The following is a 263,459-nucleotide window of genomic DNA, read 5'->3' as shown; positions in this document are numbered from 1 at the left end:
TTTGTGCCTTAGCACAATTTCTTGGACCAGTACACCTCACTGAAGCGATGCATACCTGCCATCCAAGGACAGCTGAGACAGGCTGAACCATCATATTATTAAAACTTACATACATAGCCATTTTCAAGGTTTTCACATACTGCTGTAGCTGTTTGTTTGTTGGGTAGTGGTTCAGTGCTTGTTCCGAGTCATCAGTAAAGACTATCTCAGTAAAAGCGATATTTCTGAAGGTCTGCAAGGTAATATTTGGAAACGGGTCACAGAATCTTATTTCACCTTTACCACAGTCCAGCTAAACTCTGGTGGCTGGTGGCTTATCAGGCACTGTGAGCTTCTTCAACTTTGCCCCAAGCACTGGAGGGATCCATCTTCAGCAATTTCTTCACAGACAGCTTGACCCCTACTACAGTCCAGTGGTCATTGTCCTCCTCCAAGACCCAACAGCGCAGGCCTGAGCTGAAGAGCAGTGAAAGCCCAGCACTCCTACAAGAAGTCTTCCAGGGTTATCGGTCACCTCCTGTTTCTGCTCCACAAAATACACACCACATGGGTCCTATGACACCACTGGCTTGTTGAAGGCTAACAACCAGGGTCCTGAGTAACAGGGACTGGAGGAGAAAATTGTGAAATTGACCATACATGGGCTAGGCTGAAGTTGAATTACTGTAAAGTATTATTACACACAGTGAAAGTCATGATCAACTTCGTGGCTTTTGTCATTGTGGTGACCGCACATACCAGCAAACACAAAATCAAAATGATCAGATTACAGATATGTAAAAATTTAATGTGAATCTGTGCCGCCAAAACAGAATTGTGTCAAAGTGTGTGATGCAGTGGTGTGTGATGTATTGACTTAATGGCATACTGGTACATAGAGTTGTGGGCAGTTTCACACTGGATTTCAGAATCAGAATCTCTTTATTTCACCAAGTGAGTTACACATACAAGGAATTTTACTTGGTAAGAGCAACACAAGTATAACCCAAATGTAAACCCAAGAGAGAAAAGTTCTGTCATAGCCTCGCTTGATGCGTGAGTAGCCGAGAAAACCTACTCCTGAACGAGGGTGAATCGCCTGAGCTGACCTAGACACACTTGAGACCTAAGAGGAACTGCAGGGCATCCTGAAGTCTCCAATAGGTTAAATTCTCGGCACCAAATGGTAGTAGTCTAAAATAGAGTACCCCCAGTCCCAGGTGAAACTCATAATCCAAACAAGGAATGAGAACAATGGAACCAAACCACACGTGAACACAAATGAACTGAACCAAACACACATGAACGTAAATGAACATGAACCGATACACTGAATCAGACACACAAATGTAAATAAACATGAAGTCCTTATTTGAGCCTGTGGGTGGCGGCTCGGGATCGCCCCGATGGAGAACGTGATAACGAGGGCCTGACAAGTACACTAAACATTAAATAGAAAACAAAACAATGAAGATAAAAAAGTACTGAAAGTAATAAAGAGCTGAGGGAGCTAAGAGAGATATAAAACAGACAGAAAAAATATTACAAAAAAAATATTTTCTTCACTTAAAAATTAAATTTTGCATTTGGATGTAATTCGACTGTAGGCCTAATTGGGTACAGAGTGAAAAACACTGTTTGAAAAAGATTCAGCATTCCGGCCCAGACTGCAGGTTTTGAATGAGATTTGTCTAATCTGTCTTTTATCTGAATCCACCTTTGTTAGAGGAAGTCTTTCTAATCTGTAAAATTAATATGTCATCATGCAGCTAGGCTTTCTGCTTCTTAGTCCAATAATGCACAATTTATTACACACTAAGGTGTATTACTCAGTAACTACAGGGATTTTGGCCCACCGGCGGTTCATAGGCTGTTTAAGGGGTTCAATCAGATTACCTGAATCATTTCACTGATTTGTAAAATAGATAGTTGTACGTATGTAAAATGGACAAGCAGGCAAAATGATGCCAAATAATGCATTAAAATGAAGTGTTGGGGTAAATGTAAAAAAACAGATATACCTCTTAGGTTTTCAGGGTATTATACATGAAATTTGTAAACTTGTACTATACTGAGTATTACTGTTCTGTAAACTTTAATAACTGGTAAGGCATTTGCTGGCTTTGACTAACCCGTGAAGATTAAAGCTGCAGTTGTGTTATTGCCCTGTTATCAGCACTCACGCATTATTCTTTCTGCATGAACACACCTGCCTGACAAGACTGTATAATTAAACTAACCTGCTGGTGTCATTGATTTCTGATCTTTAGAACCCAATTCAGATTGTATCACTTTACGAAATTTGCATTCAGTGACTGCCTGCGGCGACTGAAGATTAGGAGGGAGAGTGATGAATTAGTATGGCAGTCCAACTCAGACATATTTGATTTATTATTTAAGACTTTATAAAAAAGAGAGAAGATATGCACTCAGGGTGAGGGGATGTGGGTAATCAGCACTTAGCAGGAGATGGTATTTGCTTATGTATGGAATGAATGAACATATGTTGTATTTTTGTTAGGCTTGCGTTCAGAAAGTTGTCTCTCAATTAAATGTATGCATATTCAGTGAGTGTCTGACTGGCTCATACCTTCAGGAACACAATGTTGTCCTTTTCCATTTTCTGTCTGTCAAACTCAATGGTTTCTTAGAGAACTGACATAGCTTCCGACAGCTCATTAATTCTGCCTTCTAGTATTTTCCTCTTTTCCTCTATTAGTTTCTTCTTCTGATGGAAACTGATGGAGTTTCTCAAGTTCTGTTCTCAAAATCTCCTCTTTCAAACTGTGTGCCTGATCCTGAAAAGTTCCTGTTGATTTTGATGCAATTAGTCAATGAATGAGGTAAATTCAGAATTACTAAAGTGTGTCTATGGTGGCTTTTGGTGTAAAATAAAAGGATAAGACTCAAAGGTGTGCAGTGTGACCAACTGTAAAGCATATAATGTTAAGTTAGACTAAATGTATGTGAACTAAATGTGAACCACACAAATGATTATTACATGTATACACAAATTATTACATGTATATACTCTGGAAATGACAGCTGAGGACTGAGTAACTACACACCTTTGTTCAGAAGAGCAACCCTTTAGAGTTTAATTCTCAGCACTTACCATATTTTGCTCCGCTTCTTCTTTACCACCATCCACTCATGTCGTCTAGTTACCAATGTTTCCATTTGTGCCATTTGAAGTTCTCCTGATCAATTTTTAGCCACCCTGAAAGTTCAATTTCAAATATTTCTCCTTACCTTTAGCTACTGGACTGCTTCCACAATAGGAGCACACTGATGGTTTTTATGCTTCTTTGAAGTGTAACACACCAAACAGATGGGCTGTTTATGTTCAAAGCAGAAGAGCTTGAGCTTCTCTTCGTGCTCAGGGCACATGTCACCCGGTGGAGCCGTGAATGAATTGCAGAGGCTACAATGCAGAGGCTACAACAGAGAATACAGTGTATTCTACAGACGGGACACTCCTGAACTCTCCAGTAGCGCTGCAGACACTCCTCACAGAAACTGTGGCTGCATTTAAGAGCCACTGGATCATTAAACACTTTGAGGGAGATCGGACCGGTGATGCTCTTCTTTAGGAGAGACAGCACTTCTGCCATGGGAATCGTGATGGTAAGCTAGGTGGAATTTTACAAACTGGACAGATAACACTTCGTCCAACGGCAGGGAAGCACTGCAAGATATTACTATCTAGGACTTGTCAGCAACAGCTTCACCTGTTACTGCTGTGTCTGGTTTTATTTCCCTGGAATCGTCCCAAGCAGTGATCCTCCACTAGATGTCAGTGTGTATCTATTTACGATGGCTCTTACTTTGGTCTTTGGAGTTGTGTATTCAGTGGTATTGCATGCCCACAGTGAAGGACACTCTTTAATAAGGGTAAAAGTATTGGTATTTCTTTAGTTATAGTGTAGATATTTTTCACGAGTGTGTGTAATTTTGATTTGGGTGATACATTAACACGCTGCTTGTCTAGTCATTAGTGTGCTATTGTTATATGCAGGCTATAGGTGCTACCCAAAGCCATGTCTTGCAACTAGTAAAAGTGAGGATTACACTTACGAGAGTTGTGGTGCTGCTTAAATGCAGGTGTGCACTTGTCCCCATGAGTCCCTGTTAGGACTTCTTTCACGCTCTCTAGCTCTAAATGGAACACGGAAATTCTACATTATGTCAGCTAAAAATGTTGTTTACTCATTTTATATTTATAAATTTGTATATTAACTTCAGTCATTCTTAACAAAGTTTTTTTTGAGGACAGATTGAATGATTGCAGACCGAAATGGCGGTTTTACATTCCTGAAGAGCAACATTCATGAAGTTAGATGACATCTTTGCATCCTTGCAGCCTTTTATGACAACTGATATTAAACTGATTAAAAATGTTAAAGATTTAACAAGCATCAGTCATGACACTTTCTGGTGTAAAATTATATAAAAACTGAAACTAACTAAACGAACTAAAACTAACAAAGCAGCCTTCACGACAACTGCACACTTGTTGAAATAAGTTAAATAAGTAGAACAGAACTTTTTGGACCTTGAAGAGCAAAGGTATGTTTGGGTGTGAAGAGGGTGCAGAACTTCATGAAATGAACACCCCAAACATCTCACTGTCTGTAAAACGGTGAATTTGAAATGAGGATGGCTTCTACAGCAGGATAAAGATCCTAAACACATCTTGAAAGACTAAAACCTCCACTCAAAGTCTATGGATCAACCTCAGAAGAGCAGTGCATGTAAGACGGCCCAAGAATCCCACATAACTAGAAGACTTTTGCAATGAAGAGTGGGTGAAAATCCCCCAAACAGGAGTTCTTAGCTGGCTACACGGTGCTTATCCATTTGCTTTTAGTCATTTTATGAAACTAAAAATAAGTTAGCAATAGAAAAAGTCATCTTGCTTAAAATGTGAACGAAATGTCATCTTTATTTTGATGCCTTTGGACATGCAGTCATCATTCATTCACATAAATATTCAGAGTAAAAGAAATTTTGACCAAGGGTGCCCATCTCTGTGGCCATGCCTTGGCTCACATTATGAAGTGTGAGAGGAAAAGTGCTTTGGCACTTAGTTTAATTCTCTGAGTGGATTTATTACTATTCAGTGGGCTCTATTCTTCACCTCTGTACTCTGTAGAGTAGCTGAACTGTGGCGTGATCTTTCATCTTATCAGAACTCGATCTCAGATGAAACATTAAAAACACCTCTCATTAGCAAGTGTATTGAAGCATGCTAATATGTCATTTTTGTGCATTTTCACATTTGTGACAGCTAACCTCACCCGCTTAACCGAAATAAACCTCCATTTGATCGGACCACCATGCAGCTCAGATCCTCACACACGATTTCAGACCTCCACACAAATTGAATTAAACGCACAATTTCACCGGACCCGCTGCTGCCGCCTACTAAGTACCAGTTACGTTTTCTCCATTGCGGCCATGTTCCCCTGCTTGAAAAATTGGAGAGGAATTCTGGCTGTAGCTTGCAGGCAATTAGACATTATGAGCCAAGGACAAGCAAGAAAAAGTTCTGCAAAGTTCAAAGCAATAGCATTTTTTTCATGTAGTTGATTCTAAAGCAATTTTAAAGGGTTTCAGAGGCCAGATCTAGCATGATAACCAAAAGTTGTGGTCCCGCAGTGGGTGCTCACTAACACAAACTGTGTGAGTTTCGGTGCATGCGGAGGAATGACCCAAAAGGTGAGCGATAAGCCTTTGAGGGGCTCAGACTGCTCCTCCGGGCCACTGGACAGGCGCCAAGCTTGCGAATTATTGGGTTCTACTTTTTCTTCCTAAGCCTCAACACCACCCACCCCCTCCACCACCCCACCAAACACTTCAAATGGAGTTTAAAAGAGCGACATCAATTCAATAAGCTGAAGCTGACGGGGACAGCGGTGCAATTCAGACCATCTCTATTTGCTGCTGCAATCTCATCCCTCTCTTAAAAAGTGACATAGAGGGAGGGGGCAGGGAAGCAGGGGGAGAAAAAAATAATCACAGGGTTGTTTCTCTCAGATGAATTTATACTCAGAAATGCTTCAGATCTTTATTAGTGTTCCCACCTGTCTCTTTCCTGCAATGTTATGAGATGGAAAGCTTCTCTTCATCTGTGTCTGCTGTCAGCCTGTAAAGATGAGCATGTTCTCTAAGAGCAGGACGAGATTGGGCTCCATTAGTGATGAGCGACCGCTCAGACGCTCCAGCCCAAAGCAGGCTTACATAGGAGGGCAGAGCTGGTAGGCGCTGAATGCGGCCAGCCTGTGTGACTCAACGCTGCTGGTTATTTTTGGCGGGCGGATGTTGAGGTGACCTGTCGGTAGTGTGAGGGCGGCAGACAGTTCCTGCAGAGCAGTGAGTGTGTATCAGTAGTTAGCCACCTGCTGTGAACTGATTGTATGCTGTGAATGGTCCGGAGTGACTGGTCAGAGGTGGTGGTGGCAGTGGAGGTGGTAATGGTGTGTGTGTGTGTGTGTGTGAGAGAGAGAGAGAGAGAAAAAGTGTAGTTCATTTTATTTTTTTTTCTTTGCTATGCTATTCACATGTAATTATGGCAGCCGGTCTTTAACTAATTTTCTATAACAAATATCTGCTTAATCCAACTGCAATAGATTCTGGAAAATTCTAACATCCATGCAAAATTCCCACCTAATCAAAACTTTCTCAGCCAAACATGAAACCTCTACCAAAAACGTTAAACCTTTCAGAACCTTAACTTCTCCCCAAAATCTAACCTATCAAAACCTTAACTTCTCCCCAAAATCTAACCTATCAAACTGTAACTTCTCCCCAAAATCTAACCTATCAAAACCTTAACTTCTCCCCAAAATCTAACCTATCAAACCTTAACTTCTCCCCAAAATCTAACCTATCAAAACCTTAACTTCTACCCAAAATCTAACCTATCAAAATCTTAACTTTTCCCCAAAATCTAACCTATCAAAACCTTTACTTCCCACCAAAATCTAACCTATCAAACTGTAACTTCTCCCCAAAATCTAACGTATCAAACCTTAACTTCTCCCCAAAATCTAATCTATCAAACCTTAACTTCCCACCAAAATCTAACCTATCAAAACCTTAACTTCTCCCCAAAATCTAATCTATCAAACCTTAACTTCTCCCCAAAATCTAATCTATCAAACTTTAACTTCCCACCAAAATCTAACCTATCAAAACCTTAACTTCTCCCCAAAATCTAACCTATCAAAACCTTAACTTCTCCCCAAAATCTAACCTATCAAAACCTTAACTTCTCCCCAAAATCTAACCTATCAAGACCTTTACTTCCCACCAAAATCTAACCTATCAAAACCTTTACTTCCCACCAAAATCTAACCTATCAAAACCTTTACTTCCCACCAAAATCTACCCTATCAAACTGTAACTTCACCCCAAAATCTAACCTATCAAGACCTTTACTTCCCACCAAAATCTAGCCTATCAAACCTTATCTTCTCCCCAAAATCTAATCTATCAAACCTTAACTTCTCCCCAAAATCTAACCTATCAAAACCTTTACTTCCCACCAAAATCTACCCTATCAAACTGTAACTTCTCCCCAAAATCGAACCTATCAAAACCATAACTTCCCACCAAAATCTAACATATTAAAACCTTAACTTCCCACCAAAATCTAACCTATCAAGACCTTTACTTCCCACCAAAATCTAACCTATCAAACCTTAACTTCTCCCCAAAATCTAACCTATCAAAACCTTAACTTCTCCCCAAAATCTAACCTATCAAAACCTTTACTTCCCACCAAAATCTACCCTATCAAACTGTAACTTCTCCCCAAAATCTAACCTATCATAACCTTAACTTTTCCCCAAAATCTAACCTATCAAACCTTATCTTCTCCCCAAAATCTAATCTATCAAGACCTTAACTTCTCCCCAAAATCTAACCTATCAAGACCTTAACTTCTCCCCAAAATCCAACCTATCAAAACCTTTCCTTCCCACCAAAATCTAACCTATCAAACCTTAACTTCTCCCCAAAATCTAACCTATCAAGACCTTTACTTCCCACCAAAATCTACCCTATCAAACTGTAACTTCTCCCCAAAATCTACCTATCAAAACCATAACTTCCCACCAAAATCTAACATATTAAAACCTTAACTTCCCACCAAAATCTAACCTAATAAAACATTAACTTCTCCCCAAAATCTAACCTATCAAAACCTAAACTTCGCCCCTAAATCAAAAATATCAAAACCTCATTTTATACCAAAAATGTACATCTTATCAAAACCTTATCTTCACCCCAAAAATGTTAAACTTAATCAAAACCCTAACTTCTACACAAAAATGAAAGCTAATCAAAATCTTAATTTCTACACAAAATAGAAACTTTAACTCTCACCCCAGGTCAGAGCATTAACCACCAAAAATGTAAACCTAATCCTAAATGTAACTTCTGCTCAAAATTAATTAATTAATTAGCATGTTAGTAATCATGATGCCTTAGACACAAACACTTTTTTCCCTCATGTCAGAATTTTTAAGCAAATATTTTAAAAATAAGTTATCCGATAATGTATAATGCATTGCTTTTGTACATGATGGCTAGAAAGGCAGAGCTACTTTCATGTGAGTAATTAGCATCTAATTATTAATTGGCACCCTCATCCCCATCATCACAGGAGGCAGGTGTGCCTCGTTAGAGGAGGAGCCAAAACACTTTAAAACCAGGGTCTCCAATCTGTGTCCCTGAGTCCCAGCTTAGTGTCCTTCTGACAAGTTACAGTGACGTGGTGCCTGTTTTCACTACTACTTTGGTGGTACTGTGTTTCCAGAGACTGCTACTACTTTGCAAATTCAGTTGTTTTCTTGCAACTTTCTAAACTCTAACAGTAATATATCTTTTAATTAATGTATCCTCTGTTCACCAATGGTACTTTACTTTGATTCTAAATTCTACCTGATCCAGGTAATCAAGGCCTTCTGAAGATGGCTCAGATTATCAGATAGCTCAGGTGTGATGGGTGATTTTTAAAGATCTTCTGGAAGGTATATCTCCAGGAGTAAGGGTGGGGACCACAGATCTAAAGTGTCTATAACTTCTCTGAGATCCATGTGACTGGGCACTTGCTTGGTCCGACGGATGGTGTAGAGTCTCTTTCTCTGTCTATACAGAGCAAATTGAACCAGTCAAGGAAGGGGGGCTATCAGTCAGTAAGCCAGTTGTGTAATAGGTAGCTCAAAATATGCAGTGATTCTCTACTGAAAAATCATTTCTTTTTCAAGGACTGCCTGCAGGGATAATCCAGAGAAGAAGACGGGGCAGCCATGGTACAACACCCCTTGAGCACTTTGCAGTTATAGATGACGCATGTGTTAGTTCATCCACCCAGCTTGGCAGCAGCTGACTTGCAAGAGTTCAGCTGTTCAGCGCTTTGTAAAATATATAAACTGATCCCAGCATGCTTACTCTGGGGAATTTGGTAAATATGGGACCTCAGGTGAGTGGGGATTGGGTACAGATTACATTCGGGGGAATAAGTAAGTCAATGCTGGTTTCTGTGTAAACTGACCAACTCCTCACTCTGGCAGTTTGGCAAAGTATGATGAGAAACATTTATTCAGTGTACTCGGAGAAGCCAAGGAGATCTTGGATGGGAGCAGCTCACTATGTTCAGACATCACACAGAGAACCGGGTGTTGCTGATTAGAATTCCAGATGGGGCACCGGGGATATCGATCAGCAGCTTATGCTGTGCCTCTGTCTTGCCTTTTCCTCCTGCTGCCTTGTCTTTGAGGAAGGCACACTACCTGCAAAGTGCTCTAGGGGTGCTACAGCATGGCTACCCAGTCTACTCCTCCAGCTTACCCCTGCAGGCAGCCCCTTGAAAGAAAAAAAAAGAGACTCTCAATGGACCAGTGATACCATTATAAGGTAACTCTGACTCTGTAGGCCTCTGGAATATTAAACACACTCACACACACACACACACACATGTATCCAGCATAAAAGGATGGAAAGGAAGGCGTGAAGTATAGTGTGGGTCTTCTCTTCATGTGCACTGCAGCGATCTGTTGTACGTAACTAGCACTGCAGCATGGATGGAAATTTACAGAACTGTTGTTAAGATGACTGCAGATTTGCTCAGTGTGGGAGTTATTGCCAGACCATAGAGGGCCATATCCAGAGAATGTGGCTTTGTGCTAGGTCGTACCGAGGCATTATTAGGTAAACAGTAGGGCAGATACAGAGGCATTATTAGGTAAACAGTAGGGCTAGTGTGGGAGGGTGTGGGTAAAGAGAGCTGCTGAATGGGGCTGTTTGTGTGCGCGGCAGACAACAGTGGTTTCAGCTGTGGCAAAGGCGGGTCCATTCAACCTCCTTTCACTTGCCCGTTGCCCTCGCTCTCTTCTCTGCTGATGGCCCCTCTCTCTCTCTGATGAATAGAGGGAGAAGTTGTTGCTCAGGTAACTGGACTGTTGCTGTCCCCTTCAGCGGATATAACGACAGAGACAGAGATGGGCTGCCAGGAGTTCGGACTGGAATGTCTCAGCTCCCAATTAGAGCTCACAGCATGGAGGAGCAGATGCTCAAGATGTTATTAACATTATATGGACACTCATTTCTCTATGGCTCGCCGCACGGAGGGCTAGACACCATACTGAACACATTAAACAGATCTGGGACAGATTTTACTTTCCACTTAATAACGTCTTTAATTAGACAAAAGTTACCTGAGAAGATAGTTGAGCATTTAGGAGCATATTTCATGACAGCTTAATATCCTGCTCTACTAACACATTACTGAAGACCAGTCAAGAATGTCCAACTGTCCATCTAGTGTCCTGTAGCACTGTTTGTGCCAGCTGTGCAGTTAGTGTGCAAACAAGCGAATTACATCAGTGGTAATGGGACTGAAGTTGGTGGTTAGATGCCAATGGTGGTTGCCTACTCATGGGAAAGAGTTTTTCCCAAGCCCTCCCAATGACCCAAAAGCAGCAAAATGTCCCAAAACATAGGAGGCTCTTAGGATCTGAATGGCCTGCTGTAACACCCTTCACTCTGTGGAGGTATGCTTGTAAGCTTGGCTTTGACAGCTAAGAAATATTATTATTCCAGATATGACCTGACACAGAGGTCATCCTTAATGAGAGAGCTGCCAAGATGAGAGTTTGCAGATAAAAATGCCGGCAAATGATTGGACCAAAGCAGTCTCAGAGCCTAACCAAGGAGCAGACAGCAAAAAAGGGACACCTGGGTGTGGGTGACAGCATATAACAGTTGGCTGCCAGGTAGAGGGTCAGCTGACACTTACTTAGTAACACAGGCAATGACATGACTACATCCTCAGGTTACACATGTAGAAGCCACTGTGGGTCACTTTGCCATCAGCAGCCGCAGTCCGAAAGAGCACTTTTACGCAATGTTGGTAGGCACAGCCTTATGCTAGCTAACAAGGCTGAGCTGAGAACCCAAGAATGCCACATTACTAGTGCATCTACATCCAACAGAGTGCTGTCAGCTTTATCCAAACATCCATTCAAAACATATGCTGGGTTTAACCAGTGATCAGTACAGGAGTCACAGATTAAGTGAGCTGGGAGTGCAAATCTACCCTACCCTACCCTCTTTCTGACCGACTTGAGGCCCAAGCACCAGTTCATCACCGGTTTTAGCATGACCAGTGTCTTAGCCATGCTGAACGTCAACTACAGATTGATTGCACAAATGTGCTTAAGGCACAGTTATGACAATGTTAGTTATTAAAAAATAGATAAAATACCGCCATTTCTTTACTCCAGTCCCGCTGCTATGGTTTCATATTGGCAAGTAGAGGCCAGCTCATCAACTTTCCATCAGTTCAGCAAGCCATCTCAGCTACCATTTCAGACCTGACAAGCCCACTGCTTAAGACTTTATAAGAAGAGCTACATAGTAGCAGCAGTTCCATATCTTCTTGGAGCACCCAGCAGATGCCCTGTCCTCACACAGCAGCTGTAGCTGCAAATGAACTCCCAGCTTCTTTAGGAACCTGATTACAGGTTTTAAGCAGGTCTTAGGCCACCAGGGGTGCATGGGCAATGTAGCATTGTGGTTGATGGGCTAATGCCCAGTCAGTTAAATGGCACACAGGGATATATGAGATGTGTAAGACGGTGAGTTGACTCCTGGTGAGATTATTTATGAGTTCATTTGTTTTGTAGATCCCTTGGTAAATTCTTGGTGAATTTAGATGTTTTTCACTGAAAATTGTTGTGGAACTGGCTAGTCTGTTATGCATTTACTGCACTACAGTCCTAAATTCTTCAATTTCTGCACTTTGTGTTTAAGCATTTCAGATTGTACTATCTACTCCCTGTCCACACAGTCAATATGTATAAAAAACTGAGTTGCAAAAACAGCCCATTTTGGGGGTTGGCAAGACATGCCACTTTGCCATCAGCAGACAAAATCTGAGAGAGCACAATTAGCTGTGCTCTATCCCCTCATCACTCTAAAAGTAATGTTGGCTGGCACAGTCGTTGGAAAATGGTAAGAACCCTTGGACAACGTTATGTACTCTCTCAATCTTTATATCCAGCTCTGGAAAAAAAATAAAAGACCACTTAATTTCTTTTCATATATTTGCATCTCTGTGTATGGCAGTCATTTTATTCCAGGCATTTCATCAAACAAAGCTGAGTTACCTAAATTTGCAGACTATGAATGGCATAAAGTCACCCAACAGTAATGTGAAAGACTAGTGGAGAGCCTGCCAAGACATGAGAGCTGTGATTGGCAGTCAAGGTTATTTCACCATAGTGATTTCTGAATGCTCTCAAAGTTCAAATATTAGTTCTGTGTTGTTTAAATGTAATAATAACTTATATTATAATTATTATAATAATTTCTTTTAATTATTTGAGCAGTTGTTTTTGAGCAGTTGTAATTTCTGCAAATAAATGCTCTAAATAGCAATATTTTTATTTGGAATTTAGGGGAAATGTTCATGGTTTATGAAAAACAACGCAAATGTTAATTTCCCTATATAGTAAAACCAAAAAAATATTCCCTAAATAGTAAAACCAAACAAACTGATGATGCAGGTCTCTTTTCATTTTTTCACACACACACACACACATATATATATATATATATATATATATATATATATATATATATATATATATATATATATTTGTGTGTGTGTAAATGATCAATGTAAATCAAAATTATTATCTGGTCTGGATTTGGAATCATACTTAAAATAAAAGTGGAAAATCAAATTCCAGCCTGATCCAACTTCAGTGGAAATTCCTCAAGTTAAAATAAGGCTCAGTAGTGTGTGTGGCCTCCACATGCCTGTATGACCTCCCTACAACACCTGGGCATGCTCCTGATGAGATGGAGGATGTTCTCCTGAGGGATCCCCTCCCAGACCTGAGACCTGAAAGAAATGCCTTCCCACACCATTACTGATCCACTGCCAAACCGATCATACTGGAAGATGTTGCAGGCAGCAGAATGTTCTCCATGGCGTCTACAGACTCTAATCAGCCAATCTGGTCAGTCGCCCTGCGCAATGTTGGGCTGTAAGCACAAGCCCCACTTGTGAATGACGGGCCCTACTACCACCCTCATGGAGTCTGTTTCTGTCAGTTTGAGCAGAAACATGGATATTAGAGGCCTGCTGGAGGTCATTTTGTAGGGCTCTGGCACTGGTTCTCCTGTTCCTCCTTGCACAAAGGAGGAGGTAGAGGTCCTGCTGCTACCTCCTGGTGTACTGGCCTGTCTCCTGGTTTTTGCTCCATGCTCTTGACACTGTGCTGACAGACACAGCAAACCTTCTTGCCACAGCTCGCATTGCCATCCATTTTTCAGGTCTGTTGAAACGTGATGGAGAGAGAGTGTTTGTTTAAAAGTAGGAGCCTGCTCTGTAATCGTCATTGATTGGATGTAGAGTGGACAGGGCTTTGGTCCCTGAACCGTTCGATATATAGTGAGTCACTACACTTCGTTTTGAAAAACAATGATGGCTGTGTGGTTAGCCACGGGGGCAATGAGTGGTCTGTTTTTTTGTGTTGATGCTAGCGGTTGATCTGGAGCTCAGTAAAGGTCACGTGTTATGGCACAGTGCCTTCCCTTAAGTAGGTTGTTATGGATAATAGCTTTATTGATTATAAAGGTAGTCCTGATCTCATTTTTCTCTGAGTCAGTCTGAAAAGATGCCATACACTCAAAGGAGGTTCTGGAAACTATCATCTGGGGTGGCACAGGGAAAGCAAAATTATGTCTAAAGGTGGCCACAATGGGTTGCTGTCACCCCGTGTTTTTTATACGCAGTAATGCTCTGCTAATAACAGGCTAAAACATCAATTAATAGGCCACATTCAAACTCATGACTGTTGATGGTTAATCTTCTATCTTGCATAACCTCTATAGCCAGGTAACATCTGAAAATCATTTACAAAAGTTAATGCTCTTACATAGTCATATGCTCTAAGCAAACCATTTACATTTACACTTAGCAGACGCTCTTATCCAGAGCGACTTACAAAGGTGATTCACTGTTTACTCAGAAAATACCCTTACGTTACTTTGTATAGACTAGGATCTGAAAGATACAGCTAATCTTAGGTACTACTAAATACAGATGTCAGTATGGAGACTGTAATACTTGACACTACACTACACCCAAGTACTCATGGAAGAGATGGGTCTTTAGCAACTCTGCCGATCGGATAACCAAGGAAGTTTAATCCACCACTTTGGTGCCAGGACAGAAAAAAGCCCGGATGCTTGTCTTCTGGGGATTTTAAGGGATAGTGGTTCAAGCCGAGTCATACATATCATAATGTACCATTGCCATCAAGTATGGAGAGGTTTGTTTATTCTTGGCTTTGTAGGCCAGCATCAGGGTTTTGAATCTGATGCAGGCATCTACAGCAGAGGAGCGACATGGCTGAACTTAGAAGTGTTCTGGATTAATTGCAGGGGTGTGATGGTGCACAAAGAGAGACCAGCCAGAAGGGAGTTGCAGTAATCAAGTCTTTAAGTGACACCAAATCTTTCTCTAAATTAATTAAAAATGACTGAATTGTACCATATACTATACTGTATATTGATATACAGACAATTAGCCTGGTTGTAAAATAAGAGAGAGAGAGAGAGAGAGAGAGAGAGAGAGAGAAGTATTACTAAATAAGCTGGGTCGAACTGAACTTTTACATCACAGCCTCATGGAGGTAGAGACATTGAATTACCTGATGCGATTTGGGGCTATATAATTATTCCTCCTCCAAAATAAGTGAAATATCGTTTTATTTAAGTTTTTCCTTCACTGCAAACAACAGGACATTGTTTAAGCATTAGTTATTTATCATTTTACTTGTTCTTGGTGTGCACACGGATTTCCATGAGTTGTTTAGTCCTAAACTTGAAGGTACACACGTCATTATGCTGAAAAACACCTGACCAGTGGAAAGTGTTTTACTGCAAAAGGAGGCTGGAAAGCGTTATTTGATTTATGTTCCACCGATGACAAAACCCCCTTAAAGGCAAACCGGTCAAAGACGTGTCCCACTGCAAGATGAAGGCAAAAATGTTGGGGTGGCATCTGGGGTGGAAAATCAGATTGAAGGGGTGATACTGGCCACCCACACCCTTTAAAACCATAAACACTAAATGGATTTCTCCCCTCACAGTGGAATAAGAAGTGGAGAAAGATGATCATTAATCAAAGGTTCCTCCCCCTTCAGACAGGGGTGGTGTGTGTGTTTGTGCTTGCAGCTTTCTGATTGTTTCTTTTCTGATTGTCTATAGTTTGAGAGCCTCTAGATCAGGGGTGGGCAATTCCAGGCCTGGAGGGCTGGATTCCAGCACAGCATTTCCTTTTTTTTGCTCAAGCACACCTGATTCAACTCACCTGTTAATTGCCAGGTTTAGTGGGTCTGCTAGAGCATGGAAATCAACAAGCTGTGCTGGACTCTGGCCCCCTTTGCTCACCAATGCTCTAGATGAACAGCAAAAAGGTTAAAGTTTACAGGGTCATGTATACAGGTGCTGTGAGCAGACCTCCTCTGGACCTTATTAGCGAGTAAAAGACCAGGAGGAACATTTGAACTTGTTGAGCTGTGTCTGGAAAGAAAGGGTGGTGATTCATTCTTCTCACCTATGCTTAACAATTTAAGAAACAGACTGATGTTTAGCTGCAGCATGTTTCCTGGAAAGCCTTCCTGAAACCCTTGAAAGGACATGGAGGAAAAATGACATGGGTTTTTCAGGTGTGAAAAAAAAACCCCAAACAAGACAAATCCCTCCTGCCTGGGTTTCATTATCTCAAAATGCTTTTTTTATTATCTTGAAATCATTTTCTGAAGATTATTATCTTGGAATTTTTCAGGGATCATTATCTTAAGGTATTGTTCTGAGGACGATTAGCCTGAGATCAGTTTTGGAGTATTATTATCTTGAAATCTTTTTCTGAAGATGATTATTTTAACAATATTTGAGACAATTATCATCCAAAGACAATTTTTTAAGGCTTATTATCATGAGAACATTTTCTGAAGATGATTATCTTGAGATCAGTTTTGGGATAATTATTATCTTGATTTTGTTTCTAGGAATAATTACCTTGAGATCATTTTGGGGATAATTATGTCAGGAAAGTTGTCTCAAGATAATTACACTTAAGTCAGGCTTTTTTTGCAGGTTCTCTTTTCACCCTTAATGAAAATTAAACAACATGTCATATTGACCCATCTTATGTTCTTTTGGGGGCTCTGCTGGAGTTCTACGTTGGTATGCAAAATAGTAATACTTGACACTTCAAGACAATAAAAGTACAAAAGTACACATAGATTAGACAGTTTTTTCCAAAGTTGGAAACTCCCATTTCTGTTTAATACCAAGCACACATACAAGAAAATGCAAAAAGTACATTTTGCCCATCTTTCTTGTGTAATATCTCTTCGCAATCTGTGCCTAGATGCAGCCAGATGTCTATAACTGTGCTGCGCCCACAAGTTCATGGTTTTATGACTGTAGCTGGCTCTCAGCGTAAACAAAAATAAAATTTAAGAGCTCATGAAATGACTGGTTAAACATGCTTTATTTTATGTTCAGACACTGGTCATCAGACCATTAGCCTAAGCACATCTGGGGCTAGCTCTTGTTATTGATGCTGCTTACACTGAAAGCATGTCTACTCTCCCTAAACTACACAAAGCATGAAAAGTTTTAGGAAGGAAGGAAACACACTTAGAACCACCATAGCACATCTGTAGAACAGAATTGAGCCACTGCATTTAACCCAATCATGGCAGTAAACACACACACCTGGAGTGGTGGGTAGCCACCTCAGCATCCCGGGAGCAATTGTGGGTTAGGTGTTTTGCTCAAGGGCATCTTAGTTGTGAATGTTGAAGGAGGAGAAATCCAGAGTGACTTCTCAGGCCCACTTCTCAAACCTTTTGGACAAGACTGCCAGCTATGTGAGCAGAATCCAGTAAAACACATAGGGTGTTCTTCCAGCACATCCCACATGTATGCAGCACTCGTGTGCCCAGCCATCCACATGCCCTGCTGTTGCCATAATGTAAAAGAACACTGGACTCATCAGACCAGATGACCTTCTTTCCTTGCTGCAAGGTGCAATTGTAAACCTTGCATGCCCATTGTAGATGGCTTTGGTGATGGACAAGGGTTAGCATGGACACTCTGACAAGTTCAACCCAGCTTGCTTGCTAGAGCTACTGCTAACCAGGAGCATTCTACAAGTGGCCCAGGCCATGTGTTTTCATTAGTCATGCCACCGCCAAGCCCCTCTAGGCTCCGCCCCTCACATGTGAACATGAATGAGCTTTATCTAAAGCTCATTCTGAGGGTGCTTTTACATCTACCTTGATTAGGCCGAACTTTCAGACTTTTCAGTTTAATCTGAACTAAAAGAGCTAGTGTGAAAGGTGCCTTGGATCACGGTCTGAACCAAAGGACCGAAATTTGCTCTGACCAAAAATCGCAGAAATGACAACTCGCCGACACACACGGCCCTCTACAAACTGATCAGTGTCAAGTATGAGGAGTCACAGTCCTGTGCTCATAAGTGATGACAACAAAATTCTGGTGCACATGCTAAACTGCAATGTGGAAACTAACCAGATCAAATGTAGAAGAAAAACATGGTACATAGGTGTGCAAATATCCTGACTCATTAGGACCCTGTATTTTTCCAAAATTCACCTTTGATTTGTTTACCTGTTTTGGGGCTATGGATCTGACCACTGTCTATGTGCCTACCTGTGCGTTGACCTATGCCTGTCCTGACTATGAGATTTAATAAATCTGCTCTGTACATGCTGCCTGCCTCACCAAAATCATCATGATCACAGTGAAGGAATAAAATAAACACCTGAGCATATTGAATTAACCAGGTAATCAAGGTATTGAATGAAACCCACAGTTACATATGCAACTGGCCTTTTATGTTATTTTACTGCTGAACTTACATGGTGGGTGCACAGAAGGTGGTTGCAAAGCCACTGCAGAAAAGGGTAGCCTTTCCAACAGTGGCTCAATCCAGTAATCGCAATAAGGCGGCAATTTTCAGTGAAATCCACTTGAAGCCTAATTTGGTGGCTTAAAAGGTAAATTACACATAAATGTGAAGTCCAAATGCTGGACTTCAAGGTGAGCAAGGTGGCAAATATGCCATAGGACAAATTACAGGCACCAAATGATCTCCAACATGATGTATAGAAATAACAGCCACTAAACTTTAAGTTTAAAGCCACTGCCCATCAAAGGTTTACTTTTTTTAGGTGAGTGGAGTATGCTGAACCCACACAAACCTCAAATAAACAAATATATTATTAATGATATCATTTATTTTAAAAAAATCATTTAAGCCTTTTTTAGGAGAAAATAGTCAATAACTTTACTTTCAGTAGATTTCCATTGGATGGGAAAACTAGAAGCTTTTGATTATTATATTCATAATTGTAAAGAATAAAGGCATTTTAGTTTTTGGTGATATTAATTTCTTCAGCAACTGTTTGATAAAGGAATTCTGTCTCATTGCTGTTTAATTGTTTAATCCTTCTCCTCTTATCATTTCACTCCCTCTAGTCTCATTCCAGGGGATCTATGAAACGCTCTGACAGTAACCTCCGTTAACTGTAAATTTTGAAGAAAACTAAGGAGGATAAGATTTGGTTCTTTCTAATCAAGTACAGGATTACACTGAATTTGCCCTTGCTTTGTGATATGGCTCTGCAAGGAAGAGCCATGATCTCATCTAGTTGTAATGTCAAGCCCTGTGTTGCCATGGAAATTAATTCAGTCTGCATTGCTAAGTATCCAGTTTTAGAGGGGCTAATATATTCTTATTAATATTGCATGCTATCCAAAATGAGCCCTGAACAGTGTGACGAAGTTTCAACTTATATTTATTGAGATTTAACTTTATTGTGTTTAATTCCCGCAGATTAAGTGGGATTATGTGGGCAGCAGTTCAGTTACATTAGAGATTACCTAACCAATCCCCACTTTCCTAATATGTACTCTGTAATATTGCAGGAAATTATAGCATATCACTCCCGTAAGTCCCTTCAATACGAGCCGTGCCCACAGGTGACGGTAGCACCTCTGATGTGTTATGCAAAGCACCTTATGTTATTAATCTACTGTTTACTGTAGGTCATAGATAGACACAGGAGCTAGATTCTCTCAAGGGACAATAGTCTTGTAACCCAAAGGATGAATAAATTGGACATATATATATAAATATATATGAAGAGAATGATGGTTTTATCCAATTTCAGGTTGGCACCAAACATTATAGTGCATGAGAGACAATAGAACACATACACAAAAACATATCCTGTCTACTTATCACAATTGTCCCAAGGGGCCACTGTAAAGTAGCCTCTTTGTTTTACCCCTACTTTGCATGTAAAGCTGAATTTAACTGAAGAACAGCTGAAAAACTATGAACAAATAAGCAAATACAGACTTCCCTTTTTCATATTGTTTGTGGTGTGTGTGTGTGTGTGTGTACCTAGTGTGTCCTCTGGGAGTTTGGGAAGTGGAGGCAAACTGGCCCGTAATCCCTCCAGCAAGAGATTAATTTCGGAATCGATTTCTGTCCCTTTTCACTGAAGAATGAGAGAGAGACAAAGAGAGAGAGAGGGGGAGAGAGGGAGGGAGGGAGAACTGCAGGGGGATTTTCTTATAGATTTGTGTCTGATTGTTGGTCATGAAATGAAATTCTAGGTTTTCTAGTCATGATTTTTTACACCTCAGTACTCAGATTTCAGAGAGACTCTTCCCAGGGCCGAATCTCAGTGGGGCAGTATTTCACAATGGAAATACAATCCAGCTGCTTTTCTTGTTAACAAATGAATAATTGAACACTCCTCACTTAAAGTCTAACTCCTTAAACTCTGGAGTTATTCTTTAATACTTTAGATTGATTATTTAGTAGCTACTGTGAAACTGGGCTAAATTTCCTGAAAGCATCTTAGCACAAAGATGATTCTTAAATTTGGTTGAGCGGGCATCACACTGAGCACTCTCTCTACCCGTTAAGATGGTTTTAAGACTTAAACATGATTGTGAGAAACCGGGACCTGATTCGTGAGTTCTGTAGGTAGTGTGGGCCCACAAAGAGGACCACTTGATAGTTATTGAGTAACCAGATCATTCAGCACAGTCAGACCATTCAGAGAGAGACCAAAAACTTTTACACACTCCACACTCTTACAGCAGTGACGCCTGCCAGTACTCTACAACTTACACTCTTAAAAAAAAAAAGGTGCTACTAAGGGCTTTTAGAGAGAGGCCATAGAGGAACCTTTAACCCCTTAAACAAGCTATGGCCCACCAGCGGTCTGATAGTGTTAGTACACACTTCTATTACCAGAGAATAGTCTCACCAGTTTGTACAGCAAACTGCAATGGTCAAAAGCCACTCGCTCGGCTCGACCCACCATCCCTCAAGGTCCACGGAAGACAAGCATCCAGGCTTTTTTCTGTCCTGGCACCAAAGTGGTGGAATGAACTTCCCCTGGGTGTCCGAACAGCAGAGTCGCTTCCTGTCTTTAAACCCAGACTGAAAACCCACCTCTTCCCACCTGTTTAGTAGTATGTAAGCTTAAGAGGTATCTTCGGATCCTAGTCTATACAAACTAGCTAAGGGTATTTTCTGAGTAAACAGCAAAGCAAAAATGGTTCTCCTATGTCATCACTCAAAGAATCTTTTGAGTGTATGAATTTAAGTAAATATATACAGTACAGTACAGAGGTAAGCTCTTAAACACATTCTTTCCAACCATTTATCTCATTTAACATTTACATTTACATTTAGAGAGACTTACAAAAGTGCTTTGCTATTTACCCAAGAATAACCTCAGCTAGTTTGAATAGACAAATCATTCAAAGATACCTATAAGCTTTAGACATTACTAAACACAAGTCAATAAGGAGACCATAGTACTCTACTATTCGCCCAAGTATTCTCGGAAGAGGTGGGTCTTCAGTCTGCGTTTGAAGACAGTGAGTGACTCGGCCGTTTGGACACCCAGGGGAAATTTGTTCCACCACTTTGGTGCCAGAACAGAAAAAAGCCTGGACGCTTGTCTTCCGTGGATTTTGAGGGATGGCGGGTCGAGCCGAACTGTACTTGAAGCTCGAAGGGCTCTTGGTGCGGATCGGCTTTTGACCATCGCCATCAAGTACGGAGGGGCTGGTCCTTTCTGGGCTTTGTAGGCCAGAAAGGACCGGAAAGGCCAGAAAGGACCTCGTAAATAAGCTTTCGCTTGTAAAAACATGACATGTAATTATAACAGACGCAGGTAAACATGAAGTAAAAATACAGTAAAAAGTAACAGGAATGTCTCATGCTGAAGGAATTAGTTAAGATCTTGGGAGCTAGTTAGTTTTGAAGAACAAAGCTTGGTTCCAGGTTTCTCCTGGACACCCCTCAGTCAGCTCATGGATTTATTCAATTCTATCTCCAGCTCACCTGATTTAACATCATTAAGCATTTAAATAGTTTACCAAACCAGGTGTTGGATTTTAACAATAAATAAGACTAGACTCCAAAGAGGAGAGCTCTGGAGACGTTTTAAGGATCAAAGTGATGTAAAAGCACTACTTTAGTATGAATGTTATTTGTATTTTTTCTCATATTTTAGTGTGTTTATTTACTGAGTAAACAAACACTCACTGCCTAGATAAGGAGCATCTTCTTTTAAATTTGAACAGGTGCCTTAGGCTTATGCAAGGTACTGCATTTCTCATTGGATTGCTAATTGTAATACTAATTACTGTAATTATAGCTATTAGAATTGCTATTAGTAGGTTATTATTTTAATCATATATGAGAGAGAGGCCCTAATATGGGGTCTCTGAGGGGAACTGCTCAGAAAAAGTAATGTTTGGGTTAATAGAATTTAGCCTTTTAAACGATGTTACAGCTGATGGACAGGACGATTCACAAAACTTCTTTCTGACGTTTTTACACACTCCACTCACACACAGAGTGTATTGTGAGTGCAGTCAGAAGACTGGCAGTTTGCTCAACTCATTGTAATTTCAGATAAGGATAAAAATGTGTGTGTATTTTTTTTTTTTAGGATTTCCAGACCGTATTTGATTTATGCAAAGCCATCGGCGAGGACATGCACGACATGCACACTGTATATATGACATATCTAAGCTCAGAACAAGTTTGTAATACATTAATGAGATTTGTCTCCTCTAAGAAAAAGTGCCTGGGCTTATAGATGCTTGTGTGAGGGAGGGAGTGTGATGGGCCGAGAGAGGCTGCGCTTCAGTGGAAGAACACGCAGCTACACGTCATAGATTAATTGTCAGGCCTAAATGAAGTTTGTGTTCATGTTTAGGGTTTGAGACCTTCACGATTCCTATGTACACACACACACACACACACACACACACACACACACACACACACACACCGAGGTTGTTCAGCAGAAAGGGTGTGAGTGCACTTTCTCTCCTCTACCTTCTCTCCTGTGATGCACTGTCTGCTAATTACTGTTTAATTAATAGGTTATTAATAGGAAAAGGTGTGCGTGAAAATGAGAGAGAGAGAAAAGGAGAAACAGAGAGTGTAAAATAAGATGTTAGAGAGCAAAAGTGACCATGTGGGAAGGGGTGTGGTGTGTGTGTGTGTGTGTGTGTGTGTGTGTGTGTAGGACGTCAGCTCCAGATTTAGTTCAATAGGTAATAGATGCAGTAGATCCACAGAGAGCTCTCAAGCTGAAGTGCTTCATAAGTGTTAGAACACCCTGTCTATTGATCTGAACCTATAATATATTTTACTCACACACACACACACATGTGCGCACACATACACACACACAAATACACCTTTTCCATCACAGGAACCACACACCTATAGTTGCACCTGTGCACTGTGTTGCTAATGGGTTCTGTATGTTAAGTGCATACACAGATTACCCCCCCCCCACACACACACACACACTTTACTTGTCCCAATTGACATCACTGTCATTGATTTCATTGTTGGCTCTTTCTCTCTGCCTCTCTCTCTCTCTCTCTCTCTCTCTCTCTCTCTCTCTCTCTCTCTCTCTCTCTCTCACCTTTTATCACCTCTTTAGTTCCTCCCTTCAGCTGCCCTACATTTATTGCCAGATGTGCCTCATTTTGGGCATGAGCCAATGTGAGCTAGGTTTGTCTGTGTGTGTGTGTGTGTGTGTGTATGTGTATGAGAGCTGCAGGGGGAGAGAAAGACCTAAATGAGGGAGACAGAGAGAACAGACAGCGAGGGGGCGGGAAGAAGAGAGAGACAGGTTGAGATACACAACATGTGAAGCAGCAGTTTTATGCAAGAAGTGGCATTTCCTGCTCCTGGGCTCCCCCTACAGTTGGGAAAGTGTAATTCATGCTTTGAGCCACCACTAAAGGATTCACTCGCTTTACACATGCATTTCTGGACAAGCTGGGAGACACGGAATCGCCACTGAAAGTGAAAGAATCATGTGGACTGACACAGCATTATTCAGCTGCCATGAGCATTGTTGTCCTGCCAGCTTTTTACCAGAGTTCCGTAGTGCAGTTAGCAGTGTGCCAAGCTCGCAGTAGTGACAGGGAAAAATATTCTCCATATTACAGTCAGTGGAGCATCAACATGATTTCAAAGCTGTTATTTTCAGGTATAAACGATACTTAATGCTGCCTTCGTATACATGCAAGGACCCACATGCAGTAATAATGAAAGTCCCATATGTGTTCTATATATGTCTCCTCTGGAATATTGCATTGCAGAGGATAATTCTTCATTTTTGCTATATCCTGAAAATGTGTGTTTGAGAACAATTTGATAATAGGATTATGAGCATTATACACAAATATGTAAAAATATGTCAGTGGAGCATCACAATGATTTTAAAGCTGGTGAAACCACTACTTCATTTTCTACTTTAATGTTTTTTTTTTATTATTTTATGATCTGTCCCAATACTTCTGCTCACAAAAAATGGGTGATCTCCAACAAAGGTGTTATAAGATATTTAACACATCTAGAAACAGTTTCCAGAAAGGAAATAAAAGCTGCATCTATCCATTGTCACATTTTTGTCATTTGTCAAATTTAAACCCAAATGGCTGCCAATCATTTAGTCCAGCTAACAATCCAGAGAAAGAGAGAGAGAGAGAGAGAGAGAGAGAGAGAGAGAGAGAGATAGTGTGGGTGTGTGTGGTCGTCTGTCTTTCTGTCTTATGGCCTTTGGGACTGCTTTATATGTCACATTACCAGTAGCTGGAGTGGAAGATTTCATTTAGTTTCATCAGTCACTACACACACACACACACACACACACACACACACACACACACACTCACTCACTCTCAGTCACACAGTCACTCACTCACTCATTTACACATGCAGATGATCAGATGTATGTCCAGTACTGTTGGAGGAAAAGCATATTACTTGGCCCTTGAATTGAAAACAGCCAGTTTAAGGTGAGGCATGGTGATGTGAGAGAGAGAGCTGAGGGAGAGCCTGAAACACACTCCATCATGCAGCCACACTGATATAATAACACATGACCTCAACACACATCAACACAGACACATGTGTTGTATGAGCCTGCACTGGGACTTCAGATCGGGGAGAGCAGGACAGATGAGGAGGAGAGGTAAGAAGAGTGAGATGTAAACAGGAGGGATATGGAAGAAGAGGGGAGAAAAAGAGGGATAGAGAGAGAGAGAGAGAGAGAGAGAGAGAGAGAGATGCAGATGGACAGAGTGTATTATTGATGAAAGGAAAATGAGAAGGAAGCAGAGGGGGCCGGGGGGAGAGCAGAGGGGGACTCACACTGCGACCGTCTCCGACACCCTGCATTAAAATTTCATACTGAAATGATTTTTGTCTTCTTTTTGAGTGTGTGTGTGTGTATGTGTGTGTGTGAGAGAGAGATTCTCCTCCCGTAGTGAAGTGTCTCTGAGCTGTGGGGCTGTAGGCTAGCGGCTTTAGCTAACTGTGGTGTTGCTCTGTATTACTGCAGGGAGTCGGACGCTTTTTTTGGTGCTTTTTTTACTCTGCTGTTCTTCTCTCTATTTCGCTCGTCCCAGCAGTCCAACCTCAGTGAGGAATGTGGAAAACCCCCTATATGGGACTTCAGAGAATTTAGGAAAGGGATTCTACAAAATGATGCTGCGCATGAAGGTCTGTCGTACCCTGTTGTCTTAAAAGTTCGGAAATATATGAAGATTCGAAGGTTTGGACATCCCATTTGATCTCATTCCAAAGTTTGGAATCATTGTATGTCTAAATTGGGATCATTGATTCAAATTGATGAAATACCGTTTTGAATATTTCAAAAGTTTGGAAATACCACTAAAAGTTTGGAATCATTGTTCAATTGTTTGGAAATACCATTTCTAAGTATAGAATCCCAGTTCAAAGGTTTGGACATCACTTTCTATCCCATTCTAAAGTTTGGAATCACCGTTCAAAAGTGTGGAAATACCATGCTTAGGTTCAAATGTTTGGAATCACTATTTAGAATTTGGTGATTTAACAAATAAAGGTTTGGATTCGTCATTCAAACATTTGAAATCACGATTTGAAAGTTTGACAATACCATTCCAAATTGTTAATTCAGTGATTTTTTTTAAGTCATTAAAACATTTGAGTCACTGAATACATTTAAATGCACATAACTGACAATTGTTAAAAATTTCTTTGCAGATAACTCCAAGCTTCGCCATATTTTTCTTGTTAACAGAGTCCTTTTATTACTAAGTATTTTATATTGTTCTGAATGACATAAATGTGGTCAGTTTGAAGCATTTCATAGCGTTGAAACAAGCGTTTGGTGTTAATTGTTTCCTGAGATGTTCGCTTTTATCTAGTCCTGTTTCCACACATGGATATGGGAACACAATGGGATTAAGAACTAACTCAGAGTAAGGGTACATGTGCACTAAAAACTCTGAGTTTACTGAGTAAAAATCCAGGTCTCTTTTGAAAAGTATGCTGTCCACATGACCGTGAATAATCTTGACAAAAACTTGAATGATCAGATAACTACTAAAATTCAGAAACCAGATTTTTGGAATCACTGTAAGAGTTTGGAATCACTGTTGTTAATAAAATACAATATAACAAAGCCATAAACGTATCTGTGAACACTTGCAGTAATTTTATCAAGACAGTTAAGGGGTGTTGTTAGTTAGACATGCTGCAAAGTGTCGGAATTTAGGGTAAGAAGTAATTTATTTTTAAATATTCAAAAAGAATGACAACCAGTCTTTCCAAACTTGTGGATGGCAGTGCATATGCTCAAAATCAGCCTCTTTGTGTGGATGGGGCAAAAGATAGAAAGTGAGAGAGAGAGAGAGAGAGATTGAAAGTGAATGCTGCTAATGGAGCAGGATATTGACTGGTTGTGTTGTAATCTGTCAGAGCAGTCAGGTCAGTGCTGAATAGAACAGGAGGTTTAGGGCTAGCTTAAGGTCAGTCTAGTCTCGATTCCAGCTGTCAGCCCACAGTGATGTCTGAATCGAACGCCATTTCCCTTTGGAATCAAACACAATGGTCTGTTTGCGGTTATGTCTGGTAGCTCAACAGCCAATACCTGTTTAGTGTCCAATGTTAGTCCTTGTTTTGAACTTGTGTTATGAGCCTAGCATAGCTAACATGTGACAGAAACAAATAAGCCCACCAATAAGCATTGTGCAAACTGCATGACTAAATCATCACACACCTTCCACACTATATGTCCAAATGTTTGTGGACACCCCTTGTAATACATGCATTCCAATTCTTTAAGTTGCCATTGCTGACACAGATATGCAAATGCACACACACAAAGCTTGTCCAGTCCCTGCCAGTAGAATAGGACTCTCTGGAGCAGATCATCATGAACCTATTGGCATCATGTTTAATGCCAGGTGCAGGCTAGAGGGGTATAAAGCCCCCAGCATTGAGCTGTGGAGCAGTGGAACTGTGTCTAAACTCTACTATCTAGGAAAGAAGGCTTTCTACTAGATTTTGGAGCATTGCTGTGAGGATATGATTGCATTCAGTGACAAGAGTGCTTGTGAGGTCAGGATGTTGGGTGATCACCTCCTTACCTCATCTCCAAGCCCCCAACTCATCCCAAAAGCGTTGGATGGTGCACCATCATTCCAGAGTTCCACTGCTCCACAGCTCATAGTCCAATGGAAGTATGGTGATTTAGCTGGTTGGTTTTTATGGATCTTGTCTAGTTCTGTATGTAGTTTTGCATGTTTGGTCTTATAGTGGTGCCTCATGTTACCATTCTTCACAATGGTCATGGTTTCATCACAAATTTAGCACATTGGCTCTTGGGCAGACAACTTTGAACATGCTATTGCACTTTTATGAATATTAACCCACTAACGTTGATTAATGAAACATTTTTTGATGAGCACATGTTGGTACTGATGTCACAGAATTGTATTTTCTCTTTGTAGTAACCGCAGGATAAGTCACACATAGTTTAGACAGATTGTGAATAGAGACCTCTTCTCTGAGATTCCAACTATTGAGTTGACAGTCCAACTATTGAGTACTCCTGAGCTAGACAGTGGACACAATTAGATATTCCAAAAGGACAATGACTTCAAACACATCAAAGGTGCTTGTGAAATGGATCAGGAAGGCTAGCATAAAACACTTTGTATGACCTTAACCCTATCTAAAATATGAGAACTGTACTTACAAGCCAAGAACACAACACCAAAAATTCCAGAACACCAACTATTTTATTTTATCTCTGAGAGTATGTTTTTGAGTCTTCCATGATAAATCTGAAATTTAATAAAGTTTTATATAAATATTTAATTATAATAACTAATTCAGACAGCTGCATAATCAAACTGCTTCAGTTTTGAAAGAGGGCATAGGGGCTGGATGTGGCCTTAGGCATGATCAAAAATGGCCAGAGGAGCTTCATGGCTCTATAGCCTCTCCTTATGCTGCCTCATCTGCTCAGTACCAGCTGGAGCGCGGGTGCCTGTAGGAATATGTACAGTGCAGATGAGGGCTGTGTTTCATTGATGGGTTGTTTTTCATACACAATCAGACCATGCCGCTAAGTATACAAAACCATAATATACACAATGCTCATCTACAGTTTAGGAATACATAATATTTTTTCTTCTTGCACCGAAGCAACATAATGCAGCACTGATACCCTAAAATGACAGCTTCAAAATCATGTTGACACACACACACACACACACACACACACACACACACATATATATATATACTATAGAATTTTGGGACGTTAAGCATGTAGGAAAATGCTAGCGAGAACAGTCTAACACTGTGTAACCCATATTACATATTTGTGTAAAACCCTGTAATATTGCTCCACAGTGTCAGTCCACTTTACTGCATGAAGTATGTCCCTCCTTGAAGGGGGCTCAAAGCACAAATTCAACTTCCACACTGCAGAGGGAGACCAGGAGCAAACAAATACCTTTTTTTACATTAACCACTCCCATTTTCTTTTACATGTACTACTAGGGATGTACTGCTAGGGATTCTGGCCCCCATGAAAAGATAGTACACTGGGCCCCACAACTGTTAACAATTCTGCCAAAATACTTCATTAATAAATTTAATTTGATAAATAAATACATTTAATAGCCTGATTATGGCTTCTGGCCATATTACATGTAAAACTTAAATGACTGACTACATGCTATCTGGGTAGGGCGGTACACATACGGATGGGTGGTAGGCAGCAGATCTCCACAGCTATGGTGCTGCATCGGGACATGCCATCTGTCCCTGGTGAAGTGAAGGGGTACCAGGCGCAGCATGTGAGGGACACGTAGCAGCCACTACATGACTGGCGTTTAGCTTTAGATATAGCTTGCCAGGTTGCTCAGACTCAGGAGCCATTTTAGCCTTGTGATTGGTCATGGGTGTGCTGACGTAAACCTGACTCACTTGTAGGACTGCTCATTCTACATAGAGAGGAGAGCAATACTGATGAAATAGCAGCCATTTATTAGATTTGGGAAGATATTCATAAGACATACTTTGTGCACTTACACTAGGGGCCCTGAGGAGCCAGATTAACTTCATTAGAAAGAAAACTCTCGTTTTGGTTCCCAGGGGCTTTAAGAAGGTCTATATGACAGAGGAATGAAATCTCTCGGCTACTGGCTTTGATAGACAGGCAATAAAATAAAATGAATAGAAAGTCCTGTTCATCAATAGATTATGGAGACATGAGAGAATGTAGTGTGTGATTGATTGATTTTTATGGCAGTAATGTAAAAATCAATCACACTCCACAACTTTTAAGGGGATCCCAGGAGCAAAAGAATTCCAATTCTTGTATAACCCAGATTTTTAATGCTGAACTCTGCACCTGTGAAACTTTACTTTGGGTCATTATTCTTACCAAAATAACTAAACTTTTACTACAATACTGAGGTGGATGTAGTACTATTACTTCAGATCAAGTAGAAATGTCAATGGAACATCTCACACTTTTACTCAAGTAGCATTTACTTGTTGTACCAAGAGTATCAAGAATGCTTTTACATTCAAATGTATACAGCAAGAAAAAAGTTTTCTAAGGTTTAATGAACTTTACGTTCTAAAGGCCAATTTTTTGTCAGGTCACAATCACAATAAAGCTGGCTTTTCACTTATTTCCCTGGTAACAGATTTCATATTCTGTCACAAGCTCAATTTTTCAATCCCAAGAGTAGACAGTCTCATGCTGTGTTAGCTCAAACTATCCAGACTGATCGCATTGAGGCTGTGCTTTGAAATGGGAAGTAACACATCTCAATCCTGAACATCACTGTCATTTACGTAATAAATCTGCTCAATAATTGTTATCCTTTTTTAAATAATAGAATTATTGACCTGAAAAGCATTTCTTCCCTAGACCACATTTTGGTGAGCAGTTTAACACCCGGAGACTTTAAAGCTAAATAAATAGCATTCATGAAAATGGTGTCAAGTATTCCAAAGTTGATTGACTGACAGTTTTCTCAATAGATGGCTGCTATGATGGATGACAGGTCTTGTTTCTTTGCATCTAGCAGTGATGCATGTAGATGAAAGCAGGTGGCTGAAACACTTTTTTCTGGCTGTTTGTTCCTAGTTTTTTTTTTTTTTTCACTAGTTCTGTTATCTAATCACTTTATAAAAAACAGGAGTTTTGCTATACATTTAAAACCAGTCTTAACATACAGTGTGCTGAAGAATTTTCTTTTCTTTTAGCATAATCAAAGACTGATAAGACAGGTAGTCATGGTCACCTGTCTGAAAACTTATATAACATATTCTGAAGAGTTTCTATACACTTTCAGTGCAGATGTCAACGAGCATAGACATAATATTGCAAGTTTCAATAAAGCTGCCAACCTCATGTATGTAAAATCAACAACAAAGGCCTCATTGTTACCACACAAAAAGAGGCTAGAAATAGATTGCATTCTGAATGTGAGAGAAAATTGCTATAGCAAGAACATTAATCTTGATCAAAGCATGTGTAGAGTAAACAGAGACTAATGTTGCAGTAAGTTATAGAACATTTCCAGATAATGTGTTTTATATGAAGCACAGTGAGAAGGACTTTTCTAAACAGCAATAAGGCGTTTGATATATAGCTTAGCATCATTTAAGGGGAATGACTACCAAATATAGCTGTGGACGTACTGTACATCTAAATCTGTGAATAGCTAGAGAAGACCAGTCTTCCTTACCCTGGACTGAATGTCACAGTCTATCAGAGCAGCAAAGCTGCCATTTCTGCAATCTATTAAATGATGGGTTGATAAAAGGACTATAAAAGCAGCCTGTGTTTAGCAGAGGTAATGAGATTTATAAGGGAGTTAATGTCATTTCTTGGAGAAGCCACGCAGCGCGCTCCTTTTGTGGCTGTAATTAACAGGAACCAAACACAAAATTATAACATCAGCCATAGCAAATGAAGAATGAAACACTGGAAGCTTGATTGTATTGATTATTAATGGAACCAAAGTCAATTCCACTAAACTGCACTAATAGCCATGACGCATTGCTTTGATGCGTGGCCTTTTTTGTTATGTCCAGTGTAGGACAATATAGTTCACACTATGTCTAGTTCACTTCTCTTTGCCAAAACTGAAGATGGGGTTGCAGTATTTCTTACAGAGGTCTTTAGCGTGTCAAACGTTAAGTAGAATGATTGATTAAGAAAAACACCATATAGACAAAGTATTGGGACAAAGTGCATAATCCCTGAATTCAGGTGTTTCATTCAGTCACATTGCCACAAGAACCTAGCCATGCAGTCTGCCTTTGCACACATTAGTGAAATAATGGGTGGTTCTAAAGAGCTCACTGAATTCCAACAGGATGCCTCCATTATAACAAGTCAGCTGGTAAACTTTCTTTCCTCCTTGATATTCCACCGTCAGCTGTGAGTGGTATTATTGAAAAGTGGAAGCATTTAGGAACCATAGCAATTCAGCCACAGCCATGAAAAGTTACAGAGTGTGGTCATAAAAGTGCTGTGCTTCAGCATAAAATTTGCCTACAACCTGCTGACTCAATAACTAACAAAACCTGCTCTGGCATTAACATCAGCATTGTGCACCAGGAGCTTCAAGGCGTGGGTTCCCTTGGCCTAGCAGCTGCATGCAAACCTTCAATCACCAAACACAATGCAAGCATGGAAATGTGTTCTGTGCAGTGAAGAATCTTCTCTATCTGGCAAAAGAATATGTCTTGTCTGACTACACTGTGCCAGTTGTAAAGTTTGGTGGAGGAGGGATAATGACATGGGGTTGTTTTTCAGAGGTTGGCCTAGGCCCTTTAGTTCCAGGTAAAGGGAAATCCTAATGCTTCAGTAAACTAGACATTTTGGACAATTGTTTGCTGTCCCCTATCTTTTTTTTCAGCATGCCTGTGCCCCAGTGCACAAAGCAAGATCCATTAAGGCATGGTTGGGTGCATTAGGTGTGGAAGAACTTGACTGGCCCATACACAGGCCTGACCTCAACCCAATCTAACACCTTTGGGATTCATTAGAATGAAGATTGCCAGCCTGACTTTCTAATCCAACATAAGTGGCTGACCTCACAGAGCTTTTCTGGATGAATGGGATCCTGTTGCTACAAAGGGACCATAGAAGATAGATGCCATAGAAACCTTTGGTTCCTTAAAGCAGCCATTCTTAAACATTTTGCAAGGACCCTTTTAGTGTGAAAAATATCCCAAAGATTTATTTTATGATGTACCATCTATACCATATTTTTTAATGACGTGATCCATTCTCCAGTGGTGTGTGGCGTTTTTTTATTGGTAATCCACTGAGCTGCTGAAGAAAGTGTGTTCCTAATTCTTGAGTCAGTTTCGAGTGGAGTCAGTTTATATTACTAATATAATCTCTCTTACGTTCCTGTTTACTGGCACCATTCTCAAGAAAAACACACTTGATGCTGTTCTCATTGTACCTCTAAAATTTAGTTGATTGTAGTTGCAGCATGGAAAAAATGTGATACCCTTTTTATAAATTAACAAAATATGTCACTTGGCCAGAAGTGCCTAAACTTGATGTTTGGGCATAAAGAATATCTATTTTTTTTGGCTCTTGTCAAGTCTACCTCTCAAACCCAAATATAACTCAAGCACTAGATTGCCAAACTCTTAAAAATAATGGTGCTTCAATTGTTTTTTTTTCTGCAATGCTATAGAAGAACCATGTCTGCAATAGAGATGATCTAAAGAACCTTCACATGATTTAAAGGTACCAATTAAAAGATTCTTCGCACTCACATAACCATTTGAAGCACCTTAGTTTTTAAGACATGTTACTTTTGTTTTGGGTATACAATGTCACAAATTCATCTCCACCACGACAGCTTCTAAATGAGCAGCAGGGAAGTGAAGAGTTGAGAGTTAATAGGAGCAATGCGGTCAGATTTTCTAGTCCTGGTGAACACTCTAGCTGTTCAATTCTGAACCAGTTGGAGCTTGTTTAATGATGCACATGAGCGTCCAGCCAGCAAGACACTACAGTAGTCAGGCCTTGAGGTTATTAGTGTGTGCACCAGCTTCTCAGGCTTTTTTGGAGAAAGTGTATTTAACAATTTGGCAATATTATTTAGATGAAAGAAGGCAATTTTGAGCATGTTGCATATAGTCATACTTGATAAGAAAAAAAGATGCTCCAATGACCATTTTAATGGAAAGTTCTTCTTCAAAGAACATTTTCTGATGAGGTTTGTATAAAGCTGCGGTCACACTTGGTTTTTGCATTTTGTGTCACCTCACGAAATGGGCATGGCAGCGAGGGGGGCCAGAAATCCAAATGTCCTCCATTTTGGTTCAGCAGTTTCACAAACCAGCTAAAATGCTATCAAAACTTCAAAAAACCCCAGAAGAAAGGATAATTACCATCTGATCCCACCTAATGATGGACTGTATAGTATGTCGCCTCTGGATTGTGTTGTATTTTGTCATCAGCATGAGATGAGTAGTATAATATCTTCTGTTCTAACCAATCAGCACTTCCACCATGTTGGCTCAGACAGAGCAGAGACTGTACAGAGCACATTATTGGCCATACAGAGCAGCAATGCTATTGGTCGGGGTGTGAATTTGCATGTCAAAGTTCACGAAAGTTGAACTTAACACAAAGTTCCTAGGATAAATGTATTGGCTTGGTAGTCCTGTACACTAAATTTGCATGTTGCAACAAATCTTGTGCAGACAAAACCCAGAATGATTGCTTAAGTGTGAAAAATTTATTTAAAAAAATATATATATAATAAAAATAACACAGAATGCTAAGATTGTATAGCAACTCTATAGCAACTGAAAATTCTCCCAGAAGCCAAGATTTTTTTAAAGATTGAACTCTTCTCATAGTTTACAGGGAGAGAACAGCTGGTCCCTTTCAGGCTGTCTGGATTTACCACTTTATTCAGACTATCCATCTTTCTGACTGACAGCCATCCACCCTACAGCTCTCTCTCTGCCTCTTTCTTCTGCTTGCTCTCTCTCGCTCTCATCCCAGGGGTGACCTTGTGTTAATGAGGGTGTGATCATGGGGCTGAGAGCAGCTCTTTCAGCACGCCCTCGCTGGCACAGGCACAACCCAAGTGCAACAACAATCCCCCCACCCCCACCCCACCCCAAACACACACACACTCTAACACTCCCACAGATACCATTAGCACAACCCTGTAGCTCAGAGAGCGTGAGTTCACCGGAGACAGTGAGAGTGAATGTGTAAGAGAAGGCAGAGTGACAAAGCGCCAAAAAAACAATCAACGCAAAGTGGATGAGAAGAGCGGGTCAAGACTGCTTTGAGTGCTGAAACACCAAACAATAAGTAAGTACCATGTATAAGAGATTATAGAAGAAGGGGAAGGAGAAGTGGAGAGAGAGATAGAGCGATGGGGAGAGGAGAGAGAGAGAGAGAGAGAGAGAGAGAGGGGAGAGATAGCAGGTTCAGCTCAGAGCCTGAGGGAAGCTGTGTGCTCTGAATGTATCACTTCACGTCATGTGTGAGCACGGAGGAGACAGGCAGAGAACTTTCAGAGGGAGATTTGTGGTCAGAGAGAATTTCCATGCTTCGGCGAGTGTGTGAGGGCATGAGTGTGTTTGAGGGCTCGACAGTGTGTCCTACAAGCGGCTCCTCAGCCCTGGTGAAGCAGCCAGCACAGTCCACAGATGAAACGGGAGTCACTGTGAACGCTCGAGGCCTGCTCTGTATGTCGCACTGATGGTGTGACAGGACTGGGAGATAATGTGCTTGTCTTTATTGTTGTTACAGAGGATGTCTGTCATGTGAAACTGAGCAACACGGACAAAATATTGTGATTATATTGCTACATGTTGTGGGTGGCATAGACCTGGCATCAATACCGCATTAGGGGATTCATTATATAACACATGTTTCAAGGATGTAATATGCTATTTTAACCAAAACTAACTAAAATGATGGATATCAATATTGTGAGTGCTGACAGTGCACAGTAAAAAACAAACAAGTAAAAAAGTATCTTTTTTGACTATTAGTTTTGCAAAGGTCAAACAATACACAATTTTGTGCAGCCCTACCATCATAAAAGCACACCAATGTTAGCATCACTTATGTTAAATATATACAGAGGATGGTGGTGCATGTATATCTAAGTTAGGTTAGTGTAAACGTAAGCGCATTTACACGAGCGCCAAATGTGTCAAATTGTGGATTCCATGCAGTTCTGTGTTTTCTATTACTGTATACCACATGCAGCAAAATGACTGATATGCTGAAGGCATTGATTCCATCTGAGAGAGTGCGTGTTTGCATTCAGTGCATCATTTTGATCGATAAGAGCATATTATCATTATTTTAGATCAGAGTAATGACACAGCGCGACTGGTGTTTGAAGCATACTACTGTTCATGTGTTCATGTATTCCACAGCAGCAGTCCCTGACACATTATAAAACACCTATTTTTTGCAGACTTTTCGGCTTTGTTAGATCAAGTTCCGTATATATCAAAATTGTTAAAACAGAGGCACTGAAAGATTGGGTTACTAATAGAAAAAGGTAGCTATAACTGCTAAATAGTAGCTATGATACAAGTTTACTGAAGAGCTGTGTATTATAAAGCTCATGCCAGACACTTGTTTTCGTTTCTGAGGTGCAGAGATCTTCACTTGAGATTTCAAAGAGACTTTTTGTTTTGTCTCTTAAGTCTCTTGTGTGAGCCTGAGTTGAGTTGAGTTTAGGTGCAAATCAGAGGTCAGTGTTAAATGTTTTGGGTGTCAGTCTGAGTGGAGTCTTTAAGGTGTGAATCGGAGTTGACTCTCAAGTCTCTGAAGTGTGAGTTAAATCTAGAGTCTCAGTCGAGTCTCAAGTCTCTGAGATATGAGTCTGAGTCAAGTTTAAAGTATCTGGGGTACAAGTTCATGTCAAGTCTCGAGTCATTAAGATGTGAATCAGAGTCAAGTCTCAAGTCTCTGAGATGTGAGTCTGAGTCAAGTCTAGAGTATCTGGGGTATAGACTCCTATGTCGACTCTCAAATCTCTGAAGTGTGAGTCTGAGTTGAGTCTTAAGTCTCTGAAGTGTGAGTTAAATCTAGAGTCTCTGGGGAGTGAGTCTCAGTTGAGTCTCATGATATCTGCCTTTTGAACTTTCCTACCGTTGTGGCACAATATGCATGTTGTTGACATTTCTAATTTGCATTTTTCCTGGTGATGTGCTTGCAATGATGCTGGCCTGGTGCTGGTTGACTTGCATACCAGTGTTTAACACACAACATATCGCTGCTGTCCAAAGAAAAACATGTATCTCCATTTTTAGTTGACTCAGTGGTACTCAGTGGTAATAATTCTGGATGAATGGTCCAATTGAAATGCTCCAAATTGACTTGGAATAAAATCTGTTTACATTGACTTCCATTGAAAGTTTAGAAGGTTTTCCCTTCCTCCTGTAAAGTTGCTTTTCATGAACATGTTAACCTAGCTGTGATTCTTAAAAGAGTGAATATTTTGGTAAAGCTGTGTTAAAAGAATAGCAGAACAGGATGAGTAACTGTTCCAGAAGGCTAAATAAAGTTGAAAGTTTAAATGTTTGTCACTGTGTGGAAATAACAAATGCAAATAGAGAAAAACACTGTTTCTACTGATGTTGTGCTCGCCACTTAGTTAGCCACAAGCTAGTGTTTCTTTCATGGACAGAGCAAACCTGTGTCTCTTTTTGAGTCTGAGACACAGCAAAAACACAAAAGCGAAGGCGGAAGGTATCCCTCAGAGGGACCAGGCAGTTTGGATGTTGAGTGGGAGATTAAAACAAGACTCAATTTTGTCCTTCTCATTTGTTTTTTTTTTTTTTTTGTTGCATGTATTGAAGTACAGGACAGAAAGAGAAAATTGTATTCTCTCAGAAGACTACAGAAGGTGTCTGGCAGTTCTCAGTTGTTGTTTTTTTTTGTTTGTTTGTTTTTCTGTTTGGCTTCTTTCTTTTTTCTTTCTCTCTCTCTCTCTGTTTTTTTGTACTTCAAAACATTTCATTTTAAAACCGGCCTAAATTCCGGTGGTTTGTGGTGGTCGAGCTTTTATCAGCAGAGACCATAGTTTTGTTTATTTCTTGCCTGAGGGACTCGCAGCCAAATATGACAGCAATGATGAAATGTGTCTCACCTTCCTTTTTTATCACTGAGCTCATCGTAGTCCATACAGACCTGATTTTATTTATTTATTTATTTTTAAGCCTCTGGAGAATATTCTAGTTTACAGGAACAGCACTGTGCTTCATATGCAAATGTATATTTGAATGTATATGTATGGAGTATGCAGTGTAGTTTTTCCCCATGTTGCATTGAGCATGTGTGTGCTGGAAGGCTATAAAGTGGGTCATTCCTGACTGGAATAGGAATGGAAGGGATGCAGAGTTGAGCGGCTGTTCCTGTAAAGGAATAGAGAAAGAGAGAGAAAGAGAGACAGAGAGAGAGAGAGGGCCTCAATGCTCCTGCTGTTGCCATAGTTATTTTCAGTTCGGCCACAGTCGCTCCAGCCAGACCAAACTTTGCTTCATTCCTCCGCACACAAAAGACGCAGCGGTGAGGCCTACATTGAAAGGGAGCCGCTTCATTTCTTTGCCATCATCACATGGTGAGCATCTAATGAAAGAGAGATTAACCAGCAAAGGCCCATCCGGAAGACTGGCCTCAGATCAGCTTGAGGTCAGGATTATTGCCAAGAAAGTCCAGGTACAAGATATTGGAAAGTGTGTTAAAGGCTCCACTGTGGTTCACTTGATGTTTGAGGGCCTAGATTTAAACAGGCTGTCTTTGATTAATGTGAATGATCTCTGTTCTGACCGACTTTTCCCACGCTCAGTTCAGGCTGAGCTAAAGAAAATGTAGAAATGTATTATTTTTCTTTGACATCATAAAAACAATGCATTTAACACAGGTCCATATGCTCCCAGATATGGACTGCGTAGGAAGAGTGAGTGCTATGGCTGTCCCAACCCCCTGAATACCAGGGTACAGTACACTCCTGAAAATTGGTGTGTTTCATAAGACTTATCATTCATAGATGTCAGATAAATGCATTAGAGTACCTGGTCACAAATGCCTAAATGCAAGTTTAGTATGTTGCATTTAGTACAGATCTAAGATCAGTCCAATTTCAACCTGCTCTTCTTTAAAAAGCAGTCGCTAAAATAAACTGACCCTAAAATGCTGTTTTTTATTAAGTTAGGCAAAAGACCTCTTTCTTATTCCATCAAAATGTTGGATTTTGTTTCTTTTTCCCAGTAAAAAGTTGGTGTAACTAAAACTCTCCAAACACATTTTGATCTACAGATTTTTTATGTGTAAAAGTAAACTTGTTCATTGCAGCAATAGAAAACACAAAGCAGGAATATGATAAAATACTCCTCAAAAAGTTACCAAAATGCACTCTAATCAGACCTCTCTGAGAGTGGTCTGGATGTCATCTTAATATTCTAATGAACGTGCGTGACTGTCAACCCTCTATCACTGGCAAAATAAATTTGGCACCACCAAGTTACCAGCCATATATAAATACAAGCTCAAACCATGACTGGGGGAGCGGCTGCCCAGTCATCCCTTCCGTCTCTCTCTGCTTCACCATGGCATTTAGCGATGGGACAGCTACGCACTGTGCTGGTAGGGCCCCACTGTGCTGGTAGTGGCCTACGGAACTCCCCGACTACAGTACTGTGTCAGGACATCCTGGTGCAACAGGGAGCACAATCTTTAACAATCTTTGCGAGGTTGCTCAGACTCAAAGAGAGGGTAAAGTCATATTATCCTTGAGATTGGTCAGGGTTAATACTTTTAGGACCGCCCATTCCACATAGAGACGAGAGCAATACTGATGAAATACAGCAGACGTTTATTCGACTTTGGGAATATGTTATTAAGACATACTTTGTACATTTACACTGGGAGCCCTGAGGAGCCAGATCAGCTTCATTAGAAAGAAAACTCAGGGCTTTAATTGTGAAGGTAGGGGAGATATGAACTACCACTGTTAGTTAATATTATTTTTTTTCATCAGTTATATTGCCACAAGTGTGTTTATGTACACACTCGTCAACCCCTTAACAGCCTATGGCCTGGCAGCAGGCTGAAAGTGTTATTAAAAACTTCTATTACCGAAGAATAGTCCCACTAGTTTGTATAGAAGTCCCTGTAGTTACTGAGTAATATGCCTTAGAGTATAATAAGCCTTGCTGTGTTAAGGGGTTAAAAGAGATGATTCAATATTTCTTTAATAAAGAAAATGGTTCTATATAAAAACATAAATTATGGAGCCATTCTTCTTTCCATTTAGCACCAAAAAGGCACTATGCTGTAGAACTCTTTTTTGCTAAGAGTGAGGTGAAACCTATACTGCAGGTTTGTGTAGCTGGTATACAAACTAAATGCCTGTTGAAATGTGTCATTAAATTAAATTAAGTCTGTTAAAGCACCAGTGGCTGCGAGCACCGCTGTGTTAAGTGTTTAATGCTTCCCTTTCATTACAAAACTGGCATTCCTCAGGTTTAGTTCTTTTAGTTTAGTTTAAGTATTGCAGAGTCTACAGTCCCAGTGAAACACATGGGCAAACAGTCTAATATTGAATTTAAAAAGACTCCAATATTTTAATATTTAATTATTATAAAAAAAACAACAATTGTAATTAGCAATGCAGTGTAATCACCCACCACTCACCCTTATGATTGACACCCCCGCGACCCTCCCTGCCTCCAACTGCCCACGGTCATGCTAATTAATTGCCACCACAGCTGACATAGATATAGGTCAGCCCTCATCAAATGTTTCAGCATCCCTGTAGCAACCTCGTACATAGCCACTGCACATCCCTGTGTCTGATCCGGTCTGTGTTGTGTTTTTTTTTCTTTTTCTTCCTAGGCTTGTTTTCTTAATGAAGACACCACCAATGTTGTGTATGTGTGTGGGTTGCCAAGTACAACAGTGTTTGGCACGTCCCCAAATGAGTAGGGAAAAAATAGCTTTAGTCTGTTGGTGGTAACAGGGACTGGATTTTCTCTCCCTCTCTCTCTACACCCCCTTCATTTGTTTCATGGCTTCCATTTAAAAGACTTTTGCAAGCATTATTTGGTATGGAATGTCATGCTTTGAGATGCTTTGAGACGCCACAGAATTGAACACAAAGCTGCATGTCTGTGGTCCAGACTGCTTCAAATGACTGCTCTAGTTGCTCTAAAGAAGCTCTAAAAGAGGGAAGTCTCCTGGGAGGCAGAGAGTCTACATGTGTTCTTAATGGGGAAAAGCTGACATGCACCTGAGCGGCCTACACACTTAAAAAATCATAAAGGGTGATAAGAAGCTAAGGAATTACTCAACAGATGGTTAATTTGTACAAAGTTGATACAAGTGTGTGTAAATACCCTTTTTAAAATTTAAAGAACAGTATCCAACATTTGTTTCCTTTCAGCTAAGAGCCTGTTTCCACCTGGTCTGAACATGCGATTTTGGTGATTGGATCGCATTCAGATTTTACATGTGACCACATTGGAGGTGGTCAGAGACGGATCTCATCCACATTTAACACAAGTGTAAACGGAATGTGGAATTTTCTATAATCGAACGGCGTCAGGCAAGCGGAAATAACATCTGTTGAGAAAACATTAATACAAGTAATAATGACTTACTGTATCTCCCTCATGCTGCTAGTGTTTGTGTGTGTCCCTCAGCTAAACAAGTAGCATAGATTTTGTTCATTTTTAATAGTTTATAGTATTTTTGGAAGGAGCCGTTGAGCCGAAGAACTGGAATGCAAGAACCTTCTGTTGTTCCACTGTGTTGTAGAACTCCCACCATTCCTCTAAACTGTTCACAGTCTCCTCCAGCAAGGAAAATGAGAATGAAAAACTGTTGTTTACAGAAGTTAAACAGAAATAATGTACGTTTTGATTTTTTTCATGTGGGAAGTAAAATCGGATTTCATCTGGTCAAAGTAGAGACACATTTTAATGACAAGTGTAAACAGAATATGGTCAAATTATATGTCCAGATAAAGCAGATACTACTTCAAGGCTCCAATGCTTTTACATGGTTTAATGTCTGAAGGTGCTGCATCATGACAGCCCAGTGTGCAATCGAAGTTGAATCAATGTGCAAGTCACATACATGGCTTTCTTCAGCATTGATTCAACAACCAAGTGTTTTCTGGGAAAGTGTAATAATGCAGTCTTTACCATTAAAACCATTTTAGAAAAAAAAAACAGTGAGTAAAAGAATCCAATGATGCCACTGGAAATAGTTTTCAAGAATCACTGCAGTGGAATGATGTACACATTCGGTCCACTCCCATCCACTGGGACATCCTTTTCAGCCATAAGACAACAGAAACCTTTAAATCTGTAAATCTGTATTCATTATTTGCAAATTATAACAGCTACATAGGTACTCTTCAACTGTGAGTGATGGAATCTAAAACAAAAATCCAGAAAAATACATTGTATGATTTTTAAATAATTAATTTCCATTTTATTGTGGGAAATAAGTATTTGATCATCTATCAACCAGTAAGAACTTTGGCTCTCACAGACATGTTACTTCTTCTTTAAGAAGCCCTCCTGTTCTCCACTCATTACCTGTATTAACTGCACCTGTTTGAACTCGTTACCTGTATAAAAGACACCTGTCCACACACTCAATCAGTCAGACTCCAGCATCTCCACAATGCCCAAGACCAGAGAGCTTTGTAAGGACATCAGGGATAAAATTGTAGACCTGCACAAGGCTGGGATGGGCTACAGGACAATAGGCAAGCAGCTTGGTGAGAAGGCAACAACTGTTGGTGCAATTATTAGAAAATGGAAGAAATGCAAAATAACGGATAATCTCCCTCGGTCTGGGGCGCCATGCAAGATCTCACCTCGTGGAGCATCAATGATCTTGAGGAAGGTGAGGAATGAGCCCAGAATTACACGGCAAGACCTGGTCAATGACCTGAATAGAGCTGGGACCACAGTCTCAAAGAAAACAATCAGTAACACTCTACGCCGTCAAGGATTAAAATCCTGCAGTGCACGCAAGGTGCCCTTCCTCAAGCCAACGCATGTCAAAGCCCGTCTGAAGTTTGCAAATGACCATCTGAATGATCCAGAGGAGGAATGGGAGAAGGTCATGTGGTCTGATGAGACAAAAATAGAACTTTTTGGTTTAAACTCCACTCGTCATGTTTGGAGGAAGAAGAATGATGAGTACAACCCCAAGAACACCATCCCAACCGTGAAGCATGGCGGTGGAAACATCATTCTTTGGGGATGCTTTTCTGCAAAGGGGACAGGACGACTGCACCGTATTGTGGGAAGGATGGATGGGGCCATGTATCGTGAGATTTTGGCCAACAACCTCCTTCCCTCAGTAAGAGCACTGAAGATGGGTCATGGCTGGGTCTTCCAGCATGATAACGACCCAAAACACACAGCCAGGGCAACTAAAGAGTGGCTCCGTAGGAAACATCTTAAGGTCCTGGAGTGGCCTAGCCAGTCTCCAGACCTGAATCCAATAGAAAATCTTTGGAGGGAGCTTAAAGTCTGTGTTGCCCAGCGACAGCCACGAAACCTGAAGGCTCTGGAGGAGATCTGTATGGAGGAGTGGGCCAAAATCCCTGCTGCAGTGTGTGCAAACCTTGTCAAGAACTACAGGAAACGTCTCATCTCTGTAATTGCAAACAAAGGTTTCTGTACCAAATATTAAGTTTCTTTTTCTGGTGTATCAAATACTTATTTCCCACAATAAAATGGAAATTAATTATTTAAAAATCATACAATGTATTTTTCTGGATTTTTGTTTTAGATTCCATCACTCACAGTTGAAGAGTACCTATGATAAAAATTACAGTCTTCTACATGCTTTGCAAGTGGGAAAACCTGAAAAATCAGCAGTGTATCAAATACTTGTTCTCCCCACTGTACGTTACAAATTGATACAAATAAAGATAAATAAAAAATGAGGTGACCTATTTGTTTTTTTTCCTCTCTTAACTGTGTATGTCCAGTGGTCCAATTTTTTTGTGTGGCAACTAACTCACACAACTCACACAGACATGAGCTCCAGTTTCACTATAAACTCTGTCACTCTGTCCAAATACTTTACTAAAACTTCCTTTACTTTCTGCTTTCCTTGATTCCGTCATGTCTTCTGTATTTATAATGGCAGAGCTTAGGCTATCCAGATCCAGAGGCAAGAATACAACAACTTGAATCTTGACAAAAATTTGTGCCAAGCTGATAGATAACAATAATTGCAAGTAATTGTGATTGTAATTGTAAGTAAATGTAAGTCTTTTAACATCTGGACCCTAGCAGATCCTGCTATACATGTAAGACAGGGGCTGAGCCAACCCTCTGTGCAATCCAGGGTGCCCAAGTGGTGGTGGTAGGGAGGAAAGAAGGAAAAGATTACAGGTCAGCATCTGAAAGCAGAAAAGTAGATGTGTAAATAGGGGTCTTTTGAAGGTGGACTCCAGCGATTGGTCGAAGTAAAAGTAATGTAGCATTAGAGTCTGCTAGTAGAACCATCGCCGAAGCTTTCATTATTTGGATGCTGCTGGCCACCAGTTTGGTCTAATAGCCTGTCATTACCTAGCAGAGCAGTCTCTCCATATAGCCTGTGCAGACCCTGTACACTGTGTGCGTGTGTGTGTGTGCATTAGTGGTTACTTACATGACTTCTTATTGATTTGGGGTTAGAACCTCAAGACTTGCCAAGGGAGAGCACTCAACACTCACACTACAGAGTGTAGTAATGCAGACTGTGCACATCATCTACGCTTATTTGATCTTTGCCATGATCATAAAGAACAACAACGTAACAAATTTTCTATCCTTTTTAAATTTCTAATGTCTACCTACAACTAAGTGTAAACTTGCCTGTTGCCTTTGAATACTGGCTTGTCAAGTTGAGTTTAATTTTTACCACAGTTGTAAGATATGTTACAGCTCTGCTGTACAGGCCTGCTGTTTCACAGCTCACCAACAACTGGGAGCACAGCAGAGTAATTATACTCATGATGTGATATCATCATATATTCATAATATAAAGTCATAAAATGTAAAACATTTTCAGGATCATATACCTGATTTGTTCTAAGACCTCACCCCTGACTGTGATTGGTCCTAATCACCACCTCATTAATTCAGAGACCTCCCCCTGATTGCGGCTGGTACTAATCACTAACTCATTTGATCTGAGACCTCCCTCCTCAAAAAAAGTTCTTAATATCTCTGATGAAGTTTATTGGAGACACTGCAGGATTGCTGACCATGAAAGGACAGGAAGTTACATATCGTCGCTATTATAGCAAAAAAAGGTGAATCTCCTAAATTAAAATTTTACAGGAGGAAAAAAGCTGCTTAATTTTCAATGGAAGAAAAATAAGACATTTTAGTGCATTTCTATTGGTCCATGCATCATTCAAATTCTGACACAATGTAAAGAACAACTACCAAATTCACATTATGACAAAAAATTAAAATATGGAGATGTGTTGACAGCAACAATATATGTGTGTATTATAAGATATATTTTTAGTTTTTTATCATGCTTGATATATAAAAATTATGGTGTAACCTCTGGGCATGAAGTATTTGGCTTTCTCTCCAGGGTCTCTTTAACTGTTCTTTTTCTTTCTGTCTGTCTGTCTGTCTCCCAAGGTGAAAAGAGGGCTATTTGTGTTTATCTAATGAAGTGAGAGAACTATCTTTCTGAGGAGACCACCAAGGGAAAAGTGACAGAAAAGAGCCAGGTGACAGACAGTACAGACAGGTACAGTGAAAGTGTCTTAGATGAGTTCAAAAGAATACATGCTAGCACATATCAGAGAGAGAACTGTGAATTCATTCATCTTTGGAGAATCTCAGACATTAAATAAGCATTTGCAAACACATATTTATTACGTGTTGTAAGGCAGCTATTACACAGTTACCTATATGCAGGATTGTGGTGGTTTGTGTGGCGCAACAGATAATGCCACTACCTGCCAGTGAGATACCACACCACATGTGGGAGACCAGGGTTCGATTGGATTGGACAGGATTTGGATCAGAGCATCAGCTAAAATATCATGAATTTTGTTTGGAGATGTTGTGAAATCCTGTATAGAAAACAGTAACTTGTCAAATTATTGCTTAAACAATTAATTGTAAAGTTCTGATGTTTACAGGGTTATCATATAGCATATTTTCTAAAAAAAAATATGAATAATTAAAACAAAATGAATAATTAAACATTAGTTACTTAGTTCACAGAGGCTGAACTGCAAAAGCCTCACATAGCAAAAGTGCAAAGCTGCTAGAATAGATTTCCTATAGAAAACTCCTGAGAGTATTGCAGATTTGTGCTTGGGGTTGATGTGGGTTGGATTTCGTCTCCCCCCCTTCCCCCCCATGTTAACCACACACGCTTCCTTGCACTGAGAACGAGAAATTTGATCCAAACAGGATTATTAAAGATATTATGACTGCTGTTAATCAGAGGAAGAGTGTGTCATGGAGTGTTAAGCGAGCGTGGCTTGCTCGGGGCAAGGAGCATAAACAGTACCTGATGAAATGTGCACAGCCTTAAAGAGAAGCCTGTATTGATCTGGAGCTCAGGTCAATAAAGCAGGCAGTTGTGACAAAAAAGAATCATATCAATGTGGAACAGCATCATTGGTGCTAATAGAAATAACTTGGCTTTGACAACCTGTATGTATCATATAGTGCGACTGTGTTTAAGTATAACAGCACTATTAGATCTTCACGTCTGAAGACGTCTCACACTCATAGGCAGATATAGGTACGTCAGAAGGCTTGGCACAAAATGTGCATTGATAAGTATAAATAGGATAAACAAGCATTTTCTATCTGCTTATTAAATCTGTAAAATACTTAGAATAAAAGGACAGTGCATTGCTTGCTCACCACATTGTTTATTCCCAGATCCAAGATCATATATACAGGGCCATAAATATAGAAACAGCCACTTAGATTATTAATTCAGTGGCGCTGGACGTTTTTGCCAAAGCTTCTTTTCTTCCTGTTAGTGATCATGATTGACTACAGTCGGTAGCTTCTCTGTGTCTATGTCTGTGCCATGATAGTTCCTTTTAGTAGCAGGAGAAAACTGGGAACTGCTGGAAACCAGAGTCATCTACAGTCAAGCAAGTTTAATGTCGCCATGGACTGAGAGGCTGCATACTAAGAAAGAAGCCCCTCTACAAAAATCAACACCTTCACGCTTGACCAGATGGACAAAGAAAAAGCCTTCTGAATAAATGTTTTATAGTGAGATGAGACCAAGATAAAGTTGCTTTGCAACACTGACCAGAGGTATGACTGAAAGAGTTAAGGTGAGGCCCAGAAACACAACCCCAAATTAAGAACACTGACCTAGCAGTTAAGCATGATACATTGCAGAAAGGAGACCTGGAAGACCTGACCACAACCAAGTGTTTTTAAAAACTGGTTCCCTGCCAAGAAACCCACAAGTTTAACTGAACTCCACCAATAATGCCAATCAGAGTGGTCAAATATCCAACTAGAATTCTGACAGAAGCTTCTTGATGGATACCAAAAAGTGTCTGGTCAAGTGACAGTTTGCTAAGGGACATTTAACCAAATATCAGCGGTGTTGTATGCATAATTTTGACCCTGTGTTAATTTCAGAAAATCCTCCAAATATGTAAACATATGTGCCTTATTTAATTTTCTTTGGCTGTATCCTCCTTTACAATATACTGCCAGCTTAATAGCACAACATTTGTGAGATGCAGGCTTTAAAAGACATTGTGAAAAAGATCAACAAGACAACAAGAGATGCTGACAAAGAGAGTATTGTGTTAATAAATAATAATTATTTCCTATCAAAATATTCTGCAAGGGTACAATTCAGCCTTTGTTCAAATAACAGGATTCAAGAAGCAAAAACATGGGACGTCAGTGCCATGGGAGCCACTGGGGGAACTCTTTGTAAATTCTGGACTGTTTTTAGCTCATCTTCAGGGATTCTATCTGACCATCAACAGAACTTCCAACATCTCCACCCACAATTTGTGCAGTCCTCCCACAAAAACACACATACAAAAATACTTTTTGTGCTCTTCCATGTAGGTGCTCAAGGGTGTTGGAGTGAGTTTGGCATTTTATTCTGTATATACTATATGTAGTACCGTGGAACATTTATGGAGTTACAATAATTCACTCTAGTTACTGACCTCTTGTTCAAAGCTGGTGAAAGCTGACTTCACAAACCATATGTTTTGATAAGGCAAAAGCTGAGGCTAGTGAAGCTGGTGATAGGAGGATATTATTGAATACACAAGCCTTAACAAAGGCTAAAAGAAGACCAGCGCCACCCAACAGAAAAACAAAGCATGAAATCAATTACAAATCTTTATAGGCCACTCTGCGGCCAACCTTGCAATGCAGCCAGGCAGTTATTTCCAGTCACACAAGACCAGACTCCCATCTCTGTGAATGTGAAAGACCAAAATACTGGAAACTAAAGGTCAAATTACAGTTTTAAAACCATATTGACAAAAATCTTAGTATAGTTATTTTATAATTTGTAGCATTTAGCTCAATTATGCACGAAAAAACATGTTTTTTGGCTTGTTCTGGCTACTGCACAGATCTCGACATATTGACCCGCCCCTGCTGACAGCATAATCAGCAAGCTGATCGGCTCTATTTGCTCATGGATGGCTCTATTCGCTTCTAGCAGTGGCCGGTCTCCTCATTTATACTGTCTCTGGCCTGATTTTTTGCCCAAATGTGCCAACTTAGCCTGGGCGTCGCACTTTAAAATTAAAGTAGTGTTATTTCTGGGTTTTTTGGATGTGACAAATGAAGCTGTTTTTGGTGGGACACATTTTGCCCATGTCACCTGGTTCCTGTGCCAATGTAGATGATCATCCTTCAGTTTTGTACATTTGCTTGGTAGTTCCATTCGTCAGATGCTCTTACCCATCATATTACAGAGACAGACAAAGGCAGTGTTAGGAATCTCGCTCAAGGACTTGTATAGTATATTGTACATCTCTGTCATGCAAAAGCCTAGTGTCTCTGGTATCTAACTGGTATCTAACTGTGTGCTTGCTTTTTTACTTGGGGTCATCTTTAGCTTGTAAGGTAGGCTGGTTTTTAAATATACTTCTAACTAGATTCTGCTAACACTCTTGTCTTAAGGTTAACATAGAAGCTTGGTGCTCACTAGTTGATTGAGGTACTGATTCAGGTGTAGTTTCAGGCCAGCTAGAAGTGTGAATTGCAGAGGAGGAGCCAAGTGCCTCCAATCTTGATAAATTAGGTGTGGAGCCACTCAGAAATCAGTGTGCTTGCTTTTTTACTTGGGGTCATCTTTAGCTTGTAAGGTAGGCTGGTTTTTAAATATACTTCTAACTAGATTCTGCTAACACTCTTGTCTTAAGGTTAACATAGAAGCTTGGTGCTCACTAGTTGATTGAGGTGCTGATTCAGGTGTAGTTTCAGGCCAGCTAGAAGTGTGAATTGCAGAGGAGGAGCCAAGTGCCTCCAATCTTGATAAATTAGGTGTGGAGCCGCGGTTTGTTAGACGTCATGACTCCTAGCTAGAATATCTGCTGCAAAAACTTTTTTTACTCAACTCTATTCTGTTATACTTGAAGATGTGCTTTGCAATTCCTGTCCTCACCTCTGACAGCAGCCGGAGGTGCAGATACAGATGCAGACGCCGCAATTCCGGTAACCTCATTTACCCACCTTGTTCTAATACCAATGTGATGGTAACTGGGGGACTATGGAATTGCCAGTCTGCAGTGCAGAAGGCAGATTTCATTTCAGCTTTTGCTTCTGCTCGGTCTCTAAACTTCCTGGCACTGACTGAGACGTGGATCACCCCGGACAACTCTGCAACTCCAGCTGCCTTGTCGTCTGCCTTTGCCTTTTCCCACTCTCCACGAAGGACTGGCAGGGGCGGCGGCACTGGTTTACTTACTGAAAGGAAGTGGCGGAAGTCACAACACGACTCCGACCTCCACTCTTATCAGTCTCTTCTCTCCAGGTTTAGAACGGAAGTTGCTGCCGCTAAAGCATCCTACTACAGGGGGAAATTGGAATCATCTGCATCTGACCCACGCAAACTCTTCACCATCTTCTCCTCTCTCCTCAACCCTCCTACTCCCCCACCTCCCACTACCCTGTCTGCAGATGATTTTGTCTCCTTCTTTGAAGAAAAGGTTGACAAGATCCGCAGATCTTTCCCCCCCGCCTCTACCCCGCTCTCTAGGCACTGCCCTCCTCCTCCCTCTTCTCTGACCTGCTTCTCTCCTCTTTCCACAGATGACCTCCTACATCTTCTCACCTCCAATAATCCTACCACCTGTCCACTAGACCCTGTTCCATCCCCTCTGTTCCAAACAATCGCTCCAAACCTCCTTCCCTTTATCTCCTCTATCATAAACAGCTCTTTGTCGTCAGGTCAGGTACCATCGGCCTTCAAGTCTGCCAGAGTCGTGCCCATCCTAAAGAAACAAACTCTAGACAGCTTGGCAACTACAGACCTATCTCTCTTCTCTCTTTCCTCTCAAAGATTCTCGAACGTTCCGTCTACAACCAACTGTCTCTCTTTCTCACTCTGAACAATCTTCAGGACCCTAACCAGTCTGGCTTCAAAGCAGCACACTCTACTGAAACTGCTCTCATTGCAGTTACAGAGAAGCTCCATGCAGCTAAAGCTGCCAGACTGTCCCCGGTTCTTATCCTTCTTGACCTCTCCGCAGCTTTTGACACAGTGGACCACAAGATCCTCCTGTCTATCCTTGCCGGTCTTGGAATTACCGGCTCTGCATGGCAGTGGTTTGCATCATACCTGCAGGGACGCTCATACCAGGTAACATGGCAAGGCGACACGTCCGCTCCTTGTAGTCTCTCCACTGGCATTCTACAAGGCTCAGTTCTTGGTCCTCTTCTTTTCTCACTCTACACTCACTCTCTTGGTAAAGTGATATCCTCTCATGGATTCTCTTACCACTGTTACGCCGATGACACTCAACTCATGCTCTCTTTCCCACCGTCTGACACACAGGTTTCTGCCCGTATCTCAGCATGCCTTGCCGACGTCTCTTCTTGGATGGCGGCTCACCATCTCAAACTCAACCCCTGCAAGACGGAGCTGCTGTACATCCCGGGAACTGCTGGACCAAGAAACGATCTTGCCATCACCTTTGAGAACTCACTGATCACTCCTTCTACTGAAGCCCGAAGCCTTGGTGTAGTGATGGATGATCAGTTATCGTTCTCAAGTCATGTTGCAAACGTAACTCGGTCCTGCAGATTTCTTCTGTACAACATCCGGAGAATTCGACCCCTCCTCTCTAGAGAGGCCACCCAGGTGCTTGTTCAGTCTCTCGTCACTTCCAGACTTGACTACTGCAACTCTCTTCTGGCTGGTCTCCCTCTGCGCACCATCAGGCCCCTGCAACTCACCCAGAATGCAGCGGCACGGGTCGTCCTCAATGTCCAAAAATTTAGCCATGTCACTCCACTGCTGCGCTCTCTCCACTGGCTTCCTGTAGCTGCCCGCATTAGATTTAAAACCCTGACGCTGGCCTACAAAGCCAAGAACGGACCAGCCCCTCCGTATCTGATAGCAATGGTCAAAAGCCGATCTGCACCAAGAGCCCTTCGAGCTTCAAGTACGGCTCGGCTCGACCCGCCATCCCTCAAAATCCGCGGAAGACAAGCGTCCAGGCTTTTTTCTGTCCTGGCACCAAAGTGGTGGAACGAGCTGCCCCTGGGTGTCCGAACGGCCGAGTCGCTTGCGGTCTTCAAACGCAGACTGGAGACCCACCTCTTCAGAGAGTACTTGGACGAATAGTTCTATGGTCGCCTTATTGTATTGTGTTTAGCAATGTCTAAGCTTAGAGGTATCTTTTGAATTATTAGCCTATTCTAACTAGCTAAGGTTTTCTTGGGTAAATAGCAAAGCACTTTGTAAGTCGCTCTGGATAAGAGCGTCTGCTAAATGCCGTAAATGTAAATGTAACTGTATTTCCCTTTTTGACGAAATTTGAATCTGGCAGTTATTCTTTACATTGTGTAAACAACATAATGAGAACTGACTTTAGTTGCCATTTTGCATGACAGGAACAATATATGTGTATAGCATAGTATGCTAATCTAAAGATCAATCCCCTGTCTGCTGTGTGGTTGCCAAGATGGTTGCTGCAAAAAAGTATAGTAGATCTCAAACAAATATTCATTTCGTTTTTGTTGTTTGTGGATGTTTCAGTCCACCTTGATTTTGGCTGAGTGGAGCGTTTCAGCCGAGTCCAAACCTTCCCCAGCGGGTTTGTGACGGTGTTTCGATTGTATCTTCATTGCAGATCTCATGCCAGCTGGAATGGAAAGCAGGTGGAAGGCTGATTGGAATGAGTGCAGTGAGGCGCGGTGTGTACCTGTGAGCGGCCCTCGCTGCAATCTAATAGGCTCCTGTACACTAATGGGGCAGGCAATGGCTTGGAATAAGAGCGTAATGGGAAAGCATTCAGAAAAGCTGCCAGAGTAAAGCAGCCCTGACTCGTGCATTGAAGCTTCCTTGGGCGTGCCCCTAATTCACGTTGAACTGTAAACGCTCATACATCGGGTGCAAATCATAACACAGGTGAAATGGGTGCCGCTGCTGTGGATGTTCTTAATTTCTCATTGCCTCTAAAGCAGCGTACAGACCTCCGCAGCCCTCAAGAGCTTTCAGGAATTTACAGGCTGAAATGGTTTGGAATAATGAGGTGGTCATCCTCAAGGGAAATTACACATCATATGCAGTGGATTTGTTTATGTATGATGTGCCTTTCACTACATTAATAGCAGAATGCAAGGATCACTTATCAAGGTCTGTCTTCCGCCTGGAAACTTCTGACATATTTGATTTGATTTGATGATTTCAATGCATATTTCTATTGACTAAGAGCCTCTGCATCGCAATTTCAGAAAGTAAGCCAGTCCTCCGAGCAAGAATACAGTGAAGAGGAGGGATTTCTTTTTTTTAATTCCAGTAAATTATAATCTGCGTTTAAGGGTTTAATGCAGATGGATGAGGAGTAGTGTTGGCTGATATGAAAGCAGACAGGCAGCTGATTCAGGCTTGGTGGGAGGGAGCAGCAGAGGCTTCATTAATGTGAGATTAACGGGACAGGATTATTAAAGCCCAGCGATTGGGCCTGAGCCTCACACTGAGCTCATGTCCACCCACAGAGACATGATTGACTGAAGCTTCACCTTTAGCAGAACACACACACACATCTCTCTCTCTCTCTCTCTACAGATATAGTATATCCAAAATGGCAACTTTACAATAGAAGTAATAGTATATAGTATGGAGTATATAAGTATATAACGGTATGCACAGAGCGAGCGAGAGAGAGAGAGAGAGAGAGAGAGAGAGAGAGAGAGAGAGAGAGAGAGAGAGCTATGTCTCATTAAAACTTTTACAAGAAATGAAGTGTGGGAATCCCTTACCAAAGTCTTTGTTATCCAGTGAAGAGTAGTACTACTGTAATGTGATTTTCTAAAGGAAAAAAATAATATACACACACACACACACACAATCACAGTTGTGGTCACAAATAACTGGTCTCCTTCATCAGTATGCTATGCACAGAACATGTGTTTCAGACAGCCAGCCAATCTTGCAGAGAGAGAGAGAGAGAGAGAGAGAGAGAGAAAGAGAGAGAGAGAGAGAGAGAAAGGAACAGACTGAAGTAGACAGAGAGAGAAAGATGTGTTGGAGAGGGAGAAAGTATGGCCGAAAGAGAGGGTGAGAGAGAAAGATATGAACGGACTGATATAGACAGATGAGGGAGAACGCGCTTGAGAGAGAGAGCGAGAGAGAGAGAGAGGTAAAGTTCTCAGTCTACTATTTAACATTCAGTTCAGGAAGTTTGCATCTATGTGTGAGAGACTGAGCGTGAGAGAGAGATGGGAATTTATTCATCTACACTGTTTGAGAGAAAGCACAGCAGCATTAAGTAAACTCTGACTCCAGATTATTCATTTAACTGTGAGCATTTCCCCAAGCCTTTGGTACCTAATGTAGCATGTTATCTGTGCTGTTATTTAACAAGCCAGCCGACCCAGTCGCCGATCCTAAAACGCTTAATGATTTGGCTTAGGCCCGCACTTGTCTTGATGACACACAGGGGCTGTGTTTGGCATGACCATGCACAACTGAATCCAATGACTGTTTGAGACTAGCACGTTACATTAACCACTGCAAGCTTTACAAACACTGTGATATGTAATGATAAACCCAGAGAAAGTGTTTTTTAAGAGAACCTTATTCTGTACAAAATTAGTCATATATAGAAAGAAATATGTGGTCAGTTTGATGGACAACATGGGGAATTATTTTATCTCTGTGCAAAATTTCATACTTTGTGCCATCTGTCCTTTCCCTAAGGCAGCTCCTTACAGTGGTTACAGTGACTAAGAAACCATACAAACCATCTCTTGCAGGTATGGACATGCAGATTTTAAAATGTAGCCAAAAGAGTACATTTGAATTTGTAAATTATTTGATAGGGAATTTGAACCTGATACAGTTCATTTACTGTTCACCAACTTTGTCTGTCTAATCATGACAAAAGTCAATATTTCAATTTAATTTCAGTTTGGATATTCAATTGAACCTATTTTTATGTACAAATAAAATAGGTAGGTAGTATTTTTTCACTTGCCTTACTTTTCCTAATTTGCAATGCAGTTTGTTTCCTCTTTGATAAAGGAGCAGAACAAACCACTTGGTAGTTTTCACTTTGGGTCATGCCTGCCCCTGTTCTGTTAGGGCTGCCTCTGTTTTATGTTGTCATGTGCCCCCAAGCACATGGCTCTGTTTGTGTCTTGTCTAACCCTAACCCTAACCCTAACCCTAGCCCTACCTGTCCATTAGTGTTCCCACCTGTGTCTCCTTTGTAACCACACCCCTTGTTACTCGTGGTAACACTGCGAGGTGTTCCTCATTATTCTTCCTATAAGTACCTCTTTGTTTCAGCCTTCCATTGTCTGGTCTTGTGCTTGTGCGTCTGTGTTCATGGCGGTTTTGCGGTTTGTTGACTTGGCCTGTTTGTGTGTGATTCTTGTATTGTTTTATTTGGTAATCTTAGTGCTTGTTTTGTTTTATTTTCCTTGATGAATAAATATCCTGCGTGTACGCCCGCCTTTGCCTTCAGCCTCTGCAAACCATGACACTTTGCTTTCTACCACAGATTTAGCCAGATAGTTTGCTAATAGACAGACAGATATTATATATATATATATATATATATATATATATATATATATATATATATATATATATATATAATAGACATTTTTCAAATCATTTTTTGCAATGAGCTACAGGGCAGATTTATCAGAATACCCCCCCCCCAACACCTTAAAATAAATAAATAAATAGGATAAATGTGTTTAACTTGGTTTAAAAACATCAATAGCTTTTCTCGTTCATTCTTTACTCCTTAACCATGTTTCCAGAATGAAGGTGTTAGGACCTGCTCTCATGCAGAATTACCTTGCCTGCAATCACTGTTAGAAAGCTGCAGTTTTAACAGAATGCTAAAACACATCATACACAGACTACATAACTGTATCGAGTTTAGTTACATAGCTACAATATGGATTTGTAATAAATGTAATTCAAAAAGGTCAGTATAGCTTGCGACCATGTTTTACCTGCTCTACCTGTTAGCTGTTTCCTAACTTAAAGCTGAGAGAGTGAAGTTGTGTAGTAAGTTCAGTGTCAGTGTTAAGGTCACATACTATTCATCATAGCACAAACCTATACCCTATCCCCTTTCATGAATCACTAGAAATGACAACTTTAAACAGACATGGACCTAAGGAAATATGTTTTCTTAAATAGTTCAGTGTTACATAAGCAAGTTAACATCCAATACCCGAGCATTGATTTCCTTGATTTCCTGTACTTTACTTGGATGGTCCATTGTAGATGCCCTGTAGATGCTCACCTGACATTTAACTCTAAACTACATGTACATGCTTGGGACTTAAAGTATCTGCTGCTAATGTATGGAATGCTTTGAATGGTCAGACCATTCTGTATGTTAGGCAGGTGGTACTAATGTTAACCCCGCCTATGGGATATTTTGTGATGTCTGCACTTACTCTGCTTTGTGCTGAGTTGTTTACTGGCAGTAGGTGCTGGAAACAAAGTGTATATTTTCACTCGTTGCACTTTTCACTTAAAATTATTAGTGTTGCTTAAATACTGTTATTTATTAGTTATTACTCCGCAAAAAATGTGTTTGTATTTACCTTTCTATCTCCTACAACAGATTGTAAGATGATGTTGCATCCGTGTCAACTTAGCTGTGACCTTTGTTGAATAACTGTAAATTTGGGTTAGACGTGACGTGTTGTTAATGTACGTACGTAAGATCTGGCCTGCGTGCTGGAATGTAGTTCAGGTCAGCTAGACCCATCAGTATTCTGCCTCTTGTTTTATTTGTTTGTGGATGTTACAAAAGCTGAAAGGCCCTAAAGCATTGGGTCCTGAGTGTCTATGTGAGTGTCTCTCTGTGTGTGTGTGCACACTCTGACCCAGTTAGTAATAGACAGAGGACGGTGGAGGTCACACATAATATTACTTCCAATGCCAACAAACATGTTGTCTTGCAGACTGATGCTCTTTGAGCAGGATGGGCAACAGTGCAAAGCTAGGGGCTTTGCTCTGAATGTGTGTGTATGTGTGTGTGCGTGCATGTGTGTATGTGTGTTTTCCCAGTGGCTGGTTGCCATGCATGAAAATGACACTGAGAGGTGCTTTGGGATTTTATTCCAGCAACAAATATGGCAATCTCCTGTGTTCAATTAAGCCATACAGAGTTAAATTTAGTTAAACAGGCCTCTGTATGTGTTAATTAAACACTGGTGATTTACGTAAAGCCTCTATTAAAACATTACTGATGAGTAGTGTGTGTGTGTGTGCGCATGTGTAAGGTGTGTAGGACAGCCTCTTGAAACACTAATTTCTAATCACACAGCAGTGATGTGTGCAGCAGAGGCTTTACAGATTAATTTAAAGTGGATTACGGAAGTTGTTTATTCAAAGAACGCACAGACGCGCTGCATTATAGATCCCCTTAGAATGTCTATGACATTTACTAATGAGTTACTATGACATGAAGATTTTTAGAAGTTATAAATATTAATTTAATAATATCCTATAATTAATATTATAATAATATTAATAATTATAAGACTTTATATTTGTGCTTTATATGACAAATCACTTTGCACATTTCAGATTTGAGCTGAGGATTGCAGATCATTCAGTAAATATATTTTTAATGTATATAAAGTATACACAAACCCTAACTTTATTATTGCATCATTTTTCTGCACATTCTGACAAAACAGAAAACAAGTAACCTGAGGCAGTGACTTTTCCACAGGCGCACACACACACACACACACACTGGGCTGGAGAACAGTGTATGGCTCTGTGTTCCAGTCCCCTCAGCCCCTGCTGCTTACATTGCCAGGCCCACAGGCTTTTAACTGTCTCTTAGCAGCACACAAAAGCATTCACACACACACATGCACGCACATACATACACTTGCAAACACAATGACCTTTAGGGGGGTGTTCCATAATTCTCCAAATTTTCCAAAGACAAAGACTGGTATTTGTGCTCATTCTTTTACACAATTGCATATTTCTCACTTGACACAGAATTGAATCTCTTGTGAGCTTGGACAACCTTTTCAGAAAACTGGCAAAAGCCCCTTTCTAGCTCACTGTGAAAGAAAGCAGTCCTACTTTAGAGTCCCAACATACTGCTGCATTTCCTGCTGTGGGATACTGCCACAATGCTAATGTTAGCTTGATCACACAACAACAACTCTCCACCCGAGACATTCATGTAACATTCTGAAATGCTTGTGACACACAGCTTGTCAGGTCCCTGTAGAGAAATACTGCCAATAGAATAGGGCTCTCTGGAGCAGATAAACATGAACCTGTTGGCACCATGCCTAATGCCAGGCGTGGGGTGGAGAGGTATAAATCGGCTCAGCATTGAGCTAGGGAGCAGTGGAACTGTGTTCTCTAGATTGAAGGATGGTACTCAATCCAATACTTTTAGGATGAGTTGGGACGTTGGGGATGAGGTGATCATTCAACATCCTGACCTCACTAGCGCTCTTGTCGTTGAATGAAATAAAATTCTCATAGCAGTGTTTCAAAATCTAATAGAAGGGCTTCTTCCCTCCACAATAGAGACAGTTACTCCAACTTTTTTAATCCCCTTGGTTTCAGAAGAAACCATTTATTCCGTGTTAAACCATTAAACCAGTGCATTTTCCTTGCTCCTTAAAAAACAGACCTAAGGGCAAACATTGCGTAGTCTACTTTTGATTATTAAAAGATATTTGAGTGACACTTCTCTTTTTGAATCTGCCTATTTTCCAAGATATTGTCACCATGTGAATTTGCAGGCTATTCCGGTTTGAATAGATTTAGTGGGGCCAGGAGTTACAGATCAGGAAAAATCAAGGATATTTGGATGCAGCCAATAACAGAATGTTCAGGAGGATACAGTTTGATGATGACATACCATCCTTATGACATTTGTTTAAAGTTCTAGCTGCTGGGACACAAACGACCCATCATCTTCATCATCATCACCAAATATGCACTGCTCAAAAAAATAAAGGGAACACTCAAAAAACACATCCTAGATCCGAATGAATGAAATATTCTCATTGAATACTTTGTTCTGTACAAAGTTAAATGTACTGACAACAAAATCACACAAAAATCATCAATAGAAATCAAATTTATTAACCAATGGAGGCCTGGATTTGGAGTCACACACAAAATTAAAGTGGAAAAACACATTACAGACTGATTCAACTTTGATGTAATGTCCTTAAAACAAGTCAAAATGAGACTCAGTATTGTGTATGGCCTCCATGTGCCTACAATGCCTGGGCATGCTCCTGATGAGGTGGCAGATGGTCTCCTGAGGGATCTCCTCCCAGACCTGGACTAAAGCATCCGGCAACTCCTGGACAGTCTGTGGTGCAACGTGACGTTGGTGGATGGAGCGAGACATGATGTCCCAGATGTGCTCAATCAGATTCAGGTCAGGGGAACGGGTGGGCCAGTCCATAGCCTCAATGCCTTCATCTTGCAGGAACTGCTGACACACTCCAGCCACATGAGGTCTAGCATTGTCCTGCATTAGGAGGAACCCAGGGCCAACCGCACCAGCATAGGGGTCTGAGGATCTCATCTCGGTACCTAATGGCAGTCAGGCTACCTCTGGCGAGCACATGGAGGGCTGTGCGGCCCTCCAAAGAAATGCCACCCCACACCATTACTGACCCACTGCCAAACTGGTCATGCTGAAGGATGTTGCAGGCAGCAGATCGCTCTCCACAGCGTCTCCAGACTCTGTCATGTCTGTCACATGGACTCAGTGTGAACCTGCTTTCATCTGTAAAGAGCACAGGGCGCCAGTTGCAAATTTGCCAATCCTGGTGTTCTCTGGCAAATGCCAAGCGTCCTGCATGGTGTTGGGCTGTGAGCACAACTCCCATCTGTGGATGTCTGGCCCTCATACCATCCTCATGGAGTCAGTTTCTAACCATTTGTGCAGACACATGCACATTCGTGGCCTGTTGGAGGTCATTTTGCAGGGCTCTGGCAGTGCTCCTCCTGTTTCTCCTTGCACAAAGGCAGAGGTAGCGGTCCCACGGCCTCCGCCACATCTCCTGGTCCACTGGCCTGTCTCCTGGTAGCGCCTTCAGCCTCCACATTGAGGTGCCATCCTGGATGAGCTGCACTACCTGAGCCACTTGTGTGGGTTGTGGAGTCCGTCTCATGCTACCACGAGTGTGAAAGCACCACCAACATTCAAAAGTGATCAAAACATCAACCAGAAAGCATAGGTACTAAGAAGTGGTCTGTGGTCCCCACCTGCAGAACCAATAACTCCTTTATTCAGTGTGTCTTGCTAATTGCCAATAATTTCCACCTGATGTCTATTCCATTTGCACAACAGCATGTGAAATTGATTGTCAATTAGTGTTGCTTCCTAAGTGGGCAGTTTGATTTCACAGAAGTTGGATTTACTTGGAGTTATATTGTGTTGTTTAAGTGTTCCCTTTATTTTTTGAGCAGTGTAGTTACAATCGGTTGGATAAGTTCATAGCACCTACAAAAGTTGAACACAGGGTGAAGAAAATAGTGCGAAAAGACTATGTGGAAGACGTACAATACATGAAATTAATAAACAAAAAAGGAAAGTCCCTACAGTAAAATACAGTTTCCCTTATGTTGAATGCTTTAGTTTGTCGACAAACTGTAAAGCTTCCTTAACGCCAAGAATAGTGATTACGAAAACATGCATTGTGGGCAGAGCATGCATAGATCTGTCGTATTTCCTTCCTCGCCTTCGGCATCTCAGCAGGACATGCAAGGACATTGGCTCCAGATTTGATGCCTGGGTGGTGTATTGTAACTGATTTCAGCACCAGGAATTCAATTCCTGATGCTGCTGTTAGCATGGATGTGGAATTTGTTTGACTTCCATTGCTAACGTCAGGAGGCCAGTGCTCACAGCTTTACGAGCCAGCGCGTGTATTCGACTGAGGGATAGAAAGTGGCATGAGTGCGTGACGCATCTGAGCTGTCTCCCCGCACAGCTGCTGGCAGCTTCAGTAAACAACCTGCTTGCCGGCAGACATATAGAGCTAAATAAACCTGTCTCTCTCTGCATGATTAAGAGCAGAGGCTACTGGGAAACGTCGTCTGACATATTAACTAAGAAAGAGCACAGGCAAAAAGCGAGAGCGCGAGAGGCCGGTGCGATGGGCAGTGTGGGTAAAGAGAACATGTCTGGGAATGAGTGAAGTGCCCTGTTTATAGTAGACTACCAATGATTCCATCCATTTGTCACACTTGAGGCTACTATGTTCAGTCTTTTTTGGTGGGTGGGGGGTGGATGGGGGGTGGATCACCTTCAGCCCATTTCAGTTTCAAAGTACAGAACAGAGCTGACAGTTGCAAAATGAAATCTGAGATATGAAAACATGGGCCGGGCATTATATACTAACACATCACATCTCTCCTCCTTGCCTTCCTTCCATCTCCAGATTCTTGTTCATGTTTATATTACCCATCTCCACTGCAGTATGCTGGCTCAGCCCGAGTTTATCTTTCTTTTTTCGGGTTTCGCTGCGTTCCTGAAACTATTTAATCAGAGCTCACAGTGTCTAATGCCTTGGGCTCGTCTCTGAAAGGGTTGCCATGGTTATAATTACCAGCACATCCGAAATGAGCTGAGAGAAATCTTCTCAATAGACCACAGTGTGAGCTCCTAATGTGGTGATTTGGCCAACAGAGGGCAATGTTGTCAGCATGGCTGAAAGGGCACCGTTCTCTGGTCATCATGTCAGCATGTCACCCAAAAGGACATGCTGCTTCTTTTGACGTATGACTTATAAAATTCTCCAAGCCATATAAACCTCAATGTAAAAGTCCCTCATGCGCACAGCTCGGATATTTGGTAGGGTTAAAGCTTCTGAAGCTCGCAGCTGCTTTCATCATGTTTGACTGATGCAACACTTCATTACGGTCGTTAGGGTGAGTGGAATACTAAAACATCTCTAGGAGTGAACTAAATGCCAGTGAAAACAAGAAAAGCTCTGTGTCTTACACTTGCTTCACTTCCTACTGCTCTTGTCATGCGCCGCAGCGTTAAGCACTGTGGACTGCCTAGAGCTAAAATATGCATTACAACATGGAATCATCAGCCGGCGAGAGTCAGAATCTTTGATTTTTTTTTAACTGTAAGAAAGTGAACTTGACATTGCACTTGCATTTCCCAAATTCCCCTCCATCCATCCATCAATTCATTCATTGGCACCGACATGGGTTAAATATTGGAGTGGCAAACACCAGCCATCCTAGCTCAATTGCTTTAGTTGTGTCCTACACTGGAGGAGTTCTGGAAGAGCATTTTTAACTCTAATAGTGACACCTGTGGTGTACAGATTGTTCCCTTTCCTCTGCGTGCCTTGTTTGGGACAATTCGTCTCTACCTGAAAACAAATGTCATGTTATTGCCATCTCCTCCCAATTAGCAAGAGGGACAGCCACTCACACACAATAGATGGATTAATGATCCATTAATCTTATATTCAACTGGAAAAGATAACATTCACTGAAAGGGGTTCAAAATATTGTAGTTCCCCTTTATAACATGCTTCAAAGGTTTGCCGATATCTGATTGAAGAGACTGTTGATGCATTTCTATACAATCTACACTGGACTGGCCTAGGAATGACTTCTGGTGTTTTTCTATATATGTATTATAGCTGAAAAGTATTTTTTTAATACTTTAAGTGTATTTGCTATAGAAATGCACTAATATTTTATGGTGATTATTATTATATGTTGTTTTATATTGATAGTAATTAATTAATTTATTTAGTTGCCTGTGTATTTTTCTTATTTATTTATTGTATTTATTTTAATTAGGGCTGTCAGTTTTGTTCTTATTTCACTTATTTGAGTATTTTATTTAATTACATTTATCTTCATATTTGTGCATTTTTTGCAGTTTTGCTTTAAACAGAAGGGAGAGGCATATATGTGTTGGGGTAGAGGGCCAAAGAGTACCAAGAGTTGTACTGTGTAATGTTGCTGTTGGTGATGTTGCAAAAGTAATAAAGAGAAAACTCCATATAAACTCCAAATATTGTAGCAAAAAAAAAAAAAAAAGGTTTTTGAGCTTGGTATCTAATGGGGGCAGTGTCGGTGGTCAGGCAGGTCATGCATGGGTGCTAGGACTCTTACTTTCTTTGTATCTAAGCATCTTTTTTACTTTCTGACTTTCTTCTTCGTTGTGCAAGTGGAATATTTTCTATCCAGTCTCCTTAGAAACGTCCTCTGAGAAATAAGTAACTTGAACCTAATGGCTAGTTTCACTGCAAATGTAAGTAAATCACAGGCATTCCAAGACCTTCCCACAGTACTGAACACATAAAAATAAAGGTGCTTCAAATGTTTTTTAAGCAATGCCATAGAAGAAGTACCTCTAGCTTCTAAACTGTCAAATTTAGTGGCAGTGGTGGCTCAGCGGTTAGAGCGCCGGGATATCGATAACAGGGTTGTGGGTTCGATTCCCGGGCTCGGCAAGCTGCCACTGTTGGGCCCTTGAGCAAGGCCCTTTACCCTCTCTGCTCCCCGGGCGCTGGAGTTGGCTGCCCACCGCTCTGTGTGTGTGTGTGTGTGTGTGTGTACTCACTGCCCCTAACACGTGTGTGTGTGTGTGAGTGTGTGTTCACTACCAGATGGGTTAAATGCGGAGGACACATTTCGCTGTACAGTCCACACTGTACAGTGATGAATACGTGCACCTTTATCCTTTAAATTGCCTTTCTATCAAGTGAAAGTACCTTCCAAAGGTTCTTCACACTCTCATATCTCTGTTACAATCGTAGTTCTTTAAGGAACCGAAAATGGCTCTTCTATGACATCACTCAAGAACCCATTTGAATCACCTTTATTTTAAAAAGTGTAAATCATTAGAAATGCTGCCATAAAGCAAAGGACACACCAAAAAGACCTCATGAGAATAGAGAAAAGTTTCTTGAATAAGATGTAATAAAGATAACCCTGCTCCAGAGTGAATGAATGAGGAAATTTGGGAGAAAAAAGGAAATACTGCTCATGACTCATCTGTAAAACAGGGTATCGTGGGCATGAATGGCTGCCAGTGGAACTGGCTCCCTGGTTTTGATGTGACTGCCAATGGCAGCAGCCGGGTGAATTCTGAGTGTACCGAAGCATCTTAGCTGCTTAGATCCAACCAAATGTCTCAGTTTCAATGGGTGATCTTGTGCAGATGAAGCACCTGAAACATATCAAATCACTATAGGGCCAAAAAAGAACGGACTGTTCACTTACCCCATCTGAAACCCACTGAATGTGTTTTGCACTGACTGAGGCCAAGCCTAAAGGGCACAAACAGGCAGGAACTGAAAATGGCTGCATTACAGGCCTGATAGAGCATCGCCAGGGAAAGATCCCCAGCATATGGTGATATTTAGGAGTGGTAGACTTCAGGCAGTCGTCCGGCGATCTGAACATGAAAGTTTTATTTGTTCATTTGCCTAATTACTTCATTTATAGTGCCCTGAACACACGGAATTATGTATAAAACTGGCTCTGATACCCGATATAGATATTACTATCCTACAACTGAAGCTCATTTTCATCACTTCATTACAAATTCAGTGTGATGGAATACAGACTGTGGTGTATATTGCCTCTGGCCCCTGAAAGAACATGTAATTATGTTAATTTAGCTGGTGTGGCCTGGACCAGGTGTGTGGAACAAAGCAATTACAGCTTTTATACGTCACTACTCACATAATTCACACCTTCGCTCACCTTCCTGCATTTAGAAAAAACAGGCATTTTATGTCACAGGACAATCAACAAGAAAAGTTTTACTCTGCTTCTAATTAAGAAGGTGGGAGTATTGATTTTGTGGTTTACAGATATAAGGTGCACTGAAAGCCAAATTTATAGCCATTCTTAGCTACTCATTGCTATAGAGGCACTACACATTGTGCTTAAACATATCGGAGAGGAACAAGCTTTTATTTGAAATAGGTTTTACTGTCACCACTGAGTCTAATGTGATTCAGAAAAAAGAGCAATTAGCCCCATATGACTTGGTGGGATATGGCCTTATTCCAGAGAGTCCTTTTAAAGGACAAGACAGAGTGCTTGTTAAAGACAAACTGCCATTTGTTATGGTCAGCTCATCTTGTTTCTTCACTGTAATTGCACTTGTAGATTTGTGTTCTGGGAACCGGGGATGGTAATTCCTTCTGGCAGAATGATAGCGCCTAATTAAGGTTATAAAACATGGCTTGTGGAAGCTCATGGTGCACCTCGTTCCTGTGCATGGGTCAAATCTCCATACTGTTTGGTGTAATGCCAGTGTAACTTTTACATTCGACTACAGTGTTTTCACTATCTGCTATCCATCAAAAAGGCCTGCACACCTAAAAGTGTCGCACATACATTCTTCCATTTCCTGCAGCCTTTTTTTTGGAGGGCATTCATTGTTTAACCTCAGAACCTAGAATAGTTGAAATGAAAAGCATGAGGCAGGTGACTGTGAGCCCTGCATGTGAATGGCATAATTAATCACAGTTTCCACTCTAGGACACCTACAATTTGTTAAAGAGAAAACCACACACGTACCATAGCTCCTCTTTAAAACCTGAACTGTGATCAATGTGTCAGTAATTGTGCAAATGAGGAAGCCAGTTACCTGGTATTATCATGCAGATTTCATGAGGCAGAAATAACACAAAGGGCTAAAGCAGTTCCTATTTAACCCTTAGAGGTCATAGTTACTGCAAATTATATCTCCAACCTTTCTAAGGGCAGGTGAAACAAATGAACGTACACAGGATTTTCCATTTTCCACTAGGTTGCCTGGGGAATGAGCAGGAATGAATTATGGCCTTAAATAGTCTTTTTTAGTCTGTTTAATTTACTATTAATCATTCCTCACTGATCTCATTGCCTTTACTTGATATGTATTGAACATGAACTAAGCCCAGAATGTCTTTAATTCTATTTTGTTTGTGTCAGAATCCATAATTATTAACCTAAGCCCACATGAAAGAATTATAAGGTATCAGGTATGCAGGTTTGTGGGTTCAATTGATGACAGGGTTGTGGGTTTGAAACCCGGGGCTCTGCAAGCTGACACTGTTAGGTCCTTGAGCAAGGCCCTCCCTGCTCCCAGGTTGCCACAGATATGGCTGCCCACCACTCCGGGCATGTGCGCTCACTGTCACTAGTGTGTATATGTGTGTTCACTGCACAGATGGGTTAAAGGCAAAGGCCAAATTGCATCTATGTCCAACACAAATGTGAATGTTGAATATGGTTGTCTTGTCTTGTCTGATGATTGGCTGTCCTGTATTGTGCTTCATTCAAAAATCAGTCTATGCTAAAACATTTCTCAGAACTTAGGCAAGGCTACACTGCTGTGGTCTTGCGTGACTACACACCATGGAATATACACCTTTATAGAAAACTGTCTATAAAGCACCCCAACTACTGTTATGAGTCAGTGAACCTTTTCCAGTACTTTGTTTAGTGCGTAAGATTTTCATTTCTATAAAAAATATGGTGCTTCACCAGAGTACAGGGATGCATTTTATTTCAAACGCACATCTACCTGTAAACAATAAGATTTTTAGATTTGTGGAACTCACATGGGCTAGGTGGGTTTCAGGTGAGCATGGGCTCTGAGTGGGTTTGTCCATAGATTTGTACTGGGACCCAGTTGGGCTTTCCTAATGGGTCCCATCAATACAGCCCACTATAATTTCACAAGCATCCCATCTAGGCCCTGTATGCAACGTATAACCCAGACGGGGCCCATGTTTAAGCCCTTTTTGTCTCATTAATGACCCTGATGGGCATCTATATGTGGGGCCAACATGGAACCCAAGGACAAGACGTGGGTAGTGATTCTAAAATGATCTAGGTGCGTGCTGTTAAAATCAGCAGCTATTAAAATTGTATCAAATTTGAAATCTTTCAAATCTCCATTGCTCCTCTTTTGAAAAAAAAATATTAAAGTTATTCGAAAGTTAAGTAACTGAAAGAGACAAATATTTAAATGTGTTTTTGTGAAATTACAAAAAACGATGTATTCAAAATTGGCTGGGTTTTGTGTCTACTGTCTATTAAGGGAGTGTGTGAACTTGGCCGCAAATTGCATATTTTGAAAATGGAAAATAAAGGAAATGCACAGCTAAAAGCTCTGCTTTTGTCTTTCAGTACTTCAAAAAGAAGTGTTGTAAGACTGCTTCATCAGACAAAGCTCTATTGCAGGGTTCTCATTTTGCCTCTCATTCAGACTCATTTGCAATGCAAACAGCCAGACTTCAAAATCCAACAGTTTTGTTGATTTAAAGCCAAAATCAAAACTTAACAAGGTTGTTACCATTCCTTCTCAACAACATTTGACAGGTGCACTCAATTACAGTTTTTTTTTTGGAGGGGGGGTAGGAGTTGGAGACAAGGAGACATTCTGCCAGTCTGGCAGCTCTAAGATCAGAATGGCACATGGAGACGAAAGCAACGGCCTTCTTCTTCTGCTTCTCCATGTCCTTGCTTCTTTCTTCTTCATTAACACAGATCATTAAGGCATCCAGAGTTTTCATTTTAACCCCAGTGTTTTCAGCCTAACTCATTTTAGAGTGTGTGAGTGTGCAAAAAGCAAAAAAACATTAAAGGAGGCAAACTGAGTTATAAGATTGACACTGCTGTCTGTGGGTGTGCTTTTCAGATACCTTTAATGTGAGGTGCATGAGGCAGTAGTGATTGTAGTTGTTTATATGGCCTTTGACTGATGAATAACGTAGCACTGCTTACAGCTCAACCACTCTGACCCAGGGTTTACAAAGAAAATTGCATTGGGCTTCTCTGCCTGATGGATATGCATTTAAGGGAGGGCTGCACAAAAGGTGGAAGGATTACTTAAGAAAAAAAGTGTAGGAGGACACTATCAAAAGTACAGCTAATTATACTTTCTACTGACCAGTGACCAGCCATTTTAAACCAGGTGTGAATTTGATGTGTCTTACAAGGGACTTCCTCTAGCAGTGTTACCAGACACATACTTAGACAGAGGTCTCAAACATGTGCTGACATAGTATTTACTGACTGCTAGATGCAGTGGGTCATTTCAACATTGCCTATAGAAAATAAGCCGTACAACAGGGATGCCAACTCTCGCTCTAATCTTACGCTTTCACATCACACTTCCAATTTCTCAATCATTTTTAACATTCCCTCCAAAACAACCTTCAGGTGAGTTTGACTACTGATAAAGTTTCTTACATCTGCCGCTTCCATTAATTAAATACTCACTGGACCAGCAATGGCAGTCTCCTAGTAAAGAAAGGAAGGAGAAGCACTGACTATCTAGGTGTTTGGACCGCTACCCATAGCAACAGCAAACCAATGAGCCAGCTCTCGCAAACTGAACAATGCACTCACATGCGTGGTGTGTCAGAGAGAACTGGGGAAAAGGCAAGTGACAAGACTTGAGCCCTGTTCAGACAGCATTAGTTGGACATGGGGAGGTGGAGTAATGTCATTTTCCAACAAGACGTCTGTAATAATATGAGATAAGAAATCTCGGCATAAATGACTGAGATGGAAGAGCCTGCTCGATTTCCGAAGAAGTCTTTCGCCTCTGAGTCTTTCGCCTTAGGCTTACTATCTGGACTTGATGTTTGCCATTATAATGTATTGGGTAAATTAACAATTCACAATGCTCATTAAAATTATGTGTAATTGCATTTATGGCAAAAATGAAGTACCTTTTAGCACAATGTTTATGTATATGATTCTCCATATATGTACAGATTCACACATCCTTCTTTTCATTCCATCATTCTGTCTACTGCCCATTTCTACTCCAACAGTAACACTGATATGGCCTGAACCACACCTGACATTCACATTTGGGCCACATACCAAGAAATAGTCACATTGCAGGAAAATAGCAGTGTGCAGAATGGGACAGATTATATAAAGCAGGCTAACATTAAGCTTTAGAAATGATCTTCCCAAAGTCCCGAAAGTAACGCTATCGAAAATATGTGGACTGTGCCAAGAAAACCTAATGAAAGCCTATGAACCTAACTGAACTGCACCAATTCTGCCAAGACATGTAATCAAACAGGTTGGTGGCTAACAAAAGCATCTGGTCAAGGTGCGAGTTGCTAAGGAACATTTAACCAAATATTAGCTGGATGTATAAGTTGGACCCTGTATTGATTTCAGAAAACCTCAAAGAAATTCACTTAAAGCCCAATATTGGCATGACATTCATGTCCATGATGAATGTATGTAAAATCAGCAACATCAGGTAGCATGCTAATAACATCGGAAAGTAGATTAAACGGCAGATGTGTCAGCCATTTGTGAAATTCGAGTCACAACACAACATTTGTTTCTGGTTAAAAATGCTGAAAATGCTCTAATTAAAACGAGGCAGGCTGGAAATGACTATGAATGTATTGTCAGCATGCTAACTTGATTAGCTTCAGTATATGATAAACACAGCACCTGGCCTATCATGTGCATAAATCCTACAGTAACTACTGAAATAATGACAGACCTTTCTCTCTAAACATCTTAATTGAGTTCTTGCTGTAGTGTTTCTCATTAGGTTAAATGGGTCTGCTGCCAATGTATGGTGAAGGTTGTCCAAACTAACAACAGATGCTACATAGAATGCATTTGTGGGCAGAGCACGATGGATTCAATTGACCCAATCAATAATAAAGAGGACATCACTTTTATTGTGATATAGGCAGCTCTAGTAGGCATTTTTTATGCAACAGAACTTGTAGTGTATGTGAATGGTCTTTGGTTCAAACACTAAACATAAAATGCTGAAGTTTTTGTATTTGACGTCCGTTCTGTTCACTTCATGGTGTAGCATATCTGTATGTGTGCGAGTGTGTGGTTGTGCCTGTGTCGGTCTTTGAAAGTGATTTGGGATTACAGGTGACTGACAGGTTTATCTTTGAGGAGGCAGGTTTATCCGAGCTGGTTACACCTGCCTATGTGTGTGTGAGACATGGGATTTTGTGCCGGTGCTTGTGTGTATTTGTGTCGGATATGGCCAGAGCACAGCGTGGGATGAATGGGAATGCCTTTGCTGGGTGGAGGGGAATTCTGTCCGCTAAAGGAATGTGCTAACGAACCGGACTCTTTGATACCTGCCAGCAGCAGCAGCTTTTCAGGCCGAGGCCCCGTGCTCTTCTCAGGGTTTTAGACCCTTTTAAAGCATTCAAAAGGTCTCACTGGCTCCGCACTCTTTCAGACGCGTTAAATATTTTCTGCATTGCTCAGAGGAGCAGAGGACTATTAGTGGTGTTAAATTATTCCATCGCGATCAAACTGAATGAAAGCTTTATAATGTGATGATACTTTCACTTCCATAACAAACAGAAAAAAAAGAAAGAAAGATGACTGTGAAAGTGGGATGGGGAGCTGTGATTAAATGTTGTTCTGAAGCCCCACTGATAGGAATGTTTTCTGCTTGGAGTTGATATTAAACAGCAAAGAAATCCAATAAAAAGATACACTTTAAAGTCAAAGCACAGCAGCACAACAGAATTTAACCTATCTTTGCATTTAACCCATCCGTGGCAGTGAACACACACTCACCCGTGTGAATAGGCAAGCACATACCCAGAGTGGTGGGGAGGGTCAGAAGGGTTTTGCTCATGGGCACCTCAGTCTTATATGTTGAGAAAGGAAAAAGTTCTGTTCCTTCACTCCCCTCGCCCCCACTTGCATCCAGTCTGGAGGATTGAACTGGCAACCTTCTGGTCCACTTCTCCAACCTTAAGGCCACACTCAAGGAGGTTATTTGAGCAAAACAATAGACAATAGACTTTTTAACCCTAGGCTTAAAAAACCTTCTTGTGATGGAAAGGTGCTTCACACATTTCTCAAAGCACAGCAGCACAACGAAATTTAACCTATCTTTGCATTTAACCCATCTGTGGCAGTGAACACGGAAAATAAATATAAAGACCAATTTAAATCTCAAATCAACACATATCTCAATATCTCAATCAAGTGCTTTCTCCAAATTCAACACAAAACACCGCTGTTAATGACCACTGTAGTCGTAGAAATGACAAGCTTTCGTGACAAGCATCTTTTGTATATAGTAGAGCTCTTTTTTGCGGTTAAGGCCTGCAGCAGACATGATGCATAGCCAGACACCAGCTTCTGGCAGCATTCCTGAAGAATCATAGCCAATTCCTCTTGGGCAATGGCCTCCAGTTCACTAATATTCTTAAATTTGTGTGCTGCAGCTGCCTTGTGTGCTGATCCCACCAAAGATTTTCTATTGGTTTCAAGTCAGTCCACTCCAGAATCTTCCAGGACTTCCTCCGAAACTAAGTTTTGGTGGACTTTGAGGTATGCTTAGGATAATTGTCCTGTTAGAAGGTCCAGTGACTTACAGAAGGCATGAAGTCTTCTCCTAGGATCTCCTGATACTTTGGCAGGTTTCCAGTGCCAGAAGAAGCAAACCAGCTCCAGAGCATTACCGATCCACCACTTGCCTCGTTGTAGGCAGGGTGTTCTTTTCAGTGTATGCTTCATTCTTCCTCCTCCAGACATACCACTGATCTATAGGCCTGAAAAGTTCCAGTTTTCTTTCATTGCTCCACAGAACAAAATCCCAAAACTTCTGAGGTGCAACGATACAAAACCTGAACTGTTGGGGTATGTTTGAATCAGGGGTATCACTGGAATAGATTTTCACATTTCATAATCTCAAACAACAGAAAGCCAGTACATGCTGTAGGGATGAAGCTTCCCAACCTTTATTTTGTTCATTAGCTCTTCTTTTGTTCTCATGTTTTTTCAACATTCAGCATTGAGCAAGCAAAGACATATAATCATGATAACATACAACATTAACATAGTTGATGATAATACCCATCATTCATTTGGAGTGTGTGTACTGTGGGGGAAATGGGCACGTTTTCACAACGGCATCATAAATTGGGTGGATACCCAGCCTCAGAATTCTCAAATAATTAAATAAATCAGTCTCATTAATAAATTAAATCAGTCTCATATATATGTTCAAATCATTAATATCTCAATCACTAATTTCTAACTAGAGAAAGCTATATTAATGATTTGAGTTCTGAAGGTTTTAATAAATGTGAATTCTTTTTACAGTTATTGGCAACAACCAGTATTAAATGATATCAAGACGAACAACTTGGTGTAAATAAATGAAGCATTTATTAACACAAACTACACTAAACACAAATTACACCATCAGTCAGTATATTTACAATGTCTCAGAGCTAGATGGTTAGCTAAGAGTGTGTGGTAGAGAGTGAGAGAGAGTGCGCGCTAAACAATGAAAAGAGTATGCGCGTTTTCGCGGTGTGTGTGATGACGCGATAAGAGGCGGAGATTTACTTTGTTCTGTGAACAAAGGAAGAGAAAGGCGCGGAGTTTGAATGTTTAAATATGGCGGTCGCCACTATATGTAAATGAGGTCAGTCGGTCTTTGTTCTGCTTTCAGCTAGAACAAAGAGTGAAGCTGACTGTAAGAACGTGTGTTAAAGCTGCTGCTATGTACTAATGTGGCTGTATTTCTAGTGTTAAGAAAGAGAGGTTGCATGCAAAGAAGATTTATATCGCTGCGCTCACAGATCTGAGTTTGCAGGGTCTAACAGTTACTGGTTCTTTCAGAAAAATAAATAATACATTGCATTGCATTAAACCTTAAGATAAAGAAATCTTTTGTTAAACTATGCCCAGATGTTAAAGATAAGTCTCACGTGACGGATATTTTCTCAAATATCCAGTGGTTGTCGTCCTCAGCTGATTTGAGGGAAATTTCACCATTCCTTGAAGAATGAAGATTCTTGACGTGCCGTCCAGGTACTGCTTCTGGGAATGCTCGTCCTTCTGGCTTCTGGTCCAGGAAAAGTTCACAGTTGCAAGTAAAGGAAATGTTCGCTTTACTCTCGTTCAGGTCGTGACCACCCGTTGCAAGCTTGACTTGAAGAAAGTAGCTGTGGAAACGCTGATCAGACGTCCAGCTGAAATTCTAAAGGCTCCTGAGGTGATTAGAGCTAGGCCCATCAAGAGCTGGCTGTCCTTTGTTAGGACAATGGTTGATGGCTCCTTTGGTTCCTTTGTTTCTCTCTGTTGGGTGTTTACCTTGGTGGGTAAACTCAGAGAGTGCTGTTGATTCTCTCTGTTAAGTGTTTACCTGTGTAGACAAACTCAGAGAGGTTGATTCTTTGTTCGTACAGTCTTTTTATCACCTCTGTAGCCACACCCATTTTCTTCTTCTGGTGTTAAACATGCATTGGGAGTTTCTGGTGGTGCTGTCACCTACTGGTCAGCAAGGGTACCTACAGTACCTGGGCTAACCTCTGTGTGTTTAAACAGCAATTCAGATTGTCTGTGCTTGTTGATCAAGTCCATACCTTTTCTGCCAAAAACAATGCAATATTTATGCACTGTCTGCATTCTGCTGAAACATACACAAGCTGCTGATGGACCTGTAAACACAGCTGATATCTCACAGTACATCTGAGGAACCTCACAGTCATGCAGTAAATGACTGAGTCAGTAAACACAGCGTTAATCTGTCACTTAAAAACAAACTGCCAGCACATAGCTACACAACCAAGAGAGAGAGAAAAGAGTGGGGAGAAGGACAGAAAAGGAGAGCAGAAAACAGTGTGAAAGTAAGAAATGAGAGCAATATGCTGAGAAAATAGAAAGAAAGAGTGAAAAAGAAAGAAAGAAAGAAAGAAAGAAAGGGTGAAAATGGCAGATAATAAAAAGAAATCTGAGGTGTGTGTTTGAAAGACAAAGAATGAGAGAAAGACAGTGGGAGAGAGACAGCGAGTGTGCAACAGACAGGAAAATGGAGAAGAAAGACAGAAGAAGAAAGCAAAAAAAAGTAGCAGAAAATTAATATATAGAAGCTATATATACAGTATATGTGTGTGTGTGTGTATGAGAGAGAGAGGCTTATATAAGGCTATATGTATATATACACATATATACACATATACAAGACTTACTATGCCATGGCCACCACTTGATAATCTTATTCCCATGCCTTACTAAGTAGTGGCCACCACTTCACTATCTTCTTTCCACACTTTACTAACTCTTGTTCCCATCCCTTACTAAGTTGTGGCCACAACTTACTTTTATTTATATGGGATGTCACCAGCTCTGTAGGAAAGACAAAGTGATAAAATAAAGTAGGAGTGATCGAGAATAAGAGTGGCAGATAACAAAATGTGTGTGAAATTTAAATGTTTGAAAGTGAGAACATGAGAAAAACTGTGTGTGTGTGTGTGAGAGAGAGATAGGCAGAGAAAAAGAACAGAATGAAAGGAAAAAGAGATTGAACGTCTGAGGGTGTGTGCATGTGAGAGAGACAATGTGTGAGGGTGATAGAGAGAGACAGAAGGAGAGAGATTTAGTGTGTGTGAGAGAAAGACTGAGAGAGTGTATGTGTCGAAGTGAGAGTAAAAGAGAGTGAGACAGAGCAAGAGAGAGACAGTAACACAGTAAGTGTGTGAGTGAGAAAGAGGGGGAGAGAGTGTTGGGACTTAAAGGGCAGTGTAATGTGCTGTTGGAGTGAGCGCAGTGTGTTTGAGGGTGTGTGAGTGTGTGAACAGATTCAGTCTGAGTGTGTTCTGAACAAAGCAGTCTGTGACCACAAGAGATGAAAGCAGAGAGATGCCTCTTTTAAAAGTCAGAAGCGTTAAAGCCCTTTTCCCCTTCAGCTCTCACTAATGAACAAGTGTCCTGCGGTGACTTCACTATATTCTGTGCTGGGAAACACACCCACACCCACACACACACACACTCTGCTCTGGGAAGAGTCTGGGACTTTAAAGGCATTACAAGAGGCAAAGACTTAAAGTGAGCATCAAATTAACATAAAGAAAAGGAAGCAGCAAAGACAATGGCTCGGGCTGGGGGTACATCTGTGAATGTGTGTGTGGGGGATATATAGGGGGCAGTATAAGAGGAATATTCAAGAGCGTTTGTGCAAGACTAAATCCATATTTTACTGAAGCTCCATTACATAATGAGACCAGGCTCCTCCGGCAGAAGGGATTTGTTCCAGTGGCAGGTTGCTGGGGGCTGGGTCACCCCCCTCAGGAGTCCACGCACACTCGCTGTGTGTGTGTTAATAATTAACATTGTTTACTATCATATTTTGCTGCTGTTAACCACCCTCACAGGGTGTGTGAGAGTTCTTTCTTTGGGTCAGAGAGTGAGTAGCGGTGTGTGTGTTAGAATATATGCCTTTTGATTAATGTATGGATCAAATAAATGCTCCAAAAGCCTAAAGTATCCGATATTAATGTGTGCCATGGATGAAATAGGGGGTAATAAAGCAATAGGCCACCAGAAGTGGTGCATTGCAGTGATTTTACCACAGTGAAGGGGATACAGCAATTTGTTATTAATTCATAATTATTGCAGTAATAAACAGTTATTTATTTAAGCATGCAATTTGTGAACAGTAGGTTATAGCTGTAGGTCTTTGTATAGCAAAAGTTGAACTGCTTTCCAACTATTGCTCTCAGCCATTATTAATCTTGAATGTTTGGAAGAAACGGTTCTTTAAATGTTAAATGGGTCCAAAAAAAGTAGGAACTAATTTTACTGTATGACTTTTTTCATGTATTGAAAAAAGCAGTGGAAATGGAAATGCAGTATCTTACTAAAAACAAGCCCAAGATGTAATCATCCTTAACTGTCCCAGAACAGAAATGTTAGCTAATTTGTGACTTGGCCTGGACTCTTTCACGTTCACTTTCCTCCTGAGAGCAAACTCATAAGCGCTCCTAATAGAATCTCCTAATAGAGTCTTGCTTAGAGTAGCACTGCGCTCTCTGCATCTCAATCATTCGGTGTAAGTTGGTTAGGATAGCTAGTCTTAACTTATTTCTTTTTTTTTTGTCTTAATGTTCTGAGAAAATCAACCATGTTTAATAATATCATAGGTTTTCAGTGTTGGGTCAAGCAATTCCAGCACCAAACAGGAATCAGCAAAGCAGCTACAGGAACATCTCTGACAGAGTCGTGTCCACATTGTGCAGCCCTTAATTTTTATTGAACAAACTACTGCATACACAGGTGCAGCTGCGACCAAAAGCTGCTTCTATTTCTGCTCCATTGTTCCAACTGTTTCTCTTCTTGTTGATGTCCACCAGGAGCATGAAGGGAAATAATCTAGTTACAGTCTTTACTAAATCATAGTCTGTGACTAAAACTCTATATTATGACATAATAATAATGAATAATGACAGATTGTCTCTAGATGTCTTTTCAAAGTCTTCTGGTTATTGTCAGACTCACACTCACACTTTCATCCTAGAGATTTAAGACTCAGCTCAGACTAGTACCCAACAGACTCAAGACTTGACTCAGACTCACAGCCCAGAGACCCAGGACTCAAATCTGGCTTATACCTCAAAGACTCAAGACTCAAGATTCACGCTCCAGCCACTCGAGACTCGACTCAGACTCACACCACAGAGACTTGGAACTTAGACTCACATCCCAGAGACTCAAGACTCAACTCAGGCCCATGACTCATACTCAGGAGACTTAAGACTAGACTTAGACTGGCACTCCAGAGTCTCAAGACTTAACTCAGACTTGCATTACTTTCATATATCATCGTTATTGGACTTATTTATTAGTTTTTTGGATTATTATTTTTATATTTATAATACAATATATAATTTAAGTAATATAACTTCTTTGATCCCCAATTCGACAGATTCACAAACAGTAAAAATCTATAGGCCTGTGTGGACAGTCTTACTTTACAACATCAATAAAACAATAGAAGTATGGAAGCCTGCAATTTTGTATGCTAGACCTACATACAGTCTATAAAAGGATCAGAAGTAACTTTCATTTTGTTCTAAATGGTTTAGGTGTTTAAGGATGCAAGAATGGAAATGCTGAAATATTGATTCTGCTCTGAGCGTTTCTGAGCCCTGATTCAGATCCTTTTAATTAAATTCTTCTTCTTTTATGTGTGGGTGAAAGAAAGAGAGGAAGAGAGATGGATGGGTGATAATTACATTAGCACATGCACGTGTGCCTCTTGCGTGTGTTAGGGACACACACATCCACTTCCACAAACACACACGCTATAATGTGGCCTGTATCCTGACCTTTGCGTAGAGTAGGAATTAGTCGTTTCCAGTCTCCATCACACACTGAATACACCCACAAGCGAAAAAGCCAAACAAGAGACAAATCACCACAGGCTTCAATTAGGCTCTGATTAGCATGAGCCGCAAGCCACGACCAGCTGCGCATCATTCGGAGGCCTGCGGCGACCGCCCAGAAAGCTGAAAGCGAGGGCGCTTTGTCCCCCTACATATGTTTTTTCTTTCTCTGTCCTTCTTGGCCACGTTCCTCAACAGGATTACAGGACTTTAGAGTTCTGGTTGGAAAATACAGTGGTTTCTGGAGAACACCTGAGTCAAGCTTTCAAGTGCTTTCAGTCAAGACTCTTTTTCATCCGTGCAAAATCCCTCAAAAGAAACAGCCCACGGACGAGACCAGACACACTGATGCACAGCCAAATACACACCTACACTAAAGACTTGCCATTCAAGTTGTTTACAATGAATCAAAGTTTGCATGCTACAATAGTGTCTGCATTCGTTCACACATGCGCACAAATAAGGTATCTCAGGTATGCCAGCCATGAAAACCCCCTGCATGTGCCAGAGACGATTACTACGGGAGGACGCTTCTGATCCACCAGACACAGAAATGTGAAGTAAGCTTAGTCTCGCCCAGACAAACACTGCACAGCTTGTCTTGGGCTTTTCTTCTCAGCATATCCACTTCATTTTCTCTGTTCTGAGGGAGTTATGTGGTTCAGTCATGTAGCTTTGTGCAAACCCTGGTTCCTAGAAATTTCCTTCTGTATTTAGACAACCAAGACCACTCCCTGAAATGACCAAAACACTATTAAATCTCCAGTGGATGATTCATTGGCCTAACCAGCACATATGCAATTAAGTAGGCAATTCACAATCTTCACAAAAAATTGAAAATTTGCCAAATTCTCTCTGCCAATGCCAAACAGCTTATTCCTCCATTGACTCGTTTGGTGATTGGTGGACTGGATGATTGAAGTTTGAAGAAACAAGACATATTTGGCAATTTAACAATTTATTCATTCAACAAACAGGAGCCTCAGTAGTGTGTGTAAGAACCATACACAGCCTGGCACCTCCTCCTCATGCTGGTCACCAGCCTATTCACATACTGCTGTGGGATGGCATCCCATTCTTCAACCAGCATTTGTCGCAATTAGCCATGCTCAAGCTGATCCCACAAGTGTACGATGGGGTTGAGGTCAGGACTGCTAGCAGGCTATTTCATCCTCTACACTTCAGAATTCTGGAGGTAGTCTCTGATAAACCCTGCTCTATGGGGACGAGCATTGTCATCTTGGAGGATAGAGTTTGGTCCCAGACTGTGGAGATATGAGATTGCCAGTGATTGCAAAATTTAATCTCAATATCTCTCTGCATTGAGATTGCCTCCAATGATGACAAGCCTTGTTTTTTTTCCAGTGAGGGAGATGTGGCCCCACACCATCACACTACCTCCACCAAAAGATGTTACTGTATTGATACAGCAATCAGCATAGTCTTCTCCACACTTTGACCCTGTGATCCAACTGCTGTAGGCAGAATCTGGACTAATTACTGAACATAATGTTCCTCCACATGTTCACATGGGACACCAGTGCAAACAGGCCTGGTGGTAGTAGACAGGCATGGCAGGCCTACTGGCAGCTCGATCAGACTGGAGATTGGCTGCGTGCAGTCTACTTCTGGATTGCCTGGGCAGAGAGCCGTCGGCCATATCGTCCTGCAAATCTGTAACAGACCTATGGTACCTGACAGGGTGAGGAAACGATCTTCTTGGGGTGTCGTGTTCTTGGGATGCCCACTTCACAGGCTGTCTCTGACACCCCCCGTTATAAGGAACTTGGCCTTCAATTTGGAAATGGTACTAGGGCTAACTCTAAATAATTCTGCAACTTGGTTTTGCAGAACACCAGCTTGAAGTTGCCCTGTCTCACGGGCCCAATCCAGATCAGTCAAACGTGGCATGCCGATTCTGGGGGCAGAATTTCAATGAAGTACTTCATCTCCTCCCCTCCTTATGTGCTACAGTGGCTCATTTTGACTTCTTTTCTGTTTCTTTTCCCTTTTTATTATTATTTCTATTGTTTAATGAGTGAAAAATAGAGCAAATCAGCTAAGTACTGTGGTTTTACCTCAAATCTGGGCATTTTATTATTATTTTGTCCTAAAATGAGATAACTAAGGTAGACAGTTCTGGAGGTAGTCTGATGGTAGAGTGATAGTGGCATAAAGCTTTTGTCCTGATCATGACAGTTAATATCCTGCTAGCTTAGCTAGCTAATGTTAATTTCCTGTCCTTATATTTCACTGCCTGTGGGGGATATGTCCAGTATTTTGGAGCTTTCCTTCTTTCTTGTCTTCTTGCTGCCACATTTATTTGTTCCCATGTTTTGCCACTACCATCCATTTGCAACCCTGATGAAGGCTGTTACATTGTTGAGCATTGCAAGAGTAACTTTCCCTGTAGAACACTGTCTGTGTTAACCAGCACCAGATTCAAAATGCTGCACTGAATTTAAATAGGTAATCTGTGTGGTTGGTTGCTTTATTATATGCATTATTGTGTTTACATGTGTTTATATTATATGTAAGCCCAAAGTGCTCTCCCAACCATCTCATTTACTCACTGTGGTACTCCGGTAAAGGAATCAGGTTTGTTTTGTGTAGTAATAGAAAACATGGTACCCTACAGAAAGTTTCGGTTCCACATTTGAATCTTGGAGCTTGATACCCTTTGAGCCTGTTTATACCAGGCAACATGCATTGAGTATTTCCCTTGTGGTTTAAATAGTCTAACGCATTTTCTGATTTCTAATTTTCAGAGCCTTTCTGGTCACACTGGGGACACACGAATCAAAGTAGATCCAGATACTATCTGGGTATAGAGCGCATGTTCATGCCAGGTGTAAACAGACCCTTAGACAGCCTCTAATCTTCTGGGATGGCTTCTGAGATGTTGGAACATTACTGTGAGGATTTACTTGCATTCAGTTTTAATAAGGTCAGGATGTTGGATGTAACATATTTCAATCCAGTACAGCCAAAAAGTATTGGATGAAGCTCTATCATCACTGCTTCACAGCCCAATACTCTTGGCTAAAATCTAAACTAAAATCTATATATCAAATAAAAATACATTTAAAAAGTCATTTTCTTTGTTGATACAGTCCATTCTCATTCAGGATTGAACAAACACTAGATGGACCAAAGTACTGGGAAACCTGCTCATTCATGGTTTCTTCCAAAATGAAGGTACTATTAAAATAGTTGATCCTGATGGAGTAACGGTCTCTGTCATCAACCATCGAGGCTTTCTGCTAGATTATGGAGCATTGTTGTGAGAATTTGATTGCATTCAGCAGCAAGAGCTTTAGTGAGCTCAGAATGTTTGATGATCACCACACCACCTCATTTCCAGGTGTGTCCACTGACATTTGTACATACAGAGTATATGGTATTGTAATTTTGGATTCATGCTAAGATTTTAGATTCTTAAAATTTTTTTTTTAATTGACAGGTCTTTTAAACAGTAAAAGACGAGGACGTCATCAGTCAACTCCACAATTATTGGCACCCCCCTGTGTGAAAACACAGTTTCTTTACTGTGTACAAATAAACCACATATAAAGAATTGGATGTTTGGCTTTGCCGTGTGTGTGCATGAGTTTGGCAAAGGATTTTTGTGTCTATATATATATATATATATATATATATATATATATATATATATATATATATTATATTTTAGACTACTTTTACAGATGTGATCTGATCGATAGTGCCCTCCCTCGTGTGTCTCAGTTGGCTGAGAGCTGCTCTGACACTGATCAATGAGCTAATGGAGTGGTTGAACGCTACAGCCCATCTCTACTGCTCTCAACTCACATGCACACACACACATAGACTCTACCCCCCCAGTGTCCATTGTAATGGAGTGATATGGACAGGCTCAGTCTCCAGTGCTGCCTGCTGAGCCCCAAAACTGGAGTGCAACTCCCCTCATTCTCCTGCTAAAAATCTGATGAGTCACCACCTCTGTCACCCACTGCTTCCCGCAGGGCTTACGTCATGTGATCCTGCTTGATGTATCGGGTCTCTCTATTAACTGGCCGGCGGGGGATTCCGTGCACCGAAGCTGTCCGTGAGGTTTTCCCAATAACCCTCAACTCTCATCTGCATTCCGCTTGGACGCTTCCCTTTCTCAGTGCACTTTTATCACTTAAAGCCCTTCCCCATCCAGCTCTCCACGCTCTACTGAGTGAACGATAGGGAGCAGAGACTTGGAGGAGCCAGAAGCTATAGATTAGTTCAGTCGGGAAGGGTCACTGAGACCAGTGGCCATCACACATTCTGTAAACATCAGCTTAGCCGATGGTATTTGGCAGGGTGCAGTATTGATGATTGTGGTTAGAGCTTCATCTATTTATTTATAGCTTCCATTATTGACGCTGTTTAAACTCCACTGAGAGCTTGTTTGTCTTTCTTCTTCTCTTGCTCACTCTTGCTGGTTGTCCCTGCTCCTGATCGGTTACCTTTTGGGCAAATTGTGGAACCCTAGCAGCCAATGTGTAGGAGGCATGGACTAGATTAGAGGTCATAGAGAATGTCAGTGTTCAGTTCACCCTTCTGCTGAGATTATTTTGAACCTGAGACAAATTAAGAGGTTCTGTTTTTGTGCATAGATGTGCACAATGTATTGTTTTGGCATTCTTGAAATAGTTTAAAATACAAAAAGAACTGTTTTTGAGTATAATATATTGTCAACATGATAGACATGGGCTTGCTACAGTGATGCTTCTTGTCATACCACTGCAATCTTACTACAGTGATGCTATCATACACATATAATAAGGGTTTATTTGCTCATTGAGGTGTGGTGAGTGGTAAGTGGTTAAAAATGGGACAGAAGCAAACTGGTTGCTTTTGCAGCTCATGCTACACTTTGCTAAGTAGCCTGCCATTTACTTCAGTTTCAAGACACTGCAGTTAAAACCCTTTGAGTCTGGCATGCACAGACAAAGATACAATTGATCACTGGGGCCTTATTTAGCTCTGGGGATAGCTCTTTGCCATTGTTATTTTGCAGGCTGGGTTTGAACCAACTAACAACTGAGAGTGATGTGAACCTCCATTAAACTTGGAGGATAGATGTTGTGTGTAGAAGTCTCTTGTTCAGATCTACGAATCTGTTAATCCCAGTCCCAGACATGACCAGAAGTTTCCTTTTGTGATCTACCGTTTACAATGCAACATTAGCACCTGACCTCACTATGCTTTAGTGGTTGAATACAATAAAATCCTCACAGCAAGGATCCAGCATCTAAAGTAAATACCCAGGAAGCACTGTGATTGGATTACGATTGGATCACTCAAACCACATTCTGAGGTGGTCAGAGGCAGATCTTATCTACATTTAAGACAATGCATTTTCTGTGTCTGGATAAAGGCAGGCAATGGAAATGCATCCGACAAAAAACAAAAACAAAAAACAAACAAACAAACAAAAAAAAACAATAATTAAATATTACTGTGAATATTTTCTTCACTCTAAATCCCTACTTTTAGGCTGCACTCATTCGCCGTTGTTTGTTCTCTCTGCTCTCTCTACATGTAGATGCAGGGACATACAGACCAGTTGTGGTGGTGAGAAATCCAAACATATAAGTAAAGACTAATGTAAAAACTCAGAAAGTGTGGTCAATCTAGAAGCAAATACAGATGTGAAATTAATGTGAGATACTGGACATTTATGCAGTTTAGAAATCCCTTCTGGACACATTTTTAGATCCGAAAAAAGGACATGTGGTTACCCTAGGTAAAACCTTTCTAATATAAGTAAAATACTTTAAAACAAAGCCACTTCAAATCCCGAAAAATTGTTGCAGAACAGTCTTGCCTTATTAATATTTACATTTACAACATTTACAAACACTCAATTCCACTAAACTGCTACTTTGGGAGTATAAGGAAGCAAGGCTAAAAAAATCTAACAGTTAATGCTAGCTGAGCAAGTGAAGTGCTGCTCTGAGAAGGGCTGACTGAAGCAAGCGCCACTGGTGTTATACACATGACAGCCAGCTGGAGAGTGAGCCATGTGTTGTGGAGAAGCCAAAGAGGTGAGCAGGTGCTAACCTGCTGATAGGCTAGAAGCTACCCCTTCCAGACCCTACTATAACCACTTCAGCTAGCTAAATACACAGCCTGCTGACTGGACACAGAGCACAGTCAGCACATAATCCAGTTGTGTTAAAAACTATGATAGGCTAGGCTAAGCTAGCCCCTGTCACTGTGGGTCACTGAATGACATACAACCAGCCAAGCAGAGCTTTTTATTTTTTTATTTTCATAAGACCACCATAAGAAGAAAAACTGTTAGTTTTATTCTAGGGCTACATAACAGGGTTGTAAATCTGAACATTTCTCACCCTAGCTAAAGTCACATACTTATTATTTATACAACAAACTTAACAACTCAAAATACACAGTAAATACATCATTTGGCACCTTTGATACCCTTGATTTCAGAAGACGCATTGGAAGAGTGTGTCTGCAAACACACTTGGAACAACAGTGCGCCTCAGAAACAGCACCAGCTAAGCATCCACAAATAAAATGCAGGTGCTTTGTGTGGTGAGTGAAAATGGCAGGGGATGGAGGAGGCCTGAGCAGGGGCACAGCATCACAGCATTTTTCTAATCCTGCTCTGCACTCCACCAGCGCCAGACGACAGCAGGCACAGCCGCCTCCCAGGCAATTACTATGTCAGCTGCCTCAGAGCGAACGCATATACACAGCACACAGCACCATATCCATCATCAGACGCAACACATGGAATCCTCCTTTGTGTTGTAGTTGTTGTTGTGAGCCAGTGTCTCTGTGCTGCTGCTGCTCTTAGCAGTCTGTTCTGGGCTGAATGTGCACGTGTATGAGCACGTGTCTGTGTGTAATGTGTATGTATGGTGTGGGTGTGTTGTGGTGGTAGTGTGTATATATTTGTATAATGCATGTGTGTGTGTGTGTGTGTGTGTGTGTGTGTGTGTATAGAAAGCCATAGCAAAAGCCTGAGCAATTTACAGTTGGGTGGTTTGAAATGGACTTGTTTTCCTCTTCGCAGCCTAATGAAAGCAGATATGGATGGTGTTATAGAAAGAAGGGTGGTTATATTAACATTGAGGGTCATTAATAGCAGCTACAGGAGCCTGTATGGGCTTTGCAAATTAGCATTTCCCTTATAGCCTGCTCTATATTGATAACAGATATACGATGGGAGCAGGAGTGATCACGTAGAGCCAGGGAGAGCGGAGAGCTAAAAATATAAAGCGGAAAGAGTAGGTTTGGGGAGGAGAGTGAGAGGCATGGAGGGAGAGAGAGAGAGAAGGAGAGAGAATGAGAGGAAAGAGGGAGGGCAGACTCATGATTAATTGAAACTGAGGAATGGAGATAATGTCGCCGGTAGGCTGTACCTTTGCGGTAATTTAAGCACGGTGAAGCACTTGGGTTTCAGACGCTCAATAATTACCAACTCCTCATGCGCATTTCTCCTTAGAGCTGTCTGAGTGCCTTTCTGACGCTTTAAAATAACGGGAGAGTGAGCAAGAGAGGAAAAATAGCGAACATTTCTAAAGTAAAGAGAAGAAAAAAGCAATTGAGTGGAGCTAGAATGGGCACAAACTTTGATTAAAAGGTTGAGCAGTGTGGTGCCAGTGGGAACTGATGGCTGAGTGAGAGTCGGACTAGCTGAGAGCGGTCAGTCCGTTCTAGCTTAGCTCTATCTATCGTGTGCCTCCACTCTCACTTGCACTTCAGCTGCCTGCTCGCAGTCAAAATAATGTCTCACACCCTGCTAAAACATTTATTTTAAGCACATTGTACAGAACAACTGGTGTTGTAGAGAGACATCTACCTAACCGGAAAGAGTAAGGCCAATTGTGCTCTTTTGGGTTCTGGCTGCTGATGGCTGGCGCCATGACCTGGGATTAAAACTAGTGATCCTCGGGTCATAGTAGCAGTGCATTGGTCATAGTCAAACTTACCTTTATTGAGATTAAAATTTCTCTTTCTTATTTTTTCTTCATTATACTGTAGATGTGTTTCTATTGACTGAAATCTATCACATGGATACCAAAATTGCTTGTTTAAATAGAACTGATGAAATCATTTTTTTTAACTCTTATGTATTCATAAAAATACTGGGTAGCTTACATGATTAGCTGCTATCAGGTGTTAGTTACTAATTGAGCAAATAGTTGAAGTAAAAGAGGAGAGTAAACAGGTAATAATTATTTAATCCAATTATACAGTACCTAATGGAATCAGAAAGGGTTCTGCTTTGGTTCTTTAAAGCTGCATTTCGTGAGAATTGGTATTTCTTGCTCATCTCACCGTACAGAAGTGTAATTCACTGCAGTGCAGACAGATCATGCTTTGAGCTGAAAGTGAAAGAATCATGTGGACTGTCACAGCAGGGCAATATTATAGGATTATACATGAACATGACTCCTGTTACACAGCATTACATGGTTTTTGCCAGCGTCGTTCTGCACCGTCCTTCCTGGTGTTCCAAGAGTAGCAACAATAGACAATATTCTCACTTGATAAGTAGGTAGAGCATCAACATAATTTTAAAGCTGTTACTTTACTGTTCTGCATAATATTGCTTTAAGAAACCATGTACATAGGCATATAAAGTGAATGGGGTAAAGGTTTCTACAAAACAATCTAATAATTTATTTATATATATATAAACCATATATATAACACGACCAAAAACCTCCCTTGAAGAAGGCCTAGTATTTTTATACTTATACTTGTTGTTTAACAGCCTACTTTTAGGCTGCAGTCATTCGCCATCTCTTGTTCTCTCTGCTCTCTCTGCATATAGATGCAGAGACATACAGACCAGTTGTGGTGGTGAGAAATCTGGATATATAAGTAAAGACTAATGTAAAAATCCATACTCAGAAAGTGTGGTCAATCTAGAAGCAAATACAAATGTGAAATTAATGCGAGATACTGTACATTTATGCAGTGTAGAAATCCCTTCTGGACACATTTTTAGATCCTGAAAAGAGGACATGTCTAGAAAAAAAAGGACGTGTTCAGTACATGGAAGTGACAAACCGTAAACCTCAAACACTATTGTCATGTTTAATAATGCTGCACATATTAATAGGGTGGTCAGCTTGCACTTGTTTGAATTGAACCCAGTAAAAGAACTGTGCATGTAAACTATTGGTTTTCTAACCTACACCTGTGCTCTCTCCCAGCATGCAGCAACAGTGGGTGTGTGTGGCTGTTCTGGCCCTATTGGTTGTCACAGTGATGCTGGCAGAAGGCGGAAAGGCGGAAAAGCAAGGTGAGAGAAATGTGTCAGCCTGAGTGTTACTCAGGCCAGCTAATCCATTCTGCTCCCCACTCTGTATTCCACACCAATCGTGTTAATCTGAATGGCCTGTATAGAACTGACATGTACACACTGCCTGTCAAAAGTCTGAGGACATCCTGTCTTCTTTTGAAATTAGACTTTTCTCACAACTGCAAAGGTTTTGTTTACACAAAATAGCTATTTAGTCATAACATTCAGGTTTATGAGCAACAATATACAATATCAATATATATGCAAATTTGGAACATGTGTGGACGTTACACTTTATATGTAATAGGCCTATACAGATATATATATAAGCATAGGACAGTTCATAAGTTGTAGGACAGTTCATGATTTGGTACTTGTGACGTAAATGACTTGTTATGAAGTTAAGGTTACATGTCTATTATAATTTAATGTTAATAAATTAATTACAATAATAACTATAATAACATTGTATTAGTTCATGATAAGTTAATTATGAAGAATCACATCATATATGTCTTGTAAGTTATCAGTATTAAAAAGTTTTACTGTTTTGGGTTTATCAAGTCTCCCATGGTATGAAAACCTTTGTTTCCATACTATTTACATATGTTTTCATACCATTTAATTGAATTATGAATTCATTAATGAATAGTTTTTTTTTTTTTTTTTACAGTGTATGCACTGTTTATCTATTGTTCAGTTATTGCATATATATATTCCATACTTTTGAAATGAATGCTCTCAACTAGGCAGTGGTATGATTGTGTTTATTTGTGTACCTTGCTTGTGTGTGTTTTTACAGGTAAGAAGGAGCGTAAGTCGGACTGCGGGGAGTGGCAGTGGAGTGTGTGTGTGGCGAATGAGGGCGACTGCGGCTTGGGTACCAGAGAGGGCACTCGTGGCGGCATTGACTGCAAACAGACCATCAAAACACAGCGCTGCAAAATCCCCTGCAACTGGAAGAAGCAGTTCGGAGGTGAGCATACACAGACACACTTATACATGCTACTTTGTTTTTATACTGTTTTAGGAGTCAGATGTTGTATTGTGCAAAATATTGTGACATATGAGATGATGACAGATAAAGCTAATTAGCTAGGACGTACATCTTAAAGCATATTTTCACATTACAGTGGGGAAAAAAAGTATTTAGTCAGTCACCAATTGTGCAAGTTCTCCCACTTAAATAAATGAGAGAGGCCTGTAATTGACATCATGGGTGGACCTCAACTATGAGAGACAAAATGAGAAAAGAAATTCAGAAAATCACATTGTCTAATTTTTAAAGAATTTATTTGCAAATAATGGTGGGAAATTAGTATTTGGTCAATAACAAAAGTTCATCTCAATACTTTGTTATATATCCTTTGTTGGCAATGACAGAGGTCAAACGTTTTCTGTAAGTCTTTACAAGGTTGGCACACAGCGTTGCTGGTATGTTGGCCCATTCCTCCATGCAGATCTCCTCTAGAGCAGTGATGTTTTGGGGCTGTCGGTGGGCAACACAGACTTTCAACTCTCTCTAAAGGTTTTCTATGGGGTTGAGATCTGGAGACTGGCTAGGCCACTCCAGGACCTTGAAATTCTTCTTACGAAGCCACTCCTTTGTTGCCCTGGCAGTGTGCTTGGGATCATTGTCATGCTGAAAGACCCAGCCACGTTTCATCTTCAATGCCTTTGCTGATGGAAGGAGGTTTGCACTCAAAATCTCACAATACATGGCCCCATTCATTCTTTCATGTACACGGACCAGTCTTCCTAGTCCCTTTGCAGAGAAACAGCCCCATGTTGTCACCCCCATGCTTCACAGTTGGTATGGTGTTCTTTGGATGCAACTCAGCATTCACTCTCCTCCAAACACAACAAGTTGTGTTTGTACCAAACAGTTCTAATTTGGTTTCATCTGACCATAAGACATTCTCCCAATACTGGCTTAAGCAGAAGAACACGTCTGGCACTGCAAGATCTGAGTCCCTGGTGGCGTAGTGTGTTACTGACGGTAGCCTTTGTAACGTTGGTCCCAGCTTTCTGCAGGTCATTCACTAGGTCCCCCCATGTGGTTCTGGGATTTTTGCTCACCATTCTTGTGATCATTTTGACCCCACGGGCTGAGATCTTGCGTGGAGCCCCTGATCGAGGGAGATTAGCAGTGGTCTTGTAGGTCTCCTATTTTCTGATTATTGCTCCCACAGTAGATTTCTTCACACCAAGCTGCTTGCCTATTGCAGATTCAGTCTTCCCAGCCTGGTGCAGGTCTACAATTTTGTTTCTGGTGTCCTTCGACAGCTCTTTGGTCTTCACCATAGTGGAGTTTGGAGTGTGACTGTTTGAGGTTGTGGGCAGGTGTCTTTTATACTGTTAATGAGTTCAAACAGGTGCCATTAATACAGGTAATGAGTGGAGGACAGAGAAGCCTCTTAAAGAAGAAGTTACAGGTCTGTGACAGCCAGAAATCTTGCTTGTTTGTAGGTGATCAAATACTTATTTTCCACCATTATTTGCAAATAAATTCTTTAAAAATCAGACAATGTGATTTTCAGATTTTTTTTCTCATTTTGTCTCTCATAGTTGAGGTCTACCTATGATGTCAATTACATATCTCTCTCATTTTTTTTAAGTGGGAGAACTTGCACAATTTGTGACTGACTAAATACTCCCCCCCCCCACTGTATAACAAATAAAAAATAAACCATTTTTATAATTTACCTCTTTCAATAATAATTTTATGTCTGTGAGTGAGTAAGCTTAACCATTTCCAAGCATTTACAGTTACCATTCAATTCCTGGTCTAATCAATTAATTAAAGTTGTAAATCAGTGATTATGAGAATGAAGAAAGAGGCTAAAGCCTGTAGAGGACTGTCAAAAAGTGAGAAACCTCATCAGGTCCAGCAGACTTGGCTGGTTGTTGTGCTCGAGCAATGGCACTGTAAATGTATGTCTAGTAATAGTTACTTAGCTACAGTCTGACAGTTTAGTATAGTGGGGTTTAGTATCATATATATATATATATATATATATATATATATATATATATATATATATATATATATATATATATATATATCAGTAAAAACATATGTTAATATAGTAATAAAGTGCAGTAACGTATAAAGTACATGGATTTTTTTGCTGTCCTCTACTGATTATACCATGCATAACACTTTATCCTGTACTGCATTAGTAAGCATGACAAAAATAACACTGCAGCGTGTGTGTGTTATTATTTGTGTAGCTGTAGGAGTGAAGAGAGGAGGTACTAATTAACCAAGCAGCAGCTGGAAAAGAGAGAGAGAGAGAGAGAGAGAGAGAGAGAAAGAGAGAGAGATTTTGTAGGTTAAAAACCAGCTTGCTCTACCCACACCACAAATGAGCAACTGCTTTTTTACTGGTCAGGTTATGGTCACCTTTGCTTGGTCAGTGGCAGGCAACATATTCTATTGTGAACCAATAACAGTGGTTAAAATAATCTGGAAAGAATTATTATCCAGGCACTGAGGCACATATTTGTATTTACAGAGTGAAGTCAAGAGACCTTTCACTCTCGCTGTGGATTTCTCAATGTTGGATGTGTATTCTTTACAGTAGTATTTGTTCAGCCTCATTGTTTTATTCATTTAGTTACAAAAAAGCCACCTCTCTCTAAAACCTGTCCTTAAGCTCGCCATGGTATTGAATAAAGTTGCAGAACATAAAGCTGAATGCCCAGTTCTGGCCCACACTTACTACTTTCATTCCGGCCAATATAGCACTGCAGAATGACGAGGGCTTTGTCCAAATTTGGATGCAATAACACAGTTGGGACCGCTTTGGCCAAAAATAGACATAATATAGAAACATTTCACATGCCAGGTGGAGGGTGGCATCCAAGCATGTGTGGCCCAGAGTTTAAATGCCATGACAAACCTTAATTGCACACAGCGTACTTAATATTGCCATAACTGAGCTGTAAGAAACTCCTTGGAGTTTCATATCTCAAATATACATCCAAACTCTGAAGTCAGTGCAGTGCTAAAAATTGATTTATGTGGTTGGATTAAATGTGAAAAATGTGAAGTGCAGTATTAAATACTACAACTGGCTATTTAATTTTTTTTCAAGACATATTTCAATACTTTAATACCAAAAAAACATGATGATTTTTTTTGTCCTACTCTGAGAGGTGGATTTATACTGGATTGACAACATGTTGAGAACACACTTTGCGAAGAAATTACTTGCAAAATAAACCTGTTCTGTAAAATAGTTCAAAACACATTTAGAAAACCATTAGAAAAAAAAGGTTTATAACTAAGTGTCCATGTTGCGTTACAATTTGGAAAATAATTGATCTTAAAATAATAAGTTAACACTGATTATTGTTCTTTTAATTTAGTATTAGGATGTTCACAACATTTTAAGGCAGTCCACTTACTACCAAATGTAACATCTGTTTATAGTACAACCCAAAAAAAATGATTACTCTTATATAAATATGTTAGCAAAGTTGGCAAAGACAGTAGTTCACAGCTTGTCTCTTTATCATTGTAATTATTAAATGTGCAGATGGATGGGCAGAATGATGAGCATTCAATGGGCAGATATGCAGCTGAAACAGGCAGCCTAGTGCATCCCAACATTTTTCAACATTAACATTTTAATATAACATAAGTGTAAAACAAAAATACATATATATATATATGTAGGTGTCAAGTAAGGAAGTACAAATACTTTGTTACCTTTCTTAAGTAGACATTTTGATTATCTATACTTTACTGGAGAAATTATTATTCAGCCGACTTTTTACTTCTACTGCTTACATTTCCACACAATTATCTTAACTTTCTACTCCTTACCGTTTGTTTTCATTCCGGCATCTGGAAAGTGTGAATTTGATTGGTTGGATGAGAAGTATAAATATATACCATTCTGACACCCTATTGGTTTGTAAGAGATCCATCGCACCTGCATACGTCACGTCACACTCCAGTAGGGACATAGCAGACGTATGCAGTCTAGTATGAAGACGTCCGTGTTAGAGACTAAAGAGAACTCTACTGAAATGTCCCAACTAAGCCCCACATTTACATTCCAGTAAAGGTTATTGGTCACATGCCTCTGAAGTTTGACTTTTTGCACCATTACAATACTTATAGCCAACTACTCATCATATTTTCCCTTCCATGAAACACATGTTAATTGATCAGTATTACACACAGATGCTCCTTTAATATATTTGATTTTACTAAAATGCATTCATTTTCAAAGGGCAGATATGCAGCTGAAACAGGCAGCCTAGTGCACCCCAGAATTTTGCAACATTAACATTTTAATATAACATAAGTTAATCCATTAATGGGCTCAAAGAGTGCCAAGAAAACATTCACCCTTCACCATTATACCACATCCACTGGCCTGAAAAGTTGCACCCAACAACAACCCAACAAGGCAGATTCCTGGATTCATGCTGTTGGTGAATAATTCTGACCCTACCATCTGTGTTCTCAGCAAAAATCAAGATTCATTAGGCCAGACTACACTTCTCCAGTCTTCAACTGTCCAGTTTTGTGAGCCTGTGGCTACTGCAGCCTCAGATTTCTGTTCCTGTCTGACAGAAGTGGAACCCAAGAACAGTCTGCTGTTGTAGCCCATCCTTCTCATGGACATGCTGTGTATTCTGTGATGCTTTTCTGCTCACCACATTTGTACAGTGTGATAATCTGAATTACTGTAGCCTTTCTGTCAGCTTTGACCAGTCTGGCCACTCTCCATTAGAAAACATCACTGGACCATTCTGAATAAACTCTAGAGGAGTTGTGATGAAAATCCTAGAAGATCAGCAGTTCTAGAAATACTCAAACCAGTCTTGCACCAAGAATGACATTTTACAACATTCTGTTGGATGATATGAACATTACCTGAAGCTGTTGACTCGTATTTGCATGATTTTAACCATTGCACTGCTGCCACGCAATTGGCAGAGGTGTTGGGTGTACAGGTGCTCTTTTTGGTGAGTGTATTGTAATGTAATAAGATTTTAATCAGAGTAGTTTTCAACCTTCTTAAGAATTGTTAGTATTTGCCCCTGGCTCCGACTACAGCTGGAGAGTCTAATTTAGTTTTACACCAACTAGTGTTCACACAAATTGCACCTTAAGCTTCCCCTGATGAACAGCTGTACACGAGCATTTGTTGACAAGTTGAAGTGAAAGAAGCATATGGACTAATGCAGTAAAGTAATGTGATAATACTTTTTTTTAGGTTCCATAGCACAGTAGCAGGTGTTCTAGACCCAGAAATGGCAGTGCTAGAAATGCCTATTATATCTCCCTATTACAAGTTAATGTAGCAAAATTATTTGAAAGCTGTTATTTCAGAGTTTAAATGCTACATAATGGTGCATTTAACAGCAACCTAACTATTCACAAACCCACTGCTTTTTCATGACTAGGCTATTAATATGTTTTTTGTTGAGAGAAGGAGGGTCTCATTCAAATATTTATTTTAATAATGATAAAAAAACAATTTTTTACTGAAATGTATTATTAATGCCAGTCAGGAAACTCAGGTGGAAGAAGGTAGAATTCTGAAATACCGCACTAACTACTAAGCATTAAAGGTTATGAGGTCAGGTCAAGGAAGGTTTAGTTATGCATGCATCAAGAATGCCTTACAATCAGTGTTTTTTAAAGCAGTCTTTTGGCTGCAGGGTGAGACTGAATGCTGCATTTAGAGACGGCTCGCTGGCTGAAGATGCAGGCTTTTTGATGAATCACTTCTATAAAGCCTGATGGAGTGTAACCATATAGTGAGAGCATCTTGGTTAGAACCTATGGTTAGATGAGGTTAAGGTATAGGGTAATTTTAGGCCGATTGCGAGACTGCAGGCTCTCTGAGGGCAGCCTGATTGCTTTGAAATGGACAAGACATTGAGGGTGGTGAGACTATATCCTGAGAAAGAACTGCCTTTAATAAAAACTGGTACATCAGGTCAACAGAGGTGCTCGGGTGTAAACACCCAGTGAAACTAATAAAGCTATAATCAATACTTTTTTTCTGTTATAAAATGACCTGTGTGTGTGTGTAAGTGAGAGAGAGAGAGAGTCTGTGTTAAAGCGGCCTGCTGAGAAATGATTCTTCCAATATGTGCCAAAACTGCATGAATCAAAGCTGGTTTTACATCCAGCTTATCCAGAACTAGCATGTCTTACACTCCATGACCTGATGTAAAAACTCTGCTCCTGTGCTGACAGACTGAATGACTGCGCTGTTATTTCAAAAGTGCTTCACCTGCAGTCTGAGAGCTGAACTGTAGCAGAGTGGAATGCATTGATTCAGTATTATTAGTTGTTTTTGGATGTATAAATAGTGAGTATTTGACTTTGGTTGGGGTGAAAACAACCCTGTTTGCCTGAGCTCTGCTTTTTTTTTGGTTGGTTTAAGGCACCAGCAAAGCTCACAGAACCTGCATTTTATAGCATAATTTGAGCACTGTAACAAAAACCACTGTAATTATTCCCAAACCTTACTGGATAGCGTTGCTGTCCTCTCGTTGTGTCATCTGAGCGACAGTGTTGGAGGTTCACACTATATCTGTTTCATGTACTGAATATTATTAAACTATGCCAAGGTCAATACAGTTTGACTTTCTAGGACCCCCTTGATGTATGCTGTTGTTCCCAATGCAGGTGAGTGTAAGTATGACTTCCAGGCATGGGGTGAGTGTGATGTTGCCACAGGGATGAAGAACCGGACTGGTGTGCTGAAGCGTGCCCTCATGGATGCTAACTGCCCCAACACTGTCAGTGCAACCAAACCCTGCGGCAAAACCAAGCAACAGGGTAATGTCAAACATACAGACACACACACACACACACTCACAAACCCACTCTCATTAGGAATGAGTCTCAGCACGAATTAATGAATGAATGATGAATATAATAATTCTATCCACCTCAGCTGATAATCGTAGTTTTATCAAGAATCAGGGCATGCTTAAGTTGGCTAAGATAGTTCAGGATATTTCAAACCAATATTTGATGACATATTTACTGTGTGTACTGATGCGTTATACCTGTTCACTGTCTTAAGTATCAGGATTTAATCTGGATTAGGCCAATCCAGATAAAAATGCAAGTGTAAACACACCCAAGATACAAATCCTATCACTCAAACCACTTCGGGGGGTGGTCTGAGATGCATTTCAGCCACGTTATAGCAATGTAAACACACCCCTCTCTCCAAGACGCATTCAACAACCAAAACTCCTCCCAGCACAACTGAAACACCAGTAATAGCTGCAGCGCAACTATCAAATTTGTATATTTTGTTTCACACAGCAATCGGATTTCAGTCTGACTAACTGGAGGTGTATTTGATTAAACACATGTGGCTAAAATCTTACTAGATACTAGTCCCCAGAAGTAACCAGGTGAAAGTAGGGTCTTTAAAAGTCACGTTACATCATATCCCAGTGCCATTTCTACAACATAGCCCTACTAGAGCTATACAACATTGTAGCAACGTATATATGCAAACTCATTTATGTGAGTCCTGGGAGTATTCTCTTTAACAAAAATCTGCATTTAGCCAGCTCTCAAAATCATTTAAAAGGAGCAGGGTGCGCAGTTGACAGCACTTTTACAGGGCCTTTCTTTTGGTGTTGGATATTTCAAACCTTGCTAGAGCAGAAGAAAGCAATTGGTGCTTATGTCGCTGATTTTAAATTACCAGCTACTCTGATGGCTACTCAGTGAAGTTTAATTGAGAACATAATCACACTCCTTGCTCCGTTCAAACTGAGATTTGGCATCAAACATGATTCCTTCGGTTAATGCATTAAAATGACAGTTGACCAAGTGCTCACTCTGAGTTTGCCATTAAAACCAGCAAAGTGCTCTGTTAGAGACTGTAAACACACGTTTCAATGAGATTTACACTGAGTCCCACTAATTGTAGGGCAGAGATATGAAATGTTGCAAACTCAGATGGAGCAAGCACCAAGTGGGCATATAGAACCACGGCTGAGCCACCCACAAGAGAAAAGGGTTAGGATGGATGACGAGGAGACGAACTTGGCTTTTCAGTTTAAAAACTGCAATTTCGGTTAAAAAAGCAATGAAAAGAGGAATGGAACATTTAGTCACCACAAAGAGCTGAACACACAAACACATATACACATTTGTGAAGACTTCCAGAGATTATAGCTGATTGTAGAACAGATACATTGGGAGTGGTGAAGCTTAACCAAAGCCTTGAACTCAGTAAAGAAAAGGAAGGCATTAGGCTCTTTTACTTTGCTGTTTGATGAAAGTTGCATAAACTGTTTGTTTTCTGAGTCAGTCCCCACAAAGTGGCAAATGAAAACACACACATGCATGTGCACACACAGAAAAGGTTATACTGTTTTTTAATTTCTCAAATAAGATCAAAAGGTTTTGGGAGACCTGCTCATTCATTGTTTCCTCTAAAATCAAGTCTTGAGAGGGCCATGGTTGGTATTTGGCATGGTGCATTCTGTACAAGTACTAGACAAGAAGGAGTGTCCACAAACATTTGGACATGTAGTGTGTGTGTGTTCATATACACACGTGGACAAAATTGTTGGTACCCCTTGGTTAATGAAAGAAAAATGGTCACAGAAATAACTTTAATCTGACAAGAGTAATAATAAATATAAATTCCATGAAAATGAACAAATGAAAATCTGACATTGATTTTGAACCATGCTTCAACAGAATTATTTTAAAAAGTAAACTAATTAAACAGGCCTGGACAAAAATGATGGTACCCTTGAGAACAATGTGACAAAGGGACATGTTAAATCAAGGTGTGTCAACTAATTAGCATCACAGGTGTCTACAATCTTGAAATCAGTCAGTGGGCCTATATATAGGGCTACAGGTAGTCACAGTGCTGTTTGGTGACATGGTGTGTACCTCACTCAACATGGACCAAAGGAAGCGAAGGAAAGAGTTGTCTCAGGAGATTAGAAAAAAAATTATAGACAAGCATGTTAAATGTAAAGGTTATAAGACCATCCCTAAGCAGCTCGATGTTCCTGTGACTACAGTTGCACATATTATTCAGAAATTTAAGATCCATGGGACTGTAGCCAACCTCCCTGGACGTGGCCAAAGGAGGAAAATTCACAAATCAAAGAGACAGATAATGCGAGTGGTAACAAAAGAGCCCAGAAAAACTTCTAAAGAGATTAAAGGTGAACTTCAAGCTCAATGAACATCAGTGTCAGATCGCACCATCCGTTGTTGTTTGAGCCAAAGTGGACTTCATGTGAGATGACCAAGGAGGACACCATTGTTAAAAACTAATCATAAAAAAGCCAGACTGAAATTTGCGAAAGTACATGTTGACAAACCCCAAAGCTTCTGAGAGAATGTCCTATGGACAGATGAGACAAAATGTACCTTTTTGCCAAGGCATATCAGCTCTATGTTCACAGAAGGAAAAATTAAGCATATTAAGAAAAGAACACTGTCCCTACTGTGAAACATGGAGGAGGCTCTGTTATGTTCTGGGGCTGCTTTGCTGCATCTGGCACCGGGTGTCTTGAATCTGTGCAGGGTACAATGAAATCCCAGTCTCAGTCGCAGGTCATGGGTCTTGCAACAGGATAATGACCAAAAACGCACAGCTAAAAACACCCAAGAATGGCTAAGAGGAAAACATTAGACCATTCTGAAGTGGCCTTCTATGAGCCCTGACCTAAAAAGCAATGTCTGAATTTCATTGGTTAAATTTAATAGCATTTTTATTTATTATTACTTTTGTCAGATTCAAGTTATTTCTGTGACCATTGTGGGTTTTTCTTTCATTAACCGAGGGGTACCAAAATTTTGTCCACATGTGTAGATAGATAGATAGATAGATAGATAGATTTAGTAGATAACTGCAATTAAATCACTGCAACCTTTCTTTCATGCACCACTTTCTTCCATTACTGAGAATCTGAACGAAGCCTGAGTGCTGTCCACGGTGCTGAGACGATTCCAACGAATGGTCGCCTGTGCTGTCCGTGGTGCTGACATGTCTTCAAGAGCCTGCTGACTTAACTTTTCTGACCAAAAAAAAAAAAAAAAATGACCACAGATGCGCGCCCTGCTAGCTGCCAATTGTCAATCAAAAACGCATGTGTCTAGAAGACCGAGACATGGCCAGGGAAAAGAGAGATAGAGTGTGTGTGTGTGAGAGAGTGTGGGAGGTAATTGCTTTTTGCTGGAGATTCTGCCATTTAAAGACTAGAGAGGTTATTTCTTTTAGCCTCTGCATCAGTAAGCAGTCCCTCACTTCTTTTAGAATGAAACACTTTAGATGGTGCTGACATTTCTCTGTCTCTCCCTCTCCTTTATCTCTCTCTCTGCCTCCATTCTCTATCATCCCCTTAACACTCACTCTCTGATTATTATAATTATTTGGAGAGCTGAAAGAATTCCACAGCTCTTAAAGCACAGTAATTATCTGAGCGGCTTTGACTGTTCAATAAAGTCAAATCCTGTCAAATGAGTAAGTCCTGTGTGTGTGTGTGTCTGTGGACCTCTGTCTATATTTGTTGCATACACTATCACATGACATATGGCCAGTTCTAATTAAGGATGTCCCAGTCCAGTTCAATCCGGGTACCTTAATGCTGAGGATTGGCAAATACAGATCTATTCATGTTTCTCTAAATAATACAGCCACCAAATTTAGGTAAGAAGAGCTGATACCTTATACTATAGTAAAATCACTTTGTTTTTAGTGAACTGTTTATTTAATAGATTTTTAAATGACCATTTTATAGTGTTTAATAACTTATAATCCAGCCCTCATCATTCAGCTCCCAGTTACTTTAAAACACTGCAGTGAAAAATGGACCAGGTGTGGCAGGAGTGTATTTCTCCACATGGATATAATAGAATAGAATATCTTTGCCTTTGCGCAAGTACAGTGAAATTGGGTAGGTTTGGAGGACGCTTAAAAACAGCAGAAAATAGATAAATGTCTGGAAAAAGTGCCTCAAATGCAGCATGAGGACCACAGATATTACATTACGTTTTTGAGTTTTACTTTAACATAGTTCCACATTGCAAATTATAAAGCTCTCTAAGAACTGTCCTCACTACTACAAGTATTATATAGTGCAGAAATGTGTTCTCTGTGCAGGATGTGTACTTAACAGTATTTTCTCTTCCAGCTATTTGACCTGGGGTGCACAGACTTTTGCCAACACATACACAAGCAAACAGTACATATACAGGCGCACACACGTCCCCTCTGACAGTGTATATGCATTCAGAGAGAGGGGGAAGCAGACAGAGTGCAGTATGTGCTTCTCGGGCACAAGAGAGTTCAGACATGCAGTATATTTGATCCTTTAGACTTCCAAGCACACAATAGAGAACCAATATTTTCTAAATGTGTGTAGGTTTCCTTTTTTATTCAATTGGAAATGTTTTGTCAATTCTTGCATTTTAAACTCACTCCACTTAAGACACAACCTCAAAATTCACCATAAACTCTGCTTGCTCGAGTGTGTCTGAATACTTTACTGAAGCTTTCTTTGCTGTCTGTTTTCTTTGATTCTATCTAATCTGAAGCTCAGTAAATATACTGACAGACCTGATTAACTTGAGACCACCATAGCGGTAGGACCAGATCACGCAAATCTATGAAATTATATGTCTAGACAAACTGGCAGAAAGTCACATACTGACTGACTGAAATCTGATTTCAGTTCAACATGGGGATCTCCAATAAATCAGTCAGCCTGTCAATCATTCAGTCAGTCAATCAACAACTAACTAAATAAATATTAACCTACACAATGATTACACACATCTTTCATCCTTCTTCATCATTCTCTAATTAAACGGACATGATGAAACCTGAGTCATACTCCACTAAAATGTCTCTACAACTTTAGTCCACATACTTTGTTGAGTGACAACCTTTTGAGTGACGGTTCTGTATATGGGCCTTACTTTGTTGGATATTTCAAACCTTGCTAGAGCAGAAGAAAGCAATTGATGCTTATGTCGCTGATTTTGAATTACCAGCTACTCTGATGGCTACTCAGTGAAGTTTAATTGAAAACATAATCACACTCCTTGCTCTGTTCAAACTGAGAAATGTGCTAGTCTGGAGCTTTGGCATCAAACATGATTCCTTCAGTTAATGCATTAAAATGACTGTTGACCAAGTGCTCACTCTGAGTTTGCCATTAAAACCAGCAAAGTGCTCTGTTAGAGGCTGTAAACACACGTTTCAATGAGATTTACACTGAGTCCCACTAATTGTAGAGCAGAGATATGAAATGTTGCAAACTCAGATGGAGCAAGCACCAAGTGGGCATACAGAACCACAGCTGAGCCACCCACAAGAGAAAAGGGTTAGGATGGATGACGAGGAGACGTGCTGTCTCTTTAATATATACAGTGAAGTTCCTAGGAGAAACACAGGAACCTCAGAAAAACACTCAGACAGCAACAGAGGGTACACATACGTGTATCAGCATGGTGTCGGTAGATATGTACATGTGAAATAATCGATATTTGCATCAAATTCATATTTTCTCTTCGCAGCATCTCTAATGCACACACATATACATTTATATATACATTTGTGAGGACTTTCAATGGCTGTAGCTGTGTAGAACTAATGCTTACAAAGAAGCAATTAGAGCAGTGAGGCTAAGCATAATCTCAGCCTGTCCAGAAATGCATGTGTAAAGCCCGTTCTTTACACAGGTTTCAAAACCATAAAGGGAGACTTTGGAGCCTACAAGCAAGATATGCTAATTTAAGTGTAAAGAAATGTGTCCACTTCCAGTTCAAGTTTAAGCACTAGATTAAAAACAGAAGCAGATACACTGTTACATGGTTGGTGTGTGATCAAAAAGTAAATCTTAAACCTAGTTAGGGAAGGAGAGTTTCTGAAAAAAACTGCAACTCAGTTCTACATAAAATGAAAGCCAACAACCTCCTACGTGCTGTCTGGCAACTTTTTATAGCTCACTGCATTGCAAATACAACACCTGGACTTTCATAATGATCAGACAAGAAAAAAAAGAAATGCAGGCTCTCTTGAAATATGGAAAGAGCACTGATTTCTTAGGCCACTGTTAGAAGACTAATCAGGATAAAGTACTTAAATGGTAAAAAAAGAACACTGCATTTCCCCTGTTTTCTGTTGTTTTCTAAGATGTGTCTATGTAATATATAGGTGTGTGTATGGGTATGTGCATGTGTGTGTGTATAGGTGTGTGTGTTTCAGCAGGGAGTGGGGTTTATCCGACTTATTTTCCTCAGGATATCGAAGTTACAATAGCCATATCCAGCCATGGAATTTTCAGCATGCCAGCAGAGAGGGATGATGGGGAATTCTAATAGCAGTGGAAAATAGATATTGTTGCGGTTATAAATGCTTTTGGGATACACATGTTTTTTTTTCATTTGTTTGCAGTGGAACAACACAAAACAGTTGAGGAAAAGAAGTCAAATCTGATATCATTCCACACAGAATCTGAGAATTGGACTGGACAAAATTATTGGCACCCTCAACTTAATATTTGGGAGCACACGCTTTGAAAACAACAACTAAATTCTATCACTTTCTGTAAGCAATAATGACCTCTATACCTCTATACCTCTACACCTCTATACTGGAATTCTGGACCACTCTTCTTTTACCAACTTCAGGTCTCTCAGATTTCCTTGGTGCCTTTCCACAGAGGTTCTCTAATATTTACATCTGGACTCATTGCTGGTCTTTTTGAAGCATGCTTTAGGTTGTTGTTCTGCTGGACTTGCTGGAGACCCAACTCTCTGATACTGGGGCTTATATTGTGCTCCAGAATTGTTTTCCAAAGCTGTACGTCCTCCTGAACACACAGCACAGACATCTCCACACACATGAACCTTAACCCTAAACCACTAGTTTGAACCCAAATCTGGGCTGTTGCAGCCTAAATCCACTGTTGTATTTGTTTTTCACTGAGACTTTTTATGCCACATCCCATATGTATCTTATGCCCCTTACACAAACAAAAGGTTTTTACATCATTGCTTCCTGGACTCGGTGCATGATGGTGCAACGGGCACTGTTTGTGCCGCAAAGCTCCAGGGGCATGGGGTTGTGGGTTGAGAGTAACCAATAACAGTACATAGCCCCCCCCCCATACACACACACACATGATGGACAGATGACCACTTCTTAGCCTCTTTTTTATTCCCTGGAATTAAACACTTCAGTGGAAATGGGCAGGTCTAGGCAGCTGAAGGCTGAACATGCAGATATACAATGACATGCAAAAGTTTAGGCATTCCTATCAACTTCCTGTTGAACACATAGGTGAGAAAAAGAAATTTGATTTCCAGTTGATTTTGTGCAATGGTGGCCAAATATTTGCAGTCTCTATTATTTTAAAAGTAAATGCGACAGTCCTGTCTGCTATGGGCCTTTTTATAGTTTTGTGACAAAATAACCCTGACTCAGAAAACAGCTAATTTGTTTATTTATTTATTTATTTATTTATTTATGTATTGAAAAGAATCTCACCATTTTTTTCACCATTTAGACTTTGCAAGTACTTCCATACATATACACACAAGCACAAATGCAGTAGTGTACTATAGTGTAGTGTAATGTACTGTAGAGTGTGTGTGTGCGGTGGTCGCTGTCTGTATGGGGAGATAAGCAGAGACGCTTTTGGGAGACAGGCCGGTGAAGTGTGCAAAGCTATGGTAAACAGGTAAACAAATACGGAATCAAACACACACACAAACACTCGCTCACACATGCTATCTCACCTGGCCTGTCCCACTCCTCATAACGGGTTTCATGAGGATGATTCTCGATGGGTATGGCAGGCCGGAGGCGAAGTCCGTCATGGGCTTTGTGGGCTGGAAGAACGGGCGGATGGAGGAGTGGAGGGGTCTGAGCAGCTCAGAGGCCAGAGACTGTTCTCAATAATTCACATGGCACAGAGACGCGCAAATTAAACATTATGAGAAACAGCCTCAGTGCCTAGATCCCCAAAGCCGGTCCCCACTTTACTGCCAGTGGGGGCTGCCAATGTCATTCGGTTCATATCATTTCAGAAACAGTTTCTTTAATAAAGAAAACTACTGGAGCTGTCCAGACCGTGAAAGGGTGTCTGAGGAGACCATCTGCCTGTGTGTGTGTGTGTGTGTGTGTGTGTGTTTGTGTGTGTACCCTACCTCATCCAGAGAGCCGTGTAGTTCTGATAATGAATATATATTAAAGCAGCCCAAACAGAAAATGCTAAATGAAATGCCTCAGCAGCACTCTCACTCCCCACTGCTCCCCAGCAATTTGCTGACTGCAGAGCGAAGGAAACAGGCAAACTAATGAAAACAAGCACACAAAGTGGAGGACAGGGCCATTACCCACACCGGTAACAGGAGGGTGTGTGCTGGATAGGATGTGTGTGCATTAGCTCTGTATACGGACCGAATATTCCAAAGATGATGGAGAAACCTCTGCATAGACAGCACTCAACACCTCTGCCATAGCTAAACCAAGAGAGCTTGGCATCATCGCATTTACACATTTCCCAAGCCTTTTTAGTTTGTAAATACCAACAATGACTCTAAAGAGCAGCCAATCTGCCATTACATAGGGTTAGTGTCCTGAACCTGTACTGAGTCTCTGCTTAGGCCAAACATTTGTAAAAACACATTTATCTGTTGTTTTGATTTTTATGCCATTTTTAACTCTTTGAACTCAGTCTTCCATTTCCATCCATGAACCCAAAGCAAGCATCATAAATATTTTTTTCAGAGAGAGTCTAATCATGTCACCCAATCATTTTGTTCTTCTTGGTACAGTAGTGTTTGGACAGAGCAAGCACCAAACTCCCTTGTCTGAGGGGTGCAGTGGTGTTGGCATTTCACGCTGCTTTCCACTACAAAATGTAGCTTCTGGATGGTGAAATTACAGACGTTCAATTCAATTATATTCAATTAATTTTTATGTAGCACATATTTATTTTATTTATATTTATGTAGCGCTTTTTACAGTGATGTTGTCACAAAGCAGCTTTACAGAGATCTGGGTCCAAGCTTCCCTTGGGTTGAGAGGAAGAAAATAGGAATAAAAATAACAATAAAAAAAATGAATTAAGAAAAAAAAAGGTTGAAGGTTGAAAAAAAGAGGTTGTTTTCAGTAAAAATGTCATTGACAATGACTGCTTTAGGTGCTAGAGATCATACGTTTAACAGCCCAAACTTAATGCGGGAGTTGCTAGTACGCAAAAAACACGAAACGCTAATGTCGATTCTAATCAGGTTTAAATTTGTTAAAATTGATTTTCGAATGTCTACGATTGCAGACTATACAGGGGACAGACACAGTTTCAGTACTACAGGGTTTATGTAATAAGTTATATGTGAGTGATACTGGTGAATTGCTATTTCCCACACCATTCAAGAAATGCCAGAATGAATGGTTTAAATCAAGTAAAACACTTACCTGGCCACTCTCTTATTCACCTACCTGAGTGATATGACTGCTAGAGCCAGTCAGTCATAGCGTACCACCTTCGTGATTTAGAATTCAGCTCATAGCGATTAGCTGCTAGGAGAATAGTTGAGTGTATTTGCTGCCTGATAGTTCACAGGGAGTTTATCAGTCACTCCCTGTGTTACTTCAGCACATTACACAGATTTACAGCGTTTACATACCTGTTCAAGCCCTACTTTTCCAGTTTTTTGCTTGTAATGTTTATTTTTTTCCACTTGGAAAAGGACCTCCAGTGTCTTGTTTTAGCAAGTTTCTTGGCAGCAAAGCATGTTTTGAAGGGCAGTTACCCTATTCTGCTGTTTTTCTAGACATACAGACAGAGATGGGATGGCGTAAGGGGGTGTTGAGGAGATGTGTGGGGAGGTGTAATGGGCTGTTAAGAAGAGCCTCATAAAGTGACTGACAGGAGGTCAGTGTATTTACTGAAGTAAACACCTCAGTCCAGAGAGCAGTTTTTCAAAACAGGTTTTCCTCAGGCATGTAACAAACATGTGCTAATGCCATTTGCAAGAAAATAATAATTATGCTCTGCATATACAGTGGGGAAAAAAAGTATTTAGTCAGTCACCAATTGTGCAAGTTCTCCCACTTAAAAAAATGAGAGAGGCCTGTAATTGACATCATAGGTAGACCTCAACTATGAGAGACAAAATGAGAAAAAAAAATCGGAAACATTGTCTGATGTTTAAAAAATTTATTTACAAATAATGGTGGAAAATAAGTATTTGGTCACCTACAAACAAGCAAGGGCGCGTCTGAAGTTTGCTAGAGAGCATTTGGATGTTCCGGAAAAGTATTGGGAGAATGTCTTATAGTCAGATGAAACCAAAGTAGAACTGTTTGGTACAAACACAACTCGTTGTGTTTGGAGGAGAGTGAATGCTGAGTTGCATCCAAAGAACACAAACTGTGAAGCATGGGGGTGGCAACATCAAAGAATGAATGGGGCCATGTATCATGAGATTTTGAGTGCAAACCTCCTTCCATCAGCAAAGGCATTGAAGATGAAACGTGGCTGGGTCTTTCAGCATGACAATGATCCCAAGCACACTGCCAGGGCAACAAAGGAGTGGCTTCGTAAGAAGAATTTCAAGGTCCTGGAGTGGCCTAGCCAATCTCCAGATCTCAACCCCATAGAAAACCTTTAGAGGGAGTTGAAGGTCCGTGTTGCCCGCTGACAGCCCCAAAACATCACTGCTCTAGAGGAGATCTGCATGGAGGAATGGGCCAACATACCAGCAACGATGTGTGCCAACCTTGTAAAGACTTACAGAAAACGTTTGACCTCTGTCATTGCCAACAAAGGACATATAACAAAGTATTGAGATGAACTTTTGTTATTGACCAAATACTTATTTTCCACCATTATTTGCAAATAAATTCTTTAAAAATTAGACAATGTGATTTTCAGATTTTTTCTTTCTCATTTTGTCTCTCATAGTTGAGGTCTACCTATGATGCCAATTACATGCCTCTCTTATCTTTCTAAGTGGGAGAACTTGCACAATTGGTGACTGACTAAATACTTTTTCCCCCGCTGTACATTTATTTATTATTGTTTAATTGCATTGGTAAGAATTTTAATATTAAAGTTACTTAATATTAAAGTTACTAATTTCCCTCCATTTTTAACATAATAGTTCAAGGGAACCAAACTTGCACATCTACCAAGGTTTGGATAATGACTGATCAGAGCCAGAATGAAAAATGGACAACATATTGTCAGGGGAATGGACAGAATAGCTGGCTTTTGGTTATGCTGGTCACTTTAGTTTGCTTTGTTTCTGTCTCTCTGTTTTAAACAGAGTTAAATACTCCAGAATGGATGATTTCCTTAAAGGATTTCCTTCCTAAATTCAGGTGATGACATGTATAGTAATGCTTGAATTTATGGAGAAGACAAATACAACTATCGTAGATGGAGTCTTCACCAGGACCAGTACTCAAGCACCTGTGCCGTAGATGAACCTAGAGAACCTTTCGTGCATCCAAGTCAAGATTTATTAGGGATCTAATCTAATATTGGGTTTCTGAAATCTTTCTGTGTGTCCTGAAAGAGTAAAGCTTCCAATTACATCAGTGATCAGCTGAATAACCTCCTTAAATTAGTGGCAAGTGGAAACCTGCAAAAGACAAAAAAACGAGGAGAACAGGTGTTGATTACAACTGACATTTACTGCGCAATATATATTGTAGGAGCAACAGGTGCCAAATCCTTTTTTTTAATTAAAGACTGTACTCACTCTCTTTCGCTCTCTCTCCCTCTCTTTTTCTCTCTCTCTCTTACCCCCTTACACATAAGTGGACCTATACCAAGCATCATTGAGAGGAAGCAGAGCCAGTGCTCTCGCTACAATCCACTGAGCCGAGGCGTGGAGAGAGATTACATTCTTTAAAGCGATCCGGCGCTGGGAGCCAGGGGCCGACCACCGAGGGAAAAAGCCAGCCCCATCCTTTCTGACCTGCCTCTGGCACCGTGCCAGCATCTCATTGTGCTTGTGTGTTTGTTGGTGACTGATGCGGTGCTGTGTGTCCCCTGCAGACTCACGGAAGCCGAAGCGGGACGGGAAGAAGAAAGAGCAAGCCCCGTCGGAGTAGAGGTTCAGAGAAGAGAAAACACACCCTCCCCTGACCCACCTGAACCCCCTTCCTCATGACTGCCCGTATCTCTCAGCTCTCAGATGGAGAAGACAGAGGTGGCTAAATGCCTTAAATGGCTTAAGTTGCATGAAGGGAGAGTTAAGAAGAGAACATGTGTCTTCCTCTCCTTTTCGTAGGCGACGTGTAGCTCTTTTGTAGATTCTTATGTGTAGGTCTTTTAATATTACGTATAAAATAATGAAAAGAAAATCGTACTAAATCCTGTCCTCAACAGATACTGAACTGCCCTTTAACATTTGGACAGACGTGACCTGTTAAAGTTGTTAAAGTGACTTTTTCATGTTAAAGTTGGATGACTGAGCAGTTGCTTGCGAAAGGCAACCGTGTACATTTAGACATGAATCCCTAAGTTCTATAGAAGGTATTCCCAAAAGTAGACTGTGTATTACATGTGGAAACACTTTATGGAAGTTAGTGATGTTACTGCTCCCTGTTTCTCAGATCCACAGGAAATAAAGACGGCTTTGCAATTCACCATCCGTTTCAGTCTTTACTCTTCTTCTTGTACTCTGGTGCAGTGTTATCCATTGATCTATATTGTTCATTATTCTACAATTCTGTCCACTCACTGGACAAATTGTAGATCATCTGTTTTACTGCACAATATATCAGCCTCATTCATCATTGGTGAATTTCTGACCACTGCTGACCAGAAACTCTATATATGGCTTTGCACCAAGGGTATCAGTTTAAACCTATAAATGCTCTGTGTAGCTGCAGGTGCACATTTCAAATAATTAAGAGCACACCTGATGGTGCTAGTATTGTGTGTTGTGGTCAAGACTGCTAGAGCAGACTGGGGCACATTGAGTCTGAATCAAGACCAAAACATTTAGCAGTTAAGTCAGAGTAAAGACCAGATTATGATTTTTTTAATCATATAAAAATAAAGAAACCTATTACCTATACAGGAAAAAAAAAAAAAAAAAAAAAAAAATATATATATATATATATATATATATATATATATATATATATATATATATATACACACACCACAGTCACAGGTCACCAGCCCACCAATCAGAAACAGCTTCCTAAATGTTCCCCATCGGACCACTAATTACAGCCACCTGTTTACAATCTAATCTGGGTTATATAACACTGTTTGTTGTGCACTCTCCTTGTGGGATAGTGCCAGTACTGCTCTGAGAGGGGTGCTAGTTTTGCCTACCTTGGGTCCCCTTTTTGTTTTGTTAGCCTAGGTGTGTTAGCTCCTTCTGGTTCTCAACTCTAGCCTGCCTTGTATTATTATTATTATTTTTTTTTACCAACTTTAATGTCTAGGCCACTAACTATCCTCTTTAGGCATTTTATGCAACTTTTTGACTCCCAACTCACCTTTTTTACATCCAGGAGCATCCGGTTTCTATTTGAGACTTTACAGTTGTTAAAAGTGAAAACATAAAATTTCAGTCTGCCCTTAACAAAAACTATCGAGTTAAGCCATCATGAAAAGATACAGTTAAATCCTGGATGCATACCAGCACTCAACAAGCTCAACTTCTCATAACCTTACAGTGCTCCAGTCAGTATTCTGCCATTACTACTTAAAATGAAATTCATATGAAGACCAATGTAAGGTATAGTAGACGGCATGGCTTGAAATTAACACAGAGATTCAGAAAGGGTAGTAAACTCATACTGTGTTCTAACAACAGGCCAGCTGTATCACCTGTACCATCTGCCAGAGTTAGTTTGCAATAGTGTGGGCATGGAAGAACACTTGCATGTGTTCAAAAAACTTCAAATCAGAGGATTTCTAAAGGATTTCTAAGAACATTTAAACTGGTGGACACCTGGAATAAACAGAAAGCTGAGGTGTTGTATGTAAGAACTGAGCGAACACTGCTTTAACTGCTGGAAAGAGAGAACTCACTTGACTGGACTGCATTAATAAATGAGCTGAATTAGTTTTTCATTCATAAGCTGAGCTCATATGGCATGGGTGGCAAACTCATTTGAGATAATGGGCCACATTACACGCCATTCAATGTGTATGGCTGGACTGATTTTTATTGGGGAAAAAAGAATGACACTGTGTCAATTCTTAGTTAATGGAGAATTACATATCATTAGCACAAAGGGTTGGCTAAATTGGCTGAAGCGTACAAGTGGAAAAGTGGTTGACTGACTGACTGACTGACAAATTACAACTCTCTGCGACTGATAAAACACACTGACCTACAGACTAACAGTGTATTTACAGTAGGTGATCTGCACCATTCCCGAGCACATTACCCCTTCAAAGCCCGCTTCGCTTGACTAGTGTGATCGCTTCGTACTGTACTGAGCATGGTACAGTAACTCAGTGTTCCAACTATGGTTTTGGGTAAACACTTGTGGTGGAAATGCATTGTTCCAACAATGTAACAGAATGCTCTCTGGCACACATACTGTATGTGACCTTGTGTGTACATACAGAACCTATTCCATCATTTAAGTAGTGTTTTATGTTATACATAATGTAACATAGTACATGTTACATACAGATTACCATTCTTTAATTTATTATGGCCAAGATTGTCAAGCTGGTCTGACTTACCTAAAAATCTATAAGCTCCAGCCAGCTACGCACCATCTCTGACTAGCTTTGCACCATCTTGGTTTTACCAATGGCGGTCAAAACATTGCTCAGTCTTTATACAAGGAAATGGATATATTTTAAAAATAATAACAAAAGTACATTTAAATATTGTGAACAATTTTAACTGTTTACTGTTGGCTACTGAAAAATACCATTTCCTAATATTACCACAAAGCCATGCCATTAACAGGTGAATGCAATTCTTTATTTTATTCTCTATTTAATTATTTAGCTATTGCTTTTTTAAGCATTTATGTACTTGAACCATTGTTATGTTTCTGCTAATTAATTTAGATTAGAATTTGTATTATTTGTATTTGTGTTTTGCTTTTTTAGCTAACAAACGTAAGTCTAGTAGGTCTATTTGCTATTTAAGTGGGGGGAAATGAGCACAGATACAAAGATGGAAGGCACCACATGCCAACCAGAGTTACGGAATGACGGCACAGACCATAAACAGAATCGACTCAAATGTCAATAAACTGTGTTGCTGGTTCTGTATTGTTTGTTGCATTTTAAGGTGGTGCATTAGTGGATGGCTGTGGATCCACCGATTCTGATGTGTGTGAGTGTGGGTCTGAGGACTTGCTAGCAGGGGGTGCTAGCATGTTGGGCCCCATGAAAAAATATTATACAGGGACCCACCAATCCACAGCCCCAGGCCAAGCCAACCCTGAATGATGTAACATTGTGCATACAGTGGAATTCAATATTTGATGCTGAAAACTGATATGAAAAGTGCTAAATATCATATTTTGCAGTAATCACAGTGTTTACATTCATTTTTATTGTTCATAATAAAACAATAATGGAAGAAATACACTGAGCCCCTGCAATTTTGATAACTGTCCAGTTGGTAAACACACTGTCCAGTTGATAAACACATATACCTCCTTATTTAAATGGGAGAAGGACTGTGAAATGGGGACAGGGAGCCTGAAGCAGCTTCTGTCTGTCCTACTAAATTCATACTAAATGAGGGAGAACTCATTTCGTGAGATATTTAATAACTAGCGTTAGTCTGTCTTACTATGGAGTAAGACACCAGGTTCATTTCCAACCCTCACAGACAATGTTCATCTTTCTTCATAAAAATTGGGTGACATACTATCTTTGATTTCTTTGTTAGTGTTTCTGGTAAGCAAATTTTTCTGTTATGTGCAATGTGATGTTTCACTCCCCACTGGTTTGAGGGCAGACTTAACCATTTCTTGTAAATAGGAGGGGGCAGGCAAATCAGGCAATGCAGAGGATCTGGTGTTTACTTAATATATATATATTATTATTATTTTCTATCAAATAGTTCATGACTGATGAGTTTAATAGTTTTCGGTTGCTAGTAAATGAGAATGACTGAATGGAAAGTGGGGGCCTGAACTGGGCAATGACTCGAATGCTATCAGGGAAGGTAGGCTATACCTTTATGTCAGTGAGTATGAAGCCAGTTTTAGAGACATTAAAGAAAGAAAGAAGGACAGAAAGCACAAACTACTTGTACTCAGTCTTATATCTTTATTTGATAGAATTCTTCTCCAAAAGAATATGGCACAATATATATTGTAAATGTATTTCATATCATGGTTTCATTAGTGATTTTTGTGAACATCCAGATTTCTCCTCTGACCCTTTCCACAAAGAAATCGGTACCATTAGAAGTGTACAAACAGGAAGTCGGGTAGAAAGGGCAGGGCGAGGGAGGAGGAGAAGGTTGAGAGAGGACGGGAGGGGTGGAGAGGCGACGTTTAGATGACCTATAAACACATGTATTTACAACTGTGCCAAGTCACATAGAATGGTCATTTTATGTACAATGAAAACTTGGAGCGGCTAACAAACGACTGTTCTACTAAGTGTAAAGTCACAACCCACAGTGAAGGGAACGCACGATGAGGATCTACACATTTCTGCAACAGAAGATAAAGAGTTAAGTATGTACAGCAGACACAGGAAACACTCTTCCCATGTCTGTTTCGACCTGCTCTGACTTCTCAAAGTCAAAGCTCACTCTGTAAAGCCCCTCAGTATCACAGCCTAGAGCGAACATGCTGCATTTTTTCTTTGCATTTTTGGTTCTTCTCACAGGCCCCTCCTGGGTTCACAGGAGTGCCTGTTCTATCCTCGCCTGTTCTGCCTCCTCCGTTTCGTGTCTCACAGGCTAAATTGTCGTTACTCTGCAGCAACACTCCAGAGAAACACCTTAACAGTTTCCTTTGAGGCCAGCACAGGCATACGAGCACATTTTTAAGTCAGACAGTACACTCTCCCAGGCACCAGACGAGCGTGTGCCCAGCGACACACTAGTTCTTTGTCAAAAGTTAAAGGAAAGGGGAAAAAAAAACACAAAACATGGATTGAAGTGTCCGTTTTTTTATGTTAACATGCCTAGACAAGTTCCATTAGATATAGCTCTGCTCTACCGAGCTTCAGCACCTAACAATTAGAAACTTTCCCCAACTTTTATCATGTTCTGTCATCCCCCCCTCTCCCCCTCTCTCTCTTTCTCTCTCTGTCCAGGTAATTGAAAGCTCAGCTTGTCTGTGGCGGACTCTTGATTTAACATCCAATTATCCCTTGTTTCCACTGACAGATGCTCCGGCTCCAGAATCAATACTCTAGAGTCAGCTCCTCAGCCCAACAATAAGCTCACACTTTATATACAGCACATCTTTACAGCATTGAGTGGACATTTATAAAACCTCATACAAAAAGATAGATGTTTTTAAATACATACAATACAGTATGCTCCTGCGACGTCAGTATACCCCCCCCACCCATTTACTGGTTTGTTTGTTGACAGGTTGGCTCATCCCTGGCAGTAAAGTGTGTGTCTTTGGCAGCCATTTATACCCCCTCTCCAAAATTGCCGGTGTATGTATATGTGGCACACACTGTGGCTAAAAGTTTGTGGACACCCTTTCTTCTAAAATCAAGAGCTTTGCTGCAGTGACGGCCTGTACACTTCTGGTAAGCCACTAGATTTTGGAACATCCCTATGATAGGAATGAGAATCAGCCATGAAACACATTAGTGAGGTCAGGTACTGATGTTTGATGATTAGGTGCTGGATGGCACTGGGCATGGTGAGCGAAGGTTTCCTCCGGAGGATCCCATTCTGTTGACGGTGTGCATATTATACAAGCTGTGCATGTGCATTTAAGGGCCTGTGGTAGAAATGATCACACTTTTAGATAGCTGAATTCACTAATAAGAAGGGTCGTCCACAAACCTTTGGTCACTTAGTGTATGTCCTAACTGTGCTGCATAATAGCAGAGTATTTCACATTATGTAACACTCATTGCCACATGCTAAGGTTATTTTATATTTCATACACACAGTTTTAATCTCAATTTAGCCCAATGCCCCCTCCCCACCCATACACACATACACACACACACACACACACACACCCACACACACACACACACACACACAGCAACAAAGTACAACTCACACATGTAGTCTCAGTCCTCACACACACATTCTCTCTTATCCACACTCACATGCACAACAAATTTCATCGGTATGAAATGTTACAGTGAAGGCAGCCTCAAGTCTCCAGAGATGACCTGTCCGCAGGACTCCCACTCCTTCTTTAACACACACTCCTTCAATTTATTTTCCTCCCAGGAGCAGAGTGTACATACAGAGACAGCAAAGCTTTGGCAGGCCTATGAAGACCACTCATTATGTTACACTACTGCTGTAACTCAGACACAGACACAGAGCTGACACTCTGCATAAGCCAGTAGTTCACTTTAAAGGATCCTGTGCTTTTCTGTCAGTCTCCACAGACAGGTCTCACAACCACAGTCTCACATACACACCTGCACACACTGTAATCAAAGTCGTGGCAAAAGTAGTTTGAAAAAAGAAAAAAGAAAAAGGCAAAGGAATTAAAATAAATATATTATTAAATAATCAAAAGTTTAAATAATTCATCGTTGGATTCTGTAAGGCACTTGATGTCATTCTGCAACTGTAACAGGGGGGAATTATCCAGCAGCACAGGAGGAGGCTGACTACATAATTATCAAGCTCATCACTTCAGCTTCAGCTCCTGCTCCCCTGTCCACACACAAAATAGCACATTATTTAATCAAATGGTGCAGATAAAAAACATCTTATAGAGTATATTATATTTTATATTAAATATCATGGGATAAAATCATCTAACCATATATATGCTTAAAAAAAACAGGTGCCAAAAGGGTAAGTTGATGCCATAGAAGGTTTACTGCTGATTCAGTAAAAGACCTTTCTGGATGATGCAGCTTTTTTGGGTCTTCACCTACTGTAACTGTAATATTGTTGAACAGGACACGGGTATAGTTTTAAAAGATTAGATTAATACTTGCACTTTTACTCAATTACACAATTTTTACGTCTTACATTTTCATTGTAGACCTTCAAAGCACTCGTTACATATGTCAAAGACCTTTTCCTCTTTACATCTTGCCAGTCAAGTTCCTGTGCATATTATTATTTATAATATTTTATAAATAATAATTATATATTATATAATTATATATAATTATATATTTTATAACTTCAATCACTGTCTAGTAAAACTGCCCATAATTATGCTAATTCATCTTTGTATAAGGATCATTATGGCTCATTAGTCGTCACATCACACTCAGGCAGTTGGTTGAAAAGGGGGATAAAATATAGCTGTACATATTAGAGACTTAATCTATGGTTTAGACAAGGCAGATTTGCTAGTTTGGACTACATAGAGACTGCGTCCTGTGTCCTATATGCAGTTAGCAGTGTGCCGAGCCTGTAGCAGCAACAATAGAGACGCTATCCTCCCTATTATAGGTCAGTGGTGCATGAACATGTTTTTTTGAAAAACTATCATCGGGTTAGTTTAAAAATGCTGGGATATTTAAAGGAATCAACCATTGAAAAGTTCTTTTATGGCAACACTCCAATAACAACCCTTCAGCACCTGTTACTTTTAAAAGTGTGGGATAACAATCATGTAGAATAACCAAAATTATAAACCAAACCAGAATAAAAATGGAAGATCTTCAACTAGATCCTAGCCCTTTGAGAATTCTAGTGTGCTCTAAGTCTGATTTAGAAACAGCATGCAATTATGACAAGTGATTTAGACAGGATGAGTGATGGACTCTTTCCATGGCTCACTCGTTCAACGCGCTCCACTGTTGCGTGTGAATGCACTCGCACACTTTCTGCATATCTTTGCACCAGTCCCACGGTGGCATATCAGAGACAGGAAGACGCCTGCAGCCCTGACCTTGAACATGTCTGCCGCGTCTAAACAGGTGTCACCCAGAAAAGCTGAATGACACACTCTTTCTTCCTCATGCTCCCACTCTCGGAGACCCGCATGGCGTCTTATCAGGCGAGAACAGGGCACACAGCTCAAAGCAAAGAGCTGGCAAGGCCTTGCAGATGACTGCCAACCATTGCACAGCTCGACCCACCTGGCCAAGCGCATCTTATCACTCACACTCCTTCGTGTTCCATCAAACGCTGCTCCCCCCCTATCATAGTGCACTCAGTGCTATCATGCGCTGCTCTCCATTTTATCTTAGTCAAAAAGGTCAGAGCGAATGGCATACATGCATGTTTCACCATGTAAGGATGTGTTTGCACGTCGAGTGGCACGCAGGTCATGATACAAGCTTCGGAGAGTGACTCTAAGTGGAAAACCGAACCACCTGCCATTGTGAACACTCACTGTAACACTTGCTATCCCTGCGGCAGAGATTAGCAGCTATCGGACTGGTCCTTCACACTGCGTTAGTGACACAACTGCAATGACCGCTCTTACCGCTCTTATTCCTCACTCAGCAGAAGGGATGCAGCCCCCCCCCCCATCAGGGGAAAGAGGACGAGGTGTATGTGTGTGTGTGTGTGTAGGGGGGGGGGTCGGTTGGGAGTGAGGAGGGAGTGCAGGAGGCAGGGGAGTGCGACAGGCGACATGCAGACACATATCCACTTATCAGTCTGACGGATGGGAAAGCTGTGGACCTGGCAAACTGCCACGGCTGGCCTGTCTTTCTCACACTCACACACATATTACAGAGAACGGCCCATCGAGTAAAGCCCTCAAACCTCTTCCATTATGCTGTCAGAGTGGTGAAACCACAAAGCTGGAGTGAGAAAGCACAATGGGGCCTATATGGGACTTTACATTAGTGTTTAGAACAGGTATGTGGACCCTCGGGATGGACAATATGGCATAAAAATGATTGAATGAATTGAATTGAATGGTTTTTTTAAGGTTTGGTAAGTGGAAACAGGTATCAGTGGTGCCCCATTCTGGTCCTGGATATCCACATGAATAAAATCAGTACCGTTGGTATTACACCAGCACAGTTATTGCCAACAGTACATACCCATGATATGCTCTGAAAAACTTTTTTTATGTTTTTTTAAAAAAAAAATTATATCATAATGCCCATCCCAAGCAGACCCACTGGCTTTCCATTATCATACTAAGCAAATGTTGAGATAATAACTGAAAGGTGGTTTAAAAAATAAATTCAAATTAATGAATGACGGTTTTGCTAATTCCTAAAAAATATGATCACATGCTAGATGTGAGAGGAGTAGGCCTCACTGTGTGGTGTATACAGTCGAGAGAGCTGAACCTTTTTTAGCTTTAGCAGCTTTCTGTCAACTATTGATGACTGCAGCCACAGAGAGGCTGGGTGGTCCATTGTGGGCTGTGGTCCATTGTGATGAGGGCATAATCATGGAAATGTCACCACAGCAAACATATGTGAGGGGATGTAGTGCCAAAAAAGGCTTTTGTTTTCTCTACATCATTGTTTCCATCATTGGTTTTGGTGGTTCTTCTTTATTGATGAATAATCTTACCAATAAACTTTATTTAAGTATACAAGCCTTATTGTGATATTTAGAAAAAATCGGAAATCCATCTTTTTATTTGCATATGCAAAAATTGTGTCCAAAAAGTGCCCAAAAGGTAAGTTTATTGTAGACACAGGTGTTACACTACACATTTACAGCCATATAATCTCCAGAGAAAATCACTGGAAGTAAATTGGGATGCACTGGAGCAGCTGCACACTAGTGTAAAATTTCCCTGCGTAATGCCAAAGATTAGCTGTGGGGGGTGCGTAAAGCTCCTCCCCATTGAACTGAGGAGCAGTAGAAGTGCCTCTAGAAACCTGATGACGCCTTGTCAAATACCTTTGAGACAAAGTACAGCGTTGTTGCAAGCTAGACTTAATTGGCCAACATTTGTGCTGACCTAACTAATGCTTTTGTGCCGGAATAATCAAATCCCAATGGCAAAGTTGCAACATCTCGTGGAAAGTCTTCCCAGTAGAATAGAAGCTGTTACTTTGGCAAAAGGTTGGTCAGTTCCCCAGTAATGCCATTAATTTTCGAAGAAATGCTGAGTGAGCAGGCATCTGGGTACTTTTGGGCATGTAGTTTACTTTCAAGAAAAGGCGTTCACTCAGGATTGTGTCAGTGCATCTGCAGGAGTCTGCACTACGAAGAGTATGTCTATGGAGAGGTAAATGTCCATGTGGCTGTGAAACTTGAAGAAATGGGGAAAGCAATTTGCAGGTGACAAACTGATAATGAAACATGGGGAAAGATAATTGTATGGGTAAAAGATAGAAAGAGAGAACCTGGGGGATGAGGAAGGGAAAGGAAGGCTGTGCGAGGAGACTGCAAACAGAGGGATGGAGCGATATGTATATGAGTATGGGAGAAGGGAAGCGCTAATATAAATAGCAGAAGCCCTGTAAGCATTCCCTGCTTGCTTAAACAATGTCTCGCTTTACGTGGATTTGTGGCTGAGGAGATTAAAGCGTGTGGGACAGTAAGTGGAGAAGGCAACCACTGAGCCTGCAGAGCGTGTAATGTATAATCTTCAATCTCGCACAGTGTTCAGAATCATCAGCTAATCTGATCCATTTCACCGTGAGATTCCGTTATTACTCCGGCCCACATCGCTCCATATCGCTCCGCTAACGGCGACGGCCCCTTCTGTTCCAAAAACTGCAGCCAAAATCTTCAAATTTAAAGTTCTTAAATGGTTCTTGGCTTGGACAAAAGGTCTTAGGAAAGATATTTAAAATGCTTGACTTGGTGTAGAACCTTTACATTATGTGGAGGTTCTTTTAACGTTTAAAAAGTTCTTCACATTTCTTCACAAAAAACAAACGTTGGGTTGTTTATGGAGCCGAAAGTTGTTCTTCTATTACATCGCTCCAAAGTACACTTGTTAGCAGCTTTAATAGCTTTAATTTGAAGTGTGTATTAAAATAACTGACCCTTCTATTCACTCTACCCAACACCACGGCAATCAGCTGCTTCACTCTGTCCAACACCACTGCAATCTGATCATTAATTTTACCCAACACCACTGCAATCAGACAATTTACCCAACACATCACCCCTGCAATCTGATCCTTCACTGTACCCAACAACACTGCTCAGTTGCTTTACTCTAACCAACACCACTGTAATCAGCTGCTTTACTCTACCCAACACTACTGAAATCAGCTGTTTCACTCTGCTCAACGCCACTGTAATCAGAGGCTTCACTCTACCCAATGCCACTGTAATCAGCGGCTTCACTCTACCCAACGCCACTGTAATCAGCTGCTTCACTCTACCCAATGCCACTGTAATCAGCGGCTTCACTCTACCCAACGCCACTGTAATCAGCTGCTTTACTCTACTCAACACCACTGCATTTAGCTGTTTCACTCTACCCAACACCACTGCAATCAGCTGCTTCACCATAGCTGCTTCACTCTACCCAACACCACTGCAATCAGCTGCTTCACCATAGCTGCTTCACTCTACCCAACTACTCAGAAACACCCTCTGCTTTAAAATTACAGACACAGATTGCAGGTCAACACCTTCAGCAAATGTGTAAGCATGTATTTGAGATGATGTCTCAAGCATTAATATTAGTGTTGCGGCTTCTACTTCAAATATGACGTGCTGAAGGATAACGGGAGATTTTTTTAGATAGACTACATTGTCAACCACATAAGCAGGCACTGCTTTGCAATGAAATGGATGAAATATCTAGCCCTTTTATTTCACAAGGCCAAGGCCTGTGATTTAGAGTAACCCCCATTCCGGGGTGATCACACACACACAAAAACAAACACCCACAGACACACAGATACATACCCACCTGTCTCATACAATAGCAGTCAAGAATGAAATTCCATTTCCTTCTGTGGATCAAATAGCGCAGAACAAGATGCAAGAGTCCACGCTGTCACACAAAGGAAAGATCAGGTGATGCAACTCAAGCCAACATGAGCACCTCTGCTCATACATATGCAGACACATCCATACTCATGCATTCATACTACTGCATTCGCACCATGTAGCCTTCCCTCGGACCAGTCTCTCACCCTCTCACATGTCATTACCCTTAGAGAAAAGCACAGGATCTCTCCAGAACAGTACTGCTAGACTGGAAGCATGCCTTTGCCACCTGCTGCCTTCATGAATGGAAACCCTGCCACAGGCATGCTAGCATAAGCACTCATTTACATGTCTGCATAATTCATAAGAATGCAGGGAAGTAGTATCCATGCTAAAAGTCTCCTGAAGACACAGGGTTGGTTTTAGCGCTTTGTCTTATTGATCGGTAACAGCGCCAGACAGTTCATTGTTTCTAGCCATTTTGTTTTCCTGCCACCGCTTGACACTGCATCCCGCAATTGCGCGCGATGTGTTATGAAAAACCCAAGTGTAAAATCCCGAGCCCAGAATAATGGCTCTGTATGAAAGAGTCTCTTCACCCTGCTCCTCCATCATCATTTTAAAAGCTTTTAATTTGCATCTCTGGAGGCCTGAGCACTCAAAGCTCTTACATGTGGATATGCCAGAGTGGCTCTCCAATAGCTCTCTCAGGTCTGAGCCAGTACAGCAACACACACACACATACACACACACACATACATACATTTCACCCTGCTACCTAACACTGTCCCATACATGTTGCCAAACAACATATGCTATACATGGTTTTATACACATATGTACAATATTAGTTTATACTGAAGTCCAAACACTAGGTTTGATTGTTCAGTCAGCCCTATTGTCCCTTTAATCAGTGAAGAATTATAGGGTGCAGGTTGTAATCTTAACACTGCACTCTAAAAATGAGTCTGTATTCAGCTATGGTACTTTAAACGACCAGGTTAAGCATTGAATTTCTCACTGATATATTTGAAACTGACAATTTTACCTATATATATTACTGATTTATAAAGCACTATGTTCTCTGATGTCATATCTATTTCTTAATTCCTTTTTTTTATTTCATGACCTCATGATCTCAGTAATACCTCTCCTGGTCTGTATGCAAAGCCTACAGCAATATTCACCTCTCAGAGTTGCAATCAGTTCTGTGTAAAGTGCTACAACAGGTTATTGAAAACAGAAATACACAATACAGAACACACACTAAACAACAACGCATCCAGTTGCCATTCACACTTTGCACACACTCACACACACATACACACACTTCTCATGCATTCCTGCCCAGACAGTCTCATACAAGCATTCAATCACACACATGTACTCATATCTGAGCTCATCTGGCTGAGCGTATGTTTTTATACTGACAAAGCAGAAGCTGTTTGAAGGTCTTTTTGAATGTGGCATTGCAGAGAGCGTAGCATGCGGGATTGATGGTGCTGTTGATGTAGCAGAGCCAGTATCCGATGGTCCACACCGTGTTGGGTATGCAGCTTGAGCAGAATGTGTTGATGAGGACCATCACGTTATAGGGTGTCCATGTGGCAACGAAGGCCACCAGGATGGCCATGATGGTGCGGGTCACCTTCTTCTCCCGGGAAGGAGCTGCTTTCTTCTTCTTGGGAGGCTGCTTCGTCATCTTCACAATCTTTCGTGTCACATGGTTCTGCTTTTCGGTCGCCGGCACGATCTCAACTGTGGTGTTGGAAGGGGTGTAGCAGTCTCCTTTGGGCGACTTGGTGACGATCTTAATGCAGGTGAGCTTGGAGCCGCCGGCTTTGGTGCGGTGCCGTGCAGGTGCCTGACTGTCGTTGGCTCTGGAAGGCACCGCCTCCTCATCCTTCTGATTGGCTGTAGCCCCACTACCGGAGGTGGAGTCGTTGGAACTCTCTTTCTCCTCGACTGGGACGCAGTTGTTCCTGGCCCCGTCCTCTTCCTCCCTGCCGGCGCTGGATGGTCCTTTGCCATTCTGCAGCTTGCTGTTGTGCTGGTTGGTCACGTCATCCGTGGTCTGGGTCTGCCCCCGATCGGGGTCTTCCACCACCATGTTGTTATTTTCGGGTTTGCTGGCCACAATGCTGCGGGTCTGGCTGGGTGAGGCAGGCCCGACGTTGGCCCCCGAAGGCTTGCGGTTGTCCTTCTTGACGCGGCTCTTGCTGGCGCGGGAGATCTGCCAGTACAGAACCATCATAATGATGACAGGCAAGTAGAAGGCAGCAATGGCTGTGCCGAAGGTGACAGCAGCGTTGGAGAAGAACTGAATATAACACTCTTGCTCTGGCACCGTGCGTCCACCCACGATAAACTGCCAAAACAGGATGGCAGGAGCCCACAGGATAAAGGACAGCACCCAGGCAGCAGCAATCATCATCCCTGCCATCTTTGTTGTCCTCTTCACGGGGTAGCTCAGTGGCTTGGTGACGCAGAAGTAGCGGTCAAAACTGATAATCAGCAAGTTCATGACTGAGGCATTGCTCACCACATAGTCTAGAGCCAGCCACAGGTCGCACACCACAGGGCCCAGCGGCCAGTAGCCGATCACAATATAAACGGTATAGAGGTTCATGGAGCAGAGGCCGATGATGAGGTCAGCACATGCCAGGCTGAACAGGAAGTAGTTGTTGACAGTCTGCAAGCTTCGGTTGACCTTAATGGAGAGCATGACCAGGATGTTCCCGATCACAGTGACCAAGCTAAGGGAGCCTGCAACCAGCACAATGAACACCACCTCCACTGTCTTATACGAGCTCGTCACCTCCGTCTTAACGCATTCCGTATCATTGCCATCGGAGGCATTACAGAATGTTGAGTTTAGTCCATCCATCTGTCCCTGCCTCAGGTGTAGCTCTACGGTCCACAAGGTGCAGTGCTCACAAGCCTTCACACCTACACACGAAAGATGGAGAGAAAGGAAGAGACACACTTTACTATTGGCTGAATTATTGTGTAAACATATTATACAGCAGGGCGAACCCCTCTTTTTTTGTGAAATTCACTTTGATGAATTAAAATAAAATTAGCTCAGGTAAAGACGGTGGTTATCTAACTGGTATGCCAAGAGGGTTTTTTGTCTGTCATGAATAAGATATTGTTGGGGTTACTGGTGGCCCGCAATGTGTCACTCAAAAGTTTTCAGAGCACCAATTAAAGGAGTTCTAAGTGTAAGTGGTGGCAGTGGAGCAACCAGGCACCACGACCTGGGGGATGGTGGACTTTTATGAGCTAATGCAAGCAGGAGAGAGTACAGTAATGAAACTGCATACAGCGTGGGCTACTTACACTTTACACAGAGCCAGTTGATCTCAGCCTGCTAGTCAAGTGCATATGTTTTCCATTAGGCTAATCACTTAAAACTCTGTCAACACTGAGACAGTGAACAGACCTGCACACATCATGTTGGGATCTCTTGCTGGCACCATATAAGCAGAAGATTTTTGAGAGAGAGTCTTATCAAGAAAGTGTCTCTGTCTCTTTCAAATCTCTTTCACAACATCTTTACCATCTCTACTACAACAGTTATACAATTAGGGAAACGATTGAGGATGAGGTGGGGTGGTGATCATTCAACATCCTGCTTTCATTAACAATCTTGTTGCTAAATGCAATCAAATCTCCCCAGCAATGCTTCAAAATCTAGTAGAAAGTCTTCCCTGGGCAGTAGAGACAGTTAGTCCTGTATAAGCTTTTTTTAATACACTTGATTTCAGGAGAAACAATGAGCAGGTGTGTTAGAGCATAGAAAACACAAAACTGTGAAAGTATGCCTTTGGGACTGTATTCTCTTATTAACAAACAGGTTATTTTACACAGTATTTTATACTGGAATTAAATATAGGGCTCTGTATAAGTGAGTGTGGTTCCAGGTGATACATTAAGGTGAAGCTTCAGATATTAGAGTAATTACAGTACTTCTTTAGCTATCAACTAACAATAAGCTAATTTGCACTGACACTCATTGACACTGTCACTGTTTTGACAGGACTGCCACCTTTTTACACACTGTCTGTGAGACTCACACAATTGGCTCTATTCACATGCATTAACCATTTCACCATTTCTTGCATATTTATAACGACCAATCATTCCTCCAAAGTAATCGCTGGATAAATATGACTACAGCTGCCGCTCTGGAGAAGATAAGAAGAGCACCCAAAACAACCTCCACCTAACCCTTGCCCGTGCAGGCCATTTGGGGCCGGACTAACCTTAATCTCCAATTTAAAAAAAATGGTTTTTGACAGCTCTGGATTTCATGTTTGTAGCAATTGCTTTCTGTGGACCATTTCTGTTGATCTGCTCATCATAAAGTGCTCACATAAAGGGTAGTTGAAAAAGTGTGAAAAATTAATACAAGGGTTTTTTATTCAATATCAATTTCTATGTGAATAGCATTCATTTTAAGAAATCATTGCATTTCAAAAATTATTAGACTTTAAATAGTTGAAAAGATGATCCAGTATGTCTAAATTAGATGAAGGTTTAGGTTCTATACATGGGTTTAACAGGACGGCTAAGGCTACTAGGCTAAATCATTTATATGCATGCAATATAATTTGCTATGTAATGTATCACTGGGCTTATAGTTTGTAGATAGCTTTAAGCGAGTATACAATTGCTCAGTCTTCATCCACACATATCCTCGAAACCATCACATCCTCGTTTTATATGCAGATAGAGCTGTAAAAAATTAATTGAAAGATAACTTCTAAGAAGTGTTTAGACATAGAAAGTTTTTTTTTTATCATTCTGCTTTTAACATTGGCTTTAAAGTTGACACCATGGTCAGACTTTGATCCACAATGCTCTTCAAATTCCTGCACAGCCTTTTGCTCTTAACTCTGCTGTTGCTTGTGTGTGTGGTAGGCTTTTACATCTAGGCCTGTGCCTGAGATTTAAAAGGACATAGCCTACCCTAGAAGTGCTGTCACTGATTCTTGTCTTTCATGTGTGGGGTCACACCTGTAGAGTCACACTACAGATGCACTATACAGATGGACTAGGCTTGTCTGCTGTGGTTCATGATGCAGAGAGAGTTGTGTGCAGGTGTGTATGTGTGTGTGTGTGCCATTATGGCTCATAAGGCATGGGGTGTATGTTGTGTGCGATAGCTCAGAATGCTGAAGGGTCATAATGGTCAGATGGTGCTTCTTCTGTTCTCTCTTGGTCTGCCTCGCTGCAGTGCACTGATTCATCTCCAGTGTAAGAAGTTCTTATCTGTAGAACTGTGTTGAAAGCAGCAGCGTTTTCCTTGTGGCAATGTTTGGAACTGGGGCCTGCAGTTCTATTTCTGACTGTAAGTTTAAATGCCTGACACTTTTGCTCCACACTGTTTTGTTTTGTGGTCTTTAAGCCCTTGCCCCAGCTCAGTTCTGCTCCTTTGCTCACAATGTTAAAAGCCCTGCAACTGGCAGCCACTTGTTCACCACTGCAACAACAAAAGGCTTCTGCTGTTTCAACAAATACTGATGGGGAATTCAAAGATCAGGATTAACATGGGGAAAAAAGTTGATTCCAGAGTTTAAGGGTGAGTATGACCTTGTGTTTATGTTCCCTTTCTCTCTCTCTCTCTCTCTCTCTCTCTCTCTCTCTCTCTCACACACACACACACACACACACGCACATATATACACTCTTATGCTATGGTGGATGTGACCTCCTGAGTGTTCCAGGGCTAAAGTAATGATTAAAGATGAGGTTATCTGGCTGAGCAGAGCTACCAGCACACACTCTTATTTTTCCCCATTAAAAACTTGGCCTTATTTGCCACTCTGCCCCCAAACTCTGCATTACTGTTGAAAATGGACTTATCTTCAGTGCCAGAAGTCCCTAATCATAGCATTACGCATTCGGCTAAGCACAGCTAATCCCAATAAAAACACTAAAGTCCAGCAGTCTGTGCATTATAAAAAGGAAAATAGCACAACAATGCCAGCAGGCTCCACTTCAGACATTCTAATCAATGCAGTGTACAGCTGCCTGCACAAGCCATGCATTTGAGTGCAGTAAAAATTGATCTGAAGGTGAAGATTTGAGTGCACTGTGACTTGTTAAATCAATTACAATAGATTATAATAATCTTTCAAAAGTTTTTGGTCCTATTCTCCAACTACTGGGCCCCAAAACTAAAGAAGGACGCCCTAAAACCATAACCGCCATAACAGTCTAATAGTTCTTTTTTTAAAAGGCTAGCATGTCTATTCATTTGTAACTTGATCTGACTAATAATTTATTAAGCAGAGAGATAAAAAAAAAAAAACTTTCTTTCTAGTTCTTTTAAATGTTCACATTTGGACACTTTGGGCTAGGTTCTGCTTCTAGTAGGTAGGTTTTAAGAACGTGTAGGCTGGCGATGTTCAGTCATGTTCAGCCATAGCATCATAGCATAATATATGTACAGAGTATTTATAGAGTATGTATAGTGTAAGTATAGAGTATGTATACTGTATGTATAGTGTATGTATAGGTTGTGTGTAGTGCATGTATAGTGTATGTATAGTGTATGCATAGTGTGTGTTTAGTGTATGTATAGTGTATTTATAGTGTGTGTTTAGTGTGTGTATACCACTCAGAGCCCATGTAATGTTTAAAAGTGTAAAGTTTAGTTTAGGGGCTATTTTCCTTGCAAAATGTACTATCTGTCATGGATATAATGGATTTTAAAGAATACGTTTTAGGGCAAAGCCTTTATAGTGACTATATTATAAAACAGTGTCTCGTGGCAGGTAATGTGTTTGAAACTTTCTATGATGCTGCATTAAACCCTACAGACGTCAGGTTCCTATTACGATCACTGTGTACGATTTTGAGTGTTTCACACCAAATCACTTGGGATGACTTTGTTTACACCTTATGATTTCATAATTGTAATGATGTTGTTATTATTATTCATCTGAAATGATCCTCTCTCTCTTTCTCTCGCCTTATTCTCACATTATCTCTCCTTTTCTCTTTCCTGCTCCTCTCCATGTCTGGAGTGGTAGATGCACGTGCTACTCTCTGAGGGACAGTAGAAGTCATTTAGTGGTGATGTAGCTGCTGGACATGCAGCTCTGCTCCCGCAGCTCATTTCAGTGGTTTGCTCAACATCCATATAATAATCTAATATGCCCTGAAGGGATACGCCGAAGTGCCTTGAGTGCCATTACTCTCTCTCTTCTTTTATTTCTCTTGTGTATTAAAAGGTTAAGAGAGTATTAATGTCACAAACAAATAGCAGATAGATAGTTTTCCAGAGATGAAGGAAAACCTAAGTCTAAGTCAAGCCACACATTTTCCCAGCGTTTATTCACAAGTAATGGGCTAATACTGCTAAATGATTGCTACTCCTGCAGAACAAATGGATTTAGTGCATAAACAAATACAAGTGTCATTATTATTGATACTGGTATTATTGGTGTCTCCTGTGCTTGGTATAGTGCCAAACAGAGGTTCCCAAACTCCATTCTCCATTCTACAGGAATCCTCAGTAATATTCAGACTTCAGTATTCAGTGTTGTTCAAGCTATATGCCTGGGTTTCTCAAAATCACTGTGTAATGGTAGAGAATGCATTTAACCATTTAAAATGAGCCTAATATGACAAAGCTTTTGTCAATAGGCTGCTCTGTACTGGGATGCCCCTTACTGCCAGCATCCATTTCACCGGAGTGTTACGAGAAATAACCAGTCACCACAGACCAAAAGGGATTATTCCAGAGACTCATAGCAGACACACTATGACCAAATAGTTTGAAAACAGACTATAGTGCATCCTTCTTTGGAGGTTCTTCAACTTGAAACTGTGGAGGAGCTTTGAGGTGCTTTGAGGGAAGGTTTTTTTTAAAAAAGAAAAAAGTTCCTCAAAGCACCTTAAGAGGTTTCAAGCTGAAGAACCCTCAAACATTCCTCAAGGACCTTATACTTTAACAGTGTGGGTAACAGATTGGGGTTTAAAATATCCCCACACATGAAACTGTAAGTTAAACTAAATGCCTTAAATGTAAATACTTCCTGTCCTTTCTCAGCAGCCAACACTTTATAATGAATGACTAATTAATAACTGAAAGTCCGGAATTGTACAGAAACAGAATTGTCTGAAGGATACAAGTAAAAATGACCTGCAGAAGTTTTTCTTCCAACAGCGAGACAGGGGTAGTCTAGTGCTCAATGTACTCCTATGTCTCTGTAGTGTTTTATAGAGTGGATGAGAGGGGTTCTTCATGACCACTGACATCTTTGCCAGTATTCTCCTCTCCACCACCTTCTCTAATGGGTCCAATTTAGCCACAAGGACTGAGCCGGCCTTTCTTTTTTAGTCTGTTACAGTTACGGTGTCCTTTACTGTAATACTGTTGCTCCAGTACCCAACAGTAAAACAATGACACTTGACACTACAGACTCATATGAAGTTAACCATGTAAGGTGGGAACCAGCAGCAATGAAGCAGGGATGGCTCTGGCCCTCCTTGTAACGCCTGTTTACATTCACTTTCCATCCTAACTCTAGCTTAGTCTTAAGCACCCTTAAGTTCTCACCCTGGATGATATCAGGAGCTGGAGGAGACTTTGTCTTCTTGTTATTTATCTGAAGTTGGTTGCACTGCCACAAGTCCACAAAGCTGTTCACCAGACTCTTGTACTCCTCCACTTTCCCCTTATTATTACACTCCGCAAGAACACTGTCTGCTGGGAACTTTTGTGAGAACTTAGGTGGCATGTCTCTGAGTCATCAGAGGTGTAAAAGGTAAAGAGAAAGGGAACGAGAACAGTCCCCTGCGGAGCACCTGCGCTGCCTACAGTTTGTTCTGACACACAGCTCTGCAGTTGCACGTACTGGGGCCTGCTGGTCAGGTAGCTGGTGATCCAGGACAACAGGGCACTATGCACCTGCGTTGCACTCAGCTTGTCCCTCAGCAGGAGCGTCTAGGCACTAGAGGAGTATAGAAACATGACTCTTGCAGTGCTCCCTTCCATCTTCAGGCGTGAGAAGCTCTGTGCTGTGCAGCGGATTGATCACGGCATCATCAACCACCACATGTGGCTGATAGGGAAATTTTAAAGGGTTTAATGCTGTGCACACATGTGTTCTAAGGTGAAGGACAAGCCTCTCCAGTAAGTTCATTTGCATTTTTTAATGGCTGATGTTGGCACATGGAGTATATGTTGACTCTCCAATGAAAATGGTGGCACAGTCACACCATGACTTAACTTAAAGCAGACGAACAACAAACTTGATTCTGCTTGTGTACTGGCAATGAGAACTAGAGCCCATTGTTTATTCAACTTGTTGGGCCATGTGTGGTGATGTTCCTAGGGTGTGACACTGAACTGTTACTGGTCAAGTCAATTCCTGGCCAAAAAGCCATTTCAGGTTGGCTGAAGCTCAATATTTAGTTTTGTGCAACTTTGTTCCTATATAAATATTCAACAAATACAGCCATCATGCCCACATCAATGCTACATTTATATGCAGCCTAACTCCACTGCAGTGCTCCTGTTCATTATTTTTCATGAGGAATGTGAATTTCCAGGCATATTCAGGCATATAGTACATCTTGTTTGTTTGTCTGTCAACAAATATGCCCAAGTATTTCGAAACAAAAATGGTCATGTGTTTGGATGTTTCAGCCTTTAGAAGACCAGTCTTCAACCCGATTTGCCACTGCTGGAAAGGTCACAAAACGACGTTTTTAGAGGGCTTTACCAAAGCTGGTCCTTATCACTCTCTCCCCTGTGATACAGAAGAGAGTCTGAATAGGGCTACATGCAGCCTAATAATTAAAAACTGTAATGAAAGCATGCATTACAAGAATGTAAAAACTTGTGCAGCAGTTAATCCAGATGATATATTTTGTAATATATAAGTAAATAATGATGATATGGTCATTTATTTTCACTCAGAGACTTGAAGCAAACACTTAACATACATGTTAACAGTCTTGATGAACTGCTACAAAACTTTACAAAAGATGAAAGATTATAGAGGAAAAATATACAGAACAAATCCTAGTCAACAAATCAGTCAATTTCATTATTGTATTCATTTCCTTGTGCGTGCCATTTCCAGTTCCAAGTGCAATGTAGCCCCACACTGTGGCATAATAGCTGTCATAACACTGTAGCCTAAAATAACTTACATATAACTTAATAGATTCCTCTGAGTGGTTAGCACTTAGCGACTTTTCCCTCCTAGGTAACTGTGCTCTCTTGGACATAGATGCCTGTGGCATTGCTGGGATTCAAACCCAGGACTCTGAAGAAAGCATGCAACGCTCTTCACACTTTGCATCACTAAAGATACCATGATGGTGCTGGGTGATATGCAGTCAGGTCCATTTATATTTGAACAGTGACACAATTTGTGTAATGTTTCCTCTGTGCACTTCAGTTGACACCACCAAGAACACACTCTCTGAGGTAGGCATCTCATTATCAAAGTCGTACGTTTGTACGTTTGAAAGATGTAAATACAAAGGGTTTACTTCAATAAACAAACCACTGTTAACACTCCAGAACAGAGAAGTCAGATTAGACTGATTGAAAACATCCAAAAAGCCCTATCCAGTTCTGAAACTGAGAACTTTCTTATGAAGGGTTCATGATATTAAGCAATACCACATAATCTGTCAAACATGGTGGAGCCGCTGTCATTGCACAGGCATGTATGGCTGCCAGCTAAACTGGGTCACTGGTGTGTATTAATGGTGTGACTGCTGATAGCAGTAGCAATCTGCTTTGATTTAGTCAAATTGTGCCAAAGTAAGAGGATAGCACTTTACTGTACAGATGGATACTGTCTCAAAACATACCGCTAAAAGAAATCCAAGAGCTTCTTCAGCCAAAGAAATGGAATGTTCTTAAATGGCCGAATGCTACTGTACTTATAAATATAGTATTGATTCAACTTCAATAATACAATATTTATATTTACAATAGATTTGAAATTATTTGCTTAAAGTTAAAGAACTCATGATTGCTAGATTATGATACTCAATCTATGCTAATAGAATCTCATACTTTCAAGCTGGTTCTGACTAAAGGGTTTTTTCTGTCCCTAAATATCACACCAACGTAAATCTTACATAACACATTTCTACTGACCTGGCAAAAAAGATGACACTATTTTATGCAACAGATCATAATCACTGGTACTTTACAATCAATAATACCAGTATGCTAACACTGAAAATCAAGATTATGGTGTATACCAGCATAGACAGTATATTGTGTGGTTTTTATGTAAGAGTTAAGCACAATTAAACTGCATGAATCCAGACGAAATAGATGTTAGTGTTTAAAAAAAACACTTTTTTCAAACCCATACTGTTCGCAGCATCCCCACCATCTATGCCCCTGCCCCCTGAAGACTTGTGTAGTGCAAGACGATATCTGAAACAGACGGTGGTTGTAGGTTTACCATGCAGGAACCCAGCTGTGCGCTCTGCCGGCTGTCTGTCTGTGTTTGTGTACATGCTGTCTGTGTTTGTTTGTTGTGTGTACACGGCTTGCACAACCCCCAGGCAGAGAAGGCATAACATAGCATTAGTTACAGTGGCGCTCTCACGCTTACAGTCTCCCTAAAGGCTCACATTATAGCTCCAAACACTCACATGTGAGCGTTTGGTCCAAAATGATCCACACATTAACATTTCCTCACTGAAATTTTGAAGCCCTCTGCTGTATTTATCCCTCTTCTGCTTGTTAATGGGTTTCCGGTGCAAATTGTAGCTGCAATTTAAGCTTGATGGCGAGTGACAGGATGGATGAGTTAGAGCTGAGAGGCTGGTGGTATGAACAAGTTTTGTTGGCCTTTTGGACTTTAACTGTTCCTGGAGCTGGCTCACTAGAGCTGAAAATTGCCTCTGCCCTCTGGGATGCGCCCATGGCCTATCCTTTCTCTTTCTCTCTACCTCTCTCTCCCTTTCTCTCTCTCTCTCTTATTACATTCTCTTATTATATTCTCTGTACGCTGTAGTTCTGTCACATGTTTGTTACAGTTTGTTGTGGCAGATCGTATAGCATTCATGACAGTTTCATGGAAGTTCTGTGTCTTTTGCGCACTGGACGTATTGCCTGTACTGATTGCCAATTTGTTCCAGGATTGTTCTCAATATAGCATTTCTTTGTAGACATACTGTGGAAAAACTGCTAGTGTGCACTTCCTATCAGAATCAGGTAGAGGTGCAGGCCCAACACAGTCGATATAAAGAAGTAAATAGCGCTGATGAACTTGTTCAGTGTCTGTACTTGTTTCTGTACAATGCCTGTACACTAAATTATATTTGTTCAGTGCCTGTATGTTTTCATGTCTGTACTTGTTCAATGTCTGTACTTGTTTGTACCTACACTTTTTTACATTTCTGTACTTGTTCAAGGACTGTACAGGTTCAATTTCTGTACTTGTTTAATGTCTGTACTTGTTCGTACCAATACTTTTCAATGTCTGTACTTGTTCATACCTATACTTTTCAATGTCTGTACTTGTTCATACCTATACTTTTCAATGTCTGAACTTGTTCGTACCTATACTTTTCAATGTCTATGCTTGTTCATGTCTGTACTTGTTCAATGTCTGCACCAATCCAATACATGGACATGTTCAATGTCTGTACTTATTGAAACCTCTTACTTGTTTAATGTCTGTACTAATTCAGTGTTTGAACTTATTCAATGTCTGTACTTGTTCGAACCTATACTTTTCAATGTATGTACTTGTTCGTACCTATACTTTTCAATGTCTATGCTTGTTCATGTCTGTACTTGTTTAATGTCTGCACCAATCCAATACATGGACATGTTCAATGTCTGTACTTATTGAAACCTCTTACTTGTTCAATGTCTGTACATGTTCAATGTCTGTACTTGTTTTATGATTGTACGTATTCAATGTCAGTACTTGTTCTGTCTGTTGTTTAATGTCAGTACTTGTGTGTCTGTTTTTGTTCAATGTCTACCTGTTCAATGCCTGTGCAGAGACACTGAAACTGAATATATGGGTAATTTATCTCACATTGCCACTGTGAATATAAAATAATCTCTTACACACAGATGTTTAAACTCTTCATTAATGCAGTGAGAGAACTGTCCCTCTTGTGTCATGATCTTTGATGTAAATTTAATTATATATGTTGTTGTGTTTATATCAGTGATGTAGCTGTTTTGACAAAACTGTAGCTTTACTGTCCTTGTTGATCTGAATAAACACATTACTTCTGCCCTCTGGGATGTGCTCATGGCCTTTTCTCTCTTTCCCCCCCCCACCCCCCCCACCCCCCCCACACACACTTGCACATTGTCTTTGATCAAAGCAGAATCCACTTTGTATGATGGATTTCAGGAGTGATATGAAAAGCCTCACTGAAAATTTTCAATCAAGAATCAAGTGCAGCACCGGTGAGTCTATATATACGTAGTCACGTATGTTTCCCTTATTAGAAATCCATGTACACTTGAAGCAGTAAAGGAGCAGGAGAGTTACTTGAATAGGAGCAGTGGGCCTTGTCTGTAGGTATAAAGTTATTTGTATGGTTATGGAAGGCCAAGAATAAGTGAAGCAGGACTCTCTCATTTCTGATTCGCTCTGCCTCTCTGCTGGAGTACACAGATGAGTAAATCTCTCATATGTCTGATCAAGCTGTACATTCACATGCAGGTTTTGTTTTTTTAACATACTGCCAGATTAAACATATGTGCCATATGTATTATGTAGCTGCTAATATAATAATAAAAATGCTTAAAGATATATCACAGATAATAATAAAGATTTACTGTAATACTAAAAATTAGAATGCTTGTTACTGATCGTAACATATGGTTAATTTATAGCTAAATATTAGGTCCTTTTAAAGTATTCATTTTACTGTAGTTGGTTGATTCTGAAGACTTCATTTCCTAACTTTTTTAACCATTTTTACAAGTTGAAACAAACATAATATTATAAATCATTCATATAAATCTTTTTAATTAAGTTAAAAAGAAATAAATACGAAAACAAAGCATGATCTGTTATATGGTCTGTTCTGTTATATCGAAAATTGGAAATGTTCCAAATTGGGTTGATTTTAACTCAGCATTTTATGGGAGTGCATCTACATTTTCTATCCACATAATATTACATACAAACATTTGAAATAATATTAACAATTTTAACTTTAAATTCCTTAAATTCAAAAAAGGAACATGGCTTATGTGTTTTTCACTGGTTGTCCCTCCATCTTATTTGTTGGCAGGAGGACGCAATGTGTGCACGTGTGTGTGCATGCCTAAGTCTGATTCTTTATGACAGACAGAAGTAGTATCTGACATCTTCCCAGCTGCTACTGTCAGCCTCCAGTATGAGGGCACAGTGTGCACACACACACACTGCCTCACACATGAAGGGACATGCAGGCAACAGTAAAAGTTGGAATAGCTGTTGCATTAACAGTGGCCATTTGAAGCACTGATGATTCTGAGTTGATGAGTCTGATGAGCTCAGATGCTTTCTAAACCCAGTACTAAACCCAGTTCTAAACCCAGTCTTCGTAGAATTTACTAGCCAGTGTTTTTGGTAGAATTAACTAGCCAGTGTTCTTCATAGATTGTACTATCCAGTGTTCTTTGCAGATTGTACTAACCAGTGTTTACTGTAGAACGTACTAGCAGTATTCATTGTACACTGTACTAGCCAGCGTTCATTGTAAAATGTATTAATCAGTGGGTGTTCTTTGCAAAATGTATGTCAGAGTTTCATCTTAAATATACAAGCCATTGTTCTTTCTAAAATGTACCAGGCAGTAGTTTAATATTTTGGCCCGTATAACGTGTTCTTATTAAAAGTTGTTAACCAGTCAGTTGTCAGTTAGTGTTGCTACCTAAAACATACTTGCTGGGACTACTATTCAAATATACTAGCTTATAGTTATCTATAAGTGTTCTCACCAAAATATATTGGACAGTGTTCAACCAATCAGATATTTGTCAGTGAATGACAAAATAATTAAGCCTAAGGTAGATCAGAGTGTCATGCTACACAAACAACCCTTTGCCGTCATAAACAGGCCTTTGAGCTGCAATGCTTTTCAGAGTAAACCGCAGTTTCTCACTGTGGCTGATGAGATCAGTGCAGCTGTTATTGAGAGCTGTGCGTTTTTACACATTGATATTCCACTCATGAGACTGAAGTCAGGCACCACATCTGAGAAAAGATCAAACGCTCACACAAACACACACTTTTCAGTCTTCACAACTTAGTGTACTGATGCAGACACACACACACGCACACACATTAAGCAGACTTCCGGTAAGGGTGTCTGTAACTGATTTGACTGTGCTTGCGTACTATATGGATTTCCCTCAGTGGTGAGAGCAGTCAGTTAAAGCTGTGCTGAACTGCACTGTTCTCTAATCTCTCTCCTGTGGTGTGGCTGAGTCGAGTCCCAGGTGCGTGAGCTGATAGATGGAGACACTCTGTGCTCAATGGGGCACCAAGGACAGATGCAGCACCCCTGGAATAGGCTCTCATATACACACGCACACATACACACATACATGCAAGCACGGCCATTAGTGCCAGCTGGTAAATTGGGCATGGTAGGCAAAGCGTGCTTGGTTAGTAATAGCACCACACAGCATCCACACACGGGTGATACCACTGCAGCTGTTGAGAAAGAGAAAATGGATATGTGGGTAATGTAAGGGTTCTTTTACAGAGCCCTAGGTTCCAAGGTATTGACCAGGTATGTGTACAGGGCAATTACTTTGATGGCAATTTAACATGACTAACTAAATGACAGAGTAATACACAGTGGATTCTAGCTAACTGGATAGATGTGGTATGATATATAGACCTTTTTTTATTTTAGTCTTTTTTTTCTGATATAGCTAGAACCTGTAAGGCATTCCAGTGTAATGTGGTTATACTGTGCATATGTGTGTCTGTCTGTCTGTTTGTGTGCTTGAACATGCTCCTCAGGGGCACCGGCTATTATGGCCTAATCTTTGCCCTGTTCTGTGTAGGGCTGTCCTGCTGTGGCTGGCCATCAATATAATGGATGGCAATGAGAGAAGAGCATTATCCTGCTCTCCCCCTCTCGGCAGGTGTGTGTGTGTGTGTGTGTGTTGATTTCCATGTGCTCCCCAGTGAACCACACACACCTGCAACGGACACCCGGTGAGAAATACTGTGGTGTTACAAAATGGAAAAATGTGCAGGAGAGCATTTCCCTCTCTGGAGTTTTGGGTTTAGGAGATGTCTTGGCTTCCGCTGCTGCCCTTAAAACACTGCTGTTTTTTCGCTGTTTTCTATGATTACAGCAAACTGATGCCTGGGAAATGGCAGGAAAGCAATTCCATGGTGCACTTGTGGATACGAACTTAGGCTTTTTCCAAATGTTGCCCTTATTTGCAGATAATTCTGGGAGCGGATTTACATCATGAATATTCCACTCAGCCAATAAGGCCTGCGTGTCATTGTGTTTGAAAAGGTCAGACTGCAGGAGGAACGGCGTCCTATTGTTTATTCTGTGTAATACACTGAGCTTGTCAGTCTGAGTGCTCAATGAGACCCATTTTGCCGAGCTGTTTATGAGTGCGGTTATTGTTCTGTCCTAGACCTTCTCAGCAGGTGTCACTGTGCTACAGCTCCACCCCTCTCATCCGCAATCTTCACTCATACAGCTTTAAGTGTCTCATCAAAAGCTCAGACACAGCTCAACTTGACCTGATACGACTCTCAGACGGCACTTTATAGAACCTCCCGACCCAGACCTGCTGATTGTATCCTGAACTCTACTGCGTCTGCAATCACAAAACTTCTGTCGTCCAGTTTGACTACTGAAATCACTTTACTTTATTTGAAATCTAGGCCTAGGCTCAATGCCAATTTTGGAAACTGGCTCATTTAGGCTTAAAAGTATGTTTGTGTTGATTATCATGGTTTTAATGTTCTCAATCAGAGGAATCTGTATTACTCTGTGAGACGGTTTCCCAGAGCGGGATTAAGCCTTATCCTAGGTCTGCATTACACCAAAATCACACCTTTTGTCCAAAGATAAGACTTAGTAAGAATTTAATTAAGTAATATCTTCCAAATGAAAACAATGACTGATTATGACCATGGCCTTTAGCCTATGAAGATCTGGGAGAAGACTGAAGAGAGGGGAGAGAACTCAGAGAACTTTGGGCTGAAGTTCAGGTGGCTTCTGCTTGTGGTTGGAAGCTAGTCCACACTTTCTAGTAAGTGGAGCCAGGAATGAGAGATGGCACTGTTAAAAGGGAGGAGACGGGGTGGTGGAGGGTTGTGAAGACTTGTCAAAGTCATGTGAGCAAGGTAGAGATGATATTTATAGGACGTTAGATTGGGACGAAGGGCTTCATTCATGCTCCTCCTCCCAAATTTCCTAACATAACTAATCAAAGGTGAAAATTAATTGTAATGCCAGTTCCCATGCAACCAACAATACATGTGAAGATGAGATGTAGACAAGCGAAGTTACAGTTAGCTAGACAGCTCCCATCATTAAAATAAGAAAAAAAAAGAACTGTGATGATCTGTAAGTTTTATTAACCACAGTCAACCAAGCTGAGAACATCACCCCAGTTGCTCCACCTTGCTGAGTGTCTCTATTGATGTGACAATAAGAAGCTTGCTTTTCCGGCACACCAGACAACTGCTTCTATTAAACAGTCGCATCTTCCATGTTCCATAGTCCATTCTCCTCATTATATTTTGCTGCAATATTGTATTTGGCAAGTTTCTACTGACATTAATATATGGCTTGCGATATTATGCTAGTAACTTGACACATGTGCCTAAAACAGCATGCTATGTTCAGTAGATTGGGCAAATTGTAGCTGTAGAAGCTTAATGGGCCTGGATCATGGGGAAAAAAAATGGATTTTCATAAAAAGTTTCAAAACTACTGTTAGCTCCCCAGTGTAATTATAGAGACTAAGGCTGATCTTAGTTCTTTATTTTTGTGATGAAAACAACACATTTACACATCTGGCCATTCTGCTTACTGCTGTTTAGCTGTGCCCATTCATGCACTCATCTGTTTCCTCTAGTCTTAAAAAAGGCATGATGACAAAAACAGCCTGATTAATTCAAAGGAACAAAAAAGTTTAAAAATGGTCATTATGTACTTAATGCATTTAAAGGATTATTTCAGTTTGACCTCAGGGGAGAAAGTAAAACAGTTAGTTAGAGTTTTAGAGTTAGAGTACTACTGGGGTTCTCCTAAAGTTAAGACAGAATGTTGGTCCAGTGAGAATGCTTCTGTAATCTTATTTCTACCATCATCTGGAGTTAAGATAAGACAATGAACGTAAGAACTGCTATCCTATAACAATGTATGTCTTAAGTTCTGTCCTAACTGAAATTGTCCTGTCCAATGGAAACCCAAATATGCAATGCAATAATGCTAGAAAAATGCTAGAAAAGTCCCCACATCAGTTATGTAAGTGCCTTAATAACATAATACAGAGCAATTCATTAAATAAATATACATTTTATTCATCTAACATAGTCTTGGTGATGCGTTTTAAGGCTTTGGTTTCATCACCTTTAACCCCTTAAACAGCCTAGGGTCGGCCTAGGGACGAAAGTGTCATTACAAACATTACATAACTGTCTTAACTTTACTCTTTACCAAAGAGTAGCCCCATAAGTTTGTACAGAAGTCCATGAAGTTACTGAATAATACACTTTAGTGTGTAATAAGCCTTGAAGTGTTAAGGGGTTAACTCACTACAGTAAATTCATCTGCCAGAATAGATGTTATGTGTTTTTGTCCAGTTTGTGCACAGCAAACTGTATCAGTGTGTGAAATTTGAGTTTACTGTGTGCTGCAGTATTTATTTCTTTCTAAAAGAAGCTCCATGCCTTTATTGTTGGATGCACTGTTTCCGGGCAAAGGGATTATTAACAATTTTCTTCATTGAAATAATGTTAAAATGTTAAAAATATGACTGCACTGAGGAATGACGTTATTAAAGAAGAAGAGTAGATTAAAAGGCAGAATAAGCTGCTTTTTGCCTCCGCATTAAAAGTGTCAAATGTCAAATTTCCATTGCAGTTCCCAGCACTCTCCGTGCCCTGATTTCAGTTTGCTCTTACACAGGACTACACAGGCTAAATGTCTCACACGCAAGTGTTTGAGCCAACGCGATCACTCTTTATTCCTCCTTTAATTTATTTATTTTTGTGCAGTAAAAGCACAGCAAAGACAGCAGCGAGGAATGAAAAAGAGGGATGAGGGAAAAGTGGAGCTGTTTCTCATGCCCTTGTAGGAGGGGCAATGAGGCAGTTGCGTGTATAAGTCTTGGTGTGTGTGTGTGCTGTGCTCACGTCACTGTCACCCCTCTTCTAACCCTTTCCCTCGTGTTGCTAGTGATGTATCGCTGGCGTGCTGCCTTTAGATGAAGAGCTGGGGTACTCATTAAGATTAGGAGCGATAGAGAAAATGGGGAAAAAGAGAGTGCAGGAAGGACAAGAGCAGGAAGGAGATAAAGCATTTGCCTTTTGGAGTTGTTCCACCTCTGTTGTTTTCAACCGTTCTTTCTCTCAAGTGCAGTTGCTGTTTTTCCCAGGGAGACTACATTGTCGATGCTGAGTAGTTTTTATGTTTATTTCTGTCCAGAAATGTGCTGTTGCTTCTCATTACTTTTAATAGTGTCACAGTGGCTCTTCTAACACATCCAAACATTGTATGGCATGCTGGGAGCTGAATGTTGCTGTTGCACAGGATGGATCAAGGGTATTCACTCTCGGCCCTGGGGGGTCCGGCACAGTTTAGTACTTTCCCTGCTAAATTAGCAGTAATGAGTGAGTTAAGCCAGGTGTGCTTGAGCAGGGAAATCCAGGGAAACTGTGTTGGACTGTTGCCATGCAGGTGCCAGAAAATAAACAGACAACCCCTGCAATACATTATTCTTTTTTGTAATAAAAGACATGTCAAGCTAAAGCTGTAATTTTCCTATTAAATGTATTGTTCATCTATACGTAGAAAAACTCTTGTCATAAATCTGGGCCCATGCCTCCTCTGAGCAGGCCAAAGGCAGCAGTGGCAAGAGAATGAAACCTCAAAAGAATCCAAGACTCAAAGGGAGAACCAGTCCTCCTCTGCTTGGCAAAAAGTTGTACTATCTACTAATCCAACTTAGCCCAGAGAAATCCTTTGGTTACTGCAGGTGACACTGCCACTTGAAGTGTGCAAAAGAAAGAGCAAAAGATAACACTAGACCTCACCAGTGCAGCTGTGGACTGTGATGATTTGTGGGAGCTACACATTCGTTGTTCTTGTCCTCAGAGATGATGCTCAAGCCTGTTGGTTTTCTTAAGAATTTTAAGAGTGAGAATTTGAAGTCTTTTCATTGGTTCTAGCTAATGCCAGGTAGAGTAGTTATAGCCTAACCCTGTGCTACCCCTGCCTCTTATGCCTTATCAGAAGGGCCATGCCAAAGCTTCTCCTCTCCATTATTACACACCCTATAAAAAGCTTCTCTTCCCTCACCTTCTCCTGATAAAACTGTGAATGTGAATCCCACCACCACCACAGCTGTGAATCCCATGTCAATCCCACCACCACCACAGCTGCTCCATCTCTTCCAACTCATGCTTGCTCTTTGCTCAGCAAGAGGGGGTCTGGCTTCAAGTTTCATCAGCTGAAGCTGCCCAGAACTCCTCCCAGAACTCACTGAATGTATTGTGTTGAAGCGTGATGAATACAGAGTAGTTGATTTCAGGATTTGAAGCCACCTGGCACAGTTAACTGACTATTCGAGCATCCATGCACATCTCTAATTTGAACTTGTAAACAATTTGAATTTGTGAACAAAATCAACCCCCAAATCATTTCTTTATTAGCAGCCTTTTTTAAATGATGCCTAACATGCACTGTGTGACATTTCAGCTCGATCAGACTGTAGATCCTCTTCTGCCGACCAAAAATAAGTTTCTGTTCTGATGCCAAAGAGGGTCATGGTGCATGATCGTGTGATCAGTGTTTGGTGATAATCAGAGTAAGTGTTTGTGAGTTCCAGCTGCTTAAGACAAATAAGCCGCAGCATGCGGTATTTGATTAGCCCATGAAGTTGTAGAGTCAACTCTGTTAAGCTGTGGACCTCACTTTCATGTAGGTCGGGCAATCAGCCAGAGACCGGTTTGTAAAAGTGGGTTTTGCATATAATGCAAATTAGCAAAAAAGCTGTGATGGCAAAAATGTATGGTCATCGTTTGGCCGAATATATTGTTATTCTATTCTTAAAAAAAATTAGGAGAAGAAATTGAAAGTGATCGGACGACTGGTAAGTCGACTGTGTGGTGATATAGCCCAGCTACTTTGCAAATAAGGGTCACCTACAATTTACTGTGAGCTTAAACAAAGGTTGATTGACTGATTGATTGATTAAACTGTGGCTCTGTGGGTTAGGACTTAGCACTTAGCAGTCATTAATATGACTTGAAAGAGAAATAACACAGTTGTCAGTCCCTTTTTGCATGCCATTTAATACGTTTCTCAGAGCGAGTAGACTAATTGGATGGCAGTCCCTAGCCATATGGCACCTGTCCTCATTACCGTACGTGATGGGCAGTGCAGTTGCAGGATGAATGTTCAACTGTGACCTGCTGCTTTCACAAATCTGCTGCGAATGCTCCTGGAATGAGGCATAGGCCTACTGCTAAACACTAACCCAAGGGAATTTAGCTCTGATCACAGTATCGTATGCGTGACCTGTCGTCATCTCGGCACTGAGCTCTCTCTGATACCACCTGTCATACTGTCAGCTGACACACAACAGAATCGATTTATCCACCTTATTCCCCAGTCATTTACGAACACCCCAAATGGAATTACTTTTATATTAGATCAGGCTCTTTCATCACGTCATGACTATAAAAGTAGAAAGGTTCTGGATTTTTATTTTTACAGTTTTTAAGAGCTAAAAACGTAAAAGAGAAAGTTCTGGCATACATGTATGCAGTATTTTTCATTTACGCACACATGACAACATTTTGTAGTATATTTATTGGTGCAAAGAATGTGTGATTTTTGGGGTATGAAAGTGAAAGGTCTGAAAAAACTTAATTCATTGAAACATTCATCTTCTTCCTAGTTAGGTTTGCCTAATTGGCTTAATTTAATTAAATAATAAAAAGAAAATAACATATTAAATGTGGCAAAGTAATTCAGTAATAAATAGAACATTTTCACTTATTTACGCTAAGAAAATGAACAATCCATGTCATTTGCATTCTGTATGACCACACATATCGCCAGTATCGGACAAAACTCTGACTTTGCTGTTTTTGACTTTTTGACATAATGTGAATCTAGCAGTTGTTCTTTATATTGAGTCAGAATTTTGTGATGAATGAATCAAAAGAAATGTTTCAAAATGACTTGGAATAAAATATTTTTACATTGACTTCCATTGAAAGTTAAAAAAGATTTTTTTCCTACTATGAACCCCTATGAACTTGGAGATATAAGGTTTTTGCATGACAGCGATGATATAGTTCATCTTGAACTTTTCTGTTAAAATTTCTGAAGTTGAAATGCCAAAATTCCCAGGTGTGGTCTCAGACTTCTGGACTCCTTCTGTACATATTCTTTAGCTGATTGTTTCTAAAGAGTGCAACAGCATGAAATCAGGGGAAAATTTCCATCTGAAAGTTCTTGACAATGCAACAAACGTCGCATTTGTCAGCTCCGTATGGTGCTAGCGAGGTAGCTCTCAGGCTTTTGATGACGTCTACATCTGTTAAAAGGCCAAGGGAGTACAAGTCAGCAGTGGAAATCTTTTCTTCTACTTCTGACGCCGAACAGGCGGGCTTTCCGCCCATCACCAATTATCTTTCAGTCCCTGGAGCAGCTCTCCTCCTTTTTTGTCGACATCAATTATACATACGATATACTAAATACTTTAGATTTGCATAATTCCTAGCATCCCAGTTGGCGCAGAAGCTGAAAAAACTGGCAGTTCAGAGAGATGGTGATGGTAGAGTTCACCTCTCAAGCGTAGAGCCCAGGAGGAAAGCTGAGGCACTTCAGAATCAGGTTGCTCTTTTTCTTTCACAGCTTTAATTTAAGCGATTGTAATTGAGTAGCTTTGACTTGATATCTTGGTTTAGCGAGGAACAGGCTGTGTAGGCTGACAGACTGCGTTTTATGGACTTGTCAAGCGGTTTGCGGCTGCGTTCTGTCTGCACCAGGGAGAGTGATGGGCGCCTCTGCTGATGGACAGGCTCCAAAGCCTGTCACAGTTTGTCTCTCCCTCGCGTTCCATGGAGCGAAACTAGCATAAGCCCTAGCAGAAGATCCAACTGCTCATCTGGTTGCACCATATGACAGTCATCCTGGGTATTGATGGAGATAAGAACGTGAACGGTTTGTTTGTGCTGTTTGTAGGCTTTCTGATCCAGGGTTTACTATGTTTAATTAATGGCTGTAAAAATTAATTCCAGGTAATCTTCTGTTAATTAGGGTTTCACAGAAAGATGTTCCAGATTGATGCAGCGTATGATGTTAAATGGAGCAGGAGAGGGATGAGCGAGTGATGTGGCTGTCAGCTCCGTTAAAGCCGATGAAGCTCTGTGATCCCACAGAGAGGTGACTCAGGGCTGTAATGTGTTCCAGTGTTTATGGTGTTTAGATCCTCTCGCTCTCTCTCTCTCTCTCTCTCTGCAACAGAGAGGAGGAGTAATCCTGTTAAAACGCTGCTTTGTGTTTGAGTGGGTGAGCAGCCTGGGGCACTGCTTGCCTCACATATGCAGTCGCACCGCCATCTATAACGCCGGAGTAGGGCATTTGTGTCTGTGATGTTGCATTAGTGCAGGACTTCTAGGGCTGGACAGATTACTGTCCTAGTCCTGGCCTAAGTTACACTGCCACTTGGATCTGCCATCCCATTTTCTTTTTTGCAGTAAATCTATTGAGTGTGGATTGTAAGCGTACATGATGTGTGGAATCCCTGCCTCTTATGCTTTAAAGACATGTTCCCAAGCTCTCCTGGAGATGCGTCTCTACAGAGATACGGAGAATTGGAGAGTTTACAAGACGCAGATCAAACGTAGTTCTAAATATAAACATCAGTGCAGAATCACCATGGTAAGCATCGGCAGTCTGTGTTTGCTGTCTTGCATAATGAATGGCAGTAAGCCCCTGAAGAGAGCGGAGTAGACAGGGTGAGAGATATAGATGGGCTAAAGATCAGCAGCGGATTGGCGACCGTCCAGTCAGTAGTGGAATTGTAAAGAGCCTTGGCCAGTGTCCGAGGCATGTAGAGTAGCTTATTTGGAGTTATTGGCAGATCTGGAGAATGACTTACAGGTAATACAACAAAGAATTATTCATATACTTCTAAAAACAGATAAGAATTGTATTAATCATTTAGCAAGTACGGTCCTGGCAGGGGAACTGGAATAGGACGTTCAGAGGTGGACGTGGCGCACAACTCAGCTTTAATTATACTCATGTATCTGACCTTCTTCCCCAGCACACAGCAACACATTTAATCAAGTTATGTATCCTTTGTGCTGAAGATATACTTTTAAACAGCATGGAAAATATATTTTTTTGCTTTGCCTCTGATAATTTAACCACCCTGTCACAAACTATAACCTCAGTAGAACCTGACATTTGACATCGAATTCTGTTCCCATTTGTAAACAAACACGGCTGCCTTCATTAATCTCTAGCTTTTAACTCGAATTTACTGTGCAGAAGCTACGGTCACTAGAATGTAACAACAGCGCTGTTTTAAGGTGGTATATAAGCTTTATCCTCTGAGATAAACTGACCCACTTTTGATCATTAGAGTTCTAAGAGTGAAATATAAATTGTAGACCATTTTAGTGCCACACACTGATGAATCATGCTGTTATATTGATGACTGGATTCAACCTGGACTGTGGGTGTGAGGTTAACACAGTTTTTTCTTTTTTTACTTTGACCAGAAATAAATGCATACCACCTAAAACCTGTACACTAGAAAGCAGCCTCAGTTACATACCAAGACCATTTTATGGTAATTTACCACTAATGTTCAAATATCCCTTAAACTGGATTTTAATCTATACATATTTTTATATTCTCCATGAAATTCTGGTTAATAGGGACTAATTCCGGAATCACACACATAATAGACTTCAGCAAAGTAGAAGTAGAAAAGCTGAAAACTCAAATGTTAAAATAGAAACGTTCCACTTTATCAGTGCTGCAGCAACCCTGCTCACTAAACATGGCAGTTTTTTACTGCAACAGAAATGGTAAGTATGTGGTAATTGTAATGCAAGCTTCAGCAAAAGTTCCACCAGGAGACTCTAATGCTACACCATCTTTACCTACCATCACCAGCTTCCACCTGACTTTAAAAGTCACTACTTGCACGTCTTGCCTCCACCAATTTGGTCCTGCCTCCTTGCAAAAGGGGTTGGCTTCGCCTCTGCCTTCCATGAACTACAGGATCTATTAGGGTCCAGGTGTTACTCTAGACTGATGTTGTCTACGCCAAAAAAACTCATCTTGCAATTACTGTTGTCTTCAAATTGTTAAAATTAATTAAACTGTTAAGATTAAAGTTTTCCCTATTTACTCCCCCCCCCTCTCTCTCTCTCTCTCAAAAACCTAAAACATTGCCTATGACCACTTTATTATTATGTATTATAATATATTTTTATATTTTTTCCTTTTTATTATTTTTCCCCCAATAAGTTAATTGTGCCAAAATGACAGTATATTAATAATAATACATGGAATTTAAACAGGTGTGCCCTTTAGCACCTGGCTGTCTCTCTCTTTCTCTTTCTCTTTTTCTCTCTTCTTGAACTGGATGTCCCTTTATTAACTCCTGTTATTTGAGAGTAGCCTTTATTCTTCTCTTAGATTCGTCAGGATATGAAAACAAGCAAGCTACCAATGATACGACATCAAACTCACCACAGACTTGCTCTTATGCTTCTCTCTCTCTCTCTCTCTCTCTCTCTCTCTCTCTCTTAACTGTAGCCCTCTTTAAACAGCCTCTTGCCTTTAGGTTGTCAGCTATGCAGCACTGGGATTAAAGTCCACTCATAAAATAATTAGTTTTCCTAATTTTCTCATGTTTGTAATAAAGCAATTGGGCTACAACATTGAATTTGAAAGCAGCCCAGTAGACCCTCTACTCTAGTTGTAGAAAGGTATCCTACTTCTAAGCACACAGAGGCATATGGCAGGCATTATAGGTGTCACATCACATCATACAACATAATCTAATACTTTCTAAAGCATGATAAACACTTCACACATTTCATTCAAATAATGATTCAAGTATTACTACAAGTAACTGCGGTAACTTGAGCAGTTAAACCTATCAGGTCAAAAATTGGATTGATACCATAGAAGAACCTTTCAAATGGTGGATTCTTTGAAGCAATACTCCAGAGTTTTTCTATCTAATCTCTAGTCTGCTGCATGTGTAGTGTATTATCGATCACCTTAATCAATAATTTAGATGCCTTTCCACATAGCCAGCATATTCTATTATAAGCCTGTTTCGAGTCAATGGGGTTTCTGTTCTTTCGCTGCAGGGAATATAGGCAGCTGTTCAGCTGGTCTGGTCTGGTAAGCATCCATACACTACAAATGTGGCAGATAGATGTTCCTTTAAAGCAGTACTTTCCATCTCTATTCCTAGGGTACCTGCCCTGGATATTTTGGTGTGTTACGTGATTCAGACACACCTGATGCAACTAATCAGCTTAGATTAACACTGGAATGCACAGGTCAGGAGTATTCCATGGACAGGGTTGGGAACCTGTGCTTTAAAGAATCATCCGTTGCTTCTTTTAGCAGATGCCACCGATCTGCTGTGATCAAGAGCGCAGAAGTAAATTAATCTCATAAAAAGAAGCTACTCTGGAGTTACTCTGCTTCTTTAATGGCTCAATATTAACGACTAAAATAGGTCATATTCCAGAGGTTATGCAAAAAATATAATTCGAAAATACTAGAAATGACAAATCCTTACATGTAACTGAGTAAATATGGCTAAAGACCACACACATCTGGCCAAAATATGCTAATTGTTTCTTCTTTGTTGTGAGCAGCAAAAATCAAGAAGGACAAGCAGATGACTGTAGGAAAGGACACCACAAAAGTGTGACAGAGCCATATGGTCAGGTTATTGTTTATGACCTGGGCATTCTGGTCAGGCTCAATGTGTCAGGACAGTGTTGGGTGCCCCTCACCATCACATGCATCCCACAAAGCCCACCTCAAATCCTTCCTCATCTGTAGTTCTGACCGATCCAACCTGATCTCAGAGCTGTTTCACCGTGCAGACATGTCTCTCCTACACACATGTACACACACACACACACACACACACACATCAGCTGAATTGTAAGTTAAATAATTCAACCCACTGGATTAAAGAGAAATGTCCTTTTTTTTCTTTGCATAGCGTTCTCCAAACGGACAGAATCGATCTTCTATGAACAGACGGAGAGAGATAAATGCATTCAGTCGTTTCAGAGGCAAGGCAGAGGCAAGTTTTATCTCTCTATGAAAAATGACCATTTCGACTGCAGCCCTGCACTATGAATTAGGCTGCTGCTTAAAATAATTGATGAGAAAGAGAGAGATTTAGAGATAGAGAGTGCGTTTAAAGAAAAAACAAAACATGGCAGTTTCAGCATATCAGTCAGGCTGCAGACAAACATGCTGAAGGCTGGCTTGGTTGATATGAACTATGAACAGGTCAGTGATACTACAGAGAGTGGTGTCACACCTGACTGATGGCTTCTTCAGCAGCACTACTGTTCTGTAGGTCTTCAGGGAGACGATGACCTGAAGTGTTTGGTAAAGATGAATGAGTGAAAGCATAGAGCGCCCTGAGAAGATGAAAGATCTCTCAGTCTCTAGGCTTTAGACTGATATTTCAACAAATCAGTGATAAAGATAACCCTTTGTCACTGATCCACTATAGATGAATGATATGGCAAAAAAAAAAAAAAAAAATCAAGACAATGTTTATTTGACATACAGACAAAATGTGTCTGATTTTGAAAACAGCTCTGGTGTAATGAGCAGAACATCAGCTTGGGACTAGAAGCTGGAAGTAAAAGTAGGATAAGTGGAACATTTAGCTCCTCCCCCAATATTGCTGGTTGATGTTTTTTTGAGCAAGTCATCTAACTCTGAAATGCTCCAGCTGAGGATTCCACTGCCATCACAGAGGATGGGCTAAATGTGTTGGCTAAATTCTGCTGTGAAATGGCCTTAAAGTATAGTGTAGTGACTCCAATACTAAATTTGCTGTACTAAAATAAGATTAATTATGATATTTGAAATGCATGATAGAAATAACATGTTCAGATCAGTGTTTATTAGAATCTGGAAGTTCATATCATCAGCTTATATTGTTATATTATATTATCAGAATCTCATATTGTTTATATACTGTGTATATATAAAATGAACATGATAGTGCTAAAATGTGTCATTTCCCATTTCTGGATGTTACTGTCAGTAAAATGAGAATTTTAATGAAATCAAAATACAGTAATTTTGTTTTAAGACTAAATGAATGCAAATGTAATCATTTTTGTACACATTTAATCACATTTAAATAATTATGTAATGTAAAACCTAATGCAAAAAATGATGGTCATCTACAGACTGAAGTTCATCATAATCATTTACCATTAGAAGTTACTGCTGTTGTTGTGCTGAACGTTGTAATGCTATTACACACTGACATGATGAATTACAGTTATGTAAAGAATTAGATTTACATTCTGTGATCTATCGCCATGTTCAGGTCTGCACTTCTGACATTTTCTGTTAGATTTCATGTCAAATAAGACGTTAAGAAGATTTTTCAAACATGATGACAGAAATTCTGTTGAATTTCTGGGATAACATTGCCACCAAAGACCACCCTGGTTCTGATCCCTCTGGAGTGCAGCACAGCAAATAAACCACATAAGTATTCAACAGTTTTCTTCAATACTGTATTCATTTATGTGTCAGTCCACAACATGAGGAGATTCGCCCGCACAAGCTAATCAAACCTATTCACCAGATCCATTAGTCACCACTGTGCTAGCGGTATCATCTCAAATACCCCTGACAGAAGTAGAGATGCACTCTGTAATGCACTGCCGGATTCTCCATTTGGCCCTGAATGGAAAAAAGAAAAAAATACCTGAATGTCAAAAGAAGATTGGGGGATTTGAGCAGACGCCTCGGCTAGACTTTTGACCTTCACAAGGGCCTGACAGGATGGTGAAGGTCACGTATTTCACACTTCCTGGATCTCTACAGGCTTAGAGAGGTGAATGAAATGTTTGCAGAGATTTAGGCAGTCAGGTGAAGGTCAAACTCTTGGGCAAAGGGCAACACAGTGCAGTGCTCCTGTGGGAAAACTGAAGATATTACCAGTCCCCAGAGTTCCACAGCCCTGCCACTGTGAATGACCTTGCTTTATGATGGAACTGTGTACATTCAGCTTCAGCTGTGTCTGTGTGGGTCATTATATATAAATATATCTCATAGGACGTCAAGGCTACAGGTGATGAGCATAAGTCCTTGTTGAGAACCACATTTATTCAATGATACATGACTCTCAGCTCCAGATTAGACACAGTTTCACACATTCTTTTGGAAGCACCACCTGTTCAGATGCTGGCCTGTACGCTTTAAAAGCAAAGGTTCCCAAATGGTTGTTGACTTATACGTGTCTTATACATATTGTACATCTTTATTTTTGTTGGATGTTATAAATATTTAAATGGTTCTTCACACCAATATCTCTTTTATTAAAGAACATCATCGCAAAAAGCACCCAAGCCCCCAAATCTTTACCAAAAGATGTTCAGGGCTGTAGTCAGCAAATCTGATCCCGGAGAGCTCCCTTCCTGCAGATTTCACCTCTAATCCCAAAAATCCAAAATATACCTCACTCAGCTAATCACTGACTTCTGAAGGCAAGAATGATTGATCAGGTGGGGTCGATTAGGGATGGAGTCTATAGGAAGGCAGATCTACATAAGCAGGGTTGATGATGACCACTGTTCTAGGGCATCACTGCAAAGAACCATTTTTGACACCTTACCTAACACGCATCTATCTGTAATGGGAGGGTAATATGGTAAAGATCTCTGGCAAAGTATCTTCATGTTGGCACATGCCGTAAATGTTATATCCTAGTGCTTTACATTTTTCTTCCCTAAAGATTAAAAGACTAAAAAGTTACTAAATTAACACAAAATTAGGCCAACACACTGCTGTCCCACTTTTACAAAGGCTATGATTTTGCTGACAGTAGCGAAACATAACACTGTCAGTGCAAAAATAATTAGTTTGAGAGGAGCAGAGAGTGACGATGCTTAGAGGAATTGCTGTGACGTTAGCTGTGTTCTCTATGTGCCTTACACATAGTGATATTTTCTGGAAAGACGTTTTCATATTGTATCTTCTGGCATTTTTGGTGCATTTGCAGTGGTGGATACTGTTGTTGATTGTTTTAGATAGCACAGAACAAACAAATCTTTTTTTTTATTATTCTCACTTTTCTCCTCAATTTCCTTATTTACTCATTCCAACTTCCCACCCAGTTAAGCCTCCCGCATCACACAAAACTACCAGCTAGCATGTGCCTTCTCTGCATCACATTTACCCCTTAATGCAAACCCTTGTTACACACTAAGGTGTATTACTTAAAGGTAAAGGTAAAGGTGCACAAATTTGTCACTGTACAGTGTGCACTGCACAGCGAAATGTGTCCTCCGCATTTAACCCATCTGTGGTAGTGAACACATACACATACTAGTGATCTAGGGGCAGTGAGTACACACACACACAGAGCGGTGGGCAGCCAACTCCAGCGCCCGGGGAGCAGAAAGGGTAAAGGGCCTTGCTTAAGGGCCCAACAGTGGCAGCTTGCTAAACCCGGGAATCAAACCCACTTAGTAACTACATGGACTTAGTAACTACATGAACTTCGAGAACAAACTGGTGGGGCTATTCTCTGGTAATAGAAGTTTGTTATAACACTTTGAGCCCATAGGCTGTCGTGGGGGTTTAGTTGACATTTCTGTCATTGAACAGCTGAACATGCTTGGAGAAGAACACTAATGTTACCCTATTCTGTTGCATCAGCTAACAGACGCTCACACTGACTTACATCATGTTGAGTGATTGGGGAGAGGGAGGGCCATCCTACCCACCCAGAGAGAGCAAATAAGCTAATCGTTCCACAAATGACAAATGCTTAATTAATATTTCAAGTGTTATAAGATCATTTAGCCAATTTCTTTTTTCCTTTTTTTTGTTGCTTGTTTTAAAGTAGCAATATTTAGCGTTTTTTACCTTGAAGTAACATCTTTAAAATCACTGTCACGCTCCATAGTGCCCATTGTAATAGAGAGAAAGCATGTCTGTTGTTGCTACATCGGGCTCAGCGTGCCGCCAACTGCACTGTGTAACTTTAGTAAAGCGGGCAGGGTAGCGCTAGTGAAAACTGCAAAACGCAGTGTAACCCGAGCCATAATTATATGCTTACAGACTCATAGACCTCTCTTAAACCTGTCTTTTACAACCTTGGCATGTATGTGTCAGTTTCTACCCATAGTTAAACACTAACTTCACAGAAGAGCAGACCTCAAAAGCAGGCCTCTTTGCACGACTCAAATTTAAGCACGTCAAAATTTCTTGGAAATGTCCCCCTGCGATGGTTTCATAGAGTGAACATTTTGGAAAAGAAGACATCAGGACAAAAGATTATTGTGTGAGAGGTTTGTTTCATTTGGATTAGATAATGGGGTTTTAATGGCAGTTTAAAAGCTCTCTGTGTTTGTTTGGTTTAGTGCGTTTGATTTGTTTGTTTGTGTACACTCCTGTCTCCTGCTGAGTCGCTTAATGAGGGAAGCTCTCTCTCTCTCTCTCTTTCTCTCTTTCTCTCTCTCTCTCTCTCTGAGGTCCCAGCTTTAGAGATCGAGTCAGAAGCACGCCATCTAAGCTGTCTGAGACCACTGTCAGCTCCACATATGTGTGCTAGTCGTGTGCTGATGACTGTCAACCGCACAGCGTCAACGGCAGCCAAACAGAGCTCAATCATCGCCCGTGCATCAGGCTCCCTACCACTGCTTTTACCTCTCTTTTCTCTCACATCTCTGTCTACCGGGGCTAGACTGAAGCCTTGCCAAAACAGATAAATAATTTATTCACTCTTCACTCTTCGCTTTTGTTTCTGTGGGGTTATTGTTTGTTTGGGCCGTTGATGCTCACTGAACGTGGAGGGCCATTTTTTTTTATTTTATTAGTACTGAATAAAAGATTCAGATCGGAAAATATGATTAGAATCTGTGTCCACAATGAATTGATATTCTGTCATTTTAACGTGGGCAAGCCCTGTTCAATCTCCAATCACAAGAGTAATAAGGTGTAATAAGGTTATTACTACACTGTAAACAAAAAACAAATCATTATTGGGTTTCATTCCAAGTAATTTAGAGCTATTTCTATTGGTCTATTCATTCAGAATTATTTACACAGTGTACAAAGCAGCTACAGGCTTCAAATGATGGAGAAAACAAAAATGAAGATACATGGTTTTCATTGGACAGCAGACAGAGCCGGGTTGGCATCTTTTACCATGTGTGTACATTCACACATCTATATACTTAGCTACGTTATATATATTTAGGTGCATTTGGGACATGGTGTAGTGAGATACGCACTAAATAAAAATACATAAATAAGTAAAAAAAGTTGGTGTGCAGGGCATCACTCAAGATTCTCAATGAACCTTTTTCAAATACCGCTGTAGAGAGAACCAAATGGAAATCTGAGTCAACCGCATTTTTATAGAAGGAACCTGAATAGTGTCATTATCCAGTGAGGGTTCTACTGGGTTTTAAAAAAATACATTGCCAGCGTCATCACAAATTGTATATACCTTTTTATGGCATTTTTCAAACTAATTCTGATTGACAGCCAAGCCAAAAGTCCTTGCTGTGATGCAAAAACCTTATATGTCCATTTTCTGCTGGTTTTCTCTTTTTGAATCTGGCAGTTTTTCTTTACATTGTGTCCAAAATGTCATGATGAATGGACCAATAGAAATGCTCCAAAATGACCGAAATTAAATATGCTCCGAAATTAAATACCTTTACACTGACTTCCGTTAAAAGTTAAGAATTGTTTTTCCTCCTTTAACCCCTTTGGAGATATGAGGTTTTTGTGTGAAAGCAAAGAACCATTTAAGCATTTCTGCATTCAGCTGTTTCTTTAAGTTGCCAACTATGATTCTACATAGAAACACTGTCTTTACTACAAAACCCCATGTTAGACATTTTTTAAGTGATGAAGACAATAACATTATTTGCTCTTTACACATGAATCAGCTAAATCGACTAATCACTAATATAAAAACATACACACATGCATTCAAATGCGGCTCATGCGTGCTTTGCTGGATGCCGTGTTTATGCCATAAAATCCCAAAACTAAAAAGCATTGGTTGATACTGATAGAGCACTGCTAGAAATCCATCCAACTGCAAATAAACAGAGAAGGCTGCCATGGAGGGCCTTTATCACCTGTTTTTCTCTGTCTCTCTATCTCTCTCAGCTCTCCCAGCTTGCACTGAAGCAGAGCCCTCGGGAAAGCGCTGAAGTGAAGACAGCCAAGTCAGTCAGGTATTGCTTCTTGAATTCACTCTTTCCCCACATAAACAAAACCAGGCCCTATTTTACCAGCGGGCTTTGTCCCCACCTTATAGCTGGTAGTCATTAATATTTCAGGGCAGGGTTGTTTGAGGTCAGCGGGGATGTCATTACACAGAGAGCAGTAACGTGTGGAGGGAGAAACTGGTCAGTGGGCCAATAACACAGAAAGGCACACAATGGGAGCTGCGCTTCATGAGGCGCTGGTGTTGGTGTTTGCATGGTGGGCAGGGGGAACTGCAGGCTCCTGGTGTAGGTTATGATTGATTTTGGTGATACATGTATAATGCGTAAATGTGATGTTAATAAGGCCAAAAGCTATAGAGACAGTGGAACGGTGGACATGCTTAGAAAGCACAGGTTGGGCAGAGTAAGGAAGGAAATATTGTTGGAGAGGAGGGAGAGAGGAAATGACATTACTGCATCTGGCTGTGGTGTGGCGCTATGATTATTATCATATATATTACTGTGCCGTGTGGTTATGGCTGTGAACTGGCAGTGATGGAGCTGGGCCTGGATTAATCGACCCATGTCATGCTGCTGTGGCGCTCCACTGTGGCATGCAGGGGCTGATAAACAGGCACTGAGGACTTTAGGTTTAAAGAGATGCAGGGTTTTAGAACTGGGCATCACTCCAGCTTGGCAGATGAAAACGCTCTGAACCAGAGCAGTGGCACCTCAGAGGTCCCAGATAACAGACAATTCTGGGCCAAATACAGCCCAGTTAAAGCACTTGTGCCATCAATTATGGCAATGGTAGGTGTATGGTGGGCCAGGACTGGCTAAGCTGTAGCAGCCACAATCAAGGTTAGTCATGGCATTTTTACTCTGAGCCACATGTGGCTCACATGCAGCCCACCATGGGAAATATTTTAACAGCATTTCTAGTTTGGGCCAAAACTGAGTCAACTGTGACATACCCTGTTTTCCAGAAACCTGTTTGCTACCTGGGCTGGCTAAGAAACATGAAAACACCTGCTTACTGTTTGTTCCTGTTCCTGGGTGTATCATATATCTGCAGCTGATACATTATTCACTGATTATTTTTATTATGAGTCAGATATTTGGATTACAGCCAACAATTATGACTTGGTGATATTCATTTTTGCAAGGTGGATTCAATGAAGCTCATATAGTCACGCTCCGGTGCAGAGAAAATGTCAGCAGCGTGGAATGTTTTTAACAGTTTCAGCAAAGGAAAGCAGAACTGCAGCGTAGAACAAATGTCCAGGTTATGTACAGCAAAATAACTCACTTAAAACTTTGGGGGCCAAGTTTAATGACAGGCGCAAACTGCAGTCGAATGGTGTGTTGCTATTTTAGTGCTTGGAAATAAACACACTTGCAGTATTTGGAACCCATTTTAGAGGCAGAACTGCAGACCTACTCTCCCTACTATTTTAATCTGGTGTTGCACAGTTGCACATGCGCTACTGTTGATCTACTCTTATCACAAACACGTGTGCAAAATGATATTTATTTAAAAAAGGCCATATAAATAGCAGTTAAATCATTATCTAATAGTTTGGTAATTGTATGGATGTACTTGTTATTTTTACAATTATAAGTGTATCAATTGCTCTGTACTGCTCTCTGGAGTCGTTATTCCCCTCTGACATCGACGGCCTGTGGAGCACTACTGTTTTGCCTTTGGGTCTATTCTCATACTGATCAAAAGTAAAGCAAAAAGGTTTGAAATGTCACTTCATGTGCAATGAATATAAAATGTTTGACAGTTTACCGTTTTGAATTAAATTATGAACAAAAATGAACCTTTTCACCATTTTAATTTTTTTTGAGACGCCCTAGTATATCTCCCCCTTAAAATAAACATAGTTCACAGTAATCTCTGTAACAAATAATGAAATAATAAAATATAAAACATGCATATATAGGCTGTGGCATTCAAGCACTGACTGGTATTACCTAGAAAACATTCCCCACACCATTACACCACCTCCACCAGCCTGGACTGATGACACAAGGCAGCTTTAGGTCTGTGGATATATGTATGCAGTTGGTTGCCAAATTCAGACCCCACAAGTGATGTGCATTGGCAGAAACCGAGTTCATCTGACCAAGGCCACATTTTTGTCTTCTGTTCAGTTTTGGGGATTTTGCCTCAGCTTTCTGTTCTTGGCTGACAGAAGTGGAACCAGATGTGTGGTAATACTGCTGTAGCCCATCCTCCTCAGGTTTCAATGTGTTGGGAATTCTGAGATGCTTTTCTGCTCACTACAACTGTACAGAGTGGTTATTTGAGTTACTGTAGCCTTTCTGTCAATAGAGCTCTCTTATCAAGATGTTGTTTCTGTCTGTTGCACTGCTGCTCACTGGATGTTCTTTATTTAATACTTCATTCTCAGTAAACTCTCAGGTGGTTGTACTGAAAATCCCAGGAGATCAGCAGTTCTAGAAATAATCAGCCTGTCTGAACAGTTAAAAATCACTGAGATCACATTTTTCCAGATTCTGATGGTTGATGTGAGCATTACCTGAACATTAGCATTACCTTGCATTGAGGTACACAATAGGCTGATTATATACAGTAGGGAAAAAAGTATTTAGTCAGTCACCAATTGTGCAAGTTCTCCCACTTAAAAAAAATGAGAGAGATCTGTAATTGACATCATAGGTAGATCTCAACTATGAGAGACAAAATGAGAAAAAAAAATCTGAAAATCACATTGTCTGATTTTTAGATTTCTGGCTGTCACAGACCTGTAACTTCTTCTTTAAGAGGCTTCTCTGTCCTCCACTCATTACCTGTATTAATGGCACCTGTTTGAACTCAGTATAAAAGATACCTGCCCACAACCTCAAACAGTCACACTCCAAACTCCACTATGGTGAAGACCAAAGAGCTGTCGAAGGACACCAGAAACAAAATTGTAGACCTGCACCAGGCTGGGAAGACTGAATCTGCAATAGGCAAGCAGCTTGGTGTGAAGAAATCTACTGTGGGAGCAATAATCAGAAAATGGGAGACCTACAAGACCACTCATCTCCCTCGATCAGGGGCTCCATGCAAGATCTCAGCCTGTGGGGTCAAAATGATCACAAGAACGGTGAGCAAAAATCCCAGAACCACACAGACTAAATACTTTTTTCCCCCCACTGTAACTGTATAAATGAGCAGGTAGAAGTTATTAAAAGTTTCTCAGTCAATATAATCAGTGTTTTATTTAAAAAATAGTTTTATTTTTTGTTTCCTTATGAGATTTGGAATTAATTTGGAATAATGCAAAATGTTCCAAGAAAAACAAGATGCTTTTATCATTCATTTTGCTGTCACAAAAAAAAAAGTGACTGCTGACATTTCTCAAATAGGTGCAGCAGCACCTGGCAGACAGCATTTTTACACATAGAAGACATTTTTACACACAGAAGATCAAATAATGAGCAAAGTAGAACATAGAATCTGATTTAGCTAAACCATATTCACATCTTAATTTTTTATTTCTTATTGTTATATTAGATTATTTACACCGATTAGGCTGCACACACACTTAAGTGAACTCTGTATGTCCACTGCACCTCCACATGGGTCAAAACAAAAACTACAAAATACTGGCCCAAAAATGGGTCATGTTTGTCCATGTCTGAGGTCACGGCAAATAAACGAAGCCAGCATATCCAAACACACACACACACACACACAACCCCCCCCCCCCCACACACACACACACACAAGCAACTACTAGTGTTTTTATTCTTACAGTACAGAATGTTGTAGTCTCTTGTTTGTGAAGAAAACAATAAGGGATGAGTGAGAGAGAGCGAGAGAGAGAGTGTGTGTTTGTATGTGTGTGAGAGTACATGCAGGGCAGCGTAGGACAAGGCAGGGTTATTGTGGTGAGTGGCAGTGGAGACTGGCCGTCAGTGCTGGGTCACTGAACACTTTTAGCCAAATGCTTTTCAAACCCCATCTTGTCTCGTCCCTCGTCTACTCCATCTCTCTTATTCTCTCTCTCCCTCTCTCTATCTCGTTTATTGTTTTTTTTTTTTTTTTTTTTGGGGGGGGTTGGTCTGTCATTCTCACTCTCTCTCATTGGACTGGAATTGCAAAAGGCACAGAGGTGCAATTCTTGGAAAATGCTAACAAAGGTGCAGCGCAGAAACTGCAAGGGAGGCGATTCATCTCTCCACTCCAATGACTTTGCTTTTATGTTTTATGTTTCAGAGGAGAGGCGCGAACAAGCGCGGATAATGAAATAGTTGTAGAACTGCTAGAAGAAGCCTGATGTGTGTGCTGCTCTGTTAGCATTTCTGAGAATGCCCATGGACATGCTGGAGTTAAATTAAAGCATTTCATCTTCACAGTTGTATTGTTAATATTCAGCACAGTGCACATTTAAGATATCTGAACTACTTTCTTTGCTGCAGCCCCACTACTGTCCTAGTAATCTACCACAAAGCGTTTCATCACCAAACTGCAAGTAAAAAAAGAGACACTGTCAGGACTCAGGCATATACCTTACATTTCCATCTATTGGATCCAATCTCATCTGAAAACGTAGATTCGCTCCTTTAATCCGGGGTAAGTTAAGTCTGACTTCCTGATCTTTACTGTTAGGCAGTAGTTTGAGAAACAAAGCAATGTACCACAATTCATGACCACATTTATTTATACATAAATAAATAAATAAATAAATAATTTACAACAAAATGTTGTATGGTTGGTAGCAATTTTGTAGGTCTTAATCATATGTATGTGAGATTATAAAGATTACTTTCACTCAATTGCAAGCCTTTTAATTCTTACATCTGAATTTAGATCTTTAATGTACTTTACCTTACGTTGCAAGGCCATGAGAGAGCATAGCAGGTCTCGTTTGCATAACATTATCCTGCAATATACATGATAAAACTGTATACCAGAATGAGCAGAACATGGACTCTAGGACAATTATTTTAAACCCATTTCTGCTGCCCTGCTTGAGTGTCTGTGATTAGCATAACCAATGGATATATCGTTAAAGTTAGCTACTGTAGAAGACACTAGCACAACAGGAAATTTCATCCTACCAATTAACCGCATCAATAATGATAATTATGTGTAAGTAAACTTAGCCTTGAAACTGTAGCACAAAGCTAAAGAAGCTTACACTGAACAACAAGCATGTCTTATTTAGGGGGAAATTATGTATATTGACTTTTTACTGAAATGCCATTTTGACTAACACTATTTTACATGATAAAGCTGACTATGACTGTGTAACTTTATATTCATCCAATGACTCGGAGCTGTACATATCTTAAAAGAATAATTATTCTTCAGAATGCATTGCCACACCTTCACAATGCTCATCGTCATGTTCTTCCATTCCAGTCCTTTTCTTTGTAGGATGGGACACATTTCTAATATCAAAATAAGTCATTATTGTCTGAGTGCCATTCTGAATATGTGCTCGCATTTATGCGGTAACTGGCAGCCTGCCTCCAACAACAACAACAGCAGCAGGCTTTGGCAGCATCATGCTTTTATATATAGCCACAGATAACACTCCGGCACTCTGGAAGCTGCAATTTCACATGAGGAAAGATTTTAGTGTGCAAAACATGGATGTGCATATTCTGAAGCCGTCCATATTTACTTTTCTATTGGAGGCGTGAGACGCGTTACCGGACAAAAGGCAGTCCATTGCACTAGTGTACCCGCTCAAGAAATGGAAGTGTAGTGAGTCCAGGCATCATCAAATGCTTAAGACATCTGCAATCGATTTCTTCCCCGACTCTTCTGCTTTGTTTTTGCCCTCTGCCTCTTCTGCAGGTGACAGAGAGCAGAAGCAGAAAACAGATGCTGCGGCAGAGACTGGTTGTAATTTGTAATTATCGAGGGGGTTGTGATGTTATGATTCAGCTTTTGCCCCCGGTCTAATGTGGCAGTAGCGGCATGATTTAAACCCGCTATCAGGCCTGTCACTTAAATTATGCTCACAGCAGATTCGCTCTGCTAGGGTGGAGGAGAGAGAGGGGAGCAGGGGCGTCTCTGATTTGAACGCTTTTCTGCTCCTCCGTTTTCATGGACTCAGCACAGAGAAAATGAAAGGCCTACTTCAGTTGCCCTGGAGAGATCTGTTTACTTACTTATTAAAGATATCACTTTTGTACTCCTGTTACGCTGATATGCATATTAATTTCCATGTTGTTCTACATGACGGTTGCAAGATAGTACATGGAAAGTTTTTGCAGTTGTCTTCTATTCAAACCATTGGTTGATATTATTAAAAAAATACATCCACAAAGAAGAGGTATATTTTATGTTTCAGTGTTCTGAATTCAATACTTTGGATAATATTATGAAAAGACCATATAGTCATGGCTAGCCCCTCACATGCTATACTGCAGTTATGGCAGAAATTAATTGGATTAATTGGATTAATGATCAAAACTATTACAATGAACTTTTACAAATAATGTAAATTTTGTTGTACTGAAAAACTTTGAAATCTACAATTTTAAAATAAGTCAGTATTACATATAAAATAAAAATATAAAATTTAAATATTAAGTGGTTCAAACCTTTAGTAACGCTTAAACATTTAATAAATGTCCCTGCTGGTTAAGAATTTTAAGAATAAAGAGCACATTAAAATGTTGACACGATCAAACCAGCCAAGTAAAGCCGATTATAAAAGGGCGATAACACTAAGTTTAATGTTAAGAAGCAAGTGTAATAGCCACAACAGACCTAAATACAGCATGAAGCTGAAGCACATTATCTAACAACAAAAATTTTATCGCTGGGTTCAAATAGCAGGTCTCCGAAACTCACCCAATAATCTCACACACAGGAACCCTGAAAACAATGCTTAAAATTATATATTTTTTTAATCTACCATATTTTTGAAAGTCGTTGTCATCACACCCTGTGGTAAAAATTAATTCACAGGATCCTCTGAATTAGTAGTCTAAACTAACTGAACACTGAAATTACGTTGACCTTAACACTGTCATATACCAACACCAGCTACTCAACCTGTACTCCTGTAACCCTGGCACTTAACCACCACATTTGATAAAGGTTTATCCGTTCAGTGCGTGTTAGGTCACATTTTACAAAATTTCTGATACTTTCTAATACGCTTTTGTTTATCACAAGGTACGCTAATCACGATTCTGAAAAATCACAAATAATGTCTAATGTATAAAAAGTCCAGTTTAGACCCAGTTCTTATCATGGCCGTGATGCTGACAACAGATTGATGGCATGATTTCAGTAGTCTATGTCATAGCATGTGATACGTAGCATGTGTTGTTCATGTTTAACCATGGCACACATAGTAGATCCTTACATATATATAGTATACCATACATTATACTAGCTAGTTGACATAGACATAGCTAGCTAATATGGCTTTTTTCATGAGATAACCTCTTCTTGGCTTGCTTATAGACTGTTTAAAACAGACAAACACTCTTTTAAAGGTTTTTAAGTGGTTCTTGGGTTGGTTGTACAGTTCTAAGAAACATATTTAAAACTTTTTAAACATTTAGAAGGGCTCTTCACACTCAAATGAAGGGAACAGCTGATGTAATTCATTGGATGTAATGTCACACATACCAAAGATCACAAAGTCTAAGAATGGAAATAGCAATCAAGGTTCAGATGTCCATTTGTAGCACCCTTATGTGTAAGAAATATAGCTGGGAAATAGTTGCAAATGATAAACATTTATTAAATTCAGGTTATTGCTGCATCAACCTTCACAGGGTAGAAATTTGCATCAACTCCATGCATCCTTGCGTTGGCCCGTCATTGGGAGATCACATGTTTGATCCAGCAGTAATGCCACAGCTATGCGTGGCCAGGAGTCCCAAAGAGCATAATTGGCTTTGCTATGGTGTGTAAGATGCCAGATGTGTTAAAACTGGCAGTTAACATTCCTCTCCAAGAATGTTCAGTGGTTGGTAATTGAAAAGAAATAAAATTGGGGGGAAATCTAATTACAAAAAAGTAAAGAAAAAAATCCAACTGTGTACAGCAGGCTAGGCTGCAGGAAATTCGTTTTTGAACACCATTCAATTGTGCAAAACAACTGGGCCACTTAGGAAAGTATGGACAGCCCCATTAACAGAACAATGTGACTCTCATTCATGCTCCAAAGCATAATTGCAGCATAATTGCAGTGGCTCACATATTTACAGCATCACTGACTTACAAGATGTTTGTAATGAGAGTCAAAAACAATTTGCACTGAATCTGCACATGCCTGGTTGAAATATGGTGATCATGTTGTAGCTGCAGTTGCTATCAGGAAGAATCTGAGGCTTGTGTGATCTTCATTGATTGTCACTGGATCACATATTGTGTTGTTTAATCTACAAAATGTAGATTATATGGTAATAGGTCCATTTCTGAACATCCACCCTGATTTCACCCACTCTCACTGCCTACACCTGTTGGCCAGATGAACTGCACAAATAAATAGTATGAAATATAGTCTTTTATATATATCAAAATCTGTTGTACTTCACAGTTTGATCAGTTACAAATCATAAAGTTTAAAAGTTAGCCATTTTTTATGTCTCTGAAATGATTGGAGGCAGTGAGGTTGATTCCGAATGAACTGAGAAAGTTGTAGTATTGAGAATACTTTGACCTTGAGAAGTGCTGATCAAAACTATTACAATAAACTTTTACAAATAACATAAATTTTGTTGTACTGAAAAACTTTGAAGTACACCATTTTAAAATAAGCCATTATTACATATAAAATTTTAATATTAAGTGGTTCAAACCTTTAGTAATGCTTAAACATTTAATAAATGTGCCTGCTGGTTAAACATTTTAGGAATAAAGAGCACCAAAACAGGCCAAGCAAAGGCGATTATAAAAAGGGCGATAACACAAAGTTTAATGTCAAGAAGCAAGTGTAATAGCCAGAACAGACCTAAATACAGCATAAAGCTGAAGCAGATCGCTGGGTTCAAACAACAGGTCACCAAAACGCACTCCATAATCTCACAACCAGGAACCCTGAAAACAAACCTTAAAAATATATATATATTTTTAAATCTACCATAGTGTATTTTTACATTGCTGGGGTGATGTGACTATCTCTGAATTACCCACACACTCCTAAATTAGGTAGAGTTGTGTGTTTTCTTTTAGCTGTTTTCCACATATAGCACATTCTGTCACAGTGTAATGAAAGAGTAAGCCAAGTTATTATTTGGCAACAGTTGTGATGTCAGCATTTGCCCATCTACACGAAAACGCAGAAAGCAGTTCCCTACGCAATTTCCTAAAGATTGATGTGTGGATGAGACTGAAATGCAGAGAAAAACCTAAACTCTCAAAAATCTCTGGATTTGTGTAGACCAGAGGTGCACCTACACAGTGAAGGACAACTACGGACAGAGAACAATGAGAGACACATAGAGAGAGAGAGAAATAAAGAGAGAGAGAGAGAGAGAGAGAGAGAGAGAGAAAGAGAGAGAGAGAGAGAGGTGAGGAGGGGTGCATCCCAGTCCTTCCCTTAGTGTTCCTTTGTGCTGATCAGTAAAGTTGCTACATTCCCCCCCTGCATCTATTTGCCACGGGATTTGCTAATGCGATTAGCTACATCTCACAAGCAGCTGCAGTGAATGCATAATTGCGGCTCGTCAATGAGAAAGGTGTGCGTAAAGGAGATTACCAAGTGCATGTGAGTTTGTGTAAGAGATTAACCCAGGTAAGTGGCAGTCTGTGATACAGCTGCTACAAAAACACACTTTCATCACTCTGAAGTGTGTATGACAAAGGGCACTGAGAGGTGAAGCCCACATAGTCTCGCACTCATACACAGTAACAAAAAAAATACTAGTATTACCCTACTTATAAGGACACACATTTTATTAATATTAATCAACACGATCACAGTTTGTTTCTCCAAGTACTACCAAGGTGTCATCCAGGTGTGGGTATTGGAGGTATTGCATATGAGTAGTCATGTAGATCAGTTGCAAATATTTTTATTATTATTTTTCTACTTGATTTTAGATTTTAGACTACCACAAACTTTCAGTCACTTTCAGAGCTCTAGTTTAACATGTCCCAATAAACCTGTTCATGAACAGTGTTAGTGTTCAAGGTTTGTATAGCCCTGCGGGTTTACACAGAGCTCTAACTGTGCTAGCGAACACCTCCGAAGAACACCAGATCCTATATTAGTAAGCCAGCAGTAAACAAGCTATTTACAATACAATAAGTTCCACACACTGGGAAGCAAACTGTGCAGTTTGTGCAATACCTGATTAGTGAGCTCTCTCTGTAGGTGCCTACAGATCAAGTCAGTGTGGTTTAGGAAAGTGGATTTCTTTTACTAAGTGTCTCAAGTAAAACAAAGACTGCTGAGAACATAGAATCTGAATTTATTCTGGTGGGCTGGATTAGATCTTTTATCAGACTGGTTCCAGCATGAGGGCCATACGTTTCCCACCCCTTCATTTTAAAGCCTAAATCATCAAATAATTGCCGGAAAATGTTAATTCTTTAAAACTGCAGTGTTCATTTGACCAATTAAAAAGATAAATTAACCCCTAATGCTCCCTGACTTTTATTATAGCCTAAGGATTACTGATCGGTAACTACATGTAAAGCTATGCAAACTGGCTGAGTTGTTTCTAAGTTTAACAATAGGGAGAAAAGACTGGAACCGCCAATGGTCTGAATAGTTTGAGGGGTTAAAAAATTATTTATTGCTCTATAGGTTTTTAACAACATACAACACTCATTAAACAGATGTATTGTTGCAGTAATATCCAGTTTGTGAGAAACTGTTAATATATGAATTGCTACTCATGGTACTCCAAAAAGGTCTATAGTATAGTGTAAAATGAACACCAAATACAATAGGAAAAAGGTGTAAGCCATCGGGTCCCGGTTGTTGCTATGTTGCTTGCTAAAGTATAGCACATTCTTTTGTATCTGCTTTTTGTCAGCAGTGGGTTATAATGTCTTATTTCGAATAGCTTTTTTTATTATTTTTTTTAAATTATTATAATTATATTGATAATTATAATTATTATTTCCAAATCCGAATGTTTGTATAGTTATTAATTTGTTTTTTATATACAAGTTATACAAGCTAGAATCACTGGTCTATTTGTGTACAATCCTTAGTTCTATCTAAATTGCATTGCATTTAACTGATATACATATGCGAATAGCTTGCAATGTTATTATTATATTCATTCTCATTTACTGCTTTTCTCCTATAATACCATGTTTAGACTGCAGTAGAGGTTATTGTCTTGATTTACTGGATAGCAATAGTAACACTGGCAGCTCATGTAAAAGCCATAATGCTGACAGACTACAGCAGCATAACAGGCAACGCACAAAGCACATTCATATGATCAGGTTATTTCATATGTGTAGATTTCTGTATCCAAGCTGGCGTGGTGGATAAGCCTATCATAAACAGATTGTTATGATATCTGCTTTATTTGCAGCATACATCAGTGCTGTAGCACTGTACGGGTGCAATGGATCTATGCCACGGTGCTGGACTGTGGAATCGTTCCAGCGGACAGTCCTTTACTAACCCTGAGCTGTCCTTTACCACATTCAGAGGCTGGGAGGCCAGTGGCTAACTGCTAGATTTTGAGTGAACGGAATTATCCTTCAACATGATGCGACAGTAAACTTTTATTACTCCCCTCATAGCCCCTATCCCCCACTGCCCCGCTGTCGCCTTTCCTCTGAGCAATGACTTTTATTCTCTCTCATTTCCCTCCTGCCCTACAAACACACATGAACACACACACATTCCTTAATGGCTGTGCTGTTTGGTTATAGCATCATGCTCACGTAAGGCAGTATATCAGAGGAATGTATGTCACGTCTGGCAGAAACGCCTGCAGAGTAAATTGTGGTGCATAAATACATACGTTGTATTTATATCGAGAGCAATGTGATCTGTTCATACTGACTTCCTGCTTTCAGAAAGTCTCAGATTAAAGTCATCTCTGTAGATAAAAAAAACACCCAATCAATTGAAATAACTAAATAGAAATTACTTCACCATCATTAGCCCGAGATTGATTTGAATATAAACTGTCCAAACACGTTTACACCTACCCATTTATGCAATTATCTAATTAGCCAACCGTGTGGCAGCAGTGCAGTGTATAGATCATGCAAATACAGGTCAGCAGCTTCAGGTAATGTTCACATCAACCATCAGAATAGGGGAAGAAATGCGGCCTCAGTCATTTAGAGCATTGCGTGATTGTTGGTGCCAGATGGGCTGGTTTCATTATTTCCAGAACTTCAGATCTTCTGGGATTTTCAGCACAGCAGTCTATAGAGTTCACTCAGAATGGTGTAATATATATATATATATAAAAACACTCTGCAGTGTGAAATGCCTTGTTGATGAGAGAAGTCAACAGAGAATGGCCAGACTGGATCTGAATCCAATAGAACACCTTTGGGATGTGGTAGAATGGGAGATTTGCAGCATGAAAGTGATCTTGAAAAAGAGCACACAGGAACTATGTGATGCAATCATGTCAACATGGACAAGAACCTTGTGAACACTGTATTCCGTGACTAAGGGCCCTGTTACTGCGATTTTTGGAGCTTGATTTAGGACATGTCAGTGTGCTTCAGAGACTGTGAATGTGTATATGAATTGGCAGTTGAAAATGACTACTAGCAGACTCACTCTACTATAAGCTAGAGAAGCAGAGCTTCCCAACAACATCATAAGTGTGTAGCATCTCATATTTCCCTGTGGAATCCCAGGACCCCAGATTTACGCCACAACAGTTCATTCAGCTCATATTTTGCCTTATACACAGACAGGTTTCTATGTTGATAGATTGATTACCAACATCAGCACACAGGCAATTAAGTAAAGATTATTTACATTTTTGTTTATTGCTACATTTGTGGCATGTAAGGGAGTTAATGACATTAAGAAAGTTGTTTATTTATGTTTTGTCTGAAGCAGCAGCATTTCTATTGGTCCATTCATCATGAAATTCTGACTCAGTGTAAAGAACATCTGCCAGATTCACATTACGTCAAAATGTTACGATAAGGTGACAAAAATAGCGATACAAAGCTTTAGCATAACAGCGGTGATGAGACTAAGGTGGATACAGCAGTGCTCTATGTTCACCACATGCATCTGTCTTTCACACAGTCAACTCTTTTACTCTCGTTGGACCAAGGATGTCTAATCTGCCCGAGGAGGACCAACTAATCCTCGATAGCAGCATAATGTTTTCAAAATATTATGAATACCAGAAGCTGGATCTTAGAAACAGAAACAGAAACAAACAGCATTTAGTGATAGATGATAAATGGATGATAAATCAACAACATGAGATTAGATTAGCACAATTGTTAGTGACCAATTGTTTTCTTTAGTTATAGACTATAGCCATGTAATAGCCAAGATTTCTGTCTTCAACTTAACAGCAGAAACAGATGTTTTACAGGAGGTTGCAAAAGTAGGAGTTTGATTGAGATACACATGAAGCATTACATTACATACTATTATCATATTTTAAAATAATGTCATGCTAACTAATAGTAAACTATTATTAATAGCAAAATGTGCAATACTGTGCTTTGCTTTCAACATATGGTTGTGTGAATGTGGGAGAGGTGAAAACTTTGGGAGTCACCCAACATGTCCCCTCCACCTTTATGACTGGGAATTCACACTGCTGTATGGGGATGCTTTTGTCTGTGTAAGATATTGGATTATGGTGGTAAAGTTACGTTCAAGCAGGAGCAAATTTAGGATACAAAAAAATAATAATAAAAAAATTAAAAATCTATTGAGGAAGCAGATGAGAATTCAGGAAACTGTGTATATGAAGCATGTAAACTGCCTAGAGTTGTATTCCGGGGTGTTAGCCTTGCCTTCTAGTGTTGGGCACCATAACTGTTGTCTGTTGTCTTCTTTCAGAACAAAAACGACCTTCCTGTGTTATCACTCATATTTTATTAAACATGTTGCGTTTTCTGCACCGTAGGGAGAAGAGGGTGACCTTTAACTCAGCATCTGCTGATGAATGATTAGACGCTTACAAAAGAATACGAGAAGCTTAATTCATGCTTTCTCCTGTTATTTTTATCTTTGGCTGTGTAGAGATGCCATCTGTCATACAGTGTATACATGACCACCTAAGCTTTCATATCATCCAGTGATTCCAGCTAAATTGAAAAGTTTAATTCTTCATCTGGTCCAGTGAGTGACACAGGTGTGCAAATGTATGCTTTTATTCTGATTTTGTTGTAAAACAGAATAACATTTTTTCTATGGAAGTTGTCTGTATGTAATATTTACAAAAGCTACAGGTTTCATATTTAAACTGATGCCATATATTTTTGTTATTAAGCTTAGAGTTTAGGGTTAACATTAAATATTTGTCCTATAGATGTGTCTATATAATTCTATATAATATATATACATACACATATAACATATGTATATATATAGATAGATAGATAGATAGATAGATATTATGACACCACCCCCCTCCCCATTTGGAACGAACTCAGCCCATTATATCAGCCCCACTGATCATATAGGAGCAATATTATTTGGGTGGTGGGTCATTCTCAGCACTACAGTGACATTGACATGGTGGTGGTGTGTTAGCGTATGTTGCACTGGTTCAGTGCTGCTGGAGTCTTTAAACACTGTGTCTACTCACTGACCCCTCCATTAAGCACCCCTACCTAGTTGCTCCACCTTGTAGATGTAAAGTCAGAGACAGCACCACAGTTTGTGTTGGTCATCCTGTAGTCCTTCATCAGTGGTCACAGGATGCTGCTCACATGACTCTGTTGCAGAGAAACTACAGTCTGTAATTACAGAACTGCAAAGTGCTCTTGTACGGTCAGTGGAGCTAAATGGGCTGGATTCAGTCCAAACCAGGGGTGGTCATAGTATTCTGAAATGAGTTTTATTTTTTGAAATTTTTAAACTTGTGGTGTACTTGTATAATACATATGACTTCCTATGTTGTTTAGATATTTCAAAAATTGCACATGAGGCATACTGTGTGTATGATCCCATGTCCTGACATAGTATAAAAACAAGCCAGAGTGTGTGTTTGAGTGTGGGCCTGCTCTGATCTCGGCTGGCTTGTTTTGGATTTACTGTAGAGATAAATTATAGATGTGTGTAAACGGCAGTGTGTCACTGTGTATCCACAGTCTGCCTGAGGGAGACACAGGCATGCTTATAGAGTGACATGAAATGGAGTGGGAGACCTCTGACACCCACCAGGTCCATGATTAGAAAAAAGGGAAGAGAGAATGGAGGGACGGTGGGGTGACAAATGTACGTCTGCTATATCTGCCCTACTGCAGAGAAATGAAGCTTATCATGAAGACAGTCATCCATCCATCAGCCTCTTCTCCTTCCTTATCTGCTTTCTGAGGCCACACCCACCCTCACACACACAAATAGGCACACACATGCTCAGTATTTTGCTTCTTTCGCTTTCACACACACAAACACCACCACATACTCAAATTTGTCAACTGATGACAGCTGATGTCACACAATCTATCCCCCTTTTCTCTCCTGAGTCCATCTCTTTGTCTCTCTCTCTTTCTGTCTTTCACTTTCTCTCTGCCTCTCTCTAACCCCCATCTTCCACTATGTCACCTTTTACCTACCTGCCTCTCTCTCTCGTCCCTACTTTCCTTTCTTTGCACATATATCTCTGTCTCTCTACCTACACATCCGTCTTCTCTATCTCTGTCCAGCTCTTTCTCTTTCTCTCTCTCATATCTCTCTTTCCCCCTTTGCCTCTCTCTCCACCCCTCTTTGTCTTTATCTCTTCCCTCCATCTGTATATCTCCACCTCTTTCCATCTTTCTGTCTGTCTTACTCTTCTCTATTCTCCTATCTCTCCTATGTCCTCTCTGTCTCTCTCCCCTTCAATACTGTCCTCTTTTTGTCTCTCTCCCATTGACTAATATCCTCTCGCTGTCTCTCTCCCCTTCAATACTGTTCTCTCTCTGTCTCTCTTTTGTTCACTACTGTTATCTCTGTCTCTCTCCCCTTTACTACTGTCCTCACTTTGTCTCTCTCCCATTGATTAATGTCCTCCTGCTGTCTCTTCCCCCCCTTTTTACTGTCCTCTCTGTCTCTCTTACTCTTCTCTATTCTCCTATCTCTCCTATCTGTCTCTCTCCCCTTCAATACTGTTCTCTCTGTCTCTCTTTTGTTCACTACTGTTTTCTCTGTCTCTCTCCCCTTTATTACTGTCCTCACTCTGTCTCTCTCCTGCTTACTACTGTCCTCACTGTCTCTCTCCCCTTCACTACTGTCCTTTGTCTCTCTTCCCCTGTCCCCTATTCACTAATGCCCTTCTGTCACTCTCCCCTTTACTACTGCTCTCTCTCTGTGACTCTCCCCTTCATTACTGCTCTGTCTCTGTACCTCTCCTACACTACTGTCCCTCTCTCTCTCTCTCTCTCTCTCTCTCTCTCTCTCTCTCCTATTAACTGATGCTCTCTATCTGTCGCTCTCCCTGTTGGAGCCTAATTTAGCTTTTGGTTTAGACTCTTATTTTGCTTGCTTGCCTTCAACCTGGAACTTTTATTTTGATATAGCCTTATGCCACCTGTTCAGGTAAAGATGGCATCTTGCACATGGTGATTGGTCTCAGGTAGACAATGGAAGATGCAGTAGCTAAAAAGTTCTTTAACTACTTTAACCTAAACATCTTTAATTGCATTTAGTTTGTTTTTTGGATACTTTGGATCGACCCTCTCCTTTTGTGGATGACAAATGATAATTTGAGTAACACTGAGTAGCACCTGCTTGCCTGCCTGCCTGGTTGTTAACTGCTCACCTGCTTGCTATCTGCTTGCCTGTCTGCTACTTATCTCCCTTCTGCTTGCCTGACTGTGTGCCTTCTTCCTACCTGCCTGCCTTTGCTACCATCTATGAACCCAGGTATGAGCAACAGCAGGACACAGTGTTTAAGATTAGTATGTAATAATTATACAGCATCTACATTTTGGATACAGTTTGGCCCTTCCTCTCCCATTTACTAATGTCCTCTCTGTCTCTCTCCCCTTCATGACTGTCCTCTAGCTGTCTCTCTCCCCTGTTTGACTGTTCTCTCGCTGTCTCTCTTCCCTTCACGACTGTCCTATCGCTGTCTCTCTCCCGTTCACTAATGTCCTCGCACTGTGTCTCTCCCCTTCATTACTGTCATCTCTCTGTCTCTTTCCTCTATACTATTGTCTTTTCTCTGTCTCTCTCTATGTTTATGTCCATCTCGCTCCCTGTCTCTCCCTCTCTGTTTCCTGTTCTGTCTTTTTGAACTATGTATTTCTGTATTTATGTGTGTGTGTGTGTGTGTGTGTGTGTGTGTGTGTGGCCTTCAAGAGCTCAAACCTCTAGCCCCCCTGTGAAGCATTTCTGAAAGGCCTCTGTTTGTGGAGCAGCGAGGGTGGGGGGCAGAACATTAGGGGGGCTGAGCGTGCTCACTTGCATTTTTTCTTTGTTGTGGAAACCAAACCGGAATTTGCATAACGCTGACTCTCTAGGAAAACTGAGGAAATGGAATGCGTGTGGTGATGGTAAGCGAGCCCCCGAGAGAAATGTGACTATTTCAGAATATCACAGGGTCTCTCTCTCGTTCTCCCTCTCTGTGTGTGAAAGTAGGTGTGTGTGTGTATGTGCGTATGAATGTAGAAGAACTGTAAGCTGATTGATTTTGAAGCAGCCGAGCACGGCATACCATTGGGAATAGCGTTCAGAACAGGATATTAGTTAGGGGGAAAGAGACGCCAGTGTAACACACACACACATACACTGTATCTCTCCAGAGCACACTGATGGAAACAGGCTGGTGCTGACAGTAATAACCTTCTCGTAATGTATTTGATCTCAGAGGGTCATTTTTGAACTTTCACGTTAGATGCTGATTTATTCATTTCCCCAACAACTCCCCTCCTCTCTATCCATCTCCTCCACTTACACTTTGGGTTCAATTACACATCCATCGATCTGATCTGTCCATCCTCACCTCCAAATCCAGCGCTCTTCCCACGTGCTCCAACCTCTCCTGAAGCTGCGCTGCTGATGTGGACTCAACCCAGAATAATCAGAATCCTCCTGGGCAGTGGAGCAACGAGGCAACAGAGTGTGTCTGCAGGCAGAGAGAGAGAGGGGGTGATGAAAGAAGAGAGAAAGAGAGAGAGAAAGAGAGATATACGGTGAGAGTGAGAAAGATGACATTGAGAGAGATAGAGAGAGACATCCAGAAAGGAGAGAGAGAATGGGGAAGTGGAAAAAGAGAGAGAGAGAGAGAGAGAGAGAGAGAGAGAGAGAGAGAGAGAGAAAAAAGAGATTGAAGAAGAGAGAGAGTTGTGTTTTAGTTGCATTACAGACCAGGTGCACATACACACACACACAGACCGAATGACTGACAGACACAGTCACATAGAATTAGGCACACACACATTTCCATGTTAGGCCTGAGGTTGAGTTAGCTCTGCGGCTGCTGTGCTAGCGGCTGTGCTAAATGAGATCCTTCATGATGAGGAAGGTTAGCATTAAATTAGCATTGGCTCCCATTTCCTCTGAGAATGCACTCATTGATCTGCTCTTACGCAGTAGTGTTGAGAGAACAGGATGAAACGCTGTGTGCATGTGTGCGTTGCGTGTAAACAGGATAGGCTTGAGACTTGATGGTCTCAGCAGACAGAGACAGAGAACATGCTGCCCTTGTTTTAGAGGCCATGGAGAGTGTGTTAGCTTAGTGAGTGTGTCATAACCCCAGTTTAAGGAGAAAGGTGGTTGAGGTGGAATGATTGTGTGTGTGTGTGTGTGTGTGTGTGTGTGTGTGTGTGTGTGTGTGTGTGTGTGTGAGAGAGAGGATTCTTAGAAAGCAAAGTGAGTAGGAGCCCAGTTTTCAGCTGTGTGATTGTGTGTGTGTGTGTGTGTGTGTGTGTGTGTGTGTGTGTGTGGTTTCAGGCATGGCTGCATGCCAGCTGCAGTGCTGCCACACTACTCTGTTCTGTTTTATGACGCAGTATAAAGTGTCTCTCAGCCCGGGGGGGAGAGGGATGTTTTTTTGGTGATCTGCTTAAACCCTCCATCGTTTTCTTCCTTGATGTGTCTCTCCAACATCTCCTTCCCTCATCCTCTCTCCACTTTTGCTGTCTTTACCCTCTTTCATCATTGTTCACACTCCTCCGACTGCTCCTGAAGACCTCCTGCTGTTCAAGTACCCACAGAATGATAGGGAAGCGTGGGCATTTTGACATGTAAACAGTAAAAGTTTACGTTTCTAGACAATGCATTTGTCTCCCCCGGTACATACTGGTTTTCTTTTTATAGGTTTATCAAGCTTCTCAGAGTAAGAATGCTGATCTGGTGTCAGTTAGACAGGTAATGAGTGCTGATCTTACATTTATTATGAGACGCTTAATGTACATTGATCTGCTGTAACATTAATACCACCAGCCTAATATTGAGTAATATTGAGCCCGAATAGGTGCCTGAGTTCACATTAGGTAGCCGGTTCACACGTGGTTCCTTTCTTGAGCCACTTTTTATAAGCAGTAACCACTATACACTAGGAACACCTCACAAGACCTGTCTGATTTTTTGGAGATGCTCTGACCCAGTCATCTTGCCATCACAATCTGACCCTTCTCAAAATTGATCACATCCTTCACTTCACCATTTTTACAACTTTTACCAGGAATCACCCTCATGAACTGACTGTTCACTCGCTGACTAATGTATGTAGATAACAATAATCAATGTTTTTTACCTGTTAGTAGTGTTAATGTTATGGCTAATCTGTTTGTTTCTATTCAGTCAACAGCAGTTTAGCCTGGCCCAAGTTATTAGGAGGGTCTTAGTCCAAACTGCACAGCAGAGAGCAACAATCAGAACAGGCATTGTTTGATACAGTGCCCTCCACAATTATTGGCACCCCATGGTTAAGAAGGGTTAAGAGCCTTAAAATAAATGTATTTTTTATTGCAGAAGCATAATCTCACACTGGAAATTGTAGAAAAATACTACCAATAAAACCCTACCAATTCCTGGAAAATAAATGTAATTGAAGAATTTCTGTCATTTCTACTGTAGTTCAAAAGTTGATCAGAGAATCTAGGAACCGTTAATTACTAATTAAAATCACTTCCTGTTTCTCTAGGGTATAAATATGACGCAGAGGTCTATTGCTCTTGGAGAGAAGTCCACTCTCCAACATGAGAAAGACAAGAGAACACACCATTGAAGTAAGGCTGATGTGTGGCGACCTTCATAAGTCAGGCAGTGGCTACAAGCGCCTGCACCTTTCCATAGACAGTGGAATCATCCAGAAGTTTAAAAAACTGGAACAGTGGCAAACCAGCCTGGTCGAGAACGCAAGTTTATCTGGCTGCCACGCACAGTGAGGAGGACGGTAAGAGAAGTTCTCCAAAGCTCACTGTTTGAGATTAGCATTTTGGGGTCACAAAGTCTCCATTACAACCACCGATAATTCTGGAGGGCACTGTATCATTGCTGTCACTTTAAAGTTTCATGGTGAAAGGACCAACAGGTTCATGTTTGTGTGAAATAATAATGTTAAAAGTGGCATGATCATAAATGCTCTAAAACTACAACTACAATTGGCCAATAGAATTAATTTGCACTTTAGTCAAAGGTTGCATTTGTGGGCTTAGTGAAAACATTAATGTGAAATATTGTACACAGGCTAATGGGAAGGAACATCCATTCATTTCTATTTAGAATGACTAGCTAACATTATATGTTATAAGATACTTGCATATCCTGTGACTGTGTATAAAGTGGGTCCAGCACATTTCTAGTAGGAATACGTTTTGTCCTCTGCCATATATTGTGCACATACAATACAAATGGATGAAAACACTTAACAGTGCCCAATGTAAACATCAGTGTTTAAATGAAGGCTGTCATAAGTAATATTAACCCTATTGCATGTTCTGGTTATCTGTAGTTCTCCCCAAAATTACCCCTTTTAGAAAGTGCCAACTTAGCAGCTTGGGAGCAGGGAGTTCCACCTTAAATGATGCTATAATTGCGTTAGGACACCTGTAAGTTCTGCAATGTTTAACATGGAGAGTGATATTTCAGTTAGAAGCTGGAGAAGCCTGCTTCAGTGTTTTTTACAGTGTCATATATCACTACACATTCTGGATTTTACAGCAGAAGGGTTTTTCTGGGATGAATAAATTACCAAAAGCAAGGAAGGCATGTTTTGTGTGATGTTTTAGTGAGTAACGAGGCATCATGTTTAGAGCACGCTTTCTTAAACACAGCGTAAAAGAGGAGGGTAGCCATGTGCGGCCGGTGTGACAGGCAAACTTGGGTCAATTAACACATTTTGCATGTCACCATGTTTAGGAAGTGTTTTGAGGATGAACCGTATGCTGTGGGAAGACAAATCTGCAGATATTTTGATGAACTAGTGGATAAAAACGGATTAATGTATCATGTTCTACACCAATTGTTTGAATCCTATTGGTGGGACAGTGCTAGCCAGGGATCAGTGTTGGTAATTACTGCAGTGTTGGTAATTTGGACAGCGATTACCAACACTATTAGCAACAAAGGCTGCTTACTGACTTTTGCATTAACCCCCTAACACAAAATGGCTTATTACACACTAGGTGTATTATTCAGTAACTACAGGGACATCTGTACGAACTAATTGCGTTATTCTTTGGTATTAGAAAGTGGTAATGATGCTTTCCGACCGCTAATGTCACTCCACAGATATCTGTGTTATGCTCTGTGATGTATGGTTGAGAAAAAGTGAGACAAAACTAGGTTTCAGTGTAGAGTAGCCTCTAAGCCTGAAGCTGAGTCACCTCAGGACATTACTGGGTTGCGTCAACTGGGATATTGTGTTTTGTGTCATTCACACATGCAGCCCTCGCCATTGACTTCTGGGTCAACAGGATGTGAACAGCCAAAACCCCCTTCATTTATCATTGTCATCATTGTCCAAATAAATGTTTGTTACATTGTTCAACTTCATAATGAGTGGACCAACAGAAATGCTCTTTAATAATATATTACACTTTGCCTTCCATTGAAAGTTTTTTACTCTTATTGTAAAGCTCAGGACATCCTGACAGCTGCCGTTTTGGAGATACAAAGTTTTTGCATGGTATCAATGAATTATGCACTTTTTAATGAACTTATACGTATATATGTATATATTATTATTAAGGGCCAGGGTTTGCTGTAACATTAATAATGAAGAAGGGTATTCTAGGACTATTTTTAAGTATTTGTAACATTCCTTGAATATGTAATGGTTAATTAGTCATATTGACTCATTAATAATAAATATAAAGTAGATATATCTACTGCCAATCATGTTGGCATTACTCTCTTTTTAAGTCATTGGTTGGGTAATATATTGAGATGTTTTGTAGACTTTACCTTATTTATTTTAGGGTGCTATAGCTGTTTAATTTATTAAACATTTATTGAGAAGATTCTGCAGGTTGATGTTTACAGTGTGCACTTGTACACTCTACTGACATTCTTCTCTGAATCCTGAACTGTGAAAATAAACATCAAGCAAATGTTTTGCTTAGCAGCCATGCTGAATCATTTTTGCTCAGTAGCAGCTGTGAACATTGGAGATATTCGCTGCTTTGTTCTACAATCATGTACAAAACACACTCCTGGGGCATTTCACTTACAAAATGAAACAGCAACAAATAAAAAGCTACTGTAAAAGTGTATGTATTCGAGATGTCACTGTATTTCAGGGTAATGTATTGGCCTCTCCTTACGCAAGCCCTCTAATAACCTGGGTATTGTAAGTATTGTATTGTATTGTATTGAGTCTCAAGCAGGTAAGTTGTTGGCTTACCTTTACTGGTAAATACCTTGGTAAAAGTGCATGTTTATGGTGCATATGTAGGTATCTAAAATAGCTGCAAGCAACTGCACTGTTAGTATAGATTTTTTAGTTTTTGTTCTTGATAGTAAAAAATATATATGGACACCTTCAAGAGTAGGTAATGAGTAATTTAACATTTATTACAATTTGATCACTATATTACCACTAAAGCAACAACTTGCTTCAAACGGTTTGAACCATGCCATGGAAGAACCACTTTTGGTTCTTTTAAAGAACTATGATCATAATAGAGATGCGTGAGAGTGAAGAATTTTTTGAAGGTCTGAACTTCAAAGTTTATTTATCAATTCAAAGGCTCTTCACACTAAAGGACCTTTGTTACAAGCATAGTTCCTTGTGGAACCAACATTGGTTCTTCTATGGCAATGTTGAAACCATCTAAAGAACCTTTATACCTCTATATCTGGAGCTGAAAGGTACTGACGGACTGTCAAAGGAGTACCCCCCCCCTTCTGCAAATAGGCATCGTGAGCCCAGAATGACTGCTTTTATGATGTGTAATTACTACCCCTCCTGTTGTGAAATAGCGCTGTGGTTTAGTTCAGAAGCATTTTTGTCTTTTTGAATTGCATTGTGAGTATATCCAGTCAGATAAGTTATGAAAGGAAAAGCTGGTGCCATCAGCTTTGCTTGAAAAGAAAATGTTATTTTTTTTCGTATTTATATATATATATATATATATATATATATATATATATATATATATATATATATATATATATATATATATATATTTGCTTTATTTCATTTGAGCCTGAGCCTCAGAAGTATTTGTGTATCTTCTTATTAGAACATTTGCTCCTTCCTACTGTGTGCTTGAATTTGCGATCGTCCTCAGGGTCAGCAGTGCATTTTCCTTCATTTGAGATGATCAATGGAGCAGCATTAGACTGAACTGCTCCTCACAGGCATTCACGGCTCTGCCTCTGGCAGTAATGACTTATGTACTCACACTCTTTATATTATAATTGAACATAGAGATGAATATCGGTATCACACCATGATTGTATTCGCTAACGATTGCTTAAAACTTGCCAGTGTCAGTGTTGATTATGTTAATAATTCACCAGATATTTTGAGGTTTAATTGCCTAACTTACGTTTTCTTTTTTTTAAGGCCAGCTATAAAAATGGACTTAACTGAACAATAACAAACCATGCCCAGGCTTTAAAATGTGCCACATAATCCAAAACAGTTAACAACAATTAGTTTCAATATAACTGGATTTCCAGTCAAAACAGGCATTAAGTTCAGTTTTCCAGGCAATGTTTCTGAAGGAAGGGGAAAAAAATGACTAAAATGGAACCCCTAACACTAATAATGTCCCCATTGCCCCCAAATGGGACTTAAAGATTTAATCTCTAAGAGAGATCCATTCTCACTTTAGATTCCGAACAAATCCAAACGTGTTTCTGTCCATCCTTCCTCTGTGAGAAGATGTCTCGGCTTCCTATGGGTCTGAAAGGATGTGGAGCTGATTGGGAAGCTCTTACTGAGAAAGATCATTTGAACAAATCAAACTGCTGAAGCTGCTATAGCTCAGAACAATGGACTGATCGCCACTGAGGCCAGGCCTCTACATTAATGAATGTATTTGGAATGCCTTGGATGGTAAGAAGCACAAAATTCTCCAAGTAATCAGTAAGACTGAACTTCTCTGAAAAACTGAAAAACTGAAAAAAAAGTCTCCTGAAAAGAATAGAAGCTGCGATAAAGATGAAAGTGGTTTCACCAAACACTGAAATGTCTGATATTAGATTCAGCTGTTCAGGTGTCTGTGTTTGTAAAATGCATAATCAAGTTTAATTTTCAACACCCCTATTTAAAACAATGTTACAATAGATATAATAATAGACACCAATTGTCCATTTGGTTGTAGAACTCTTACCTCTTATTTAAAATGAGTGGGCATGTTTAGATATGTATATTAAAATGTGAGGCATCCCATGGTGGTGACCTAATCAGTGGCATTTAATTTCTCAGCTTTTCTAGCTGTTTAAGCTATTAAATTTAATGTTTCCGTTCATTGAATGCTTAAACACACACACACACATACACACATACACGCAGGGCACTTTAATTAGGAGTTGCTAGGACACAGGAATGTTGATTGTGTGAGATTATTCAGGCTGGATGAGCTACAGTAAGCATCAGAAAGAGCTATTGAGTGCGAGAGCAGTCTAAGGCCTCCTCCTGCGAGGCCTCCTTCCTTTTATACACATTTAAACTTTTAACCGGTGTCTGGGTCAAGTAGTAGCTTTGTTAGACTGAGCAGCACCAAACTGACATACACACATACACTTACACACATTGGCTCATGCACAAGAAACACTTGTATCCTGACATTTAGAACCTAATTAAAGGAGAGAAGGAAATGATCCTACAGAGGTCATTGACTCATTACAACCAGGAAGTCTCTCTCTCTTTTACACACACACACACACACACACACGCATACATACACTAGCTCTCTGCAGGGTAACTGAATGAATGATGCTTATGCAAACACTCTCCCAATACACCATCCATCATATATAAACTAGTTTCATTGGCCATTCCTCAAATTACAGCCAAGACTCAAATCATATCCAGGCGGATCCAGGTCTTCATGGGATTTTTTTTAACCCATGCTAAAATGATACATACTGTTGGAGCTCTGTCACAAAATACAGATAATGCTAATTTTAATGCACATCAGTGAAAGCTGTAATAGCATGCCAGCAATAAGCTAATGCTGGGCCACATTAACATTTTCGGACACAGACGTTTAAAGCTCATAAAAGAAATGTAATACAGTGATTCAGCACAGAACTGCTGTCACATTCTCATTTTTAACAACTGCCATATCAGGGGCATCCAGAAAGTCTCAATTTTTTCCTCTTGGAATTGGTGCCTCCATTGGGGAACCAAAGAACCATTTTAAAACGGCTCTATATAGCACCAAAAACATTCCACTATTATGTCAAATAGCCTTTTAAAGGCACCTAAAGGCCTAGTAACTGGGTAACCCAGCTTAGCTATGTAGATTTCATGACATAATGCATAGATACCATGAGGAAAATTATTATCATGATTAAGCTAATTTCTGTTTCAAGATCTTAACCCTTTGGTTTTTAACCTGCAAAACAATAACAGTAGTGCTACGTGGTGCATAATCAACCTTCTAGAAGTAATTTGACCTTCTCTAATGGCCTATAAGGCCCTGGAGCTTTCCTGTTGGTAAACATTATAAGCATAGATTAGAAGCATAGACGCATGTCATATTGGTTTCTCTCAATGTCTATCCCCAAGAGTTCCCTTTTTACACCAGTATGAACGTGAGAGCCTCCTGGCGAGTCATAACGATGAGCTTCAAACCTTTACAAACACAATAACCCACTTTAGTGCACCACATTCACCTCATTCTCACTAGACTGCCACCTCTCTTGACCTTCCTCATAAGCGACTAATCACTGATACGCATTCTACATTGTCATGTAGACCTGGAAGTGTGAAAGGAAACTTTACTAAGGCTTAGGGCTTAGGGCACTGGACATGAGCAAGCGATGAAAGCATTGGAACAGTGTGCTATGAGCTGGAGGATATGAGTGGACTGGGCTTAAGTCTGATAGAGTTGTATCGGCAGCATATACTGGAGGGTTGCATCAGTGACATGGTCTGTAAGGCAGGGCCAGTAGCAACAATGGCCTAAGAAACCGGCTCAGTGACAGAGTCTGAAGGCATAGGCAGCAATCATAAAGGCAAGGCCAGCAGTAACGGTGACTACAGTGGTAGAAACAACAGTGGAAGGAATCTACAGATCAAGAGGTTTAATGAGTGGGTATCTTTTCTATTGACCCAAGCAGAACTGCTTCTACTGGGACATACTCACATCCCACATCTTTTGGGTCTCATCAAATCTGCAAGTATGGGCAAGATAATGCTGTAGCCTGGTGATGCCAGAACTCTAGTTGACACACTGATGAACTCCGGTGGTGGCTCAACAGCTCTCTACAACACCAGGCAGTGGGGGCACTGTCTTTTGTAGTGAAGCAGCATCTTCTGCATTCCCAGTTGGAACTGATGAAGGCCGAGTTAAATTCACAAAGGCACTAGGCAGGGGGCAAAGAATTGTCAGAGCTGGAATGACATAATTTAGAACGGCATGTTAAGAGTTGGTTGGTGTCCAGAGGGATGGCAGAGCCTGAGGCAGAAAGAACTGAAGACCCAGAAGGGCATGGTAGGGTTGGGGCTGTGGGACCCCCAGAGCCAAGAGTCAAAGAAAGAATAGCAGAGGCAGCCAAGGAAACATGAGTCTCTGTAATTGCTAGAGGCACATTGGCTGTGTCACTAGTGGTCACTATATAGGAAGACAGGAAGCTGGGGCTCAGCTGTACAATTCTTTCTCTGAAGGCTTTTTAGATGATGCCTGACCAAACAAGAGCTGAGAAACAAAGCAGAAAATTATGTAGAGGCTCCCACAGGTGGGTCTTTGTTCTCATTCTCCATTCCCAGATATCAAGACAGGGTATTTATTTATATATCAATAAATGGTCCTTTATTTTTCTTAAAGAAAAATGTTGCATCTCTGAGGGACTAATCCAGGGTACCAAACTCTGGTTCTGTAGGGAAGGCTTTCTACTCAATTTTGTAGCACTGCTTTAAAATTTTGGTTGATTTAGTGGCGAGTATGGTGTGTGGTCAGGATGTTCACCACACTCACCTCATCTCCAACTCATCGAAACAAATATATGAATGGAGCACCATCAATTCAGAGTTTCATTATCTCCTTTTAGTCCATGCCTGGTTTTAGGTGTGGTGCCAAAAAGTTACTGAATCCTAATCTATTGGCAATATTTTTCTCCATGGATTAGATTAGCTGTGTGTGCATTTACACACCTGCGTCAGTAATTGGTGCCACTTAAAGTAGCTGAAGGCATTCATTACATGGAGTGTCCGCAAACATTTGGACATACAGTGTTGTTTTAGTAAGGCATATTAATGTTATGAACTTGACTGTCTTATTGCCTAGGCTTGAGCTTTTCTGCAGGTATGGGCTAAAGAATAGTGTTTGGGGCTGACTGACCAGTTTGGGTGTAAGTGTTACCATGTGTGGATGCTTATGGTTGTTAGGTAGCACCTGTCTTCATGCGCGTTTCCATCAGGGCATCAATGAGTGGAACATGTCACTGCAAACTCCTCAATCTAGCTCTTCTCACAGAATCAATACTACTTTCCTTGTCTAGCGCACACACACACACACACACACACCCACACACACACACACACCTCACTTTCAGCAAGCTCAAGAGAATGTTTCAATTGATCCAAGACAATCCTAGACAAAAAAAGCTCTCTAGAAAGCAGTGAGGGGAGAAATACAGGAAGAGAAGAGACTAAATTGAGCACATCACTCTAGACAATTCTAGCTCAGATCAATATCAGATCCCAGTCATACTGAAGAAATCTACACACACACACACACACACATACCCACCTTAGGTTGTTAGTTTTACTCCCACTCCCATGGCGTATCGCTGCATTAAATCCAGGTCTAATTGCACATAGGCAGATGGTGGTATTGCTTGGGCCCATGTTTATCTAAAGTTTGATAAGTAGAGATTCAAGTTTGTGATGTGAGTTTTTGTGATGTCTGATCTGAAGACAGAATAGCTCTCTCATTTTGGACACATTATGAGAAGAACCAGTTCACTGTGGAAAAAAACAAAAATCAGCTTGGAACAGTTGAAGGTAAAAGAGGAAGAGGATGATCAGCTACAAGATACGATATAAACAGAGGAATCATGAATGAGCTATTAATACCTAAAAAATACAAATAGAGGACAGGATATTCTGGGAAAACACGGTTTATATGATTTTCAGTTCCTATGCGCAATTATTTCTGTTTAAGAAAAAAAAGGTTGAAGAACAAAAGGTAAACCTGACAGTTCAACCTTTTGTGCTAACTTAACTCAATGCATTTACTTACTAGGATTACACAGCTTTAGGCCTTAACTTCTAAATGAATTTTCTAGCTTCTTCTTTGCTTCATAATTCCTGTTCATTCTAAAAGAAAAAATATGGAGTCTATAGAGACTAAAGGTGTACTCGCACTAGGCCGGGTTACCTTGTACCATACCCCCCACTCCCCTACTGGCCTGCGCTCACTCTGCGCTTAGCGTTCCAGGCCTGAGCATGCTTACATCATCACGACAGAGATTTTTGGGTTGAAGAAACCGCATCGCCTAGCTGACTTGGACTGTTAATTTACTCTTATGCCATGTTTAAGCTAGCGATCACACTACACTCCTACCATGCCAAGGGTGCTGGGCTTTAAGTGGGCTGTGCACAGTTCACTGTACCATGCTTGGTCACGGCATGGAGCAATCACAGTAGTCAAGCAAACTTAGGCTCAGTACAGATTGAGTGGTCTCACAGTATAGAGTGGTCTCTAAATGAAACAGAAGTGAGATCACAGATATGTCTCCTGAGACGTCAGAGATCAACAATTAGGCAATAAAATTTCCCTCTGGGGCAAGCTTTAAAAAAAGCAGGCCAAATAAATAATAATATTCTCCTCTCCTGTCACTATATTTGTGTCTTAGTGAGCTGCAACTGAGGTAGACGAGACTTCCTTGCTAGTGTATATAGAAGAAACAGAAGTCCCACACATTCCAGATAACCCAAGCAAGTTGTACAGACATGTCACTGCTTCCTGACGTGAGCAATGCAACATGCTCAAATTCTACCTTAAGAAATAAATTAAAATCAATGTTTCATTAAATTTCTCTACAAATTCTGTTGCTTTCAATGCCTTCAATGCACTAACGGCTGAGAAATGCAGACTTCCTCGACTGAATCCAAGGCTTTGAGACACTGCTTATATGTAAGACGTCACAGCACACTTTACAGATACAGATAGGGTTTGTGAATCCACAGCGTGGGCTAGATGTAAATCAGCCCCATCACAGCCAATTTTCTATTTTCCTTAATGCCTTAGCGGTGGTGCTATTGTTCTTAAGCCTTTGAAAATATTCATCTTTTAGTGCTTTCAGAACAGGGAGTAAGACTATGTGGATGCCAGGAATGAAACTTTCTTCCGAAAGACAGCGAGGGTTTAGCCCCACTAGCTCATTTATACCAGCCGCCCCTGATACTCAGCCAGCTTTCCCTCTTATATGTCCTCAAACTGTAACTAGTTTCAGTTCCAGCTGTTATGTTCCACCACGATATCGGGAGTTGGTGCAGTTTTACTGTGGATTGAGAGGGCTAAATTGGATTAGAGGCATTCGTCATAAATGGCAGAAAAAGGGCCTGACTGACAGCATTTAATCCCACCCTGTCATGCATGCGTGGATGTGTGATTTGCTTAAACCAAATGACTGGTTTGTATTTGAAGCCTACTCGCTCCTTCATGCGAAAATTGGAAGGTAAGCTACAGGTGACTTTTGAGGCATGTCCCTGCAATACAGTTCCTTGGAAGTTGGTTCTTCATAGAAGCAGATCTCTTTCAAAGACTTCTTCAAATCATCCCGCTCCCTCCCTCTCTTTCTCTGTTCCTCTGATCATCTGTCTATGGAATTAGGTAGATTGGAAGTGCCAAATTTCCAATTAGATTACAGGACCTTTCAGATGAAAGCTATAGATGTCTGGATGAATGATGACTAATTTATGCAGCTTTATTTGAAGTGCTATGGTTTCAAGATATCCCCTGTCTGTCCAATACATCTTAAATCGGCGCTTAAATCGCGGTGAATCATTCGCCTGTGACGTTACTGAAGATCTTCTAAAAATATCCTAAACTCTGCATTCAGTTCAGCAGATCCCATATGGCTGGTGTTAAGTCTTTTTTAATGATCTTGTGACGCATACCACCAAATCCATGTGCTGCAAGAGGATCAGCAAATCATACCATCCTCATGCATGGCACCTCTACTGCTTGCTCAAAAGACCTGCATGAATTTCACCAAATCAATTATCTATACATCTCCAGACCAAACTACTTATTAATCCTTCTGAGGTGTAGTCAAGATGACAGGCTCAGACAGTAGAGCAAGAGCTAGTCCATGAATAGCTTAAGGTTGTTCAGATAAGACGAAGATTGAGACTGTCTAAATATACCTACCTAGCATTAAATTTCAGTGTTGATAAATACTGTTCTAGGCAACCATTCCCACATTGTTGAGCATCATTGCTGTCTTTAGAAACCATTGTGATGAATGGTCTGAATTTGAAGAAATGGAAGGAAATGAGAAGTTATGGAAAGTCTTGCATATTAGTAACTGTGATGAAGGCAAGACAGTGAGGGGACACTGGATATTTTCGTGAGACATTACATAATAATCATCAAACTAAACACAGGGACCCAATGGAAGCCCAACTTGGCAACACAATATTTATTCCCTAGTTTGGCACACTTGCATCACTACACCAATAGACCACTGAAGTCATGTTGCCATTCTGTGGTTGGTGCCTTGCAGTTATGTCAGTCAGACAGACTCGAGTTTGTTCTGAGGTGTCCATATTTGGAACTCTTGGGATAAAATGACTTTCTGAATGGGAAAAATGCCTTTGTATAAACCGTGTTTTCCTCTATTTGTATTTCAGGTATTAATAGCTCATTCATGATTCCTCTGTTTATATTCTTCTATCTTGTTGCTGGTCATCCTCTTCCTCTTTTACCTTCAACTGTTCCAAAGCTGATATGTTTTGTCTTATGGACATCATTTGTTGATTATCACAATGTCCTCTGAGTGACGAGGTTGTTAAAGAGATTAAATATAAAAATTGCTACATGTAAGCTAATGCTAATGCACACAGAATGGATGTCATTAGACTGGCAGCCTCCCAAAAACATACAAACGAGCACACTTTGCCAGTGTAGTCTAATGATATATGAAAGATTAAGCTGGTCAACCACCTTGGTCATGCTGAGCGACGAGGTAAATCATAGGGCATAAAGCATAGGAGATGTTTTCTCTTGAATGACCAGCCTTTCAAGCACTCTGACCATCAACGACCAGCTTAGACCACCTGAAACCAGATTTGTCAGCAGGGGAGTATTGTAGATTACACTGCCGTTATCTGTTCATCTAATACTCACTGAAATAAATAAATAAATGATACTCACTGCAACACAGTAGAGCTTTCCCGTCTTAGCTTGCTTTGACAGGCTACATTGCGCAACATGACAAGACGAAAAGTGTTTTCACCTCTTCTAATACGTCTGTGGTCATCTCTGAAGAAGGTTGACAAACCAGAAAATGATACGACCACTACAACCCAGCTTACTTTGGTGTAGCTTCCTGGCATCTGACCGATGTGCGGCAGCCTTAAGCCAAATTTTGGGAATAACAGAATGACCACTGCAACCGAAAGACCAGTAATAATTGCTGCACAATGAGCACATTTACATATTCCGTCACACACAGCAATCAGTCACTACCCAGTGGACATGCATGTGGATAAAACCTTACCAGGACACAATCCAGATACCAGTCACATGAAGTGACCAGGTGTAAACGGGGTCTCAGAATTCTTGGGCAAGGCATTCACCTATCTGAGTAATGTGATTCAAATGTAAGATGCGACAGATGAGACAGTCAGCCAAATGCCATACATGTATGTAAAGTGCTTGCACCACTTTAGCACTGTATAGTATGTTGCACCAGTGACAATATTGAAGGGCACTGTGGCATTTTGGTTAGGCCTTAATTTGACCAGTAGTCTCTAAATCCCGCTGTACAGAATCTTTCCACATTCCATTCAACCGTGTCTTTCCTGTTTTTATTCAAATCCCTCCTCTTCTCCAAAAAAAGCATAAATTAGACATCCATCTCTGCTGCCCTATACCTCATACATAAACACACACACACACACACACATCTGTGCTACACGCCCCTGCCCTCTATATATATCTGTCACATCTAACAAGCCAGTCAGAGCAGATGCGAGAGGCCGTGAAAACATGTCTCCCTCTCACTTTTACTCTCTCTCTTTCTCTTTCCCTCTCTCTCATGAAAATCTGAGTCAGAGCTCTTGGTCTTGAGTGACAGTGAGAGAGCTGGCCCTTATTGTCCTCCTCCTCGCCTCTCCCCTCGTCTCCTGTGCGGTGGCACTAACAGGCGTCTAACCCACAGTCCTGTGTTTAAATGCTAATTCGGAGTCACCGAGCAGCAACCCAGCAGTAGCAGTGTGCTGTGCTAAAGTTTTCTGTAGCACTCTATGGCCACTAATGCTGCTCTCTTCTAACAAGCTAGTGTGCTTAAAAAAAATGTCCACACACACACACACACACACACACACACAAACACACACACACACACACACCACATCTGCTTAAACAGTAGAGGTGTAAAAATGCATTAGGCTGAATTTGCAAATTCAGCTGCATTAATTTTGAAAGGCTACAATCAATTCTAATTGACTCTGATGATATCCAATTAAGAATGCCCTCATTTGATGGGAAATCATTTTTTAAAATCTATTTATTGTCCATATTCCACTACTGTGTAAATAACTCCACCACGCACATTTTGATGCTGTAAGAGATTTTAAATCTCTGGAGTGAAATATAGCTGAGTAATTCATAAACAGTCAACTGATTCATTTCAAATGAAGGGAGAAGGTATGAATATGCTGGGAAAACCTTGGGAATGCACTTGGGACTTTCCAGCGTGAGGAGAAAGCTGCTGAGTAGATCGATGCTTTCCTCACTTAGCTGTGTCGCGATCATGTGCCTCATTAATGCGTCATCATTTAAGAAAGGCAAAGAGCTTATAGAAGAAGAAAGCATGCGATTACAGATGAAATTGTAACAAAAAAATACAGAAATATGAGAGTTTATTGCAAGTACCTTTGGAGCGTATTGAGTGGTACATTTAGCATGAAATGTTCACACGGTGTGAATGTCAGCAAGTGTTTTACATTTACATTCACAGCCTTTGGCTGGTGCTCTTATCCAGAATGACTTCTATTTGAATGTAACATGGAGAGAAGAATGGATTGTTGGGAGTCTTTACCAAGGACTTTTGTTGGGGTTGCGTGTTGCGCTGGCCCAGTCCAGGAATCAAACCCTACTTTCTGCCAGGAAGGGGTGTGATGTTACCCCAATATGCTACACCAGGTAAGTGTACAAGTTACTACAAGTAAGTAAACTAGCTGCCACTTGCTGTAAGAGCTCGGTTCATTTGGTAAACAATCTCTGGTTTTCCTAAAATTGGTGTTCTGAGGTTCGATTCAAGTGGACTCTGGTGCGGCCTGTTGCGGGCGTGGAAATTATTCGCTCCCAGCTCCAAGTGTGGGGTTGCATGATGGGTTAATTTTGTTACCTGGCTGCTTCGACTTATCGCTTGCATGGCAAAAAATCCGTCTCCTACAAGAACAGCTCCTCGTTTACAGGTCATGTGTTCCTGCAGGGTGAAATGCCTTGACTGCAGAAAAGCGATGCTCTTTGCTGCTTGAGTCTTGTCTCCCAGGGAAAATAGGGAAAGCAATAAATGGATGAATCTAGGTCCCACCATTTTGCCAAAATGCATGCAGAAAAGTGTTGTTCGAACCCATCCAATCGAACCATGGTTTAAATGGAGTTCTTCTGTAAAAGCAAGCCAGTGACTACAAGCCTCCCCTGAAGGAACCCTGAATCGGTCCTCATGTAAGTGTGAGAACGGCCTTAAACTTTCAAGTTCATTGAACATGAACGTGAATGAAGTGAATGAAAGGAATAATCATGTGTTGACTGAATTAATTAATTAGTTAATGAAATGTATTTTTTACAATTATTTATTTTATATTCTCATATGTACCAAAAATAACTGATGATAAACCAGCAATTTGCATAAAATTGTTACCTAAAGATTTTACATTGAATCTTCGGAAATGTATTTTCAATGCCTATTAAACATGAGATAAGATGGGAAAGGAAGGTAGAACTGTGTTTTGGCTTGGGTATGGAGTGAGATGGTGTTAGAGGAGGATGAGGGGGAGGAGGCTGTGTGCTGCTAGTGGTATGGGTGTTTTGTAGGCTGAGAGTAATCTGCAGTAGATGGAGATTGGCGCTGCTGATAAATCCTGTTTATCTGTGGCTCAGTATGAGCGCTAATTACAAACACAAAGAGAGAGAGAGAGAGAGGGAGTGTAAGAGAGAGAGAGAGAGAGAGAGAGAGAGAGAGAGATGATCTAATGTGTCTCAGTTCTCTCTCTCACGGATGCGGCTTTTGAGGCTCTCTGGGGAACAGGTGGAGTGAATGGAGGCTGAAGAGCAGGTGAACGCAGAGAGCTGCAGGGTTTTAGACGTCGTGTTTAGATCGCTTGGGCCCTGCTGGAGCACTGCCTAATGGTTCATTCTCCCAGAGGCAATAATGCTTTCACCACTTTAATCACAAACCTCATTAAACTCAACACAGACACATAGTCTTATATGCTCGCAAACACACACACACACACAGATACACACATGGGCGCACATTCTGGCAAGTGCTTGATGCTGATCTTAATTAAAAGGCTCTAATGATGGCTATGATGTTGTGTAGTTTGGATCTATTAGTATGCCTTTGTTGATGCAGGATGTCATTTGCATACAGTCATTTATGGCGAAGTCTGAGTACACAGTTTGTTGTCATTTCTTTGTGTGTGGGACACCTTTTTTTGGGGAGGGGGGACACACTGTTTTGCTGGTTCACTTTACAGTGCTTGCTCATGCTAGTGTTGCCACCTCCCTGAACCTTATCTCATCGACAGACAAATTCTCATCTACAGCCAACTAATTACCAAAGATGTCAAGTAACAAATACTTATTTACCTTACTTGAGTAGAAGTAATGGAGTAGTTCATTTTCAGCTGACTTACTTCTACTCCTTACAGTTTAAAAATGGCCTCGTTACTCCTATTTCATTTCCGGTTGTTTTCATTCTGGCTTGTCATCGTTAAAAAAAAAAAAAAAAAGAAACACCCTATCCAGATAAGTCCCGTCATCTGGAAAGAGTGAAATTGTTTGTGGTTGGATGAGAAGTAGGAACATATACCATTCTGACCCCCTTTTGGTTTGTAAGCGATCCATCACACCCACATGTCACGTCACACTCCAACAAGGACATAGCAGACGCTTGTAGCCTAGTATGAAGATGTGGCAGAGACTCTAGAGAATTAGAGTGAAATGTCCCAACTAAGCCCCACATTTACATTCCAATAAAGATTATTGATAACATTGATAGCCTACTACTCATCATATTTTCTCCTCCATTAAAAAACACGTTAATGTTCAGTAGTGCACATAGATGGATTGATATTACTAAAATGCATTCATTTCCAAAGGGCATATATGCAGCTGAAACAGGCAGCCTAGTGCACCCCAGAACTTTTTAACATTAACATTTTAATTAAGACATTATAGTCATTATGGCTTTTAGAAAAATGGGGAGGTTTTGGGGAGGTGGGGTAGAGCACTATAGGCCATTGTGGCGCAGCCTAAGCTTTTGGCCTTTGTTTTACTTACATTACTGTTACTTGAGTAAAAAGCTTAAGTTGATACTTTAACTTTTAAAGTAATCTTTTTAAACCCTAGTATCCACACTAATGATGAAGGTCAGTAATGAAGGTGAATACTTTTGCCTGGTTTTATACAGAACATCCTGTTATACAGTGTCAGAAAGCACATATGCAAGTCTGTTTGAGATGAGGTAATTGCTTAATAAGAGTGTGATGATTTAAACATGTGGCTAATTGAGATATAAGCTCCCACTACTTGTTAGCTGCATTAGCCGTTTAGCTCCAGGGCAAAACAAATGCAGGTGCACAGTGAAAGTGGATAGAAACACGTGTTCGGTATGCCCTTTTTGTCTGTTGTGAAAGCCACAGGGTGAATATACTGCAGTGACAAATGGAGAGGTGCAGGTGTAGGGAGGGCATGGAATGACACACAATTAAACTAGTGATCATATATTTGTTTTGTCATATTTGACCACCTGACTTGGAATAGGAAGAATAGCATCTTTGTCGTTGCTACTCCATGCTCTGTATGCTGCTGAATGCAATATGAAATTTAAGCGTAGTGGACAGGACACCACTTGCGAGAACTGTGTAAACTGTGGGAGGCACATGCATGGAGTCATATAAAGTTCAAATGTTTTCAACTCTTGCACTCTGTGCATCGGCCAGGTCTCCACATCTGGTAGTTACCTCCATCATGGAGGAAAGGCTAGTTTTATCTGTTTCTTAGCACACGCTGAACAACACCAATATGAAAACCTGGTCTTGAAAAGTCTGAAGTCTGAAGGTTTAGCATTGAAGCAGGCCCAAGCCAGTCCAACATGTTTGCACTTGTTTGCACCAGTGTTAAAACTAGCTAAGAAGAGAGCCTTTAAAAAAATTGCAAGCTAGCCAGCACACATTTACAGACCATCTCTTGTTACACCTTATTGTATGGGAATGATTTTTAGCCCTGTAACTTCTGCAGTGGTAAGAAATTACATTTTGATTTATAGGCCAAGAAGGCCGTAGGAACAGGTTTGCAGAGCTGAAGTGCTATCTTCATCAGCACCATGAGTGTGTAAATGTGTGTGTATAGGCTGGTAAAGTTCATTCGTTGGCACTGTACACTGTTAATATCTGATATTGAGGTATGTCTGAGATATGTTACTATTTTTCTACTATTTTTATCTTCAACCACTGGTGATTGCCCCTATACATGTATACTGTGAAAAGCCCTATGCAGTAGAACTGCCTAAGGGCTGTATATTTATTGCTTAATATAGTTCAGCACTTTAGTCCTGCCTCTAACACTGTTTAACCACAATTTACACTCATTGTCTATGCACATATTGTCCTTGTCCTGTGTGTTGTCTTTGCTCTAGGGCTTATGTTTATTGTCTCTGCCCCAGAGAGTCGTAGCCGAATAGTGTTGTACTATACAACCCTGTAGTGGTATAATGTCAATGAGGTTGAATTAAATTGAATGTCCACAGAAGACGAAAGGTTGCTAAATTTGCTTAATTCAATCGAAGTCAGTATGTTTCTCTACAGTGCACCAAATCCTCTCTGGAATTTTTCCTTGTTTTAGATATTGGCGTAGCATTACTTAACCCTTCGCAATATGGATGCCAGTGAAAGTGCCTGTATATCTGTGAGAAGTATAACAGTGCAAGAGGGGAAGCTGCTGTTTGTAGCTGCTCTCCATCATGTTTATCTGCTCATGAATCACACTCCACATTAATTATTTCATAAAACTGCACATGTGCCTCAGCAGAGCCACATGGCTCACTAAATTCAGGAAAAAAAGTGAGGGCTGGACATACAGTGAGGCACAGAGGCTAAAACAGACCTCTATAGTTTGAATTTAGGCATAGGGCTAAAAAAAAGATAGGGATTCTTGTCATGAGCTGCTGGTCCTGATGCCTGAGGTGTACACTCAAGCTTTGTGATTTTATTAGATCTGGAGCAGTGTTTCACAGGGTAGATTTGTGTGTTTTCTCTGAGATTTTATCGCTCCCTTCCTTTTCCTTCCCTCTTTTCCTCTCTCTGCAGTATCTCTGAGGCAAAGCCTGTTCCGCTTCCAGTAAAATCAGGTAGAGGTTGGCGTTAAAGCGCATTGGTCCCTGAATTACGGCCCGTTCTAGCCTAGAGTTCTGACTTCAGGCTTGTGTGCAGCTACACAGTCGCTAAATCCTTTTAGCATGGAGCTGAGGGTGTGGAAGTCAGCATGGCGGACTCGATAATAAGCTGAGTAGGATATTAAAGCGGAGCGCAGCTGATGGAGGCGCGCTTAAAAATCTCAGCATTAATCCCCTTTTCAGAGGCTGATGTAAGAGCATGCGTGTGGAGGATAAATATAATCTAATAATGGGAATGGGATCATTCCAAACAAAACCAATTAAAAACATGTGTTTTGCTCAATCTGGGCTGAATCCCCTAAGCATTTTGTCTTGCAGCCTGTTTGGTGTCAGACTGGAAGCTTATTTTACATTGTCTAGGCCTTGCTCTCTTCCCCCTGTGGGCACGAACTGCTGTTCCTGTGTTTGACCCCAGCAATGAGGGACCATGCAGGACAAGCCGGGCTGTGCCAGAGCTCTGGCAGTGTTGTCCTTTTAAAGCCCCAATAACTGCCTCTGCTGTCTGTTGGGGGCTTAAATACATAACAGACTTCCTTTCTCTTTCTGCAACCATATTGTCAGAAGTTCAGTGGGACCTGGAATCAGAAGACTCCCTAAGTGCTCCCTAAAATATACTGGCGCTGAACTCAAAGCTATTCCAGTGACAAGTGCATCCTGCTAGTAAACTGAACGGAATCCAATCATGGATTTAGTTCTCATTATCACTTTTTTAAATAACCTCCGGCAGGCTGCTTACATTGGCTGTTGTGTTTTTGTTCTCCAGTCTGAAATTTGTCGAACCATTAGGCTTACTTAGTTTCTTTCTTTATTTTCTTGATAACTCTTGTTAGGCTGTAGATGGTAATTTACTCATTAAAAAACAAATATTACAATGAATACAAAAGTGCATTAAAACAAAACATAGTGGTTTTACATCACTGTGATCTTTAAAACATCCCCAGAGCTCTCCTCATGGGAGTCTAGTATTATTCTAGTTTGGTAAATCAGTGCTTAATGATGTTAAATCAGGTGAGCTGGAGATGGAATTGAACAAATCCATGAGCTGACTAAGGGGTGTCCAGGAGAAACCTGGAACCAAGCTTTGTTCTTCAAACTAGCTCCCAAGATCTCACCTACTTTCCTGTTAGTTTTTTACTCTGTTAATGTTTACTGCGTCTGTTATAATGTGGTATGAATGTTTTACAAGCAAAAACTATTTAACTCCAGTTGCTGAGATAAGTGGTTTTAAATAATGTGCTTAGGTGCCTAAAATGTCTACACATTACTTTATATATTTAATATTTCACATTTTGAGTTTATTATAAGACTAATATAAAAATTTGACTAGATTTTTTTTTTTTTTTTTGACTAGAGACTAGATTTTTTTTCTGTCTTATTTGTTGTCTTATTCTATTGGCAGATAAACTTGTTGATGTCTTGAAGAAAGCAAGATTTCTGTCACTAATACACTATCAGAAAACTAAATGTGTTGAATGTATAGGTAAATTTAAAATGCAACATTTAAAATAGAATAATAATGTAAAAATCAAAGCAGGGTGTAACTGCCCACCCCAGTGTAGTTTGGTATGGTTTGCTCTTAGATTATAGAACAACCTAAAGAAAATTACTCTTAGATGAATATTCATTGAATCTTTCTCTTAATGAGAAGCATTAGATATGTTGTCTAGATTTTAGACATTTTTACTTGCCAAGACATACATTATTTCCTCTTGTTTCCCTTGTTGCTCATGGCTTGCTTGCTAGGGGGTTTGGACTCAATGTTTTGTAAAGCTCCTTTTTAGGTAACACCTACTTCTTCAAATTTGTACAAACTGGTGGACCTATTCTTTGGTAATAGAAGTTTGTAATGACACATTTGGCCTACCAAATTTCTACCTAAAGCTATTAGGCTGTTAACTGATCTTAAATAAACTCGCTTAGGTCCTTGTGTAAATTAAATTTAATGTTGAACCATCATTTATATCTGGGTCCCATTGCTGAGCCTCTGTGAACAGAGGGAACCCAATGTACCAGATATCAGCAGAGATTATTATGTATGGGCTCCCATCCAGTGGTGCATAAAACGGGTGAGGAAGTGAAACTGAGCAGAGGGAGCTGGGAAAACACTCATGAACACAAATCAAGCAATGGAGAAACTCTCACCATTAGAGACTCTCTCTCTTTCTCTCTCTCCCTCTCTCTCTCTCTCTTTCTTTCAACACACTGTAAAATCAGCATTGTTAATTTTGCTAACACCTTAGGAGGAGATGTGCACCTACACAGTGTGCATTAAAGCAAGGTTTAACAATAGAAGTGTTATTTTAACACTGGCATTCACTTCACTGATTCTAATATGCATTCATTCTTTATTGATTTTTATGTGCATTCAATTAAAAGCAGCAGTTATTTCTCCTGCTGCAGGTCACTGCTGAAGGTTCATAGAACATCCTTAACCCCTTAAACAGTCTATGGCCCGGCAGTAGGCCAAAAGTGTTATTACAACTTCTATTACCAGAGCATAGCCCCACCAGTTTGTACAGAAGTCCATGTAATTACTGAATAATACACCTTAGTGTATAATAAGCCATGGAGTGTTAACCATTATTTGAGATGGTAAGCACTGATATCTGGTTTTCTGTGTGGAGATTATTAAAGTAACATTATGTAGCTTATGTTTTTACTTTAAAATAGCAGCTTTAATGTCTTGTTGATGCTAGAGTGATCTGTAATAGGGAGAATAGCATCTATATTTTGGCTACCGTGAATCGTGAAGGAAAACGCAAAATGCAGAACAGAGTCATAGTCATGTTAATATCTGTTATATTATTCCACTGCATAAGTTCACATGATTCTTTCATGATTCTGTCAGCATCAGCTTTCATCTGATCTTGGCTACATTAGCCTCAAAGCTTCAGTGCAAAACATAAAGCAGCATTATGCAAGAATATGATTTACTTGCTTTTAGTCTATAAAGCTTTTCACATGCATTTCTGGACAAGCTGAGAGATACAGAACCATCACTGAAAGTGAAAGAAGCATGTGGACTGATGCAGTTAATATTAGAGGTAATCTTAGAGGCTTTTTCACAAATATGACTTGAGTTAGCAGCGTACCAAGCCTGGAGTAGCAGCAACAGAGATGCTATTCCCCCATTACAAGTCAGTGGAGCTTCAGCATGATTTTTTGAAGCTGTTATTTTAAGGTACAAATGTTACATACTGTTGCTTTAAGGCACCAATCATGTCATGTCTGTTTAACAACATTTAGGATAAGGGGGGAATCTGATTATTTAGCAAATTCATCCTACAAGGTTGATTAAAGTAGTGATGTCTCTGGCTGCCTGTGCTGTTTTTAACAATCAGTGAAATGCCTTTCAGGCTATTACCCCACACATATTCACAGCGGCAGGTGTGTATAGGCTAGTATTTGCATTGGCCACCTTAAGAGGATTGTGCAAGTAGGCTCTGTGTGTTTGCAGTGTGTTGATCTCCCTTAAGTGCTGTTTAGGTCCTCGTCAGAACGAAGTCAGCTCTAACTGCTGCTCCCAGTCCTCCATTAGAAACACCCTAGAGGGAACAACCATAATGCAATTCCGCCGTACTGAGTGTCCCTCATCACTATTTGCAGAGATGATGCCTTGCCTGTGTGTGGGCCGCAGGCTTGCACTCAGTCTGCTGTCCTGTCTCTCTCTCTTTCTCTCTCTCTCTCTCTCTCACCCCATCTATTTCTCATTGTCTCACTGCAGAGAGAGGCTCAGCAGGGTCTCTTGTCTCAGATTCTGACAGTTAAATATGCCATTATTCTGTTGTGAACAACCATCCATCAGTCTAGCCCACAGGTCTATTGTGTCTGTCTTGCTCAAATGCTCTCTCTCTCTGTCTCTCTCTCTGTCTCTCTGTCTCTCTCTGACTCTGTCTCTATTGTATGTGCCTGAGCCAGGCCCTCTTCCTACTGTTCCTACTGTCTCTTCCAGCCACTTCTGTGGCTCAGATGGCCTGAACTCAGAGATTCAGACTAAATCTACAGTGATGGGTGGCTTCTGGCGCCAGCTCATGTTTACAGTGGATTTAGAAGCGTGTCTTTCTGTGTGTTTTAATTTGTCTTTGGCAGACGTCTAACACAGATGATAAAATTCCAATGGCTTAATCAGACTAAAACTCTAGTCACCAGGGCCATGTGCAGAAAGAGGACAGACACTGGTCATCAAGGCCATGTGCAGAAACAGAACTAATAAAGCATTGATACACTGACCCTTCTGAAGAATGTACACTGTCTGATAATAAAGCATTACTAGACTGACCCCTCTGATGAATGAACACTGTCCCATAAAAAAGCATTACTAACTGACCACTATATAAAACGTAAACTGTCCGATAATGAAACAACAGTAAACTGACCTGTATGAAGAACTTATACTGTCCCATAATAAAGCATTTCTAAACTGACCCCTATGAAGAATGTACACTGTCCCACGCTAAAGCATTACTAAACTGACCCCTATGAAGAATGTATACTGTCCCATAATAAAGCACATCTATACGGACCCATAATGAAGAATATGGAAGAGAAAAGAATAAGTGGGATTCATTTCAGAAACCAGTATAATAGATAAAAAAGGTGTGTTCTAGAAGGTGTGTATAAAGTGAGGTTGAAATGCATGAAGATACTACACAGGAAGGGATCACAGACATGATTAGTGTGTGAGTATATATGTGTGTGTGGCTCGACGCTCCCCTGATTAGTTTGTTTGTTCAGTTGTTTGCTCTGCTATCAGCTATAATGTATGCTGAGCACTGTGCAGTACTCTAGCTAAATGAGCTAACACAGATAGAGAGGAGACCAGGACCTGTTGTAGCCTGCTACTGAGCTGATTCAGAAAGTGACACACACACACACATATACACACACACACACACACACACACACACACACACTTAAGTGTTCTGGCTTTCTGACTGTGGAAATAAACAAAAAGTACAGCACTTATGTCTGAATGTTAAACAGCGCTTACCCTCCTGTCCTCTACTCCAGATGAATACTAACACACACTCACAGTGTGTGTGGAAGAGAGCACTGCATGCAGAAGGAACAGAATCCACACGCGTGCAGGCCTGTTCGCCAAAGCGGCGTGATGATGAAGAGAGAGCTGGCAGGATTAGAGCTTTTCTCTACTTCATTATCAGGGCTGTGTGAGTTTATTCAGGTTTTAGCACAGCTCAACAGAGCTTCTCTCAATCCGGCTACTGAACAGTGGGCTTACAGCCCTTCTGCTTTCTAAGGATGAACAAAATTACACACACCTGTCTATACCAGGACAGGCTTTAAGGTAACGATACTAGATAGTACAGTACGGGAAGAAATTTATAGTTCATTGCACATTTTTACGTAAAAATCTTCAATGGCATTAAAGCAGCAGTATGTAGAATTTGTTTCATTTTGTTGCATTAAAGTAACCGCTCCAAAATCATGTTAATGCTTCACTCACCTGCTATAGGGAGAATAGCATCTCTATCATTGCAACTCCAGCATCAGCACAGTGCTAACTGCACTTGGAGAAGTGGCCAGGAAGGACGACACTTGTGAAGGGTAACAGAAGTCCTGGGGCCGCCCAGGAGCCAGAGATACAGATTTTTGCACAATGCTGCTTTAAAGTGGATTACATTATATTTACAGCATTTAACTAATGCCCTTATCCAGAGTGACATACAAGCTTACTCATATTACAGAGTTGGGCAGCTCAGTGTTAGGAGGTTTGCCCAAGGACTCTTATTGGTGTAGCACAGCATAGTCACCTAGACCAGGAATCGAACCCTGGTCTCCCACATGGTGTGGTAGTTCACTGGCAGGTAGTGGTGTTCTCTGTTACGCCACAAAGTAAAGTGTTTGTAAAATGTAAAAGTGATGTTATATAAAGAACTTTAAATTGACACTGTGCATGAAAGGTGCTCTACAAACAAACTTGCCTTGCTTGTCTTAGGAGTTTGGAGTGCTCAGGGCCTATGAGTAATGTTCACATATTATAGAAAATAAAATCACAGCACATTCACAACACTAAAAAGTAGTTATTTCACATTAGTAGTCAAGAAAACCAAATTTCAGTTCAAAGTTTAGCACTATACACACACTCCACACACAAAATAAATTCTCTACAGCGTTTTAAAGAAACAGGGAGGTCAGTCAGACTGGATTATAAGATAGAAAACACATTATAAAAAGATTAAAAAAAAAAGTTCCATCACACAGAATGTCATATAAGGTTATAAAAACTCTTTACTAAACACAAATTGATTTGACCTCAGCCTTAATTAGCAACACATCTCACCTAAATCATGTGACTGTATTATCTACAAAAACATATTGTATTGGTATTGATATTGATTAATGATACTTAGCATTAAAGCACTGGATTGGGGCCAAAACCTGAATCAGCATATCTCTAATGATCAGTGTCTCCAAGCTACTTGTTTGGCTTTGTTTAGTTGATGCTTTTGCCATGTTGCCTCATGTTTCTCAGCGCACACCGGATAGTATAATTGTTCGAGTATAACATTTGAGGCTTTTAGAATCTGTTGCAAAACTTTAACAGAATTTTGCACACTTCCTACATTTTAATTCGCAGATAAAGAGCAGATCAGGGGACAGTTGCAGTTCTAGGTTTCCCTTTAGCTGGAAATGAGCCTTGTGGAGTCACATGCACATGATGATGATGCTGATGATGATTATACGTGTCTGGCAAAAGCCCTAAGCAGCAGAGGAGGAGAAATTTGAGCTTATTCAAGCTTTTCCAGCCAAATGAACAGCATCGGGTACAGTACTGTTCTGAAACAGCATTTCCTTATGAGAAGCTGTAATTTGTTCTTGGAAAATTGCACTGTATTGACAAAATGATTTTTCTACATCCTAATGAGCCACTGTCTATCATTGAGACCTCCAGATAAGTATCAATATCATGCCTCCTGCTTATGCAATCCTATTTTGTCCCCTAGTTCTCAGCTACAGGAAACTGTAGTGCAGCAATTCTGCTAATCTTCTTGGAGCAACCCGAAGGTAGAATTGCCATGTTTAAAGCAGACGGAGAGAGAAAGTGGGTTGATAAAAAAGCGCTCAAGCAATTCCAATGCCTGAATAATAATGACGTCCCCGGAATCATCACAGTAGGAGTTGATTGAAACTCTGTCTCTGCTCCAGGCAGCCGCTACCTGATGATTGACCTGCTTGAAGTAATTCTTTAATAAGAATAATGGAGAACAGAGGGTGAGTCGTGCTACCATCAGAGGAAATCTCAGTCGTCACTACTGGCATTCCCAGAGGAGCCGTGTCTCTCTCTCTCTCTCTCTCTGTCTCTCTCTCTCTCTATGTGTGCACTCAAGTGTGTGTATGTGTGTGTTTTAGAGACAGATAGAGAGGTCAGGACCAGGGTCTGGGGAATGCTCTGGGAGACATAATTAAATCAACAATGAAAGATTTCCGGGGAGGAGTCCGTTAAAATTTAATTTTCTTCTACAAGCCGTTCCCCAGCAGGGGAGATCCCGCAGAGCAGCAGGAACAGAAAGCTGGGTTAAACAAAGGTTAGGTACTGGGAAACCACCGCCCCGCTCAATCCTCAAGCTCGTACAAACAAATATGATTATTAAAATGAACAGCCAAACAAACAAATGTAATGCTGCTAACTCCCACCACGCTACAGGACCTGCTTTTTTTTGCCTATATATGTCCATGCTTCATCACTTGTGCAACCACAATCTCTCAATGATCTTTTCCTGGAGCTATTGTGCCCTAGAAAACATCTTTACCAGGAATCAAGGTCTTCACATAAACCTTTCACTCAACCTGTTGGACTCTTTAAAATAGAGGTGGAAAATAGGGTTCTTTGAAATTATACCTGGAGAACAGTGGTCATCAACCATGTTCCTTGCTGCACACTTTAGCTCTGACCCTGATCGACCCTGTCTGATTTAATCACTGCCATCAGAAATGCTTGATTAGCTTAAAGAGGCGTGTTGGACTTAGTGTTAAAGGTAAAACCTGCAGGATGATACATCTCTAAAAGTGAGGTTGGTGACCCCTGACATAGACAACATAAGACTTTATTGTCATTGTTGTACAATAGAACTTTGTTGTTAACTTACAGAAAGACCAGCATTAACAACATAAAATACTAAAAATAAAAAATACATGTATACAGTGCACTTATAGCGCAACCAATGAAGCATAACATATGTGTACAGTACACCTGAATAGTGCAATCAATGAAGGGTGAACAGGTGGTTCCCAGTAAACAGTATTTACAGGTTTAGGTGTGGGTAGAAGAACCATGTTTGGTTTCTTTTAATAAATGTTTGTTTGTTTGAAGAATGACATGTGACAGTGTGATGGATGCCCACATATAAAATTTCTACATATTGGCTACATATTGTTCAAACCTGATAAACTGAACTGCTGAAACCTGTCAGACAACTAAACAAAAATGACTTTCAGCACTACTGTACATACAGCCTATGTCCTAGATATAATATCATAGTAAACATTTTCATGTCTTTCGATGCTGTAGGACTCATTGGGCTCCTCTCAGATAACAAACTTCTCTGAAGAACATTAAATCCGGTCTTGTCGAGGTAGCAGAAAGAAACACTGCAGCTACCATTTAGTGTACTGCACACAGTGTGGTAACAAACTGTGACCAGGTGCATTGGTTCAGCACCACACTACAGACCTTCCAGACATCTGATTTGTCAGCTGCAGTTCTCTCACTGAGCACAAACCAATCCAGGTTGCACTATAACTGTTCATTTGTGTCTGTTGGTCGGCGGTTTAGCATAAACAGTGGTGGGTCAAATGCTTGTTAATTCCTTGTTGTTCTAACAGCCATGGGTTCTGTTGACCTACTACTACTGGACCTACACCTGGACACCACACTGTAACAACTTTCTGTAGCTTTCACAACATTATACTGTATAATAAACATATCCTTAATGTAGATCCTGAATACAGAATGTCACTGTTGACAATGTCACATTGTCAATTTAGTGATGGGTGAGTTTTATGGCAAACATATTTTATCCTGTAAATATTTCATCCTGTAAATATGTTATCCAATAAAAGATTGTGTAATGTGGTGTGTTGAGCTAGCCAGCTGCATTTGGTGAAGCTCATCATTCATTTGGATCATTCTACTACTAGCTATGACACATTATCCAGTAGCTATGTATTTAAAAAGAAATTATCTTCTGTCTTAATTTTACAGTAAATAATTATTTTACTACAATGTTGTAATGCCATTGTAATATATTGCTGTGATAAAATGTGATAGCAATTATATTGCTGTAATTATTGCTGTAATAATGGTTATAGTACAGTGATTATTACCGTAATACAAAAATACAGCTTCTAATAGAACTTACTTTCTAATGTGGAACTTACTACAGCAATTTATTTCTGACTGCTGTCAGCAAGTTACTGCAAGTTACAGCAAGTCATTTTTTACAGTGTACATAGAAACAAGGTTGTAGGTACTGTAACTATTAACTAGCATAGCATGGTTAATAAAATCACACTACCATTCCATGCACTTCCATTCCTTAACTCACAGTAAGAAGGATAAAAAAAGCTTTAAGAAATGCTATAGTTAGTGGACACCAACTGGAAGCCAGACAATCAAACACAAGCTATTTTAGACCTCGTGTCCTTGAGGACATGACATTTCCAGTGGCTAATTGGACTACCACATTTGGATAAGTTAGTGTGAGCGCTTGTAAATGTTTTACATTTAAATAAACATCAAGAAGCGCTGAAGCAAACCATGAATAAGAGTCACCGCCTGGTATTTGTCAGAGCTGCTCCTGTTATTGTTTGGTAAATGAAAAAGTTCTATTCCTCAGCTCTTTGCCAGGCTTTTAAAATGGCTGTTTGTATTGAGTGTACAAAATATTTGGGACACCCGCTCTTTCCTCAGAAACCTGGCCGGGGGATTTTCAGGTGAAAGCTTTGATCCTTAATTGATTTCACCACTTAAATACTCTACCCTCCACTACCCCTCCAGGAGACGAGTGTGGGGCTAAGACGAGACAATGTAGGTGAGGTTTGAGATAATTGAGGCATTGATTGTTAATATGAGGATGAAGAACTGATATTTAAGTACCTTTGAATGGGGGTAGGACCATGAATAGATGAGACACTACCTATGTCAAATACTCTAAGACTGGTCATCAGTGTCCCATTTGTATCTGGAATGCTCCACCAGTCAGAAGACATTGAGCCTATAGCAAGCAGGGGTTGATACGGTTAATCAATGAAAGAAAACACAACATTAGTACACTCGCTGTTTAGTCAAAAGCAGTATAGGTTGACCATACTTTGGTTAGCTCTACATTCACTTGCAAAAACTTTACTAGCATTCTCTGTATTAGTCTCTATAGAGAATAGAAAGTCTCATGACATTGCTGCAAAAGCTTGGGCTGCTGGGACATTCGTGTTTCCTGACATTTAATAATGTAATGGTTCATTGTGGGGGCAAGTATTTGGCTTGAGAGCTTGCCACATTGGTCTTCAACCAGTGTGACTGAAAGCCCCTTCCTTGGAGAGATCCTCAATAATAGAACCACATAACTAAAACAATTGGGTCGTCACCCATCTCTGGTCACTGTTCACGAACCACAACTACACACTCGGCCAAGCTTATACCTTTCCTAATCCTTTGGGAAGACATGCTAAAAGGTCCTAGGAAACAGTGTTCACAAATGCTGCGGGAGTGGCTCCAAATGAGAAGTTGTGAGTAAGTGACCCAATAGGTGAAATTACATTTGTGGCATTTCTCCTAACGTCTCCCAGCTAGGATAACTTTTCTAGCCAGTGCAGATCGGCTCATTTATACTGTGCACACAGAGGATAGAGAGGAGATCAAGGAGTAGAAGAGGTAGAGGATGTATACAGTTGCCAAAACCATATAATCATTGGCTTGTTCTTCTTATTCAGAATCTGAACTTCGCACAAAAAGTAAGGACATTTGTGTTTGGGAGATTATTTCTTTGTTGTAACAATGCTTCTTGGCAATAAATCGTATACTGTTGGAAAGCCTGTTAATTCCCCTTTTAAATGGTGTAAAAAACAGTATGTGGTTTGCACTCATGAAAAATTTGCCAAATCCTCTCTGCCAATGACAAACAGCTTATTCTGCCATTGACTCGTTTGGTGGACTGGATGACTGAAGTTTGAAGAAACTAGACATATTTGACAATTTAACAGTAGTGTGTGTAAGAACCATACACACCCACAACAACCTGACACCTCCTCTTCATGCTGGTCACCAGCCTGGTCACACACTTCCACTATTCTTCAACCAGCATTTGTCGCAAGTCAGTCAATGTGATTGTGCTGTTTACTCTGGCATGACGTGGCATGCCGATTCTTGGAGCAGACACCTACTGACCACTGTAACGGGGCCCATGCTCACAAGTGATTGGCACCTGATTGGCAGCACCTGGGGGCACCAGAAGCTTAAAGCAAGTGTCAATAGCAACAGCAAAATAGGCTGTTTGGGAATGACAGAGAAGATTAGGCAATTCTGTTCTGTACACTGTGAGAAGTTTGTCCAATAATAGATGTCTCTTAATGAGTTATTGTGGGTGTTTGGCAAGGTATGGCCTTCAAGTGGAACGAACATCCCCTGGGTGTCCGAACGGCAGAGTCGCTTGCGGTCTTTAAAAACAGACTAAAGACCCACCTCTTCCAAGAGTACTTGGCCAAAGTGTAGTTGTATTGTGGTCTCCATACTGACTTATCACTAAATGCTTTAACTGTAATGATAATGTAAATGTTATGTCTTGAGTGTTGTACCAACTTGATGGCATGCATATTTCCTTACTCGCACTACAGCTTCTGTCCACTGGTGACGGTAACCATGGTTTACCATGTACATGTACTAATTGAAAAAACAGTGTTGCTACAGCTACTTTCATGCTGCAAAAATACAACGATTTTCATTTTTTTACAATGGTCTACCTACCTACGTTTAAGGGTAAGAATTAGATTAAGTTTAGGCTATGGCTAGATTTAGGTGTAGTAGGTTAAGTTTAGGTTGAGATGTAGGTTCATGTAATAAAATTACACTGGTTTGGGTATGGGTTAAGTTTAGTTAAAGTTAGAATTACATTTAGTAGGTTAAGTTTAGGTTGAGGTGTAGGTCAGAAATTAAAATCACACAGGGTTAGGTTAAGGTTAGAATTAGGTTTAGGTGAAGGTAGGTTAGGTTTAGGTTGAGGTGGAGGTTCAGGTAATACAATTACACACAGGTTAGGCTAAGGGTTAGGTAAAGGTTAGGTTAGGTAAAGTTTAGAATTAGGTTTAGGTGTAGTAGTTGCTTTGTAACATTCTCTGCTAAAATCGTTTGATTTTTCTGTGTCTGGGTTGCAGCTATAATTCATGCAAATGCACAAGGGTTGAATTATACTAAAACATGAATACTAAAACAGTCTGTGAGTTGCATATGTACATATTTTTCTTGACACCAGGCTGGTTGTACAGCTCCGGCTCTTTGAACACAGCCAAAACAGCTTTTTTCCCATGTTGGTTAAATGAGAGAGAAGGCTTGATATTAATTGGTTTTTGACTTAAAGGCTCAGTTCAAAAATATGAATCACAGTGCGCAGACTACATAAGTGTTTTCCAGTCGATATGTATGCTGCTCTACAGACAACAATGAAAAGGAGCAGGCTGGAGAGAGTTTCAAAAGACATTGTCTGAATGCTCCCTTAGGGATCTACAATTAAACAGTTTTGGTTAAATGAATGCAGACAATGCCACGCCAATGATTCACCAACGTTAGTGATATATTGAAAAGAACAGTACATCACAATTACTAAGCTATGTCCATATCATTTATCTATCTTGTAGCACAGTGCTGGTCTGCCTCACATTTATTAGTGATAATGAGTTTGTTTCTGTCAACACAAAGAAGATCAATCATTTATCACAAAGTGCAATCATGTAATTTCTATGCAAGCTAGAATTTCTTAGGCATTAGAAATTAAGGCATGTTTTATAAATGAGCTCAATTGCGTTTAATAGTGCTTAGTAATACTAATCATAATGTGTGCACTGCGATGTTCATCCTCTCGGTTTGAACTTCTCTTATTTACCAGTGCTATCATTATCATCATCCTCTGCCAAACTGCACATACGTCACCTGTACATCAGGCTTCTGAGCAGTGCTGTAATTGTTAGCAAGTACTAATGTTGTTTTGGTTCATGCAGGAGAGCTGTTCCCTCTGTCCAGGCAATGTAATTTAGTTTGTTAATGATCTCCGGCCTGAGTTGCCGAGCTCAAACCGAGGAGCCCGGGATGCAGAAGAAAGGCGAAACTAGATGCTGCCATGCATTTATCGCAAAGTGGGGCGCACACACTCAAGCAGCGACAGTAAAATTCATCAACTCGCACAACAGTAGCATCAGTATGCAGCAAGTAGGGAGAGGCTGCGCGAATGGCAGCACAATGCTTCATTCTTCTTGTCTCCCCGCACCTCTGAGCCCAGGCTCGCATTAATCCAGCCGGTCTGCTGTGGAGTGGCCGCGGCGTAAAAGAGTAATGTTTATCTGGAGCAGGCAGCCTGGATTGTGCGGCCGGGGGTGGAAAGGCAGGGATAAGGGAACGGACGGTGGATGGGGAGAGACGGCCGCAGGGAGAAAAAAACGAAAAGGAGGGAATTGAATGCTTCAGCTCAGGTGAGAGAGGACTGCATCTGGCTGATAACTCTCACACTCGGACGCCTTATTGTGCCACACCAAACAGCCATGACGGGAGAAATAAGCAACGACTCTGAAAGAGACAAAGCAACCCAACCCGTCGCTTCAAACCCCAACTCACAAGTCAGACGCCTCTCAGCATATAAGCACCATCTCCAGAGTGTCCTTGGGGAGTGCTGTGTCCTAAAAAGTCCTTCAGAGTTGTTCTGAACATGAGATGCATGCATGCATTCATTGCCAGGTCAGCACAGGGGATGGTTAAAGAAGTTCTATAGAAAGAAAAGGGACCGTGAGTTGTTCCGGGAAGCAGCACCTGCAGTAAATTAGCATGTAAAACTGGACAAACTGTACAATGCAACAGCATCTATGTGCCTTTCCACTTCAAACTTCTCAGCTGCTTTAATGATTTCTGCAGTTTGTTGCATCTGCACTGAGAAATTGACCTGCATGGTCAATTCTTCAAAGAGAATGGGCAATGAACAATTGACCAGAATATAGCATTGTCGATAGACAATTGACCAGAATACAGCATGGATGATGAACAATTGACCAGAAAACAGCATGGATGATTGATGATATTAGACCATACACATTCATGTCATACTCCTGTAACGGTGATTCAAGGCTAATCAGCCAGGTCATTTTCTTTGAAAGACTGAAGTGAAATAAGTGAAATATATTCAAATGGTAAAAAGTGTTTTAACAATGAGAAATGGCCGAGCACTTATTAATAAGGTTACCTCTAGTTCGGGATATTAAGCTACATTCTGGTCTTTCAGAGGGAGCTGAGAGCATCCTCAGTCACTTGTTTAGCCTCGTTGTCCTTTCACAGAAAGATATTGCAGAAATAGCTTATAGGTTTAGCTGTTTTTATGAGGATATGAACTACAGGAAATTTGTATGCTTTTAAAGCAGCATTATGCAAGAATTTGGCTCCCCCTACATGTGGGTAGTATAGTTTATAGAACTACACAGCTCTACACCACATTTCTGGACAAACAGACTTAAATGATGCAGTCCTCACAGGATTTTCCCTGCCCGTTTGATCAATTTTATATAGTGAGGCTGTGTGCTGAACCCAGGATAGCAACGGTAGAGGCTATGCTATTTTCCCTATTACAGTTCAGTGGAGCATCACAATGTTTTTGAAGCTGTTAAAGTAGGGAAGGTAAAAATGCTACATATTGCTGCTTTAATATAACAACAATGACTCTGAGTTGTGGTTCCTGAACAGGATTTATGCTCCTTTACTGAAGTTTTTACTTTTTCCTCTTTAACTTGAACTGGGATAGCAATATTATTTGAACACTGTTATGCAAATTAGTAAACCCACTAAAACATTCAGTATAAATGCAGGAATTTGCAATCTTGTGTTCCTTACAGATTTTGCCAGAGTTTGCAACAAATCTTCTAAGCTTTTTTCACAATTTTCAATCACTCTACATGCCAAAAAGCTGAAGGCTGTACCCTAAAAATACACTCTGTTGCACTAAACGCTGTAAAGGGTTTTCTGCTAATAGTGCTGTAGTACTTTTAGATTTACTTTGCAGCCAAACTGACTTTGAAAGTACTTAAATAAATAAAGATTTTAAATGATTAATATTTTAATCTTCTAATTTGTGTCATTACTGCTATTAAGGTAAGTAAAAATGCACTCAGAATCAGACCTTGGATTTCCCCATCTAAAATTACTCTAGCACTAACAGGATCCTTGCATCTTTGGTACACACCACATTTTCTTTTATTATTATTATTTATTTTTTAAGTCTAAATATATCTGTATTTTTGATAGAGAATCTTATAGATCTTTTTCTGTTTTCTATCAGAAATCCCCACAGTCAGTAACGGATGAGTGCAGAGCTGTCAGGAAAGAAAAAGACCTCTAATACAACTTTTAAATTATATATGCATTGTTTTTTTTTTTAAGAATCCCTCTATGAATTCTATGAATGGGGCTTGAAAAGTACTAAAATTAATTTTTCTTTGAGAATTTCCAAGCTTTCATTGTTCCAAGGCTGTGATAAAATTAACGAAATGTCTTGACCAGGCTTTTTTGAGCCTTTCATCCATAGCCATGATGCAATAAAACAGGGCTATTCAATTCCAAGTCCTGAACGGCTGGTGTCCAGCAGGGCTTGGTGATTTCCCTGATCATACACACTAACTAAAGCTGGTAATGAACAGATGAGTTGAATCAGCTGTGTTTGCGCAGCGAAATCACCCAAGTGTGCTGTGCTCCGGCCCTCCAGGAACAGAGCTGAATAGCCCCGCAATAAAGGCTTTTTAATTGTGTGCAGAGTGCCACTGACACTAATTCAGTTGGTACGGAGGGTCAGCCATTTCTGGGCTTGGAGTTTATAAACAAGTTGTTTCACCAGGCTGCAGTGAGAGCACAGGTGTGTGGTACCTTCAGCAGGTCATTGCAGAATGTCCGGTGTGTGCGTGCATATCAGGTGACAGAGAGCAGGTAAATCCGCAGTGGCGACACGCTCTCTCTCCCCGAATCGGGCTTCATTCCTTGGCTATTTTCCGCAGCACTTTCCGAGAATAATAGCAGCCACAAATCATGCTGCTGGCAGCGCTGCTCAGGAAATTGATGTTCTTTCATTTCAAAACAATGGAGAGCCTTATGAGGGGGCTGATGATGTCATAACTCCAGTGGTTGACAGGTGGGGTGGGGGGGGGGAGGGGGGTGGGGGTGCCAGCAGGGACGGCTTAATCAATCCCAGCATGCTCCAGACACAGGACTGCAGTCAGATCTCTGAGCAGACATCTTCAATCAGCTGTGGTCCAGCCAGAACACACACACACACACAAACATGCTAACACACATGCTAACACTGCACAGAGCAAAAAGCAGACCTCTAAGCTCAGACCTATGTGTTGCCACCCCTCTCTCTGCTTCGGGGCTGTGACTGTGGCTTGCGGGCATCTTCCTACAAGAGTGTGTGTGTGTCTAAGTTAAATGTAAGAGTCTGTGAGGGTAGAGAGTTCTGTGTCTTTTCTTTCTTTTTTTCATTTATTTATTCTCTCTCTCTCTCTCTCTCTCTCTCTCTCTCTCTCTCTCTCTCTCTCTCTCTCTGTCTCTCTCTCAATAGGTCACATGCTGCGGTGGTGAAAGCTCTTTCTATGATTTACCGAGCCAGGCTTCACTTTCGCTGGCACTGCGCTTGTTTAAATATGCAGGAAGTTAATAAAAATCACATTTTCGACAGAATTCTCATCAGCCTTGTCCATCAAATCCTATCAGCTCGAGATTAATTTCCCCCTCACCGCTTCAGTTTTATCGGCCGAAGCAAGGCTAACCGCCTATTAAACGTGCTCAGTGCCCACCAACAAATCAGTACACATGTGCTCCTTTCAGCAGCGCTCTCTAATTGAAAAGTGATTAGCTTGGCGTGAATCCTGTGTACCTTCTGTCTCACAGAGCTGTGTGGTAGCCATGGCATCGTTTTTTTGCTGTTTTAATAGCACTTTTTGCCATTATGAATTTCATTAGGAATGGACCAATAGAAAATTGAATGATTACCTGAATTGGTGAAAGTATTTTTAATTTGACTTCCAATTAAAGGTAAAAAGGTTTGAGTGGTTTAGCAGTCTAATTCACTTTCACTATGGCTCAAGGGTTCTGAGTTCGAAAGCCATCAGCTTTCGCAAGCCATCTGCTTTGCCATCAGTGGCCGGAGTTGGACAGAGCACAATTGGTGGGTAGATGGCACTAGATAGTTGATAGTGTAGATAGTGATGTCACTCCTAAGCGATGGTCGCCAGCACAGGTGCCTGCTAGCTTTAAGCATACTGGCTGCCCAGCAATGCCAAATCGGCAGCAGTTCGAAAAGAGGTGGTGGCTAGCTTGGAGGAAACATGTCCTTACCCTCCTAGTGTCGGTAGCATTGCTAGTACTAGGGGAGTTACGAATGGGTGGGTTTTACTTTTCTGTTGTAAAGTTGCCATTTTCCAGATACAAGGTTTTTGTGTAACAGCGATGATATGTTTAACGGGGCATTTGTTTTGTTTTTTTAGAGTAGAACAGGTCTATTCCTGACCCCAGAACTAGCGAAAGCCTAGACAGCTGTGGTCAACGCAACGTCCGTTTCGGGAAAGTATGCAACAAAAAAAAATTGTTACTTGTAGTGAGTCTTCTGAGAAGATCTTTGCTTGAGTTGTGCTTCAGTAACTCTGAGCCTGAAGTCTGATATGGGAAAGGAGGAATCAAATGTTGGCTCAATTAAACGAAAGCTGGGGAAACAAGCAGGTATCTGTGCTATAACTTCTGTCTAGCTTGCTAACTGTGCACTGCATGGTCAGGATAACAGCATTATCTAATAAGACTCATGAATAATTATAAAAAATAAAGCTATATGATCTGCTAGGCTATACTGCATTATGCTGTGTTATGCTGGGGTAAACCAGCCAGTCAGAGCAAAGCTCATCGAATGAAACACAAGCCTATCATTAAAGTAAAAGCAATGAATTGATACATTTTTTTTATGTAATATAGAGAATAAATGGACACTGGAATGATGAGGGGCTATCGACATGTGATGTGAGGTTGTGACGGGCACTAAACGAAAGTAATTCAGTGCTTTGTCAGGAAAAACATGTGCCTCAAACAGTCCACAGCCTTCATGCTGAACCCTGTTTGCTATCTTCATTTTTAAAAGAGCAGCACTCTCTACTCTGAAATGCTAATGGTCAGCTCTGCTCTGATCAGGCCCTCCCGTGTGCTGAGGTAGCTGGTGGCTGTTGCATTCCTGAGCGTGCGGTGCTTGCTGCTGTTTGTCTGAGGGGAAAACGGTGCAGATGAAGCCATCCTGCTGGCTAACAGCCGAGCAGTCACTTCAAAGCCAGCGAGCCAGCGGACACACGTGTGACCAATGGGGCTTTCCTGCCTGTCAGAGAGGAGAGATGAGAGAGCGAACCCTTAGGGACATCACAGACACACAAACACACAGTCTCTCTCTCTCTCCCTCTCTCTCTCGCTCTCTCACTGTCCGTCTATCTCTCTCTATCTCTCTCCTGGCGCTGTCAGGGTTGAGGTTATGGTTGGCTGGTTTCTCCGTGATGGTGAAGCGTGAAGAGACAGGCAGGCAAAGTTACATCGGTCTGCCAACACACCAGTCTGCACCTTACACACACACACATGCTCACACTCACTCGCCACTGTCACCATTTGGACAGTGCAGGCAAACATCAAACCCACATGCTAGGTCAGTCCCCAGCACACTCTTGCATCACACAGAACTGAGGGCCTACATCATATGTGAAGCTCTGCGAGTAAAATGCTGTTCCTGTACAAATGTTACACCTGTTCATCTATATAAAGAGTATTTCAGAGTTTTTCGTTAATAATAGTTCCCAGTTGAAATGCTTTAGTCTATCTTAAGAGTGCCAGCTGCTATTTACACAGTGTAAAAATTCCATCATAAATGGACCGCTTAAAATGTCTTTTTAGGTCGACTTCCATTGAACGTGAAAAACATATTTTTCCTTTTTTCTTTTGCCATTTTTTTTGCCAGATCATCTAGCAGGCTTGCCTAGAACAGTCAATTTTGCTTACTGCCTGGCTGAGTGAGTGACTGACTGACTGAGTGGCTGACTGACAAATCTAATTGAAACTTGGACTTGCTAAGACTGCCTCCTGTTTGCCTAGAAAATACATTTTCTAGAAAGACAGACAGTCTGAGGACTACTTTTTGCCACAAAGCTAACACGTATAGGTGCCGCCAAGAGGAGACGTAATCTCAGGAAAGCTGAGGTTGTGTCTTCTTGCTTGAAAAATTAAAGGGTAAGCTAATGGAAGTGGTGCAAAGACATGCTGTGGCATTAATGTGGGTGTCAAAGTCTGGGTCAGTAGCTACTGAGGCATTGGAAGCGCATGGGTCGCCTGCCTCATGTGGCATCACTACCGCGGTATTAGCTGGCTGGCTGACTGGTCCTGGGCCCATCACATGTAAAAACTAGTACATTTGTGCTCTCTGAGGGCAATGCTTGAGTCCTTTACCAGACAGGGTCAAATGAAATGGTACAAGAAACATAGTAGACATCATTTAATGCCACAGAACCTTTTTTCAAAATAGAGCCGATAATCTGGTCCCAAACTCCCCATTTTTGAAATGCTATGGACAATTTCATTAGATTCTATTAGGATTCTATTATATCAATTAGACAATTCCTATAACCATCTCCCAGTCTCTGACATTGTGGAATTCTATCAGCGGTGTGATGTTTCATCTTTAGTGTTTCACATTTTCTCCTCAAGCACTGATACAATAAAGAATTCATAGTCCTCCTGCAGAAAAGCAGCCCCAAACCATGACATTTTCACCTCCACCTGTGCTCAAATGCTGTGTGTGGTTTACGCCAAACCCCCCCGTTACTGTGTCCAAATTCAACTTTGGATTCATTTGTCCAAAGCACCCTGTTCCAGATGTCTTGTCTAGGTGTTCCCTGGAAAACTTTAGTCTTGCTCTGATGTTTCATTTGACAGCAAGAATTTCCTTCTTGCAGACTACCCTTGAACATCAAACTTGTGCTGTCTCTTTCTGATGGTAGCTGCTGTACTTTGACAGCGGCTGCAAGAGCTACCTGTACATCCTGTGATGACGTTTTAGGATTGCTGGAGACTTCTTTATGTGTCATGCCGTCTGCTCTTGGGCTGAACTTGCTAGAATAGCCTAACTTGGCCAATAGTTTTTAGCTTTTACGTGATGGCGTTGCAGGGCACTCAGAATGATGGGATTTAGAAGTTCCCTTAGCTGATATCACACGATGAGTGCGTAGGAAATGCAAAAGCACTTCCTTTTTTTTTCCTTTTTTTTGTATGTTGATGTCATTTTATTTGCTTCATAACAGACAATAATTCAAACTTATGTAATATTGGTAATTTTATTTTTGGGGATTGAAGGGAGGATGTGGACGCAGGTTGCCCATGCAGATATGGTTCTCTTGCCCTTGGCATTGGCAATTCTTTTAAACAAAGCATAGAAAAAGCCAGTTTAGTGTGTGTGTGTGTGTGTGTGTGTGTGTGTGTGTGCTTGTGCAGGTGTCTAGACATGGTTGCATCAGACCAGTCGATGGAGAAAGACTTTAACAAAGCTAATGATAGGTAATGACTTGTGAGGTATGTGTGAGTGTGTGAGTGTGTGTGTGTGTGTGTGTGTGTGCATGTGTGATTAAATATGAGTGTATTCTTCCTGTCCACAAAATGGCTCAAAATAACCAGGGTTCTAATAAGGCCTTTATTCCAGTATATATACACACACACCATCTACTGTGGTCTCCCTCCATTTAACTTCTTTCTGTTGCACAGCGCTGTCTCATGCGCTGATGCACTTTCAATTTGCATCCTTTTAAACATACACACCCCCCCCACACACACACACACACACACAGAGCTCGATCTCTGTCAGAGTACTGCTGTATTGATTGCTCTGGGTTCCATATGAATGTAAAGGCTCATGATTTTGCATTGAGGCGAACCTCCACTCACTATTACACACACCAATGCCCCCTTACCCTCCAGCACTCTCTCTGTCTGCTTCTTCCATTTTATTGAAGTACAGAGTTTAAGAAGCCCTAAAAGCTCCAGGCTTATTATTCACTTATTAATCTCAACACTTGGTTGCAAACATTACATTGCTAAAGTTAACACTAAAACACAATGGAGAATCTGAGGATATGCTAAGTTCTGTTTTAGCTTTTAACTTCATCGAAACAATAAAAAGGCCACATACCTACACGTGCATACATATTTAAACAACGTTTTAATAGCAAATGAGAACACTGTAGAGTGTCTATTTAATCTGCCTGATTTATCAAGCTGTCAGCAGCTATATTAAGCTAAGCAGCAGAAAAGCCTCATCTTAAAACGTCTACTCATTTCCATTATTCTTTAACTATTATTTATTGTTTTATGATAAACTGAATTTCTGTAGTTTTCTTCTGTTGAATTTAAGTTGAGCTGGACTAAATTTGATTCATCTGACATCAGATTGCCCAAAGAACCTACCAGAGTTAGCAGTCAGTGTATGTCACCTACCTCGAGTCTACTAGATAATTCCACTAGGTTATCTAACACCTGTGCTAATCAACTAAAGTTTGTGTGTCATGCCGTTCACACGCTTGCTAGTTTCAGCTCTGTGTGAAACTTTGTGTGCTAGTTTAAGCTCCATGCTGAACATTCACTCCTGTGATGTCTTTCCCTCGTTATTCGCTACAAGTGTGAAAATACTCTGTTTTGTCAGCCATGCTTCTGGAAAGTTGACCATCTCATGATACAACCTCAGTATAGCATTTCTGCCTTTTAAATTCAGAATGTGGTGTTTTTCGAGGCTGGAGTTAATGAGGCAGAACTTACATATATAGCTGTGGCAATGTTTTAAAGAGGAGTTTCATGCTGTCATATAAGCACACAGTAAACATTTTGCGCTATTTATTTCTGTAAAATTAAATTTGAAACACTTATACAAACACCTTATATCAGTCCGGTTTAGTAAATATGTGAATCCAAGTCATGAAGTGTCGCCACTTTATTAAAACGTAAAAAAACAACAACTAAAATATCACAGACTTCATGATCTGATCTTATCTTTTAACATCGGCACCACTACTTACAAAGTGACATTTTTTTCGTTGCCATTTTGATGCCACTGCCAATCATTCTCATCTGACTTGCACCCGCAGTTCTGAGTGGGCTGCAGGTCTCAGTTTTAAGAGCATTAAACTATGATTAAACTGCATTTATATATATATATATATATATATATATATATATATATATATATATATATATATATATATATATATATATATATGTGTGTGTGTGTGTGTGTGTGTGTGTGTGTGTGTGTGTGTGTGTGTGTGAGTGAGTGTGTGAGATAACATTGGTAAATGCTAGACAGCTTTAACATTTCTCTTCTTGCTAGCTATCTTATTATATTGTGTATTAGCAAATACAGTAGCCCACATAAAGTTTAGTTTACCTTAGTTTACCAATGTAAGTCTGCTTTAAGAGTAAGCTGCTCTACTGAGTACTAAGCATGAAACAGAATGTGAGGCATTTTGGACATTGAGCTGTGAGTGTGGTCTTCCACATAGTTTAATTCAAAACTTTTGGACAGCTTTGGGAAATAAATAAATAATAATAATAAAGATATTGCGTTTAAAAACTTGGGCGGGACTAATCAGTAACATCCTTTTCCCTTCTCCCCTTTACTGCATTAATGCAGAATTCAGTTTGTGAATATTGAGCTTCAGTCGTGCCTAAGCCGAACAGATTGGCTCCATGCTAGGTGCTTCAGTACTGGTACCTAACCACCCTCTCGTACACAGCTGGTCTCTGTTCTGCGTGTGTGTAGGGGGTGCTGTAGTGATGTTTCAGGCTGTCAGAGCGGGAGAGGGCTCCTCTCTATGGGGCTGTACACTCACACACTCACATTCACCCCCATCCGCAGACCCTCGGAGGCCTCTGCCCTGTCAGATCAGATTCAGTGGAGCTGCTGGCCTTGACACAGCTACATGACTCAACAGCTCTCCACGGTAAATATGAGATATGAAATACAAAAATCCCCACCCCCCACTCCCAAACACCACTCTGCCCTCAAACACTGCTCCAGGACACACACACACACACACACACACACACACACACACACACACACACACACACACACACACACACACTTTCTTCCTCTCTCTCTCACAGCAAGCACACATATGCATAAACAACAAAAGCATTGTAAGCAGGTGACATTCAGGATATATGCCAGTAGGGAAATGTGTGTGTTCCAGTTCTTTTGAATGTCATAAGAAAGTGTGTGTGTGTGTGTGTGTGTGTGTGTGTGTGTGTGTCAGTTTGTGTGTGTAGTGTTGATAATGTACATAATACCCTCCATTGCTTTCCATTCTGGTCTTAATGCTCTTGAGAAAATACAAGCGAGTGGCTGACCTGCACACAATAGACTGATTCTACTCTCACGTTATCTCTCTTCACCTCTCTCTCACACGCTTTCTGTCTCTCTCTCTCTTCCCTTCTGTTATTCCTCAGCTGTTCTTTAAAGCAGATCTTTTAAAACTGCAGCCCCACAGGCTCTGGACAGTCAGATTGTGCGTCTGGTGCATGAAGAACTAAATGAGTGGTGTTTGAACTGTCAGCTGTTAAATGGGAGACATCTTTACTGCTTTGATCTGCCATGTTTACTTCAGTGTGCAGTTTACTGCATCTCAGACAGGCTGGTCACAAAGCAGCCACCAGAACCTTAAATGGAGAGGGACTAAAATAGATTGAGAGAGTGAGGTAAACACTGTGTGTTCTATCACAAAGTTCATGGTGGGTGATTAATTTAACTTTAGCCACATTCAAGCTGGCTTTATACTTAAAAAAAAAAAAAACAATAGAACAACTGGTCATCTACTAGACAACAAACTAGGTGGCAATGCGGACCTATTGCAGTTGTGGGGAGGCCTCAAAACAAACAAGATAATGATTAGAACCAGTAGCAGGCGTCAAAACATACAAGGTGAACATTTGGACCAATTGTAGTCAAGGGGCGGTTTCAGAACAATATGGAGATGAATTGGACAAATTACAGTCTCCGAATAAACAAAGTGGCAATTAGGACCAATTGCAGTCATTGGGAGGTCTTGGAGCAAGAGAGTGGTGATTAGGACCAGTCACAGTCAGGGTAAGGTCTTAAAACAAACAAGGTAATGATTGAAACCAATCACAGTCAGGGGGAGGTCTCAGAACAAAGTAGGCGGCAATCAGGACCAATCCCAGTCGTGGAGAGGTCATATTACAAACAAGGAAGTGATTAGAACTGATCGCAGCCAGGGTGAGGTCTCAGGACAAAGGAAGTGGTGACTATAGCCAACAGCAGTCAGGGGGAGATTTTAGGACAAATGAAGTAGTGATTAGAACATATCGTAGTCAGGGGGAGGTCTCAAAACAAATAAGGTGGTGATTCGGACCAATTGCAGTCAGGGGGAGGTCTCAAAACAAATAAGGTATTGATTAGGATTAATTGAATTTTGGGGAGGACGTCTCAAATTAAAATGAGCTGGTGAATAGGACCAATCGCAGTCAGGGTGAAGACTCAGAACAAACAAGGTGGTGTCTAGGACCAAAACAAGTCGAAGGGTGTCTGGGCAAACAAGGTGGTGATTAGAACCAGTCACAGTCAGGAGGACGTCTTAAGACAAATGAGGTGGTGATTAGGACCAATCTCAGTCAGGGGGAGGTCTCAAAACTAACAAGATAGTGATTAGAACCAATCGCAGTCAGGGGGAGGTCTCAGAACAAACAAGGTGTTGATTAGGATTAATCGCAGTTGGGGGGAGGTCTCAGGACAAATGAGATGGTGATTAGGACCAATTGCAGTCAGGGGGAGGTCTCAGGATGAAAATGGTGGTGATTAGGATCAGTTGCTGTTGGTGGAAAATCTCAACATGTAAGGTGGCGTCTAGGACCAAAAGCAGTCAGGGAGGTGCCAGAGCATTCAAAATTTCAGTCATGTTGCTTTGTGTTATATATTAATCATTACTACATATACGTATATATAAAACCAAATATACTGCTCATATTCTAGACCATGTCACTCTTCCATTTATCATAGATGTGGAATCCATGCAAATCAGGGGTATCATGCACCCAATTTTCACAGTTCCACAGGTTAATGTCTAGACTTATACAACAGAAAATGTCCTTCTCAAATGCATTCATTCAAGTTCAAACTAATTCAACTCTCTTCACTACAGACATGCTGTTGTTTTTCACAGTATTCATTAAACTTTGGGCATCACTGTTATTTCTGGCAGAGCACACACATTATGTATGTAAATGTAAACTGCATGAATCATTCAGGACCTGTAGATCATCTAAAATAAGCTAAACCCGTCAGTCATAAAGCACCAGTTATAAACGCTCAGAAGAGGGAAATATTTTACAGTGACCTCAATATGATGAAAGTAAAAGCCATTTGTATGATCACATTTTTGAAGAAAAATAGACATCCTGCAGATAGACATTCCTGTCATTCCTTGACACTAAAAAGTGTTTGAAAAAGAATGTAAGCAGTCAATATGAAAATTATATTAAAGGGCTATGCAACTGTGTAAATACATTTTAACTATGCAGCAAAACAGTGCAATTATTTGGAGACAATGGAAAACTGGACATTCTATAATTTTCAATGGATCAGCAATGTGAAATGTGAAAACAGCAGTGTACGGCCATGGTCAGCAGAACATTTTGTCAGGAGTTCGATTTCACTAACTTTTGCTGTCAGCCTCAGCAGTGGAGTTAACCAGAAGGGGAAACTCGGTGGTGAACTTATCTCCTGTATTTTGACAAGCAGTTAGTCAGTTACACCGCTCTAGAGGTGTAAAACCATGTAGACATCTGTGTCCAAGAAAGAACATAGGAAGAGTGTTGCAACAGTCTAACTATGAGGCAAGTTCAAATCCTATTGAGGGCTTTAAAGGTTATTTAAATCAAAAGACTCCCAGTCTGGCAACATTGTGTAATAGGGAACAGGAACGTTTTACAGATGGAAATAAACAATATGCAAATGATTGGAAATAGAAAAAATCTTGCTAAATATTTAAGCAATTTCAACTGCAGCTCATGTTTATATGGTACATTTACCATATAATTCTATAACAGTTAGCTACTATTACTTTTCCTTAGCAAACACAGTGGCTGTGATTTAGACATAGGGTACTTGGCCTGTTTACGATGTTGGGCTCAGTGACACCAGCATGTGACTGTGAGGGGCTGTCAGTGTGGACAGTAAGAAGACACGTTTAAAGTCTCTCTGTCTCTCTGCCTCTCCACTCTAATTTGAGTCTGATCCTTCTGCGAGATTGAACGTACTCTGTCTGACACTTTGATGCAAGAGGACAATCACTTCTCCATTTTGCCCCCAACACACACACTCACACACACATACACAATTCTAAATGACTTCAGACAACAAGGCTGTGGGTGTTTGTGGCAGAAATTAGCTTTGACATGTAGCAGGCACTACTTTCTATTTCTATTCCCCTCTCTGTCTCTGTGTGTCTGGGGTAAAATGGAGGCTGTGTATTTGTGAACACGTGTGTTAGCTCTTGGAAATCCAGAGCTCGGGTTGTCGTTTTGCATTATTATTTAGTTAGTATTTAAAAGTGCAATATTTTCACTACTGTCGCCAAGCAAATACTGACTGGTAAAGGATGAGGACTTCCAGTCGCACACCACTTTATACTACAGCCATTTTATTGACTCTTCATTCTTTTTGCTGTGTAAGAGGATGTGTGATACCCTGTGATATTTGCATGGGTGTGCTGCTGCCGTAGGCATTACCAAAATATTTGGGGTGTTCATATAATACCATATTTAACAAAAATGAAAAGAATCTCTTACATTTTTAAAGCTGATCATTTGTAATACACCCTTAGTAATACTCAATAAATGAGCTATGAATTAATTTATTAAGTGATGGTCCTTCACACCTTTAAAGGGGTTCTTCACACTCACACTTCAGCAGCCCATCAACAGCACAATATTTTACACAGACTTTGAACATGGTTCAGCCAATCAGATTTTAGAATGAGAGCTATCCCTTTTCACCCAATAAACTCAATACACTATATACTCAATAAAATGATTAATGTCATGTATGCATATGCATGGTTCTGTATAGACAGGTTCGGGCCTGCACTTTTTAATTTGCTTCAAAATCAAGAAATAAAAAAAAATCTATAAAAAAAAAACAATGGTAGAAACATGAGGGATACTGCATACACATCAGATTCCAATGATGTTAATATATTTCCTCTCCCACTTACAGACTTGAATGGACAGGAAGTTAAGAATCTGCTCTTTCAGCAGATTTTCTTTGCTTGTTCCGATGAGTGAGAAATAATGAAATGAAAATTACGCCATGCTTTTTTCATCGCCTGCAGTAACTGCAGCTCCTACGGGTTAACTTAATGAGTCCAGCCTGGCTGGTTTGTAACAGATGCTATTGAAGGCTTGGTGAGTGCGGTGTGTGAGGGGACTGGTAATGGAGAGGACAATCATGTTGTGTCTCATGGGAATGGGATTTATGCTGTGATCCTTCATTCCTCTCAGCAGATCAACTGTGTCCACCCTCTGACCTTTCTAACCTGCGAGTGTTTGCCAGAGCTCTCATTGGTTTAGGTCATCTGCTCGGCACTGATTCATCATAAAGCTACACATTTACTTACTGTCCATTAACAACAGTGACAACCAATCTCGCTCTTTTGGCCCTCTGTATCTTTACCTTCATCTCACTCTCTCTAACACACACACACATTCATTCATTATGGATTATCTTTGAGCAGCGGCAGGTTGGTAAATAATAATCAAGGAGGCTGTAGAGTCATTTGCTGCAGTGTTGCACAGTAACACTCGGGAGAGATGTGTGTGTGTGTGTGTGTGTGTGTGTGTGTGTGTGTGTGTGTATATATGTGTGTGTGGCAGACGGAGAGAAAATCCTGAGGGGAATGCTGTCTATCTTTGTTCACAGAGACACTTCTGACTGTCTCGATGGTCCTGTTAGTGCATCTAAATGATTTAAACTCAAATACTGACAGCTCTTTCTCACTCTCTCTCGGTGTGTGTGTGTGTGTGTGTGTGTGTGTGTTGTCTTTCACCATTACTTGGCTTCTTTGTTATTTTTATGGCCCCACTGCAGTTATATATCTCCTTTCTGCTGGTTTTAGTACTGTGCTTCAATTTTCCGCTAATTACAAGGACTTGTGTAACGATTACAGAACCGTGTGCTGATTGATGCGTTGCCAGAGACTGAAGTGATTTATGTTGCAGCTCCGTCTCTGGTGTATATTCATCTCACCATTATGTTTATGTGTAATTCTTAAGCTTTCCTAACATCTTTCCAGCGGGTAATGGGAATACCCTAAAGTTTCTTGCACAATTTTTAGTGGAGTTAATATTCTTACCACAGCTACATCAAAGTCACCTAAGGGTATCCTGGGATGCATTTTGTCAACGGAGAGTCCCACACCTAGTGAACGATATGTACTAGGGGTGTAATGGTACATGTATGTGAACCGAACCGTCTCAGTATGGGGAGGTCACGGTTTGTTGCATACAGTTGTGTAAAAAACACACAGCGATGATTGATGACTGTAATGCAGAATCAAAGTTCACAACTGAGAGTCCCACCCTGAAACCGGCTTGGCACACTTCCAAACTGTTCCTGTTAGCAATGTTCTGTTCAGGAAATTACGCGTGTGGCAGGCCTCTTTAGCTGAGCCGAGAGCTACTTGCTGCTGGATTCAGGTCAGAAATAATGCCCTCTGTCTGCAGTGACCGGATATTTCCCAGTAAAACACCAGTGAAACCAGTAATGACTATAATGGTGATCTGACCAGCTCGAACAGTGACTTTTTTTTGTTCACTGTTCCACCCCTAATACATTATAAGGACAAAAGTATTGGGACACCTGCTCCTTCAATGTTTTAAAAAGAGCTGATCCTGCCTTTGTTGGAGTAACTGTTTCTACTGTCCAGGGAGGGCTTACTGCTAGACTTTGGAGCATTGCTGTGAGGATTTGATTGCATACAGCAACAAGAGTGTTAGTGAGGTTAGGTTGATGGATAATCACCACTCTACCCCATCCCCAGCTCATCCCAAAAGTATTGGATGGTACACCATCATTCCTTGCTTAATGCTGGGGGGATGTTTACCCCTCTAGCCAATGTCCAAGGTTCATGTTTATCTGCTCCAGAGAGTCCCATGTTATTGACATTACTTCTCTACAGGGACTAGACAAGCTGTGTATGTATATGTACATATTCAACTTAAAGAAGCTAAATGCATTCATTAGTAGGGGTGTCCACAAACATTTGGAGATGTAGTGTATGTTCATTCAGGGGTAGTTTAGCAGCATACACATGGGTTCATTTATGTACACTGTTCAGCCATAACATTAATATCACCTGCCTAATTTTGAGTAGGTCAACTTGTGTCACCACAACAGATCTAATCCTTCAAGGCATGGACTTCACAAACCTTTAAAGCTCCTGTAGTATCTGGCACCAGCAGCAGATCTCTTTAAGTCCTGTACGTTGCGAGGTAGGGCCTCTATGGTGTCCTAGCCCTGTCAGTGGTTCACTGATCATCCTTTCATAAACCACTATGGAATGGTACTGATCACTGCATACAAGAAAAAACCCACAAGACACATCATTCTGGAGAACAGAGTGGCTCAAAACCCCTTGACAAATGCCACTGTAGATAAGGATAGGATGTTTTTCACTTCACCTGTTAGTGGTATTAATGTTATGGCTGATGCTGATCATAGATTGCCTATTGGGTGATGGATTCATTATTTGTTTGATTTATGTACATTTTTATGATAATGTTTATTAGGATCAGTGTGGAAGGTATTCTGTATTCTTATGGTTTGACTGTGGGCCATGGCTTGTTTGGCCTGATATAAGAGCTTTCTCAATACAGTTCCTGTAATGATTTTTATTCATTTACTGACATTAAATTACAGCCATTGATCAACACATGCCTCTGTGGTCTCTTTATTTCCAAGTTATAAAAAAATATAACTAGTGTTGATGTGGTTCTATTTACAAAAGCGGTAATGGCTGTGATCAAACAAGCAAGGGTTATCATGCAGACTTAAACTTGTGCCTGTGGAATTTCAGCTTGTGTTTTAAACAACAAAGGCAGAGGCTCTAATACAAGCCCCATTGTTTAGTCTTGGCATAGTTGTTTGTTTTGTACTCCTACTGGTTTCTACTGGTAAGGATTGCTACTTTCTGTAGTGAAGTAAATATCCCTGCTTATATTTGTATATGAAGTATCAGTCTCCAAGTAAAAGAAGCATTGGTATCTAAAATGTAATATTTTATACATTTGTAGGATTCAGATTTGGAGACTAGACTTAGTAGCTTGAGTCACACCCGACTGTTCTTCTTTATCGCATGGCTCATGCACAGCTTTAAGTTATTTGGGAACAATGTCAGAAAGACAATATCTATCTATCCTGACAACTGAAAGACTGCCCACCTAGTCAGGATCCCAATAGACCTGCTTAAGGCACTTATGTCATTATTAAAAGTATGAGATCCTTGAGGAACATTTATGGGTTCTTCAGTTTAAAACTGTGGAGGAACCTCTTAACATGCTTTGAAACCTTCAACGTTTCTTTTCAGTATTTTTTCCAATTTGGCCTGCTTTACCCATCTTCTGAACAGCTGATGCTGAAACATCTAGTAGAATATAAGTCTGCTTGTATCTCAGGTACAGTTATTTGCTGGTATCGCAGACTTCTCATGGGGATAAACTTGTTCTCTAATTCTTATCTCTGGTCAGCTTTGGGCTCTCTGACCTTTAAGCATTAATTGCAAATTATGAGAAGTTCATTCAATTTACTTAACGATTGACCTTTTTGAGTTTTTAAATATAAGTAATAGCAGGCTGTCTTTTTTTTCTTCGTAGTTAACTAATCATACTTTGACATTTTCAGCCTTACATTTAGAAATGTCAAATTTGCCTATGCTACTTAGTAAAGACTGGTAAATGTGGGCGCAATGTCAGGAGAAAATAGAGTTTTTGGGACTGGAGAGCAGCACATCACCACCAGACTTTCTGTGCCAGTGTCTGCAGACAAGGTGAAACCAAAAGTGCAAGTGCAAGTTTTTATAATTTCTTTCTGTCCATCTCAGTTGGCTACCAAACTGGAGTTAAACACACATCAGAAGGGAAAGTAAAGTTAAGACTGGAGAAGCAAGAGGAGGTTAGGCTTAAAGCTAACCACTACAATCTCCTCATCTTACTAACAGCACATCGTGCTGAGAGGACACAAAGAGAGGACAGCAACACTTTCTGGTGGGACTATAACTACTGTGTTTTGGGCATAGTAAGGCATAATGTGTGGGATCTGTCATTGGTTATGTAAAAAAGGCAATAAAAGGAGAGCCTTATCTATGCTAATTTTGCACAATCTCTTCTAAAATGAAATTCAGTGACCAATAACAGGGCTGTAACTCGCATCTGAGCATTTTTCACTCCAAACAAAGTCACACACTTAATGGTTTCATGCCAAGGAACAACTAAAAAAACTGAATAAACACATTATTTGCCAACTTTAAGCAGTGTATTATAAAACCAGCATCAGTTATTTTCTGTGTGTAGTTTGTGTAACTAAGTGTTAAAGGACACAGCTGTAAAATCTCAAACGCACTTACTCGCTGCTGTGTGACTGTGTGTGAATGCCTGCATAATAATGATTTGTGTGTGTGTGTTTGTGTATTGTCAGGCAGCATTATTACTGGATGAATGATAGGACAGAGACACACCTGAGACTGGAGTCTGAATACACCAATACTGGCACACACAATAATGCACTTTCACTGCATAGGTGTATCTTTTGCATTGGAACCGTCTGTAGGTGTATGTGTGTGTGTGTGTGTGTGTGTGTGTGTGTGTGTGTGTGTATTCTGAGTAAGTTAATTTGCTTAGAGTGGGGTCAGAAATGTTTTCTATACAGACCAAAAGTTAACAAGGTTTTCTGTTATATTCCTGAATATCAACAATATTCCCCTTTCCCCTGAGCCACCGCACACTGCTGACAAAACAGTCTGCAACATGAAAATACGACATGATTTGAAGTGGACTGGACTGATGATCCAGTTCAAATTACACGTAGCTGCTTTTATTTGAATCGCTGTAATTTAACAAAGTGGTCGTACATGATTTTGAAGATGACTGATTACACTATTGTCTGTCGTTTTCAAGGGGACGTCGAGTTATCCAGCTCTGGGGTGGCATTTTACAATGTTTCTTTTATTGTTTCTAATTTTGTTTGTTGGGATTATTGGGTTTATTGCTTGTTTTGTTAAAGTAAAAAAGACGGCATTGCAGGTTTCATATTGTGCTGGAACAGGCATGGCTGTGAGGGGGAATTTGCATCACTTTTCTGGTGTGAAGGCCCACTATTTTCTGAGTTCCAGCTAACTATGTTAACATAATAAAAAAAATGAAAAGCTTCTTTACACTCCTTTAGCTGCACAGGCCACTGGCTTATAGGCAGACTGCCAAACTCAGCAGCAGAACCAATTTCAGCCGAAGGGGGGGAAAGACATTTCTAAAACAGTGAAACCTGGGACTTCAGTAAGAAGATGACTGCATCTCTGTAAACCAGTGAACCAGTGTTTTTACTGAGGTGCTGAACTAATGCATTTAAGCGTAGTTAATTGTCACTGTCATGCAAAAACCTTGTATTTTCAAAATGGAAGGAAAGAGAAGGAATAAACTTTCTTAACTTTCAATGAAAGTTAATGTAAAGTTCTTTTGGAGTGTTTCTATTGGTCCATTCATCATGAAATTTTGACACAAAGTAAAAAAAAAGAAACAACAACTGCAAGATGCACATTATGTCAAAGTAAAAACAAGCAACGTTGTTAGCTTTCAGAGAAAAGCAAAAGCAAAACTCTATGAATACTGAAGAGTCAAACCACTCAGCACTGGCACTGTTGATAAATAGGTTTGTTGGAAGGTTATTTAATTTTAGCTATGAAAGATGAACAATTTGTTGTTGTTTGGAACTAACACACCCCAGTTTTTGAGGTGTGGTGCCAACCTTCAAATCTAGGGGGTGCTATATGGGTATATATCTTATTAATAGTTTTTAAAAAAGCATCTTCATTCCTCCACGCTGTGTACTGTCTATTTCCATGGAATCATCCTACACTTTTTCAAGCACCAAATCTGTGCAATATTCTCTCAAAAGATCCCACTTTAGACTGAGTTACATTCAGTCTCTTAATCTGAATACTCAGTTGATCAACTAGTATAATATAGCTACCAAAGCTAATGAACAGCAGGCTCATCAGACCAGGCTGACCTATCCTGATCATTTCTCCACTCACTGAGCATGGGAGGGGTGAACTTCAGTTGATTTAAAGCAACGCTATGGAAAATTGGCATTTCTTGCTCTTGCTCTTACAGTTGGAATTTGTAATTTGCATTTGAGCTGCCACTAATGGACTGAGAGATAGAGAATTGTTCTGCAAAGCCACATAGTGCCACATATGTACTCCATACATAGTTCAACACTCCATCCCAACAGTGAGTGTTTTTGTCTGACTACTCTGTGTAGTCCACTTAGGAACCCCTTATATGACTGAACGAAACAAGGCTTACAGCTAGCTAGCATTCATTCAGCTTAGAACAGTTAAATATAAATAGGTGGAACTGATAGAAAGTAGCTACCTAATCATGCCTATCCCTTCTACAGATTAAAATGAAGATAAGATTTTGCACTGCAACTGTAACTTTCTTTTAATGATGAAGTGTGATGAGTTGACACAGTCCTGTTTTACAATGTGGGTTGACTGAATTAGCCTCATTATACTTATTACAGGTTTTTAAGGTATTTTCCTTTTTTCTTTTTAGACACATTATTAGACACGTATTACTTTCTCAGTTTTATTAAACATCTCTGTTTAATTTAATAAGGATTCAGAATGTCTCTCAGGCAGCAATGCTTGAGGTTTAACGCTAATCCTCTTTATCTTGATATTTGTGTACTGGGGGGAGATACTGTAAGCCTTTTGGCCCTCTGTTCCCACCATACATGTTACTTCTATCTCCATTTATCTTCTCCATGTATCTGAATTTCATTGAGCTCAACAAAGATCCTAAAAGAAAAGAAAAGATAGAACAATGCTGACTGACAGATGTGTACAGATATATGTAGGGTGTAATTCTCTCCGCCCGGCTCGGTTTAAGCTTAATGAGTTTTTTTTTTCCACTATTGATACTGCAGTGACCTTACCTGAGGCATGCACAGACAGAGCAAAAATTTAATTCTGCAAGAAGTATAAAACAAAGATGAGTGTAATGATGTGTAATAAAGAGAGCTCGGAGAAATGTGTCTGTGTGAGGGTGGAAATATAATCATTAAATTTCATCTACATCTTCTCACAGCCTGACTGGACAGAAGGAATGAAACATGCCCTGATCAAGGGGCAAGAGTACTTAAAAAAAAAAAAAAAGACATGACTTTGAAGGAAATCTATCACAGCATTTTATTTTTTTTCACTTGAAATATGTTAATGCTTCAAAATGCGCCAATCATTCTCCAGTCTACATGTCCCAAGATTTGTGGACACCACTTCTAATAAGTGGATTCGGGTGAATTAAGATGCACCCACTGCTGACACAGGCGTTCATTTATACACAACGTTTGTATAATTCATCGATAGGAAAGCCTAAGGCCATTATGCGCAATGCCAAGTGTTGGCTAGACAGGTCTAAAGCCCTCCATTGGGCTCTAGAGCAGTAGAACTCTCTGGAGTGATGGAGCTCCATCAAATGCCTTTGGGATGAGCATGTGTTGATGCTGTTTATGATTTAGAACTAATCATCCAGCCTCCTCACTAGTGCTCTCTTGTAGCAGAATGTAATCAAATCCTCACAGCAGTGTTACAATATCTAATGAAAAGCCATCCCAGAAGAGTGAAGAACAGTTACTGCAGCAAAAACTGTTTCTCAAAAACAAATGTGCTAAATGTGTGGTACATTAGTTTGGCTTCAACTCTGGCTTCAAGCTGAGGTTATTAGAAGTGTTTTATCCTACGCTGTTAAACGAGGCATCATGCAGACCAGTCAATCAGACCACAACTCAGCATGAAGCTATTCAACGTAATTGTCTCTCAGCTGAGGTAGAATTGGCAGTTAGTGCTCTCCTCCAAGCATGTTCAGCTATCCAGTAATGTTGTGTTAGAGTTTTAAAAAATGTACTTGGCACTTTCATTGTCCTAGTGGAATCACGTCCTAGCCTTCATCCTCCCACTTTGGAAGCATTGTGCATATTGAGGGAGAACTAGCTAGCCTGTGGGACTTGGCCATGTCTAAACTTGGTGGTGGTGGTGGGAGGTGTATTTGGTAAATTTAACTAAATAAACAAATAAATAAATATTATGGCACAGAAAAGCACACATATGCTATAATTGGACCTCAGGGGACAGATATGTAAACGAAAACGTATGGGTCCTTTTATTCATACAATAACCACATTATTCATATGTATTTGTGGTGTGTAGTTCACCTCTGGATGATCTGCTTCTAGACTGAGGACCACTCATTTGCACATAATGATCGGATATAGAGTGCATGTGTAGACTGTAGCTTAGGCCAAAGTTTTCAATCTTTTTGAGACTGAGGACCGTCTACAAACACATTCCATCTTTCCAAGTCTGTTCCTACATAGCAAAGATAACATGCGTGTAAAGATGCACTACTGTCATTTCCAAAACAGATTTGATGTGCATTTTTTCTTTTGAAGAGTTGGAAGGACAACCCCTCCATTGCCTTGCTCCTGCAGGCTTAATCTTCAGTCCAAATCTTCAGTCCAAATCTTTCACACCTGATCCAGCTTTTTAATGAAGACATTAATGAGCTGGATCAGGTGCTGCGGATAAAGGTTCAGAGCCAAACACGGAAAGGCTGTAGTTTGTATGGATGGTGATCACTGCTGAGGTTTTTAGTTACATATGGTAACCGCATGCAATTTTGGATCTATATGGTCTGACGAAAAGGTACCATCATATCATAAAGGTTCTCTTTCATAATATTATGCAATGTAGGTAACATGAAAACCAGCAGGGAATATGGGAATGTTAAAAAGTCTACTGTGTGACTACAGCTTCTTCAAAATTCTTTACACTTATATTAAGAGTAGGTAGTTAACTATGTTAGATGTATTATTTCTAACTGCAGTCTGTCACAGCATTTGGGGCTAAATCCAACATGTCATTCCATCATAGAAATGCTGCTTAGATTACTTCTCCCAAGCCCAGTGTCTACCTTTTTACTCCAGCCTCAAATTCTTATGGTGTACAGGGGCAACTGAGGGCCAGTCTACTGTAAGGCGATGATTCTCAACCAGTGGTAAAGCCCTTTTCACAGCACATAATATCTATCGAGGTCTACAGCACAAACAAACAAGCTGAAAGAAGAAACACTACAAATGAAGATTCATCTAGACAACAGTAACGAAACCTGTCTGCATTATTCATTTCTGAGGAGAAATGTATTGATACATTAAAAAACAAACAAATAATTGCATATAAAGAATAAAGAAAACCATTCTCATACTGTAGCATTCCCAATAGAAAACCTTTCACATTTGTAAGAGTGAGACGTTCCACCTCACCTGACAGCTGGACTAAGCAGAACACTGTGTGCTGCCACTGTGACCCAGTGTGCAGTGCGCATAGCTTGAGTTCAGACCAACAGCTCACTTGTATCATCTAATGCTGAATTACGCTCTCATTTATGAGCCACGCGTTTAGGAACAGGGTTCTATGCAGTGCTTTTTTTGGTGCTGTATACATCCTATATATGCCCTATAAAGAACCCTTCACCTGAGGTGTCCTTTATACATGAAGAAACTTTGACCAGGTGAAGAACCGTTTGGACGTTCAGCTGGTTCTTGTTGTTCTTGGGTTGTCATGGTTGTTTATAGAGGTATGGTCTTTACTACAGAATCCTTAAAGGGCGTCTTGAAGTCACTGAGCCGGCAGCTCTGACTGGTCTCTGCTGCAGTAACTGTTTTTTTAAGATACTGACGTCCACTGCGATAAGCACATTTATTAACGACAAGACAGACAAGCCTTTATCCAATGCACATCTTCCAAACAATGCAAATCTTACAGTGCCCAGAGATCAGCAGAAACATGCACGTATACTCACAAGTGTCGGCTTGTGGGTTTACACTCCAGATAGTGCTTAGATTTGTAATGTGTATTTAGAGACGTTTAACTCTCTGCTCACTTTACCCCTCTCTCTCTCTATCTCTCTCTCTCGCTCTCTCTCTCACACACACACACACACACACACACACAGTTGTTTTCATACAATGTCAGGGTTTGAATGTATGTGTGTGTGTGTGTGTGTGTGTATGTATGTATCTATCTATCTATCTATATATATATATATATATATATATATATATATATATATATATATATATATATATATATATATATATATATATATAATGTGTGTTGTAGGTACATCTCTATTACAGTCATATGTCTTTGGGGTCTAGGTCCAAAAGTGGTTCTTCTGTGTCACTGCTCACAGAATCATTTGTAGCACCTTCATTTTTTTAGATATACTACAGCCTCTGTAATGGTAATCATGCACATATGATTTCATATGTACCTAATCTATCAACCGATTTCCTGCCCAGTCAATTTCACACGTACCTCCTCTGGTCAGAACACTTTTTTTTTTTTTTTACCAATGTCAGCACTGGCTGTTCAGTTGGCTATTTGTGTCCTGGAAACGTAGGAAAACAAGTACGCGTGCGCGCACTCACCCCGGGACACGGCCAGTTCCTCGCAGTGGACTTTCTGTCCAAACTGATCACACAGTCAGTGCACGAGGCGAATTCAACAGCGGTCAGACTCGACGCCACCTGAGCGTCAGTCGATTTGGCTAGAATACGCTACAGGGGCTGGCAGGCTGACCGTTACCTCCCATTGACCGTAATGAGTCGCGTGGTGGTCACTCGGGGGGGGTTAGGGGCCAGTCAGAACAGCTCCGATGAGGTCGGGGTCACGAGTCCCTCGGCGCGCGCGCGCGCGCGTGCACGTTCATACCTCATTTACACTGCGGGAGGATCGATCTGCCTTTAAACGCTCAGACAGCTCGAGCTGCTGGACTGACGGCTAGAGGAGGAGAGGTGCGCGAGATGCGCTCTGACCGCTGTCCGAGCGGCTGTAGCGATGAGCTGGAGCTGTCTGGCTGGCTGTGATGTGGCACGGAGGTGCTGAAGTGACCGCTGCGTGTTCAGTCCTCGGTGATGAGGTTCACTTCGGGTGACTTTAACTGTTCGTAACGCACGTTCACGACACGTATACACACACACGCGCGCGCGCGCTAGTGTGTTTGTATTCATGTGTTTGCGGGGCGTTTCTATTGACTAGTAATCTGTCTAACCGAACACCAACCCTTAAAAAGATGTGTACTTTATAACACTATACACACAATAAATATATAAATATTAATAAATGCTATTAATTACTGTTATCAATAACCACGAAACAATCACCACAATCTTTCTAGTAGTAGATTTTAGATGCTTATCTTTTCCACCATCCTAGAGACACAGTCCCCACAAGGCGATAAATACATGCACATACGATGCAGCACGCTCCTGTAGGATACATATGATCACTTTTTCCCGCCAAAAATAATACATATCCATAAAATACTGAACCTTTCCCTCTGCCTCTCTAGTGACACGCATCTGTGTGCCTCTCCTTCCAGAAACTCGTCGATATCTCAGCTCATCTTTCACGGCTGTCACGCTGAGTGGAGTGTGAGGCACTTCTGCGAGAAGGTCCTGGAGTTCAAACAAGCTGAAATCTCCCAGCTCCAGCTCTTTAGCCTTGATCAACACAGTCTGCAGGTCACATTCATGCAAATACGAAGCCCCGTTAAGCCCCATCTCCTCCAGAGCCGCGTCCAAGGACACGTTCGTACTGTCTGCGGGAGACTTTGTAACTCCACGCTTAGTAACTTGGAGGCGGAATGGAGAGCAGGGTGCCTTCTCTGCTTACATAATGCGGCTCCATCGTGCTGCGAGCGCTTCTTACAGAGCGCGGTAAAACGCGCTGCTTCAGTGCGTGTCGCACAAGGTTAAATCTGATAGGACAGCAACACAGTAGATGAAGAAGCGACGACCGCACCACCCTTAGATCGCGCTGGCCACCCGTTTGTGCCAAGGCGCTCATGGAAGACCCAGTATTTTACAGCACCTCCGTATATGTCTGTTTAAACTTGGCACAGACAGACTCCACGAAAAGGCACGTTACACTCGTATAACGACCAGAGGTGGGTAATGCTAAAGTGCCTTCGTTCATGCGCACGCGGGCGCGTATGTATACACCTGAGCGCGTTTAACCTTCAGGCTGCGCGCGGCAGTGTTCTGCGCGCACCGGACTCTCCAAGGTTCTTTGACAACGTTAACACCTGCATAGAGGCGCACAGACTGCAATAAACAACACAAGAGCCCATCAACAGACTATGCGTTCATCACACACTATGCACAATGCACTTTTTTTATTTTATTTTGCAAATCCTTCCTTCCAACTCGTCATCTTTCAGTGCAATTCCTGGAGGAAATGAACTTGTGGAGACTTTCTGTTACCTTACTTGCTGATAGCATTGGTTCGGACGCTACACACACACACACTCACACACTGGTAAGTTATGAAGGCTTGGAAGGCTCTTTAAGCTCATTGGTGCGCATTGATCTTTCTTTCTCTCTCTATTTCTTCTTCCTTTACTCTCTCTCTCTCTCTTTCTCTGTGGCATTTCTTTCTCAGAGCCGAAACTGCATATTTAACCACCACACTTCTGTTAAAGGAGCGTCTGCCAAACAAGAGATAGTAAAAAACAAAAACAAAAAAAAAAAAGAAAATCGACAAGCGCAAAAGTGACAGTACAGACAGAAGGGACCTACGTGCTCTCTCTCTCTCTCTCTCAGGCTCTGCGGCTCCTCGTGCGCTCCGCGGCTCCCTGGCTGTCTTTCTGGCCGCTGGTCAGTGGCTCCGCACGGTCACGCAGCTGCACGTCTGAGGACATGTTGCTCGAGTGCCTGCGCGGCGGAAAAGGCTGAGCGCTTCTGAGCTTCGAGCGCTCACGGGTGGAAAGAGGGTGTGAGAAACAGAGTGAGTGAGTGAGAGTGAGGGAGGGAGAGAAGGAGGAGGGGGAGGGAAAGGAAAGGAGGGGAGGGGAGCACGCAGGCTCACGAGAGAACAAGCCCCTGCCAAAGATGTCTCTGACATCAAAGCGCAATCACCTGCTCTAAATCACATCTTCAGATCTAATAATGCCCTCGACCTTCAGCCCCGAGGGTGCGGCAACAGGCTGAAAAGTGCTGCCTGCGGTCCCTGCTGGACGCACGTAGGAGTGGTTATCTCATAACAGCGTGGCACACATTTCGTAGCATCGAATAAACCTGGCTTGACCAACCTGTGCCACCTGCCACTGCTTGGCTGCTTGGCCCTGTGCCGCTGTACAGTTGCGGTGGTTTCAGCACCGCGGACAGCGCTCGCAGCGCCTAGACGGTCAAGCAGAGAATCAATAGTAAAGCAGAAAGAGCAGCGGGTTGATGATCATCTAGAGCGGTGAGACTGGCTGGATTAAAATGATTTCGGCTCAGCACGCTGCGAGAGGGGAACGCGGCGCGCATACTGATAGGTTTGGTAAAAAAGAAGAAGATAGAGTGGAAAAAAAAAAAAACAGCAGGCTCAGCCTATTAACATTCAGCTCCACCAAAGCAGAACAGTGCAATAGCTCTAAAAGCACAAAATCAGGCGTTCTGTCATCAAACCAGGTTAGTCAGTTCAACCTAATACTCAGCAGTGGTCTCGTTAAAGCCCTGGAAGCGCTATGGAGTTTAAACTGGAAGCGCTATGGAGCCATTATCATTATGGCAGTGTGGATACTTGTGGCGCTGAATGTGTGGAGACTATGTGGTGGCCTGAGTGTTCTACTGACATCTACTGGGGAGGATTCTCTCTCTCTCTCTCTCTCTCTCTCTCTCTCTCTCTGTCATACACACATGTATGATTGTGTGTGGACACCCCTGCATTCAGCTAATTTAACTCATTGCACTCATTGCTGACACAGATGTGCAAATGCACACACCCACACACACACATACAGCTTGTCCCTGGAAAGAGCAGTATTGGCAATAGAATATGACACTCACTAGAACTTCCCAGAACTGAGCTGTGTAGCACTGGAGCCATGTTCATCCTGACCTCACTAATGCTCTTGTCACTGACTGCGATTAAATCCTCACAGCAATGGCACAAATAGAAAGCCTAGTAGAAAGCCATCCCTGGACAGTTAGAGACAGTTAATCCAACAAAAGCAGGGATTTTTTTTAATATTCTTGATTTTTGAAAAATCAGATTTAGTTCTGTTGGCCAAAATTTTTTTTGCTGTTTGTCACATTTTGACATAATGCGAAACTGGCAGTTGTTCTTTGTATTGTGTCAGAATTCCATGATGAATAGACTAATAGAAATGAGATTATATATGAGATTATATATATATATATATATATATATAAAATCTCACTGACATATTTGGCTTCATTATCGGTAGGCTCCAACAGAGGAGCATAAATCGCTGCTGTCAATTAAAGCTGTGTGAGCAGCTATGCAGCTCTCGGTCCAGGATGTACACACATGCATTAGGTCTGCACGCTGTCATGCTCAGGCCGCCAAAATAGGCTAAATTGGTGTGAAATGCAGACATATAGAGCAGCTGCAGCTCCACAATACGGCCAGGGAGCTAATTAAACTAAGAGGAACGAAAACTCGCATTGTTTCTGTCCACTCATTGTTTTCCTCTATTTACATATGCTGCATTGTCTGTTAAGTGAGGCGCGAATATAAAGCAAGGCCATTGCACTCTGGGAGAACAAGTGGGGTGGGGGGGGGGGGGTTGAGGAAAAGAGAGAAGGGGGGGAAGGGGGAGAGATAAAAAGAGATATAATGGAAGTGGAAGGGGAACAGCATATGCTATCTGTGCACAATCTACATGCTTCTTTACAAACACACATGCAAATGCACATGCAGACACAAGTTATGAGATGCAGTGAGAACAGTAGGATATTTCTGTATATGGAGGCACAATTTCAAGCACTGGGCTTGAGTGCTTCTCAATTAGCATCAAATGGGCAGAACACACCGAGTTCTATTAATGGAAGCTCATAAATTACACCGTCTAGCACACATGTACACCACAATGTAATCCCTACAGAAATGCACTTCCTTTACCATACACATAGCCTGTCAGGACACACCAGCCTGCTGGATCAGGTTTAGTGTGCTCCTTACATTGCCCAAGAGGAGAACCCCACACAAACATGCTGAAGATTGGTTGCTGTGAGGGATGAGAATAAGGAGTTGTTTTCTTCATGCAACTTGTTATAGCTGACACACGGACCACCTGGGACCGAAACATCGGCCTTAACACAGGACCCACATCCACACAGCTTGTGTTTTGATGCATGAGTATTTTGGGCCTTTTTGAGGCTTGATTTGGTAAAGCTTATTCGTTTGGGTGATTAGCCACTTATAAGTAACACATCAAGGCTGCTACTTAACGGCATTCATTACACACATTTCCCACAAATACTGTACACTTCCATTTATTAAAGCATGTGTCACCAACACCAACATTTTGAATAGATTCCATAAATGTTTCATTAATAAAAAAACACCAGTGGTGAGTAATTTCACTTAACGACAAAATACATTTCCATCATTTCAGTCGCATATTTCCCCCTTTTCACTGCGATTTATCACCAGGCTAAAGTTGTTCCATACCCATTTATCATTTCCCAATGCGAATTTCATACACATTCGATCCGTCTTTGTGTCATGGTGAGTATAGCGCAGTAGCCAGTATGGATTATGAGGTTTGTTCTCTAATGTCTCTGTCCGTGTTAGTGGCTCCTTGGGGAAACCTGTAACAGAGGCTAAGGGCAGATCTTAAAGCTCATCAACGAGTATTCCTGCCTTCAGTTTTGTCTTCAGTAAGTGAAAAACATGCTAAATTATCCTGAAGAGGCTCTTGGGTTGCTTTCATAGTATATTTTGTGTCATTATCCATCTGTCCTGTGAAGCACTACCCTATCAATTTTGCAGAATTTGATTAAAATCTGAGCAGGACTTATAGCTCTGTACATCAGCAGTCACATCATCAATAAACACCAAAGACCCAGTTCCATTGGCATTGACATTCATGCCCATGCCAGAATAACGCCGCCATCATTCTTGACAGATAATCTGGTTTTCAGATCATGAATTATTTTTTTCCTCCTCCACACTCAAGGTCATTTTCATCTGTCCAAAGAATCAGGTTCCAGATGTTCTGTGCTCAAGCTTTACCAGCAACACCCCTTTGGTGAGAGTCCCAAGAACAGCTACCAAATGCAAATTCAGTACTTGGAATCAACTCCAGAACTTTTATTATGTTCTGATATAATAAGGGAAGAACCCATGAAAATGCTTATCAGTCAATTGTTTAATTAGCTTACTATAAAAATAGACAGAATGGTTAATGGTTGAAAAAAGAATGGAGCACCGTGCAAAACTCCCTCAAATTGAAAAGAAAAAACCATGAGAGGAACCAACACTCAAACTGGGAACACTGAGATTTCAACTCTCAGTTAACTTTTACCAAATTCTGAGACTTAATTAGCCTGTAAGAGCTATGCCTCATTCGCTTTAGAAAAAGACAGCTTATGCAAATTTGACTTCGAATAAACTCCTCAAAACTTGTCCCAACAATCAATAGCCATTGGCTCCTCAATGCAGCTACCAAGTGCACTGAAAATGAAAATAATTGATCACAAAACAAGAGGAGACCACAGGAAGATAGCAAAGCCTTTTGTTTGGTAGCTCTTTCCTTAGTTCATAATGCAATTAAGAAATGGCATTTAACAGGAATGATGTGGGTCAAGTTAATGTCTGGAAGACCAAGAAAGCCTTCAGAGAAAACTGTCAATTGTCTAATTACTTTTTCAGATGATAAAAATGGAAATAAAGGTTAATGTTTAAAAGAAAGAAAGGAGCACTGTGCAAAAGTCTGGGCAACCCAAAATATTGTCAAAATTCAAATGTATGTATGTATGTAGCATTTTTAGCAAATGTTGTCTTTGCAGCTTTACAGAGATTGGGGTCTAGGAAGATTGAGGAAGATTTTGCAGGCTCTAGGCTTAGGAGCGGTGGTGCACTACTGTGGTCTACTGTGCCATAAATGTGGGCTTTTGTTGTTTTGTGTGTTTATTGGGTGGGGGTTGTGTGATTGTACAGTATATCATTGCAGAATATTTAAAGTATCTCGGGAGGCTCATCGTGCTTGATAGAATGCCAAGAGGGTGTAAAACTGCATCAAGGCAGACATGAGCTAACATAAACAGAGTCTTAATTGGTTTAAGAAACATTTACTTTCGATTCAGTAATTATATTTTATGATAGATCTGGTATTCCTATACTGCATTTTAAATTGAGACTCCCCACTGGAAGTAAAAGTCAGTCCAGATCTTGGCTTAATCCAGGAAACCCACCCAATATCATCTCTGGTGTTTCTCTGTTATTGTAAAATGTGGAAAACACTTCAAACACAGAACCCCTTTTATGAATACAGGGCCCCAAACCTTTCAACTTTTATTTTACATGGAATGGAAAGCTACATACAACCACATTTGACTTTAATTAAGGGCTTCATTGTGTTTCCTTTGATCAGGCTTAGATTGCTATTTTCAATATGTAAAACAGGGTCAGTTGAGTGCGAGGATTCAGATCACTGGAAGTCAGTCAGTCTTCGAACCAACTGAAAAAGTATCTCAGGAGGCTAAACACTGAAGCATTCCAGCTCTGTGGACTGATGAATATAAAAGATAACTTTTGGCCACAGTGAGCAAAGGTGTGTTTGGAGAAAAAAGAACTGTGCAGAATGTGATGACAAGAACAGCTCTCAAGCTGTTAAGAATAGAGCTGGCTTTATCATGACCATGCTCAGGCTTGTGTTGCAGCCAGTGGCAAGGGGAACATCACTGGTAGAGGGAAGAATGGATTTATAAATATCTGCACGTTCTGGAAGCAAACATCACACCGTCTGTATGAACACTGATGATGGAAAGAAGATGGCTTCTGAAGCAGAATAGTAATCTAAAACACCCAAGCTCAAGGTTTTGTCTTTGCCCTCTATAGACACATCATCAAATATCTGTGGATAGACCTCAGGAGAGCACTGCATGTAAGTCAGTGTAAGAATCCTACAGAGCTATAGGCCTTTTGAAATGCTTAACTATCAGGGGTGGCCAAACTTTTGAATACAACTATATAATATATTTAATCTCTCTCTCTCTCTCTCTCTCTCTCTCTCTCTCTCTCTCTCTCTCTCTCTCTCTCAGCATATGTTTGTCTTTTTTTGTCTGTCTGTCCATATCACTCATTGAAGTGAAACCCTTGACTCTGCTCATCAATAAACTGGGGTAAGGATTACTTGATCTCCCTACTATCAAAGGGGAGCTGTCAATACACACACAGATACAACTCCCAAGAAAGAGAAAAGAAAGTGAGAAGCTTGTGTATCCAGCAGTGTTGCAATCACAATGATATTAAATCAATTTCTCCTTTCATTTCCATTCAGTTTACTCACCTCGAACTCTAACTCTGTGTGTCCTTGCCTGCTCGTCTGAAAACACTGTGCCCCAAATTAGATTGAAAAGCAATGAAAGGTCACGCATTCACTACTGCTCTTAAACTGCAAAGGGCCTGGTGAATTGAGTATGGATTTGTGCAATTGTACAAGATTACAACCATTTCTACAGGTAATGTGTGTACACAATGGTCTCCATCAATTCATAGCCGAAATTGTTTTCATGGAAAAGTGCCTGCACTCAACTGACCCTGTTTTACATATTGAAAATAGCAATCTAAGCCTGATCAATTGAAACACAATGAAGGCTTTAATTAAAGTCAAATGTGGTTGTATGTAGCTTTCCATTCCATCTACAATAAAAGTTGAAAGGTTTGGGGCCCTGTATTCATAAAAGGGTTTCTGTGTTTAGAGTGTTTTCCACATTTTACAATAACAAGAAAACAAGATGATATTGGGTGGGCTTCCTGGATTATGCCTAGATCTGGACTACATTTTACAAGCAGTGGGGAGTCTCTATTTAAAATGCAGTATGGGAACCAGATCTATCATGAAATAACATTTACTGAATTGGACATTGACTAAATGTTTCTTAAAACAATTAAGACTCTGTTTATTAGCTCATGTCTGCCTTGATGCAGTTTTACACCCTCTTGGCGTAAATTCTATCAAGCACGAGGAGCCTCCCAAGCTACTTTTCCAATTGGCTTGAAGACTGACTGACTTTTAATGATCTGACTGGAAGCTCTGAATATTCTGTAATACTATACAGTATATACAATAACACAACCCTCACCCTATAAATATACAATATAGCCCACATTTACCATTGGCTAGTTGCCAACATATTGGCAACCAAAACTCTGCTAGTTCCCTCATGATCATTATAAGATTCAAAGGGCCCATATTCTACATTACATCCTTGCAGAGACAGTTTGCCCTTAAGTGCACTTTTTAAAACATTTCTATGAGGGTATGTATGTGTTCATGTACCAAGACCAGTCATAATTAATGTAAATGAGTGAATGACTGTCCTGGACTACTTTTGACATCAGTGTGAATGGGGATCTTTAACAGTATTCTGTGAGAAACTTGAATGGCCTGAACACCACAGAACATGTATAACATTGGTTAGTGGATAACCACTCAGCAATTGCACTAATTCAGATATCAGCACATACTCAAGAGTTGTTCATTCATCCAATGTTTACACCTGAAGTGGATTGTCCTGAATTTTTTTAGCCTTGCTTTGGGCCTTAGGTCTGAGGCCCCTGGCATTTAGAGGCCCCTGGCAGGGTCAGTAATCCATCCATCCTTGCTGTGTGTATGTGTGTGTTTGTGTGTATGTCCAAGCTGATGGATGTGCAACCATGACAGTCCACAGGCTTCATTTTCAAAGAATGTGTGTGAGATGATGCATGGATGTGGCATTTGAAATGAGGCCTCTATGAATGGCACAGGCTCTTCATCATGCCTGCTCTGAAATGTGTGTGTGCATGTGCATGTGTGAGAAATGAAGGGGGTACCAGGGAGTCCAGGACCCTCTAATTAAACAACATATGTTGAAAAACCAACTGAATGTGTTCAGGCATCCATATGGATAGATCACTGATGCTGTTTACATGTTACATGTAGTCTGTTGAGAGTTAATCATCTTCAGAAGTCCACAAAGTAAAGTGTTACCACCATTTCACTCCTCCTTATAAAATTGGTGTAGAGGAATCAGGTAATGGATTTAAAATTAGCACAGGCACAGCACTGCAGTTTACTGTAGATTTATGGGAGCACTTCAGTAGTGATTGGAGCTTGTCTATTTAGGGGCAGAGTGTGACAGACCACCTGCTGTAGTTAGTTCAAAACCCTGAAGGCAGGCTAGAATAAAATATTGGGCATGAACCCATCAGTACAGATGTGGACAAATTTGGTGGTACCTTATCAAGAAAAATAGAAGAACCTAATTATTTCTAATCTTTTTATAGAATTTGCCTTTCTTTGCTTTTCTCTGAAAACATTTTAAAGGCATTTAGGTACACATGAGCTTTAAATATATATTTTAAAGAAGGAATGTATGTGACTAAAGCCTTGGATACACTACAAGACTAAAAGTTGTTGCAGATAGTAAAATGAATGATTATCTCCCCTCGCTCCCCATTGAGTTTTGCAGATTTTTACAAAAATGTCCATTGCACACTAAATGCCTAGGGAGCATCCACTACACGACTCCAACCTGTTGTAAGTTTGCTGGATCAAGCTTAACATGGAGACTGAGTCAGCGGGGTCTGTACAGACTGCAGAGGGAGTTGGAGGTGAGTAGCACAGCACATATTGGAGGCCACCCACATCGGAGGCAGATGTTGGCTTCTTGGCTTCTTACAAATTTCTGTTCCACCTTAAATAGTGCTGCAGTATCGAATATATATAGAATATAGAATAGTATATAGAATTTAGCTTCTGCATCATTTAAGATGGAACGTACAATTAAAAGAAACAGAAACTGCCTAATTACTGCATGAGAACTGCACTTTTTTGTGCTCAGTTTTCATTGGCTATAGACGGAACCCATTCAGATTGAGTCACTGACCAGTACACACTACTAGATTATAAGGGCCAAAATATCAGACATGTTTGGCATACTCCAACTGCTCTGAGCTGATCTCCTCTGTCAGTCTGCACCTGTCAAACACTACTCTGTTCTCCCTTTAACTGTTGACTCCCGACTGCTGAAAGTCTGCAGACTCAAGCCAACCTGCACAGGCTCATCCAGACCAAAAAAAAGAGCTTACCAGGGTACCAGGGTAAAAATCGCTTGAGCTAACAACCATGTATTGCCAACTGACTCACTATCCAGTATTATGTGCAGCTAAATGTGCAGTAAATAAAATAAAATAGTTCTATGAAACCATAAGTAGTAAAACCTGGCTGCTGCGTCACTGTTTCAAGCTTCTGTTTTGTAGCTCTATGTCTATTTACACTTGACACACCACTTCTCAGCATCATTAGCGGCATGCACATGTTTTGGCACTAAGGAGCTCGTTCCAGACTCTTCACCTGCACTTCTGTGCCGTGTGAGCGAGGTGCTCCAAGCAGATCTGCGGGCATAATGACACTGCCTTGTTTTCCTCAGCCAAGTGGCTGTTCCTCGTGACCGGCAGCTACAGGTGAGTGGCTGCTGAACAGCGTGTGATACGGAAATGACAAGAGTGTGTGAATTAATGTCAACTTGTAAGAGAGACCATTTTGCTTTAATTTTTGTGTGAGCACAGGTGTGTAAAAAGCTGGCCTTCACTCTACTTTTAAACCACAGTCCTTTAGCACCATAGAGGTAACATGGGAAAGAGACAGGGAAAGAAACAGCACTGAAAAGCAGTCTGTGTGAATCCATTGAGTGTTTTAAAAAAATCATTTACCTGTCATTTGAAGGAAGTGCTCTATGCAATTGTTTTATGAGGATTTGTGTTGCTTGACTTGACAGATGTGACATGGGTGACTACTAAGCCTGTGCCTTGGGTCATTTGTCAAATCTTGACACATTCACCCATGAATGACCTGTGTGAAATGAAATAGCCAGTCATTACTGAGACCAGCACAGAAGAGCCATGCTGTTGGAAATCTGCCCATCTGAAGGCACTTAGTAATGAACTAATTGTTATATAGATTAGGAATTTCCCACTTTCTGGAGCCACATGACCAGATCAGGCTAAATGTACACTCTTAAAAATATAGGTCCAGAGAACAACCATTTGTGGTTCCTTTAGAAACAACTTTTGTTTCTAATGGAAAGAGATGCGAGCATAAAACACTTTCACACTGGTCCGAAACCTTTAAATTTACTTCTTCATACCTTTATACAAAAATCATTCTTTTTAGGACCAAAGTTCTCCTATGGCCTCTATAGAATGTGGGAAAGGATGTTTCAGTAAAGTATTTAGATGCAGTCAGCCATCAGCAGTTTGCAGTTCGCCGGTCCTAAACACTGGTTCACTGATCTCCACAATAAAAGCACAATTCCATACAAACTGACTAAATCTGCATTTATTTTTTATTGCTTTATTCTTCGGGTCATTGTCCATTTGGAAAACCCATTTGCACCCAAGCTTTATCTTCCTGGCTGATGTCTTGAGATGTTGTTTCAGTATTTCCACATAATGTTCTTTCCTCATGATGCCATTTGTTTTGTGAAGTGCACCAGTCCCTCCTGCAGCAAAACAACCCTACAACATGATGCTGCCACCCCCATGTTTCACAGTTGGGATGGTGTTCTCAGGCTTGCAAACTTCACCTTTTTTCCTCCAAACATAACAATGGTGCTTATGGCCAAACAGTTCAATTTTAGTTTCGTCAGACCACAGGACATGTCTCCAAAAATTAACACCTCCAGGCATCTGGAAATTGCACCCAAGGATGAGCCAGACTTGTGCAAGTCCACAATTCTCTTCCTGATATCTTGGCTGATTTCTTTTGACCTTCCCATGATGTTACACAAAGAAGCAGTGTGTTTCAGGTGTGCCTTAAAATACAGATACAAATCAGAAGCTTCCAAAGACATGACATCATCATATGGGCTGTCTCAAATTGTTTAAAGGCATAGTAATTTTAGTGTATTTAAACTTTTGACTTTGAAAAAAGTACTAAAAATAACCTTAAATTCCCATTATTCTCATTATTCTGGCACTTGGCTAATAGAAATAATTTTGGGAATCCCAATTGACCCAAAATGGGAAAAGTTCATTCTGATTTCATGTCACAGTGAGATAAAAATGCATATGTTTTTTTATATAGTGTATGTAAACCTCTGGTTTCAACTGTACATATTAGCTTAAAGATTCATCACATTTTTTCTATCGTTCCTAAATCATGCTGGCAAAACAAAATGTCAGTTTTAGGAACCATGAAACATAAATTACTGATACAGAAATTGGGCCCTAAAACAGATAATGGCAACCCATTATACATATTCCACCCTTTAGAAGGGACCCATTGTACACTTTTCTTGTAGTTCCTTAGTTTCCCAACCTCTTTTTCTGTCCAAGATCCTATGTGCCCTAATTAAACAGGATGTTTTTGTTACTGTGCCAAAATAAAATTGATACATATAAATAATCTTTTTGTTCTGATTGGCTTTTAGATATTGAAAAAGCAGTCCAGGCTGAAAAATTCCTTTAGTGACAAGGGATCAAGATGAACTGCTGATGGATGCACATGGAGACATATAGTACATATTAAAACTTTCATGACATCACAAAAGCAATTTATTCAAGCCAGGCCGGTCCTGCAGTTTAGTTTCCATACACGGATAACATGGAGAGTGGAGTAAAGATCCACATTCTGAAACTTTAACAATGTTTACGTCTTACATCAAACACTTATATTTAAAAAAAGAAAACATATTCCCTTTGTAATACAATCCCTTTGAACTACAAAGGTGTTTGTGTTGGTCCACACTTCACTTCTTCACTCTCGTAAACACATAAGCTCACAATACTGTGGAAAAGTCAGAGGTCACCCTTTGTTTATTTACTTCATTTCCAGTCGAAATGGTAATTCACTTTTTATTTTGTATTTTTTTGACATCAGGGAATAAACAGAAAACACACATTTAACAGACAATCACTCAGACAATTAAAGAACTAAATCTAATATCAGATGTTTCAGCATTTAGTGTTTACCTTTACCTTTATTATCCTGTGAGCTACACAGGAGACTCACTTTCAGCTTTTCAGACCTTTCACACCTTCAAAGTTTAACCGTAGGCAAGTATTATTATTATTTTTTTACTCACAATCAAAATAATTCCAAACATGTTTAATAATGTTGAAGTCTGGTCTAGAGTGATCAGCCTATTGTTCTGAAAACAGCAGGCACTTCCACAGTTTGATTAGATCCAATGTTCTTCTTTTGCTTTTCTCAGTAAGAGCTTCTTGATAATCTTCACTGCCATTCAGATTCACAGTACTGAGTCATTTTCTCACAGTAAAAAGATGGACAGAAACATCTGCGTATTTGTTCAGATCTGAAGTGCGAGTGGAGTTTTTGCTCTCTGTCTCAAAGTCTTTTCCGGATCTTTTATCATTTAACTTTTTTTGCTCTTTCGGTTTTAATTGAAAATTCAATTAATAAAGGGATGCAGTTTAACTGTACATTTTAGTTTCCTAGCATTTACCTCTTAATCCATAGAGACTATTTAGTCTTAAGATTTGTAATGAGCCTAAAAGAGGTTTAACTTGCATTTCTCTCATATCCCCTCAGATAACCACATACAAACGCAGTCATTCATAGGCATTCACACTCTCACAGAAGCATTTGTATGCATAGCCCTCTGCAGGATTCTGAGGACTTTTGTACACATTGTAGAGTCGGCTGTCTAGATCTGATGGGTAAGTTATGCATGGGTGAATCAGCACTACTCGTCTCAGGATAGGTCTGTTATTGTTATTGTCGGCAGAAGCTAAGTCATCACAACAACTGACCACATGGCCACGTTTGGCCATTGACTACAATCTCCTTTTTTAAGTGGAAATGTCTAATTTTTTTTAAAAGAAATTATGGATAATTAAAATATTAAATGGTTATCAGAGTGATGTGGTGTGAAAAAATATACAGCTGCTGAAAAAATGAAGAGACCACCCTACATTATTAGTTTCTCTCGTTTTACTATTTATAGGCAGTGTGTTTAGCATTGTATTTCATAAACCATGGACAACATTTCCCCTAAATTCCAGATAAAGATATTGCTATTTAGAGCATTTATTTGCAGAAATGACAACTGCTCAAAAAGAACTGCTCAAATAATGCAAAGCAATCATTTTAATAATTATAATGCAAAGAAGTTATTATTAAATTAAAACAACACAATAATACAAATTTGAGAGCGTTCAAAAATCACTATGGTGAAATAACCTTGACTGCCAATCACAGCTTCCATGTCTTGGCAGGCTCTCCACTAGTCCTTCACATTGCTGTTAAGTGACTTTATCGCATTCATAGTCTGCAAATTCAGGTAACTCAGCTTTGTTTGATGAAATTAAAACAAAGCTGGAATTAAATAGCTGTCATACACGTAAAGATGCACATTTAAGCAAAAATAATTAATTGGTCTCTTAATTTTTTCCAAAGCTGTATATCTGAAGAAGTTAATGCCACTTAAAGCAGCTTCATAGATAGTTGTAACACAAAAAATACATCATTAGAATCTAAAAATAAATGTACTTTAAATGCATTAATGGCAGAAAGATACATGCATGCCTTTATGAAGCATGAAAAATGTTTCTGAAAGAACACTTCATTTGAAGTCAGTATCAGTATTTTACCATTATAAACATTACACATATACACTCCAAAGACACATTTAGGTTCAATATTTGTTTTGGATAGCAAAAAAAGGCCTATATTTGTGTTTGACATTGCAACCCATAGTTCCATTAAGCCACTGTGAATGGCTTTGAATTAATCTGAAAGATTTCATTATGCAAAAGATTTTATTATTAAAAAATCCAATTAAGGTGCATTATAACACACAATCTAAAGACTAAAAACCAGTAGAAAACAGTAGAAACTGAATTTGTGTGTCGATTTGCACCAATGTGTCACTATTTCACATGCTCATTTTAGCAGGTTCAGGAGCTATGAGTGGGTCACTGGTGTTAATGGGTTCAGCTGTTGTTTTGGCCACATCAGCATGCAGGCTACGAGCACTGGCCCAAAGCATTGTGATCAGCTCGGTCAACACATTTGTGATTTTAGGCCTGTGTGTGTTTTACTACGGTTGACCGTGTGTGTGTGTATGGGTGCATTGTAATGCCCTCTGTATCCCTATTCCTGCTGCTTCTCATGTTCTATTACTTTGTCATCTGTTTCAGCAGAATGAAAGGCGTTGATGTAAACAGCCATGATAGTACGTCCTCATTGAATTCACCTACACACTCTACCTCCGTACACATTGCGTGCTGAGAATGTTGGTGTGTATTGGGTAGTGTTAGAGTGGTAGAGTTGCTGTAGTGTACACCTGTCTGATTTCATTATGATTGCTTCAGCTTTATTCGGTGTGTGTATGTGTATGCACGGGTGTATTACACGTGGTGCGTAATATGACCTCATTGTACTGTAGTAAATGCTTTAATTGGAAGTTTTAATCATGCTCTTTCACAGAGCATCAGTTCACTGTCAGGGTGTGAGTGCTGTGATTATCAGCTGCTCTGACTGTGACAGGTTTACGGCCTCTTATGAGCACTTAGATCGAGAATGTGCGAGTAATTATGTGGTGTGATGCAATTAGCCTTATTCACATAGCTGCCATTTTACTTGTTACGTCACACCAGAGACTTGAAGAATGACAGGGCAGTTCGCCTGTTGAAAAATGAATGGAATAGCTTATTTCCTCTCAGCATGGTGGTTGTATTGGGAAACCCTGCTCTTCAATAAAAAGAATCAATTCCCTTATTGATAAATGTGTAAAAGCCCCACTTGTTTAGGGGATACAGGCATAAAAGACATCTAGAACAACCTGAAGAATACATTGTTCTGCCTGGACTCTGACATAGTCAGTCCACTGTTTTTAAAACAGCAGCAGCTTCAGCAGTTTGATTTGATCAATTGTTCTTCTTTTGCTTTTCTGAGTAAGAGCTTCTGGATCAGCTGAACACCCCTTTAGATCCACAGTGTTGAGTCATCTTCTCACAGTGGAAGGAAAGACACAAACACCTGTGTTTTTTATACCACTGGACTCTCTGAAGGGTCCTGGTCTTTGTAATGAGGGATTTCTGCACTACTGCTCTAGATTGATTCTCTCCATGTAGTTGTGGATCAGTCTGTGTGTGTAGTTCAGTCCGATTGGTCACTCATTTATTCGTTATAAAGATGAGCTGTCTTTGTGAGTAAAGCTCCTCTATGCGTGCCCCAGTAATGAATGCCAGACACGTGGGGAAAGTTGGGAATTCCAGGAAAGCCGTGAGCTAATTGGATATGAGAATCTGACAAGAGTAAAGATTTAAGTACTTTTTATCTGATGGCTGTAGTTTTGGTGGTCTACCAGGTTGTGCATGGTTGTTAGGGGTCCCATTTTGTTCTGTATCTTTTAATATTTTCTTTAATTTTTTCATTTGATGTTTGATAATCACTTTACGCAAACGATTATCTTACACAAAATGATATATCTATCTACCAAGACCTGAACATCTATTCCATAACATATTAGACACACATAAACATACACAGAGTTACTTTTATAGGCTGTCACAAAAGCATGCATTGTCCCTTGTATTTGTACACTCTACTGCCTGCTGTGTAGCTATGTTTACATCTAATGGGTGATAGAATAGGTCTAACAGACCTATAGGTCTTTTAATCTTAGTGTTATCTGAGCCAAAAAACACAATTTTAAGGATTTTGCTAAAATGTGTTATTAGAACCATTATCTTGGTAATCAGCTTAAGGTCTCTCCTTATTCTACGAGTGAAAATAACTGACCATGGACAAAGCTAAACACTTTGGTAACATTTGTGGAAATATTCAAACTGTCTTACTATGTAGCTATTAAACTCTGTGTTTTATGGTCAAGGTGGTTGACAAACTAGTCCCAGGTAGCCCAGTCAGGAGAGATTAATAAGGTTGGGTGGAAGCTTTGACATCTTTTGCTTGATGATCCTTTGGTTGGCAGGATACAGAGGGCAGTGTAAATGTCCATGACGGCCATTTACACTGCTCACTGCATCCACAAAGCAACCAGCATTGTGGATGACTCCACCCACCCCAGACTGTTCTCCCCCCTGCCACCAGGAAGAAGGTACTGCAGCATCCGGTCCAACACGACCAGACTCTGCAATAGCTTCTTCCCCCAAGCCATCAGACTTCTCAACTCCAGAGACTACACACACACACACACTCACTTTCTCTCTCTCTCTCTCTCTCTCTCTCTCTAACCATTTACCCCAGACAATATGGAAAGCATTTGGCACAAATAACCTTATTACCTCACTGGACTCAATATTTATTGCACACAGCATAATTTGCACATTTCCCCTAATTTATTTATTATTCTTTGTCTGTACTGTGTTGTGTTGTCTGTTTGCACTTGTTTGTGTTGCACTTGTGTTCTGTATGCACTGTCTATGTTGCACCATGGTCCTGGAGGAACGTTGTTTCGTTTCACTGTATACTCTGTATGTAGTTGAAATGACAATGAAAACCCACTTGACTTGACTTGACTTAAAATGCCTAGTTGTAGTTTCTGCTAAACCAGAGCCAAAGTGCTAGCATTTAATGCAGAGGGTGTCTGACCAATTTCTTGCTTATCCATCTTGTCTCTCTGCATACCACAGACAGTCCGGGTGCTGCACTTTTGCACTTCTGAGTTCTACCTTTTATGTTCCGTCAGAATTACGTTATCAATTGACATTTAGAAAATCAATTTTTGACATATGGGAATTGATTCAGAAGATCCCTGTCTGCATTAAGATGCATCTAAGAATCTAAAATTCACCCCCCCCCCCCAATATAACACAGCATGTCTAACTAATTTCAGCTGATATTCTCTCTTCATATAAAATAGCTAAATAGTGGATGCTACAAGCCAATATATTAATTGTATACAATTTTAGTATCAGAATTTTTTTAATGAAAATAATGTCTTCTGTGTAGATCTGACACTAGATGGCACTCCTTAAAGAGTCCACATGGCTCTGGTTGTTTTTGTGTCTTGTCTCTGCCATAGCCCCGCCTTGTCATTACAGTGTTTCTACCTGTGCCTCCTTTGTAGCCTTGCCCTCTTGTTAGTCTCAGTCTGGTCTTGTACGTGTGCATGTTCATGGTGTTCGCTTGGCCTGCTTGTTTCCTTTGTTAGTTTCCCAGTATTTGTTTTGTTCTCTAGTTTGTGTTTCTTTGGTTCCTGTTTTGCTTTGTTTGGTTTTGTGCTTATTAAAGTATCTGCATTTACGTCTGCCTCCACCGCCAAGCTTAATATTGTGACATTATTTAGTCAATTAGTCTGTACTCATTAGGACTATAATGCTAGCATCTTACTACTCCAAAAACCTGTTTGCTATAGAAACACAGAAAAACACTGGTACGTTTTTTAAGCTGGCAGATTCATTTACCACCATTCATTGTCAAAAATACATTCATTATGTAACTGGGGCTGGACCAATTTTCTTTTTAAAAACAGACACTGTGTCCAGTTGTTTGAGGAGAGGCATAAATGTATTTGTTTGCTAATGGAGAGTTATATCATTAGCAAATTGCCAGATAGCCAGACAACCTGGCTACTGACTGACTGACTTTCAGCACTAATATTTTAACCCCCAATAAACCAAATTCATGAATAGTGTTGGTGTTGAGTGTTGTTTTAACCCCAGAGGTTTTCAGAGCACTCCAACTGTGCTAGCTAACATCTCTCAAGAACTCCAAGTCCTATCTTAGTGAAGTAGCAGTGACTGACATTTAGTAGTTTCCCATAGTGTGGAACAGAAACTGTGACCAAGTGTATAAATTTTAGTTTGGGTATCACAGTATAAATATTTACTCTATTGATGAGCTGAAACGGTTCTCTAACTGAATCAGACCATGCTCTAATTTCACTGTTTTGGGAAAGGCCCCACTTCAGCCTGAAATGGAGAAACTGATTTCTGTTTCTGCCTCTGAGTTTGACAGGGCTAAAATAGAGATTCTGACTTGTTCTGCTGGGGAGATATCCTGTTATCTGTAGTCTGACTAATAGCTCGATGGGAATAGAATACACCCATGGATACACCTCAATCGAAATAGATTAGTACAAATTAGGCCATTCCAAATACCATTCCAAGATGGGATGATCTGTTAAACTGAAGACTAATGGCCATGTAAACACCTATATCTTATTAAATTCCCAATTGGAAGAGTGTATTTTATTAATGTTTATTAGTTACCTCTAGTAATTAGCAATTTATTTAAATATTTAACATTACAATCATTTGTCTATAGACAGACATCCCACCTCTCACAGACAAGCCGTGAGTCTCCTGCATATTGATAGCGGCTTCCTGATGTCCGCAAATTATAGACAGTATCCTAGAAGTACATTTTTAAGAGTGAGAGTGAGAGAGTGACGGATGTAGCAAGAGAGTGACACAGAGCATCCTGATTAGTTTACTTAGCTCAAAGAGACCAATCAGCTTTCAGTGTGGGCAGGCTTTAAAGTTGGCCTCTCTCTTTCATCAGTTCAGTTTGGTTCTGAAGCTCCATGGATTTCTGATGTCTTACTGGATGAAGCCAAACGTCCTGTAGGCTTCATTGAAGTTATAGGAGAATTAAACAAAACTCATGAGTACTCATGAGGACTAATATAAATACATATTTTAACATCCCATTTTCTGCTTCCAAGTTTTTGCACATTATATAATTACTACTACATCTGTATAAACACATATCTCACATATCTAATCTCAAAAGCTGTACTGAACATAGCAGCATTGAGATGCCTGTAAGATTTCAATGACCTTGCAGTATATCTGTCAGTGAGCCAAGTGTTGGCTTTCCATCTGGAATGAAGAGTGTGAGTTGACTATGAACTAGTTTGGTGAATAGTCTGGTAAATATCTTCACAGCTGTTCTCTGCAGTGCTGGAAGGTGACCGGTGGGCAGATCGATAAGCAGAGCCATACAGCAGAACACAGACCCACAAAAGGCAAATTGGCCTTCAGCTCTGCAAAGTTAGTTAATGCTGAGCTTACCTGCCTCCTACAGATCAATTAACACATAGCAGAACACTGCCAAGGGAGAACCAACATATATCAGAGAGAGAGAAAGACTTTGCATGCAGCTACAGAAATAGCCCAAGTTCTCCCAACTTTTTGATAGTTAAACTTTTACAGTACAACACTTGGGCGCATGTTATCTCACAGTGTGACAGTGTGTTGGAGAGCGAGGACAGACTGAATTTTGCAAGAGAGGAGAAGCACAGTCACACAGAGAGATTCCACACACTGCTCTTACAGACAAGCAGACTGGCTCATTACCCATCTCAGCCTCAGCCAGAACAAAAACACACAAGAGCTACCCAGTCTTTAAACAACACCTACAGACTCTCTATCTCGCTCTCTTTTCCTGTGCAATTTCATATATACTAAAAGTTGATTAATATGTTTCTAGCACAACATATGCAAAATATATTCTAAAATATTATTTTATATTGTGCTAAATGTTGCTTTGCTCTGACTGTTCTTTTTGTTGTTCATATTATTCTGTGCATACTTTCTACAGTTTTGATGCACTGTATTTTATTTATTTCATTTTTATAAAGTGAGGAACAGATAAAACAAAGGCTCCTCATTTTATCATTATTATTATTATTATTATTATAATTATTATTATTATTATTATTATTATTGTTGTTGTTGTTGTTGTTGTTGTTGTATTTACTAATAACAAAAAATACAAATATGGATAATTCACGTAAAAGTATGCTATGGTAGTGAGGTATTTCATAATGCTTATTTGGGCTCTAACCTACATTCTGATTGGGCCCTCCACCCTAACTAATTTATGGTGTATACATAAGCAAAAAATGAAAAACAGTTGCAGGATCATTCAGTTTGACAAAGCAAAAAGTTTCATGAATGCTAAAAACACCCCAAAAAAAACATAATTTGCAAACCAGATTCAGGGGCCTGGGGTTGTGGGTTAAATGTAAGGAATTTGGTGTTTTCTCCAAGTGTCTGCATGGGTTTTCTCCACCACCCAGAAACACATGGTAGGTTAATTGGTTATGCTAAATTGCTCCTATATAGAGGGTATAATATGCCCCATTCAGAGGGTATTCCTGCCTTGTGCCATAGAAACTGTCTAAAGATCTAAAAAACAAAAATAATCAATGCCCAAAATCAGGGGGTTGGCTTTGAGAAGAAATGCAAACATTTACAGCTTGCTATCTTTACCTACAATGGCATCTGTCAAGTGGTGGACAAATTAGGCAGCAAGTGGACAGTCAGTTCTTGAATCTGACATGTTAAAAGCAGGTCAATGGTCAAGCATAAGGATCTGAGACACTTTGACAAACGCCAAATTGTGATGACTAAACGGCTGGGTAAGATAATCTCCGAATTAACAGGCAGATATTTTTCTGGTATGCAGTGGTCAGCAGTGGCCTCACCTCACAATGTACAAGACTTAAAGGATCTGCTGCTAAAGTCTTGGTGCCAGATACCACAGGAATGCTTTCTTGTGGTCTTGTGGAGTCCATGCCTTGAATGCTTAGATCTGTCGTGGCGGCAGGGGATGCACTCATTATTAGGCAGGTGGTATCAATGTTATAGCTGATGAGTGCTTAAATACTTAAATTGAAATGAAATGTATATGAGATATTGTCATTTAAAGTTATACATGGTATGCATATGTTTTCTAAAATATGTACTCTCACAATAAATTGTGATCTAAAGTGGATCTGATCCTCTGTCAGCTGTCTGAAAAGCATAATAAATCCTGACCATGTCCTTGATGCGCTGTAGCCGCTTTGTCCTCAAGAAATCAGCTGCACGTTACAGAACGATGGCATGCTTCTACCTCTCTGTCACAAGGCAAGGTTATCTCCTCTATCTGTAAGAATGTCATACAAGCATGATGCAAATATTACTCTTTCATCGTCCATAGAAAAGCCTTAGAGGACACAAACACATGTTTATGGTGAAGGTAATCTGTTATTGAGAGGCTATTGTGGGGCATCTGTTAGGGCAACTGCATTGAAAATGACAGTCTAATATGCATGACTCATAAAAATGCAAATAGATGGAGCTGCCTCCTTCAGCAGAATGGAGACAGGACTGCTCTTTGTGGTATTACATGACATGCATTCCCACACACACAGACAATCATGCATGTATCTTTCTGCACTCTTAACCTCTCAAACAGCATGCCATATGGTCTGCCGGGGGCCGAAAGTGTTGTTGAAGTCCTATTACCAAAGAATAGCCCCACCAGTTCGTACAGAAGTCCCTGTAGTTACTAAATAATAGTGTTTAATAAGCCTTATTGCATTAAAAACTAAAAAAATATCAAGGTTCTTCATAATCACAGATTTATAATGGTTCCTCATGGACCATTGCAACCAAGGTGCTCCTTCTATGGCATCACTCAAGAAACCCTTTTATGTTTTTAAGAGCGTAGTACCAACAAGGCCAAAAAGAAAACTATGCAGTATATATCTACCTCATACCTGTACGAGAGAACACAATCCTGCGAAGGCCGCTGTCTGGATGGGGGCGGTTTGATTTGGAAAGTGAACAGTAAGTCCCTTTGTCTCAAACTTAAATAGAGAATGGGAATCGATAGTGCCAAACAGAGCAAGACAGGCGTAAGGAAATTGAAAATTATTCTTGGCGCATGTTGGAGGCGCAGTGTGACAGGGAGAAACTCTCAGCTCAGAACAGCCCGATCACAGCAGGAGCCAATCACAGCATGCGCTCTGTGTGTATGTGTGCGTGTGTGCACGTAAGTGCGTATGCGTGTGTGTGTCAGCCTTACAATTTCTGTATTAGAGAGCCCACACCACTCTTCGGTGCCCGACACAATTTCTGATATGCTTCACTGGCCCAACACAAATTCTTCACTAAGTCTATAAACTCCAGTATTAAAGATAGAAAGATTTTTACAACTGCTGCTACAAACTTTTCCGGTCAACAAGTTAAAGAACTAAAGAAAGAGAGCAAGACAATTAAAACTTGTACTTTTTTTTTTTAAGTGGATGTGTTGGAGCAGGGAAATCTGAAACTGGACTAAAGTCCAGCCCTCCAGAAAGAGAAGCCTGTTGAGTGTCTTGATAGTAAATGTAATGGGACAAAAATGTGTGTGTGTGTGTGTGTATATATATATATATATATATATATATATATATATATATATATATATATATATATATATATATATATATATATACTGTATATCCTGTAACAGTCAGGAAACAGGATAATGTATGCAGTGATCAGACTGTATGTTTTTCAAGGGTGGTGGTGGAATGGTGCTTGTTAACACTTATATATATATATATATTTTTTTTACTGCAGGAGAATAACCTTGGTTTTGGTCCTACAAAACACTTGCCAAAGAAATTCAATATACAAAATATTGTGGTGGTTGAAGCAAGCTTACAATGTGCATGTGTTTTTTTTTTGTGTTTTTTTTTGCATGTGTTTTTGCATGTGTCTTACATGTGTAGTGCACAAATCCTCTGTAGCTAATAAAACATGAAACTGAAACATCATGTGTCTTACATGTGTCATGTGTCTTACATGTGTAGTGCACAAATCCTCTGTAGCTAATAAAACATGAAACATCAGTGGTTGGTGTAGCGCAACAGATAACACCACCACCTGCCATTGCGTTACAACAACACCATGTGGGAGACCAGGGTTCGATTCCCGGTGTGGGTGACTATGCTGCGCTACACCAATAAGAGTCCTTGGGCAAGACTCCTAACACTACATTGACCTCCTCTGTAATACAAGTAACCTTGTAAGTCGCTCTGGATAAGAGCGTCTGCTAAATGCTATAAATGTAAATGTAAATGTAAATGAAACAAAAAAACATATCTGTGCAAAAGTAAGCGCTCATCAAATGCTAAGTTTTATAAATGCTTTGACTCTTCAAACCTTGTACTAACACTCAGAATCCATTAGCTCCTCCATGCATCTATCTACTGGTCTGGAAACTAATAGTAACAATAACTAAGTGATTGATGACCACAAGGGATATGCAGGTAGGACAGGCAAATCACTGATTGAAAAGTGACTGAATGAACGAAAAGTACTGCGCTCTTCCACTGTTCCACTGTCAAATCAGCACCAGTGACATTGGCAATATTGCATTTCAAGGCCAAAGAATGAGTTCTACAAAACTAAAACACAGCAAATCCTGGATGCAAATGTCTAACCAAAACATACCCCAGAATCCACCACTACCCGAAGAGACACAAACTAAAGCTTTTGAAATGAACTTTCCAGTCTCCTGATAAAAAAAAAACTGTGTTTGCAAGAAGATCCAATAATGTCTTAGGATTAGAGACTTTCTGCAAAGTAGAGTATGGCATTTCAACTACAATAACTGGCAAGAAGAAAACTTTACTTTTTAAAAGATTTCCTTGAAGGTTCTTCTACACTTTCAAACTGAAGAACCTCCAAATATTCTCCAAGGATCTTATACATTTAACAGTGAGCAACAATCAATAGTTTGTACACATCTGATTAAGCATTTTCACATAAAACTGATGGAGTACACAAATCTCCTTTTAGATAAAGGGTGGATACCTTGAAAGGCAGGCAGCTTTTTGCACATCAACATTAAGTTACACTGTTACCTGTTATTCTCAGAATCATAATCTAATACACATTTATCTTTTTAACTGTCCTATTAATTTCTTAGTCATTTGATTATTTATTTATTTAACATACAATCACTGTCAAAAACATCGATTTTGCTCAGTCTTTACATTTTTATATGATTTTCTACATACCTTCACACAGACTCTGCCCTTTCCATACAACATTATCTTAAATACTGTGTTATATACACACGGTTGTATATTTCCCCACTTAATATCTTTCTGCATGATTGTATTTTTGCAGCATGGCTTTTGTTGTTTGACTGTTGACTGAGCTGTCACCCTGTCTATCCATCAACTGCACACATTTCTCAGTGACTCCTTTGAGACATGTAGCTTAAAGACTATTTTAAAATGGAATTTTCAGCAATGTCCCCGGCAAACAATATAACACTAATCAAATTAGATTGCATGTTTGTACCATGTGAAACCAATGTGACAAGTCGTGTTAATTTCACATGAACTAAACACTAAGAGACCCTTTTAAATGTTTTGCTATTATTATGAATTTACTGTTGTGTACATAGATGATGCCCTGAAGCAATGTTCCTTCATTAAATAAGTCATTATAAAGTCAGATTCTGTGCTTATGTACTCTCCTAGAAAACCTCTAAAGTTCCCTTGAAATATGTAGCCTTGATTGTGTTCTATGCAGCAGGCCACTATACGCTCTGAGTAATGAGAGTGCTTCAAAGGTTTTTTTTTTTTTTTTTTTTGAGCAATGCCATAGAAACACTTCAGGAAACGTTGGGTTTCCTGAAGAACTACCTTTGTAAAATGTGTGTGAGTGTGAAGAATGCTTTAAATTGGTGGAGAACCTTTATACCAAGTAAAAGTTACATAAACTTGGTCTTCGCACCCACACATTTAGGGAACCAAAAGTCATCATTCAATTACACTGCTCAAAAAGCAAGTGAAAGTAAGTGAAAAAGTTAAAACTTGAATTATGTTCAAAACTCTTGTTGCTTGTACTGTCAATTTGTTAAATTGGATTAGTTCAATATACAATGACATTCTGTGCCTATATGTGCCTATAATTCCCAGGCCTTGATATTTTCTTCCACACTAAGGAAAAGTACACTTTGTTTCTGAATGCAATGCAAATAAATGTAACATTCCATTTATGCAGAAGGTTTGCCAGATTGACCTTAGTCAGATCAGAGCCTTCATCATCATATGTACAGTATTATTATAATATATTTTTTAATTGTTTAATGCCATGTATAAAATAAGTGTGATTTTGTCGGATCTGCTGTACATACTCTGTCTCTGCTGTGTTTGCTTGCTGTCATGTCATGTAAAACATGAGGTACAAAAAGGTAGAAAAAGACATAGTTTCACTACCAGACATGGTGAGAATCTTTAACGAATGTGTGTTTTTAATGTATTTTTGCCATTATAATGCATTACAGGCTGTATCCATCTGAGCCCAGGACAGTCGGCCTTCAGGCACATCTGTTGTTGTTCAGGATGGGTCACTGGATGATCTACTGCCTGTGTCTGCACCTGCTGGAATTCATGAAGCATTGCTGTGCCTACAGGTTTTAAAGCAAAAATCACCTCTTGCTGTTCTGCACCCCTGCCAGGTGTACGTCTTGTGCTGCCGCATGCTTGTTAAATATAATGATCCCTAATTACATTATTCATTGTATTTGATAACAGGTCCCGTTGGTAAAGAAATGTCATATTCATCAGAAGAAGTTTGAGATTTTGGAGGTGTGAATTTTATGGCTTCTGCAAGCTTCTGCTTTCTATACCTATGAATCCCTAATCCCTTCTCTGTGCAGCAATAATAAGTTTTTTTATGGGAATTGTAAGGACTCATGAGTGGTGCAACTGTCTAAGTGTAGGTCTTATCATTGGGTAATGTTGCAATGGATCCCAGGTGATGTCATTAATGCCATTAATGCCCAGGTGCTCTGGGTGGGTAGGATATTCCCACTTTTTCCACCTCAAAAAGATGCAATCCAACATAAGCATCTACTAAGTGCCTTGGCGTTCTCCTCCAAGTGTGTTGAGCTGTCCAGTGATGTTGTGTTTATAGCAGATGGCTGCACATAGGAAGTCCATGCTAGCCTTCACCTTCCTAACATTGGTGGCACTGTGTCATAGGGACATTCTAGCTAGCAAGTGAAACTGGCAATGACATAATTGGGGAAAAATAAGCAGTGTTTGTAAGAATAAACTAAAAATATATTATGATGTGAGTTCAAATTTTAGTTTTTGATGGCAAAAAGAGTCATCCTTCACATTTTGGTCCAGTTTTTGTACAATCAAAATGAAGCGATAGAATCTATCAAGCTCAAACTATTGAAATGAAATGTCGACATCAAATGGAAATCCTTACTTAATTAACCCATTATTTATGTAATTACACTGAAATCTCATGAATTGTAAGGGTTAAAGCCTTGATCTCAGTCACAAATCAGTGTGGGTCCTGACCATATGAGACATATCTGTTCAGAGATGCTTAGCTCTGCCCATTATGTTCTCCTAATCAGATTAAATGTCAGAACTGATTGAAAGCATTCATTTGACACGAGAGCTTTGCTTAGAAAAGAGCAGTTAGTTAAAAAGAGAGCTCTCATATGAAATCTTGTAAATCAGCAGGCTTAAAGTGTTTCACAAATCAAGTTACCCCCACCTATTGCACTCTGACAACTGCATGATCACCCCAATCATTCAAAGAGCCAGCGTTTCAAATAAAACTCAGATGTCCAGGTGTCGATGTAATTTGAAGTTCAGCTGTAAATGAGAATCAAATAAGGGCAATCGACCATGAACAAGGGAGGAAAAGTGATAGCTCTCACTTTTATTTAGTCTTAATTGACCTTTAAATCTGAGCAGTTACATTAAGTACCAGAGATTAAGTCTAAAGGGAAATTATACGCCACCGCCAATTTAAGAGTGGACAGTTTGGCTGTGTATTAGAAATAATGAACTCATAAGTAACTTGTTCCGTGTCCTGTTTTATATGGTTTGTTGAATACTGCTAGTAACATATTAAAAAGCAGGTTACTCTTCTTGAGTATCTGTCAGACCAGCTCAGAAGTGATGTGGAATTTGGTCCTCAGCTCTAATTAAAATAATAGGGGTGACTGCTTTTGATGCCTGGAGACATTCAAACTGTATAGTCAAGTCAAGTATAGCCTCAGATAAATGTCATCCGTGTTTTTGCCTTTATAGCGGAGATGAAATATCATTAGGTCTTTCATAAGCTCAAACATGTGTGAATTGCACTGTGACTGTACCAAGCCTTCCTAGTGGAAACTAGTTTGATGGGCTAAGACTACTTTAGCCCAGTTTTATTCACATAAATTAGCAAATGAAATAAGTAAATACATATATGAATAAACAACGGACTAATAGACCCCGATCAGGGTACAAAAAAACCCAAAAACAAACAGTCACTGTAACCTGTCACAGCAATGAAAAAAAAGTAAGTAATTAAGTAATTATATTACAGGTACATTTTAAGAATAGAGAGATCATTTGCAAGATTACAGTACCTAAACAGGATCAATACTCTTACCACATTTGTCTCTAATCCAATAATAATGCAGTTGTGAGATGCTACTGTGTTTTTTTCAGCTGGATATTTAAACATTTTTGGTGAATGGACCCATTTAAAATAAATTATTTTAAATACATTTATATATTACTATTAATAAATATATAGTACTCCATTGTATTAAAAATAAAGAAGCTACATAAAGTTCTTTGAACAATGGAATTGACAAACCATTTTTGTAAAGTTGTGATTTTGAAGATCCTTTACATTGGTGTTTTTTCATTTTTATACTGACACATCTCCAAAAGGTTCTTTATGGAACCAAAATGGTTCTTGTATGGTATCATCCAGAGAACCCTTGGTAAATCATTTTGATTTGATGTAGAAACAGGACTGTTTGATGCTTGATGTGGCTTCATACATTGTTTTTTTTCCCATTATGTAAAGATTCTTTAAACTTTGGAATAGGAAACTTACTTAGGGAACTAAAGGTGGATCTTTAATGGCTTCTTGAAATGCAGCCTTTTACTATGTGAAGTCTATTAAAATCACATTTTAAATGGAACATTTAAAACATACATTAACATTCATTAATCTCTTACAATTTAATCAGGTTTAATTTATAAGAAATGTAAAAATAGTAGCCTCCTGCAGATTGTTTCTGACTGCAACTGGAAGGCATTTAAACGTATGCTTTGCTTAAGAAAAGTCAAGAAGAAAGAGATTTTGAAATGTCACTGCTGCTACAGGCAACACTGTGCAATACAGTTTGAGGGTGCACTCCCTCAAAAGGACAGTCTTCTACTTATCTACCAGTTTACATTTAAGCAGCTTGCTGTGCAGAGAAGGCAGCGAGGGTGTAATCCATTCAGGCTTCTCTGTGATTGTGTGCCAGTGTTTGTTTGCAATGTACTGTGATGCAGATGACACAGCTTGACTCATTAATGCATGCTGAGGGCATAGAGATGTAATGACTAGCCATGTTCATGACTTCCTACCTTTTCTCAATTTGAAATTCTGTTTTGCGTTTATTGCACTGTGACATTTCTGCATCTTATACACATTGTGGCTTTCTCTCTTTTCTCCTGGAATGTTAAGTATTTTAACCTATTTTTGTTGTTGTTGTTTTTTGTGCCATGTGATAAATTCATGCAGTAGGCATAAGGTCTGAAAAGGCTAATAACAGACTTTTGTGTGGTACAGAACAAAAAAAACAAACTCTTCCAGCCAAAATCCTTATCAGTCAGCAGAGAAATGGACGAAAAAATGTGATTGAAATGCCACGCTTTGAATATAGTGCATATAGTTTTTCACTGTATATTTATTGCTCCCTAATTCCACAAGGGCAGATTTACGCATCTCTTTGTGCTATGTCTCAGAATTGGACGTTCACTTCCCCTGGCTGACATGATAAATGGAAGTAAGCTTCACTAACTTTCTCTAAGAAAGATGCTTTTACTCCAGAAGGCTATTATCATATGCACTGCATCTCAAACATGTGAAACGTGTTTGCCACGTGTGTAAGTAGTCCACTAAAGTGTCTCAGCTGTCCTTTAAAGACACTCAATGCTACGCTTGGAGCCCTAGTGCTGCAGGATTTACTGGACATGCTTCTCTCTCCTGCACAATATGCCACTGGCTTGTGAAATGGAAAACGCTGTCATTAGATAGCAGCTTTGTGCCAGCAACATTTCCTGGCACTGAAGTTACAACAACACGCTGAAATTAGCTCTGGCAGAACAAACTATCTGACTGAGCTGACACATCCTGAGGCACTGAGTGTAAGGTTTGTCTATACAGGCTGAGATGATTACCAGCTTGCGCTTTTAAGAAAAAAAAAACCCTGAACTGCATTGTGATCAGCTTCAAGAGCAGTGGAGATAAAACAGGACCCGTTTTAGCTGAATGTGGTCTATCACTATTTCTGTTTCTCTCTCTCTCTCTCTCTCTCTCTCTCTCTCTTTCTCTCTCTCTCACACACACACACACACACACACACACTATCTATGCCTCCCTCAATTCATAGTAGAGGCTGAATCAATGATAGTATATACATTTTTTTTTCATTGCATTTCTAAATAAAACTAATAGATACTGGCTAATTCTTAATAGTTTGTAATAATTAATCATACATACTAAATAATTAATAGGCCAAGTAATTAATGGTATATACTGAACAATTCCTAGTAGTAACTAAATCATTCATAGAAGATCCTGAGTAATTCATAGTAAACTGTAAATAATTCAGTAACAGTAGTAACTGAATAATACATAGTAGATACCGAATCATTAATTGTATATACTATGTTATGTTACTAAAGTTTAACTTATAGTGGAAACTAAGAGTAATTCAAGATACTAAATAATTCATAGTCCATTCTGAATTACCTATAGTAGTTACAAAATAATGGATTGTAGATACTAATAGTATTTACTATGCATCATAGTATTTACTGAGTAATTGAAAGTAGTAAATAATTCATAGTACATATCAATGAATTCATGATAGATACTGAGTAATTCATTGTATATATTGAATCATTCATAGTAGTTACTAAACATTATTGTAGTTACTAAATAATTCATAATAATTACTAAATAACCCAAACTAGACATTAAATCAATTAATGTAATTAATTAATCAAATCATTTTTACAGTATTTACTGGAAAGAAAATCCATAATACCTAGTAAATATCTATCTTTATCTCCTTTTTGTTCGTGCACTTCTCTTTCTCTTCTTCTGATTCTGTTTTTATAATCTAACCATCTTTCTCAATCATTCTCTCTCTCTCTCTCTCTCTCTCTCTCTCTCTCTCTCTCTCTCTCTCTCTTTAAAAGCATGCTCCTTTTCTTTACAAACAGATAACTCACACAATACACACGTATGGACCATTCTTGCATTGCATCTCTCTCTCTCTCTCTCTCTCTCATTCTTTAAAAGCATGCTCCTTTTCTTTACGAACAGATAACTCACACAATACACACGTATGGACCATTCTTGCATTGCATCTGTCTCTCTCTCTCTCATTCTTTAAAAGCATGCTTCTTTTCTTTACAAACATATAACTCACACAATCTACACATATGGACCATTCTTGCATTTTGCATCTCTCCCTCCCCAACCCCCCCCCCCCCTCTCTCTCTCTCTCTCACACACTCTCTCACACACACACACACACACACACACACACACACACACACATATATATATACATGCCCATTCTCTCTACTCAGATAAATGTTCTGCTCTGGGAAGAATGGATGTTCTCACAGTGGAATAAAATAGAATAAATGAGCAGAGGGAGAGATAGAAGGAAAGAGTGAAGGCATGCAGAGCGGCTTTTGAAGCAAAATGGAGCTGAACAGGGACTCATAAAAGTGGATGGATTCCCCCCTTTCTCTCTTTTGTTCGTTAATGCACACACTTTCTTATCTCTTGTTTCTGATCATCTGTTCAGCATGCTCCTCTCTCGCCCCCATGACAATTCTTACAGCTCTAATGCATTCTCTCTAATATTGCTCTCTGTTCCTGTTCAAGCACAGGTTGGACGCTTTCCATCTGAATGGAATCTAGAGTTTGCAGAGAGTGCATCTTAAATAACATCACCTCAATTATCCACCGGACTCCCTCCTGACTGGCTTATTAAAAGGCCCTAAGCGTGCCCCAGTCAATTGCCTGCTTAACAAAGAAGCCTTAAAGCACTTGCTCAATACAAACAGCATGAACACTAGTACACAGTGTTCAGCATGCAATGGGGATTATTTTCTTAGCCTTCATACTGATCAAATAAATTAAGTTCCCTAAGATAATGAATAATTCATAGTAGATACTGAATACGTCATGGTAGATACAGAAACATCCATAGTAGATACTAAATAATTTATAGTAGATACTAAATAATTCATAGTGAATATGGACAAATTTAATGTAAATACTGAACAATCCATAGTAGATACTGAATAATCCATAGTGAATATGTACAAATTCAATGTATGTTATGAATAATTAATTGTAAATACTGAATATTTCATAGAAGATACTGAATAATCCATAGTGAATATGGACAAATTCAATGTATGTTATGAATAATTCATAGTAGATACTGAATACATTATAGTGAATATGGACAAATTCAATGTATATTCTCAATAATTCATAGTAGATACTGAATAGTCCATAGTGAATATGGAAAAATCCAACATAGATTCTGAATAATTCAATGTATATTCTGAATAATTCATAGTAGATACTGAATAATCCATAGTAAATATGGACAAATCCAATGTATATTCTAAATAATTTTATGTATATTCTAAATAATTCTAAAAGTAGTTGCCACATAAGTACCACTGCTGGTCTATAAAGAGCTATTCCTGTTATAGAGCTGTGAGTGGGTGACGATTAAAGACTAGATTAAAAAAAATTCTTTGTGTCAAGGGGTTGCACTTGAATGAAATACATCAACACAACTGCTTTTTCAGCTGCTTCCTTTGGCAAGAATTGTGTTGATGTAACACTTTTTATTTATGTACAAATTGACACATTTGAATCATTTCAAAGCACATTTTCTCCAGAATGATAACTGTTTTTATTTTATTTTATCCCCTTTTACATCTGAACTTCACATGAGGCACAATGTTAGCTGCAGTTCTGTTTTTCATACATAAAAATGAGTTAAAATAAAATAAAACACATCATTTACTTAGTTATTATTTTCCTTCCAAACTAAACAGCTTGTGGAAATGTTCAATTAAGTGAACAAACGCTGAGCTGGATTGGAAATACATATATCCATATACTCACTGCCATCCCTAGCAGCTTTCTTCTGTTCAGCACTTCAACAGCCTACAGCTACTGAGGCTTGACGGTTCCACTGAGCTTGTTGGTTGTACTAAGCCTTTTAAACCTTGCACTTTACACGCATAGCATAATTAACAACACAATTAGGCCTTGTTTTTGCTTTTCCCCAAAAAAATAAGACAGTCTGAACTGTACTGGATGCATATCTAACATGATTTGACTGGCCCTCAACTGCCAAAGCTCTGTAGTTTCTTGATGGTGTAGCAGAGCTTTTTCTGGCCCTCAGACCATCCTCAGTTTTTAACTGTTTTGTGTGTGTGGGAGGGAAGACATTCACCTGTGCTAAAGTGGAACTCACAGGGGTTTGAAGCACACTGGGGCTTTAGAGATGTTTAAAATAAGTGTGAGTGAGGAGAGGGTGAGTCACACAAGCATATTATCTAATAGCAGTTCATCTCTCTCCTACCCATCTTCATCCTATCTCTTTATCCATGGCCATAATGTGTAAGCTGCATGAATGGCTTGTATGGTGGGGTGTGTGCTGTGTGCAAATGTGGTCTGAACAGCTCTGATTACACCTGAGCCCAAATAGCTGACAAGGCTAGTCAGCAGGGCATCAGTTTTGCCCATTGGTCTCGTGCCTGCACACTCATGTAGAGCACATATGTCACATGACATTTAGCCCTCATTTACCAGCATTAACCTTAGAGGAGATGGGAGAAGGTGTGAGGTGGGGGGTTGATGGTGCAGCAGGAATTGCTTTGATGCCTCCATGGCTGAAATGCATGTGCAATTAGATCCCCTATTACTTTACCCTCCATTAGTCTCCATCAACAAATCAATGAATTTCGCACTCTTTGTAGTTGTGTCTGTCTAATTATCTGTCTGTACCTACACTCTTTTTTTGTGCCTACCTACACACCAAAAAAAAAACAAAAAACAACAAAATCCATTCTTTAAGGTTTTTTTTTTAAGTAAAGGCATTGCAAAGACATAGCGATAACCATGACAGCTTATGCTTAAATGTTTCTTTGCCTGGTAAAAGGGCTCTTATCATTGATGGAAAACCATTTGTACATGGTTCTACATGGCATTAAAATGCATTCCGCTATTGTCAAGTCAAATAACCCCTTTTCAGTACTGTTTTGAACCTATTTTTCCAGAGTTAGTGTAAGATGTGTAAATATGCTAAATATGAACTGTCAGCATATAAGACACACTAGTACTTAATTGGGCATGTCACATTCCTACAAAATATAAAAATATATAAATGATTGGTCCAGATATGCAGTTATAGGAAAGAAATCTTTGCTAGAACTATGCTATGGACTGTCTGTGAGCTAAAAGTGTAATTACAAACTTCTATTACCGGAGAATAGCCTCACCAATTTGTACAGAAGTCCCTGTAGTTACTGGATAATACACCTTAGTATGTAATACGCCACTCTGTAATAAGGGGTTAACAAAAAATGTCCAAAATGCCAAAATGCCATCTACTACAAAGTTAAAGTTTGCTGCAGCTGCAGATAATTCTCACAGTGGTAAAATTAGAACTAGGACCAGAATTAGGTTTAGAACCATGCTGATGGTTAAGTTTAGGTTTTGGGTTAAGGTTAAGGTGAGGGTTAGGTTTAGGGTAAGAGCAAATTAAATTGATTTGAATAGCTATTTGATTGAATGTAGGTTAAAGGTAAACTAAAAACCTACAGTCTAATCATTTTCTTAAGGATGGCTTTATCAATAACATTCACATATACAAAAAGGCTTGCATTTGTTTCACAAATCTTAACCTAACCGAACATTAGTAACATCATTAGTCACATTTATTTTTGTAGGACTATCTATGTTTACCCTGTGAATTGGGCAATCACTTTGGAATCACAGGCAATTTCATGTAGTGAACAGAGAGAGAGAGAATTTGAAAATGTGCTCTACATGTGTTCTGGCTGAACAGCAGCGAGGTACTGCA

General features: G+C 40.3%; 2 protein-coding genes across 9 annotated transcripts; one reads left to right on the top strand and one right to left on the bottom strand.

Moving 5' to 3' along the window:
• Positions 1-34,651: 34,651 nt before the first annotated feature.
• ptn (pleiotrophin) lies at positions 34,652-106,345 on the top strand. Of its 3 annotated transcripts, XM_072672440.1 has the most exons (6): positions 34,652-34,829; positions 45,161-45,272; positions 85,603-85,691; positions 86,494-86,667; positions 93,358-93,510; positions 105,753-106,345. In XM_072672440.1, the coding sequence occupies exons 3-6, from the start codon at positions 85,604-85,606 to the stop codon at positions 105,806-105,808; spliced, it is 471 nt and encodes a 156-aa protein (XP_072528541.1). In that variant the 5' UTR covers positions 34,652-34,829; positions 45,161-45,272; position 85,603; the 3' UTR covers positions 105,809-106,345. The 3 variants fall into 3 exon arrangements, with proteins under 3 accessions (XP_072528541.1, XP_072528540.1, XP_072528542.1); XM_072672439.1 differs by lacking the exon at positions 45,161-45,272 and having other exon boundaries at positions 34,653-34,829; XM_072672441.1 differs by lacking the exons at positions 34,652-34,829; positions 45,161-45,272 and adding an exon at positions 53,255-53,361.
• Positions 106,346-109,956: 3,611 nt separating this feature from the next.
• On the bottom strand, positions 109,957-230,777 carry chrm2a (cholinergic receptor, muscarinic 2a). Of its 6 annotated transcripts, XM_072672446.1 has the most exons (4): positions 230,116-230,554; positions 169,389-169,511; positions 144,923-145,000; positions 109,957-120,597 (listed from the first exon to the last, which is right to left on the bottom strand). In XM_072672446.1, the coding sequence occupies exon 4, from the start codon at positions 120,533-120,535 to the stop codon at positions 119,048-119,050; it is 1,488 nt and encodes a 495-aa protein (XP_072528547.1). In that variant the 5' UTR covers positions 120,536-120,597; positions 144,923-145,000; positions 169,389-169,511; positions 230,116-230,554; the 3' UTR covers positions 109,957-119,047. The 6 variants fall into 6 exon arrangements, with proteins under 6 accessions (XP_072528547.1, XP_072528545.1, XP_072528549.1 ...); XM_072672444.1 differs by lacking the exons at positions 144,923-145,000; positions 230,116-230,554 and adding an exon at positions 230,628-230,777; XM_072672448.1 differs by lacking the exon at positions 144,923-145,000 and having other exon boundaries at positions 169,341-169,511.
• Between the last annotated feature and the right edge of the window lie 32,682 nt (positions 230,778-263,459).

This window comes from Salminus brasiliensis, chromosome 2 (genome assembly GCF_030463535.1).
Source record: "Salminus brasiliensis chromosome 2, fSalBra1.hap2, whole genome shotgun sequence".
NCBI lineage: Eukaryota > Metazoa > Chordata > Actinopteri > Characiformes > Bryconidae > Salminus > Salminus brasiliensis.
Note: the sequence above shows the minus strand (reverse complement) of the source record. Positions and strands in the feature narration are given on the sequence as shown.

Bases quoted from the DNA above. Each gene is read 5' to 3' on its own strand.
- ptn (XM_072672440.1), top strand. From the start codon at position 85,604: ATGCAGCAACAGTGGGTGTGTGTGGCTGTTCTGGCCCTATTGGTTGTC. The intron at 85,692-86,493 runs GTGAGAGAAATG...GTGTTTTTACAG, and splicing joins CGGAAAGGCGGAAAAGCAAG to GTAAGAAGGAGCGTAAGTCG. The intron at 93,511-105,752 runs GTAATGTCAAAC...TGTCCCCTGCAG, and splicing joins CGGCAAAACCAAGCAACAGG to ACTCACGGAAGCCGAAGCGG.
- chrm2a (XM_072672444.1), bottom strand. From the start codon at position 120,535: ATGGATGGACTAAACTCAACATTCTGTAATGCCTCCGATGGCAATGAT.